Consider the following 243,889-nt stretch of genomic DNA (forward strand, 5'->3'; position numbering starts at 1 on the left):
TCCTGGGCCTTGGACTCAGGACCTGAGCACTGTCCCTGGCTTCTTCCCGCTCAAGGCTAGCACTTTGCCACTTGAGCCACAGCGCCGCTTCTGGCCGTTTTCTGTATATGTGGTGCTGGGGAATCGAACCTAGAGCCTCGTGTATCCGAGGCAGGCACTCTTGCCACTAGGCTATATCCCCAGCCCCCTGGCTTCTTTTTGCTCAAGGCTAGCACCCTACCTGTTGAGCCACAGTGCCACTTCTGGCCTTTTCTGTTTCTGTAGTACTGAGGAATTGAACCCAGCCACATTCCCAGCCCTTCCCCCATGCTTTTTAAATGCACATCTTCTCTACAAGTGTGGAAACAATTTGCCTGGCCCTGACTGGAAGATGGAAGAGAAATGGCATAAACAGATAGACAACTAAGGGTTACCAAATCTTTTTTTCCCTGGTTGTGGGGCTTGAACTCAGGGCCTAGATGCTATCCCTGAGCCTCTTTGTGCTCGAAGCTAGTGCTCTCCCACTTGAGCCAGGTACCATTTCTTGCTTTTCTGAGTAATTTATTGGAGATAAGAATCTCACAGGGCTGGGAATATGGCCTAGTGGTAGAGTGCTTGCCTCACATACATGAAGCCCTGGGTTTGATTCCTCAGCACCACTTATATAGAAAAAGCCAAAAGTGGCACTGTGGCTCAAGTCGACAAGGTCAGGTGTAAGGAAGAGCCTGTTTGTACATCTGGGTCTCCCCTGGACCCTTGGCTGCTTGAGAGCTTTGAGCCCCTGTGCTGGCACTCACTGCGCAGCCTCTTTGGCAGAGATTCCATCTGGAGGGAAGGCTGAATCAGCAGGAGAGCAGCCTGAGTCCTGACTGAGCCAAGGCAGAGCATATGTCCAAAGCAGACTCAACCAAATACCCCCACATGAAACCAGGACAGCCGCTCTTCCAAGAGCTTATTATCACCAAAGATAATTTCCCCCCTTTTATTTTCACACAGCTAGGGATTGAACCAGGGCCTTCCATATGATAAGCCACAGGCTGTACTACTGAGATGCACCCCAGCCCCTGCCTGCCTCCCTGTATCTCTCTCTCTCTCTCTTTCTTATTTTGGTCAGTTGTGGGGCTTGAACTCAGGGCCTGAGCATTGTCCCTGACCTCTTTTGCTCTATGCTAGCTCTCTACCACTTTGAGCCATAGCAGCACTTCTGGGTTTTGAGTGGTTAATTGGAAATAAGAGTCTCATGGACTTTCCTGCCCAGGCTGTTTTTGAACCACAATCTCAGATCTCAATCCTGAGTAGCTAGGAATACAGGCATGAGCCACTAGCACCCAATCCCTTCTGTATTTTTATTAATACAAATTCATATAACAAGATTATCCACCTTAAAATATGCAATTTGGGCCTGGTGCTTATGGCTCATGATTGTAACCCTAGCTACTCAGAAGGCTGAGATCCGAAGATCATGACTGCAAACCAGCTTAGTCAGAAAAGTTACCTAGACTCCATCTCAAAACCAGAAAAAAGCCAAACTGGAGGCATGACACAAATGGTACAGTGCCCGCTCAGTACTGGTTAAAAAAAAAAAAAAAGGAAGCTAATAGTACATTCAAAAAGGATACTGAAGAGACACAAATGAGGCTCTCTGCACAATCCTGGGAGAGCTTAGGGGATAGAAAGAACAGGATTCAAGAAAGGGATGAGTGGGGCTGGGAATATGGCCTAGTGGCAAGAGTGCCTGCCTCTATACATAAAGCCCTGGGTTCGATTCCTCAGCACCACATTCATAGAAAAGGCCAGAAGTGGCGCTGTGGCTCAAGTGGCAGAGTGCTAGCCTTGAGTAAAAAGAAGCCAGGGACAGCCCCTGAGTTCAAGCCCCAGGACTGGGGAGAAAAAAAAAAAAAGATAGGGAAGATAGGGATAAGTGATGGCCTGGCTTTGTGCCAGTGGACACTCACAGCCACTCTTTTGGGCTCTGTTTCCTGCTGCAGTCACAGGGGATAGTTTCTACTTCTAGCCATGCTTGCCTCTGCATTACTTCCTCAGGGAAAAGATCCAGCAAGTTCATCTAGCAGGCCAGCACAGGTCAGAGACCTGTGAACAGGACAGTGAACAGCACTGCTTCTGGCTCTGTATCTGAAAATGGGGCTTGAGCTCAGAACTAGTGTCTCAGGCCTTTAATCCTAGCTACTCAGGAGGCTGAGATCCTGGTTTGAAGTCAGCCCAGGCAGGAAAGTCCATGAGACTCAAATCTCCAGGTAACCACCAAAAAGCCAGAAGTGGCACTGTGGCTCAAGAGCACCAGGCATTGAGCAAGAAAGTAAGGCTTGAAACTTATGCCATGATCCTCCAGATTGGGATGGTATTTTATTATAGAAAGCTAGGAGAGATGTGTGTTTGTTCGCCCTTTCTTTTCTTTACTCCTGCCTCTCATTTCCTTTACTCACTTTGTCTTCGCTTTCTTCCCTCCCTATATATTCCTTCTATTCCTTACCTTTTTTTTCCCCCTTTTTGGTCAGTCATGGGGCTTGAACTCAGGGCCTGAGTGCTGTCCCTGAGCTTTTTCACTCAGGGCTAGTGTTCTATCACTTTGAGCCACAGTGCCACTTCCAGTTTTCTGGTGGCTAATTGGAGATAAGAGTCTCACGTGGACTTTCCTGCCTAGGCTGGCTTCAAACCATGATCCTCAGATCTCCTGAGTAGCTAGTTACAGGTGTGAGCCATTGGCTCCTGGCTCTTTCTTTCTCACTGGGCCTCATTATATATCACAGACTGGCCTCAAACGTGAGATCCTCCTGCCTCTACCTCCTGAGTGCCTATCTCCATTTGCACTTCTAAGATCAAGGCAGTTTTAAGCAGTCATAAAGGCAATTGTTGTATTTGAAGCAATTAATAACCAGATACAACCAATCTTCCTTGAATGGAGGATGCCCAGGGCACCTCAGCGATTCTCATATGTTATCCTTTTGTTTGTTTGTTTGGTTGGTTGGTTAGTTGTGGGGCTTGAACTTAGGGCCTGGATGCCTTTTCGTGCTTAACGCTAGTGCTCTACCACTTGAGCCAGTGCCACTTCATATGTTATCCTTAAGAAAGCATCCTGTCATTCCAAGAAGGCAAAGAGATTTCCCCCAACATATTCAATTACTATTATGGTATCCTAGATCACAAGTAGGTATTAAAGCTCACCATCTCTTGTCTTCTATTAACTGTTACCCTACCAGACCTTAAGATCCGTGAATTTTCTTGGCATCTCAAATTCGTTTTCTATGCATTGCACCAGTGCTTTCCCACTTTGTAACTGTAAAAAGTGTAAAAGTAAAAATTGACACCTTTGGTAAAGAAGTTAATTTTAGTTTCATAAAAGCTCTTTCTGTCACTGAGGAGCAAGGCTTCAGGCTATGAATGCTTCACACTGTTTATTTCAAGGAACTTAAGTACAAAACAGTATTAGTTTTATTTTTTTCTGATGTTAACTTCATTATTGCAATGCTGGGGAAAAACTAAAGACCTTGCACAGGCTGAACCACTCAGCCACACCCTGGACCTTCTAGTGCTTGAGATTGACAATAACACAGAAGCAAATATAGACATGTAATGTATATATGTATACAGGCTCTATCCCTTTGTGTGTGTGCTAGTACTAGGGCTTAAACTCTAGGGCTCTTGCTGGCATTCTACCACTTGAGCAATGATTTTGGCTTTTTGCCTGTTTTTTTTTTTTTTTGGCCAGTCTTGGGGCTTGGACTCAGGGCCTGAGCACCATCCCTGGCTTCTTCCCGCTCAAGGCTAGCACTCTGCCACCTGAGCCACAGTGCCCCTTCTGGCCGTTTTCCGTATATGTGGTGCTGGGGAATCGAACCGAGAGCTTCATGTATATGAGGCAAGCGCTCTTGCCACTAGGCCATATTCCCAGCCCGCTTTTTGCCTGTTAATTGGAGATATGAGTCTTTCAGATCTTTTTGCCTGAGCTGTGATTCTCAGATCTCAGATTCCCAAATAGCTAGGATTGTGTGAATCACTGACATGTGGCTTAGATACATTCTTTACTGCAAATCTGGAGGTAGAGTTCAGTGGTAGAGCACTTGCATCCAATGCTCAAGGCCCTTGGTGTGATCTCCAGCATTATAAAAACATAAAAAAGGGCCAAGTGCTGTGGCTCTTAATCACAGCTACTCAGGAGACTGAGATCTGAGGATCAAGGTGCAAAGCCAACTATGGCAGGAATGTCTGTGAGACTCTTATCTCCAGCTAGCTACTCAAAGAAGGCTGAAAGTGGAGCTGTGGCTCAAGTGGTAGAGTGTTAGCCTTGAGCTAAAGCTCAGGGAACAATGCTCATGCCCTCAGTTCAAGCTCCAGGACTGGCACAAGAAAAAAATAAAGATAGGCCAAAGAGGTTTTCTTGGTTGATTGTGGTACTTGAACTTGGCCTAGGTGCTGTCCCTGACCTCTCCAGCTCAAAGCTAGAGCTCTAACACTTGAGCCACATCACCACTTCCGATTTTCTGGTCATTAATTGAAGCATCTCATGGATTTTCCTGCCCAGGCTGGGGCTGCTTTGAACCACGATCCTCAGATCTCAGCCTCCTAAGTAGCTAGGATTACAGGGGTGACTCACTGGCACCGGGCCAACCATAGTCTCTTAATGTCTGTAAAAAAAAAAAAAAATTGGGGCTGGAGATATGGCCTAGTGGCAAGAGTGCTTGTCTCGTATACATGAGGCCCTGGGTTCAATTCCCCAGCACCACATATACAGAAAACAGCCAGAAGTGGTGCTGTGGCTCAAGTGGCAGAGTGCTAGCCTTGAGCAAAACAGAAGCCAGGGACTGCTCAGGCCCTGAGTCCAAGGCCCAGGACTGGCAAATAAATAAATAAATAAATAAATAAATAAACAAATTAATAAATTAATTAATTAAAAGCTTCATTAGGAAACTATAAAAACAAGGATTATGGGGGGGAAAAAGTTAGGGACAGTATCTAGGGCCGGAGTTCAGACCCTAGGAATGGCATGTATGCACACAATTATTTTTTTTAAAAACTACCACGAGGGCTGGGGATATAGCCTAGTGGCAAGAGTGCCTGCCTCGGATACACGAGGCCCTAGGTTCGATTCCCCAGCACCACATATACAGAAAACGGCCAGAAGCGGCGCTGTGGCTCAAGTGGCAGAGTGCTAGCCTTGAGCGGGAAGAAGCCAGGGACAGTGCTCAGGCCCTGAGTCCAAGCCCCAGGACTGGCCAAAAAAAAAAAAAAAAAAAAACTACCACGAAAGCGAAACACATTTTTCTGTGTCTTCAAGCTAAAAATATGTACAGAGTAATAACAAGCCAGTTAACTGCCTCAGATCTCAGCATCTGAATAACACAGACTAATTACTGTGTCCTTGGGAGAACAGGAGGCCAACAGCTATTATCTCCATGTTTCACAGATGAAACTATTGCATACCTGTTGGCCTTTTGGCTAAGATTACAAGTACACAGATTAAAACACACACACACACACACACACACACACACACACACACACACACTCCAAAACTGATGGCTAGCTTTGAGCTGCAATCCTCAGCCTCCTGAGCAGCTAGGATTACAGGTGTGAGCCACTGGCACCTAGCTTCTCCTGGACCATTCTAATAGTAAACATCAATAACTTCAAGAAGTTAAACACTTTTCTAGTTTTGTGTTCATCTCTCTTTGCTTACAGTCAACTACATCCTGACCAGGTGGCAGTGTTCTCTGTCTGCTCCCAACTGCCAAGAGTATTCTAGAAGCCATGTGATGTTCTCAGATTTTACACATCTAGTGTTAATCACATATTATTTCACTTTCCTCCTAAGCCTAAAGGTATCCTTCCTTTCTACATAAAGCCAGTTTCAGGGAAAGCAGAGGTTAATTACTTATTGTTAATCATGGGACACAAATACATACAGCTTGAACTTGAATGTAGTACTTTGAGCCTGTCATAGGACAAGTCCTTGGAAAAGCGATCTGTTCTTGCAGGCCCAATGGATAAGATTAGAGTGCCTTAAAAGTTCAGTGCCCTAAAATTAGATAGGTTTGCTATTATTATTTTTCAACATTTCTGTTCCACCACTTTCTGATTTCAAACAATCTTATTTCGCTTAATTTTATTTATTTATTTATTTTGCCAGTCTGGGGGCTTGCATTCAGGGCATGAGCATTGTCCCTGGCTTTTTTTATTTTTCTCAAGGCTAGCACTCTACCACTTAAGCCACAGCACCACTTCTGAATTTTTCTGTATATTTGGTGCTGAGGAATTGAACCCCAGAGCTTCATGTATGCTAGGCAAACACTCTACCACTAGTCCAATTTCCAGGCCAGTTTTATCCCCTTTCTAGAGGTTAACCTGTTTATCATGATGGTTATTTATTTATTTATTTATTTAGTTTGTCATGGAGCTTGAACTCAGGGGCTGGGCACTATCCCTGATGCTTTTCACTCAAGGCTAGCCACAGCACTGCTTCTGGCCTTCTGGTAGTCAATTGGCGATAAGAGTCTCAGGGACTTTGATGCCTGGGCTGGCTTCGAACCCTGATCCTGTTGTGCCAAGTTGTGAAACCACCACCAAGAAGACCACCGAGACTCAGACATTCCGAAATGCAAAAGCAAGGCAAGGCTTTATTTAAGCGAGCTGCAACTCGGCCCTGGTCCTACCCACCGACACAGTGGAGGTTAGGAGGGAGCCTCGAGCTCTGATTACACAGGGCTTATAAAGGCAAAAAACAAAGTAACAACAATCAGGTGTTCAAGCAAGCAAGATTAGGACACAGGTACAAATCTGATTGGCTCAGGGCTTGAGGCACTCTGGGGGCGGTCAGAGTTAAGCATTCCCAGCGGTTAGAGTTCTTGACTGGCTGGGCCCTAATGGGCTTGTCTTGGGTTTGCTCACAGGGCCTGCCTATCTCAGGTTCGTATGGTAAAGTGGGGTTCACGTGGCAAAGTGGGGCCTGACTTCAAAGTCTGGCACTTCAATCCTTAGATCTTAGTCTCCTGAGTAGGTAGGATTATAGGCATGAACCATTGGTGCTTGGCAACACTTTTTTTTTTTTTGTCAGTTGTGGAGCTTGAACTCATGGCCTGTCACTGTTACTGAGTTCTTTCACTCAAGGTTAGTGCTCTACCACTCTGAGCCATGGCATCACTTCCTAATCGTTTTTTTTTTTGTTTTGTTTTTTTTGCCAGTCCTGGACCTTGAACCAGGGCCTGAGCACTGTCCCTGGCTTTTTGCTCAAGGCTGCCACTCTGCCTCTTAAGCAACAGCACCATTTCTGGCCGTTTTCTATATATGTGGTGCTGAGGAATCGAACCAGGGGCTTCCTATAAACAAGGCAAGCACACTTGCCACTAGGCCATATTCCCAGCCCCTAACTTTTTTTTCCCTCATTTTTTTGGGCAGTTCTGGGGTTTGAACTCTGGGCTTAATGCTTGCTAGACAGTCACTCTGCCATTTGAGTTACATCTCCAGCCCTTTTGCTTTTTTTTTCAAGTAGAGCCTGGTATTATTCAAAGATTTCCTTCATAACTTCACTGAACACACTGAGGCCTAAATATATGTGGAAGAGACTCAGTCATCCAAAGTTTGCTAAATGGATTGGCACATTTACTCTGAACAGCAGAACATAAAATGAATTAGAAGGGGCTGGGGATATGGCCTAGTGGCGAGAGAGCTTACCTTGTATACATGAGGCCCTGGGTTCGATTCCCCAGCACCACATATACAGAAAACGGCCAGAAGTGGCGCTGTGGCTCAAATGGCAGAGTGCCAGCCTTGAGCAAAAAGGAAGCCAGGGACAGTGCTCAGGCCCTGAGTCCAAGGCCCAGGACTGGCCAAAAAAAAAAAAAAAAAAAAAAAAGAATTAGAAAACTGCTTTAGTCCATCAGAAATGAGAGTTTATACTGTAGGAAGTTTTTTTTTTTGTTTTTTTGTTTTTTTTTGGCCAGTCCTGGGCCTTGGACTCAGGGCCTAAGCACTGTCCCTGGCTTCTTCCCGCTCAAGGCTAGCACTCTGCCACTTGAGCCACAGCGCCGCTTCTGGCCGTTTTCTGTATATGTGGTGCTGGGGAATCGAACCTAGGGCCTCGGGTATACCGAGGCAGTCACTCTTGCCACTAGGCTATATCCCCAGCCCTGTAGGAAGTTTTAGTGACAACAAAAGACTCAGGAGTTGGAAGGGAACTGGGCATTATTGGCTTATGGCCTATAATCCTATTTAGGAGGTTGAAATCTGCATGATTGTGGTTTGAAGCCAGCATTGACAGAAACAACATTATCCTTGAGACTGTAGTGCCGGGAGCCAAAATAGCTGTCTGGATGTAACTTAAAGAAACTACAAAACTTAGCTGATAGGGACACCTGGGTCTGGCTTTCATGTTGTAAATAAAGAAACTCTAAGACTTAACCGATAAGGACACTTGATACTTTTACAACTTTGCCTGTTAAGCCTAACATCTGGTCCAGCTTTAATCAACAACCTTGTGAACTTATCCAGTCCCTGTCCTGAGAAAGAACATCCCACAGTTCTGTAACCTAGCAACCTAATGACGCTGTCTATGTGAGTTACCCTTTGCTGATTACTATATAAGCTGCCCTGCAAAAATAAAGTTTGAGACCTTGATCAGAATCCTGTCTTGGTCTCCCTCCTTGTGTCTGGTTTGTCTCTCATTCAGGTCAATTCCCCCTCGGGCTCCTGTTGACGAAACCCTGCGGGCCGGGGCAGAGTGGCGCCCAACGTGGGGCTCGAGGAACGGAGTTTGGTCTGAACGTCGACCTCATAGAGCAGCGCTGCACACTTCATTGGATCGCCACCCAGCCGGTGAGTGAAGATCCGCACTGAGATCACCGCAGAAACGCCCATCTGCGACACAGATCCGTGAGGTAAGAGAGGCGACGCAATTATGGGACAAACACTCAGCAAGCATGAGCTGTTCCTCCGGGGGCTAAAAGCCTCTATCAAGGCACGAGGAGTACGGGTTAAGAAAAAGGACTTAGTAAAATTCTTTATATTGTTAGACGATGTTTGTCCATGGTTCCCACAAGAAGGGACGATAGATGAAGAAAGATGGTGCCGTGTTGGTGATTGCCTTAAAGACTATTATCAGACTTTCGGTCCCGAGAAGGTACCTGTGCAGGCCTTCTCCTATTGGAATCTTATACATGAGGTTCTACAAGTCCGCCATTATCGGGCGGATGTTTCCAAGGTAGTTAAAGATAGTGAAACTTTCCTAAAAGAAAAATTCAAGGGGAGCCAGGCTTCTCTCCACGAGGAGCCTGCTAAAACGCCCCGCCCTCCCTCTGTTATGTCTCCTTGTCCTTCTGTTTCCATTCCCATGCCTGAAGTCAGCAGTGATTCCCAGCCTAGGGGCCCAAAGTCCATTTACCCGGCCCTCTCTGGTTTAGAATCTGGTGGCTCTAATGATGATATGCCTCCACCGGGAGATAGGGCCACTTTAGGGGAGGAGATAGCCAAATACCATAATCCTGACTGGCCCCCCTTGGCCGCTTCCAGCGCACGGCCACCTCCTTACAATACAGCACCTTCCTTTTGTGCTCCCACTCTTGCCGATTCCCCCGATCTTGAGGAAATAACCAGACAAGCAACAGCTAAACTTTCCCGGGAGGCTCAGTCTTTAAAAGCCCTCCTTCAAGCCAAAAAGAAAGTCTCAGCTTCTTAAACGGTTGTGAGGTCTTGACTTAGAGTTAACATCTCTGCCCACCGCCCACTGTCAGTCCTGGCAGAGTTACAGCTCTCCTAGGTGCAGGCTGCTCACAGAGGGGAGGGACCTGAGGCTAGGAAAGTGCTAACACCACTGAGGTAACTTCTCCTGACCGAGTGCTCTACAATGGGAGGAGCACAATCTAAAAGCTGTTCAAGTTTGAGCCCAGCCTTACAAATTTGGAATATTTTATTTAACTTCTATGAGTGCTTGGGCAGACGAAGTTCTCTCTGTCTCTCTCTTTTTCTGCGTCTCTCTAAACTCTGCCTGCCTGCCTGCTTGTGATAGATGATGGGCTGGTGCTAGCTTCCAAAGGTACCAATGTTTGTTTAACATCTGTTTTAAAAGACACAAAGAAAGGTTTTTTATTCTTGTTATTGATGTTGTTAAGTTTGGAGATTGCATTAAATTCTGCTTGTTTGGCTAAATCCTAAATTTTCTCTAGCATTCAGCACATGGTGGACAATAGAATTGGTTGGAGGTGGAAGCCCACCCTGAACTCTGGAACTGTGGCCTTGCAATTCAAAGGTGCCTTGCAATTCAAATGCTGGGAGGTGAAGCTGTCTTGCTGTGAGCCTGCTAAGGCTCTGACCAGCTCCTTTGCCATTATGCCTTGCCACATGTCTGTGTTCTTTCTGTTCATGCCCTGTCTCCCATCTCCTGGACCTTCTCTGGTCATAGTGTCCCATTTCAGCTCCCCATTGGAGCTAAACTGGTTTCTCAAAATGTGGTTTCTTAGATAATCTGTGAAAATTTTTGTTTGCTGAAAAAGTTTTTTATTTTCTAACCACGTGGTTCTAAAATATGGGCAAAATAATATCATTTTGCTACTGGAATTCCAGAAAATTTACATGGCCAATTAAAAAACAATTCTAAGAGCGCCCCAAAGCTTGTGCACAACTGTCTGTATGTCTGTTTGTCTGTCTGTCTGTATGTCTGTTGGTAAAAGTAAAACAACAACAACAACAACAAAAAAAAAACACAAAACAGGTTTTAAACCCATGTTTGGGTGCAAGCAAGTATGTCTAAAAAAAACTCCAAAAAGTTCTAATATACAGCACGTGATATAAGTACAATGATGTAAAAACCAGTGTTTTATTCTTTATTTCTATCTATGTTAAAAGTCAAGTGTACATCTAATCCTGACAATTCTTTGGTATAGATTAAGATTTGCTTCTCCATTTAGTTTTTCTGTGCTCTCATAAACTCTTTAAGATCAAGGGACAAGAGTCATTTTAAAATAAGTATACAAATGTGGCTGCTAACCTATATTTTCCTGACCCAGGATTAATATTTTGCTTTATAGGATTCAGGTCGACATGTGCTAGATGCACATGTGCTAGCTGTGTGGACTGTGGCAGTCCGTGGCTACAGGAAGCTGCCTCCACAGTCTGCTCCCAAACTGCCTGGTTTCACTGATTCCTTACTCTCTCTCTCTCTTTCATGGAAAACTGTTCAGAAAATCTATGAGTCCTGTAAAGATTTTGACAGGCCCAGCTCTGCCCCACCCCCTCCCAAGATTAGAGTTGGATTTATAGCAGGCCTATCATGACAGAGTTGCAACAGAGATTTACTCCAAGGTTAAAAGCATCAGAGTTGTGTTTGGTGGCCACAGGGTTGCATTGGGGAAGCATTGGTATCTTCCCCCTCCATGTCTCAGAAACTGTCGTGGCTGCTGCAGAGAGCAGACTTTGTTGGCGTTTGGTCTTTGTGGATTTTGTGACTAAAAAGATGGTTAAAGGCCCAAGCCTTCTAAAATCTTTTAAAGTTGTCACCCTGCTTAAACCAGTAGGGCACCAGCCAACAAAAGCCAGAGTACTCAGGGTAAACAACCAAGGAATACTGGAAGGTTTCAAATGTCTTTAACCAGTCTGTGTAGAAATTTGCAGGAAACCCAGAAGAAGGTGTGACTATCTATTCAGGGGACTCAGAGAGATGCCACTACAGCCTTGCCCAGATACAACCCATCCCTCCTGCTGGCCTACTGATTCGGGATGTAAGACATAAGCCACTTGGGATCCACTGAAGCTGAGACTTTTACATTGTCCTGATCCTTTGCCCTCTTGATTGTTATTCATTTGTGTTCTCTTCCACCTGCTGGTAAGGTAAGGTTAAATAATATGATTTGATTTGATGGCACATGGATCTCATTCAGTCTGCTGTTTTCTAAGTGTTACAACAGAACTCTGGCAAGTATTTGTTGGTCTTATTTTAGGTCATTGTTATTTTACTAGTCAAAAATTACAGATTAAGACTTCTCATTTGTGTACCTTGCATGATTTTCAAAAACTTTTAGGAGACATTAATTGGCTTCGGCCATATCTTAAACTAACCACTGGTGAACTTAAGCCTTTATTTGACATCCTTAAAGGGGACCCAAATCCAACCTCTAGCCGGTCACTAACTGCCCCCGCCCAAGAGGCCTTAAAGATAGTGGAAACTGCCATCACAAATCAACAAGTAACTTTTATTTCTTACAATAAACCCCTCCAATTTATTATTTGTGCCACCAGCTTTACACCTACTGGAGTTTTCTGGCAAGAGGGACCCCTCTTTTGGGTTCATTTACCTGCCTCCCCGCTTAAAGTTCTCACCCCTTATGCCACCTGGGTGGCAGAACTAATTAAAGTTGGAAGAGAACATAGCAGAAAAATGTTTGGCAGAGACCCTGATAAAATAATATTGCCATATTCCCCCACTCAGATTCAGTGGCTAATGCAAAATGATGACACTTGGACGGTGTCTTGCATTTCTTTTCAAGGAATCTTTGATAATCATTACCCTGCTGATAAACTCCTCCAATTTTTAAAATACCAATCCCTTGTTTTCCCCACTCAAACTTCTCGTCAACCTCTTTCCCACGCTTCCCTGGTGTTTACTGATGGTTCCTCAAATGGAATGGCAGCCTTTACTATTGACAACCAAACCACTTCCCTACAATCCCCTTATCGCTCTGCACAAATGGTTGAGCTTTTTGCTGTTTTACAAGTGTTTATTCAATTACCTAATACTCCCTTTAATTTGTATACAGATAGTGCTTATATTGCCCACTCCGTCCCCTTACTTGAAACTGTATCCTATATTAAACCAACTACAAATGCCACTCCATTGTTTTCCTTAATCCAACAACATATTTTAATTAGACATTGTCCCTTTTATATAGGACATATTCGTGCTCACTCTGGTCTCCCAGGGCCCTTGACAGCAGGCAATAAAGTAACTGATCAAGCAACTCAACTTGCCCTTTTGGTCGAATGTGATCCTATAGCTCGAGCAAAAGAAGCTCACTCTCTGCATCACCTTAATGCCCAAACCCTGCGCCTCCTCTATAACATTACCAGGGAGCAGGCACGACAAATTGTCAAACAATGTCACAATTGTGTCACCTTTTTGCCAATCCCTCACCTAGGTGTCAACCCCAGAGGATTGGTCCCTAATGAAATTTGGCAAATGGACGTTACCCACGTCCCTTCCTTTGGTAATCTTAAATATCTTCACGTCACTATTGACACTTTTAGTGGCTTTATTTTTGCCAGCCTCCACACTGGAGAGGCCTCTAAAAACGTTATTGCCCATGTACTTAATTGTCTAACAGTCATGGGAAAGCCCAAACTTATTAAGACTGATAATGGCCCTGGGTATACAGGGAAAAACTTTCAACAGTTTTGTGGCCAATTACAAATAAAACATATTACTGGCATTCCCTACAACCCTCAAGGCCAAGGAATTGTTGAACGAGCTCACCAAACTCTTAAAAATACTCTTCAGAAATTAAAAATGGGGGAATTTTACCCCACAAAAGGATCCCCCAAAAATATTCTTCATCATGCCTTGTTTGTCATTAATTTCTTAACTTTAGACGCTAATGGAAAATCTGCAGCCGATCGTCTCTGGCATCCACAAACAATTCATAATTATGCTACTGTTATGTGGAAAGATCCACTGACCTTTCAATGGAAAGGCCCGGACCCTGTATTAATCTGGGGTCGAGGGTCTGCTTGTATATTTGACAACAAAGAAGGTGCAGCACGCTGGCTTCCTGAACGCTTGATTAAACCTGTTGATAATAACCTATCTTCCAGGGAAACATGATCCCCTGAGAACACCTTTTTCTTTTTCAGGAATAACAATGATGACCTGGACCTTTATAACAACAATCCTGTTGGCCCTGCCCTTCACAACTCATGCTGGATTGGGGGCCCCAATAAACAAACAAGAATTGTTTAAAGCCCTTTTTGGCCCCCCATGCGAGTGTCAGGGAGGACGATTTAAGACCATTCCCAAACGATATACTAATGTTGTTGACTGTGGCACTAGCACTGCATACCTTCAGATGGAGCCTAGTAATGCAGGAGGTTTTAGAATACAAAAATGGATATGCATTGATAAACCAAAAATTATACCATCCAATAATGGTATTCCTGGAAAATGTCCCCAGAGTTGTAGCTATGTTACCCAAATGCACTCCTCTTGTTATTCCACTGTACAGGAATGCACTGGTACGGATGGCAAAAGATATTTTACTGCCATATTACAAAAAAATAAACTGGCAGTTCAGGGAGGCGATTGGTCCAATTTTCCTCAAGTAGTGGGCAACAGTAAATACATTCAAGCCTCCTGCATGGGCACCCCAGGCGCTGATGCCTGTTGGCCCACTAAAGCCCCTATTCATATCTCTGATGGAGGAGGACCTATAGATATAATTAGAGAAGCTGAAGTACAAAAAAGGCTTGAGGAACTAGAAAGACAAATTTACCCCAAAATTGATTACCACCCCTTGGCCCTCCCAAGGCCCAAGGAAACAAATCTAGATGTCCATACCTCGGATATCCTAAAGGCCACACTTAACATCCTAAATACTTCCAACCCCGAATTGGCTAATGATTGCTGGTTATGCATATCTTTAGGAACGCCCATGCCCATTGCTATTCCCTCTGATAACTTAATTAATATTACAGATAACAATCTTACTTGCAGTCCAAGTCTGCCTTTTAAAATACAACCTGTTGGTAATTTTTCTATTTGCATATATGGTGATTTCCAAAATAATAGCCTAGATATAGATGTGGGCTTGATCTCATTTGGCAAATGCTTACAAGTAACTAATTATTCTTCTCCCACAAGCCCTCTTTGCCCCCCAAAAGGAAGGATATTTGTATGTGGAGGAAACTTGGCTTTCTCTATGCTTCCTGCTAACTGGACCGGATTGTGTGTGGTTGCTTTGTTACTTCCAGACATAGACATTGTTCCAGGTAGTGAACCGTTACCCATTCCTAGTTTTGATATGATAGGAGGAAGAAAGAAAAGAGCAGTTCAACTTATACCCCTTTTGGCAGGACTAGGTGTAACTGCTGCCCTGGGCTCGGGAACTGCAGGCCTGGGAGTAGCTGTACATTCTTATGCAAAACTGTCTAATCAACTAATAGAGGATGTTCAGGCACTATCCAGCACCATAAACGATCTTCAAGATCAAATTGACTCCCTGGCTGAAGTAGTCCTACAAAACAGGAGGGGACTGGATTTACTTACTGCAGAACAGGGAGGGATTTGCTTAGCTTTACAGGAACGTTGCTGCTTCTATGCCAACAAATCTGGGATCGTCAGAGACAAGGTCAAAAGGCTCCAGGAGGACCTGATCAAACGGAGGCGAGAACTGTTTGACAGCCCTTTGTGGACCGGACTGAACGGACTCCTTCCCTATCTTCTCCCTTTACTAGGCCCTCTGCTTGGAATTTTAATTTTCGTTGCTGTTGGCCCCTGTATTTTTAATAGAATTATGAGCTTTGTAAAACAGCAAATTGACTCCCTTGCATCTAAACCCCTTCAAATTCACTATCATAGGCTGGATTTGGCCAGCCAAAGACAGGACAACAGCGGTGCGGTCACTGTGTCCTGCTACCTGTGTGGCCAGGACAGAGAGCCTTGTGCCTCCAAGGCGGCCGGAACCCGGACCGGCTAGACACATATGCCATGGGCACCTATGGGAGGGTAGAACCTAGCGGTATCTGCCGGCGAGGGCTATAAACAATTGCCGTTCGGGCTCGTGGAAGCATACCCATCTGCATAGAGGTTGGATCCGTTTAAAATCCTCTCCCCTCAAAAAGGATCATTAAAACACTTTAGGGGGATGGGTCCCTACTTCCTTCCATGGGTTAATGCCCCCATTCCCGATATAACTGTACAAAAACTGTCTTCTAAAGCACTGGCTATGTTCTGGGCCTTCCACCCCTGCCAAAGTAATAATTGGCCTCTTAATTATAATAAAAAGGGAGGAGATGCCGGGAGCCAAAATAGCTGTCTGGATGTAACTTAAAGAAACTACAAAACTTAGCTGATAGGGACACCTGGGTCTGGCTTTCATGTTGTAAATAAAGAAACTCTAAGACTTAACCGATAAGGACACTTGATACTTTTACAACTTTGCCTGTTAAGCCTAACATCTGGTCCAGCTTTAATCAACAACCTTGTGAACTTATCCAGTCCCTGTCCTGAGAAAGAACATCCCACAGTTCTGTAACCTAGCAACCTAATGACGCTGTCTATGTGAGTTACCCTTTGCTGATTACTATATAAGCTGCCCTGCAAAAATAAAGTTTGAGACCTTGATCAGAATCCTGTCTTGGTCTCCCTCCTTGTGTCTGGTTTGTCTCTCATTCAGGTCAATTCCCCCTCGGGCTCCTGTTGACGAAACCCCGCGGGCCGGGGCACTGTAGAAAATAACAAGGAAAAGTCAAGCTGCAGGTGTGGCTGTTAGTGGTCAGTTACCAATAAAGCAAGCAAACCAAGCAAACACAAGGCTCTGAGTTCAAATATAGAGAAAGTGGGAGTGGGGATAGGGAGTCAGACATGGCATGGTGGTGTACACCTGTCATCCCAGCTACTCTGGAGGAGAGAGGATCTAGTCTGAGGCCAGCTTCAGGCAGAGTATGAGACCCCCCCCCTTTTCAGGAACTAAAATGAAAAAGAATGAAGGGGGAGGGGGAACATAGCTTAAGTTGTAAAATATTTGTCTAGCAAATAGGCTGAGTTCAAATCCCAGGCTGGATGTGTTATACACTTATTCAACAAAACTTTATAGAGCACTTACTAATGCACTGTTGTAGACACGGGCTATTTTAGGGAACAATAATAACAAAAAGTTCCTATTCTGGTAGAACTTTCTAGTGTTGGAATGCAACAATAAACAAAGAGCAAAGAGTGAAAAATTTGGTGACACAAAACAGAGTGGGGAGGGTCTAAGTCAAGTGAGAATAGTCTCAGAGAAGGCAAGTGTGTGCATGCATGGAGCCCAGGGCTAAGAGCATGCCAAGAGAGCACTCCACCACTGAACTACAACGGAGCCCTACAAGGTAAAATGTAAGCATGGATTAGAAGGTGGTTTCATCTGAGAAGTGGTTCAAGCAGAAGAAACACAGCAGACACCAGAGTCGCTGTAATGTAAGGTTCTTTTTCATTTTTTTCTTGAGATGGGGGGCTCCTTATATGTTCCAGGCTAGCTTCAAACTCACCATGTGGTCCAGGCTGTCCTTTCACTCAAAATCTTTCTGCCTCAAACTTTCAGGTGTGTGTCACCTTGTCGGTCAGGCAACACTTTCTGTTATCACCATCTGTTAAATCTATCCTGATCTTTGTATGTGCCTGTCATGGGGCTTAAACTCAAGGTCTGGGCATTATTCCTCAGTATTTGTGCTCAAGGCTAGTGCTTTATGACTTGAGCCACAGCTCCACTTCCAGCTTTCTTGTGGTTAATTGGAGGTAAGAGTCCCACAGACATTCCTGCCTGGGCTGGCTTCAAACCTTAATCCTTAGATCTCATCCTCCCGAGCGGTTAGGACTACAGGCATGAACCACTGGCACCTGGCATGTCCTGATCTTCTGACTCTACGCCTATGTATCTCAGGGGTTACATGGTACTCCAACTGTTCATAAAAGCTTTGAAGCACCCTGGACCTATCTAGGAAACAGATCTGCGATTGTTTCCAAGAGTCCCAATTCAGGACAGGCATAGCAGGCATGTGGCAGGAACAGAAGGAAACTTGTTACCAGCCCATGAGAAACAGGTCCTGGGTCTAATCCCACAGCCTGTCCTACTCCAGTCTCACTTGTCATTCTCACTTATGACTAATGAAGTAGCCTCTTCAACTGGCTGTAAAAAAAAAATTCAGCATTATGAGGTCACCTGCCTGATTTAGATCTTGCTATGTGAATGGTAGAGGCTGGGTAAGAGCTTGGCCCTCATGTTTCCAGTCATTCCTTCTATTATAAAAATCCCAAAATGCATTTAGAAAGTGCATTTCTAATATCTAGAATTCCTAGTATATAGTTTCCTATTAACATAGATATAATGAAAATGATTAGGATAGTAATTACATAAATGCTTTTGGAATTTCTAGAGAATTTTTTCTATCCAATCTGTATGCTTAAAAATCCAATAAAATGGGCTGGGAATGTGGCTTAGTGGTAGAATGCTTGCCTAACAGGTATGAAGCCCTGGGTTTGAATCCTCAGTACCACATAAACAGAAAAAGCCAGAAGTGGCACTGTGGCTCAAGTGGTAAAGTGCTAGCCTTGAGCAAAAGAAGCTCAGGGACAGTACCCAGGCCCTGAGTTCAAGCCCCAGCACTGGCAAAAGAAAAAAACAAAAACACAAAAAACCAAATAAACAAAAATCCAATAAAATTAGAGAATGACACTTTTTTCCAGTTTACTCACAATGAAACAAAACCAGTAACAAAATTAGCAGCTGTAAGCCAAATTTTAGGGCACTGAAATTTTTTTTTTTTTTTTTTTTTTGCCAGTCCTAGGCTTTGGACTCAGGGCCTGAACACTGTCCCTGGCTTCTCTTTGCTCAAGGCTAGCACTCTGCCACTTGAGCCACAGCGCCACTTCTGGCCATTTTCTATATATGTGGTACTGGGGAATTGAACCCAGGGCTTCATGTATACGAGTCAAGCACTCTTGCCACTAGGCCGTATTCCCAGCCCCGGCACTGAAATTTTTTAAAACACTCTAATCTTATGTATTTGGCCTACTACTAAAATTCAAATGAATCTATTAAACTACAAGTAAGTGTTTTCCTAAAAGCTGAAAGAAAACAGATGTGTGAAGACACCTCAGATTCTTAGCAACTGAGTCATGCCTTACAAAGCTACTTGGTACTAAAAATTGTTACAACACCCTTGTTGGTTTTGCTTGCTAATATAATCTTTAAACAGCCTAGACAGAGAAATGAGATGATTCCAACAGTATTTGAAGACTAAAACCAAGTAGGAAGAAGTCTGCAGGTATTGGAAAGTAGGTAGTACTTTTGACTACTTGAGGAAATGCAAGCTTTCTGGAAAAGGAAGAAACAAGTACTTTTGTATCTTAGTAAGAAGGGCAAAGCTTTTTTCTTCACACATTGTCAATGTGAGAAAGGGCTGGCCTTGTTTGAGCAACCTGCATTATACTTCACATTCCTATTAACCCAAGGCAAAAATTAGAAACAGATCTCTGCCTGCTCCAAGTCCATCTTGAAGTTCAAGTGTTTGACTATTACCTCACCTCTCCACACCTGGAGACCTGTCACAGCACCAACAAGCCCAAACAATAACTTGTTCCTCCACCCAAATTATCTTCCTAACATTCAAACACAGCAAACAATACATTTAAAAACTGGGACACTTCCTCAAGGCAATTACATCCCATGGGAACAGCTCCCTAAAAGTGTCTGAATTGGGGGGGGGGGGGGGGCGCGGCTTGGGAGACACTTAGCTAAAAAAACAACAACAACAACAAAAACAACTTAGTGCCAAGTGTGGTAGTACACATTTTTAATCCCAGAACTCAGGAGGTAAAGGCAGGAGTTCAAAGCCAGTTTGGGCTTCATAATGAGAACCTGTCTGTGGGCAAAGGGAATCTTTCAGTGGGGAGTAACTGGGTGATTTAAAAACAATATTTTGTATGTGTGTGATAGCATCTGTGTACCCCAGGCTGGCTTCTAATTTCTAATCTTAACCGCCTCAGCCTCCTCAATACTGGGACTACAGGATATGCTACTACCATGGATGGCTCTCAGAGAAATACCCTTTTTGTCTAGTAAGTTCAACTCTCATAAGCCAAGCTTTTCTACCCATCCTACTTTTCTCCAGTGCCTTGCAGTTTTGCTCTTCCCTGGTTTTTTTTTTGTTTTTGTTTTTTTAATCTGTTGTGGGGCTTGAACTCAGGGCCTGGTGCTGTTCCTAAGCTTTTTGCTCAAGGCTAGTGCTCTACCACTTTGAGGTACTTGGTTGAGCACTTCGTTTTCTAGTGGTTAATTGGAGAGAGGAATCTTACATTTTCCTGCCTGGGATGGCTTTGAACTGTGATCCTCAGATCTCCACCTCCCAAGTAGCTAGGATTATAGATGTCCTGTTCTTTTTTTTTTTTTTTTGGCCAGTCCTGGGCCTTGGACTCAGGGCCTGAGCACTGTCCCTGGCTTCTTCCCGCTCAAGGCTAGCACTCTGCCACTTGAGCCACAGCGCCGCTTCTGGCCGTTTTCTGTATATGTGGTGCTGGGGAATTGAACCTAGGGCCTCGTGTATCCGAGGCAGGCACTCTTGCCACTAGGCTATATCCCCAGCCCCTGTCCTGTTCTTTTTGATATGTATTGTGTCTGTGTGATCCTCCTACCTGTACTTTTTAGGAAGGGGCTCAAGGGTATCTCCTTCCTGCAGTCTTTAAATTCCCTGCAAATGAATATAAACCAGTGGTCCAGGGAATATGAAGGCAGTTCTTGCTAAGGGATTCTATCCTCCCATCCTCATACATCCTTAAAGGGCCTAGTCACAGACCCTCTTCACATGGCCACCTGCTGGACAGAATAGGAACTAAGGGAATCTCTCCATCCTCCCACTGAGATCCTTAATGGTGGTTTCTTGCTTTGTTTTGTGCTAGTATGAGGGTCTGAACTCTGGGGCCAGTCACTGTACTTTAGCTTTTTATGCAAGAATAGTGGTCTAACAATCAATCCACAGTTCCACTGGTTCTGGCTGTTTTGCTTGTTGGCTGGAGATAAAAGTCTCACCGACTTTCCTGCCCATGCTAGCTTCAAACCTCAAGCCTTAGATTTCAGCCTCCTGAGTAGCTCTTCTTTTTTTATAAAGGCTAGTTGCTTGCCCTCCCTGCCCCCTCCAAATAATTACTTTTTTTTTTTTTTTTTGGCCAGTCCTGGGGCTTGGACTCAGGGCCTGAGCACTGTCCCTGGCTTCTTTTTGCTCAAGGCTAGCATTCTGCCACTTGAGCCACAGCGCCACTTCTGGCCGTTTTCTATATGTGTGGTGCTGTGGAATCAAACCCAGGGCTTCATGTATAGGAGGCAAGCACTCTTGCCTCTAGGCCATATTTCCAGCCCCCAAATAATTACTGAAATCAGTAATTACTGAAATCAACCAAAAATACCCAAACTTGCAATTTTTTATGCTTCCTATGCTGGTACTAATTTTTATAACCATCTCACTTTTCCCCAATCTTGTCGGTAATTAAGATTTTATATATATATATATATATATGAAAACTAATTTATTAAACCTCTGTACACAAAGATGAGCATACCTGTATAGTAAGCTGACTTGAAGAATCAAGTTTTTACAAAAACACTGTTATTAAAATTGACATGTAAACTTTACAAAAATACTTCATGTGGAATAAAGCTGCTCACCCCTCATTTGTTTTCATTTGGTTGCAGTTGAAATGTGAATATAAAATGGTTAGAATTTTTTCTTTTAAAAAGCGATATATTAAACTTATATACAGGATCATTAGCAAAATGTAGAAAGGGAAAACAATGTACAAAAGACAGATTAAAAAACATCATTCTTGACAGACACAATGCCCAAATCTTTAGAGGACAACTTAAGTATCGCTAAAGCTAAAGCGTCTCCTATAGACAACCCCCAGGGTAGAGCTCAGCCAGAATAAAACAGCAACTCCAAGCTCTGTCTTTTCTTCTTTAAAAGAGAGGCTTCACTGGAGACCACAATCAAGCCTTGGATAGATTCTTGAAGGTGAGAGGGACAAATAGGAAAACAATTTTATATGTCCACTTAATACTAAATAATCGAACACAAGGCTGTAGATCATTCCAGGGCACTCACTGCTATGGTAAGCAGTTACTCAGAAGTCTTTTTGTTTTTTTGCTGATTCCGGGGGGAGTTCTTTAGCAAGCTTCTTATCCTGAGATACATTCCAGTAGATTCTGCCATATTCTCAAATTCAAATGGTGTTATTCCAGTTGCAAACTTGCTCATGTCAGGTACAGGGCTGTGAGTTTTTGCAGGATGTGGGTTCACAGGCAGGAGCTTCTGGCTGCCTCCATTCCTGATTTCACAGCCTGACTCGACACTGTTGTTACCAAGAAGGGCACTGTTGGAGTCGGTATCTGCAGATTCTTCTTCCTTCTGACAGTTGGCATCTGTGGATTCTTTTCCTTCCTTCTGACAAAGCAGCGTGGCCTCAGAAGCTGGGCTTGGGGGATGCTCAGCCTCGGCTGTCTTTGTACAAGAGTCAGGTTCCTGGGGCTCATCTAGCACTGGCTTTGTAGAGGCATTCCCCTCAGGGGCGGGGAGGTCCAGCTCATTTGGACCAGGTGATGAGGCCACTGAATTCCCAGTTAAAGGTGTGTCCACAGGAATATCCGAGTCGCTGTTCATGCTGTCTGCCTGCTCCAGAGCTGCCCAGATCTGCCTCTGCTGTTCCTCAAGTTCCTCCAATGTCAGGGCATCCTCGTCCATGGCTGCAGACGCAGGCCGGGTCTGGGGTGAGTCACTGGGAGTCAGTGGTGGGGTGCCCTTGGGGAGTGGAGGGGTGAAGACAGGAGGTGTGCCGGGAGGCAATGGTGGCTGAAACCGAAAAGCTTCACTGCTCTGAGAACCATGTGGCACCTCCATATCTGAAACGCGAAAAGTTGAAATAATTTAGGCACTGTAGCCTCTGGCTTCACAAAAATTCTCTGAACTTGGATATCCAGAGATTCAATGGCCAGGATACAGAGGGGCAAAATGGTGGCTTTCTGATGTCACAACCAAGATATGATATCTTATGCAATGAGTATACTTGCTTTTCTGTTTTGTTTGGTTTTAAGATCCCTTTTTTGTTGTTGTTTTTTGCCAGTCCTGGGCTCTTGAGTTCAGGGCCTAAGCCCTGTTCCTGGCTTCTTTTTGCTCAAGGCTAGCACTAGGCCACTTGAGCCACAGCGCCACTTCTGGCTTTTTTCTATATAAGTGGTGCTGGGGAATCAAACCCAGGGCTTCATATATACGAGGCAAGCACTCTTGCCACTACCATATTCCCAGCCCCGAGATAAGATCTTGCCGTACAGCCCAGGTTGGTTTAGAACCTATGACCCTCCTGCCTCCATCTCCCAAGAACTGGCATTAGGTGAGAATCACCACACATGCACAGACAATATTTGCTTTTCTCTCCCTTGTACTGGGGTTTGAACTCAGGACTTGGTGCTTAGTTGGGCTTTGTTGCTCAGTACTCTACCACTTGACTTTTGTCTCTGGCCTGGTTTTCTGCTGGTTATTTTGAAGACGGAGTCTCACGGACTTTACTGCCCAGGCTGGTTTTGAACCAAGATCATCCAGATCTCAGCCTCCCGAGTAGCTAGGATTACAGCCAGGATTACTGTGGTACAGAGGTGGAGATCTGGAAGATCCGGGCAAAAAGTTCACAAGATCCCCATCTTAACCTATAGGTAAATAGAGTGGTACACACTTGTCATCCAAGTTATGTGGGAGACTGAGAATGGAAGAATAGTGGTTCCAGGTTAGTCCAGACAAAAAAATTTCACAAGACTTCATGTTAACAGAAAAAGCTGAGTGTGCGGGTGTGTACTTGTCATCCCAGCTACAGTGAAAATCATAAACAGCAAGATAGCCATTCAAGTTGGGCTAGGCAAAAAGCAAGATGCTATCTCAAAAACAACAAGGCCCAATGGTAGAGTACTTGCCTCACATACTTGAAGCCCTGGGTTTGATTCCTCAGTACCACATATATAGAAAAAGCCAGAAGTGGCACTGTGGCTCAAGTGGTACAGTGCTACCCTTGAGTAAAAAGAAGCCAGGGACAGTGCTTAGGCCCTGAGTTCAAGCCCCAGGATTTGCAAAAAAAAAGCATAAAGGACATGGCTCAAGTGACAAGAATGCCTAGGAATGAAGCTCTGAGTTCAAACCCCAGTGTGCAAAAAAACCCACAAAAGTATCCAAACAGCTTAAAGCCAAGTTTCATTTGAACAAAACATCACAATAAACATTAGGGTGTTATAATAAACAAGGAAAGATTTGGGTAGCTGTAAATTCATTTCATTTACAACATAAATCATATGCTTCTAGTGAAAATTTCCACCAGAAAGTGACAATTAGGCTGACTCAGTGTTTCTCCTTGGGAGTGAGCCATAAGAGGTGTTCGCTTGCACCTACCCATGGGGCTGGGCCCCACAGGGCAGGAGGAAGTGGGAGGGGAGCTGGGGTGGTCCATGAAAATCTCCAGCAGAAGTGACAATTAGGCTGACTCAGTGTCTGGGTGGCGATGCTCTCATCTCTGACAACAGGGGAGCTATGCCCTTCCTAAGGTCTCAGGAGCACATAGAGGCATCTTGCTTTCTCAATGAAATCTAACCTCAGAGAGACCTACCTGAGTCAAGATCCATATCAGCAGGGGAGGCTGCCAAACTTCCTTCCTTCCTCTGCTTCTTGGGACTACTAGGGCTGGACTGAGATGAGGATCGCTTACTGCTAGGCCGCATGCTTGGCTAAAGGAGCAACCAAACCCAAAGCAAGTTATATAGAGCACACAGACAAATTCCAGCCTAAACTTTTGCCTAGCCTGTGAGAAGCCCTAGGTTTAATCCATTGTACTTAAGAGAAAAAGAAGTTAACTATGGTGTAGAAAACCAGTCTGGAGCACAAGCCTGGTACCTACTGAATTCACTATTAATCTTTTGATTCATCTTCATTTAAGAGACAAAGCAAGAAAGGGCAATAAAATGCTAATGATCTCTAAAATTCCTAGCTATATGTCACAAACCTTTAAGACCATATCCTGAAAATCTATTTACCGATTGGAAGTTAGAAGTAAGGTAATTGGCAAACACATCCTTCTGTTGACATGCCTGCATTGGTATGGAACCAAATATCCTCCATTCCTAATGATGAAAAGAGAAGGAAAAATACATATGTAGGACATTGTCTTTTGTATTTGTCTCAGAGGAAGTGGAGATTTCAGATTACATTTCTACTTTACTTCTGTGGGGCTTGAACTCAGGGCCTGGCTGCGGTCCCATAGCCTTTATGTGCTCAAGGTTAGTGTTCCACTACTTGAGCCACAGCACCACTTCTGGTTTTTGACTGGTTAATTAGAGATAAGAGTCTCAAGATGACTTTTCTGCTGGGGCTGGCATCAAACTGCGATCCTCAGATCTCAGTTTCCTGAGTAGCTAGGATTACAGGCATGAACCACCGGCACCCAGCGCATTTCTATTTCTTAGGTACCTCTTCTTTTACTGGAAATTAAGGAGGGAGTATGACACAGGCTTTGATTAGACCTCCCTGAAATGAGTCTCTATCACTGCATGCCGCACTGCTTTCCTAACATGCTTTCAATGATTTTCTCAACCTTGTTATTTTCCTTTCCAGAGTACAATAGTATAAGGTTTGAGGTTTGAGTCAAGACCCCAAATTAAGATTGGAACTCAAGGGCATGCACTTGCATTTCTAGTGCGTACCTTGGGGATGATGACAGAGATTGGTATTGGAACCATTTCCAGAAACAATGATGACTTCTATCATGCAATTTGGCACTTAGTGAATTATACATTGTGTTGAATAAGTTCATCACTCAGTTATGTATTTACTTTGTGTGTGTGTGTATGTGTGTATGTGACTGTGTATATACTAGGGCTTGAACTCAGGACTTCAATTCAGTTTGTTGCTCACGGCTAGTGATCTATCACTTGAGCCATATCTTTAGACAGGCTTTTGAATGGTTTATTGGAGCCTCAGACTGGCACCTGGCTATTCCCTAGACTCAAGCTGAGATATGGCTTCTTCTGTACTGCCTAGCTCCTAAGAACATTAGGAATATAGCTTTTATTAAAACAATAACAAGGGGCTGGGAATGTGGCTTAGTGGTAGAGTGCTTGCCTACCATGTAGGAAGATCTGGGTTTGACTCCTCAGTACCACATAAACAGAAAAAGCTAAAAGTAGAGCTGTGGCTCAAGTGGTAAGAGTGCTAGTAGCCTTGAGTAAAAGAAGTTCAGGGACAGCACTCAGGCCCTGAGTTCAAGCCTTACGGCTGGCAAAACCAAAACAAAACAAAACCCTCAAACAATAACAAAACAATTGACTCTTGTATTTCTTTTCTTGGTACCAGTCCTGGGCTTGAAGTCAGGGGTTGGGTATGGTCCTTGAGCTTTTGTGCACAGGCTAGTGTTCTATCACTTGAACAACAGCTCCATTTCTGGCTTTTTTGATGGTTAACTGGAGATGAGTTTCACTGTTTTTCCTAGCCTGGCTGGCTTTGAACCACCACTCTTGAATCTCAGACTCCGGAGTTGCGAGGATTATAGGCATAAGCCATCAGCACCTAGTTTAACTCCTACATTTTAAAATGTAAGATACAAATAGGACAAGTGTAAAAAAAAACAAACAAAAAAACTCTAAACCAACTATTCATATACAGAATGAAAAATCTAGGGAAAAAGGTAACAGCCAAGAGGTACAAGAGACAGGTTTATTAGACACAGAAATTTAATTCCCAACTCTCTGTAGAACAGAATCCTCTCTCTCTCCCTCTTTTTTTTTTTTTTGCCAGTCCTGGGGCTTGCACTTATGGCTTGAGCACTGTCCCTGGCTTCCTTTTGCTCAAGGCTAGCACTTTACCACTTGAGTCACAGTGCCACTTCTGGCTTTTTCTGTTTATGTGGTGCTGAGAAATCGAACCCAGGGCTTCATGCATGCTAGGCAAGCATTTTACCCCTAAGACACATTACCAGCCCCACATCTCTTCTTTAAAATACTTATAGATGCTGGGTATATGACCTAATGGTAGAGTGCTTGCCTCATTTACAGGAAGCCCTGGGTTCAATTCCTGAGCACCACATATATAGAAAAAGCCAGAAGTGGCACTGTGGCTCAAGTGGTAGAGTGATAGCCTTGAGCAAAAAGAAGCCAGGGACAGTCCTCAGGCCCCGAGTCCAAGCCCCAGGACTGGCAAAAAAGACAAAAAAAATACTTGTATACAGTGCGCATAGTGACTCTTCCCTATAATCTCAGCAGTTTGGAATATGAAGTATAATGAGTTTGGGGAACTAAGGAATGACAAATTTACTTTTATATTTAACAGTAACTATTATGTAAGCTGTTGTTTTGAGTCATTATAGCATTGCATTTCAGAAAAAAACCCCAAAACCTAGGACAACCAAAAAATATACTTACATCTGGAATTCCTCTGGGAGTAGATGTATTAAAGCCTGGATAGTTTACCAATTTTGAGAGATCATAAGTGACATTCTTATTCTGTTGCACTTCTCCAGCTTCTGTTTCTCCATCAGCATCATCTATTAAAGACCATTAATTCTATTAATACTGGGCTGGAGGAGTAGCTCAGATAAGCAAGCTGGCCTAGCAAGCACAAGGTCCTGAGAAACAATCTCCTTGTATTTATCATTTCTTTCTAGGGTAGACAGATAGGATGGGAACTCTGGAGCAATGACTATGTCTCTATGGATCTACCTCCATTCCCATTACTGGGAAAGTTAAGAGCTCCTAAGGACTAGCTGGGGAGTTCATACTCTGGCCTAGCTGGTCACTGGGCAAATCCAGGCTATATGATAATTCTTTGCTGAGACAAGATCTTGCTAGTAGCCAAAGCTGGCCTGGAATTACTGACCCTTGGCCTTCCAAGAGCTGAGATTATATTATATGTGTGTAACAGCCTGGCTTAACCATCTGATAGTCTATGAACTCACTGAGGACTTAGTAAAATGAAATATATATATATATATATATATTTTTTTTTTAGTTAAATGAACACACATTAACCAGGCCAGCCAGTCCTGTCACATTTTGTTTACTGAAGCTTACTTACCTAAACTAACTGACATACTATACCTTTGCCATCATAGAGTGCAAGCCCTGAATTCTCCAGTTCGGCTTCTTTGAGCCATCCAGGTGGGTATCCAAGCTGGCGCATCCGATAGATAAAAGGAGGAAGACTCTTGTCTGTCACACCTAGTGCATCTTGAAGTTCCTCACTAAGTAAAAATTAAAAATTATTTTTGCACAAAAATATTTTAAAACATTTCTGTCCTATACTATATAGTATGTAGTATGGTGCCTAACCAATGTGTAATTAAGGTTTCAGTAACTATTTCTGAATGAATTGATGTAATGTGGGCCTTGGTAGGACACATTTACATCCTGATAATTGTCCTGAAGAGACAACAAAATATACCAATACTAAGGAAACTAGAAGGATATCCTAGCCAGATGCCAGTGGTTCATGCCTGTAATCCTAGCTACTCAAGAGTTTAAGATCTGAGGATCAAGGTTCAAAGCCACACTGGGCATGAAAATTCATGAGACTCTTATTAACTACCAAAAAGCTAGAAGTAGAGCTGTAGTTCAAGTGACAAAATGCTAGTCCTGAGCACAAAAGCTCACCCAGGCCCAGAGTTCAAGCCTCAGGACCAGAGGGAAGGAAAGAAAGAGGAAGGAAGGAAGGAAGAAAGGAAGGAAACCCCAAAACCAATATTCCATGGGAAAATGAGTGGTACCTAATAACTCCTGGTTTGAATCTTCCAAATCTTTCTTCTACCTCTTCTGCATGGTATCGCTGCTGAAAATTCTGACTGTTTGTCTCCCCACAGGCATCCATGTATTCTTTTCTCTTTTCACTTATTCGAGCAGCATTCCGAGGCTAAATCACAATAATGTTTGAAAAGAATGGTATCAAGCAATTTAGAAAGATTTCAGAAATTAAGAGGTTACTATTTGGAGGTAAAACAAACATTCTCTTAGTTTTAATGCATAAAATAAGCACGAAAGAGGATAGTTTTGAAAAGGAGAAGCAGTCACTTAAATCTAATGTCTTAAAACATAAATGTGAATTTGAAAATATTTCAAACATTTAAAGTACAACATAAAAGTCACACAGGAAGGTTTCTGCATCACAGAATGCCATAAATGTATAAAACAGATCAACTAGTGCTGTTCAAAGACATTGTTTTATGTAAGAAAAATTTACCATTGGACAATCTTTCATTTGATGCTCTTCAGAACCACAATTGAAACAGTGAGGTTTTGGCCTATTTGGTCAGAAAAAGAGATTTTTATAATGTAAATGCAAATATAAAAGTGAATCAATACAATTCTAGATGACAGCAGAACATCAGAGATAAGAAAGCAAGTGGCTCCCAGATTACCATTATCAATGAGTACGCTGACGCTTTGACTCAGTTAAACAAACAACACTATGCAGTCTTATAACCAAGACTCATTCTGTTCCTGGCTGATCTGTTGCCTCTTGAGATTTTTTTTTTTGGTGGTGAATAACAGAAGAATCAAAGCCAACAGATCATCATGTTTCCTTTAGTTAACATGGAAAGAAGGTAGTTGGTTGTAAGACAGCAATCATTGATAGCAATTTCTCTCCGCCCTCCCAGGAACATTAGGTGTCAACCAATGAATTCCACAGAACAGATGATCAATTTAAACATGTAATATGTGTAGGTGTTGGAATTCTAGCTCAATCTGCAATTTACTTTATATTAAACCAGCAATAAAGAATATTAACTTTTCAAGTCAAAAGAGTTGGTGTTTTCGGTACTGAAAAACAAAGGAATAAAAGTGACTCCCCACAAACCTTTTTGCCTTTACTTGTATTTCTTGCCCTTCTAGAGAAACAATGTGGCTGAAGACTTGCTGGTACCTTAGTGAATTTTATTAAGGAATAGTTATCATGCTCTGCAAAATTTGGTAAACTTTTTAAGAGGTGAACTTTTGTGGCAAGATGCATAAAAGGTCTTCATTCACTATGTAGGATACTTGGGTATTTCCCATCCTTCGGTAAGCTGAGGATTTTCATTTAGTAGCGGTTGCCCCAATTTATCAAGACAAAAATTAGTAAAATACAGGACACTTCCTACAACCTGCAGAAAACAAGTCAAAAAATATTTCTATTTAAGCAGAAAAAAAAGACATTACGTATGTAAGACTAAGATTACCTGCCTTAAACAATTTACTTTGAGTGAAGTTATTGGAAACAACAACTCCTTAGTTACAGGAGCCAGATTTTGATGTGTGAGTAAAAACTACAGCTGAATTTCTCTTCCTTATCCAATCATTATTAAGTGCACTCTTTCAAACAAACAAACAAAAAAACCCTTAACTCTCATATATCATTCCAGTGGCCATTTCTTTATAGCCTCAGGCCCTGTATTTATTGTTTCCATTTCCTCTGTTCCCATTCACTCTTTTCCAAATTTTGGGAGAAATTTCATATAGACAAGCTGAAAAAAAACTATACAATGAATACTCATGCACCCTTCACCTGGGTCTAGCAATTATTTACTAATAAGTTGACACTTTCTAAGCATGCTTCTCTACACACATGCACATACTTAGCCAACTAAAAGTCAGATGTAGACATTGTGACACTTTATATTTAAATGTTTCAATATGAGTCTTCTAAGAGTTAGAATCTTCTACAAACATGACACCACGGTTACACATAAACAAATTCATTCATCTGTTGTCATATTTTTTTTTTTTATTTTTTGCCAGTCCTGGGGCTTGAACTCAGGGCCTGAGCACTGTCCCTGGCTTCTCTTGCTCAAGGCTAGCACTCTACCCCTTGAGCCACAGTGCCACTTCCGGCTTTTTCTAATATATGTGGTGCTGAGGAATTGAACCCAGGGCTTCATGTATATGAGGCAATCACTTTACCACTAGGCCATATTCCCAGCCCTCTTTTTTTGTTTTGATTTGAATGTTTTTAAGTAGTTGTACAAAGGAGTTGCCACTCAACAATGTAGTTTACGAAAGTAGTACATCTTAATCAATGTTGCCCCTTTCAACATTCTCACCCACCCCTCCCAACCCACTTTCCCTCACTTAGTTTTTATGTATGTACTGATTTTTTTTTCCCATTTAACAAATCAATGCAACTTGATCTGTGTCATCCATTCAACATCCTCACTTGTCACATTTCTACTTTAAAAACCCTCAACTGGCTTCTCAAACTCTTTGGAGTTACCTCAAATCCTCCCTATTGCCTATCAAGCAACTTTAGGAATTTGATTATTTACTCTGGAATTCAAAGGCCTGGTTTGGAACCCTGGTTGCACCACTTGCCCACCGGAAAGTCACTTGGATTTCTGTACGTGTCCCTCCCTGTAAAATGGTAGAAGAGCAACAGTACCTCCATGAGTAACAGCTGAAAGGGGATATAACTCATATATGAGTACCAGGTAAGCAAAGATATAGCTCATATATGAGTATCAGGTAAGCAACCTGAGCGCTGGCTTCTAAAAGCACCACTTCCTTTTTTGTTTTTTTCTTTCCTTTTTTTGGTTCTAGTCCTGGGCTTGAACTCTGGGTATGGGCATTGTCTCTGAGCTTTTGTGCTCAAGGCTAACACAATTCTACTTCAGGCTTTTTTGGCATTTAATTGGAGATAAAGAGTCTCATTGGGGGGCTGGGGATATAGCCTAGCGGCAAGAGCGCTTGCCTCGTATACATGAAGCCCTGGGTTCGATTCCCCAGCACCACATATACAGAAAATGGCCAGAAGTGGCGCTGTGACTCAAGTGGCAGAGTGCTAGCCTTGAGCAAAAAGAAGCCAGGGACAGTGCTCAGGCCCTGAGTCCAAGGCCCAGGACTGGCAAAAAAAAAAAAAAAAAAAAAGAGTCTCATTGGACTTTCCTGCCAAAAAAAAAAAAAAAAAAGAGTCTCATTGGACTTTCCTGCCTGGGCTAGCTTCAAACCATGATTCTTAGATCTCAGTCTCCTGACCAGCTTGGATTACAGGCTTGAGACACCAGCACCAGGCTCTACTTCTTCTACTTCGGAAGTAGTCTTCAAGAAAACAACTGCCATGGGCTGGGAATATGGCCTAGTGGCAAGAATGCTTGCATCGTATACATGAAGCCCTGGGTTTGATTCCTCAGCACCACATATATAAAAAGCGGCCAGAAGTGACGCTGTGGCTCAAGTGGCAGAGTGCTAGCCTTGAGCAAAAAGAAGCCAGGGACAGTGCTCAGGCCCTGAGTCCAAGGCCCAGGACTAGCAAAAAAAACAAAACAAAACAACCCCCCCCCAAAAAAAAACAAAAACAAAACCACTGAGTCATAGTTCATCACTCACTCCTTACTCTTATTTTTCTTTTCTTTTTTGCCATTCTGTAAGTACTTATTTTAGGACTAAATTAATAAATACACAAAATTCTCAAATTTTAAGCTTTAAATCCTAAAACCTTGAAGTTGGAAAGGAAAGGAAAAGTCATCCATTACAATTTAAAAATATTTTTTCTTTCTTTTCATTTTAAAGCAAGTATTCTCTCACACCTATAATCCTTGTTACTTAGGAGGATGAAATCTGAGGATCACAGTTTGAAGCCAGTCTAGACAGGAAAATATGTGAGAATTTTCTTTCTTTTTCTATTTTGCCAGTCCTGGGCCTTGAACTCAGGACCTGAGCACTGTCCCTAGTTTCTCTTTGCTCAAGGCTAGCACTCTGCTACTTGAGCCACAGTGCCACTTCTGCCCGTTTTCTACATATGTGGTGCTGAGGAATCGAACCCAGGGCTTCATATATACGAGGCGAACACTCTTTACCACTAGGCCATATTCCCAGCCCAATATGTGAGAATTTTATGCCCAATTTACCAGCAAAAAGCTAGAAGTGGAGCAGTGGCTCAAGTGGTAGAGCCAAACACCCAGGCCTTAATCTCTATCTGATTCTAGTAAAGTATAACTCATTTGTGTGTGTGTGTAGATATTTGGCAGTACTGAAGTTCAGTGCTTTACGCTTCCTAGGCAGGGGCTCTACATAAGTAACTAGGTGCCATGGATACCTGTCAGGATTTTTTTTTGGGCCAATCCTGGGGCTTGAACTCAGGGCCTGGGTGCTGTCCCTGAGCTTCTTTTGCTCAAGGCTAGTACTCTACCATTTGAGCCACAGTGCCACTTCTGGCTCTTTCTGTTTATGTGGTACTGAGGAATCAAACCCAGGGCTTCATGAATGCTAGGCAAGCACTCTACCACTAAGCCACCTTCCCAGCCCCAGGGATTCTTGTCTAAAACGAGATGTACCACTTTGTTTTCCCATCTCAGATTTATTTCCCCTGGTGGTGTTGATTGGGGACTGAACCTATGGGCTCACGTATGCTAGTATGCTAGGCTAATGCTCTGTCACAGTAGCACAGCCTATCCTAGTTTTCTATTAGCTGAAAAGTACCTCCTGGTACTTGATTTCTTTTACTCTTTCTTGTTTTTGTTGCCAGTCCTGGGGTGTGGACTTAGGGCCTGAGCACTGTCCCTGGCTTCTTTTTGCCCAAGGCTAGCACTCTGCCACTTTCGCCACAGCGCCACTTCTGGCCATTTTCTACATATGTGGTGCTAAGGAATCGAACCCAGGGCTTCATGTATATGAGGCGAGCACTCTTGCCACTAGGCCATATTCCCAGCCCCCTTTTCTTTTCCTTTCCTTTCTTTTCTTTTCTCTTTTCTCTTCTCTCTCTCCCCCTCCTTCTACTCCTTCCCCTCCCCCCCCCACCAGTCCTGGGGCTTGAACTCAGGGCCTGAGTAGTCCCTGGCTTCTTTTTGCTCAAGGCTAGCACTCTACCACTTGAGCTACAGTGCCACTTCTGGCTTTTTCTGTATATTTGGTACTGAGGAATTGAACCCAGGGCTTCATGCATGCTAGACAAGCACTCTACCACTAGGCCACATTCCCAGCCCCTTGTACTTGATTTATTGAGTGTTTTGCTCAAAAGATAGTTCTCTACCACTTGAGTCACAGCTCCACTTCTAGCTTTTTTGGTAGTTCATTGGATATAAGACTTCCTAAATTTTTGTTGCAAGTGGTGGGGAGGGAAAGGGGGAGGGGGGAGGGGGGAACGAGGGACCAGGTAACAAACAGTACAAGAAATGTATCCAATGCCTAATGTATGAAACTGTAACCTCTCTGTAATTTAGTTTGATAATAAAAAAAAAAATAAAAACAAAAAAACCCCAAAGTCTTTGTTGCCTAGGTTGACTTCAAACCATCATCTTTATATCTCAGTCTCCTGAGGAGCTAGGATAACAGTTGATAGCCATCAGCACCTGGCTATATCACTTTTTTTTGGGGGGAGGGGTTGTGGGGCTTACACTCATGGCCTGGGCACTGTCTCTGAGCTCTTTTGCTCAAGGCTAGCTCTCTACCACTTTGAGCCACTGCACCATTTCTGGTTTTCTGGTAGTTAATTGGAGAAAAGTGTCTCATAGACTTTCCTGCCTGGGCTGGCTCTGAAGATCTCAGCCTCCTGAGCTGCTAACATTATAGGCATGAGCCACCAGTGCCTGGCTACATCACTTTTTCAACAACATTTAAGCTGCAAAATCATACCACTACATTGTCTGGGTACTCGAAAATTTTGCATTTTTTTTGTTAAATCTTTTTTTTTGGCCAGTCCTGGGGCTTGGACTCAGGGCCTGAGCACTGTCCCTGGCTTCTTCTTGCTCAAGGCTAGCACTCTGCCACTTGAGCCACAGCGCCACTTCTGGCCATTTTCTGTATATGTGGTGCTGGGGAATCGAACCCAGGGCCTCATGTATACGAGGCAAGCACTCTTGCCACTAGGCCATATCCCCAGCCCAAATTTTGCATTTTTTTACCCCCAAGTTGAGTCAACATTTAAAATTTCAGACTTGCCACTTGTTCTATTATCCCTCTCAGTTTCATCTATTTGTAAAGATGTTAAAAAACATCTTTATTCAAGTTCTTGAAGATAAACACAGGAGAATGATTAGGGGAAAAACCAACCCTTCCAAAGAATGTCAATGGTTCTCTCAACTCATTGTGTAAGTTGCTAAAAAGTGAATGAGAATATTTGAAAGATGTAGTCTACACTCTTTCTTTCTTTTTTTGCCAGTCATGGGGCTTATACTCTGGCCTGGTCACTGTCCCTGAGCTCTTCAGCTCAAGGATTCTGCTCTACCACTTTGAGCCACAGTGTTACTTCTGGTTTTCTGGTGGTTAATTGGAGATAAGAGTCTCATGGACTTTCCTGCCTGGGCTGGCTTTGAACCATGATCCTTAGAGCTCAGCTTCATGAGTAGCTAGGATTACAGGCATGATCCACTGGTGCCCAGACATTTTTTTTTTTTTTTTTTTGGTCAGTCCTGGGGCTTGAACTCAGGGGCCTGGGCACTGTCCCTGAGCTTCTTTTTACTCAAGGGTAGCACTCTACCACTTGAGCCACAGCGCCACTTCTGCCTTTTTCTGTTTAGATGGTACTTCTATGGAATGGAACCCAGGGCTTCATGCATGCTAGGCAAAAGACCTTACCACTAAGCAACATTCCCAGCCCGAAGTCTTACACAATTTTCCTAGCAAAGGAATACTATGATTATATGAAGACATATGACTATACCACTTTAAATGTCATCCAGTGAACAAAGGACAGGAATTATTCATCTACAGGACCCAAAATGTCCTAACTTACACTAAAAGCTTCCTTGTTGCTTTTAATAGTACAGGATTCTTCAACTTTATGGTCCTCTTCTAACACAATACTGGATGGCTAAGAAAAAGAGAAATGTTTATTACAAGGAATTTCCAACCTTAGGATTTTGAATGTTCCCTCCCTCCCTCCCTCCCTCCCTCCCTCCCTTCCTCTCTCCCTTTATTTCTCTCTCTCCCCCCAACTTCTCTTTTACTTGATTAAAAAAAATTACATATGATAGGGTGGCACAGTAGCTCACATTCACAACTGTCACCTACTTGGGAGACATTGGGTAGACTATGATTTGAGACCAACTCAGGCAAAAAAGTTAAGAAGATCTGAGGATCATGGCTCAAAGCCAGTCCAGGAAGACAAATCCACAGGCTCTTATATCCAATTAAACAAGAAAAAGCTGGACGTGGAGGTGTAGCTCAAGTGGTAGAGTGCCAGCCTTGAGTGGAAAAGCCAAGCAAGAGTACAAGGCCAAGTTCAAGATCCAGTACCAGTACAACAGAACAGAACAAAACAAAGCTAAGTGAGTACATTAGTTAGACTTCAGAGAAGAAAAGTTAGTGGAAGGATGAGAGCTAACAGATCTTTATAAACACTCTGGTTTTTATTCAAGAAGATACCTATAGCCTAACAGTTGGCTGTGAAAAGCATAACCTACTAATCTGAAAGTCTGTTAAATTTTAAGTACCTGGGGCAAAAGAGTAAAGGAAGTCTTTTCCACATCATTTTTTTGTTGTTCCTCAAATCTTTTTACTAAACTTGATACAAATTCCTCTATTTCTGGATGATACTGCCTGTACAAGAGGACAAAATGGACAAAAAGATTAGAACCCAGAGAAAACTAATAGATTAGCTAATGCAGTTATGTCTCAATTTTGTTACTTTGTTTTTCAAAGGTTTATTTAATCACTGTCTCTTTGAAACACTCAGGAACCTACTGCTTAGGAAAAAATATACATTGTTGCCAAGTTTACAAAATGATTATCATAATTAACAAGGTGCATGACATGAAACATTTGCCAGTTGTGTGACAAATGAACTAAGAAACTAAAAAGAAAACACAAGAAAAACAAAACAGGGCTGGGAAGATGGCCTAGTGGCAAGAGTGCTTGCCTCCTACACTTGAAGCTCTCGGTTTGATTCCCCAGCACCACATACATGGAAAACGGCCAGAAGGGGCGCTGTGGCTCAGGTGGCAGAGTGCTAGCCTTGAGCGGGAAGAAGCCAGGGATGGTGCTCAGGCCCTGAGTCCAAGCCCCAGGATTGGCCAAAACAAAACAAAACAAAACAACAATACAACCCCCACCCCCCATCTCTATAGTGTACATTTTTTTTTGTTCTGTGGCTTGAACTCAGGGCCTGGGTGCTATCCCAGAGCTATTTCGCTAGCCACAGTGCTGCTTCTGGTTTTCCAGTGGTTAAATGGAGATAAAGCATCTCATGGACTTTCCTGCCCAGGCTGGCTTCAAACCATGATCCTCAGATCTCAGCCTCATGAGTAGCTAGGATTACAGGTGTGAGCCACCGATGGCCAGCTGTAGTGTACTTTCTGTAGAGTGACCATGAGGCCAAGTGTCATAGGGATCAAATTTTTTTCCTGTGCTCCCTGCAAGCAAGTTAAAGGGGCCCAGGTTTTATTATGCAGCAATTATGTGACAACACTGTCTCCCACTCAGCTTCCTTTCCATAGACTTGATGAGCTAATTAGGTCTTTTCTTGCTCTAGCACTGTAAGACTTCTATAGACAAAATGACAGGTGAACAATGCTGAAATCAGAATGTCAGGAGCTACAGTAGATACGGTTTCTACTGCCCAAACCCAATTCTGGCCAGCATCTTGCTACAGCAGCATCAACATCCCCCCCGGCGCCCCCTTCGAGGAGCAATTTATATGCATACAAATGAAAATAGTATATTTACAGCTGATATATATACTGCACAAACACATTATTAACTCATTATATTTAGGAAAGAGGAAAAGTTACTTACTTTGAAATAGTATTGTTCATGAACAGAATTTGTAATAAAGGGCCATCTAACTTAGGGTTATTCACCATTAGTCCACTGAAACAGAAGTTAAAGTACATCCTTAGAAGATATTAAAGTAAAAAATTGTGTATGTAATAATATTATGTGCATATAACTTTTATAGTTTGTTTATATGTAATTTTGTGCAGGTACTGGTGCTTGAACTTAGGGTCTGGAAGCTGTCCCTCAGCGTTTTTGCTCAAGGCTAAGGAGGTAATAATCTCATGGACTTTCCTGACTGGGTTAGCTTTAACAGTGATCCTTAGTTCTCCTGAACAGTTAGGATTAGACATGAATCACTGGCACCTGGCCAGATACTTTATTTTAAAATTGGGGAAGGTTCTCACTATGTAGTACAAGCTGGCCTCAAACTCAAAATCCTCCTGACAGGACTTGGAATGTTGCTTAGTAATAAAGTGCTTGCCTCACATGCATGAAGCCCTGGGTTTGATTCTTCAGCACCACATAAGCAGAAGAAGCCAGAAGTGGTGCTGTGGCTCAAGTGGTTAGAGTGCTAGCCTTAAGCAAAAGGAAGCCAGGGACAGTGCTCAAGTCTTGTGTGCAAGCCCCAGGAATGGGGGGAAAAAATCTCCTGATGTAGCCTCCTAAAGACACATACTACCATATCCAGTTAACTTTTATCTTTTATTAATTTTTCTTACTGTTATCTTAAAGCAGCACTAGGACTTAAACAGAGGGTCTTGAATGTGAGGGGAGGCAAAGAAATGGAGGGACAAAGGGTGAACAAATGCAGCAATGGTACTCACTGGATAGACACTATGTTGAAATGAATTATATACAACTTGTAGGTGAGCAATGAGAGGGGAAAAAAATGGGAGAGCAAAGGAAGGGGTGACATTGCCCAAAAAGAAATATACTTTTTACCTGACTTATGAAACTGTAACATCTCTATACATATTAACAATGAAAAATGTTTTAAAAAATAAACAGGGATGGGAATATGGCCTAGTGGTAAAAGTGCTTGCCTCCTATACATGAAGCCCTGGGTTCGATTCCTCAGCACCATATATACAGAAAACTGCCAAAAGTGATGCTGTGGCTCAAGTGGTAGAGTGCTAGCCTTAAGCAAAAAGAAGCCAGGGACAGTGCTCAGGCCCTAAGTTCAAGCCCCAGGACTGGCAAAAAACAAAACAAAAACAAACACAAAAAACCAGAGGGTTTTGCACTTGCTAGGCAGAAATGTTGTGAGACTCATTTGCGATTAACCAGCAAAAACTCAAAAGTGGAGGTTTGGCTCAAATAGTAGAACTGCAACCTTGAGCAAAAAAGCTAAGTGAACTCTTATAGCTTAAGGTCCTGAGTTTAAGCCTCAGTGCTGGCATACACAAAAAGTCTAAATAAACTTTCAGCTAGCCAGAGTCATACTGTAAACTTCTCTAATTTCCTAGCATTTTTACTTACCACTTCTAAATTTGTAGTCAAGATTTTACAGCTAAGTGAGTTACTTGAAAGTTTAACGTACTTACAAGAATTCAGATTTAATACCCACAAATCAAGAATAAAAGAAATCACTCTGATTTCTTCAGAATACACAGAATAAATAACAATGATGCCAACATGACCCTTTATTTTATAAAGAAATTGTGATTAACTATTAACATCTAGAGAAAAACAAAGGCAAACTGCAGTCATTTCAAGATTTCATACCTGGGTAGAGTCAGAATGTTCAACTTTCTTTTAAGTTCTTGATGTTATTACTTGTTAAGGGACATTAACCTGCTTAAACAGAGTCATACACAATAAAATTCAACCACTCCAACTCTCACTTCTGCTATTAGAATGTTATAAACATAAAAGATTCATAATGTTTTGAGGGCAATACACTCACTAAGAACCTGTTTTGTTACATTTGTCTTAAAAAAGAAAATATAGTATTTATCACCTTAAGCATATATGCTAAGACATGATTCTAAAGTTCTAAAGTCTCTAACAAACCAAACCAAAATATTATTCAAATAACGGTGTCCTTGGTGGAAGTTTACACTAATTCAGAAAATTTCCACATCAAAGCATCATGGTATGTAATAAAGTAAATGTAGAATAAACTACTGTTAATGATCAAAAAATCTAGAGTGAAAATCTATGACTGTGTCACTGTATACTTTAAACTTTCCTGTATTTTGAAAATTTTCATAATAAAATGTTGAGGAAAGCAGTGTCATTACAACAACAAAAAACAGACTTCAAAAACCTTAAGGGTTGAGGCATGGTTCAGGTGGTAAAGCTCCTGGCTTAGCAATTACAAGGACCAGACTTCAAACCCTACTACTACCAAAAAAACTCACCGAAAACCAAACTGCCCTTGTCAGCACGTACACTAACGTTGGAACGATACCAAGAGTAGCACGGGCCCTGCACAAGGATGGCACGCTAAACTTGTGAAGCATTCCCTACGAAATCTGTTAAAACAGGCACCTGGGGCCAAAGGGAAACTTACTTGGCGTGTTATTCCTAAAGCATTGTAATGGAAGCTAGCGCAGAGTGGCAGCACTCTAAAATAAAACCTGCCCTAACCACACAACCATTTCTTTTTGCATGTCTCCCTTAAGAACCCCCGGGACTCTGACTCGAAGACTCCCATCACAGCCCCATGCTCCGGCTGTAAGTTAAGTACCAGGTTATCTCCTAATGGACAACTTGAGCTTGGCTGCAAAAGAACAAACAGCCGGGAGAAATTAAAGTCTCTTGGAAGAGAGGAAGCGAAGTGGGGATCCCGCTAACCAGCTTAACAGTTGTGCAATTCAAAGTCACCCTAAATGCCAGCACGCAGCGGGGCCGGAGCTGCAGCGAGGCGCGCGGGACAGCGCGGGCAGAGGCTGGCCCCGAGGCCGCGGGGCGGCTGAGGCTGGGATCCGACCCCCGCCGCCCCGCCAGTTTCCGTCTCCCACCTCCCACCCCCACCCCACCCCCCGTCCCCGGCAAAACTACTTGGAATTCTGGCCTCCGGAATTTCCGCCGCGCCCCCGCCGGCCACCGCACGGCCCCGCAGGCCGGTGACAGGCCACCGGGCCGGAAGGATATTCTCGGCGCGGAGACGCTCGATGGTCTCCTCGCACTGCTGAAGCCGCTGCCGCAGCGCCGCGTCGTCCACCCGGTGGTCTTCTTCCTCGTCGCCATCGTCTTCCTTGAAGCGAGTGTGAACCGGCTTCGGGGTCGACTCCTCCTGAGGGTCAAACGCCTCGAACAGCTCTAGGTCGCCGAAATCCACCTCCGCCGCCATCTTGGGTGGTAGAAAAGACTAGAGAAGCAGCGAAGCTGGCCACCCGCGTCCCAGGGCGAAGGTTTTAGGGCAGTTCGGCTCTCCGGCCTAGCTTACCACCGCGTTGGCTTTTCTCTCAACGTAGGCCGCCAAAGCCGTAAAAGGGGCGGGGCCCGCCTCCGGGCGACTACAACTCCCAGAATGCAACGGCGCCCCCTCATGACCACCACTATGGAGCTTGGTGGGGAGCGCGGCATGCCGGGACTTGTAGTGTCTAGGCGACTGTTACCTCATGGTTGGCATTGTATACTGGGATTGAGCCTGAAGAAATCCCGTCCGGTTCAGAATATGACAATATGAATTGTCAATATGGCATCGAAGAGCTAAGAATCTGAGCGAGCACCACGCATGTCTGATCAGATTTCGTGTGCTCGCCAAATGCCAGCTTGGCCACAGACTCCGTGGGACTTGTTTTACTTTCAAAGTAGTTATGTCATTAGAGCATATTAAGTGGTTTCTCTCATTCTAAACTCATTCACAAACGTTACCACGTTTAATATGTCGAGCATATCTCTAAGGACCTGAGGGGCCAAGAGTAAGTAAAATTTCTGCTGTTAAAGTAAAACATAGTATTAGAAAAACTGTCTTTTCTATCAAAGTGTGTTGCTTACAAGATCCTGCTTCAGCCCGCTGGCTTGGCTCTTGCTAAGGAAAAGAACTGCCTTGGGATAAGAAAGGATCTGTAAATGTAAGGTTTTTGTCTTAAAAATTGGTTTCTTCTCAGGATGAGATTACCACACTCCAGACTACTCAAGGAATAGTACATGGTTTGGGCATATTTCAAGATCACCTTATGTACATTTTACCCAATTCAAACTAGCCAATCGCGAGCAGATTGTGAACCTGAGCTCAACCAACCTGAGCTGAGGGGCAGGGCCTGCTGTTAGGAATAAATATCAGAGCCAACTGCCTGCTTTGTGTTTGTGTACTGTAATTGCTTGCTAGATTTTAATTTTGCCTTGCTGAGACAATTCTTTATTTTTGTGTCTATCATTGTGACTCCAGTGGTTCTTGGACAGCCTTTGTACAAGACAACAGAAAACCCACAATTGTGGATGTCTTTTTTTTTTTTTTTTGAGATGCTCTCAACATGGAGCTGGATGTTTGAATATCCATCATATGCAAATGAGAAACAAAAACAAAAGAAGCTACAAAGATGCTGTAACCAGTTTAAAAAAAAAAAGTTTTGTATTATAATCTCTATGGGGCCCTGTAGGGAACTCTGGAAAAGAGCTGTGAGACCAGGAAAGGGTTAAGGGATTGGAATGCCACCTGGTCAGTACTCTGAAGGTAGAGAACTGGTTCCTGGAAAGGTCAAACAGACAAAGCAAGACAAATGTATGTTACATTAAGATGTATTACTTAGAGCTGTTTGGATTCCATAAAGCTTGATACCTGGGTGGGAATGTTGCTTAGTGGTAGAGTACTTGCCTAGCATGCATGAAGCCCTGGGTTTGATTCCTCAATACATCAACACAAAAAGCCGAAAGTGGTAGAATGCTGGTCTGGAGCTAAAGAAGCTCAGGGACAGTGCCCAGGCCCTGATTTCAAGCCTCAGTACTAGCAGAAAACAACAACAAAAAACCTTGAGATCTTGGGAATAAGATGAATGTGTTATAGTTAAGTTTACTACTCCCCTTTGATCCCTAACTACAGAAGTCATTTACCCTATGTATATAAACTGTACTACATGTTAATAGATACCCTATTTTCTGCACATACTTGTAGTCACCTCTCTTGTACTGAATTAAATTACAAAGCTCTCAGGGATTAGAAGACAGTGAGCCCTGGACTTCCTGTTATCCGCTTTTCTTTTTCTCATTTCTTCAGCTCCATTATCTGGTCATACTACTGTCCCTGGTTGCCATTAGCAAGAGGGCTAAGCACTCACTGGTGGCTCATACATGTATTCCTAGCTACAGAGGAGGCTGAGATCTGAGAATCCTGATTCAAAGCCAGCCCAAGCAGAAAAGTCCATGAGACTCTTATCTCCAATTAACCACCAGAAAACCCCAAGTGGAACACAAAATGGTACAGTGCTATCCTTGAGCAAAAAAAGCTCAGGGCTTTAGTGCAAGCCCCATGACCTACAAAAAAAAAAAAGGCCTTTTGGAGTTATAGGCATGACTCAGGTGGTAAAGCTTTAGCCAATGAGTGAAAGTGTCAGATCAAGACTTTGGTTCCAAGTTTCCTTTTTAAAGATTTCCTATTTTTTTAAATTAATTGATTATTGTGTGGTAAGAAATTAGTATTCATTGAATGGAGTATTCATTGAATGGAGAAGATGATAGAATGAGCCAGGTGCTGGTGACTCACACTTTTTTTTTTTTTGCCAGTCCTGGGCTTGGACTCAGGGCCTGAGCACTGTCCTTGGCTTCTTTTTGCTCAAGGCTAGCACTCTACCACTTGAGCCACAGCGCCACTTCTGGCCATTTTCTTACCACTAGGCCATATCCCCAGCCCCTTCTGGCCATTTTCTATATATGTGGTACTGGGGAATCGAACCCAGGGCTTCATGTATACGACACAAGCACTCTTGCCACTAAGGCCATATTCCCAGGCCCAAGTGACTCACACTTGTAACCCTAGCTACTCAAGAGGTTGAGAAATGAGGATCACAGTTCAAAGCCAACCTGTGCACATTAGCCCTGAGCAAGAGCTCTGGGACAGGGCCCTGAGTTCAAGGCCCAGACTTCTGGGAAGGGTGGGGAATGAAGCATGTTAAAATTGTTTTTCCAAAGGTGGAAGAGATAAGATAGATCAGTGGCTAGATACCTGTATGGAAATATCCCAATGAAACTTTTGTATAATTAACACTAAATGGACAGTTCTCCCCTAAGGTAATGAAAGCAAAGAGGATAGTATACTTGCCAGAACTAAAACCTAAAACGAATTGAAGCCTGGCACCATCGGCTCATGCCTGTAATCCCCTAGCTAAACTTGTTAGGTTTAGACCCAAGGAATGAGGCTTGAAGCCAGTTTTAATCCTGAAACACTTTTGTTTCTAACAAGGTAGTAGTGTGACTCAAGTGGTAGAGAGCCAGCTCAGCCTTGAGGGAAAAAAAGCAATCCCCACCCCCCCACCCCCCCACCCAAATGCTGGGTGGCTGTGACTCATGACTCAGAAGGCTGAGATCTGAGGATTGAGGTTCAAAGCCAGCCGGCATAACTCTCATCTCCAATTAACCACCAGAAAATTGAAAGTGATGCTGTGGCTCAAGTGGTAGATCCCTAGCCTTGAGCTAAAGAGCTCAGAGGCAGCACCCAGGTTCAAGTTCCATGACTTACAAACAAAACAAATTGTTGAGTTAGAAAACTATGGATATAACTTAGGTGGATAGGTTTTCAGGTATTATAATACCTTGAGAAAATTTCATTCATCTTTTATTTTTTAACCAGTCCCGGGGCTTAGACTCAGGGCCTGAGCACTGTCCCTGGCTTCTTTTTGCCCAAGGCTAGCACTCTACCACTTGACCCAGAGCACCACTTCTGGCCTTTTTTATATATGTGGTGCTGAGAATTGAAACCCAGAGCTTCCTGTATATGATGCAAGCCCTCTTGCCACTAGGCCATATTCCCAGCCCCTTGTTTTGCTTTTTAAGACTGATCCTGTACCATTTGAGCCTCACCCACATTTCTGATTTTTATTAATTAGAAATAAAGTCTTAGGGGGTACCTTGATCCTCAGATCTGCTAGTCTCATGGGTAAGATTACAGATATAAGCCCAACAGGGGCTGGGAATATGGCCTCGTGGCAAGAGTGCTTGCCTCGTGTACATGAGGCCCTGGGTTCGATTCCTCAGCACCACATATACAGAAAATGGCCAGAAGTGGCGCTGTGGCTCAAGTGGCAGAGTGCTAGAGTGCTAGCCTTGAGCGGGAAGAAGCCAGGGACAGTGCTCAGGCCCTGAGTTCATGGCCTAGGACTGGCCAAAAAAAAAAAAAAAAAGAGTGCTTGCCTCATATACATGAATCCCTAGGTTCAATTCCTCAGCACCAACACATATATAGAAAAAGCCAGAAGTGGCGCTGTGGCTCAAGGTGGTAGAGTGCTAGCCTTGAGCAAAAAGAAGCCAGGGACACTGTTCAGGCCCTGAGTTCAAGCCCCAGGACTGGCAAAATAAATAAAAAAAATAAAAAGATATAAGCCACCAGGGCCTAGCTTCTCCTTAGTTTTCTGAGAGCATCTATTAACGCAGTTGGCCATGAATTTAGAATTCAGACTTTTAAGTGCTGGGATTTAAAGGCATGGACCACCACGCCCACATCTAATGTCCAAGGGAATTTTACAGTGCTAACCACAGTGGTTCAAGCCCAGCCTGGGCAGCATTGTGAATTCTAGGCTAGCATGTCATCATAGCTCCTGGACAGCCTCGGCATAAAAGTCCAGTGGACTCCATTTGCAGTGGCATGGACCTGTCATTTCTGCAATGACAGGACACCCAAAACTAGTTTATGCTGGGTTATCTCAAAGGGTTAGAGGCATAGCTTAGCAAACACCAGGTCCCAAGAGTTCCATCTCAGTACAACACAACACAACAAAGAGTGGGGCATGTCTGTGTTGCACTGTGCTTCTTCCTAGGCTGTGATGTTCTTCAAAGAATTTATTTAAGGGTAAATTATAACATCAATCACTATTTGGTTGTATTGAGAGTGAATTAGGCTTCTAATTCTCTCATCCCCACATCTGTGCCCTTAACTTGATGACAACTTTTTGTTAATATTTCAGTTAAGATAACGCTGGAAAAGACTTCAACAGATAATGAGCAAAGGGCATACAAAGGACTTGTTATAAGGCACTTTATTAAAATAAAAGTGCTTACATCCCTTAAATGCATTAATCTATTTCCTGAATAACATGGAATAATGAACAAATACTATACACCAACTCTCTTATTAATAGTAGGAAAACAGTGTTAATAATAAATGTTTGCTCCTTTTTTGTTTACATTTTTTTGCTCACCATGTTATTGCCTATAGCATAACTATTCTTAAAAAAGAATTGTAGCCAGTGTTTTGTAATTGCAATTGCAAAATGCTACGGAAACTAAAACAAATTTGAAACAAGAATGCCAGGTTAACTTAAATTTACACCAGTTTTGAGAAAACCATTTTTATTATCATCATCCAGCTTATTTGTGCTGGATTATGTACCAAATGGCCAGATCTTCTATAAAGAACATCTACATAACATTTCTTTCATGTTTTCAAGAGATGAAAATAACTGTACAAGGTTAAGTACAAAAGTACACAAGACAGTGGACACAAAAAAAACTATGTATGAGACAGACTTTATCCCACCTGCAGCTTCAACATATTTGAAAAGCAGAATTCATGAACTAAAAAATATTGTCCTTCTATAGTCCTGTCAAGTTTAATGGAAGTGGGTTTAACCTGATTACAACACTAACACCAGTATCACTGATCTGATATTTACAAAATATCATATTTTTCAATAAATTAAAGTCAATGCAACATCCATGCAAGCTAGAATGCTAGCTGTTTGGTGAACAAGGACCCAACATCAGAACAAGTCTATAAGGTCCCAAAACTTGAAAAGCGTGACATTTCTCAAACCGCATCCATTCCTCTCATCGAAGATGTGAAACCCAAACCCATCCCTCTCTGTGTGTGTGTTTGTGATCTTGCCATTTCATACTGAGCATCAAGATTTCGAAACACTTCTTCTTGTTGCTTCAACGTCTTATAACTTTCTTCATCAACTGAGCTGCATCCAGCTTCATCTTCACTCTAAATGTCAGATATTAAGACATTAAAATGAATCGTACTAAAAGAGTCTCAACTAAATAGTAGACAGTACTGATTCTTGGAGTACTGTTATATCACATTTTCAAGATATACATAAATGAACTACATGTAAACCTACATATATTCCATGAAAAAAAGCAGGGATCAGAACAGGAGTTTCAGGGATGGTAGTCTGCTATTTTAGAACACTGGTAGAAAACAAGGGAGAGGGTCACTGTTCAAAGAAATGTACTTGGGTTAGGAAGGTGGCTTAGGGTAGAGTGCTTGCCTATCATGCATGAAGCCCTGGGTTTTATTCCCCAGTATCATATAAACAGAAAAAGCTAGAAGTGGCACTGTTGCTCAAGTAGTAGAGTGCTAGCCTTGAGTAAAAAGAAGCTCAGGAACACTGTCCAGGCTGTGAGCTCAAGGCCCAGGACTGGCACAAAAACAACAACAAAAAAAAATGTACTTAATTCCTAACTTACGTAACTGTAACTCTGTACATCACCTTTGCAATAGTAATACTTTTTAAAAAGCTGATGGGAAGGGCTGGCAATGTGGCTTAGCGGCAGAGTGCTTGCCTAGCATGCACGAAGCCCTGCGTTCGATTCCTCAACATCACATTAACAGTAAAAGATGGAAGTGGCACTGTGGCTCAAGAGGTAGAGTGCTAGCCTTGAGCAAAAAGAAGCCAGGGACAGTGCTTAGGCCCAGAGTCCAAGCCCTAGGCAAAAAAAAAAAAAAAAAAGGAAAAAGAAGAAAGCTGGTGGAAAAGAATGCCACCTGCCATTTGAACCATCTGCCCCAGAGACTAGATATAAAGAAGTCATGGGGCTGGGAATATGGCCTAGTGGCAAGAGTGCTTGCCTCGTATACATGAAGCCCTGGGTTTGATTCCCGAGCACCACATATACAGAAAACTGCCAAAAGTGGCGCTGTGGCTCAATTGGTAGAGTGCTAGCCTTGAGCAAAAAGAAGCCTGGGACAGTGCTCAGGCCCTGAGTCCAAGGCCCCGGACTGGCTAAAAAAAAAAAGAAAAGAAAAGAAAAAGGAAGTCATGTCTTTCACTTTCTTCTTAGCCCTCCTTACACTGAGAATAGAGTAGGATAATAGAAAATGCAAATATACTTTGGGCAAGTTTCACTAAAGCTTTCACTCAATAAAAGCAATAGTCTTAATAGTAACCTAAGTGTAAGCAATGACAAACCTTTCCAGATTATTTATACTGAAATTAATGTTCTCTGTACACGAAGTGTTCAATAAAAGCATACTATCTCACAATCTAAGAGAAGCCTGCAATCTCATACAACATTCACCTAGGAAACCATGCACATACCCCAAATCCCATTACTTGAGAAGCTGAGAAAGTGAGTTCAAGGTCAACCTGAGCTATATAGTGAACTTGAGGCTAGCCTAGGTGACACATGGTAAAATACTCTTGGGAAAAACAAAACTCCAGACACAAACTAAATAATGATCAACAAGCAAGCTGACTTATATTGAACACATATTATCAGTTAAAGACCACAACTTTAGCTAAAAACCTATGTATTAGTCAGGTGCTGGTGGCTCACACCTATAATCCTAGCTACTCAGGGAGGCTGAGATCTGAGGAATGTGGTTCCAAGCCCCAGCAGGAAAGCATGAGATTCTTTACTATCTCAATAAAATACCAAAAAGCCGTAAGTGTGAGCTGTGGTCCAAATGGTAGAGCACTAGACTTGAGCAAAAGCAGCTCAGAGACAGCACCCAGGCCTGAGTTCAAGCCCTAGCACTGGCATGTGGCCAGCTAGGCACCCAGATGTTCACAACTGGGACATAAAAGCTCTGATTTCACTTGTGATCCTAGCTACTCAGGAGGCTGAGATCTGAGGATTTCAGTGTGAAGCCAGCCAGCCCAGGCAGGAAAAGTCCTGAGACTCTTATCTCAAACAATTAGCCACCAGAAAACTGAAGTGGTACTATGGCTCAAGGCTATTACTCTGCTACTTCAACTCAGGGACAGTACTCAGGAATGAGTTCAAGCTTCAAGATTAGCACCAAACAGCAACAATAATAGCAAAAATCTGTCTTTTAATCTGGAGAAAATAAACCCAGAAAACTGACATACTAATTAATATTTCTAGGTTGAAAAGTAATGTTACTATAAAAATAGTTCATTATTGGGCTGGGAATATGGCCTAGAATGCTTGCCTTGCCTCGAATACATGAAGCCCTGGGTTCGATCCCTCAGCACCACATATATAGAAAATGCCAGAAGTGGTGCTGTGGCTCAAGAGGTAGAGTGCTAGCCTTGAGCAAAAAAGAAGCCAGGGACAGTGCTCAGGCCCTGCGTCCAAGCCCTATGACTTGCCCCCGCCCCCCGTCCCCCAATAAAGTTTGTATCAATCCTAAAGTATAACTTACCTTAATACCCATTAATTTTCTAAATTTGACATTTTGGTCCTTGTTTCCAAAATTCAACTTCTCCCATATTTCAGCAGACTGAGATTTGTCCTGTTAAGAAGCATTAATTTTAGAATACTAAAGAATGTAAATACCTCTTAGAATTCCCTATGACATTCTTAAAGAAATATTTAATGGCAGTATGAGGAATTGAATTTAGGGCATTGTGTTTGCCAAGTTAGTGCTCTACCAAATTTTGATCCAATCACTTATCCTTATAAGAAACCTGAAATTATGCCAGGTGCCGGTGGCTCAGGCCTGAAATCCTAACTACTCCTTCAGGAGGCTCAGATCTGGTTCAAAGCCAGACTGGGCAGGAAACTCCTGAGATTTTCATCTCCAATTAACCACCCGAAAACCAAGTAACACTGTGGCTCAAGCAGTAGAGCACTAGCCTTGAAGAGCTCAGAGATAGCACCAAGGCCCAGAGCTCAAGCCCCATGATCAATAACAACAAAAAGAAGAAACCTGAAACTGACATGTACCACCACACCAGGCTACTGGTTGAGATGCGGTCTTGCTAACTTCTCTTGCCCAAGCTGGATTTGCATGGAGATGTATTTCTGATCTGCCTAAATGGCCCACATTTATGGCATATTTTCTTGATGTACCTCAGTAGTAGAGCACTTGCATAGGATTGGGTTTGATTCTTGACATATAGTAAAAGATAAAAGAACTTACCCCTTCTTTCTTGCCTTGCCAAAGCATTTTCCTTTTTTTCTCTTGTTCAGCAAATTTCATTGGGTTCACAGCTGCTGGGTTGTAATAGCTGGGCACAGCTATTCCTGTTTCTGCCAATGCTTTAGCTTGCAGGGCTGCCATTTGCGCTGCCATAGCAATCTGAGGAGTCACTTGTGTCCCTGATGCCAAGAGGGCAGCAACATTGAGAACAGAACCTCCGGTGGCTGCAGCAGCTGAAGAGGATAGAAGTATGAGTTTATAAAGACACAAACTTACCAAAATACAACATCTAATGGTGCCTAGGGTGCACCCCATATGGGGATTCCCCCATAGCAAGCCTTAAATCCAGAGCCCTGTGCTCCCTTGGTTTGCTTGCTTACAGCTGGAGAACTCCAACTTGATCCACACCTCTAGCCCAGCCTTTTGCGGGATCTTCTGGAGATGGGAGTCGTGGACTTTCTTGACTAGGCTAGCTTTGAACCTTGATTCTCTCTTGGCCTTTAGAGTAGCTAGGATTTACAGGCTTGAGCACCTTGATTAAATTTCATGTGAAATCAAGCTCTCACTCATATCCTTCCACCACCCATGTTTCTGTTCTTGAAAAATTCAAATCTGTTTTTAAAAATACAGGTCTGGGAGACGCCAGTGGTTCACACTACTCAGGAAGCTAAGATCTACAGAAAATGGTTCAAAGTCTGGCCAGGCAAGAAAGTCTGTGAGACTTCTTTTATCTCCAATTCGTTTCCAAGAAACTGAAAATGAAGCTGTGATTCAAAGTGCCATGAGCAAAAAACCCCCAAGAGTGTCCAGGTCCTGATCTCAAGTCCCAGGAATAGCAAAACAAACAAGAGTGGTCCCCAATTTGTGGTCTTTTTGTTTTTATATTTTAAGTCATCTTACCCAGCTAAACCCCCTCAAATTCTTAAAAATCAGTAAAAAGTGAATATTTCACACAAGTGTTACATCAATAGCCACGATTCACTTACCAGAAAAACATCACACACACACACACATATGCATAAAGGGACTGGAGCCTAAAGCATAAGATCCTAAGGTCCCATCCATAGCAATAAAACAAAACAAAACAAAAATGCATCAACTATGTAAGTTAAATGTTTACAAAATTGTATTAATGAGTAGTGATTACATAAATACCTGCAGCGATTTCTTGTTGTTTTTGTTTTTCAACCATTTCCTTTTCTCTCTGTTCTTGTAACTTCTTTGCCCTTTCCAATCTATCAAAGACAATTTAAGTAAATTTAAAGCAACAATATAAAACCAGCATTTATCCTTATACTTGTGGAGACAATATAGTTTTAAGTTGTTAATGTTTAACAGGCTCCTACAATTACCTAAACGAGATAACCATCAGTTGAAAGAACATTTCTTTTCCTTTTTTGGGGGGTAGGGGTGGTGGGGCCGGGGCCGGGGGAGGAGTCATAGGGCTCGAACTCAGGGCTGGGTTCTGGCCCTGAGCCTCTGTGTGCTCAAGACTAATGCCCTACTTGAGCCACAGTGCCATTTCCGGCCTTGGTGGTACTGAGGAATAGAATCCAGGGCTTCATGAATGCTGGGCAAGCACTCTACTACTAAGCCACATTCCCAGCCCCAGTTGAAAGAACATTTCAATACTGTTTTTCTTTTTGTTTTATTCTCCCCCCGCCCCTTTTTTTTTCTTTTGCCAATCCTGGGGCTTGGACTCAGGGCTTGAGCACTGTCCCTGGCTTCTTTTTGCTCAAGGCTAGCACTCTGCCACTTGAGCCACAGCGCCCCTTCTGGCCATTTTCTGTATATGTGGTGCTGGGGAATTGAACCCTGGGCCCCATGTATATGATGAGGCAGGCACTCTTTCCACTAGGCCATATCCCCAGCTCCATCTTTTTCCTTTTTTTGTCCTCTTTTTTCCCTCCTTCAATATCGTTTTTATGTTTATTGGGAACTCACTGTTGTTCTTGCTGGATTATCTCTATTGAGATCTTGCATCAAAACATCAAGAACAGGGGCTGGGGATATGGCCTAGAGGCAAGAGTGCTTGCGTCATATACATGAGGGCCTGGGTTCAATTTCCCAGCACCACATATACAGAAAATGGCCAGAAGTGGCGCTGTGGCTCAAGTGGCAGAGTGCTATCCTTGAGCAAAAAGAAGCCAGGGACAGTGCTCAGGCCCTGAGTCCAAGCCCCAGGACTGGCAAAAAAAAAGAAAAAAAAAATCAAGAACAACAAAACACCAAAAGACCATAAAATGGCAAGCAAACTAAGTCATTCTTTATAATCTTAATGTGGTGAGGATGAGGGTAAGGAGCTGGGACTGCATTAGGAAATTATTTTAGTAAGTGAAGAAATTAATCATTAGCAAAAGACCTGCTAACACAAAGTATAAATTTACCCTCAAATGAAATAAAGATGAATTCTATTACACATCAGTAAATACACATATTCAATACATTTGCCAACTTTATCTCCTTTGAAACACACAGTAACTAAAGGCTTTGTAATCAATTCCTGGAAGAGAAATGTCTTTTCTTCACATAGAGTCCTTGGTTACCAATCACAAATAAATGCTACCTCTTCCTTCCTGTGTAATGTGGTAGAAAGAGGCAGGATTGGGGAAGAAGCTGTTATTTTTTAGGGACACCTGGGTAATAAATTACAGTGATAAGTAAACTGTCATTTAATATCTGCTTAGATGTACATGAACATACAATTAATAAACTATAATCTTACTCCTTCTTATTGAGCACACATTCAGGAAACATAGTATAAACTCGTTTGCCCTCAAGAATAAAAGCTTTACTTTTTTTTTTAAATGCTTGTCCTGGGGCTTGAACTCAGGGTCTGGGCACTCTGAGCTTTTTTGTTCAAGGCTACAGCTGTCTGATGAGCCACTTTTTTTTTTTTTTTGGTAATTAATTAAAGAATCTAAAGGACTTTCCTGCCTGGGCTGGCTTTAACCCATGATGCTCAGATCTCAGCTTCCTAAGCAGCTAGGATTCACAGGTGTGAGACACCTGGGCCCAGCTAAGAATCAAAGTTTCTGATTAGAATAACAATGAAATAGAAACCGCCTTTTCAATTCTGACAACTAAAAAGAAAAAGCAAAAAGAAACTACCGTTTCTTATTAACAAAATAACTCCTTTTAAATTTGAAGATGCTAAGGAATAATCTTGTACTAGGAACTTAGTAGATTTTATGCAGTTATTCCACCTAAATGATCAATTAAGTAATCTAGGTCAAAACATTTTAGAAACTAGTAGTAGGTATGCCAACTTCCATTTAAATCCCAGAATAAAAACATAACTAATTGCATACAAGAGTAAATTTGGATCTCAGAAAATACTTGCTAGCAAACCATTTAGGTATAAATCAGTGAGATTTAGTAGTAAGTCACTTTCTGTGTTGATTTTAGTGTCAGAAACAAAATATAAGCGACTAGTATTGGTTGCATTAAACTGGCCATTGCAGGTTTGCACTACACCATTCACTAAAGTGAACGGAATGAAGAGGGGTGAGCTCACACCTTTGCTGCTGCTGTTCAGCTTGAATTTCTGCCAGGCTGGGTTCACAGGGCAGCAGCATACCAGGTTACATTGTGATAACTGTATTTTTATAATGAAAAAAAATACAAACTCAATTTCGTAAAGAAAAAACTCCAAATCCAAAGAATTCCTGAACAGTAGAAAACTTAAGAAACGTTTTCCCTATGGTAGATAATAAATTGGTTTACAATGTATCAACCAGTTGTCACTTTAAAAATTCAAGTGTTGGGGGCGGGGGATATGGCCTAGTGGCAAGAGTGCCTGCCTCATATACATGAGGCCCTGGGTTCGATTCCCCAGCACCACATATACAGAAAATGGCCAGAAGTGGCGCTGTGGCTCAAGTGGCAGAGCAAAAAGAAGCCAGGGACAGTGCTCAGGCCCTGAGTCCAAGCCCCAGGCCTGGCCAAAAAAAAAAAAAAAAGTTCAAGTGTTTCATGTATTTATTTTCCTTTCTTGAGGAAGAGAAACAAAACACACAGCAATTATCTTAACAGGCAATTCTTGAACTAGAATTCTGAAAACCAGTTAATTATGAAGGCAAAAATGCCATCATCCTAGTTATCAAACAAGTGACTGTGCAAAGAATTTTAAAAAAGTGAGCTAGGGGACATGGCTAAAGTGCTTTGAGCACCTTCCTTGCAAAATATAGGGCCCGAGTCCAAACACATCACTGCCAAAACAAACAAAAACCCCTAGAAACTATTTACACACTCCACATTTACAAAGATGCCACAGTAGTACCTATGGTTAGACCATGTGAATTATCCAATGATTTAAGAGCACTAATTTTATTCAGGCAAATGAGTATTATTGAGGAGAAAATGAAATAAACAAAAAAAAACACACACCTCCGAGCTAAAGCTTCTTGTGCATCCATTGCTGTGTTTCTGCCTCTGAAAGGAGGTGGACTGGGAGTCCGGCTTAAACTCCTGCTGAATCTTCTTGGCTTTTCAATTCTCTTCTTCCTATCTCTGCAACAAATCATATTTGATTTTCTCCTATGGCCAAATCTATAGAAATCAATTTTACCAACATGGTAAAACAAAAAATAAAAATGGGCTGGGAATGTGGCTTAGTGGTAGAGTGCTTGCCTAGCATGCATGAAGCCCTGAGTTTGATTCCTTAACACCACATAAACAGAAAACACCAGGAGTGGGATCCATGGTAGTAGTGGGCTCTGTCGCTCAAGAGGTAGTGCTAGCCTTGAGCAAAAAGAAGGCAGGGATAGTGCTCAGGCCCTGAGTTCAAGCCCCAAGATTGGCAAATAAATAAAAAATAAAAACTATGTCTAAGACTAGCTAAAGATAATTCCCTTTATAAGTCATGATGTACACAATGAGGAATGCCAGGTGACATATTTAAACTATGAATTTGTAATGTTTTTGAAAATGCAAATTTGTTAAATACTAAAACACAAGAATTAACAAAATGGGGAGAGGGGAGTTACTCTTCCAAGTAAAAATTATCATAATAAAATCTGGAAACATCACAACAAATAAAAATGCCCCAAATGATTAATGATTAATTCCTTTACCTTGAATTTGCTCCATTTCAGAATTGGCAAAGTTCAAATTAATACACTACAGACTAAACGAATAAGATACTTATCTCAAATTAATCACCAAAAAGCCAGAAGTGGAACTGTTGCTCAAGTAACGAGAGTGCTACCCTTAACCAAAAAAGGTCCCTGAGTCCAAGTCCCAGGACATCCCTCACAAATGTTCAAACAAATGAATAAAAAAAGAATAATAAGTTTTGGTTTCTTTTTACTTGAATTTCAAATCTTTATTTTTTGGCGCTACCAAGATTGGGTTTACTTACATCCAGTGTAAGAGCCCGAAAATCTAAGCTGTGAGACCCCAAAAGGATTGGGAGTCTGGAATGTACTCTCTGACAGCTGAGTTTTCCCTGGAAAGGTCTGTCTTGGCTTAATGGTAACTCAAGACTTCAATCCTGGGTGTGGGCTAACTCCATCCTAAACTGTGTGGTAGCCTGAAGGTATACTTAATACTTACGTTTATGCAAATTGTAAACTGTTTACAGTTTAGCTATCCTTCCCAGAATAAGGTGTCACCAACTACCAGTTTACAAAATATTGTCACAAGTTTGTACCTTGTACAAGGCCAATAAAAACCTTGGCTAATGGAACCTTGGGAACCGAAGCTGGAAAAGACAACAGGTCCCCTGGCACTCCAAACCTCAGTTCCATAGTCAGGTCTCCATTACTGTGTTGCTCTGTGTTATGTGGGTTTAAGGGGCATGGGGAGGGTTGCAAGGTGAAGGTGCTCTACCAACCTGAGCAACAGCCCCATCCCTGTTTGCTTTTATTTTTAAAATAGGGACTCCCTTTTACCAGGGCCATTCTGGATTCAATCTCCCTGTTTTATGCTTCTGGAAAAGCTGGGATTACAGGTGTTATGTCATTGTGCCTTGATCATTTCAGTCTTCTTTTTTGGTGCCAGTATTGGGCTTAAACTTGCCTTCATCCTCTCGATTACCTAAAATCTGACATGGTACACTTGAGCCACACCTCCACTTCTGGCCTTTTGCTGGTTAACTGCAGAAATTTTTAGAATTTCTATGCCTTGGTTGACTTCAAACATGGAACCTCAGATCTTAAGTCTCCTGAATAGCTAGAATTACAAGTGTAGGCAACTACCACACAGCTCATTTCAATTCTTCATAGATGAGTTAAAATCCATACTAGTGCATGTTAGAATACGTACCAATTCTTACATTAATGAATGTCCTCCAGATTATTACCACTAAAATTTTCATCCTGTTCTATGAATTATGCTTCCAACCAACAAAAGTCTCTTTGAATATACACTAAGCACACATGTGGGCTTTACTTTAAGATAGATTCAAGACACTCTCCTAGCTGCTGTGCTTCTTAACTATGATTTTGAACTTTTGGGGCAAGTTACTATTATCAGTCTCTTTAACTCTAATGGACTAAATGTACAATATGGCTATTTTGAGAATTAGTTGTGACCATATATGCAGTGTTGGGGCTGGGAATATGGCCTAGTGGTAGAGTGCTTGCCTCATGTACACAAAGCCCTGGGTTCTATTCCTCAGCACCACATATACAGAAAAAGTCGGAAGTGGTGCAGTGGGACGCCAGGGACAGTGTTCAGGCCCTGAGTTTAAGCCCCAGGACGGGCAAAAAACCAAAACAAGCCCCCCCCCCCCCCCAAAAAAAAACACAACTCACATGCTAACCATCCAATTACTAGCTGGTAAATACATTTTTTGGGGGGCCAGTCCTGGGGCTTGGACTCAGGGCCTGAGCACTGTCCCTGGCTTCTTTTTGCTCAAGGACAGCACTCTGCCACTTGAGCCACAGCGCCACTTCTGGACATTTTCTGTATATATGTGGTGCTGAGGAATTGAACCCAGGGCCTCATGTATATGAGGCAAGCACTCTTGCCACTAGGCCATATCCTCAGCCCCTGGTAAATACATTTTGATCCTCTGGATCTTAGCTTCCTGAGTAGCTAGAATTACAAGTATGAACCTATGGTGTTCAACTCAGAGAAATACATTTTATGTTTTTGTTTTGTTTTTTGCCAGTCCTGGGGCTTGAACTCAGGGCTTGAGCACTGTCCCTGGCTTCTTTTTGCTCAAGACTAGCACTCTACCACTTGAGCCACAGTGCCACTTCCGGCTTTTTCTATGTATGTGGTGCTGAGGAATCAAACCCAGGGCTCCATGTATATGAGGCAAGCACTTTACCACTAGGCCATATTCCCAGTCCCAGAGAAATGTATTTTATTTTTACCATTATTATTATTTTGGGCCAGTCCTGGGTCTTGAACAGGGCCTGGGCACTGTCCCTGGCTTCTTTTACTACCCTGCCACTTGAGCCACAGTGCCACTTATGTATATGTGGTGCTGAGGAATCGAACCCAGGTCTTCATGTATGTGAGGCAAGCACTCTTGCCACTAGGCCATATTCCCAGCCTTGAGAAGTGTATTTTAATGGAATTATTTTTACCTACATAGCAGATTCACAAGAATTGAGTGTGTATTGATGGTGGTGGGAACGGAACCTAGGGCTTCAGGTATATTCAAGTACTACCTCTAAGTTACATATTGGCCTTGTTTTACTGATGAAGCTAAAGTTACAAACTTTCTGTTTAATCTGTAAATAAAATTGATTAATAATTTTGGTATTCTCAAACGGATGGAAGATGGGATCTCTGAGGGACCTATCAGATTTTATCCAAGATATGATGTTACATACCGACTTCTACTTCTTGTCCTGCTCCTGCTTCTAGTCCTATGCCTATGTCTTGACCTGGAGCGGGAACGGGATCTGATCCGTCTTTTTCTTTCCCTGCTTCTGGACCGAGACTTCTTTCGCTCTCTGCTTCTGGACCGGGACTTCTTTCGCTCTCTGCTTCTGGATCGAGACTTCTTTCGCTCTCTGCTTCTACTGCGATGGCGTCTAAAATTAAAATGTATAACTTTAGTTTTCCTTTCTTTTTTTGAGACAAGGTCCAAAACATTTATTCTACCCCAATTTAAAATTTCATTCAACCATTTACATCTTTGCCTTACCAAACTATAAACTGAGTGAGTATGACACTACAAATATACTGCCCAAAGAATTATCCAAAAAATATTGAATACTGTTTTTTTTCTTTTTGCCAGTCCTGGGACTTGAACTCAGGGCCTGAGCACTGTCCCTGGCTTCTTTTTGCTAAAGGTTAGCACTCTACCACTTGAGCCACAGTGCCACTTTCAGCTTATTTTGTATATGTGGTGCAGAGGAAAATTTTGAAGCTCCATCACAAAGGGAGAAGATGTGCTGCTAGTTTGTGCCTGTCACACCAGTTGTTTTTTGCGCCAATCCTGGGGCTTGAATTCAGGGCCTGAGCAATGTCCCTGGCTTCTTTTTGCTCAAGGCTAGTACTCTGACAACTTGAGCCAGAGTGCCACTTCTGGCCTTTTCTACATATGGGATGCTGAGGAATAGAACCTAGGGTTTCATGTATACGAGGCAAGTACTCTTGCTACTAGGTCATATTCCCAGCCCGTCACACCAGTTTTAAGAGTGGTAATTTAGGTGCATAGCAGTATAGGCGAGTGACATGAAAAAAAAAAAAAATCCTATCCCAAAATAATGAAAAGAAAAAAAATGGGCTGGAGATATGGTTCGGTGATGGTTCCTGTCTACTAGGCTTCAGGTCCAGAGGTCAAACCACACTATTGGCAAAACAAAACAAAAAAACCTACTTTAGGTACCAATATATTCCACATCAACACACAATAGGTAATTAGCTTAAATGTATTAACAGTTTAGCAATAAAAATTCTTCACTGCAATGAAGATAAATCAAGGTTAGCCAGGCACAGTGGCTCAAGCCTGTAATCCTAACTACTCAGGAGGCTGAGATCTGAGGATTCCAGTTCAAAGCCAGCCTGGGCAGGCAAGTCTGTGAGACTCCACTAAACTACTCAGAAAGAGCTGAATGTAGTGCTGTGGTTCAATGGTGGAGCACTAGATCTGAGCACCAAGAGGCTCAGCGGCAGGGCTCAGACCCTATGTTCAAGCCTCAGGATCAGGAAAAAAATAAAGGGCAAATTTTCCAATAAAGGCTAGGCATGGTATAATAAGCCAGACACCCCAGCTCTTGAGACCAAGGATGGCTACTGCAAGTTTAAGATGGCATTAACTATATAATGAGATCTCCAAAACGGAAATAAATTTTTTTTTGTGTTAATAAGATGCTTTCTGCAATTTAATGCTATTGGAAGGCCCTAAAAAAATGTTAACAGTGAAACTACTTGCCTTTCACGGGACCTAGATCTTGAGTGACTTCTGCCTCGTGATGACTTTCTTTCTTTGCGTTTATGTCTGTCCTCACCATTTTCAGATGAATTTAGCCGTTCTCTTCCTTTATCAGAAGAATGTTCTTTGTCGTTATGTTCCTCAGACTTGTGTTTCTTAGAGGATTTATCTTTGGATTCATGTCTTCTTGCCTGTTTTAAGAAGAAGTTGGTTCTTTCAGGAAAATAGTGCAACAAAAAGAGTTAGTATGGGTATCAGAAGACAAAAATGTTGTGATGCAACATTAGTAACCTTAGGAGCGTGTGGCAAATAAAAAAAAAGCCTCTAGTTTCACATCACCCAAAAGTTGTAGGTATAATTACTGTTTTTCTTTACAAACATAAAAAATGTAAATTTGCTCCCCAAAATATTTTGAATACCACAAAACTATTCAAAACCAAAATATTGAAAATCCATTAAACCAGACAAACAGGAATGAATCCCTAATGTATATTTTATGTAAAAGAATGAAAATCATGGATATACATCACCTTCTAGACCAAGAGAATGTAGTAGTACATTTAAAAATTAAGTAACAATGGAGTTACTAAGGACAAGAATGAGTGCATTAGAAGGGCATTTTTAATCGAACAGTCAAGTACAATTAAGTTTACTAAAATTAGTATTTTCTTGCACAGTAGTACTCCTTTTATAGGTATACAGCCTGCCACACCCTCTCTAAAAGACAAGTCTTTTGTTTTAATGTCTAAGCGGAAGTAATCACTATTCCTGTTATAACTTTAGTAGTCAGAGGGTTTTATTACATTTCCTGCACCTAAGGTAGAAAATGGCAACATTTCAAATTTTCAAAAAATCAAATCACACTATCACCAGGTCATCATGTAATGTACGTTGTGAAAATTTAAAACCAAGGATTTCATATCATATCCATTCAGAGACTTGGCTAAAATCAATTGCAAGATCAAGTCTCTACCCTACCATTCAAATACCAAAACCAGTAGTAAGTGCTAAGTGTTACAATTTCCCACATTAAGATTTGTTAAACTTATCTTGTATTTAAAGCTTAAAATTCTAAACTTCTCAGGATCATGAAATTTTAAATACAAAAAGAAACTCAGATCCTAATTTAATCTTCCTATACTAAATGTAAGTTCAACTAAGATCTATAGACACCTAACACAGTAGTTGAACTACACATGGATTTTCTGATGCCCAGGCCACCACTTCATCACAATTGCTTCCCCAAATAGGCCATACCGTATCTCTTTCAATTTAAGATTAACTTTTTTAAAAATAAAAAACTAGCCAATCATTTGGAACATGCATGATGATACATCTGGAAACAATCATGGTCATTTTTATTTTGCAGAACAAGAGAGACCTGGAAACATACACTAAATTTTAGTTTGATGACCAGTTCTCTATAATAGGACCTTAAGAAAAAACTTCCTTTATTTTGCCATTTCAGTGGCAGCCTGGAAAAACTTTTAAATGGTTAAGCTTCCAGAGGTTTTAGCGCTTATTTCAAACATAACATTACTATTAATTTTAAAAAGCATTAAAACCCTTAACTGATTTAAGATATATTTAAGGGAAATAGGAGTTTGAATGACTAATAGTTACCTTATCATGAAGTAGGCTTATTATTTTGCTATCTGAGTCTGCAGCGTCTTCAGTTCAGTCTCTTCGCGCATTAGCACGCTGAGTATGATTTATTATAGAAATGTTATCATGTGAGCTAAACAAATAGTCATTTTCACAAAAACTCTCCTACATTAAAATTTTAACAGAGCTTCCATTAGGGGGGGAGGTGCAGTCCCTGCCCATATTAGTTTTAAGAATCCCTTGCCCAGCCCCCATCAACTCTTCTCCCTTTCTATTGCTTCTGCTCTTCCTTGTTGGCTCATTCCTTAAGTTCTCAGGTGGGGAAGGCAAGTATACTGTCCTTCAACACAGCTGCTCTGACTTGCCTCTTCATGTCCCTGCCACCTTTCCAGCTGTCACTTACATACCTTTATGGTCAATTGAATTCTAGTAGAGCAACTGAATTAGTTATACTAAAGAGAGAACTCTCATTATCTTTCATGAAGAAAAAGTAGCTCACACCTATGAAGTGTACTGATACTTTTTAAAGGTTAGCTCTCTAAAAATCCTGAGCATTTGTCAGGCATAAGAAGGCTCAGGACCTTAGATTAATGGAAGCTCTGTGCGACAGGCCTAAAAAAACCAGTAATATTCTTCATATGAAAGTTTATTGTGAATATTTTCACAATATACAAAAATTAAGTTTCGAATTATGTTCTTGAAAAATGATGAATCCAAATCATGCTTATTATATATAATACAATTAAACCTTTAAAATATCAAGTTTTTGGTACTTACCTTGGCAAGTCATATAGTCACACAAACATTTCTATCAGATATTTTCTAAGTATTTTAAATTACCTATTCACTACAAAGTTTTAATTACCTCTTTGCTTCTGCTCCGGCTCCTATGTTTTCTTCCTTCATTATCTGTGAATACACAACATAAACACACCATAAACAAAGATGTGGAAACATTGTATCTTAATACACCAATTCCAATGCTGTATAAAAACATTTTCAAGTCCATCTACATTCATAGTGTGTATCTGAAGCAACCAAACTGTATGTATGTAAAGCAACCAAACAATCTGAACAAAGCAAAGAATAATCAGGAATATATAATATCTAAATGTAGATACAAGGGATAAATGGCTAAAGTCTAATTACGACTTTAAAACTCAAGAGACTGGGGCCTAGCAATTTTGAGGGCTAGAGTTCAAACACCAGGATCACTTAAAAAAGTACTCTACCACTGAAAATCAGCCTAGCTCTGATCTTGAAAATTGTCAAACAGGCTGGGGAATTGCACTGGTGGCTCCCATCTATAATCCTAGCTGCTCAGGAGGCTGAGATCCGAGAACTGAAGTTAAAAACCCAGCCTGAACAGGAAAAGTCCACGAGACTCTTGTCTCCAATAAACTACCAAAAAAGCAGAGTAGAGCTGTGGCTTAAGTAGTACAGCACTAGTTTTGAGCAAAAAAGCTCGGAGCCAGTGTCCAGGTCCTGAGTTCAAGTCCTAGAACCAGCATATAAAAAAACAGGTCAACCACCATGCCTTCTCTTTCAGTTTAAGTTTCTTCCCTCTCCCAAAGTACAAGAATATGAAACATTTGGGAATATCAAAGTTATTGCTTCAGAAACGTTTTAATACAGGCTTTGGATATATATAGCTCAATGTAGACCAGTGTAGCATGTGCAAGGCCCTGAAAAAAGGCCTCATCTCTGGAAAAAAAAACAACAACCCGAAAGTTCTAATGAAAGAATGAAAAAGAAGGTTCAAAATATTCTTATTTACTTCAAAGGATGTTAAAGTTCAGAATAATGTATTACTACCTAGACTATACTTATGAAATAGTTGGAATACTATTTTGCCAATGTTGATAGATTGAACTGCAAACATCTGAAGTTAATATATTTGCATTAGGACATTTTAGTTCCTCACAAGGAAAAATTCTCCAAAAAATTATCAATACATATTCATTACCCATTTTCAATTAGATAGCAGACACATTAGTTTTACAAACCACATTTACTTCTTACCTGACTTTCGTTTTCTTTCTCTTGACCTTGATCGTGATCTTGAATAATGATGCTTTGAGGCTCTAGGAGAAACAGATACATCTGACTGCTCTTTTTTCTTTTCATTATCTGGGGATGTCTTTTCTGGGGCTAGTCCATCTCGTTCTGTATCACTAGCCTAAAAGTTAAAAAAAAATAATTAAAGGTCTTAATTACATTTAAAATGACACCAATTTCTTTCATCTTTTTGAGGGAGAGCCTCCCTGTATAATCCAGTCTTGTCTTAAACGTGATCCACCTACTTTCCCCATGCTGAATGCTGGTGATTACAGGTCTATTCCATTATATCCTGCTGTTTCCAATTCCTCAAAAGGGTGAAGAATGAGGATAGTTATTCGTAAGTTTCAACCAAAGTCAACCAATCAACCAGAATGATTAATTTCCAAGTAACTAAGTGTGTGGTAGAGTAAAATAGGCACTACACAAAATGGTTAATTTGTAATTAGGCTGATGTACTTCAATTTCTAAATTGTTACTTCTGTCATTTTATGTGCCTCATATTTACTGAACCCAGGGGATCTTCATACACTGGGTAAGTATGCTGCCACAAAGCTATTCCTTTACTTTTAAAGCAATGGGAAAAATGATAAAAAAGCTCAAACCATTTTCAATAAACATTCAGAGGAAATACACTTTTACATTTGTAAACTACACTGGCATTATCATTAATTGTATTGTAATTCATTAATTAACTTGGCAATCACTGAAAAGACATTTACAATGAGCTGTTAAAAGTTTAGAGATTCAAGACTAGAAGATATGACAACTTAGGGAATGCTTCTAGAATACTATATGTGAATAAACAGAAAATTAACTTACCTGAGAACTCAATCTTAATTTCATTAACCCTCTTTAAAGAAAACAGCCCTTGGCACAGAGGTGCAGCAAAATATCGTCTGCCTCTCCTCATTTATGCTCTGGGCTGTGGAAACATTAAGTTGTTTCTGCTTTAAAGCATTTTATAAGCAATTATTACAATATAAATTTTATTTTGTAGTGCTGAGGATAAAAACATAGGGCCTCATGCATGCTAGTCAAACACTCTTACCACTGAGTTACATCCCCAAGGCCCTTGCAACCAACAAGAGTTGAGGCCCTGAGTTCAAGCTTGTTACTGGCCCCCTCCCAAAAAAACAAACAAAAATATACAATTTTACAGAAACTCAATTTACCTAAGGGTAAATTTCTCCATACTCTAAATATCAGTAGTATTCTAAGTTACAGAAGGACTTATCTGATGTTTAACAGTATTCAGCACAGAAAGAAATGAGTGTCAGTCTTCAGGTTCCCATTGGAAGTATTTGACTAGGGATGTAGGTCAGTGGTAGAACAGTTACCCTGCATGCATGGGGTGCTGGGTTCGATCTTCATTACTAGGGGAAAAAAATTCTGTGGCTCCACTTAACTGTGTGGTCAAAAGTTCAAGAGAGGGCTGGGGATATGGCCTAGTGGCAAGAGTGCCTGCCTCGGATACACGAGGCCCTAGGTTCGATTCCCCAGCACCACATATACAGAAAAAACGGCCAGAAGCAGTGCTGTGGCTCAAGCGGCAGAGTGCTATAGCCTTGAGCGGGAAGAAGCCAGGGACAGTGCTCAGGCCCTGAGTCCAAGGCCCAGGACCGGCAAAAAAAAAAAAAAAAAAAAAAAAAAAAGTTCAAGAGAGGGGCTGGGGATATAGCCTAGTGGCAAGAGTGCCTGCCTCGGTATATCCGAGGCCCTAGGTTCGATTCCCCAGCACCACAAATACAGAAAACGGCCAGAAGCGGCGCTGTAGCTCAAGTGGCAGAGTGCTAGCCTTGAGCGGGAAGAAGCCAGGGACAGTGCTCAGGCCCTGAGTCCAAGGCCCAGGACTGGCCAAAAAAAAAAAAAGTTCAAGAGAAAAAACTAGAAGAAGGGGGGGCATGGCTCAAGGCCAAGCTCAAACTCTAGTAACACCCCAAAGTAAAAAATAAAAAGGGAATAATGGGGCTGGAAATAATGGCCTAGTGGCAAGAGTGCTTGCTTCGTATACATGAAGCCCTGGGTTCAATTCCCCAGCACCACATATACAGAAAATGTCCAGAAGTGGCGCTGTGGCTCAAGTGGCAGAGTGCTAGCCTTGAGCAAAAAGAAGCCAGGAACAGTGCTCAGGCCTTGAGTCCAAGCTCTTGGACTGGCAAAAAAAAAAAAAAGGGAGTAATGGAAAAAAGCTTCAAGGAAAATCAGAATCTGAAAATTCAAGTCGAATTTTGATAAAAGGGAATAGAAACAAATACATTCATCTGTTATGTACAAAGATGGATAATGGTGTTGTGTCTGACTAAAGGTTATATGAAAGGAACAGTTAATACACACAGGGAGCTGATGACTTGGCAAAAGGGCTGGCAGACTAATTATCTGTACAGGTTTTGAGCAAGAATGACTTTTAAAGGAGTTGTTCAAAAGCAAGCAATGTGGGGCTGGGAATGTGGTAGAGTGCTTGCCGAGCATGCACAAAGCCCTGGGTTTGATTCCTCAGCACCACATAAACAGAAAAAACTGGAAGTGGTGCTGTGGCTCAAGTAGAGTGCTAGCCTTGAACAAAAAGAAGCCTGGGATAGTAGGCCCTACGTTCAAGCCCCAGGACTGGCAAAAAAAAAAAAAGCAATCAATGTGAAATAGCATGTCAATGCTTACCATCTGCTCTTTACAGAAAAAGTTTACCAACTAACTTCTCACTTCGAACACCCGAAGAAATCTGAATTGAACAGTGAATCGCTATGCACTCTTGGGCAGGAAGAAATTATATAATGACAAACATCTTCACTTAGGAGGATTTAGTTCAGAAAATAATTATCAAGCAAAATAAAGGAGATGGATATAATGATAAACACTTATAATTCCAATCTTTGGCAGGCTGAGGCAAGAGAATCCTGAGTTTGAATCAGCCTAGGCCAGAAGGTAAGATCTTATCTCAAAAACTCAACATGTAGTGAGGAGCCTTACACCTGCCATTACAGTTCAGATCTGAGGATCGCTTTCACTTTAAGTCAGCACAAGCAGAAAAGTTGGCAACATTCCATCTACAATTAACTAGAAAAAATGAGGGACTAGAGGTGTGGCCCAAGTGCCGGCAGGAGTGAGAAAGGCCAGTTAGTGAGACAACCTGTTCAAGCCCAGGAATTGGTTTAAAAAAAAAATCAAATAAAAAACCGCCACACCTTATCAAAAACCAATGCTAGACTCCAATAATAAAATGATACACAGAAAAGAAAACTTACAGATAGAGGAAACAAACTACACAGGGGAGGCTCTCACTCTTTCTCCTGTATGGAGACTTTGTAGAATCATACCGATGGAATCACCAATATCTAAAATACTTGTCCATCTCCCTGCGGTATGCCTATTTAATACATGATGTCATTTGATACTGATTCACAACATTTTTTGTTTTCAGCATTATTCTTCTGTCCTTAATGATTATTTTAGATTAGTCTATTACATGCTGTGTGCTATCTTACATCTAGTTAAATACAAGTACTAGGTGCCAGTGCCTGTAATCTGAGCTACTCAGGAGACTGAAATCTGAGAATCACAGTGCAAAGCCAGCCCAGGCAGTAAAGTTAAGAAACTCTTATCTCCAATGAACCACCCAAAAGCCAAAAATGGAGTGGTGGCTCAAGTGGTAGAGTACAAGCATTGAGCAAAAAAAATTCAGGGGCAGCACTCAAACTGAGTTCACACCCCAAGACCAACACAAAAATTCTAAAACTAATTTTAAAGAGTGCTTAAACCAGGCACCAGTGGCTCATGCTTGTAATCCTAGCAACTCAGGAGGAAAGTCCATAAAATTCTTATTCCCACTAAAACTACCAAAAACCCAGATGTGGAGCTGTACCTCAAGTGGTGGAGCACTAGCCTTAAGCACAAAAGCTCAGAGACAGCCCAGATCCAGAGTTCAAGCCCTAGCACTGGCACCAAAAAAAAAAAAAAAAAAAAAAGAGAGAAAAGTACTTGAAATCTGAACCACAGGTACACGTCATTGATTTTCTTTTTCTTTCTTTGTAGCTGGCCTGAATCTTGCAATCGATCTGCTTCAGTCTCCAAAGTGCTGAGCATAGGCATGTGCCACCATGCCCAGTCTCACACACTATTCAGAGCACCAAGACTAGACCTGAAAACAACTTTTTTTTTTCAAGGAAAGATAACACCCAGCCCAGGCACTAAGTTTTCAGTCAATGGCTTAGCTACATAACAGCACAGAAGCCTGGCAATAGAAAACTCACTACTTGGCAAAGGCTATTAACCACACATTTTTATCTGTAAAAGATACTAAAGAACAAAAACCGTCCTACCACTAAATAGATATGAAGTGACAGGACAGCTTGAGTTAAACTTCATTCAGCACAATCACTCTGAAAATGTGAGCTTTATTTCAACTTAGTAGGGATCTAGGCTTAATAGAAGTATAAAAGTCTTTTATTTATTGTGTAAATCCACAAGTCACCTTTGTCCCCTACAGTTTATCTTGAAAACCCTAGTAGAGCTTCTAACACATTATACTAATCATTCTTCCAGGGCAAAGAAGTATTCTAGGCCACTTCTCCAGGGAATTGTCTTTTTATTGGAAGAGGCATCGCAGAAACAAATGTTTTAACTGACTTCACTCTAAAATATTGAAACCCAGGGAAAACGATACTACTTTTTTCCTTAAAAGTACAGAGATCCAAAATACTACACAAAGAAAACCGTCAATTAAATCTGAGTGCCAAGCAACCTACCATCTCTTAAATTCGTATCAAGAAAATTCCATTAGGTTTTGGGAATAGAAAGTAATGGTAGAAAAACCATTCAGCCTTCTCTACTTTCCAGTACTCCAGTTATTAGTAATAGTTAACTTGACATCTAACAGCCCTATTGGCTTCGAGCCAGTAAAAAAGGAGTTAATCACACAATAACATGATTCATCAGAAACGGGTATCTAAAGGAGGCTTACTGTAAAGAATTGGTTATTTAGCAATGATAGCTCTTATTCGGGTGAATGAAGGGGTTCTTAAATTTAAAGACACAAGGCGAGTGACAAGGATTTTAAAATACTTCTCAAATAGTTCAAACTGATTACATCACAGTCGCCTTGGAAGCACAGTATGTGGGAACTGGGTAATGCCAAAACCTTCGGAATCCAATATTTGCTCTTTCAGCGAGATCATAGTTCCTAAATGAGGATGGAAACAAGGATTCCCACGAAGGCCAATCGGAAATTTTGAAATCCTGCATCCCATTGAGTACATGCATATACAAGCACAAGCTTTTTGACTCAATGCTTTTTTTTCTTTTAAACTTTTTCTAGTCGCTTCTCTCCACTGCAAACCAAACGTAAGATTCTCAAGCCCTAAGAAAATCACTGGCCAGAGTCAGCTAAACTGGAGACTGCTCCAGGGACCAAAAGGAACAGGGGGCTGGCAAGAGATGAGAAAAGTTCCCGGGAAAAAAAAAAAAAAAGAAGAAGGAAATCCCTGTGGCTCCCCATCCCTATCCTCACTGACCGACTTCCCCCTCCCTACAGCAGGGAGCCATGATGGCGGGTGCAGACGAAGGCCGCGGCGCCATTTTGTCCACACGGGCGGACAACAGCTTTGGGAACCGTTTACCCACTCTTTTAGAAAGTAGCAGGAAAAATGTCCCCGATTTTAAACCCAAGAGTCTGGTACTTACCGCCATGGTTCAGAGTCCCGGCCGCTAAGGCGGCGCCTCCACTAGCCACGCTCAACAGTACCGGCCACCACGAAGCTTCGCTACGGACTAAATAGCTCGCGCGAGAGACCCGGATGGCACAAAAGAGAAGAGGCCGTCCGGTCGCGCAGCTTGCTGGGAGGAAAAAAGGGGGAGGTGATGATAAGTGTTTCTATAGCAACGCGAGACGAGTCATGATTGGTCGGTCTTTCGAAGGGCGTCTAAAGAGGGCGTGTCCAAGAATACTCAGGAGAATGCACACTCGGCGTATGGAAATGAGTGAAATCTAGGGCGGGGCCACGTCCTAGTTCGAGTGTTGACTTATTTTGGCCTTTTCCAGTCGCCGTAGAAGGGGGTTGGACCTAATATGTTCCCGCCAATTCAAACCCACGGGATGGACCTGGTTTGGGGGCCGGTTGTGAGTTAGGAAGAGAAGCCTGATACCTGGAGCGTTCCTTTTTAAGTTTCTTCAGTTTCAGGTGAGGAGGGGCTGGTACGCAGTCGCCGAGAGCTAAGTAGTGGTAGCGAGGAGTCGGAAATGATCAGGCTTCAGTACTTTTTGAGATATTTTGCCCGGTAGATGCTGGCCGGGAGGAGGTTGGAATCGGTTCTGTCAGTCTGCCTGAAGACGTCTTTGGGTACATCTCGGTTGTAATCTTACAATCTCTTAGTAGTTGTCCAGTTGTCTCCAGTTGTCTGTGATCTGAAAATGTCTGAGACCCTATCACTGGTTAGCTTAATACCCCTACCCACTCCCGCCTTGTCTCGTGGAGAGGATCCAGTTTCGAAGTCCTGCCTCCCCCACACCTTGTTCTGAGAGACCAAAGTAACTCCATTTTGAAAAGAGGCAGCCATGTTAAGGTAAACTTGAGGAAAACAGTTACTGGGAATAAACCACAATATGTACTCACCCAGTAGTTAGCCAATCAAAAGTAAGAAAAGCAAGCTGATTTAGCCAAGAGTAGACCGATGCTATATGTTGCGATATTCTAAAGCAACCATAGATATCTCCAGACCAATCAGACTCTTACCAGGTCGGATATTGCTAAAGGTCAGCCAATGGGATAATGGGAGATGTGGAAAGCTCCTAAAGTTGTTTGTTCACCTGTATAAAAAGTATGTAATCCCCATTCTCAGGGCCCTCGTCTCTCAGCTGCGTCTGATGAGTACGTTGGCCCGCATGCGCATTCTCTAATAAACAGCACCCTTGCTTTTGCATCGATCTCAGTCTTGGTGGTCTTCAGCAGTCTTTGGGGTGTCCGGATTTGGGCTTAACATTCTGGGGTCTCGTCGGGGATACCCCAGACCCACACCGACCCGGATCGCGGGGCCGTCCCCCGATCCGTAAGAAGTGCACTATAGTGTCTGTGTCTCTGTCTAGTGTTTGTTTCGGTTTCTGAATCTGGCCGGCATAGGACCTGGCAGATGCGCTATCGGTCGCCAGCAAGAGTCGGGAAGATGTTCCCTAGACTCCCATCGGGGGGTCTCTGACACCCCATCGGTAAAGGGAAGGTTGATTTCCCTTTGTTTTCCAGGACATTGGGGTGCGTGATTGACTCACCCGTACCGGTCGTTTCTTTTGAGCTTACTTTTATTTTCCTTCCTTGAGCTGTAACCAGTTTTTCTTTTTCTTGTCCTCTGTCGTTGTGAGTAATTGCTACTGGGTAGGGACTGGAACGGACTGAGCTGACAAAAGTGGAGTCCAGCAATCTGCTGCCAGACAAGATCTCTTGACCATCAGAGGGAGTTGCCACCCCCTGCTATTATTTAACTGTTTGAAATTACAGAAAGGCCTGTGGTTTCTGTTTCACCTCTCAAGAGTTTTTACTGAAATTGCATTTCAAATCCGCGCCATCTGTTTCGTGTTGTCGTGTGTGTGTGTGTTTCTGTGTGCAAGTGGTGTTGCTGGTGGACTGTTCTACCGGGATCAATGGGACAGACTGACTACTCTATTTTGGTTGATAACTTTAAAAAGGTAAAAGCTAGAGGGCAGGAGCCAGGTGCAAAAGTAAAGAAAGGCAAGTTGATAAAATTCTGCACCTCAGAGTAGCCTACTTTGATGTGGGGTGGCCTGAGACAGGCACCTTTGACAAATCTGTAATCTCTAAAGTGAAAACTAAAATCTTCTTTCCAGGTCTGGGGATATGGCCTAGTGGCAAGAGTGCTTGCCTTGTATACATGAGGCCCTGGGTTCGATTCCCCAGCACCACAAATACAGAAAACAGCCAGAAGTGGTGCTGTGGCTCAAGTGGCAGAGTGCTAGCCTTGAGCAAAAAGAAGCCAGGGAGAGTGCTCAGGCCCTGAGTCCAGGGCCCAGGACTGGCCAAAAAAAAAAAAAAAAAAAAATAAATAATCTTCTTTCCAGAAAGAAGGGGGCATCTGGACCAAGTTCCTTACATCTTGGTTTGGGAAGATCTGGTAGAGGACCCTCAATGGATCAAGCCCTTTCTCCCCATACAGGAAAAGGTGGCCACTGTTCTGGTGACCAAGGAAAAGCCGCCTGAAAAACCAGAGAAGGCGCCACCTCAAGAAACTTCCACGCCTTGCCTCCCCCTCTGTATTCTGTTTTACCTCAGGACAGGGACACTGAATTTCTTTTGTCTACTCCCCCACCTTATTTACCCAACCCTAACCCAGCTCCCTCAGAGGCCTAGGAAGCCCCACCTAGAGTGAGGAGGGACAGGGGAAAAGGGACTCTAGAGGGTCCCACTGGGAAAACTAGAGGGAGAGTTACCTGAGGAACTAACTACTCCTGCCTTACCAGAAACAGATGAGACAACCACCACATTGCCCCTAAGGGAAGTGGGACTCCTGGATGAGGAAGGAAATCCTCAGCTTCAATATTGGCCCTTTAGTACTAGTAACCTTTATAACTGGAAGGCTCAGAATGCCCGATTTTCGGAGAACCCCCAAGACTTAATTTCTCTTTTTGATAGCCTAATGTTCACCCACCAGCCTACCTGGGGCAACTGCCAGCAGCTGTTGCGCAGCCTCTTCACTACAGAGGAGAGAAAGTGCATATAGATTGAGGCTTGGAAGTTGGTCCCCCGGGGTGGATGGGTTCCCCACCACTGACCAAGCTCTTATAGATGCAGCTTTTCCTACTGCGGTATTGCCTAATTGAAACCAATGGGACTTCATGACTCCAGAAGGTAGAAAACAACTGGAGGTCTACCACCAGACTCTAATGGCGGGTCTCAGGGCTGCAGCCTGTAACCAACCAATTTGGCCAAGGTCTATGTAGTTCAGCAGGGAAGGAAGGAGACTCCAGCAGCCTTTTTTAGAGAGAATAATGGAGGCCTATAGGCAGTACACCCTGCTAGATCCAGAAGCTCCTGAAAACCAGACAGCGGTTGTTATAAACTTTGTCAATCAGTCAGCCCCAGATATTCAGAAGAAGTTGCCGAAGTTAGAGAATTTGGAAGGAAAAAGTGTCCAAGACCTGCTAACCATAGCCCAGAGAGTGTACAACAACAGAGATTCCCCCGAAGAAAAACAAGGCCACCTGGGAAATGACCCGGGTCTTGGTAGCTGCTGTGGGGAACCAAGGGAATTACAGGAAGCCAGACAACAGGGATAGTAGACGCCCCCAACTTCACAAGAACCAGTGTGCATACTGCAAGGAGATGGGACATTGGGTTAAAAATTTCCCTAAAAGACCGAGAAATGGGTGGAACTCCGGGGAGCGCAGAGCCTCTGTCCTCTCCACTGACGTTACAGATGAGGAATAGGGAAGATGGGGTTCGGAACCCCTCCCTGAGCCCAGGGTGACCTTAAGAGTGGAGGGGACCCCAACAGACTTCCTTGTTGACACGAAGGCTCAACATTCAGTCTTTCTGGAACCTCAAGGGAAGCTTTCAAAGAAATGATCTTGGGTACAGGGAGCCACTGGGATGAACCGTTACTCATGGACTACCTGAAAAACAGTGGACTTAGGTGTGGGACAGGTATACCACTCATTTATGGTGATCCCAGCGTGCCCCTACCCTCTTCTTGGCCAGGACCTGCTCACCAAAATGGGGGCTCAGATTCATTTTCAGCCCGGTAAGATTGAAATATCAGACTCAAAAGGAAAGCCGATACAAATGTTGACTCTAAATTTAGAGGATGAATATCGACTTCATGAGCAACTGGCTCCCCCAAGTGAGATAATGGACTATTGGCTCGAGTCCTTTCCAGAAGCCTGGGCAGAAACTGGAGGAATGGGATGGGCCAAGCACAGACCTGCAGTGTATGTGGAGCTCAAACCAGGAGTGGACCCAGCTCGAACCAAACAGTATCCCATGCCTCTGGAGACCAAGAAGGGTATCACTCCTCACATAAGGAGATTATTAGATCAAGGGATACTTAGGCCATGTCAGTCTGCCTGGAATATGCCACTCCTACCAGTTCGGAAGCCACAGTCCAACGATTACAGGCCTGTGCAGGACTTGAGGGAAATAAGCAAGTGATGGATATACACCCGACTGTGCCCAACCCGTACACCCTCCTTACTTCCCTACCTCCTGACCGACAATGGTATACTGTCCTAGATTTGAAAGATGCTTTCTCTAGCTCCCAAGAGTCAAGAAATATTTGCCTTCGAATGGACCGACCCTGAGAGGGGAATCAAAGGACAACTGACTTGGACCAGACTGCCGCAGGGCTTCAAGAATTCCCCGACCATCTATGATGAAGCTCTGCATGAAGACCTGGGTGAGTTTCGCTCCCTCTACCCTAATGTGACTCTCCTGCAGTATGTGGATGACCTTCTGGTTGTGGCTGAAGACGCCGAGGCTTGTCTGCAAGGCACCAAAGACTTACTCCGAACCCTGGGAGAGATGGGATATAGAGCCTCAGCAAAGAAGGCCCAGATCTGCAAGCAGGAGGTGACATAGTTGGGGTACATGCTAAAAGGGGGACAGTGGTGGCTCACACAGGCCAGAAAAGAGACCGTGTTAAAAATTCCTCCACCCCAGACTCCCCAACAAGTAAGAGAGTTCCTTGGGTCAGCTGGATTCTGTAGACTTTGGATACTGGGCTTTGCAGAACTAGCTAAGCCTCTCTATGAGGCCACCAAAGAAAACCAGCCTTTTGACTGGACTGAGCAAAGAGAGGAGTCTTTTTTTTTTTTTTGGCCAGTCCTGGGCCTTGGACTCAGGGCCTGAGCACTGTCCCTGGCTTCTTCCGGCTCAAGGCTAGCACTCTGCCACTTGAGCCACAGCGCCGCTTCTGGCCGTTTTCTGTATATGTGGTGCTGGGGAATCGAACCTAGGGCCTCGTGTATATGAGGCAGGCACTCTTGCCACTAGGCTATATCCCCAGCCCGAGAGGAGTCTTTTAACCATATAAAAACAGCCCTGCTGTCAGGCACCCCCCACCCCAATTGGGTCTCCCAGATGTGACTAAGCCCTTTCATTTGTATGTAGGTGAAAGCAAAGGTGTGGCAAAATGGGTCCTGACCCAATACTTGGGCCCATGGAAAAGATCTGTGGCATATTTATCAAAGAGACTAGTTCCGGTGGCAGCCGGATGGCCTCCTTGTTTACGGATGATAGGGGCCACAGCCCTAATGGTGAAAGACGCAGATAAGCTTACTATGGAACAAGAAACTGACCGAATATACTGATAGCTGAATATACTGATAGCTGCTATGCCTTTGCCACAGCACATGTACACGGCGCCATCTACAGGGAGAGAGGGTTGCTGACGGCAGAAGGAAAGACTTAAAAATAAGGAAGTAATTTTAGCCTTATTAGCAGCCCTGTGGCTGCCAAAGAAACTGGCCATTGTTCATTGCCCTGGTCATCAAAAACCAGTCACACTGGGTAGCCGGAGGCTGATCAGACTGCCTGAAGCGTTGCCTTCCAAGCCAAAGAGACTTTAGTAACCAAATTACCAGACCCTGGACCAAGGGAGCTACCAATGTACCCAACTCACACCAAGGAAGAACAAGGGTGGATGAAAGGATTGCTGATGTCTCAATGCCTGGATGGATGGTGGTGGGATTCAAAAAATCGTGTGATCCTACCTGAACTTTTGGGGGACCAGGTGTTGAGCAAGACGCATCAGAGCACTCACATGGGAGTCAGGAAGATGCAAGACTTGTTAAGGCATGCGAAAATCAGAATTCGTGGGGTTAATGAAAAGATTGAAAGTATTGTTTCCAAGTGCAGGGCCTGCCAAGTTACCAATGCCGCGCAGATCTCCTCAACACCGAGCACCAGAAGAAGAGGAACCGAACCAGGAGCTTATTGGGAAGTAGATTTTACTGAGGTGAAACCTGGTAAATATGGATATAAATATTTGTTAGTTCTCCTAGACACCTTTTCAGGATGGGTAGAAGCGTTCCTGACCAAGCGAGAAACAGCCCAAGTGGTAGCTAAAAAGCTGTTGGAAGACATCCTACCCAGGTATGGCCTCCCTACTCAGATAGGCTTGGACAATGGACCTGCTTTTGTGTCCAAGATAGTACAAAGCTTAGCAAGTATACTGGGGACAGATTAGAAATTACATTGTGCTTATAGACCCCAGAGCTCAGGACAGGTGGAGAGGATGAATAGAACTCTAAAAGAGACCCTAACTAAATTGACCATAGAGACTGGCAAGGACTGGGTGTCGCTCCTCCCCTTCGCCTTCTATAGGGTACGGAATTCCCCTTAAATTGGACTTACCTCCTTTGAAATCATGTTTGGAAGTCCCGCTTCCATTATTCCTAACTTGTCCTAACACCTGTTAACAGAGTTTGATGATTATGTTGCACTCCTTTAGAGCCCTCCAACAGACACAACAGGAGGTTTGGGCACGGTTGCAGGCTGTCTATACCATGGGGCCCCCTCCTGTTCCTCCTATGTGAAGCGCCACCAACAGGAAAACCTGGAGCCACACTGGAAAGGACCTTACCTGGTGATACTGACCACCCCCACCGCTCTCAAGGTGGATGGCATTACCACTTGGATACACCATTCACAAGTGAAGCTGGCAGATCCAGTACTGGTGAGAGAAGAGCTTCCTTCCCAGGTGGCAAGCAACCAGCAACAAAGACAACCCCTTAAAGCTAAAGCTGCGCCATATGACTGTTAACTCCAAAAGATGAAAACCCTTTTAACTTTCATGATGTCATTTTTTGCTTGCAATGCTAATCCCCACTATCCTTATGAATGGATATGGATTGTAAACAACCCTGACACGGGAAAAAAGTATAGACCTAGGCACCAAGGTAGGACCACAGATATGGTTCCAAGATCTAATGTTTGATCTCTGCCATCTGGCAGAAGGATCATGGGCACGGACTAGTAGGACAAATTCCTACCCTGAATGTAGATGGAGATCTTGGTGTATGTCCTGGAGGAAAGCGAACTGAAAAGTGTGGAGGACCCTTGGAATACTATTGCAAGAATTGGGGATGTGAAACCAGTGTGGCAGCATACCCCAGTTGGAAGGGAAAGGGAGGTGATTTGGTGTCCTTTACCAAACCTAATGTTCAGGATTCCAAAATATTAGCCCAATTTACCCAAAAAGGAAAAGAAACAGAAGGATGGGAATTGGGAAAGTCATGGGGACTGAGGCTGTATCAACCTGGAGGATCCCATGCTGGAGTTCTTTTCACCCTTAAAGTCCTGAGGGCCCCAATTCACCTCTCCATAGTTGTAGGCCCTAACACCGCACTGCGACCGGTCAGGAACAGGCCTGTACAGAAACCAAGTGGCCAGGCTCCAGAGCCAACAGCAGTTGCTGAGCAGAATCAACCTCTAGGAGCCCCCTTATGGAACCTACTGCGACATACCCATGAAGTATTTAACAAAACTCGCCCAGAGGTGACAGACTCTTGCTGGATGTGCTATGATGTGCAATTACCCTTTTATGAAGGAATAGCCATAGTGGAAATTATGTACAGACTGAGAAGGTGCAGGATTGTCGATGGCAACCAAGGCAGTCATGGTTGACCTTGGAAACAGTGCACGGCCGGGGGAGCTGTATAGGTAGTCCTCAAACCCTCAAACACCTTCGTAACCAAACCTTTCCCATACCGGCTCAAGAGGTGTATTTGCTGCTGGCAGAAAATAGTTGGTGAGGGCTGGGGATATGGCCTAGTGGCAAGAGTGCTTGCCTTGTATACATGAGGCCCTGGGTTCGATTCCCCAGCACCACATATACAGAAAATGTCCAGAAGTGGCGCTGTGGCTCAAGTGGCAGAGTGCTAGCCTTGAGCAAGAAGAAGCCAGGGACAGTGCTCAGGCCCTGAGTCCAAGCCCCAGGACTGGCCAAAAAAAAAAAAGAAAAAAAAGTTGGTGGGTTTGTAATACGGGTCTGACTCCACATGCACACACCTCTGTAATTAATCAGACACGCGGATTTTGTGTAATAGTCCAACTGATACCCAGGTTAATTTATCACATGGAAGATGAAGTGATATTTAGGCTAAAGGACAAAGCCCAATCTTCATCCCAAAGATTAAGAAGAGAAATGGCTACGGCAGTGGTACTAACCATAGGGACCTTACTGGGAGCAGCTGGAATTGGAACTGGAGCTACAGCCCTAATTCAACAACGCTCCCATTTTGCCAGCCTGTGGGGAGCTATTGATGAAGACATTCAAGAATTACAGAGACAAGTGGATCAACTAGAAGAGTCCCACGCTTCCTTAGCCAAAGTAGTGTTGCAGAATAGAAGAGGGTTAGACCTGGTTTTCTTACAGCAGGGGGTACTATGCGCTGCACTAGGAGAGGAGTGTTGTTTTTATGTTAACCACTCTGGAGTTATCAGACAGTCTATAGCAAAAGTTTGAGAAGGTTTGGAAAAAGAGAACAACCAAGAGGTTGGTTTGAATCCTGGTTTGATTATTCCCCTTGGCTTACAACTTTGCTTTCAGTTTTAGCTGGACCCTTGCTTATAATAATAGCCTTAATAGTAGGACCCTGTGTGATAAATAAGTTTATAGCCTTTGTAAAAGATCGGGTGAACACAGTTCAACTAATGGTACTGAGACAACAATATTTACCCCTAGACCCGCAAGCTGCCGATTCATGCATTGAGACAACCCCATGAGCTGACAAGGGTATCTCAGAGGAACCATGATTGGCTCCTCAGCTTCCTATGAGAAGGGGGGAATGAGAGACCAAAGTAACTCCATTTTGAAAAGAGGCAGCCATGTTAAGGTAAAGAGCCAATTCCAGGAAACAAGAAAAACAGTTACTGGAAAAACCACAATATATAGTCACCCAATAGTTAGCCAATCAAAAGTAAGAAAAGCAAGCTGATTTAGCCAAGAATAGACCATTGCTATATGTTGCGATATTCTAAAGCAACCATAATGTCTCCAGACCAATCAGACTCTTTTTTTTTTTTTTTTGGCCAGTCCTGGGCCTTGGACTCAGGGCCTGAGCACTGTCCCTGGCTTCTTCCCGCTCAAGGCTAGCACTCTGCCACTTGAGCCACAGCGCCGCTTCTGGCCGTTTTCTGTATATGTGGTGCTGGGGAATCGAACCTAGGGTCTCGTGTTTCCGAGGCAGGCACTCTTGCCACTAGGCTATATCCCCAGCCCGACAGCCAATCAGACTCTTAACAGATCAGATAATGCTAAAGGTCAGCCAATGGGGTAAGGGGAGATGTGGAAAGCCCCTAAAGTTGTTTGTTCACCTGTATAAAAAGTATGTAATCCCCTTTCTCAGGGCCCTCGTCTCTCTGCTGCGTCTGATGAGCACGTTGGCCCGCATGCGCATTCCCTAATAAATGGCACCCTTGCTTTTGCATCGATCTCAGTCTTGGTGATCTTCAGTGGTCTTTGGGGTGTCATGATTTGGGCTTAACAGTTCAAGAAAGCCACAGACCACCCCAGCTCTTATGTCCTTTCCCTGTGACTGCTTCATTGTCTCCCTTCAGCTTGGCATAGTTGATTTCTTGTCATTCAGGTCTCAGCTCCTACGGCACCTCTTTCCTTCCCTTCCCAAACAGGTCCATAAACCAACTCCCCAGTTCGTCCAAGCCCTCTTTCCTTCAAAATATTAAGCACTAGTAGGAATTATTTGTGCATTTTAAGGTTATTGTATTTATTTGTTTTGTATGTGCCAATACTGGGACTTGAACTCGGGTCCTTAGCTTTTTTGCTCAAGTCTGGCACTCCAACACTTGAGGGACAGCTCTACTTCTGGCTCTGTATGTTTGTGTTTACTTGGAGATGAGATTTTCTAGCCTCCTGATATTTGTGCACTTTTATGTTGTTGGGAGGCAATCTAACCATTAAAAGTGGACATAGACTTAAGTCCACTTATTTTCTCTTTATGTCCATTAGATGACTTTGGTCGATTATTTAACTGTCCTGTGTTCCTAAACTTCAAAATAAATTGGGCACATTAAAGAAATAAAACATTAAAATTTCTGGACACACATGATCATATGAAATATGGTAGTTTTTTGGTGTTCTTTCCACAAGATTATATACTTTTTTTTTTTTTTGGCCGGTCCTGGGGCTTGGACTCAGGGCCTGAGCACTGTCCCTGGCTTCTTTTTGCTCAAGGCTAGCACTCTGCCACTTGAGCCACAGCGCCACTTCTGGCCGTTTTCTGTATATGTGGTGCTGGGGAATCGAACCCAGGGCCTCATGTATACGAAGCAAGCTCTCTTGCCACTAGGCCATATCCCCAGCTCCAAGATTATATACTTAATAAGGGCAAAGACATTTACTATCTCATTCATAACCATTGGTTTCTTTTTGTTTTGTTTTTTGCCAGTCCTGGGGCTTGAACTCAGGGCCTGAGCATTGTTTCTGGCTTCCATTTGCTCAAGGCTAGCACTCTACTCACTAAGTCACAGTGCAACCTCTGGCTTTTTGTGTATATGTGGTGCTGAGGAATCGAAACCAGAGCTTCATGCATGCTAGGCAAGGACTCTACCGCTAAGCCACATTCCCAGCCCTCGCTTCTGGTTTTTTGAGTGGTTAATTGGAGATCAGAGTCTCACAGGGACTTTTCTGCCTGAGCTGGTTTCAAACCAAATCCTCAGATCTCAGCCTCCTGAGTAGCTAGGATTACAGGCATGAGCCTCTGGCATGCCCGGTAAACCTTTAACTCTCAATATTACATCATTTTGGGTAGATCCAACTAAGTTCCTACTTTGTAGATTATAGAATTAAGGAAAAGGAGGCTGGGAATGTGGCTTAGTGGTAGAGTGCTTGCCTAGCTTGCATGAAGCCTTGGGTTCGATTCCTCAGCACCACATAAACAGAAAAAGTCAGAAGTGGCACTGTGGCTCAAGGGGTAGAGTGCTAGCCTTGAGCAAAAAGAAGCTAGCCACAGTGCTCAGGCCCTGAGTTCAAGCCCCAGGACTGGCAAAAAAAAAAAAATTAAGGAAAAGGACGATTAGATAATTGCCCAAGAACAACTGACTAGTCATTTAAAAAACAATAAACCCTGCATCAAAAATGGTTACCCATGCCATACCTACCATACTTCAGTTTGTTTCTTGGTACTGAGGATAAAACCCAGTGGTAAACATGCACTTTTTCATTGAGCTATCTGCCCAGTTCCTCTCAGATTTTTTTTTCTTTCTTTTTTTCCCTCCAGTCCTGGAGCTTGGACTCAGGGCCTGAGCACTGCCCCTGGCTTTGCTCAAGGCTAGCACTCTGCCACTTGAGCCACAGCGCCACTTCTGACCTTTTTTTGTATGTATATATGTGGTGCTGAGGAATTGAACCCAGGGCTTCATGTACTCGAGGCAATCACTCTTGCCACTAGAGCATATTCCCAGCTCCCCTCTCATAGATTTTTATGACAAAAATTTTTTTTGATCTTGTATTCTGTTCCCACCCAGTTCACAGTTAATGAGTTACATAATCTTTGCTATTGAGATGGTTCAATGGCTCTGCTAAGGTCCCATCTGTAGTCTTTGGTGCAGTCCAAACCCAATTCAGTTTTATTTTTTTCTCCTCCTCTTACCATTTTTTTTAAAGTATGTCAATACTGTGAAAATATTAACGGACTTAAAATTTTTTTATTATTATTTTTATTTATTTATTTCTTTTTGCCAGTCCTGGGCCTTGAACTCAGGGCCCAAGCACTGTCCTTGGCTTCTTTTTGCTCAAGGCTAGCACTCTGCCACTTGAGCCACAGCGCCACTCCTGGCCATTTTCCATATATGTGGTGCTGGGGAATTGAACCCAGGGCTTCAATCCAGCCCCACGGACTTTAAAATTTTTGCCGTGAGCTATTTCAAGAAATCCGACTTCAGAACCTATGCTCTTTATTGCTACACATGTGAAAGATTTGTTTTGAATGAAAACTTGGTATCGTTTCAAGCAGTTTGAGCACAGGAAATATTGGAAGCTCTAGAATACAGAGAAAATCCAGACTTGTTGGTTTGTGTTTATATACCATGTGGTGTTCTCTGATGAAATTCATGACCTATTTTCATTTATCTTATTGGTCCAAAGTGTCTAGTAAGCATAGAAATAACATGTAGGGGGGCTGGGGATATGGCCTAGTGGCAAGGGTGCTTGCCTCGTATACATGAGGCCCTGGGTTCGATTCCCCAGCACCACATATACAGAAAATGGCCAGAAGGGGCGCTGTGGCTCAAGTGGCAGAGTGCTAGCCTTGAGCAAAAAGAAGCCAGGGACAGTGCTCAGGCCCTGAGTCCAAGCCCCAGAACTGGCCAAAAAAAAAAAAAAAAAGAAATAACATGTAGGCTCTTTAAAAGTATTGATGTTTTGGCGTTTGTGTTTTGAGCAAGCCTTTTCATTTTCCAAGAAACAAGATTCTGAAGTTTTGTACAAGATAATGTAGACTGTGGTTTTACATGTTTTCTTAGAGCAGACAGAACTTCCTGACTCAGAAAGACAATCTCAGAAACATGTGGAATGATATTGAGCTACTAACAAGTGATGACACCGGCAGTGGCTATCTGAGTGTTGGTTCAAGAAAAGACACGGCTTTGTACCAAGTAGATTTGCTTGTGAAGATCTCCTCTGAAAAGGTAGTGTTTTTGACATTGACTGGTTTATTCTTTTTTTTTTTAATCACATGAGAGTCTTTATTGCAAGCTCCAGCCTGGACTCACGATCGTCATGACTGGTTCATTCTTGAATGTTACAACATGATGCATAAAATTGTGCTTTTCAGGCCTAGTAGCAAGATAAATGTATTAATTTATGAAGGAATATATATTCATTGTGATTCTAGCAGATTTTGTGGGGTTTTTTCTTTTCTTCTGTACTAGAGATTGAACCTAGAGCCTTGAGCATGCTAGGCAAGTGCTCCAAGATTTGAACCGCTCTTAGCCTTTTTATTATTTTGTTTTGATTTTTGCTCTAGGATAGTACTCTACTACTTGAACCAGAGCTCCACTTCCAGCTTTTTTGGTGATTAACTGGAGATAAGAGTCTCATGGAGGAATGGAAATTTGGCTTAGCGGTGGAGTGCTTGCCTAGCATGCACAAAACCCTGGGTTCAGTTCCTCAGCACCACATAAACAGAAAAAGCTGGAAGTGGCACTGTGGCTTAAGTGGTAGAATGCTAGCCGTGATCAAAAAGAAGCTCAGGGAGAGTACCCAGCCCTGCGTTCAAGCCCCAGGACTGGCAAAAAACAAACAAAAGAGTCTCATGGACTTTCCCGGCCTCAGCTGGCTTAAAATTGGAATTCTCAGATTTTAGCTTCCTAATTAGCTAAGTGCTTGCACCTGGTGTGGATGAAGTTTTCTTTTTCTTTTTTGTCTAAGACAAGGACTCAAACTTGGTATCTGTTGCTTTCACTCATTGGCTGGCACTCTGGCTGGCACCTGAGCCAGACTTATCTCCCTGTCCCCCACCCTGCCTCCCATGATGAATTTTTTTTTGGCCATGGGGCCTGAAATCAGGGCCTGAGCGCTGCCCCTGAGCTTTTTCACCCAAGGCTAGCTCTCTACCACTTTGAGCCACAGCACCCATTCCAGTTTTCTGGTGATAAATTGGAGATAAGAGTCTGACAGACTTTCCTGCTTGGGCTAGCTTTGAACCTCCATCCACAGATCTCAGCCTCCTGAGTAGGTAGGATTACAGACATGAGCCACTGGCACCTGGGTCCCAGATGAATTTTTAAGATATGCCATACAAAGGAAACCTTGTTGCTTAATTAACTAGACTGAAAAAAAAGTATTATCTAGTGACATTTGAAAGTTGGATGTTTGAGTATATGAGGGTACTGTTGGTAAATATTAAACTTGTGTAAAGTATTTTAATTTTGATTACGTTTTGCCATCCTGTAGGCCTCATTAAATCCAAAGATAAAAGCATGCAGCTTAAATGATGGGTTTATAATAGTAGCAGATCAATCGGTGATACTACTGGACAGTATTTGTAAATCACTTCAATTACATCTTATATTTGGTAAGTCTAATATAATGCAAGACATTGAAAGCTAAATATATCTTGGTTATAATTTCTGACTGGTTTTATCCTGTTATTCCTAAGAATTAGAATTGCATGCATGTCAGGAAAATATTGAATACTTTTCTCTTGTTGGACACTAGACTCAAAGGATACTGAGATAATCTTTCCCTCAGTATGTCTCGGGAACATACCGTAAAACAATAATTAACCTTGCTTGTATGGTTTTTGTGTTAACATATATTGGGGCCCATTTGTGTTCAATTTCTTGAATCTTGTACATATTTTCAGTGTCAGCAGGTATTTAAATACTTTTTAGGATACATACTACTATAAAAACTTTTTGGAAACATGCATTAATTCTTGGAGTTTAAAGGGCTTTAGGTACACGTGAACATGAACCTAAGAATAGTTTAGGTGATAGTACACACTCATAGTTCTAGTACTTGGTAGGTGGTTGTTGTTTTTTTCTTTTTTGGTGATGCTGGGGTTTTGAACTCAATGTCTTGTGCTTGGTAGGCAGGCACTCTACCACGTGAGCCATTCCTGCTGCCCAAATTCCCATACTGGGAAGATTAAAGCAAGAGAATTACAAGTCTTAGGCTAACTTGGGCTACATAGTGAGACCTTGTCTCAAAAAAATCTAAACTGAGCTGGGTGCCAGTGGCTCATGCATATAATTCTAGCTACTCAGGAGGCTAAGATCTGAAGATCATGGTTTATAGCCAGCCCAAGCAAGAAAGTCCCTGACACTCTTATCTTCTATAAACTATATAAAAAGCCTGAAGTGAAGCTGTGGCTAAAGTGGTAGAGTGCTAGCCTTGAGCAAAAAAAGGTCCAGGGATAGGGTTCAGGTCCTGAGTTCAAGCCACAAGACCAGCACACACACTCATACACAAGTCTAAACTGAACACTGGTGGCTCATGACTGTAATCCTAGCTAGTCAGGAGGTGGGGTTCCAGAGTTTTGAGGTCCAAATAGCTTGGCAGAAAAGTCCTTGAGACTCCATCTCCAAAATAAACAGCAAAAAGCAGGGCTGGAGGCAAGATATCATGAGGTCAAACCTCAGTACTGACAAGAAAAAACAAAACAAAATGAAAGGGAATAATAACCCAAGTGATAAGTCTATTATTTGTGTTGAAGTTAGGGAAAATATTGTGAAGTTACATGAAAGTCTTTTCTCTCTTGAGTAGAAATTATTTGAGAAAGATGATTATTGGGAATACTTACATGAGAACGTAGACAAATAAAGGCAAGAAGTCTCCCCTGATCAGTCCACAGGGCTCATTGTGTCACTGATAATATAGAGTAGCTTCCATTCATAAATCACAAACTATGCATTTCTTATTCTACCCTGTCAGTTACCCAATCTTTCTGTTAGATAAACACAGTCAAGCTCTCACCAGATGATACTTGAGCTGTGCCCATTGACTGGAATTTAGCTAATTTTCTCACTCTTCTTCAAGTCTTTCTGAATGTTCTGATTGATACTGCAAAATGCATAGTTCTTCCAATTGCTTCTTTTTATTCCTTCTTCCTTCTTTCCTTCCTTTCTTCCTTCCTTCCCTCTTTCTTTGTTTCTTGTTCTCTCTTTCCCTCTTTCTTTCTTTGCACCCATTCTGGGGCTTGATTTCAAGGCCTGTTCATTAGCTTTATTGCTCAAGGCTGGAGCTCTACCACTTGAACCACAGCTCCACTTCCAGCTTTTTGCTGGTTAAATTAGAGTCTTAACAGTTTCCTACCCAGGTTGTCTTAGCACCATGATCTTCAGATCTCAGCCTCCTGAGTAGCTAGGATTACAGGCATGATTCACTAGCACTAGCCCAAACTTCTTTTTCTAGAACACTTAATACCTTTTTACAGGTCTAATAATTTTCTTGTTATGTTAATTGTTTAGGATTTGATATCTGTGATGACAGGAATGTTGTTAACTTCAGATATCAGCAATAAGCCTTAGAACAATGCTTACTTAGTATATGGTAAATGCTTCAAAAATATTTATCAACCAAATGAAAGTAGTTTTCTTTTTCTTCATGACTTTTCTCTTGAAAAGTTTAGAATAAGAATGATTTGTGGCCTTTTTGTAACAAAATTTGCATATGTTTTTATTAATTAAATTTTTTTGACACGGTGTGCAAAAGGGGTACAGTTACATAATAGGGCAGTGTGTACATTTCTTGTGATATCTTACACCCTGCTTTTCTTTCCCTTCCCTAGATCAGGTAGACATATATACAGTACACAGTGTACCAAAAACATATACAATAGCCACGTGGCCTACGCCAAAGGAAATTCACCTAGGACTTTAAATGTAACATCAACAATAGAGTTTGCTTATCCTTGTCTTATATAAACATACATACATAGCTTTTGAGCTATTGTGATCCACTGAGAGGTCTATTTTTTACCTTTATATGTTGAGTAGTTGTTTGGTTTTAGTTACATAATGTAGGGTCGCTGACCCAGACCTATGGGAAATACCATTTGACAAGAAGTTTTTGGTTTCGCAGACCTGGTCTCTACTGTCTCCCCCTTCCCCCACCTTAACAGTCATATATCAAGGAGATCATGCCCCTTTGTTTTCTGTGTTCTAGGCTTGTCTTGTTCAACATTATTTGTTCAAGTTCTGACCATTTCCCTGCGAATACCAATATTTCACCATTTCTAATCACTGTGTGGTATTCCATTGTGTATAGGTACCATATTTTTTGGGTCCATTCATCTGTGGAGGGGCATCTGGGTTGTTTCCATATTTTGGCTATTGTGAATTATGCAGCGATAAACATGGAAGTGCAGATGTCTTTTTGATATCTTGAGGCCTGTTGTTCAGGTTAGATGCCTAGGAGTGTTATGGCTAGGTCATAGGGTATGTCTATGTTGAGCTTTTTGAGGAACCTCCAAACTGTTCTCCAAAGTGGTTGTGCTAATTTGCACTCCCACCAACAATGGAGAAGGGTTCCTCTTTCCCCGCACCCCCTCCAGCATTTGTTGTTGCCTGAGTTCAGAGTATAGGCCATTCTAACTGGAGTGAGGTGGTATCTCAGGGTTGTTTTGATTTGCATTTCCTTTACTGCCAGGGATGTTGAACATTTCCTCATATGTTTCTTTGCCATTTTTTTTTTTTTTTTTGCCAGTCCTGGGCCTTGGACTCAGGGCCTGAGCACTGTCCCTGGCTTCTTCCCGCTCAAGGCTAGCACTCCGCCACTTGAGCCACAGCGCCGCTTCTGGCCGTTTTCTGTATATGTGGTGCTGGGGAATCGAACCTAGAGCCTCGTGTATCCGAGGCAGGCACTCTTGCCACTAGGCTATATCCCCAGCCCTCTTTGCCATTTTTATCTCTTCTCTTGTGAAGTCTCTCTTTAGCTCCTTTGCCCATTTCCTAATTGGTTTATTGGGCTTGGAGGGGCTTAGTTTTTTGAGTTCTCTGTAGATGATGGATATTAGGCCTTTGTCTGTTGCTGTGCTGGTAAAGATCCTTTTCCATATGGTTGGTGGCTTGGTGGCTATGTCTTTAGCTGTGCAGAAACTTTTTATTTTGTAGTAGTCCCATTTATCGAGTTTCTCCCCTATCTGTTGTGCCCCTGGGACTCTATTCAGAAAGTTCCTTCCTGTGCCTATACATTCTAGCATCTTTCCTACTCTGTCCTTCAGTAGTTTCAAGGATTCAGGTCTGATGTTAAGGTCCTTGATCCATTTTGAGTTGATCTTGGTGCATGGTGATAGGGTAGGATCTACTTTGAGTTTTCTGCATATGGCTCCCCGGTTTTCCCAGCACCAGTAGTTGAAGAGGCTATGTTTTTTCCATTGTATGTCTTTAGCTCCTTTGTCAAATATCAGCTGACTGTAAGAGTGCGGTTTTATTCTGAGTCTTCAATTCTATTCCATTGATCTTCAGGTCTGTTTTTATACCAATACCAGGCTGTTTTTGTTATGATGGCTCTATAATAGAGCTTGAAGTCTGGTATTGTGATACCTCCTGCACTGCTTTTTTTGCCTAGAATTGCTTTAGCTATTCTAGGTCTTTTGCTGTTCCATATGAATGTATGGGTTGCTTTCTCTGTTTCAGTGAAGAATATAGCTGGGATCTTGATGGGGATTGCATTGAATTTGTATAACAATTTGGGCAATATGGCCATTTTCACTATATTGATTCTGCCTTCCCATGAGCATGGGAGGTCTTTCCATCTGCTTGTGTCTTCTTTGATTTCCCTTTTTAGATTTTTATAGTTCTCATTAAATAGGTCCTTCACGTCTTTTAGTTAGGTTGATCCCTAGGTAATTTATTCCTTTTTTAGCTATTGTAAATGGTATTATTTCCATAATTTTCTTTTCTGTTTGTACATTGCTGGTGTACAGAAAAGCTGCTGACTTTTGTGGATTGATTTTGTATCCTGCTACTTTGCCAAAATGGTTTATTAGGTGTAGGAGTTTGGGGACTGAGCTTTTTGGGTCCTTCAGATATAAGATCATGTCATCTACGAATAGGGATAGTTTGATTTCTTCTTTGCCGATGTGGATCCCTTTGATGTCCTCCTCCTGCCTTATTGCTATGGCTAGGGATTCCAGCACTATGTTGAAAAGAAGTGGGGAGAGTGGGCATCCTTGTCTTTAATTTTTAAAAATTAAAAAAAATTTTTTGAGGAGGCTTAACTTTGATTTGAAATTTTCAGATACTGCAGCGGATGTAGTTGGCCTGTGTCAAGAAGGAAAGTTTCTCTGGGTGGGGGAGAGAAGCGGCAACTTGCATCTTATTCATGTGACATCAAAGCAAATATTATTCACCAATGTAAGAGCCTGTCATGATTTTCATTTTTTCCTAAATTCTAAATAATTTCTTAGACAATTCAAATTCAAGTAAGCCATATACGTAACTTATTTAAAGTGGAGAGAATAATGTTTATGTTAAGTTTAAACATGCCTCAGAAACATAGAAACTAAAAGCAAACTGGAAAAATTAGGCTTTGAAGTTATTTTATATGCTTGTCCTAAGTACTTTTCCATCCTCAAATTAATGTGTTTAGAGTAACTATAGATAGAATTGTTGCTGATGGTATTCGATAACACTAGGGTTTAAAGACTAGTATCCTTTCATATTGTTCTGGGTTTAATCTTATAGTTTGAAATTAATTTGCAATTAGGCATTTGTTGAGAAAGCTAAGGATGAAAATCACTGTACCTACCGGAATCTTGTTATTGAGAAAGATGGCTCAAATGAAGGTAAGATTTCTTGAATGATTTTTGCATGGCTTCTGATGAAAACACAATAAAAAATTCATATTTATGGCCTGGGAATATGGTCTAGTGGCAAGAGTGCTTGCCTTGTATACTTGAAGCCCTGGGTTCGATTCCTCAGCACCACATATACAGAAAATGGCCAGAAGTGGCTCTGTGGCTAAAGTGGCAGAGTGCTAGCCTTGAGCAAAAAGAAGCCAGGGACAGTGCTCAGGCCCTGAGTCCAGGACTGGCCAAAAAAAAAATTAAAAAAATTCATATTTATGGCTGGGAATGTGCTCAGTGGTAGTGCAACTGGCAAAAATAAAAATGATATTCATGCCAGGTGCCAGGGGCTCATGCCCAGGCCCTAAATGCAAACTCCAGTACCACTTAAAGAAAGAAAGGAAGCAAAGCAATATCTCATGTATGTTACTTCTAACTACTCAGGAGATAGGGATCAGGAAGCTCGTGGCTTTCAGTCAGCTGGGGCAAAGTTAGACATATCCCATCTCAACAAACAGGCTAGGCCTGGTGGTGAGATAGGAGGATCAGGGTCTAAGACTGTCCCAGGCAAAGACATGAGAGACCCTATCTGAAAAAAATCCTACAAGCAAATAGGGCTAGAGGTGTGGCCCAGGTGGTAGAGTGCTTGCCTAGCAAGTGAAAAGCCCTGAATTAAAACCCTAGTCCTGCCATGAAAATGAAAAAATACATAAGGAAATTGACATTTTAAGATAATTGGTTTACATTTATAGCCATATGCTTTTTAGAGAAAATGATTTTGATTTTATTTTAATAGGTACCTATTATATGCTGCTTCTTACAAACAATGGATTTTTTTATATTACAAATATTCAGCTTGTAAAAATTCAGCAAGGTAAGTAATCTATTATTTTCTTATGAATTATTTGTTTTCTAGGTAAATTTTCAACTATTCAAAGACTATTTTGGTTTATTATATTCTAGGTACTGAATATTCTTTTTTTATGTGTATGTGTGCTGGTACTGGGACTTAAACTCAGGACCTGGGTGCTCCCCCTTAGCTTTTTTCTCAAGGCTGGTGCTCTGCCACTTTTACAACAGTTCTACTTCTGGCTTTTTGGTGGTTAACTGGAGATAAGAGTCTCATTGACTTTTCTGCAAGGACTGGCTTTGAACCATGACCCCTAGATCTCAGCCTCCTGAGTAGCTATCATGACATGGCAATTAGCAACACACTTTTCCAAAACATTTACTATGTGTGAGACCTGTGGTGGGTCCAGGGTATATGACAAGATTTAAGATGCACTAACTCTCTGTAGTTTGATGAAGAAGCTAGACAGGAGAAAGGGCTATTCTATAACCAGAAATGGAGAATACTTGATACGTAGGGCCTCTCTTGACCCTCTCAGTAGGATGGAACATGGTATGTGTAGGAAATGCGAGGAAGTGCATCTGCGTGGCACGCAAGGGCCAAACTGAAAAGTTAATACCAATTCTGACTTCTTTGAACGAGCACACATTCATTTCATCTTAACACAGAGGGTGACTTGTATTATTTTTTTAGTCTATATTAACTTAGAAATTAATCAATCTAGTTTACTTGCTTGTATTTTCGTGCAGCAATTGAGAATGTAGACTTGGAAGCAGCCAAAAAGGTAAGGAACCAAAGTTATATTGTTCTCTTTAAATTTACATTTAATATAAAATGTAGTTTCTGTGTACAGTTGTTCTCCTGGTTGATGTTGTAGGGGTTGATATGCCATTTTAATAACATTTTCGTTTAAAAATACATTTACATCTAATTGAGTTAAACTGATTTTTGTGGGACTTAAATCTGTATAAAACATTCTAATTGTTTTTACAGTTACAAGGACAGATTAAATCCAGTTTTATTTCTACTGAAAATTATCATAGTCTTGGTTGTCTCAATCTTGTGGCTGGTGATTTAACAAGTGAAACTCCTGTGATAATTGGGGTAACTATCTTTATTTTATTTTATCTTAATTTATTTGTTGTCAGTTGCAGTGATTGAACTGATTTAATGGGTGCCTGGGTGCTGTCCCTGAGCATCTTTGTGCTCAAGGCTAACATCCTACCACATGAGCCACAGCCCCACTTCCGGTTTTTGGTTAATTGGAGATAAGAGTCTCATGGACTTTCCTGCCCGGTCTGGCTTTGAACCATGATCCTCAGATCTCAGCCTCCTGAGTAGCTAGGATTACAGGCATGAGCTACTGATGCCCAGCTTCAGGACGGGGCTCTTCTTGAAACGTTAATTTGTAACATAACAAAATTAAATCAGTAAATAAACCAAAATGTATATATTAGGAAAATGTTGCATCTTTACTTTTACTTGTCTCTTCCTGAAAGTTTGTGCTCAATGCTAGCACTTGATCACTTAAGCCACTGTTCCACTTCTGCCTTTTCAGTAGCTAATTGGAAATAAGACTCTCAAAGGATTTTCCTGATTAGGCTGGTTTTGAACTGTGATCCTCAAATCATAGCCACCTGAGTTGAAGAATTACAGATGTGAGCCACCAGTGCCTAGCTTATTTGTGGTTATTCTAACAAAAATATTTTACTTTATTTATCTATTCATTTGTGCCAATGCTGAGGCTTAAAAACTCAAGGTAGTTTTATTACTCATGGCTGGCACTCTGCCACTTGAACCATGCCTCCAGTCTGACATGTTGCTGGATAATTGCAGCTTCTTTTTGCCTAAGACTAGCACTCTACTACTTGCACTCTACCACTTGAGCTACAGCTACACTTCTGACTTTTTCTGTATATGTGGTGCTGAGGAATCGAACCTAGGGCTTCATGCATGCTAGGCAAGTACTCTACCAGTAGGCCACATTCCCAACCACATGGAAAGATATTTTGAAGTTAGTAATCTATATAGCTTATATTTTACTTTAAGGAAAGTTCAGGTCTCAGATCCAAATTTGTAATTGTCGTACTATTTTCATTTTTCCAGGGAATTGGTAATTGTGCACTTTCAAAATGGGAACCAGATTCTACCAAGAAAGAAATGATGGTTAAGAACCTAATTGATACAGAGATTATGAACGGTAAAATAAGCTAATGAAACTAGTTTTTTGTAATTATTGTGGGGGTTATACTTTTTATGTTCATATATTTGGGCTGGCATATGGATTATTTTTTTCATTCATTCAGTGTAAATACTTGGGCTTGAACCCACTGTCTGGCAGTGGGTTAATTTTATTATTCTCTAAAACAAGCTAGATTTGTTTGAAAATTGTCCACATTAGGATCATTCTTTTTTTTTTTTGGCCAGTCCTGGGGCTTGGACTCAGGGCCTGAGCACTGTCCCTGGCTTCTTTTTGCTCAAGGCTAGCACTCTGCCGCTTGAGCCACAGTGCCACTTCTGGCCATTTTCTGTATATGTGGTGCTGGGGAATCAAACCCAGGGCCTCATGTATATGAGGCAGGCACTCTTGCCACTAGGCCATATCCCCAGCCCAGGATCATTCTTGATATAATACAATTAGTACTCCTCTTTTGGGAGTTTTTACATGTTACTGATTACCTAAAAAAATCTAAAAAGCAGCAGGAGTAGGTAAAAATGGAAAAATTTAAATAAAATACAGTTTTGTCTTTCTGTAGCTATTTTAGTTTGCAATTTAAATATGATTGTATGTAATACTATCATAAAATTCTTTAACTTCTTTTCTGTTATAGGAGCAAAGAAGTTCCAGCTGATTGACAACCTGCTTTTTGTGCTGGATACTGATGTATGTTAATGTTTCTCTTTGGATGTTTTCTTTTCTTTCTTTGCGTGTGTGTCTGTGTGGTGCTGCACATAGAACCTATGGCCTCATACATGCTACTTAAGCATTCTGCCACTGAGAAAGATCCTCACCCTGATCATATGTTTATTAATAAAAATGTTGCAGGACACTGGTGGCTTGTGCCTGTAATCCTTACTTAGTCAAGAGACTGGGATCTCAGTTCAAAGCCAGCCCAGGCAGGAAAGTTTGTGAGACTTTTCTCTCAAGTGGTAGAGTACCAGTTTTGAACAAAAGAGCTAAGGGACAGTGCCCCTCCTGAATTAAAACTCCAGTACTGGAATACACACACATACACACAAACAATATTATAAAACTTACAGAGACAAGGATTTTAGCTGGGCTGGGTGAGTCACCATTTTGTGTACTATGCTCTTTAGATGTATGTTATCAGATATAAAATCAGGATCATTAAGACGTATAGGTGAGATGTCTTTTTTGCAGAATGTGCTGAGTTTATGGGATATTTGCACTCTCACTCCCATATGGAACTGGCCCTCCGTTTGTGTAGAGGAATTTCTTCTTACCACTGAAGCAGATTCTCCTTCCTCAGTTGCCTGGTAGGTTATAACTTTGATATGAGAACAGTTTCCCTTCTTTTAGCACCAGGTTTCTTGTCTGTTTTGTTCAAGTCATTTATTATGTACACTGAAACAGCCTAACAGAATTAGGATGGACTCATTGTCTACCTATTTCTATTGGAAACAAATAGGCAGTATGGTCCTCCATTGTGTTAAAACAGTGTCAGTTTGGGCTATGAACATGGACAAATAGATTCTATTGTCTTGGGCTAGGTGTGATGGCTCTCATGCTTGTAATCCCAACTGCTTGAGCAGTGAAAAATGTTGTTTGAGGCCAGTTTGGCCGAGAAAGTTGAGACTCTATCTCAGAAAGTAAGTTAAGTATGGCAATTCACAACTGTAATCCTAGCTACTCAGGAGGCATAGGTAGGAGGACTAGTCTGAAGTTGACCCTAGGCAAAAGTGAGACATTATCTGAAAAATAACTAAAGCAAAAATGGTCAGGGCATAGTTTAAGATACAGCACCTACCTAACAGATGCTAGTTCCTGAATTCAACCTTAGTAATACCAAAAGAAAAAAAAATGTATTTTTGAATCTATCTTGACACTTAAACTAGAATTAATCACTTCCACTTCGCTTTTTTCTGGTTGCAAGTTTGTTTGATTTACTTGTAGCTTCTTTTTCCTTCTAGGCAAGGAATTACAAACCTGAAATTAGTAGCTTTGACGACTACAACTAATAAGAAGGTATTGGAAAATTTTGCTTCCCTACCTATCCATAACATATATTGAAAATAGCATTTAAGTGACATAGAAGTTGATGCCAAATAGTGTTCATAGTACATTAGCTATGACCCTTGACAAATCGGTATTAATAATGCAGAACTATTCCATTTTAAAAGAATGAATATGAATGTGGTTCCATGTATTCCAGCATTTTATATATTTAATTTAAATATATATTTAAGAAAGCAATTATTAGAGCCAGTTGTAGTGGTACATGCCTGTAATTCCAGGTCTACTCAGGTTAGATAGAGTTCAGGGCTAGTCTGTGCTATATAGAGATACTCTATCTCAGAAAAACCAAGGGCTTATGATGTAGCTCAGTGGTAGAGCACTTTCTTGGGTTCAGTCCTCAGCACTATTGGGTGAGGGAAGAAGTGTTAGTTATAGTGATTTTTATAAATTTCTGGACAGAAATTGTGTTCACTCCAATACAAACTGAGTGAACTTAGGTATATGAATTTTCATTGGACATATGTAGAAAGTGGAATAAAACATAATTTTATATGTAACATTTAAATAACAGTAATAAGAATATTTACTTGTAAAGGGTTTTTTTTTGCGTTCAGTTTTGTAACAAATGTTTTAATATCTCCATTTTTAATTTAATTTAATTTTACTTTACTTTTTGGCAGTTCTGAGGCTTGAACTCAGGGCCTGAGCACTGTCCCTGGCTTCTTTGTGCTCAAGGCTAGCACTATACCACTTGAGCCACAGCACCACTTCTGGCCTTTTCTGTTTATGTGGTACTGAGGAATCGAACCCAGGACCTCATATATGTGAGGCAAGCACTCTACCACTAGGCCATATTTGTAGCCCCCAATATCTCAATTTTGAAGCACTGTTTCATGCTTGTAGTTTTAATGACTCTAAATTAATTGCTTTTTTATTTCTCTTAGATGAAAAATTTGATGGTTTACTCATTACCTACAATGGAAATACTGTATTCTTTGGAAGTATCTAGTATTTCTTCTTTGGTTCAAACAGGGATTAGCACAGTAAGTTTATGAGTATTTTATTTACTTATTTTAAAGGAATATAAAAATATTGATCACTATTCACCATTATTTATGATAAAGTAAACAATATATAGTTGGGTAACATTCTGATTACTACGAAGCTGTTTCTCTGGCGTTTGTGGAAACAGTAACCTAATACTGAAAAAGATTGAGCCTACATTTAAGGAATGAGTTGGGGTAAAGAAAAAGCATGCAACGGGCTCGGAATGTGGCCTAGTGGTAGAGTGCTTGGCACATATACATGAAGCCCTGGATTCCACTCCTCAGCACCACATATATAGAAAAAGCTGCAAGTGATGCTGTGGCTCAAGTGGTAGAGTGCTAGCCTTGAGCAAAAAGAAGCCAGGGACAGTACTCAGGCCCTGAGTTCAAGCCCCAGGACTGTCAAAAAACAAAACAAACAAAGAAAAAACATGCAGTCAGTAATTATAAAATTTCGTTCATTCATTTAGGCCAGCAGGTCCTAAATAGTCAATCTCTAGTCAGCTGATTTTACATTTCCATGAGCTGAGTATTAGATAGCCCATGAGTTTTTAGTATACAGATTCTAATATTCTGTAAAGGAATGCTCATTACAGAAACTTTGAGTGAAAGGAAATAAATTTTTTTTCTTTTCTCATCTGAGTGAGGGAAGTTGTTGGTAGAAATAAATCTTTTCCTTTCAAGAGGCTTTGCAAACCTGTTGCATTTGCATACTTTGGCAGAGGCAGAAGGACCTAAAGCTTAAGGCTAGACTGGCTACCTAGTAAGTTCAAGGCCAGCCTGAACTGCCTAGAGACCCTATCTCAAAAAACAACAAAAAATTAAAACAAGAGCCAGGGATGTCACTTAGTTATACATCATTTGCCTACATATGCAAGGCTCTGGGTCTAATGCCCAACACCTCTAAACAGATATACAAACACAAAAAAGAAAATTCAGGATGGTCCTTCAACATAGCAGTTAAAGACAAGTTGTTCTGATTAAGTAATGATCTCCCCCAAATCACCCAGTATTTAAAAAAAAAAACAATCTGTTCCTGAATGCAGAGGAAATATACCATGGTATTAAATATTTTCTGATAAAGTAAGCAATTACAGAAAATCTTTATTATATTTTTTTCAAGGTAACCAGTGCTATTGAGGGGAAAAAAACCCAAAAAAACCTCAACAACTCTCCCAATACTACTTTCAAAACCAACATATCAAACTTGATTTTCATTAAAATGTAGTTATTGTTTCACACCATTAATTCAGAAACCAAGACTCAGATTTTATATGTACATATATATATAAACAATACAAACAATTACTGAGCTTCATCTTCTGGACAAAAATGCCAAGTTAGTCTCTCTTCATAGAAAGCAATCACAATCTGAGGACACTTCATATTTGCTTCTTTTGCCAGCACTAAGTCAGCTTCATCTGAATCTTTCCATTTCATGAGAAACATCAATTCTCCACTGCTGCCTGTGGCACCAATGATTCGTTCAGGATCCAGACCCCTGGCAAAGCCCCTTGGTTTTATCAGCAGTATCTCTTTTCCTCTTTATTTTGCTATCATCACTGTCGAATAAGGATTTTCTTTTTGTACCATCCTTTTCTTTACCAGCTTTTTGAGAATTAAGAAATGCTTCAATTAATTCTGAACAATCTAAGTTTTCTTCAGGTTCCCAAGTATTATCAGCATCTGTAAATCCTTTCCACTTCAGGCAATATTCTGCCTTCCCGTTCACTACACATCGGTCAGCCCAGTACTTTTTCTACAACAAATTCTTCAGACTCTGCTTCTTCCACTTTTTTACTCTTTCCATTCTGTTTCTTTCCCATTGTTTACAATGTAGTCTTGTTAGAGGCCATTTTTAATTGTAGAATTGAAGAGCTATTATTCACCACCTCAGATGCTCCAGGTTGCAATTCTGCAGCAGCAGTGGTGGCAGCATCTCCAGTCCAGGAGCTTCCAGCTCCTTTATGAGTATTTTAAAGTACTTTATGATAAAAATGTTTGTTTTTTTAAAGGCGTAAGAGTCAGCAAAGCACGAGTGGAACTTGCCAGAGTACCTGGATTGAGCTCATGTTTGTACCTGTGTTTATTTATTTATTACAATTTTGTTAGGTAGTTGTGCAAAGGAGTTACAATTCTATAATTCTCTTTTCTTTCTTCTTTTTCCACTTCCAAAGACACACTTTCTCCTCTGAACTAGTAAGTAATCTGTATGGTATTACTTTAATACCATGAGAAAGTCCTTTTCCCCAGTAGTCTTCCCCTGCCGTAATGGGTAATAGTTCTGTGAACCATTTGTTACTCTAGTAGTTATAAAATGTACTGCTTCTACATTTGAATTTTAATTATGATTTTGTTATTACCGTAGGATACTATATACCTTCTGGAAGGAATATGCAACAATGATCCAAAGTAGGTCATGCTTTTTTTTTTTTTTAATCAGATGACTTGTTAAATAAGAGCTAAGTTAAAATTGACTTGTTGGGGCTGGGGATATGGCCTAGTGGCAAGAGTGCCTGCCTCGGATACACGAGGCCCTAGGTTCGATTCCCCAGCACCACATATACAGAAAACAGCCAGAAGCGGTGCTGTGGCTCAAGTGGCAGAGTGCTAGCCTTGAGCGGGAAGAAGCCAGGGACAGTGCTCAGGCCCTGAGTCCAAGGCCCAGGACTGGCAAAAAAAAAAAAAAAAAAAAAATTGACTTGTTAAGTAAGCATGGCACCAGTGGCTAATACCTGTAATCCTAGCTACTTGGGAGGCTAAGATCTGAGGATCAGAGTTCAAAGCCATCCTGGGCAGAAACGTCCCTGTGAGACTCTTTATCTCCAATTAACCACTCAAAATCCAGAAGTGGAGCTATGGCTCTAAGTGGTAGGGTGCCAGCCTTGAGGAAAAGAGCTCAGGGACAGCACCCAAACCCTGAGATCAAGCCCCATGACCAACAGCAAAAATGAACTTGTTTTACTCAATAACAAGGACACTTATAATTTTATCTTTTTCCAGCCTGTCTGAAGATTCTGTGTCAGTCTTGGTACTCAGGTATCTTACAGAAGCTCTACCAGAAAACAGGTAACACTGTACATTTTTTTATGCCTTGCCCCTTGGTGAGAATCTCACATTCCCTGACAACCAACCATTTGACAAAATTTCTTTTCCAACACATTAGACTGAGTCGTTTACTTCACAAGCACCGATTTGCGGAAGCTGAGAGCTTTGCTCTTCAGTTTGGACTAGATATTGAGGTAAGCATTCATGGACTCACTTTCTTAACACACAGGCACTTCTTGGTGCCCTAGAGGCTGAGGAAACATAGGTAAATCAGTTGAAAATTTGGTGTGATCAAGTCTGTAATTAATACATGACTGAAGTAGAGTAAGGATTCAAAGGAAAGAGCAAAGCGGAGTGAAAGGAAAAAAAAAAGTCAGAAAACCATGAAAGGAATGAGGGGAATGAGTGGAGAAACAGTAGAGACAATACTCTCTGGTGTCTTGTTTTGAAGTAGGGTCTTACTCCATAGCCCAGGATGGTCTTGAACCATCTTGATCCTCCTATCTCAGCCTCCTGAGTGCTGGGATTTTAGGTATGTATCACAATGCTCCTCTAGAAATTTTTAAAGACTAAACAGTATTCTATTACGTACTAGACTTAATCTGTTTATCCATTCATGGACAGTTTGTTCCTATAACTTAATTCATATAAAAAGTTTTGTACATTGCTTGACACATGTAGTAAAGAATCAAAAATGATTTTTATAATTCCTAGTCATCTGGATTACCTTCCAGATACGTTAGCGTCTTCAAGCCTTATTCCTGAATAACCTGAGGATTCACCTTTTGTAGCTTGGCCCACACAAGTTGCCATTATCCTACTTCAAGTCACCTGATTTGGCATGTTTCCATTACAGCTTGTTTACAAGGTAAAATCCAACGATATATTGGAGAAACTGGCTTTGATTTCTGCAGATAACAATGAGCAGACCAAATGGCAGCAGCTTGTGGATGAGGCCAAGGAAAATCTGCATAAAATCCAGGTGTGTTTCCTACCCATTAAGTATTCAGGTTGACGTGTTGGTCCATATCAAGTTGCCTCACTGTCTATATTTGTGCATTTGTGAGACAGGATGATGAATTTGTGGTCCATTACTGCCTGAAGGCCCAGTGGATAACATATGAAACAACCCAGGAAATGCTTAATTATGCCAAAACCAGGGTGAGTTGGTTTTTCTTCTTCTTTTTTTTTGGCCAGTTCTGGGCCTTGAACTCAGGGCCTGAGCACTGTCCTGGCTTCTTCCTGCTCAAGGAAAGCATTCTGCCACTTGGCCCACAGCTCCTGCTTCCAGCCTTTTCTCTTTATGTGGTGCTGAGTAATTGAGCCCAGGGCTTCATGTATACAAAGCAAACACTCTTGCCATTAGGCCATATTCCCAGCTCCGGTTTTTCTTCTTTTTAGGGAAAGTTTTACTTGTATTTCTCATAATTCTATTATCTCAGATATTCTCAAATACTTTTTTTACTTTGATTTTCTTTTTTGTTTGTTTGTTTGTTCGTTTGTTTGTGTCAAGGTTCCTTAGATTTTTTTTTTTTTTCTCAAAGATGGTACTTTGCCACAGCTCCACTTCTGTCTTTTTGGTAGTTAATTTGGGATGAGTGTCTCATGCAGTTTCCTGCCCATGCTGACTTTATTTTATTTATTTATTTATTTATTTATTTATTTATTTATTTTGGCCAGTCCTGGGCCTTGGACTCAGGGCCTGAACACTGTCCCTGGCTTCTTCCCGCTCAAGGCTCTAGCACTCTGCCATCTGAGCCACAGCGCCCCTTCTGGCCGTTTTCCATATATGTGGTGCTGGGGAATGGAACCAAGAGCTTCATATATAGGAGGCAAGCACTCTTGCCACTAGGCCATATTCCCAGCCCCCCATGCTGACTTTAAACCATGATTTGCAGATCTCAGCCTCCTTAGTTCTTAAGATTACAGGCATGAGCACTGTTACCTGGCCAATTTTTTAAAAAGTAAATCCCATTGAATTTTTTTCTTTTTTTTCTTTTTCTTTGATTTTTTGTTTTGTTTTGCTTTGTTTTCTTTTTGCAGTACTGGGGTTTGGACTCAGGATCTCATATGTGCTAGTTAGGCATGCTACCATTTGAGCCACGCTGCTTACCTTCACATAATTTGTTTTTGTGGACTGTAGAGCTTGAACACAGGACTTTAGTACTGTCCATGAGCTCTTTTGCTCAAGGTTAGTGCTTTCCTACTGAAGCCACAGCACCACTTCCAGTTTTCTGGTGGTTAATTAGAAATAAGAGTAGCATGGGGACTTTTCTGCCCAGGCTGGGTTCAAACTGTGATCCTCACATCTCAGCCTCCTGAGTAGCTAGGATTAAGGTGTAGGCAACTGATGCCCAGCTCTTTCACCTAATTTTTACTTGTTTATTTTCTTCTGTTGCAAATTATGCCAGTTTTTCAGTGAGTTGTTTCCCTTGATGACCTGTGAATATAATTTTTTTGCCAGTCCTGGGGCTTGAACTCAGGGCCTGAGCACTGTCTCTGGCTTCTTTTTGCTCAAGGCTAGCATTCTACTGCTTGAGCCATAGCACCACTTCTGGCTTTTTTCTATATATGTAGTGCATGGGAATTGAACCCAGGGCTTCATGAATGCGAGGCAAGTACTCTACCACTGGATCATATTCCCAGCCCCTCTGAGTATAATTTCTAGTTATATTCCTTGAGATCAAGAATTGATATATAAATCACAGTAAAGCCACCAGCACAACAATGTTCATCACAGCACAATTTGTCATAGCTAGAATCTGGAACTAACCCAGATGCCCCTCAGTAGACGAATGGATCAGGAAAATGTGGTACATATACACAATGGAATTTTATGCCTCTATCAGAAAGAATGACATAGCCCCATTTGTAAGGAAATGGAAGGACTTGGAAAAATTATACTAAGTGAAGTGAGCCAGACCCAAAGAGACATGGATTCTATGGTCTCCCTTATTGGGAATAATTAGTACAGGTCTAGGTGAGGCATAGCAGAGGATCACAAGAGCCCAATAGCTATACCCTTATGAACACATAAGATGATGCTAAGTGAAATGAACTCCATGTTATGGAAATGATTGTTATATCACAGTTGTAACTACTTTCAACGTCCCATGTGTATCTGTAGCTTCTATTATTGATGATGTTCTTGTATCACCTTCCTGTGGTTGTAACTACACTATCTCTGTAATCTTATCTGAGTATATTGGAAACCGTGTGTACTGGTATTAGAACTAGGAAATTGAAAGGGAATACCAACATTTGAGAAACACAGGGTAAAAAAAGACAAACAACTACAAAAGCAATACTTGCAAAACTGTTTGGTGTAAGTGAACTGAACACCTCATGGGGGAAAAGGGAAAGGGGGAGGAGGGGGGGGGTGTGAAGGATAAGGTAACAAACAGTACAAGAAATGTATCCAATGCCTAACGTATGAAACTGTAACCTCTCTGTAAATCAGTTTGATAATAAAAATTTGAAAAAAATAAAATAAAATAAAAAGAATTGATATATGGGCAGGTTGTGATGACCAGTTTTCATATAATGCATTTAAAAAATATATAATCCTTTTTATTTGATATCATTGCATATATCTCAGATATTGTTCATTTCAAACCTAAATTCAGTTTATTTCTGAAGATAATGTTTTCTAGCAATAGTACACAGAAAACTTGTCTTCTTACATAAAAAGCTTAATAACATATTCTCTCTGTGTTTTTTAATTTTTTTAAATTTTTTACTGTTCATCCTTAGCTTTTGAAGAAAGAAGATAAGACTGTTCCAGCCTATTCTGATGGTTTGATAGAGGTAACAACATTCAATTGATAGTTTAATCAGGGGATGAATGTGCACCAGTGTTTTTCTTTTCAAAATAGGTTTGTAATCTTTCTTCAAAAGCAAAATGCCATAGATTTATATTTCTTCCAGAACAAGTTGCCATTTTAATACTTCACCTTCTGCATTGTCAGAATGGGTCTATTAATATTTACCTTACATTGTTGTTTTGAGATCAAAGAATGTAATTCCTCTAAGTCGCATAGTACTTGATACCTGCTAAGGAACTCAAGAAAATCTAAGCTTTGATGATATTTATGATGGTGTAAACATACATAGTACAGGCATATGATCATGTAAATTCTCAATGTAAGTGTTAAGTACAATCCAGCTGTTGTTTTTTTTCTAGCTGGACACTGGTAGTTCATGGGGAAATTGATTTTGAAGGGCACCTGTAATTAATATATTTTTGCCTTTCTAGTTAATGTGGATGGAATGTTTTATTATTCCATTTTCTCTGTGTGTATATTAGAGGTACTTGTGCTAATGGGAAATGATCTGTAATATGGAATAAAATGTGTGTGAGTATAAGACTTCTGAAATAGAAATGATTCCAGTTTTTGGTGTTATTTTATATAGCATTGCAGACAATATTTAGACTGCCAGTTCTTTTGTTGTTATAGGTGCTAAGGGCTCATGCAAAGTTGACTACTTTTTATGGAGCGTTTGGTCCAGACAAATTCAGGTCTGTACATTCTATTTAATTTTTAGATTATGATTAAACAAGTTTCAAATTTGTATTATGAAGAAAGGATGAGCTGAGCAGTGGTGGCTCATGACTATAATACTAGCTACTCAGAAGTCTGAAGTCTGAGTATCTTAGTTTCAAGCCAGCTCAGACAGGAAAAGTCTATGAAACTCTTATTGCCAATTAACCACCAAAAAGTGGGAAATGGAGCTGTAGCTCAAGTGACAGAGCACTAACCTTTAGCAAAAAATACTCAGAGATAGTGCCCAGGCCCTGAATTCAAGCCTCAGGATTAGCAACAAAAAGGGGGTGGGGGAGAAAAAGAAAAGGCAAGGAGGAACTAGGATGTTCAAATGATGAAAAGTATTTTCTGGCCAAAAAAAAAGGTTTTAGAACATTGTTTTTGGGGTTAGGATTGTGACTCATATGGGAGAATATGTGGGCAGCAAGCACAAGGCCCTGAGTTAAAACCCAGAACTGCCAAGGAAAAAAGTAATCTAGCTAGGCACTGATGGCTCATATCTATAATACTAGCTGCTTGGGAGATTGAGATTGTGGTTTGAGGTCAGCCTAGGCAAATTAAAGGTCTTTAGGTCCCTTCTTTACCAATAGCTGATATGGTGGTATGAGTCTGTTATTCTAGCTTTCTGGAAAGTATAAAAAGGCATATCCTAGTTCAGATTCATCACTAAGCTGGAAGCTAGATCCAACCTCAATATAACCAGTGCAAAAGGGCTGGAGGTGTCATTCATGAATAAAATTTCTGGTACTGAGATTTTTTTTTTTTTTTTTGCCAGTCCTGGGCTTAAACTCATGGCCTGGGCATTGTCTTTGAGCTTCATTTTGTTCAAGGTTAGCACTCTACTGCTTGAGCCACACCACTTCTGGCCTTTTCTGTTTGTGTGGTACTGAGGAATTGATCCTAGGGCTTTATGCATGCTAGGCAGGCACTCTACCACCAAGACACTTTCCCAGCCTGGTACTGAGTTTTGAACTCAAAGCCCTATGTTTTTCCTTCGCTTTTTCTACTCAAGGTTGGTGATCTACACTTGAACCACACCTGCTTCTGGTGTTTTGCTAATTAATTGGAAATAAGAGTCTTTCACATTTGTCTTCCTAAACAGATTTTAAACCTTAATCCTGAGAAGTCAGTCTTCTGAGTAGCTAGGTTATAGGCATGAGCCACTGGTACTCAGTTTCTTCTGTTTTGTTTTTATAATATGGAGGTCAGATCTGGCCAGCACCATCAATGGCCACATGGAAAGTTGTACTATCTAGCATCTTGTCTTGATGGGTATGCCTGGATTTCTATAGGAATGGAAGTCCCATCCCCAGGTAATGGGTATTCCTGAATACCAAGAAACACGGGTGGGCACATGGCCCATAGGTTACTGAACATGTCATTCAAGTGCTTGGGACTGGGAGTTTCCTGTGACCCAGCCCCCTGACCTGACCCTACTTAGGGTCAGGCCAGCTCAGGTGCCATTATGCCATCCCAAGTGTCTCCATGTTCACCTCCTGTGTCCTGTCTTCTGGCTCATCTCTCGTCCCCAGGTGTCCCAAGTCAGCTCTCCATCGGAGCTGAGTTGGTTTGTTGGTATAGTTTTTGTTCTTTTTTCCCTCTCTGTTAAGGGCATGTGTGGGCTGCAGGAGTTACTTAGAAATCTTCCAGAAAGGGGGGCTGGGAATATGGCCTAGTGGCAAGAGCGCTTGCCTCCTACACATGAAGCTCTTGGTTTGATTCCCCAGCACCACATATATGGAAAACGGCCAGAAGGGGTGCTGTGGCTCAGGTGGCAGAGTGCTAGCCTTGAGTGGGAAGAAGCCAGGCCCTGAGTCCAAGGCCCAGGACTGGCAAAAAAAAAAAAAGAAAAAAAAGAAAAAGAAATCTTCCAGAAAAAAGTCTCTGTGTCTCTGTCCTGTTTTATTTATTTATTTATTTATTTATTTATTTATTTATTTATTTATTTGGCCAGTCCTGGGCCTTGGACTCAGGGCCAGAGCACTGTCCCTGGCTTCTTTGTGCTCAAGGCTAGCACTCTGCCACTTGAGCTACAGTGCCACTTCTGGCCATTTTCTATATATGTGGTGCTGAGGAATCGAACCCAGGGCCTCATATATATGAGGCAGGCACTCTTGCCACTAGGCCATATTCCCAGCCCCTGTCCTGTTTTATGTTATATGTTTTTCTGAAACCTGGGACCGGTCCATCTGGAACTTCCCCAATAAATTCATCTTTTTGCTGTCTCTGAGTGGTGGACTCTTGGATGGACGGGGAATTCCCTCCCTCAAACCCCATAACATTTTTCAACTTACTTTGTAACCCAGGAAAGCCATAAACTTACCATTTTCTTACCCCAGCTTCGCAAGTGCTGGGATTACAGCATGTTCTATCATACTGAGCATGTGGTTTCATTTTTTTACTTCATGACAAAAAGAACTGTTTGAAAAATATAATTATACTTATTTAGAAAGTACAGTGTTTGTTTTTTTTTTTGAAGTTGGGTCCTGGCCCTGGCCCTGGCCCTGAGCTCTTTCTGCTCAAGGCTAGTGCTCTACTACTTTGAGCCACAGTGCCACTTCTCGTTTACTGGTGGTTACCTGGAGAAAAGAGTTTCACAGCCTTTCTTGCCCAGTCTGGCTTTGAACAATCCTTCAATCTCAATCTCTCTAGTAATTTGGATTACAGGTGTGAGCCCCCAGCAACCATCTTAGAAGGTATAGACTTAATACTGTTTTTCAACTACTAACTTTCTTTCTTCCTTTGATTTCTCAGTGGGAGTTCTTGGATCGAATTCCTGAATAATGAAGATGATCTTAAAGATATCTTTTTACAGCTAAAAGAAGGAAACCTTGTATGTGCTCAGTATCTTTGGCTTCGACATCGGGTAATTCAGCTTTGCATTTTATTCTTTTTTTTTTTTTTTTTTTTTTGCCAGTCCTGGGCCTTGGACTCAGGGCCTGAGCACTGTCCCTGGCTTCTTCCCGCTCAAGGCTAGCACTCCACCACTTGAGCCACAGCGCCGCTTCTGGCCGTTTTCTGTATATGTGGTGCTGGGGAATCGAACCTAGGGCCTCCTGTATCCGAGGCAGGCACTCTTGCCACTAGGCTATATCCCCAGCCCTGCATTTTATTCTTAATGGCTTTCTAACTCCTGAGTGGGTGGTTGAGTGCTGGAAACTAACATGGTAATGACTGTGATTGGGTGGTGGATGTCCTGAGATTGATTAGATTGGATATCTAAGTCAGTGGAAGTACTATGAAGGTAAGCCATATACTGATTTTTGCCTCAAAGAGTCCAATTAGCTCCAAACCTTAGCTCAAGTTTTACGGCTTGGGAATGTGGCTTAGTGGTAGAGTGCTTGCCTGACATGCATAAAGCCCTGGGTTCTGTTCCTCAGTACTACATAAACAGAAAAAGCCAGAAGTGGCACTCTGGCTCAAGTGGTAGAGCATTACCCTTGAGCAAAAGAAGCTCAGGATCAGTGCCTAGGCCCTCAGTTCAAACCTCAGTATTAGCAAAAATAAATAAATAAACAATTCCTTTGAAGGCTCTACACAGTGGCAAGAGCCTGTAATGTTGCCACCTGCAACTTGGGACAACATAATGGGATACTGGAGTGGAAGAAATGAAAGGAGAGAGAGTGGGAAGGGAGGGAGGAAGGAGGGGGAGAGGACGAGAGAGAATCTTGGTATGATTCCATTAATGGACGGATACATGCATTGCTAGTTAGCATCTATGTTATCACCCCCAGTCCTCATTATTTGTTACTCAATGATTAGATATTTCATGGAATTATGGCCTCCAGCTTGACTCATTTGCATATAGTTAATCTTTTATAAGCATTATTAATAGAAAACAACCCTGAATATAACAGGTCTTTGTCATTTGGGGAGACTGTTTGTTTATATTTGTCTATTAAGTCTTAGTTTTTTATTTTGTAAAACTTAGGCAAACTTTGAAAGCAGATTTGATGTGAAGATGCTTGAGAATTTGCTCAACTCAATCTCTACACCAGTCTGTTTGCAGAAACTTTGTCCATGGCTTAAAACGGATGTGATTCCATTTGTGAGAAGGACTGTGCCTGAAGGACAGGTGAGTTTGTATCCCTGTCCCCTTTTCATATTCCTTCATTGATGGTGATGTCATGCCAACACCATTTAGTTTTTTCTTTTTTCTTTTTCTTTTTCTTTTTTCTTTTTGCCAGTCTTGGGGCTTGAACTCAGGGCCTAGGTGCTGTCCCTGAGCTTCTTTTGCTTGAGGCTAGTGCTCTACCACTTGAGCCACACTGCCACTTCTAGCTCTTTCTGAGTAGTGTATTGGAGATGAGAGTCTTACAGACTTTCCTGTCCTTTCTGGTTTCAAACCTCAATCCTCAATTCTCAGCTTCTTGAGCAGTTAGGATGACAGGTGTGAGCCAACAGCACCTGGCTTCACATAGTTCTTTTGTGTTTCCTTTAAAAAGACTGGAGCTTACCTAGCATTTGTGAGGCCCTCAATTTTCCCCCAGTACTACCACAAATAAATAGATTTTTAATATAATTTTATTGTTATTAATAGGTGAATAAGTAGACATTTTAAAAAGATGATCTAGGAGTTCTCAATTATTTCAGTAACTACATATTAATAATTTTGTTTTTAAATAATGTCTCTGTTTCAGAAAATTCTTGCAAAATGGCTGGAGCAGGCAGCCAGGAACCTTGAATTGACTGATAAGGTACTGCCAGTCTAATTTTTGTTATGGGGTTTGAGGGAGGGGATTCTCCATCCCTCTAAAAGTCCACCAATTAGAGACAGTCTCAAGTAAAATGATGGATTTATTGGGGAAATAAAAAGCAAGCTGACTGTCCAGGGCCACAGCCCAGCACGCGTTGGTATCCAGATGGACCGATCCCAGGTTTCAGAAAAACATAACACAAAACAGGACAGAGACTTACTTCCAGAAGATTTCTAAGTAACAGCAAACCAATTCAGCTCCAATGGAGAGCTGACTTGGGATGCCATGGGATGAGAGACACAAGATGGGAACATGGAGACATGTGGCATGGCATAATGGCACCTGAACAGGCCTGACCCTAAATAGGGTCAGGTCAGGGGCCTGGGTCACAGGAAACTCCCAATCCCAAGCACTTGACTGACAGGTTCAGTAACCTATAGGCATGTGCACACCCCCTGTCTCTTGGGATTCAGGAACACCCATTTCCTGGGGATGGGACTTCCCTTCCTGTACAATTTGCCATGTGGCCAATGATGGCGCTGGCTGGATCAGACCTCCATATTATAATTTCACATGAAAAAGACATTTTACATCCTCTCAATAGCATAAAACTGTTCTTAATGGTCCATAATATTTTTTAAAGGCAAACTGGCCAGAAAACGGACTGCAGCTGGCCGAAGTTTATTTCACAGCAGAAAACACAGATGAGCTGGCCTTGATTTCCTCTTGGCATTGGATTTCCCTGGTATGATTCAAAACCAGACCTTTAGTATGGACGTGGGATGTTCATGTTGAACAGTTTGTCTCCATGTCCAAAGAGAAAAGTATCTGGACATATATATGCATACATTTCCTATTATATCCCTTTCCCCTTTATTTTTTCCTTCCAAGATCCACAAGAAAGAGAATTCCCTCTTTTCCTTTCTAATACTTCTAGTACAGCATCATCCTCTTTTTTTCTCTGTTGAACTAACCAAAATGGGAACAGTTGTCCTAATGGTGTGGTCTCACTTTTTTATTTTTATGATTTCAATTTTCTGCAATAGCAATATCACAGAATCCTTTAAAAGAATAAAATTTACTAATGCATAAGGATTAGTTTTCAAAGTATACAGCAATCAAGTGTGCTTCTTTTATTTAAACTGATAGTAAGCCATCCCTGATCTGTAGGTATTTCAATAGCACTTATGGCTAAAGCATCAGTGATTTATTTTATTTATTTTATTTTTTTTGCCAGTCCTGGGGCTTGAACTCAGGGCCTGAGCACTGTCCCTGGCTTCTTTTTGCTCAAGGCTATCCCTCTACCACTTGAGCCATAGAGCCCCTTCTGGCTTTTTTTTTTTATATATGTGGTGCTGAGGAATGGAACCCAGGGCTTCATGTATACCAGGCAAGCACTCTACCGCTAGGCCATACTCCCAGCCCGATTTGTTTGGTTTTGATATAACATCAAATTGTGAGCCAGACATGATGGCAGATGGAGGCTGAGGTAGAAAGATCACAAGTTCAAGGCTAGAGAAAACATTTTTTATGTTGAAGAGAAAATGTTAGTTCTTGTATTTTGAATTTTTTTACAATGCCAGAATTTATTTTATAATTAATATATATAGTATTATACGATATAGGTGGCCTCCAGTGACTCACACCTGTAATCCTAGCTACTTAGGAGGCTGAGGTCTGAGTATCATAGTTTGAAGACAGTCAGGGCAGGAAGTCTGTGAGACTCTTATTAAAACTACTCAAAATAAGCTGCCAAGTGGCACTGTGGCTCAGGTAGTAGATCATTACTAGCCTTGAGCACAAAATGGCTCAGTGACAGTGCCCAGGGACTGAGTTCAAGTCCCAGGTCTGGGGAAAATTAAAAAGCATAATATAATCTCATATCTTAAGCATTAAGTACTTAAGTCCAGAGATTCGTGTCCTTTAAAATATATATCATGAAATTACAAGTGTCACGTAAAAAGGTAATAATAAGCTGGGTGCCTGTGTCTCATGCCAGTAATCCTAGCTGTTCAGGAGGCTAAGATCTGAAACTCAAAGATTGAAGCCAGCCCAGGCAGGAAAGTTTGTTAGGCTATTATCTCTACTAAATTATCAAAAATAGAGAAGAGCCCGAAATGGAGCTGTGGCTCAAGTGGAAGAGTGCTAGGAACAAAAAAGCTCTGGGACAGTACCAAGGCCCTGAGTTCAATCCCCAGGACCAGCACAACATTTTCAAAAATTTATAATAGGGGGTGGTGATTTAGCATGGTGTTATTGCCCAGCAGATGTGAAGTCCCATCCTTGATATCCAACACTGGGGGAAAAAGTCACAATAATAATATTTAATTTTAGGATTCAAAAATATCCTTCTGCATTCTTTTAGTTAATTAAGCCTACTTTTTCTACTCCAAGTATGTACAAGTAGGTTCTAAGCAGTTAACTGATAGATCCTTATACTACATACAGCTTTCTATATAAGAGCTTTTTCCTTTTGCTAAGAAACACTACTTTGCCTTTTCCTTCCTAGTTGCCTTTATCAATTTTAAAAATTCTGTTCCAGACTGGATATGGTAGCGCACACTTGTAATCCTAGCTCTTGAGAGGTGAGGCAGAAAGATTGAGAGTTCAAAGCCAAACTGAGCTGTGTGTTAGGATCTTATCTCAGATTTAATTTTTTTTCCAATTTTTATTATCAAACAGATTTAAATTTTTAAAATCCTACTTTTTACATATAATGTTAGGAAGTATTATCCTTATATATCTGGTTGTGATCTTATATGGGTAGATGGGGCATTGATGAAGATCTACATGGATTTGTGTACAAATACATATTTGGATTCTGAGGGAAAAAAAGTTTAGATTCCAATTTATGTTCATTTGTAGTAGGTGGCTTAAAATGTAATTCCAAGGTACAGTTTTCCTCATGTATAATCATGATCATTCCTTACTTCACTTGAAATAAGTTTGACTGTTTCCCTCTTATGATTTTATTTCATATCCTTAACCACCACTTTAACACTTTTGTCTCAGAAGGATTATCAGAACACGGAGGAAGTACGTCAGTTACAGGCTTTGGTGAACAGCTTGCGAGAGCTGATTACACTGCATAGGAAATACAACTGTAAATTGGCCCTGTCTGATTTTGAGAAGGTAAAGCCCCATTCAGGAGCATTACTTTGTCTATTGTATCCAGTTATAACTAGAATCTTCCTTTTTATGATCTTTTTTTATTTTGTCATCTCTTACCCAGGAAAATGCAACCACTATAGTGTTCCGAATGTTTGATAGAGTGTTGGCTCCGCAGCTCATTCCCTCTGTCCTGGAGAAGTCCATCCGGGTTTACATGAGGGAGCATGACCTGCAGGAGGAGGAGCTTCTTTTGCTCTACATAGAGGTGATGTTTCCTTTAGATCCAGCCTGTCCCTCAGATTCACATAGCCCATCATTGTATTCCGTGTTTCAGTCTTTAACAAGTGTCATGCTTTGCTATTGGGCCCTCTACAGCATTTTTTAAATTAGATGAGTGCGTGAGTTAAACTGGGTGGCTTAATACCTACAATGCTAGTGACCCAGGAGGCCGCAATAGGATTGCAGTTTGAAGCCAGCCTTGCAGACAAATGTATGAGATTTTTATATCCAATTATCCAGCAAAAAGCTGGAACTAGAGGTGTGGCATTAGTTGTAGAGTGCCAGCAGTGAGTGAAAAGGAAGAGGTGGGTTAAGCAGGGTGCTGGTAGTTTATCCTTGTACATCTTTGTATCCTAGCTACTCGGGAAGATGAGAGCTGGAGGGTCTCTATGCGCAGGAAAATCCTCAAGACTTCATTTCTAAATACCTAGCCAAATATTGGGCTGGAGTTGTGTTCAAGCACAAACTTGGAATTCAAACTATGGTTACAGAGGTGGGTGGGGGGGGGGGGAAAGCTGGGTGCTGGTGATTTATGCCTATAATCCCAGACACTCCGGAGGCTGAGTTCCAAGGGTTATGGTTCAAAGCCAGTCAGAACAGGAAAGTCTGTAAGACTGTTAGCTCCAATTAAGGGAGAAAGGGAGGGGAAAGAAAGAAAGAGAATATGGATTAATTCCATCTCTGATGGACTAAAGACCTGAGCTACTGGGAAGGCTGAGGTAAGATGATCACTTGCACCCACAAATTTGAGACCAACCTGAACAACATAGTGAGACTCTTATCTCAAAAAGAAGAATAAAATAGTAAGGCTTTTTCCAAAGGGCTATTGTCCGCTCAATAAACTGGGGTATCTCTTTGGTACTGAGGATTGAACCCAGGGTGTCATACATGCCCTATGCTCTATCTCTGTACCACTAAGCTGCACCCCAGTCTAGCATTTATTTTTTGTGCACATTAGTATGCTTCAGTAGTCTTATTGGCATATTCTTCAAGAATATTTCCTTCCTAAGTTTCCATCTTAAGCTTTCTGGCTATATAAAACTGAAGAGTAAAGATCTATCAGTTTTAGGGGTTTCCCAGTGCTGTGGATTCGGCCTTACATATGCTAGGTAAACACACTACCACTGAACTGTTCCCCTTAGCCTAGCAACTGTTTCTGTTCGTGGTGGTTGTTTTTAAACTTAGGGCTTGGAGCTAACTAAGCAGGTGATCTGACTGTTGAGCCATGTCTCCAGCCCTGATTTTTTTTCTGGTTCCTTTTTTTTTTTTTAGGTGCCAGTCCTGGTGCCTGGGACTCAGGGTCTGAGCACTGTCCCTAGCTTCTCTTTGCTCAAGGCTAGCCCTCTACCTCTTGAGCTACAGTGCCACTTCCAGCCTTTTCTGTTTATGTGGTGCTGAGGAATCGAACCCAGGGCTTTATACATGCAAGGCAAGCACTCTGCTGCTAAACCATATTCCCAGCCCCTGCTGGTTATTTTAAAATAGGATCTTGTTACCTGCCTGAATATGTGCCTGGACACAACCCACCTCTGCTAGGTTTCCTGGTAGCCAGAATAACAGGCGTGTGCCCCCTCATCTTCCTCTTCATTGAGATGGGAATCTTATCAAGTCTTTTCATCTGGGCTGGCCTTGAACTGCTAGCCAGGATTATAGGTGTGAGCCAGCAGTATACAGCTATTGTTTTTAACCATTGTTCCACATTCATGACTAATTAAAGTTTGTTTCTTTAAAAAAAACTCACTCATAAAGGATATTCATATGTTGTATATTTACCTTTTTATTGGAGAATTTCTAAATTTTGATATAAATATGTATTTTTTTAACCTCACCTTAGGATTTACTAGGGAGATGCAGCTCCAAGTCCACATCGCTCTTTGAGACTGCTTGGGAAGCAAAGGCCATGGCAGTGATAGGATGCCTGTCTGACACAGACGTAAGTAAACACTTGTTCCTGGGTTCCCTGTGGGGAAGGTGTTTATTTCTTGTGATCAGGAAGGTTTTTATTTCTCATTATAAAAAGGTGAATTTGTGTAGTATGAAAAGGGCATAACTACCATGTGGTTAATCCGCTTTCAGGTCTGTCTTAAGTGCTTGTCCTTGTCTCTCTGCATCTCTCTTAGCTCATATTCGATGCTGTGCTTAAAATCATGTACAAGGCAGTGGTCCCCTGGAGTGCAGCTGTGGAGCAGCTGGTCAAACAGCACCTGGAGATGGACCATCCCAAGTAAGATTTCTGCCCACCAAAAAAAAAGTTCTTGTGCTCTAGATTAACTGCACGTGGTGAGTTTTCCATTTACTGTGTTCCATAGTATTTCATTTAAAAAAGGCAATCCAAGTTGGGTGCTGGTGGCTCATGCTTTTAATCCCAGCTACTCAGGAGGCTGAGATCTGAGGATTGGGGTTAAGAGAAAGCCAGGGCAGGAAAGTCCGTGAGACTCTTATCTCTAATTAACTAACAAAGAGCCAGAAGTTGAACTGTGGCTCAAGTGGTAGAGCACTAGCCTTGAGTAAAAAGAAGCTCAGGGACAGTGCCCAGACCCTGAGTTCAAGCCCCAGGACTCTCTCTCTCTCTCTCTCTCTTTCTCTCTCTTTCTCTCTCTTTCACACACACACACACACACACACACACACACACACACACACACACACACACACACCAATGTTAATATCCATAAACTTGCTTTTAGGGTCAAGCTATTGCAGGAAAGTTACAAACTTGTGGAAATGAAAAAGCTTTTACGGGGCTATGGAATAAGAGAGGTGAATCTCTTAAACACTGAAATAATGGTGAGTATGCTAGTGGAAAAATTTTCCCCTTTGGTTCTAGTTGTAGGGCAACTTGGAAATTTTAATGAGAATTATGTGGTCTAACTGCTTATTAAAGCTAGTTTTTCTTTTGTTAGATATGATCATAATAGGGTGTTCAGTTGTTGATGAGCATATTAAGGACAGCTAATGGTATATGAAGAAAACCAGGATTGTTGCAAAATTCGAATATCAAATTTATGTTTTAGTCTTCGATGCAGTTTAGTTTTTTGCCTCATTATTTTGATTTGTTCACAAATGATTTATAGTAAATGATTCCTGTGTTCTCTGTGAGTTTGTAACAAGAGATAGCTATATTGTGTGTTTCAGAGGGTGGTCAGATACATTCTCAAGCAAGATGTTCCATCCTCCTTAGAAGATGCATTAAAGGTGGCTCAAGGGTACAGGTTGTCTGATGATGAAGTCTACAGTCTAAGAATCATTGATCTGATTGATAGAGAACAGGTATGAAAGTTTTATGTGGATTAGTAGGGATCTTTGCTAACTAAATCCTTAAAAATAGAATTCAATCATATAATCCAAACTGATTTTTACAAAGTAAAGATATACCAATATAAAAACATCAAATGTTAAAATGGCCACTGTTTTTTGTTGCCTTGCTGTTGTTGTTTTTTTGTCTTTTGTAGTTTTGTGTTGTTTTTTTTCTGGAGCCCAGGACCGAGCCCAGGGCCTTGCGCCCGCCAGGTGGGCACTCTTCCGCTGAGCCAGATCCCCAGCCCCTGGACACTGTTTTTCATATCTGGCTTTTTTTTTTTTTTTGCCAGGCTTGGGGCTTGGGACTCAGCACCTGAGCACTGTCCTTGGTTTCTTTTTGTTCAAGGCTAGCACTCTACCACTTGAGCTACCACCACAGTGCTACTTCTGGCCATTTTCTATATATGTGGGCTTCATGTATATGAGGCAAGCACTCTGCCACTAGGCCATATTCCCAGCCCCTCATATCCGGCTTTTTAAAGTAGTTTATAGCTTCATTAGTGGACTATTATGCTCAGCTAGTTAATAAAACTCATCCATGTTAAGGGTCTGAAGGTTTGAGGCTTTGTTTGTTTTTGTTTTTGCTAGTCCTGGGGCTTGAACTTAGGGCCTGGGCTACTTTTGAGACAAAGTTTTTCTTCTTACGTTGTGCCTTGACTGGCATGGTTACCCTTCACTCGTGCTTCCCCTGTAGCTGGGATAAAAGGTGAACTGTGCTGAACTATTGGTTGATTTGGAGTCTCATGAACTTCTAACCATACCCCAATCTCTGCCTCCCAGGTAGCTAGGATTGCAGGCTTGTAATTACAGGCTTGTGATTATTGGCTTATACCTGGATTTTCAGTTTTGGGATGCAGGAACCGAAAGCCTTGTGCATGCTAGCACATGCTCTAATTTAGTTTCTGTTTTGTTGTCATCCAAAGTAGAAGTTTCAGGGTTTTTTTGTTTTGTTTTATTTAATAAGTTTTTATTTTTATGTATTTATTTGACACTACTGGGTTTTCAACTCAGAACCTCATGCTTACTAGGCAGGAGCTCAACTTCTGAGCCATACTTTCAGTCCCAGTTGGTTTTTGTTTGTTTATTTATTTGTGTGTTTTCAGAGCTGAGGAATGAACTCAGGGCTTTACCAGGCAAGTGCTCTTCCACTAAGCTAAATCCCTAAGCCCCAGTCCCAGAATTTTCTATTCTGGGTCCTAGCCTTGAACTCGGGGCCTGGGCACTGTCCCTGAGCTTTTTTAAAGCTCAAGGCTAGCACTCTACCACTGGAGCCACAGCGCCACTGTGGCTTTTTCTGTTTATGTGCTACTGAGGAATTGAACCCAGGGCTTCATGCATGCTACACAAGCACTCTACCACCAAGCCACATTCCTAGCCCCCAGATTTTTAAAAATTGAACTATATTCTTTTTTTATGTTTTTTTCAGTCAGTCCTGGGGCTTGAACTTGGGGCCTAGCCACTCTCCCTGAGCTTCTTTTGCTCAAGACTAGTACTCTACCCCTTGAGCTACAGTGCCACTTCGAGCCTTTTCTGTTTATGTGGTAGTGAGGAATTGAACTCAGGGAATCCTGCATGCTAGGCAAGCACTCTAACACTAAGCCACATTCCCAGTCTATATCACATTTTTCAAAATGCTTTTCATGTGTTTTTGTTTGTTTGCTTCTCTTTTTGATTGATTAGGTGCTAGGGATTGAATCTTGGTCCTTATTCATGCTAGGTGATTGAGATTCTTGTTGTTGTAAACTAGAGCTAGTAATTGAACTCAGGACACTGCACATATGAGGCAAGTGGTTTTACCACTAAGCTCTACATCCCCAGCCCTTGATGCTGTTTGTCCTTTCCTCTTTGTGTTAGGAAGAACTGTGTTGACACTGTCCTCAGCACGAACTAGCTGTTTCATTTTCCTTTCTGACACTGTTCACAGGGTGAAGACTCTGTCCTCCTGTTGAGGTCTCTGCCTCCCTCTGAAGCTGAGAAAACTGCTGAGAGAGTCATCATCTGGGCTCGTCAGGCATTGCAAGAAGAACCAGACAATTGTAAAGAGGTGAGATTTTTACTAAGTAAGGTACATTGGTGATACACACATATAATCCCAGCTCTCTGGAGGGAGAAGCAGGAAGATCATGAGTCCTAGGTCAGCCTGGGTTACATAAAAAGGCTCTGGCTCAAGAAAATTCTTGTAATTAGGGCTGGGAATGTGGCTTAGTGGTAGGGTGCTTGCCTAGCATGCATGAAGCCCTGGGTTAGATTCTTCAGTAGCACATGAACAGAAAAAGCCAAAAGTGTCGCTGTGGCTTAAGTGGTAAAGTGCTAGCTTTGAGCAAAAGAAACTCAGGGACAGTGCCCAGGCCCTGAGTTTAAGCCCCAGGACTGAGGGAAAAAATCTTTTAGTTAAATCAATAAAGCCAGTTTTTTCCCCCTTTTTTTAATTGTCAAGATGATGTACAGAGGGGTTATAGTTACATACTTAAGATAGTGAATACATATACATTTCTTGTCATACTTGTTACCCCCTTCCTCATTTTTCTCCCGCCTTCCCTCTCCTCCAACCCACTCCCCCTTGCTTTTAACTAAAATCTTCCCCTTGATGAACATTGTCATTCTAGTCTACAATGCTTATGAATGCTATGAATATTAACAATAAAACACTTCCTTCCAGGTGGGGTGATATGTACACTTCTTTCCTTTTGCTTAGTGTAATCTGTTCCTTCTTTCTCTCTCTCTCTCTCTTTTTTTTTTCTTTTTGTTGCCAGTCCTGGGGCTTGAACTCAGTGTCTGAGCACTGTCCCTGGCTTCTTTTTGCTCAAGGCTAGCACTCTGCCACTTGAGCCACAGCGCCACTTCTGGCTTTTATCTATATATGTGGTGCTGAGGAATCGAACCCAGGGCTTCACGTATACGAGGCGAGCACTCTTGCCACTAGACCATATTCCCAGCCCAAAATGAGAATTACTTTTTTTTTTTTTTGGTCAGCCATCGGGCTTGAACTCTCGGCTTGGGAGCTATCCCTGAGTTCTTTAGCTCAAGGCTAGCATTCTTCTACTTGAGCCACACTCCACTGTCTTCGCTCCTCTCTGCTGTCCTTGAGTTGCTTAATTTGCTCTCATCCGTGTCCATTGCAGCTGTTGGTCCCTCTGTACTGTATTTTTTTTCAACCACTTTCCACTCATTCTGTGCCCTCCTTCCAGCTTCCCTCAGATGTGCATGTGTATACACTATATGTGAGGTAAAGAATATAGGGTCCACGTGGGCTGGGAATATGGCCTAGTGGCAAGAGTGCTTGCCTCGTATACATGAAGCCCTGAGTTTGATTCCCCAGCACCACATATATAGAAAATGTCCATAAGTGGCACTGTGGCTCAAGAGGTAGAGTGCTAGCCTTGAGCAAAAAGAAGCCAAGGACAGCGCTCAGGCCCTAAGTCCAAGCCCCAGGACTGGCAAAAAAAAAAAAAAAAAAAAAGAATATAGGATCCTCTAAATACTATAAGACTAATTAAGAAGAAGCCCTTTGCTTCCTTATCTTTGGAGTTCTTTCCATTCTGGATATTAATTTATGTACATAGGAATTAGTGTTTGGGTTTTACTTTTTGGTACCTTTCTCCCAAGACTGACCTTGGTCTAACTTGGTATCTTCAGTCCTGTTTTCTTTGTCATGTCTCTATTATTTATTTCTAACACCCACATATCAGGGAGACCATGCACCATTTGTCTCTCTGTTCTAGGCTTGTCTCGCTCATCACGATTTGTTCTAGTCCTGACCATTTCCCTGAAAATCCCATTCTTTTATCGTTTCTAATAGATGTATAGAATTCTATTATGTACAGGTACCACATTTTTGATCCATTCATCTGTAGTGAGGTATCTGGGTTGTTTCCATATCTTGGCTATTATGAACAGTGCAGCGATGAACATGGAGGTGCAGGTATCCTTGTCATATCCTGGATCGGTATGGCTGGATCATAGGGTGTGTCCATGCTGAGTTTTTTGAGGAACCTCCAGACTGCTCTCCAGAGTGGTTGTGTTAGTTTACATTCCCACCAGCAGTGCAGTAGAGTTCTTCTTTCTCCACATCCCCTCCAGCATTTGTTGTTGCCTGAGTTCAGAGTTAAACCCAGTTTTTTTTTCCATTTCCTTATTGTTAAAGTGATGAACAAAGGGGTTACAGTTTCATATGTAAGGCAGTGAGTACATTTCTTACTAAACCCAGTTTTTATAGATGGAAAAGGGTAGACTTACATAAAGACCTGTCCCTCTCACTGGCAGAGTGGCCTCATGTGAACTTTCCTGTGTCATTTATGACCTAGGGAAGATGCAGATATGACTGTTTTGGAGCAGTTGAGTTAGTCCACACTGGATAACCAAGATCTGCAAACTAAAAGGAATCATTGAAGTATCTATTAAACATAAGAGAATTTTTCATAACTCCTTCACTGTAGCAGTGAAGGGCAGCAGTGGTTCACACTTGTAATTCTAGCAACTCAGGAGACTGACATTTGAAGATCATGGTTTGAAGTCTGCCTGGGCAAAAAAAGTCTCAAACTTTGATGCTTTCATTTTGCAGCTTTCCTAGCTATTGCTAACCTAGACCTTTCATTTCTCAACTCTTTTCCTGATGTCGTTGTTGTTGTCACTGTTTTTGTTTTTATCATTGTTGTTTTTCTCATTCCTTGATAGTGTTTTGTTTCATTTGCTTGGGTTGAGTTTGGTTGTGGTGCTGGGAGGGGAACTGAGGGCCTCATGCATGCCAGATAAGCACACTCTACCACTGAACTATACTCCAAGCTGGTGGTCCTATGGGTTTTTGGTTTTGTTTTGTTTTGCCAGTCCTGGGGCTTGAACTCAGGGCCTGAGCACTGTTCGTGGCTTCTTTTTCCTCAAGGCTAGCACTCTACCTCTTGAGCCACAGCGCCACTTCCAGCTTTTTCTGTTTTTGTGGTACTGAGGAATCAAACCCAGGGCTTCATGCATGCTAGGCAAGCACTCTACCACTCAGCCACATCCCTAGTCCCCAGTTTGTTTGTTTGTTTTTATGTTTGTCTGTGTCCTGCTGAGGTATTCAGGTACTGGTGGCTCACCTCTATAATCCTAGCAACTCAGGAGGCTGAGCTCTGTGGCTCATAGTTCAAAGCTAGCCCAGGCAGGAAAGTCTGTGATACTCTTCTCTCCAATTAACCACCAGAAAACCGGAAGTGGCGCTGTGGCTCAAAGTAGTAGAATACTAGTCTTGAGCAAAAGAGCTCAGGGACAGCATCCAGACCCTGAGTTCAAGCCCCATGACTAACAGAAAAAGAACTGCATTTCATTTTGTATCTTTATATTTTAGGAGAAGGCCTGGAGAATGTCTGTGGCAAAGACATCAGTGGACATTCTAAAAATACTTTACAACATTCAGAAAGGTAAGGTTCTGGCTCTTGGTTTTTTCCCAATGCTCACCCTTTTCAGATGGTCCCACCAATGACAACTAATATCATAACTATGGTTGTCCTGCCTTTGATTATCTTTATTGATGTTACCCATTTTTCTGCCTTTCTTGACATAGTTTTTAATGGGTAGTATGAGAAGAGAAGCATGTCAAATCAACTTTTTATTTTTATATGCTTCAGATCAGTGCTTGTCCAGACTTCTTTGATACTTTGAACTTACTATTCATTTTTCTCATGTTTCAGTGAGTTATCAGCAACTAGAGCAGGAAAGCCCATTTAAACTTGAACTTGAGGCAGTTAAAGAAGTAACTATGGGGGAAAAGAAGTTACATTTTATTTTGGAATAATTATCATTTTCCTTATAACTCTTCCCTTTTCTACTTCCAGGTAGGATAATGATATAGTTTTTGAATTATAACTCTTTTTGGACTTAACTTGTCTTGTAGCACCATCTGAGGAGAACTGCTGACAACTTACAAATAAAACCAAAGTGAGCCAAGTGCCAGTGGCTCACACATGTAATCCTAGCTACTCTGGAGGCTGAAACCTGGAACCAGGTTCAAAGCAAGCCCAGGAAGAAAAGACTGTGAGACTCTATTAATAACCAAAATGTAAGACTAGAGGTATGGCTCATGTGCCAGCTATGGGCAATAAAAGGCAAATGAGAGCTTGAAGCTCTGGTTCCAGGACAAGAAAAAGAAAACCAAAAGGACTTTTCCTCCCTGCCTGGCTTTAAACCATGATCCTCAGGTCTCAGCCTCCTGAGTGGCTACGATTATAAGTTTGAGCCTGGAGCACCTGCCTCACTATTTTAGCCTTTCCAAGTCCTGTTAATTAACATAGTGTTTTTGTTTATCTTCTACTTGTATAAAAAATTCCTAAGATCAGATAATGAGGAGAGAACTCAGTTTTATTTTTGCTTCTTGTTTAGCTTTATTTAACTCACAGGCCTTCTTCTGAAGGCCACCTTTTTCATTTTTGGCAGTACTGGAATTTGAACTCGAGGCCTTGTACTTGCCGGATAAATGTTTTACTATTTGAGCCACTCTTCCAGCCCACTGAGGGTCTTGTTACCTTATGACAGGGGCCATCACATCCAGACAGACCAAGCTAGGGCAAGTGCTAGAGAGAGAGATCAGTTTTTTTTTTAAATTTTTTTTTATTATTAATTGAACATAAATTTTTTTTTACAAGGTGTTGTGCAAAGAGGGTGCAGTTACATAGTAGGGCAGTGTATACATTTCTTGTGATATCTTACAACCTGTTTTTCCATCCCTTGTCTAGGTCAGGTAGACCCATATGCAATATACAATGTATCAAGCACATATACAGTGTTCACAGACTTGGTCTCTACTGTCTCTCCGTCTCCCTTTGTTAACAGTCATATATCAGGGAGATCATGCCCCTTTGTTTTCTGTGTTCTAGGCTTGTCTCACTCAACATTATTTGTTCGAGTTCTGACCATTTCCCTGCGAATAACAATATTTCACCATTCCTAATCGCTATGTAGTATTCCATTGTGTATAAGTACCATATTTTTTGGATCCATTCATCTGTGGAGGGGCATCTGGGTTGTTTCCAAATTTTGGCTATTGTGAATTGTGCCGCGATAAACATGGAAGTACAAATGTCCTTTTGATATCTTGGGTTTTGCTGTTTAGGATAGATGCCTAGGAGTGGTATGGCTGGGTCATAGGGTAGGACTATATTGAGCTTTTTGAGAAACCTCCATACTGTTCTCCAAAGTGGTTGTACTAATTTGCACTCCCACCAACAATGGAGAAGGGTTCCTCTTTCCCCACAGCCCCTCCAGCATTTGTTGTTGCCTGAGTTCAGAGTATAGGCCATTCTAACTGGGGTGAGGTGGTAGAGAGATCAGTTTTATAACATAAGCACTCTAGCAACTATGCTTAGTCCTTGAGAGGGTTAATTCATTCACAGAGGCTCTGCCTCTCACCTCCCAACAGTTCTCCCTCCCCTATTACAACAAAAAACACATGATATTCTGGGGTGACATCCATACTGGAGCATGTGGGAATATGTATAGCTGCTGTAACTTTCAAATCTTTAATTACAGATGATCTACAGAAGAAGGATGAGTGTGAAGAAGTCTTGAAACTATTTAAAGCAGTTGCTGGTTTACAGGTGATGATGCTGAGCTACAGGATCCATCAGTGCAGTTAACCTGTGTGTCCCTCTTCACCACTTTGCACATAAGCCTCCAGATGCTCTACCTTCTGGTTCTTTTCTTCTCAACAACTTCATTGAGATGATAATTCATATACCATATGGTTCATCCATTCAATGAGTTTGGTATCGTTTAGTATTGTAATAAGTTATATATAATGTTAATTTTATTATAACAATTTTTCTGTATGCAGTTCAGTAGTATTAATTCGATAATTAACACTGAGCAATTCAGTAATAATGAACATTCACAGTGCACACCCATTGTCTCTACTCTTTTCCCCTTTCCAAGCAGTACCTATGGGGCCATTTGACCTGGCTCCCCATCCTGTCTTCCACCAGCTCTCTAATGTTCTGGTCTCACCATTTTCTATATGTGAAATTGTACATCAGAGGACATAGTAAAGGAACCTCACGTCTATAAAGTTTGAGATAATCGCTGTCTTTGTGAAAGCTTCCAGGGATATGACCATGAGTTCATTTCTCCATGTTTTTCTTCCACTTGAAAGTTACAGTTATTCTAAAGCTCTGATTTGATCTAAACAAAGTGATCTCTATCTAACCACCATTGTGTGAACATTTATTGAGCTGGATCTGGTGGGTGTGTGTCTATCACCTTCACTTCAGCCTGAGAGGTTGTTCTTCTATAACTGAGAAACATTGCCCCAGGTTTACAGCCAATCACTGCAGCCACTAAGGCTATCCATTATGCCTGACTTCAAAACCCCTGCTTGTTGTACTGTTTACCATTTTTTTAGTAGTTAAATGAGGTTATTAAAAACAAAAAAGATAGCTGGGCACTGGTGGCTCATGCTCTGGGCTTCAGTGATATTTTTTTTTTTCTTTTGCCAGTCTTGGGGCTTGAACTCAGGTCCTGAGCACTATCCCTGGCTTCTTTTTGCTCAAGGCTAGCACTCTGCCAACTTGAGCCACAGCGCCACTTCTGGCCTTTTCTATATATGTGGTGCTGAGGAATAGAACCCAGGGCTTCATATAAGTGAGGCAAGCACTCTATCACTAGGCCATATTCCCAGCCCCTTACACTTCTTTTTCTGTTCGAGTTTCCCCATAACTCAGAATTATTAATTACAAATGTCAGTATTGCTGACATTGAGAAACCCTGGTTTCCTATTTTTCCCGATTTTACATAATATTATTATTTTAATAACTTTTGAATTAAGAAGTTTTGGCTTCGTAGTTTATAAGCGAGTAATCTCTGACTTTGTCTTGCTTACCTTGGTGCAGGAGAACTTTGAGGTTTTTCTTCCGTTTGAAGATTATAACAACCGTGCCCTGGTAGCAGATCTTTGTGAACAGCACATTAAAGCCCACCAAGATGCCCAAGAGAACAAAAACAGGAGTACCTCAGGGCCCATAGTGGCCCAAGGGATGGGCCTAAACACCCAATCAAAGCTACACCGACAGGCACTGGTCCTGCAGATGTCCTCACAAGAGCTGGAAGCAGAGCTGGCACTGAGAGCCCTGAAAGATGGGAAAGTTGGGACGGCACTGAGCAAATGCAGGTAATGCCCATTTCTTCAGTCTGCCCGGCTTCTCTGAAAGCACTGTATGCTTTGTTTATTTCTTCAGTGATAAGCGTAGTGCCAGGAATACTGGTTTTATTGTTGTTTTGTGAGGGTACTGGGGCTTGAACTCAGGACCTGGGTGCTATTCTTTAACTTTTTGCTTAAGACCAGCACTCTTTCACTTGAGCCACAGTTCCACTGCCAGATTTTTGCTGGTTAATTGGAGATTTGTCTGCCCAGGCAGGCTTTGAACTGTGACCTTCAGATCTCAGCCCCTTGAGGAGCTACGATTATAGTTGTGAGCCACTGGAGCCGCTCCAGCCTGTCTTAACAATGTTTCCATGACATATAGTACGCTTTATTTTTAAAGCCAAAAGTGGAGTGCTAGCCTGGAGCATAAATGTTCAGGGATAATACCCAGGCCCAGAGTTCAAGACCTAGTACTGCATTAAAAAAAAAAAAAAAAAAGATGGGCTGGGGATATGGCCTAGTGGCAAGAGTGCCTGCCTCATATACATGAGGCCCTGGGTTCGATTCCCCAGCACCACATATACAGAAAATGGCCAGAAGTGGCGCTGTGGCTCAAGTGGCAGAGTGCTAGCCTTGAGCAAAAAGAAGCCAGGGACAGTGCTCAGGCCCTGAGTCCAAGCCCCAGGACTGGCCAAAAAAAAAAAAGATACTCTTTGTTGGTGATAGTAGCTAGATAAAGTCAAATGTGGTAGTATGGAAGTATGGCTCAGAAAAAAAGTCAGATGTGTGCTGGAAGTGTGTCCCAAGTGGTCGAGTGCTTGCTTGGAAGCATTAGGCTTTGAGTGCAAATTCCAGTATAACACAACACAAAAATGGTAAATGTGTTTGCTTTCGATTTGAGTACTCTAGTTATCCACACTTGTTTTCCTCCACAGAGACTTATTTAAGTATCACTGCAACGCCGACACTGGGAAATTGCTATTTCTGGCCTGCCAGAAGCTTTGTGAGATGTTGGCTAATGATGTCCCCATGACAGCTCCTGTGGGATTGAATCTTCCCACTGAGATTCATGGTCTTGCATGCCAAGCGGCCACTATCTGCAGTCCAGGTGACAAGATTTAGAGATCTCTCATGTTCTCTGGCTCATGGCATTCATGTCTCCCAAATGCTGGGCAGTAACGATACAAGCATTACAATTCATCTCCTTACAGGAGTTGATAGTTTTTAAATATTAAAAGCCAGTTGTGATAGCCCACTTCTGTAATCCCAGCACTGAGGAGGCTGAAGCAGGAGGATTGTGAGTTCAAGGCCAGCCTGGGCTATGTAGCAAGAAGAAAACAGATCAACAATGGCATTTCTCTGACTGCTGATGATCTTTACTTTTATGGGATTCTGAGATTCCTTGCCTTCTCATAGGTAACCGAACTTTCAAGCCAAGCTTAAGAAAAAACTTGGACTGCATTTAGAGTAGTCTGAGGAAACCTTTCTATCTATTTTGTGACTTTCTTAGAATTCTGGGTGGTAATTATAAGAAACAAAAATGAGAGGAGTTATTTTCCTTATTCTAAAGACGTAAAACAGAAGTTTGCTGGATTTTCTCCCCCTTTCCAGATTTTTTACTAGATGCTCTAGAGCTGTGTAAATACACTTTCACTGCAGTGGAACTTTTCAGACAGTGCCAGATGGATGACTGTGGAGTGCTAATGAAAGTAAGTCATTTTTAAAAAAATTTTTTTCCCCTGAAGCGGAACTCCTACTGTCTCATTATCTGCACCAGCCTAAAACTACCTGAATCTGAATCTACCACTGACATTTTCTTATTTTCCACTAGGAAATCAGAGAGCATGAAGCCGCCTCTCTTTTCTGGTCACACTTGCTGGCTTTTATGTGCACTATCTTTTGAACATTGAAGACTCTGTGGACATTGTCCTTCTGCTAGAGTTTCATTTGAAATGGCACTTTTGAAATCTAGGCATAGTGATACATGCCTGCAATTCTAGCACTCAGGAGGTGGAGACAGGAGGATTGTGAGTTCCAAGCTAGGCTCGTGTGGCTCAAGTCTATAATCCTAGCTACTCAGGAACGTAAGATCTGAGGATCTTAATTCAAATCCAGACAGAAAAATCTGTAAGATACTTGTTTTTTAATGGTTATGGGGCTAGAACTCAGGGCCTGGTCACTGTCCCTGACCTTTTTCACTCAAAGTCTACAATCTACCACTTTGAGCTATAGCTTTACTTCTGTTTTTTAGGTGAGTAATTTGAGATAAGAGTCTCATAGACTTTCCTGCCCAGGCTAGTTTCAGACCATGATCCTCAGATCTCAACCTCCTGAGTAGCTAGGATTATAGCCATGTGCCATCAGTGCCCAGCTCCATAGGACTTTTTTTGTGTGAGTTGTGAGGCTTGAGCACTGTCCCTGAGCATTTCTGCTCAAGGCTAGTGCTCTACCACTTTGAACCATAGTTCCACTTCTGGTGTACTGGTGGTTGACTGGAGATAAGAGTCTCATTGAGACTGTTTTGTCCTGGCTGGTTTTGCACTGTGATCCTCAGATCTCAGCTTCCTGAGTAGCAAGGGTTACAGGTGTGAGCCACCAGTGCCCAACTCTCCATAAGACTTTTATCTCCAGTTGATCAGCAAAAAGCTGGAAGTGGAGGTGTGCTCAAGTGGTAGACTACCCAGCTTGAGCAAAAAAAACAACCCTAAGGAACAGTGCCTATACCTTGAGTTCAAGCAAGAGTATTTGCACACACACACACACACACACAAACAAATAAAATGAAGTATTATTTTTATGACATAGATCGGAGAAAACAGAATATAGTTGTTCTTTTAGCATCCAAAGGGGAAATTGGTTCCAGGACCCCCTCACAGAAACCAAAATCAATGGATGTTCAAATGTGTTATCTAAAGTTGTATAGTGTTTTCATATAACCTACATATATATTCTCATATACTTTAACCATTTCTAAATTATTTGTGATGCCTAATGCAGTTTCAGTGCTATATAAATAGTTGTTAGACTATATTTGTTTGTAGGAGTGGGGAACAGCTTTCCCACAAATTATTAAAGCCTCTGAAGTCATTAGTATATGACAAAACAGACACATGTGCTTCTCATTGGCTGCCCTTGGCCGTGTGCCGATCTGACAGTTTTGTGTGGCCCTCAAATGATGTTATGAATATCGAAATCGGCTCTTGGCAGAAAAGAGGTTCCCTACCTCTGGAAGAAATTATCAAAATAATATAATAATTTTTAAAAGTCTGTACATGTTAAAAGCACAGGCACAGTTTGATTTTTTTCTGTATGACTCAGATCTGCAGTTGGTTGAATCTGTACCAGCTGTACATAGGTGCACTGAACCATGGAAGCTGTTTGGCTCACATCCATCTGTGTCTGCACTCTGCCCCGTGAAGGTGGTATCTGTTGGAAGTACACTCTCATCTCTGTTCGATTTGGTATTTAGACTTCTTTTGGAACTCATAAGGATCCATATGAAGAATGGTCTTACAGTGACTTCTTCAATGAAGACGGGATTGTTCTTGAAGCACAGGTGGTGCTACCAGTGATTTATGAGTTTATTTCATTCCTGGTGCCTCTCACAGGTAAGTCTTCCCTTGTCTCATTGTTTTCTATGCATTTTTCTCTCTATGGAAATTAGACTGTACAGGTTTACAACTAGGCTGACACACAACATAAAGCAGCAGTGTGAGCCAGGCCCAGTGGTTCATACCTATAATCTCAGCTAATGGAGAAGTGAGAGGGATCATAGCTCAGGCCAGCCCTAGTGAAAAGTTTATGAGGACACCTACCTCCATCCAGTCCCCTTCTCAACCAATAGCAGGTCTCAGCATGTGTCTGTTATCTCACCTATGCCAGGAGGTTGCAGTTGAAAAGATTGAAGTTCTAGGCCAGCCTGGGCAAAAAAACTCACAAGACCCTTTGGGCCTGGCCTGTCATCCTAACTACAGCAGAAAGCATAAAGAGGATTGACATTCAGGCTAGCCTGAGCAAAACAAGACCCTATCTTAAAAATAACCAGAGCAGTCAGGTGCCAATGGCTCGCTTCTATAATCCTAGCTAGTCAAGAGATGAACAGGAAGATCATAGTTCACGGTTAGCCTGAGCATAAACTCTAGAACCCATCTCAGTTTAGTAGCCGGGTATTGTAATGCGCACCTCTCATGCTAAATACATAGGAAGCATAAATAGATGAATCGTAGTCTAGGATGGCCTGGCCATATACGTGAGATCTTATTCTAAAAATATCAAAATCAGTAGACTAAGGGCATGACTCCAGAGAGTAGAGCATCTGCCTAGAGAGCAGGAGGTTATAAGTTCAAACCCTAGTACTGCCAAAAAGAGAGAGAGAGAGAGAAATAGTTTTAGAACCATGTGTGATGATAACACAATGTTTTTCCTGGTTTTTAAATTTATAGTAATACAATACTTAAATATCTGAATAGTACTTTATGAGAGTATTTCATTTAATGCTGGTTTCATTTTATTATTCTCATTTATAGAAAGCAAAAGACAGCCCTTTGAATCTACAAGTTTGCCGTACTGCTCCATTAGTAAAGGTATTTAATGTTGACTGTACTATATTATATTACTAGTTTTTAAGTACAGAAATTCTGTGAAATGCTGAGTGGGAATTGTCCATGTGTTTATTTCACTGTTATTCTTCCAGAAGGTTAGGAGATGGTGAGATTTAGCTGATAGTATTAACATCTAGAAATCTGTTCAGACGTCTTAGTCTCCCATATAGAGAAATATGATCTTGGGCTGGGAATATGGCCTAGTGGCAAGAGAGTGTGCCTTGTATACATGAAGCCCTGGGTTCAATTCCCCAGTACCACATATATGGAAAACAGCCAGAAGTGGCACTATGGCTCAAGTGGCAGAGTGCTAGCCTTGAGCAAAAGGAAGCCAGGGACAGTGCTCAGGCCCTGAGTCCAAGGCCCAGGACTGGCAAAAAAAAAAAAAAAAAAAGAAAGAAAAGAAAGAAGTATGATCTTCATCTGGTCATGATTTGAGCATCGTGATTTTTAAAAACAAGCAAGTTATAATTGAAACATCTCATTATTTAGTGGACTTTGTTATTTTCTGGTTTAAACACAGACTCACATTAACTTCAAGAAGGAAGTCCATGACTGTTACTTGCCTTGAAGGAGAATGCTAAGCCTGAAAGCCGTCCCCATAATGAGTTTTTGTTTTGTTTTGTTTTGTTTCTTGGCTTTAAAAATCATCTGAAGAGGGGCTGGGAATATGGCCTAGTGGTAGAGTGGTTGCTTTGTATACATGAATTCCCCTGGCTTCGATTCCTTAACCCCACATGAACAAAAAAGGCCAGAAATGGCACTGTGGCTCAAGTGGTAGAGTGCCAGTCTTGAACAAAAAGAAGCCAGAGACAGTGCTAAGACCCTGAGTTAAAGCCTCAGGACTGGCAGAAAAAAAAAAAGCTCAAGAACATTCCTGAGTTCAAGCCCCACGATCAACAAAAAAAATCTAAAGATGCATTGTATTACTAAACTGCTTTGTTAAATAACAATGCCTTTGTATGACTACTTAAAGATAAAAAAATAATTTTTAAAAAAGAAACTAACAAAAAAAGAAAAATAATCTGAATATTCAAATCCTCTCACCACTTTGCAGGAGACAACTTCATCCTACAAATTCAAAGTTCCATCGCTGCACTGCTTCAGAACCTTCAGGAGTCTAGCCAGTGGGAACTGGCCCTCAGATTTGTGGTTAGTTCCTTTGGATCCTGTCTCCAACACTCTATGTCAAACTTCATGAACGCCAGTTTAAGTGAAAAGGTACAGTTTCAAGAATAAATACTTTGGCTGGGAATATGGCCTAGTGGCAAGAGTGCTTGCCTCGTATACATGAAAGCCCTAGGTTCAATTCCCCAGTACCATCTACATAGAAAATGGCCAGAAGTGGCGCTGTGGCTCAAGTGGCTGAGTGCTAGCCTTGAGCAAAAAGAAGCCAGGGACAGTGCTCAGGCCCTGAGTTCAAGGCCCAGGACTGGCAAAAAAAAAGAATACTTTGGCATAGCATGAAACAACAAAAGACCCACCAAAGAAATTTCTAGTCCTTTTTTTTTTTTCTGTTTCTTTTGGCCAGTACCAAGGTTTGAACTTATAGCCTCCCACTTACTTAGCTGGCACTCTGCTATTTGTGCCATGCTTCCAGCCAGACTTTTTGCTGTTTGACTTGGAGATGGAGTATCACAGGCTTTTTCTCTGGGAGCTAACTTCCAGATCTCAGCCTCTTGACCAGTGTCCAGCTCCAGTCCACCTGATTTGGTTCTATAGTCAGGAAATTGATCATTTGTCAAATGTGAGAAGTTCTGTTTGGCATCTGAGATTTAGATACAAGGGCAAAATGTTTGCTCACATTTCCATACTTTCCTAGAGCCCCAAGGAAGGGTGGAAAAGCAGATTCAGTTAAGTCACCCAGGCTTTAGCACCTGTTCTTGATTAATTGCTCACACCATAATCTTAGGGCAGTTATCTGTAAAACAAGGGATTGTCTTCATACCACCCCTCTGCGGCTCTGTTGACATATACTTAATGCCAATCCTTTGGGTATTGGTTTTGTTGTGTTTTTTTTTTATTTGTTTGTTTTGTTTTGGGGCACTATTGGCATTTGAACGCCAGTCTTAACTCTTGTTAGGCAACTATCACTAGATCCACATCTCCAGCCCCCAATCCTTTTTGTTTTTTAAATCAACTTTAGAGTGTTTTTGCAGTATTGGGGATTAAACCCAGGGCTTCATACTGGCTAGACATTTGCTCTACCACTTGAGCCATGTTCCTGATGCAGGAAATAGAGATTTTTGTTCTGTTTTGTTTTTTAATTTATTTATTGTCAAAATGATGTACAGAGGGGTTACAGTTTCGTATGTAAGGCAGTGAGTACATTTCTTATCAAACCTGTTACCTCTTCCCTTGTTTTTTTCTCCCTCTTCCCTATAGAGTTGTTTTGTTTTTGCCCCTTGTCAGTTCCCCATCCTGGCTCTGGCTTTCTTGCTATAGATTAAATGCTAATTTTTTTCATAAAGTCATAAATTTTGGAAGTTGTTTGATATTTGAGAATTTTCAGAATGATACATAGAAGTTGACCTAAAGATTCTTTTGTTCTTTTCTAAAAGTTACTTGGAGAGAGCACATTACTTAATTTAAAAAATGCTGTCCTGGAAGTGAAAGACAAGTCCGTCAGGTTTATCAGAGGAAATGCTACAACATTACTGCACAAAGTAAGTATTTGTAGAGTTTTTATTCATTTGTTTTGCCTCCCACCTCAATCCACAGTGCATATATTTCTGTGGTTTATAATGTATTAAAATAATGTTATACAAAAAAAAAATATGTTATATAGCCAGAAGCCAGGTGCCAGTAGCTCAGGCCTGTAATTCTAGCTAGCTACTTGGGAGGCACAGATTGGAAGGATTGCAGGTTGAGGTTACACTGGCAAAAAGTTCATGAGACCATATCTCAACAAATAGCTGGATACAGTGGCACATTCCTAGCTACTGAGAGGACTATAAGTAGTAGGAGGACTGAAATCCAGTTCAACTTAGGCCGGATTTTTTTTTTTTTTTTTTTTTTTTTGCCAGTCCTGGAGCTTGGACTCAGGACCTGAGCACTATCCCTGGCTTCTTTTTGCTCAAGGCTAGCACTCTGCCACTTGAGCCACAGCGCCACTTCTGGCCATTTTCTATATATGTGGTGCTGGGGAATCGAACCCAGGGCCTCATGTATAGGAGTCAAGCATTCTTGCCACTAGGCCATATCCCCAGCTAGGCCGGATTTTAAGATAGGGTCTTGAGACCCTATCTGTTTTGTCTCTGTGAATAGAGTACTAGAATACCTCACATGAATCCTTGTGTGTGTGAGTGCACGTGTGTGCGGGCACTGTTTCTTAGTTGTTGTTTTTTTCCTGCTTAAGGTTAGTACTCTACACTTAAGCCACAGCTCTACTTCCAGCTTTTTGGTGGTTAATTGGAGATAAGTATCTCAAGGATTTTCCTGCCCAGGGTTGGTTTCAAACTGCGATCCTCAAATCTCAGCCTCCTAAATAAGTAGGGTTGCAGGTCCCAGCACTTGGCTCCTTTTATAAGATTTATAATTCAATTTGTTGACAAAGATCTTTATTTCTGGTTTCATTGTAAAGACATAAATGCATAAATGCTTCTGATGCTTTCTTCCCATAGGTGTTTAATTGTCGCCTAGTGGATCTCCACCTGGCCTTGGGTTACTGTACTCTCTTGCCTCAAAAAGACGTGTTTGAAAACCTCTGGAAGCTCATAGATAAAGCATGGCAGAATTATGACAAGATTCTGGTAGGTCCTGAGCAAGCACACTTTTCATTCTTAAACTGTTGAAGATTTGGGAGCAGAAATGAAATGACTTTGTCTTGTTTAACGAATCCATTGTTGAACTAGGTCATGTGGTTTCAATCAGCGTTAAGGTGACACAGTGACAATAAGCATTATTGATTTAAATAATTAAAACGGAGCTGGGCACTGGTGGCTCATACCATAATCCTAGCTACTCAGGAGGATGAGATCTGAAGATTGTGGTCAGTCCCAGGACTGGCAATAAAAATGAATTGTTAAGATGCTTTTTATTTCTTTGTTTTTATTTTTATTTTTGTTGGTCCTGGGGCTTGAACTCTGGGCCTGGGCACTGTCCCTTAGCTCTTTGGCTCAAGGCTATCACTATACCACTTGAGCTACAGTGCCACTTCTAGAGTTTTGGTGGTTAATTGGAGATAGGGTCTCATAGACTTTCTTGCCTGGGCTGGCTTTGAACTTCAATCCTCAGATCTCAGCCTCCTGAGTAACTAGGATTACAGGCATGAGCCATCCGTAACTGACTAAGATGCTTTTAGTTTGTTAAATACTCAGACTTAGAATTCCACACTTCACAATTTACTGTTTTAGAAACCCTATAGGGTGAGATTTTATTTGTTTGTTTATTATTTCTGAGACAAGGTCTTGCAATGTAGCCCAAACTGGCCTCAATGCATATCCTCTTGCCTCAGCCTCCTGAGTACCACTGTTACAGGCATGTACTATTACACCAACCAGTTGTTTTGTGCTCTAAAATTTCCCTTTTGTAGGGATTTGCAAGACAGCTAAACAAACCAAAAGCTGAATTATCCAACTGCTGTATAAGAAGTTGTGAGTGGGAACAAAGCACTCCATGATGTTCTAGCCTGTCATCATAAAGGGAGGTTATGGGTTTGTTTGGTTCTTTTGGTGCTGAGGACTAGGCCAGGTTTTGCATGTGCTACGCACCGGTCCTCCCAAAGAGCCACATCCTTAGCCCAGAGTTACGAGTGTTGTCATCAAGGTGTCTGAATAGAAGAAACCATTGTATGTGCGATAGTTTTAATCTGTTTTTTTTTTTTTTTTTTTAAAGGCAATCTCTTTGGTGGGCTCTCAGCTGGCTAGTCTCTATCAGGAGGTCCAAATGGGGCTTCGGTTCCATGAAGTCAGTACTGATGCCCAGTGGGGAATTCGTCTGGGAAAACTTGGCGTGAGTGTTCACATTTCTGCGGTTTCTTTCATCTTGAAAATTTAAGATATTGCCTTCAGTGAGAGAAAGTTTATATACTCATATATATATAGATATATATGTATGTATATATATATATATTTTTTTTTTTTTAGTTATTGGGCTGGGCATATGGCCTAGTGGTAAAGTGCTTGTTTTATATACATGAAGCCCTGGGTTGATTCCTCAGCACCACATATATAGAAAACAGCCAGAAGTGGCGCTGTGGCTTAAGTGGTAGAGTGCTAGCCTTGAACAAAAAGAAGCCAGGGACAGTGCTCAGGCCCTGAGTCCAAGGCCCAGGACTGGCCAAAAAACAAAACGGAACAAAATTTTAGTTATGTTGAACAGATAAAGAAAAAGAACCTTTTGCTTCATTTTCTTTTGTACATATGAACTTAAGAGGAATATATCTAATGTCATTTGACACTCGTGCTCTTTCTTGACACTTGTGCTCTTTCTGGCCTAACCTTTAGCTTCATACTTTGTTTTCTGCTGCTGTTGTTTGGTTACGGTGTTTATTTGTTTCCTTGATTGTTTTTGAAATGGGGTTTTGCTATGTGGTCTAAACTGGTACTGAATTCCTGAGCCCAAGCTATCCCCTCTCAGTCTCCCAGATCTCTGGAATGACAAATACCACTGCGTATGGCATTTTCAAGAAAATATTGATGCCAGGTGCCAATGAACACCTGTAGTCCTAGCTGTTCAGAAGTATGAGATCTTGAGATCATGACTCAAAACCAGCCCCACAGAAGAGTCCTCCAGACTCTTATCTCCAATTCACCAGCAAAAAGCCAGAAATGGAGCTGTGGCTCAAGTGGTAGAGCACCAACCTTGAGTGCAAAAGAAGAGAGCATGAGGCCCTGGTCCGAACCCCTCCCCACCCCCAAAAAATATAATATTGAGTAGAAAAGTGGTAGTTACATGCCTGTAGTGCCAGCACAAAGGGGCTGATGAAGGAGGATCTAGGGTTCTGGAACCAGCCAAGACTACATTTTGCTCTTTGCATTTCTAGATTTCTTTCCAACCAGCCTTCAGACAAGATTTTCTCACCAAGAAAGAATTCATGAAAGCTCTTGTGGAGAACATTGATATGGACACAAGCCTCATTCTGGAATATTGCAGGTAACTCATTGAGTTTTCAGAATCTTCTTACTGTTAGCTTAGCCACCAGCTACTCCCCACAGGAGGAAAACAGTAATCAACAAGGCGCTGAGTTCAAATGCCCAGTACTGCTGAAAAGGTGAGAGAGAGAAAGAAAAGCCTGGGTTGGTCTTTTGTTGTTTATAAATTTTACTGGAATAGAATTACATTTTGCAAACCATTTTGTAACATGTTATTCTGTTACCAATATGTGTCCTGCCATCCACTTGCACAGATCTGCCTCCTCTCTGTTGAACTTGGCTAAAATCTGTCATATTTGCACAGTATTTAGCCATCCTCTCATTGAGGGGCAATTGAGTTGTTTCTAATGTTATTTTTTAATATAATTTCATTGTTATTATTAAGGTGTTCTATATTTCATAAGACAGGTTAAGAGTACCCTTTGTTTTTGGACAGTGTCACCCCTTTCTTTGCTTTCCTCCAATGTCCAGTGTTATTTTAAGTCAGCTTCACAAAGTAGCCTTGGTTGGCCTGGGATTCAGTCCAGAGCCCAAGCTGGTTTTAAACTCTCTGTGCTATCTAGTTCATCCCACTTCTTGTGATTACAAACCTTTGCTGCAGTGGATGTCTTTCTCTCTATATCTTTGTCTACTTTTGAGGCCAGTAAAAGTGAAATTGCTGTATTAAGGAGCATAAATATTTTCCCCTTTACAGATTTCTTTCCTCCATTATATCTGTTTACATACCCACCAGGAAGAATGTGTGATTTACAAAAGGCTGGTTAACTATTAGTCTGGTGCTCTCTAGCTTATGTAACTTGGGGCTGGACAACGTGAAGGTTAAACTTGCATGATGGGAACACTCAAGGTATCTGCGTTGTCTGAAATCCACACAAGGGGGTGTCAGGGTGTAACTCCTAACTTCTTTCAGCACATTTCAGTTGGACTGTGATGCAGCTCTCCAGCTCTTCATTGAAACCCTTCTCCACAACACCAATGCCAGCCAAAGCCAGGGAGATGCCACCCAGGTACCTGCCAAGCAGCAGCATTCTAAGTTCCTGGCCAAAGCCATTGAGATGGTGCCTTTACTAGCCAGCACAAAGGATTTGGTCATCAGTCTTAGTGGAATACTGCGAAAGGTAGGTGGATGAGTGGAGAAAGGAAAGCATGAGGTTTCTTCAAGAGTCCATCCTACGCTTTATTGATCAGATTTGTATACTTACAAATGCCGTCAATATATCCTCTTGTTTTGTTTTGTTTTTTCTTTCGTTGATTGTGGAGCTTGAACTCAGGGCCTTAGTGCTGTCCCTGCCCCCTTTGCTTAAGGCTAGCACTCTATACTTTGAACCACTGTTGTACTTCCAGTTTTATGGTAGTTAATTGGAGATAAGAGTCTCACAGACTTTTCTATTGTGTTGGCTTCAAACCATGATCCTCAAATCTCAATCTCCCAAGTAGCTTGAATTACAGGCATGAGCCTGGGAGCCTGGCTCCCAGATGAATTTTTAAGATATACCATACAGGGCTGGGAACGTGGCTTAGTGGTAGAGTGCTTGCTTACCATGCATGAAGCCCTGGGTTTGATTCTTCAGTACCATATACACAGAAAAAGTCAAAATTGGTGCTGTGGCTGAAATGGTAGAGTGAGCAAAAGAAAAGCTCAGTAACAGTGCCAAGGCCACGTTCAAACCCCAGGACTGACAATAAAATGGGGGCGAATATACCATACAAAGAAAACCTTCATGTTAAATTAACCAGACTGGGAAAACAAAAGTATTGTCTGGTGACATGATAATTGGCTTGGCACTGTCCCTGAGCTTCTTTTGCTCCTAGCTAGCTCTCTACCACTTGAGCCACAGCACCACTTCCAGCCTTTCTGTGTATGTAGTTATGAGGAATCAAACCCAGGGCTTCATGCATGCTAGGCTAACACTCTACCACTAAGCCACATTCCCAGCTATGTCCTGTATTTTTAAATAGCTTCCCAAGGGAAAGTCCAGGTATGAGCTGCCAGTACCCCATCTCTATCCAGGTGGTTGTTTTTTTTTTAATTTAATTTATTTATTGCTAGTCCTGGGGCTTGGACTCAGGACCTGAGCACTGTACCTGGCTTCTTTTTGCTCAAGGCTAGCACTCTACCTCTTGAGCCACAACGCCACTTCTGGCTTATTTTCTGTTTATGTGGTGCTGAGGAATCGAAACCGGGGCTTCATGCATGCTGGCTAGGGAAGCACTCTGCTGCTAAGCCACATTCCCAGCTCCCAGATTTTTTTTAACATAGCAAATATTCTTTGAAAAAGGATTAAGCTAGAGAGACTGTCTGTGGTAAACCACAAGGCAAAGAAACTTCCCTATCATCCTATTCTATAGAATAAACATTTTAGTGTCAAACTATTAACTTTTTAAAAAGAATAATCTAGATTTCACCACAATGATATTTTATATCTGTTATTTGTACCAGCAAACATTAATTCAATAAAACCTTCAGGGGCTGGGAATATGGCCTAGTGGCAAGAGTGCTTGCCTCGTATACCTGAAGCCCTGGGTTCGATTCCCCAGCACCACATATATAGAAAACAACCAGAAGTGGCGCTGTGGCTCAAGAGGTAGAGTGCTAGCCTTGAGCAAATAGAAGCCAGGGACAGTGTGCAGGCCCTGAGTCCAAGGCCCAGGACTGGCAAAAACAAAACAGAACAACAACAACAAAAAAAGCCTTCAGCATGGTATGTCTCTTCACATTTTAATATTGTGTTTGTTTTCATGCAGTTGGATCCCTATGATTATGAAATGATTGAAGTTGTCCTGAAAGTTATAGAGAGAGCCGATGAAAAGATAACTAATATCAATATTAATCAGGTATAACGAATACATTAAAGAGCTCAAGATTATCTTTATGCTTTTATTTGGATTACCAGTCAACATTACAGTTATCCTGTATCTGGATTATCTTTTGACTTCCCTTTGAACTCAAACTCTATACTTTATTCTAGATCTTTTTCTTTAAAAGGATTCCAGGAGTAAAAGGCTTCTTTTTTTAAAAAAAATTCTTTTTATTATCTTTAGTGAAAAGATTTCATGCTATCCATGTTTTATCATTTATGTTTATTCTATTTTTGCTGTACTGAGGTGATTTAAATCAGCTATCAGAGAACGAAGTGACTACAGCACTAGTTATGAAGAAATAAAGGAGGAAAAGGACAGGCAGTTCAGTTAGGTTTAGCTTGTGTATTAGTGAGAAGCTCTAGAATACTCAATTCTTAGTACTGTCATTAGCATCTTCTTGTCTTCTGTCCCTTCCTCCTCATTTCATTCCTCTCTCCTTTCCTTTCTTTCTTCCTTCTGCCAGAGCTTCCTGCAGCTAAGCAAATACTGTACACTCAGCTACATTCCCACACTCCTTTATGCTAACTTCTTTTTTTTTTTTTTTTTTTGCCAGTCCTGGGCCTTGGACTCCGGGCCTGAGCACTGTCCCTGGCTTCTTCCCGCTCAAGGCTAGCACTCCGCCACTTGAGCCACAGCGCCGCTTCTGGCCGTTTTCTGTATATGTGGTGCTGGGGAATCGAACCTAGGGCCTCGTGTATCCGAGGCAGGCACTCTTGCCACTAGGCTATATCCCCAGCCCTATGCTAACTTCTTAATCATTTCTGAATTTTGGTCCATTTTCTTAGGTTTTTTTTGTTGTTGTTGTTGTTGTTTTTTGGCCAGTCCTGGGGCTTGGACTCAGGGCCTGAGCACTGTCCCTGGCTTCCTTTTGCTCAAGGCTAGCACTCTGCCACTTGAGCCACAGCGCCACTTCTGGCCATTTTCTGTATATGTGGTGCTGGGGAATCGAACCTAGGGCCTCATGTATACGAGGCAGGCACTGTTGCCATTAGGCCATATCCCCAGCCCCATGTTTGTTTGTTTTTTGTCTTTTGCCAGTCCTGGGTCTTGGACTCAGGACCTGAGCACTGTCCCTGGCTTCTCTTTGCTCAAGCCTAGCACTCTGCCACTTGAGCCACAGCGCCCCTTCTGGCAGTTTTCTGTATATGAGGTGCTGGGGAATCGAACCCAGGGCTTCATGTATACGAGGCAAGCACTCTTGCCACTAGGCCATATCCCCAGCCCCTTAAATTAGATTTTAATAGTAAAAGAAAATAGGTTGATTGAAAAGGTCATAAAGCCCCCAGGTAGAAAATATAGCCACCAGATGAATAAAAGATGCAGAGAATTAATTTTAGATCTAAGGCCTCTATATTTAAAATGAAATATAGCTAAGGTTGTAGTCCCAGCTATTTGAGGGGCTAAAGTTGGCGGATCACTTAAGTCCAGGGATTTGCAGCCAGCCTGGAGCAATATAGCAAGACCGCCACATGCCACACTCCCCATCTCAAAAATGAATTAATTCATCAGAAATAAAAATGAGATCTAAAGTATTGATTACAAAACATTCTCTCATCAACAAGAGACCACTGTCTTCTACATGGTTCCTTTAGTGGTGGTGGTAAAAATTGTTTTGGGAGGACACCATTGCAGGGAAAACAAAGAAGAGTTTAGATGAAAACAAGTCTGTCTGGGAAAAGCAAACAGGCGGTGGAACTCAGGGCTGTGTCTACAGAAGAATGATTTATTTTCATGCAGGCATTGAGTCTTCTGAAACACTTGAAATCATACAAAAGAATTTCTCCTCCTGTGGACCTGGAGTACCAGTATATGTTGGAGCAGGTGATAACCCTGCCATCAGCTGCCCAGACCAGACTGCCTTTTCACTTAATATTATTTGGCACAGCACAGAACTTCTGGAAGATTCTCTGTATGTTAATTACCTTCTGATGGGTTTTAGTAAGTAGCCAACAAGTTGTTTTGTTCTGAAGCTAAACATCCTCTCCCCATTTCCTTCCCAGCTTCTGAGCTCAGTGAGAAGTCGCTTCCAACGCTGCTCTTAATCTCCAAGTTGATGAAGGTAATTGGTGGCAGCTTCTTTGTGCTCACTTCAGCCCTGAATGTGGGCTGGAGGTGCTCATACTTTCCTTTCCTTTCTCCTGAAGTTCTCGCTAGACACTCTCTATGTGTCTACCGCCAAGCATGTTTTCGAGAACAACCTGAAGCCCAGGCTTCTGAAATTAACCCATGCCAAGTCCTCGGTGCTCATGAACAAGGAAATAGCTAAGATCACGCAGACCATCGAGTCCTACCTGCTGTCGATAGTCAACCCGGAGTGGGCTGTTGCCATCGCCACAAGCCTCACCCAGGAAATCCCGGAAGGTACCTGAGCCTCCTTCCACTGGGGTCAGACTAGGGAGCCATCGCGTTGTTCCTTTGTGTTCCTTTTTCACAGTGCTAAGGATGCAACTCAGGGCTTTGTGCATGCCACACAAGCCCTTTAACAGTGAGCTCTGCCTTCAGCCCCAACTGTCGTCTTTTATTATTATTATTATTTTATTTATTTATTTATTTATTGCCAGTCCTGGGCCTTGGACTTAGGGCCTGAGCACTGTCCCTGGCTTCTTTTTGCTCAAGGCTAGCACTCTGCCACTTGAGCCACAGCACCAATTCTGGCCATTTTCTCTATATGTGGTGCTGAGGAATTGAACCCAGGGCTTCATGTATACAAGGCATCACTCTTGCCACTAGACCATATTCCCAGCCCCCCAACTGTCTTTTAAGGTTAAGACCTTCATTATGGATTTCTAAATATATGTGCCCTTCCTCTTCACTGTGGCATTGCTGAATGCTCCACAGCTCAGGTGACGCAGACATACTCCTTGGTAGTGTTAGATCAGAGTATGGGGACACAGGTGCTTGTAGGTGGGGATGTAAATGGACAAGGATTCCCTTGGGGGTTGACTTTAGGGCCTGGTGATTACCACGCAGGCCCTCTACAACCAATCCCCACCTTCCATCCCCTTTTTTTGCACTATTTTAAGAGAAAGTCTCACCTATCTGGACTCTGATCACAGGACAACAGGCTTGTGCCACCACACCGAGCCTTTCCCACCAGGGCTGTCCTGGAGCCTCCTCCCTCCCAATCTCGGCCTCCCACGCTGCTGGGATGGCAGGCACATAACATTATGCCCAGCTGTGAGTTCAGGGGGGCAGGTCCACCTGGGCTGGCCTCAAACTTCATTCCTCCTGTTTTCTATCCTTCTGTCCCATTTAACCTGATTTTTACTAAGTATTCCTTATAACTTAAAAATATCTGCAAGTTTCCCCAGGTGTGTGGGCAACACCTTGTATCCTACCTACTTAGAAAGTAAATTGGTAGGACCATGCAGAAAAATTGTCAAGGTCCCACTCAACCAATAAATTGCCTGTGCTACTTTGTGCTTGTCATGCCAACTATGAGGGAGCAAGAATAGACAGATTGTTAGCCAGGCGCCAGTGGCTAACACCTGTAATCCTCGCTACTTAGGAGGCTGAGATCTGAGGATTGTGATTCAGTCAGGCAGGTCAGGACAGTTCATGAGACTCTTATTTCCAATTAACTACCAGAAAATTGGAAGTGGAGTTATGGCTCAAGTGGTAGAGTGTTAGCCTGGAAGGAAAAAAAAGCTCAGGGACAGCACCTAGGCCCTGAGTTCAAGCCCCACAACTGATAAAAAAACAAAAAGAAGAGATGGATCAGGCTGGGAATGTAGCTTTGTGATAGAGTACTTGCCTCGCATGCATGAAGCCCTTGATTGGATTCCTCAGTACCACATACACAGAAAACACTGGAAGTGGTGCTATAGCTCAAGTGGTAGAGTGCTAGCCTTAAACAAAAAAAATAAATAAATAAAGCTCAGGGACAGTGCCCAGGCCCTGAGTTCAAGCCCCAGCACTGGCAAAAAGAAAAAAAAAAAAAGAATAAACGGATAGTAGACAAAACCAATCTAAGGAACAATAAAACCTTATTTTAAAAAATCACTAAAGCAGAAGGGGTAGGAGGCATGGTTCAAGTGGTAGGGCACCTGCCTTAAAGACACCAAACCCTGAGTTCAAATCCCAGTACTGCAAAAGCAATTTTTTTCCTTTGGTTAACATATGTTATGTTGGGGCTGGGGATATGGCCTAGTGGCAAGAGTGCTTGCCTCGTATACATGAGGCCCTGGGTTCGATTCCCCAGCACCACATATACAGAAAATGGCCAGAAGTGGCGCTGTGGCTCAAGTGGCAGAGTGCTAGCCTTGAGCAAGAAGAAGCCAGGGACAGTGCTCAGGCCCTGAGTCCAAGCCCCAGGACTGGCCAAAAAAACAAACAAACATATGTTATGTTTATTCAGATTAGCCCATGAATCTTTTTATCGTTTCAGGTCCTTTCAAGATGTATAGTTTGAAGTTCTGCCTTGATTTAGCTCAGAGATGGCTGCAGAACATCCCTTCTCAGGTAGGTGTGAACTAGAACACTGAGCACTCCTCTGTTTACTGGAAGCTGTGCTTGCTTGGCAGTGGTCAAACCTTCAGCTGTGTGACCACAGTTATAACTGAGGGTTGATAAAAATGAATTCTTAGCATTCCCTGAGAATGGCAAAATAAGGGTGTGTGTTCTTTTTTAAGTTATAACATTTCATTAAGTAGTTGTACAAAGGACTTGCCAGTCAACAAAGCAGTTTATGAATGCAGAGTGCCTTTCATCCAGTGTCACCCCATTCAACTCGCCACCTCTCCCACCCCATCTCTTCCCTGACTTTTCTTTTGTTTTGTTTTGTTTTTTGCCAGTCCTGGGGCTTTAACTCAGGGCCTGGGCACTGTCCCTGGCTTCCTTTTGCTCAATGCTAGCACTCTGTCTCTTGAGCCACAGAGCCACTTCCAGCTTTTTCTATATATGTGGTGCTGAGGAATCGAACCCAGGGCTTCATGTATACGAGGCGAGCACTTTACCACTAGGCCATATTCCCAGCCCCTCCCTGACTTTTCTTAATTTTTAGTTAAAGCATTGTTTTTTTGCCCTTTGCCAAAGCAGTTTGCGTATACAACACATCTTGATCTGTGCCATCCCTTCAAACTCATCAGTCCCCTTCAACCCTCCCCTTCCCTTATTTTTCTGTTTTGTGGTATATACAGTAAATTCCTGCCTGCATTCTACTTCCTTCCCCTGTTCATTCTTCTGCACCTGCTTCTTGCGAGTACCCATTTCCTGGTACTTATTTTCTTGGGCTTTGACAGTCTTTCTAAAGAATTCCACTATATAACTTCAGTTAATTCATATTTGGGTGTTTTACAAGGATGAAATGCGTGAAAAGGCACAGGCTTTGCTGAAGAAGCTTCATGTGCAGTTCCGGCGTTCCGGCACCGAAGCGGTGCTCATGGCCCACAGGCTGAACACTCCTGAGTACCTAAGGGCAATTGGAAAGCCTGCACACCTCATTGTTAGCCTCTATGAGCATCCAAGCATAATTGAAAGGACACAGAATTCCTCTGGCAATGACTATCCTGGTGAGGACCAAACTCTTATTATTTTGGTTCAAGAAGACCTATCGTTTTGATTCCCAATTGCCTTACACTAAAAATCTGGGGTTTTCTTGTATGATATTCTTCGCCTTGGATTTCTTAGATATTCACACCGTAGCTAAAGAAATTGCTGAAGTCAATGAAGTTAACTTAGAGAAAATCTGGGACATGTTGTTGGAAAAATGGCTGTGTCCCTCAACAACACCCAGGGAGGTGAGTGCTTACAGCCCCTGGGTTCGCTGTTAGGTGGGAACTGGGGGCTCTTCTCAAAGGCTGTTTGCCTCACATAACACAAGTCTTTAATTAGGGGCACAGACTCTTTAAAGAAAAAACTTTGGGGGAAAAAAAACAAAAAACTTTGGGGCTAGAGACATGGCTCCATGGTAGAGTGCCTGCCTAGCAAGTGTGAGGCCTGAGTTTAAACCCTAGCTTCCATAATGTTCATTATTCAACTTTTCCCCCTGGCTCTGGGATCTAGTTAGGATGTCGCTTTGCATTTATTTGTCATATCTTTAATCTGGTTTGTTTTCTTATCTTCCCAAAGAAACCATCAGAATTATTTGAATATCAAGAAGATGAAACACTACGAAGGTACCATTCTCCTTTTGTTCTGTTGACCATTAGATACTCAATAAGAATCCCATCAATAATATTACAGAGGTTGGATGTTAAAAGACTTTCTGCAGTGCCTATGTGCAGCCGATCATATAAAATAATCAAATCTCTGAAAAAATTAATTCATTGATATGTATCTCTTATGTGTTTACACGCACAGGCTGCGTGCATTCCTGTTAGAGACAGGTAAGGTAAAATAACTAAGATCTAGGATCCTGCCAGTGTTGGGTTTCTAGGACTCCTTAAGCAGAGCAGAGGGTAAATCTCAAGCCAAGTCTGCTCTCTTACCAGAGTAGGCTGGGGTGGCTAAAATATGGTCCACCAGATCTTTGTCCTTCTAAGGCTGAAACCAAGAAAGACATGTTGCTTTCATCCGTTTGCTCATGGCTTTGCTCTCTTTTGAGACTATCGCAAGTCCTGAATCAGAAAGGACATAATCATCCATTACTGATGCTTGGCACATACACAGAGAAGGGTGTGGTGGCATGCATGCCAGCTTTTTGACATTCCTGATCTAGACCAAAAGCCAGTCAAGTAACCTGAGACTCTACACCCTGCCTTGATCTTAGAGATCTGATAATTAGGAAACTAGCCCAGGCTAGCTTTGGACTTGCCATGTGGCTGGGTTAGCACTTCCTTAGCACTTCTCCCTGTCCTTTCTCTCCCAAGTGGTAGTGGGGAACCCAGGACCTTGTGCTTGCTAGGCAAGCACTTTAAACTGAAGCCATGCCCCCAGTTTTCTTGCCTAGTCTCTAAGCAAGAGATGGCTCCTGGTCTTTCTGACTGAACAAATCATATGCAAAGCCTTAGAACAAAGCAATTCAAAGAGAGAAAATAAATCCCCAACAAAGATTAGAAGCAACTTGCTGTCTTTTCCAGTGGCAGCTCCATGGTATACCTTCTCCAGTTGGCCTGCTCCCTTCGGCCATTCCTCCAAGTCCTCCAGCCCTGAGGCTAGAGGTTGGAATGGGCCACTTGCAAGGTCCTGGGTTCTATCAAAACAGAATTTTCCACTTGTAACATTCAGCATTTAAATGACCAAAATTGACAAGCTATTTTACAGATGAAAACCAGGCTGGATCCTGGTATTTACTGTGTATATTACTTTCCTTGGCTATGAAGGAACTTGAAAATACTTAACATTCTTGAACAGAGAATGCAAAAATGTCATTGAGCCATATCCTCTTGGCCTGTGTTTGGGATGTCCAAATGACTTACACTGTGGACAGAAACACAGGCTTCTGGTTTTGGTAATCTATCACTAAGTTCAACAATAAATTGAATTTTTGGTTTTTTACAGAGTTGTGTATCTCCTCCAGTCTCGTCCGATTGATGACAGTTCAAGAATGCTATTTGTGTTTGCAACATCAGATACAAGTGTAAGCTCTAGGCTGGGAATGTGACTCAATGGTAGAGTGCTTTCCTACCATGCATGAAGTCCCCAGTTCAATTCCCCAGTACCACATAACACAGAAAAAAAACAGAAGTGGCACTGTGGCTCAAGTGGTAGAGTGCTAGCCTACCCTTGAGTTTAAGCCCCAGGACTGGCAAAAAAAAAAAAAAGTGTAAGCTCTAGAAACTTCATCAAAACCCCTTGGGCTCAGCAATGCCTTGTTCTTTTCCTGTGTGCCTTACCAGATTGATTTCTTGAGTGAGTGTGAGATAAGGCTGGCTTGCATACTCATTCAAAGGTTATGTTACTCTGTAAACAAGGATTATTACATGCTCTACGTTCCATTTAGCACTGGCTTTTGTAATAGCTGCTGAGCTGAGTGAATGGTTCGCCCATTAATGGTTCCCACAGGCTCTGAGCAACTAACTCCCTAATCAGTCAACCTTCCGGACCTCAGGGGACCAATCTAGCCCTGAGAAAAATCTCCACCTTGTCCTTGTGCTTACATAACACTGTTTCCAGAGCCAACTTCTGTGCTACACTAACTCCTTTGACTTTCAGACTTTCACATATTGAAATGTCAAAATGTCTTTTTTTCCCCCTTAGTACTGAGGACTGACCCCAGGCTGTCAAGCTCTATAACACTTGATCTATTCCCCTGCTCTTTTTTTTTTGGCCAGTCCTGGGGCTTGGACTCAGGGCCTGAGCACTGTCCCTGGCTTCTTTTTGCTCAAGGCTAGCAATCTGCCACTTGAGCCACAGCGCCACTTCTGGCCGTTTTCTGTATATGTGGTGCTGGGGAATTGAACCCAGGGCCTCATGTATACGAGGCAAGCACTCTTGCCACTAGGCCATATCCCCAGCCCACATCCCCTGCTCTTTTTGCTATGAGTTTTTTGTTGTTGTTTTGCCTGAGCAGGTCTAAAACTGTGATCCTCCTCCATAGTTGGGATTATAGGTATTCACCAGGTACACATCTGTAATTCCACTTACGCTTATGCAGGAAATGTAAAGAAGAGGATCACCGTCCAGGCGGGCTAGGGCAAAAGGTGAAATCTTATTTGAGAAGTAACAAAAGGAAAAAGGAATGGGGGCATGGCTCAAGTGGTAATAAGGCTAAGGCCCTGAGTTCAAAGCTTAGTGCTGCAAAAAAAAAGGGGGGGGGGGCTAGTTACCTAAATTGAAGCTCATTTACCTAACTATATAGCATTTAGGTGTGCAACTCAACTCTCTTAAGGTTTTTTTTTTGTTTTTTTGTTGTTGTTTTTTTTAACAGACATTAGGCACACGCCAGCCAACTTTTTCTTACAAAACACGAGCTCTTCAGTGTCTCCTGTATCTGGCTGATAAGGAAACTGTAGAATCTCTCTTCAAAAAACCTATTGGAGAAGTAAAGTAAGTAGTACTTGATTTGTTATTTCTTTGGAACTATGATTTTTGTTTTGTTTTGTTTTGTTTTCTTGTCTATGACCAGGACTCCAACTCTTGGCTGACTCTACACCTGAGCCTTGACTCCAACCCCTGAAGCTATGATTGCAAAGTCCTTTAATTCATTACATACACAGCTTTCAAGTAGCTGTATAAATATTCCATCGTCTTGTCTATCCTGGATATGTTGGCAAAAGGAGATAGGTCTTTGAGAACCTATGTCTCCATTGTTTCTTAGTAATGTTTAGAAACTAGATGTGTTATTCTTGCTTAAATTGATTTTTATCTAATATTCTGTTAACACATTTAGAAGGCAAAAATGGGCTTTTACCAATAAGCTGTCTCATCTCCTTTGGTACCTTATAAATCTTATAAACACCTCTATATTCCAGATCCTATTTGAAATGTATAACCTTCCTGGCGTCATTTGAGACACTGAACATCCCCATCACATATGAATTATTTTGCAACAGCCCTAAAGAAGGAATGATTAAGGGACTGTGGAAAAACCATAGTCACGAGTCACAGGTAGGAAGAATGATACAGGTACAGATATAGGCCTCCCACCTTTGCACACATTCCTGTATTCACCCACATGCCTGAAAGACAGACCCTTTGTCCTGAAGCAGGTCCGCTGCCCTTAGACCTTTGCTACTTTTCCTATTTAGTGGATCAATGGATGAGGCATTCTGGAATGTTCTCCTTTCTTCTCTAAAGCTCCTGGGTTGAAATCATTGCTACAAGCAAGAAAGAGAACTTTAGTACTCCCTCGCAAGGCCTGTCCACACAGAGCCTGGCCCCTCTAGAGTGAAATGTCGTTTCTAGTTGCCATGGGAACTTGGTCTTCAAGGCACTGGAGCGGGTAGGAGGCCAATACGCAAAATATTCTTCAATAGAAGTAGAATCAGCCAGACACAGGTGGCTCATACCTATAATCCTAGCTATACAAGAAACTGAGATCTAAGGATTGAGGTTAGAAGCTAGCTTGGCTAGACTAAACTTTAAGACTCTTATCTCAGATTAGCCATCAAAAAGCCAGAACTAGATGTGTAGCTCAAGTGTTAAGAGGGCCAACCTTCAGCGAAAAAGTCAGGAGATGGTATAAAGCCCTGAGTTCAAGCCCTGTACCAGCAGCAAAAGGAAAAAAAATGTAGAATCCATATCTGTTTCTTTCATGAGAAAGAGCCTTTATTGAAATGATGAATAGACATTTATAGTGCTGGGAATATGGCCTAGTGGTAAAGTGCTTGCCTTGTATACATGAAGCCCTGGGTTCGATTCCTCAGCACCACATATATAGAAAAAGCCGGAAGTGGCACTGTGGCTTAAGTGGTAGAGTGCTAGCCTTGAGCAAAAAGGAGCCAGGGACAGTGCTCAGGCCCCGAGTTCAAGCCTCAGGTCTGGCAAAAAAAAAAATAGACATTTGTAGATCATAAGTATATTTTATATTAAACTGCCTGACCTTTTCCAGAGGTGGTTAAATTTACTGGTGTCTTGAAGCAACATAACTTTGTTTTTTTTTTTTGGTCTTTTTGTCTTTTTTGTCTGTCGAGTGTTTAACTGGCATTTTGGCTTCAGGTGGTGAAGTTGGTGGCAGAGCTTTGCTTAGAATACAAAATCTATGATCTGCAGCTTTGGAACGGAATCTTGCAGAAACTTCTTGGCTTCAACATGGTGAGTAAAACAAGGTTTTCCACAAGTTGTGCTGTGCGGCCTTAGCACACCTTTCAGACTGGTGCCTGTGCAAACTCAACCACCAGCAATGCACTTCCTTAGTTGTTTGTTTTTTTCCAGTATTCAAGTACATGTAAGGGAACTTCTCTGCCAAAACTCATAGACATTGAGTTTCTACAGATATTCCTATTCAAACCTTGAAAATCTAGCATTTTTCCTGGTAGCAGTGGTTCATGCTTGTAATCCTATCTTCTCAAGAGGCTGGACTCTTGAGGATCTCAGTTGGCAGACAGATTCCCTAAGATTCTTATCTCCACTTAACTAGCAAAATATTGGAACTGGAGGTGTGGCTCAGGTGGTAGCATGCCAGCCAGATTCTAGTTAAAAAGAGAGGGAGACCCTGAGTTCGAGCTCTAGTACTATATGTGTATGTAAGTATACACACGTATATGTATATATATCCACATATATATGTGTGTGTGTGTTCCAGTATTTCATCTTGAAATGTTCCATTTTTACTGATCTTCAGAATTTCTTAAATTTGTTATTTATTTTTACAGATCTCTTATCTAAAGAAAGTTTTAAAAGCCATCTCTGGTATGCATTCATTATGGCAGGTATGTAGGTTTTTTTTCAAGTCAATGTCTTTAAACTTAGCCCTTGTACTTGCTGGCCTTGTGACTGCCAGGTGTACTGTACTAAGTGGTCAGCTGCTTGGTAAAGAACAGGGAGCACCAGCCCAAACACAGGCTGATGTCCCCAACCCTCAGCTTGCATTTCACCTCCTTGAAGACATTGCTTTCCTGCGTCCCTAGGCTCCTTTCTGTTGTTTATGCCCTCAAAATGCTATGTCTGTACTCTGACATTTGTGATTTTATGATTTATCTTAATTATTTGTGCCCCACCCACTGTAGCAAATCATTAAAAACAGATACTATGTCCTATTCATCTTTGCTAATTTCCCAAGTTGTGTGACCCGTAATCACTATATTATATAGAAATCGATCATTTATACCTATTTTGGTGAATTAGGACAGTGTAAGAGTATCAATATCTCAAACAGGGAGAGATCAAACTTAGGACTTTGGTCTTAGAATGGGTAGTTGAAGCTTTCTGTGTGCAGTACTGTGACTACAAAGTGAAGAGAGTTCACAGTACCCAGACCTGAGCCTGCAATGCGCTGTCTCCTCAGGTCCCCTACTTCAGCAAGGCCTGGCAGCACGTCGTCCGGATCCCTCTCCTCTCAGGTACTTCCTGTCCTGAAACACTGGCCGCAGTGGTTGGTACCCGAGTGCCTGTGTGTCATTATCGCTTTTCATTTGCAGCCTCTTGTCCTTTAAGACCTAATCAGTTATCAGACTGTTGTGAGAGTCTTGTCGCAGTCCTGGAGTAAGTAAACACTTTTCTCTTGCCAACAAAGTGGGAGTTGTTGCTTCTAAAATTATTTCTGAGCACAGTGGTCCCTTCCTACCTATAACCCTTGCCCATCTCCTAACCCATCCCTCTCTCCATCTCCCTTCCCCATCTCCTAACCTGCCCCCCTGCCTCCCCCTTCCCCATCTCCTAACTTGTCCCCCTACCTATGCTCCTTGCCCATTCCCCTTCACTATCCTTCTCATCCTTCCTTCAGTGGTTATGCTTTTGTGGTTTCAGTTACCTGTTATCGACTACAGTATGAAAATGTTAATGCAAATTTTCTTAAATAATTCATTAGATTTAAGTTGAGCACCATTGTAAGTAAAGTTATAAAAATCTCATGCCTTCCCCCAAGAATGGCAGCCTGTCCATGCTGTGTATACGACCTGCACACCCACTAGCCATCCTCCGCCTCTTGGGTGTCAGGTGGCTATGATGGTGTCACAGAGTTGGGCTTTAGCATAGGTAGGTATATTTGTGTAGAGGAAAAAAAACATGGTATGTATAGCGTTTTTTTCAGGCATTTACAACGGTTGTTAAGTATAGTTCCCAGGGGCCAGTAGCGAGCTGCTGTGATTCCTTTTTGTTGGGAAGTTAAGCATAACACTTGTTTTTATAATAAAATTCATAATTTTCATGATGGCTACTTTCCATGTAGTTTCCATTTCCTGGTAAATTGATATTCACTAAGTATTTTCTGATTTGAATACTAAAAGTCTACCCATCTGTAGACCTTTGGACAGTCAGGGTGGGGCCAGTAGCTGGGCTCCAGTGGGCAAATCTACTTACTCTCATAGAATGCTGTCAAGGACTCGAGTTATGTGGTATAAGCACGTATCAGATACCAGCACTTGGGGGTTGAAATTATTAAAAGTGTGGAGCTGTAACATGCGTCAGATTATTAACCCGTGACCTCTTCTCTCAAAGATGTCCTGTCTCAGACGATCTGGACATGATGGGAATCGCCAGGCAGTATGTACAGTTAGAGCTCCCCGCCTTTGCACTGGCTTGTCTTATGCTCATGCCCCACTCAGAGAAAAGACACCAGCAAATTAAGGTAAAGTGATGCCAGTCCTCTGGGACTAAGGGAATGGAGGGGCTTTTGTTGCCTGTGCCTCCCATCAGGTCCTGTTTCCTTCTCACCAGCCCTGTAAAGCGTGAGCGAGGTGGAGGGTTTGGCAGGAGGTAAGACAGGAAGGTACAACTGGCAGGTGTCTTAAAAGGGGATTGGGGGCTGGGAATATGGCCTAGTGGCAAGAGGGCTTGCCTGTATACATGAAGCCCTGGGTTCAATTCCCCAGCACCACATATATAGAAAACGGCCAGAAGTGAAGTGATGCTGTGGCTCAAGTGGCAGAGTGCTAGCCTTGAGCAAAAAGAAGCCAGAGACAGTGCTCAGGCCCTGAGTCCAAAGCCCAGGACTGGCAAAAGAAAAGAAAGAGGTGCGGGGGGGGGGGGGGGGGGAATTGTACCTTTATTCTTTTTTTGTTTTTGCTGGTCCAGGAGTTTGAACTCAGTGCCTGGGTGCTATCCCTGAGTTTTGTTGTTGTTGTTGTTGCTGCTGTTTGTGCCAGTCCTGGGGCTCGAACTCAGGTCCTAGGAACTGTCCCTGAGCTTTTTTTGTTCAAGGCTCGTGCTCTACCACTTGAGCCACACCACTTCTGGCTTTTTCTGTTTATGTGGTACTGAGGATTTGAACCCAGGGCTTCATGCATGCTAGGTAAGCACTCTACCACTAAGCCACATTCCCAGCACAGAATATGAACTCTCTTGATCCATACATCACCTCCTGTTGGTCCTCAGCTGAATCTAAGGAGAAACTGATGAGGAACTGGGCAAGATGGGAAAAGCTCCAAGAAAGCTTTAGCAACATCATTTGCCAAATGAGAGATAAAGAGAGAGAAGGAGTTATTATGTGTGGAAATTGAGCAAAACAAGAGTTTTGAAGACAGCACTTTTAAAAATAACTCACTCGGCCTGGGAATATGGCCTAGTGGTAGAGTGCTTGCCTTCTATACATGAAGCCTTGGGTTCGATTCCTCAGCACCACATATATAGTAAAAGCCAGAAGTGGCGTTGTGGCTCAAAAGGTAGAGTGCTAGCCTTGAGCAAAACGAAGCCAGGGACAGTGCTCAGACCCTGAGTTGACGCCCCAGGACTGGCAAAAAAACAAACAAAAAAACCCAACTCACTTTTCTTAATAATATGACACAAATATAACAAAGCAAATATTTTACTGTTATTTCCTCTACAGGTAGATAAGACATTAGGCAGAGAGCTGTCTAAATGAACATGTATGTTTTTATCGCATGTGGTCTATTAAATATATTTTCAAAGCCATCTGTACTTGTCTTTGACTTTTTTTCCTTTTGATTATTCATAGACACTTATCTCTTGTTGCTTTTGAACATTTCAGGATTTTTGTTGTTGTTTTTGTTTTTCCCCAGTCCTGGTGCTTGAACTCAGGGCCTGAGCACTTTCCCTGGCTTCTTTTTGCTCAAGGCTAGCACTCTGCCACTTGAGCCACAGCGCCACTTCTGGCTTTTTTCTATATATGTGGTACTGAGGAATCGAACCCAGGGCTTCACGTATAGGAGACGAGCATTCTTCCACTAGGCCATATTCCCAGCCTCATTTCAGGATTTAAATAGATTCCTTTTGGCACTTAAAAAACAAAATATCTGATAAATAGTTCTTTCTGTTTGAATAAGTAGTTGTAAGATACCTTTTTCCCCCTTGTTTAAGTAATTTTTTAATGATAAAAGTGCTTTTTATTCTATATTAGAAATGCTTTAAAATACTTCTGACTTTAAAATGCTAACCTGCCAGACTTGACAGAAATTAGTAGTAATGATGCTTTTTTAAATGATGCTTTGATATTTTTTTCCCCTAGAAATTTCTGGACTCGTGCAATCCTCAGATCATTTTGCAGCAATTAGAAGAACAGATGAACACTGGCCAGTTAGCAGGATTTTCATACCAAGTAAGAGGCAATTGAATCTTATTTTGCTAGAAACTCAATTCCAGAAGGTAATCACTTTCACCAAAATAAGATTAAGATGGAACCTACTATCTCTATAAAAGCATGTACATAAAACCTCAGCAGTTCTGGATGCTGGTGACTCACACTTTTCATCCTAGCTGAGATCTGAGGTACGTGGTTCGAAGCCAGCCGGGGCAGGAAAGGTGTGAAACTCTTACCTGCATTTAACCACCTAAAAAACAGAAGTGGAACTGTGGCTCAAAATGGTAGAGCATTAATTAGCTGAGAGTACAAAAGCTCAGAGACAGTGCTCAGGCCCTGATCAAGTCCCATGATCAAGAGCTCAAGTCCCATGATCGACAAAAATTTTAAAGATAAAAAACCTCAGTTTTGTTGTTTTTAATGCTGTCTTGTTTCCTGCTGTGCAAAGTGGAATATTTATAGTCTTAAATGCTTAAATGCTTGTAATTGTGACAAATCAAGTCCCCAAGTACTTAGCATTAGCTTTGTTTATTTTCTGTGTTCTACCCTGTGGAGCAAACCTCCTCTCTTCTAGCCTCACAGGAAGAAAATGTAATTCATGGTTTTTGTTTGTTTGTTTGTTTTTGCCAGTCCTGGGGCCTGAACTCAGGGCCTGAGCACTGTCCCTGGCTTCTCTTTGCTCAAGGCTAGCACTCTACCACTTGAGACATAGTGCCACTTCTGGCTTTTTCTGTTTTATGTGAGGTTGAGGAATCAAACTCAGGGCTTCATGCATGCTAGGCAAGCACTCTACAACTAAGCCACATTCCCAGCCTGAAAGTATAGTTCTGATGGAATAATATTTCAACTTCTGGTTGTGAAAATATTTTGGAATCAAATAAGAAGACTTGGAATTTAAATTTTTTTAAATTTAATTTGTCACTCTACAGATTAGAAGTCTGATTCTGAATAATATCATAAATAAGAAGGAGTTTGGGACTTTGGCAAAGACAAAATACTTCCAACTGTTGAAGTTGCATATGATAAATACTAACAACATCATGGAACTGGTCAACTATTTGGCAGATGATGTAAGGTAAGTCAATATAGTATGTGTGGGTCCAACTTACTGTTCAATTTCATTAAAATGTGGCCTTATTTTAGAAGAAGTTATCAGACAATGGTAGAGCTCTGTGGTTGTAACTGAAAATTGCGTTATGAAGCTATACCATTACTGTTTACTGTCTTGCAATCCAAACCCTTAGAACATGAACCTGGAATCAGATCATTCAACAAGTGGCCTAAATCCTCCAAATAGTTGTCTGACAGCTGGGCACTGGTTCCTCACGCCTATCTAGCTACTCAGAAGAATGAGATCTGAGGATCATAGTTCAAAGCAAGCCATGGTAGGAAAGTCAAACTCTTATCTCCAGTGAACTACGGAGAGCTAGGAGTTGAGCTCTGAGTGGCTCAAGTGTAGAGTGCTAGCCTAGAGAGGAAAAACTCAAGGACATTGTCAAGAACTAGTTCAAGCCACAGGGCCTGCAGGGGGGAAAAAAAGTGTCTGACAATCCTGCCTCAAACCCTAAATTACAGATTTATTCCTTCCATGCTTGCTCAGAGCATGGAGGGCTTTATTGTAGCATGTAGTTTTTACTAATCTTGCTTGTTGACTCTTCCTGCACCCACAGGATCAACAACCATAAGCATGTTGGCATAGAGGAGGAGGGGCAGGGACAGAAATGAAAGGTAGAAAGGGTAAGGAAGACATGGCCCGATACTCAGTAAGACAAGTAGGTTAGATCATGGTGCTTACTGAGTCCATTCCTGCATCTGCTCAGTGGTGCTAGTCACTCCGGAAGCAGCCCTCTCTCCTCACCATGCATTTTTCTCTGCTTATTTATCCTGTGTTCATTGTCATTTATGGATAAGAATTGAAGTATAGGGCTGGGGATATAGCCTAGTGGCAAGAGTGCCTGCCTCATATACACGAGGCCCTAGGTTCGATTCCCCAGCACCACATATACAGAAAATGGCCAGAAGTGGCGCTGTGGCTCAAGTGGCAGAGTGCTAGCCTTGAGCGGGAAGAAGCCAGGGACAGTTCTCAGGCCCTGAGTCCAAGGCCCAGGACTGGCCAAAAAAAAAAGAATTGAAGTATATAGTTTGGTACCTTTTGACCTCAGTATGCACCTGTAAAGCTTGTCCCTATAATCAAGAGGACAAACATTGGTCACTCCCAAGTGTTTCTTCATGCCACACTTTTCCTTTCTGGTTCCTTAGTTTAGACGAAGCAGCAGCCTTGATCACAGAATATTCAAAGCATTATGGGAAACCTGTGCCTGCAGCTGCAGCCCCCTGTGAAATCCTGAAGGTAATGTCAGCTCATAGCCACTAAGGTTCAGCTCAGCCTTTTCTGATATCCTGACATCAATGTGTTTTTATATGTGTGTAAAAATACACATCATGCCAGGTACCAGTGGCTCACACCTGTAAATCCTAGCTACTTAGCCTGAGATCTGAGGATTGAGGTTTGAAGCCAGCCGGGGCAGGAAAGTCTTATCTCCAATAAACTACTCAAAAGAATCTGGAACGGGCTGGGGATATGGCATAGTGGCAAGAGTGCCTGCCTCATATACATGAGGCCCTGGGTTCGATTCCCCAGCACCACATATACAGAAAATGGCCAGAAGTGGCGCTGTGGCTCAAGTGGCAGAGTGCTACCCTTGAGCAAAAAGAAGCCAGGGACAGTGCTCAGGCCCTGAGTCCAAGCCCCAGAACTGGCCAAAAAAAAAAAAAAAGAATCTGGAAGTAGAACTGTGGGGCAAGTGGTAGAGCACTTGCCTTGAGCAAAAGAAACTCAGGGTCAATGCCTAGCTCCTGGACCAGCAAAAATATACATCACATATCACTTAAAACATTTTGAGAGATGTCAGTGTATTTACACAAACCTAAAAGATTCTGGTCAGCAATGAACAGACAGTAAACACAAGATGTACAAGCTGTGACACATTCTTACAATAGGCTTCTTCATTAAAGTAAGAATACATGCTAAAATAATGACTAAACAGTATGTGAAAAAAGTACACAAACTACTAAAAGTGTTATGTGTGGTCCATGATGTGATGTGTTTTTATATGACTGGCGGCACAGTAAATTTCTTCCCACAGCATCACAGGGTCACAGGTAATGCCTTGTCGTAAGGCATTGTAATGGCTATGGCGTCACTATATGACAGGAACTTTTTAGTTCCCTTATAATCTGTAGGATCACTTGTTTGTGTTTATAGCCCACTGTTGACCGAAGTCATTGTGCTGCATCATTTCCTGCATTGAGTTGGGGAGGGAGTTTTCAGATCTGGACCTGTGGTCTCAGGGGCTCTCCAGCCTATGATTCCTTACCAAGTAGAGTTCCTAATACCAAAACAAGTGCACAACTCAGTTCTTTTTAAGACTGATTACTATCATGCCTCGGTATTCATTACTTTTATTTCCTTTTTAATTTCCTGAGATACATATGCATGCGCGTGCACACACACATTCACTTTAGGAAGAAGAAGCAGTAGATTTCCTAAAAGCATATTTTGGAGTATATCCTCATCACGATTTTTAAGTTGAGAATACGTACAAAGGAACTGAGATTGCAGCTCCAGCAGTAGAGCACCTGTCTAGGACATATGAGGCCCTGAGCTCAATCCCTTCTACTCCCAAAAGAAAAAAATAATAATAATAAAAGCATATAAGTTACTTGTACACCTATTTTGAACTTAAATGTAAAATCAAGTTTTGGTAGGGTTTTCTTTTTTTCTGGTTGGGTTTTTGTTTTATTTTTGTTTTTTGCCAGTCCTGGGACTTGAACTCAAATGTAAAATCAAGTTTTGGTAGGGTTTTCTTTTTTTCTGGTTGGGTTTTTGTTTTATTTTTGTTTTTTGCCAGTCCTGGGACTTGAACTCAGTGCATGGGGGCTGTCCCTGAGCTTTCTGCTCAAGGCTAGCAATCTACCACTTGAGCCACAGTACCATTTTCAGCCTTTCCTGAGTAGTTTATTAGAGATAAGAGTCTCATGGACTTTTCTTCCTGGGCTGGCTTTAAACTGTGATACTCAATCTCAGCCTCTTGAGTAGCTAGTATCACAGGAGTGACTGCTAGTGCTCGGCAAGTTTTGGTAGTTTTTTTTGACATGTTTGTTTTTGTCCTTGAATCCTGATCAGGCCTATTAAAATAGCATACATTTTGCTAACTCTGTAAGTGTTCACTTCTAGTCAGTTGTGCTTCATGGCTGTACTATTCAGACCTTTTGTTGCTACGACAAGGACTTGAAAGTTTTTTGTTTGGTTTTTGTTTTTTTGTACTTGAAAGTTTAAAGCAGGAAAGAAGTTTGAGAAGTTCCAGCCCCTGGCCAAGTTTTGCATTGCTTATGTAAGGATGTAGTAGAGGAAGGACCTGCTAATCTCATGGCACTCCCCAATCAAAGAGAAGCAGGAAGTGGTGGGACAGGATGTATCCTTCAGATCCCCCTCCCTGCTGAGCTCTTCCTCCAGCTAGGCACCACCTCCTAGTTCCAGTGGACTCATCCATTGGTGAAGTTAAAACCCTCCAAATCTGAAGCCTCCTCTCCACCAGACCTTCGGCCCAGGAACTTTCTGGAGGAACCCTTCAGATCCAACCATGACACCATGATAATCTTTTCAAAAGAGGAAGACTGATTCAGAGACAAATTCTCTCTGTCCTACCTGTCTAAACTGCAAAATAATTTTTCATGTGGATTTTGTGACTCTAGTTAAGTGATGTTCTGTAGTTTATCTGGCCTTTTTCTGTTTTAAAAACTGACACCTAAAATGCATTTGTTTTTCTTTCCGTTTAGATGTTTCTTAATGGATCCTGATAAATCATCAAACCACTTTCTAAAGGAGGGAAATTTGAGTTCTGCTACTGTTTCAAACAATTTAATAAGTTTGAGAATTTCCTGAAATATTAACTTATTAAAACTGTAAACTACATTTAAAAACTTGATTCATTTTTCAATTGTACATCCTATGTGTCCCAGCTATTTGTTAAATATTATACAGCACTAGCCACAACACTCAATTTTAGCATAATTGCCCCACAAATAACTTTAACCTGAATTAATAAATACTTTCATTCCCGGTCTTTCATATAATTTTTAGACTCAATTTCTTATACCATGCTTTAAGTAAACAAAGCGCAAAAACAGCCTATTCTTCCCCTCATAAAAAATAAATGTGCTGATCTTCTTAGGCATGTTCTAAGTCAATGTTTGTATACTTTTAGTTATAGGGTATATCAGTCAATGGCCAGACAAAGCTTCAAACCACCCTGACAGGCCAAGCAGGAAAAGGTTCACTCACAGGGTATTAAAAACATGAGGCCCAGGGCTGGGGATATGGCCTAGTGGCAAGAGTGCTTGCCTTGTATACATGAAGCCCTGGGTTCAATTTCCCCAGCACCACATATACAGAAAACGGCCAGAAGTGGCACTGTGGCTCAAGTGGCAGAGTGCTAACATTGAGCAAAAAGAAACCAGGGACAGTGCTCAGGCCCTGAGTCCAAGCCCCAGGACTGGCAAAAAAAAAAAAAGAACATGAAGCCCTGAGTTCAAATGTCAGTACCAGCACTAAAAATAAAAATAGATAAAATGGTTCATTTTAACCCAGCCCTGTAGCATATACCTGTAATCCCCATAAGATGAGGGAGAATAGTAAGTTCAGACTGTCTCAAGAAGTTCATTTTATGTTGTGTGTTTCATCTGAAAAAATAAGGCAAGAAAGATTTGAGCTTCTGAGAGCTAGCATGGACATATTTTGTGCTACTCCTCTTGCTAAGTGAAGCTAGAAACTCTGCCCATGAGGAGACTGAAAGGTAGTGAACTGAAGAAGGCCTGTGAGAGGCTCAGAGCCCGGGACCTGGGAACCCCAGTGGGCATAGGGGGGCAGAGCCCCACAGCAGCATGCAAGTCCCAACCCCACCCCTGGCACAGGGCGGTGGCAGCAGCCTGGCCAAACCCAACTGCTCTCCTCCAACCTCCGACAGGAACTCACCCAGCTACACACCTTGATGCATGTAAATTATAACGTCCATGAAGGTCTTGAACGACTAACAGGTGGGTGAAGTTATCTGGAAGTTTACAGAGGAGCCCACTGTGCGCTGGGCGTGGTGGCGGGGCCTGTACTGCCGGCTGTGTGGGAGGTCGAGCTCCAGCCTGGAAAAAAAGTAGTTTGAGAGACTCCATCTTTAGCCAGGTGCTAGGTGCAGTGGCTCCCATCTGTCATCCCCAGTGGAGCAAGGAAGCATAAAGCAAGACCCCACACACACACCTAAAAAAAAAAACTAACCAGGCACAGGAGGTATGGTTCAGTAGTAGCGCACCTGCCTACCAAGCAGGGCCCTGAGTTCAGACTGTAGTACTGGGGGGAGGGGAATGTCATGTTTAGGAACACACCTGTTTATGAGAAAAAAGTTTCACACTTTATGTAGTTTCATAGTTTACAGCAAGAATTTTTTTTAAGAAACACAACCTGTAAGCAAATTTTGTATGAAAGAATGAACCAAAACCTATATTTGCAGTTTTTTAAACTGAGACAGTTTGCAGTCTGGGCTCAATCCTCCTACCTCAGCCTCCCAGGTAGCTGGGATTACAGGCATGTGCCATGACACACTGACTGACATACTTTTTTCTTCTTTGTCTTTTGGTGCCAGTCCTGTGGCTTAAAATCAGAGCCTGAGCACTGTCCCTGAGCTTTTGTGCTCAAAGCTAGTGTTATACCACTTGAACCATAGTTCCATGTCCATCTTCTTGGTAGTTAGTTGGAGTCTCTCAGAATTGCCTGCCTGAGTTGGCCTCAAACCTTGATCTTCAGATCTCAGCTTCCTGAGTAGCTAGAATTAATAGGCTCATGACACAATACCTGGCTGTAACCATACCTTTTAAATAAAGCTGCAAGAAAAATATGTGAGAAATATATAGGAAAATAAAAATGCACAGGGCAAAGCTAATCCCTTAGGCACAGATGGCTCTACCATTGAGCTATATTCCCAGCCTTTATTTCTCTTCTTAGAAAGCTAATTTTCTGTTACCTATAACATCCTTGCATATCTCTTCTCCATCAATTGTGTGTTCCTATTATTAAACTTAGCTTTTAAATAGCCCTGGGATTTTGCTTCTTTAAAAAAAACTCCTAGGATCCAGGCGCAGGTGGTTCACGCATGTAATCCCAGCTGCCTAGGAGGCTGAGATCTGAGGATCGAGGTTCAAAGCCAACCCTGGTAGGAAAGTGTGAGACTCTTTATTTCCAATTCACCACTAGAAAACTGGAAGTGGAGCTGTGGCTCAAGTAGAGTGCTAGCCTTGAGCTGAAAGAGCTCAGGGACAACACCCAAGCCCAGAGTTCAAACCCCATGACTGACAATTTCCCAGGGCCCAAGCACCAGTGGCTCACGCCTGTAATCCTAGCTACTCAGGATGCTAAGATCTGAGGATCGTGGTTCAAAGCCAACCCAAGCAGGAAAGTCTGTGAGACTCATCTCTAACCGGAAGTGGCACCATGGCTCAAGTGGTAGAGCACTAGCCTTGAGCTGAAGAGCTCAGGGACAGTGCCCAGGCCCAGAGTTCAAGCCCTATAACTGACCAAAAAAAATTAATAGTGGGGCTGGGAATATGGCCTAGTGGCAACAGTGCTTGCCTCATATACATGAAGCCCTGGGTTCGATTCCCCAGCACCACATATATAGAAAACGTCCAGAAGTAGCACTGTGGCTCAAGTGGCAGAGTGCTAGCCTTGAGCAAAAGAAGCCAGGGACAGTGCTCAGGCCCTGAGTCCAAGGCCCAGGACTGGCCAAAAAAAAAAAAAAAAAAATTTTTAATAGTATTTAGACATCACTATTCCAGACATTGAGGCTTCACTGGTAGTATTTCGTTTTTTGCATCCCCAGGAACAGACTTTCACATCCAGTGCAAAGAAAGGAACATTTTTCAAGCCCTAGCTGCAAATTATCAAATCACATGATTTCACAATGTCTTCACGAATGTCCACTCCTGCCTCTGAGAAGCCATCCTTCACTGCATCATCCCAGACCTGAGCAGTCTCACCTCTGAAAGGCAAAAAGAACATCGTACATCACTGTCCATTTGTGTTGGTCTCTTAGCCGTGTGATTGAGCCTTAGGAAAGCCAAGGAAGGCTGAAATTGCCAGTGGAGTCGAATTGTTTTCTTACAGTCAGTGTGCAAGAGCCAGAAGGGATCACGTGGTGGCAGTAGACCATAGCAGATGGAAAGGAATCCCCAGGCTTGGCTGACTCAAAGGAGTGCAGAGAAGGCGGTCCCAGTCAACAGGCTGACTTCCCTGTACAGTTAAGTTCCCACAGGGCAGGGAGCTGACTAAGCTCAAACATACAAGCAGCCAAAAGCATTGCTGTTATATTAGTTTTACTTTTACTGTGTGATGGTTATTTGTATTATCCCACTCCTCCACATAGTCTCCTAATTTATTTTATTTTTTGAAAATCCTAGGGCTTGAACTCAGAGCCTGGACACTCCCTGAGCTTCATTTGCTCAAGGCGAGCTCTTGAGCCACAGCTCCACTTCTGGCTTCATTTATTTATTTGGTAATTTAATGGCAGTAAGAGACTCAGACTTTCCTGCCTGGACTGGCTGTGGACCACAATCCTCAGATCTCAGCACCCTGAGTAGCTGGGATTACAGGCGTGAGCCACTGGCACCTGGCTTCCTATTATATTCCTAGAAATAAGCCACAGTCTTGACATTGCCTAACCTTCAGATGGTGATGCCTTGGTATAAAACCCCAGCTGCTGGAAAATACTGACGGCTCTGTTCAGATAGAAACCAGAAGATTAACTACAGGAAAGCATGCCCTCTGAAGGGCCAAACTTATTTCACTAGCACAGTTAAACCAGGTGTACATGGCTCATGCATGTGATCCTAGCTACGCAGGAGGCTGAGATCTAAGGATCACAGTTCAAAGCCAGTCAGGGCAGGAAAGTCCCCAAGACTCTTATCTCCAATAAACTATTCAGAAAAATCCAGAAGTAGAGCTGTGGCTCAAAGTAGAGCACTAACCTTGAGTGAAAAAGCTCAGGAACAACACCCTGTTCCTGAGTTCAAGCCCTACAATTGATCAGAAAAAGAAAAGAAATAACCAGCTCTTGGGGTTGGTGGCATGGCTCAGTTAACCAATGAGCAAAAGCAGCAGGTACTGAGCCTAAAACAACAGAAGAAAAGAACACTGAGTTTAGGATGTGTTTCAGGGGCTGGGAATGTAGTGCAGTGGTGCTGTGCTTGCCTAACATCTGGGACCCTGGTTTCAGTCCCATCACTGAAGAAAAGCTTGGGTTTTTACTTACAACCCATTCATTCATGGTGTGGCTTTAGAGGCTCTGTGGAGCGACCCTGCCTCTCCTAGCAATCATCTCCCCCTTATCTTGCACTTCCTATGCCTCCAAAGTTTTTCGTTCCCTTGTCTCTTTTTTTTTTTTTTTTTTTTCCAGTCCTGGGCCTTGGACTCAGGGCCTGAGCACCGTCCCTGCTTCTTTTTGCTCAAGGCTAGCACTCTGCCACTTGAGCCACAGCACCACTTGTGGCCATTTTCTATATATGTGGTGCTGGGGAATTGAACCCAGGGCTTCATGTATACGAGGCAAGCATTTTTGCCACTAGGCCATACTTCCAGCCCTCCCTTGTCTCTTGACTGCCACTACCATTTGAACTCCATGGAGTTCGTCTGTAATGTTCTTCCCTTGGATCCCCAGGCCTTAGGAGAGGGCCAGGCGCATCCCAGACTCATCAAGTCATGTTCAGGGTAAGATTCATCCTTGGATGTTTCATGATCACCAGAACAAAACCTGGTGGCACAGAGAGGGAAAACAAGAGGAAATGAGCAATGACTGAGTAGGTCGAGGCACTGTGTCTGATTTTTCAAGACTTAAGGACATCTGGCATCATTGCTCTACAGGAAGCAACTTTTTCATCCCTTTGCTTGGAGAGGTTTGGTGGGTGTTCCACTGCCTGGGAAGGGGGGTTTTGGGGGGGGTCTGACCTGGTGAGACACAGAACTCCCCTGTTTCTCTGTAGATTTGGAGCTGTTTCCTAAGCTTACAGAAGCACAGTAGGGCCTGCCTTTGCAGTGTGTGTGTGTGTGTGTGTGTGTGTGTGTGTGTGTGTACATGCACACAAGCCTTAGGAATGGAACCCAAGGCCTCAAGCACTCCAAACATCCACTGAAGCAAACCACAGCTTCACTTGGCACAGTTTTAGGGGTTTCTTTGTTTGTCTCCTCCTCTCTCTAGCCCAGTACTAGGGCTGGAACTCAGGGCCTCAAGGCTTCAAGCTACCCCAGGCTGGCACTCTGCCACTTGAACCATACCCTCAGCCCAGCCATTTGCTGGTTATTTTGGAGAGGGAGTCTAGAAGATTTCTCTATCCAGGCTGGCTTTGGACCTCAATCCGCCGGATCTCAGCCTTGAGTAGTTAGGTTTACCTATGTGAGGCTCTGACACTTAGCTACTTGCATAGTTTTTTGGGTTTTTTTTTTTTTTTTTGCCAGTCCTGGGGCTTGGACTCAGGGTCTGAGTACTGTCCCTGGCTTCTTTTTGCTCAAGGCTAGCACTTTACCATTTGAGCCACACACAGCACTACTTCTGGCCTTTTCTATGTATATGGTGCTGAGGAATGGAACCCAGGGAGGGCTTCATGTATGCGAGGCAAGCACTCTACCACTAGGCCATATTCCCATCCCACTTGCATAGTTTTTGATAAATTATCTTTGAGTTAAGAGATCAGCCCCCATCCAGGGGCCCACTGAGAGAAGCTTTGTTTACAACAAAAGGCCCTCCTGTCACCAAAACTATTCTAGGGACTCAAGAATCTATCAAGATACAAGGTCAAAGTCAGGTGCTAGTAGCTCTTACCAATCATCCTAGCTACTCCGGAGGCTGAGATTTGAGAATTGCAGTTCAAAGCCAGCCCAGGTAGGAAAGTCTGTGAGACTCCTACCTCCAGTTAAGCAATAAAAAGCCAGAAGTGGAGCTATGGCTCAAGTGGTAGAGCACCAGTCTTGAGTGAAAAAGCTAAGGGATAGCATGCAGGCGCTGAGTTTAAATCCCAGTATTGGCACACACACATATACTGTTTGTGGTCAAAGAGATTATGTAATGAATAGGAAGGAAATAATACTACTTCAAAACCAAAATTATTGTCAACCAGTTTTTTTCTTACATTCTTTATATAGATTTGTTCATATTTTTGGAGTCTTGAAAGGATACATTACTCACCATGTACTGTATTTCATACCTCAAAAGCAGAAGTAATCATTTACAAAATTTCTTTCCTCTTTTTCTTACTCCATAATGTCATGTGCCCTGCAGTTGTTGATGTTTTGATCATGTGATGTTAGCATGTCTAACAAACGTGTGTTACTGTGTCTTTCTCTTTTTAGTGACTCTTAAGTAACCACAAATTGACAACATTATAATACTGTTCATAAGTTTTCCACATAATTCAGAGCTGAGCACCAGTAATCCTGGCTATATAGGAGGCTGAGATCTAAAGGATCGCTGTTCCAGTCCAGCCCAGGCAGAAAAGTCCATGAGACACCATCTCAGTGCAAAGAATCTGGGCATACTATGATGTGTCTGTCAGCCCAGCCGTCATGAGAAGCCTAGCACCCCAAAAAGAAAGGAAAAGAAAAGTGGCTAAGCCGGGTACTGGTAGCTCACACTTCTATTCCTAGTGACTGAGGAGGCTGAGATCTGAGAATCACAGTTCAAAGCCAGCCTTGGAAAGTTCATGAGACTCTTATCTCCAAGGAACCACCAGAAAACTGGAAGTGGTACTGTGGCTCAAAGTGGCAGAGTGCCCACCTTGAGCAAAATTTCTCAAGGACAGTGCCCAGGCCCAGAGTTCAAGCCCCATGACAGGCAAAATCAGGAAAGAAAATTGGCTAAGAATAACTGGAAGTGAATTCTAAATCAGACATTTGGCCCAGTACAGTGATTCAAGCTTGTAATCTCAGCAAGTAAGATTTGGAGCATTGTGGTTTGGGGCCAGCCTAAGCAAACAAAAAAAAAAGAGAGCAAGAGTAAAATTTAAGAAAAAAAGGTTTCGATGGGCACTGTGGCTTTCCAGCTATAAGGGAAGTACAATGGCTGGGGGAGGGGGGGGTACCTCATCCCAGCCATGAGCGGAAGCTTGAGCCTGAGAATCACAGTCCAGGGTGTCAAGCAAGACTGCACCTCAAAAATAACCAACAAGAAGTAATAAGTAGGAAGACAGAAAAAATCTTGAAAAGAAAGCTAAAGAAGGGTGTGCTTCATGTGTGTTATCTAAAAGTGCCACTAAACCAGCAGTGATGAAAGTCAGCAGCAATTTAGGATGAAAAGGATAATAATATGTTGTGTGCTCACACGAGTGTGTACAGATGTGAACAGTCCAGTTTCCCCTGAAGAAGCTATTAGAGGTTCTCTCTCTGTGTCTCGCTCTCTCTCAGACACAGAACACGCCCTTCTATTTTCTTCCATGGTTTGAAGTAGCAAGAGGCCCTCAGCACATGTAGCACCTGATCTTCAATCTCCCAGTCTCTAGAACCGCAAGCCGAAAGAAACCTCTTTTCTCCACAAATTACCTGATTCTAAGTAATTGTTACAATAACAGAATATGAACTAGACATATGGCCAACACATCGTTGAGGAATGGAAAAACGGATTCTACCTCTTAATGAGAGGGAGATATTCATCAGGACTTGACAGATTTTGCAATCTACCAAATGGCATACCTTATAATCCGCACTAGAAACCACTTACATGTCGCCAATTTGGGAAGGATGGTTAAATCAAATGTAGCCACTATGGATATGTTATAGAGAAATACATTGTTATATGTAGAAACCTTACAAATATACCAAAACATGTGCTATATAAAACAAAAAGAAAAAGGAAACATTAAAAATAGGACCAAGAGGTCAAAAGCTAGCATATCTGAGTAGAAGAGTTGTGAGTGGTATGTGACACAATACTATTGGTTTTCTAAATGTTTTGGTGGTGTGCACAGAACCTATTGTGTGCAAATGAGTGAAGAGGTTGGTTGGCCTGGTCAGGGCTGGGTCTGCCTCCTGCTACCAGTGTGGCCAGAGGAGGTAAGCTACTAAACCTTATTAAGAACCGAATTCTTCATCTATAAAATGGGGAGGAAGGGGGTGAAAGTCATCAAAGTAGGTCATATACGTGTGTGAAAATGTCATAACGAAGCCCATTATTTTATGTATTTACATATACTAATAAAATATGGGGTTATAATAATTTTTTAAAAAAACCAACACGAGAAGGATGGAGGACTGGCTCAAGTGGTAGTGTTATGGCAACTCAGGTCAGCAGAGACCAAGATCACTTTTTGTGTGTGTGTGTGTGTGTGTGTGTGTGTGTGTGGCCAGTCCTGGGCCTTGGACTCAGGGCCTGAGCACTGTCCCTGGCTTCTTTTGCTCAAGGCTAGCACTCTGCCACTTGAGCCACAGCGCCCCTTCTGGCCATTTTCTGTATATGTGGTGCTGGGGAATTGAACCCAGGGCTTCATATGTATGAAGCAAACACTCTTGCCACTAGGCCATATCCCTAGCCCCCAAGATCACTTTTTAGAGAGAATAAAGGAGTTTATTGCTGGTGACCCAAACCAGGTTAGTGCCAGAAAGAAGTTGGGATTGGAAGGGAGGGGAAAACCTGGGTTTTAGACAAGCTGGTTACACACAGGACAGGCATGGATGAAAGCCACCCGGCCAGGAGCACTGACTTCAACTTCTGACAGAGTGGGCAGTTCCTTTCTAGTTGTGCAGAAATCATGATGTCCTGTCACCACCCCTTCTGTATTGTTATTAAGAAAAGGGCCTTGTGAGCTTCCAGCTCTCCATTCAGATGGCCCCACTTCCGCCTCCTCTGCCTCCAACCCCCATTCCTGCACAGCCCAGCTGGCCACATCTGGCAACTGGGTGCTGCAAAGCCCTCTGCATGGAGATAGGTAACACTGTTTACTTAGAAGAGCACCTGCCTAGGAAGGAAGAGGCCTTGAGTTCAAACTCTCTGTCTCTGTCTCTGTCTGTCTGTCTGTCTGTCTCTCTCTCTCTCTCTCTCACACACACACACACACACACACACACACACACACACACACTTTCATCTTCTTTTCCTGTGCTGGGCTCCCAGGCTCCAGTCAGCCTGGTAGGTGTTCTGGATGAACGCAGTCTTCTCACCCTGGAATTTCTCTTGAAGTCAGCAGGATTTTGTGTTTTATTTTATTTATTTTAGCACACTTACTGGTTGCTTTGGAAGCAGCTCACATTCCAGAGGACAAGTACTTAAGGGTCATTACTAAACAAATCACCTCTTTTCTCACCAGACCTATTGAATTCCTCAATTCCTAGCTGAGTTTTGAGTTTTTTTTTTTGTTTTGTTTTGTTTTGTTTTTGCCAGTCCTGGGGCTTGGACTCAGGGCCTGAGCACTGTTCCTGGCTTCTTTTTGCTCAAGGCTAGCACTCTGCCACTTGAGCCACAGCGCCACTTCTGGCCTTTTTTTATATATATGTGGTGCTAAGGAATCGAACCCAGGGCTTCATGTATACGAGGCAAGGACTCTTGCCACTAGGCCATATTCCGAGCCCCCTAGCTGAGTTTTGGAGGCCAGACTGAGGCAGTTCCCCTCCGTGCTAGAAATTCTCTGTGTGAAAAATCGGACCTGGCTGCTTTCCTGCGGTCTGCATGAGGACCCGTGACGCCTCCATCCGCAAAGCACAGGACCCAGTTCTCTTAATCTGCCAGCTGTGAAACAGGTTTTGTTTTGTTTTTTTCCTACAGAGGACTCCAGTCATTTATTTTCGTAGTTTGCACATTACACAATGGCTTTGGTCTAAGAGCCAAGAATGAAAAGTAAGAGCAAACGCAGCAAGGATCGCAAGCATTCGCTTTATCCTGGGACAGCCACCTCCAAGCCCACCCACATTCTCTGAAAGACTCTGAAGTCTTTCTTTGTGCAATAGCAGGAGTCTTCTACAGAGTCCTGCTGGAAAGTTCCAGAGCCACTCAAGTGTGAGGGGAAAGGCTGCAGAGAAGGAACTGCTGGTTTACTCTCTGCTGTCTCACAGCCAAAGACTAGTGATGCAGAAAAGTCAACCTGAGGGCTGGGGGGCGTGGCTCAGTGTCAAAGCATTTGTCTAGCACAAGGCCCTGGGTTCCATCACCCTTTTTCATTCCCTGCCCCCCAACACACACACACACACACACACACACACACACACACACACACAGAAGAAAGAAAGGAAGAGGAGAAAGAAAGGAAGGGAGGGAGGAAGGAGAGAAGGAAGGAAGGGCGATTAATTAATGACTCGTAAATTGTCATCTGGAATGTGAGCTGTTTCCAAAATAACCAGTAAGTGTGCTAAAATAAAAAGAAATGAAGCACAAGAATGAAAGAAGTCAAAGCAACTCCTGGTGACTTATGTCTAATTCTAGCTGAGGGACTGGCAGGCTGAAAATGAAGGATCACAATTTGAGGCCAACCCAGGCAGAGAAGTTCTCTAAGTTCCATTTTAAAAAGAATAACCATGCTAGACAAGCACTCTACCACTAACCCTCAATATCACATAAACAGAAAGGGCTGGAAGTGGCGCTGTAGCTCAAATAGTAGAGCACTAGCCTTGAGCATGGAGAGGCTCAGGGGCAGAGCCCAGGCCCTGAGTTCAAGCCCCAGGACTGGCAAAACAAACAAACAAACAAAACAGGCTGATGCCAGTGACTCATGTCTGTAATCTTAGCTGCTCAGGAGGCTGAGATCTGAGAATCGCAGGTGGAAGCCAGCCTGGGACAGGAAAGGTCATGAGACTCTTACCTCCAATAAACTACTCAAGAAAAGCTCTAAGTGGCACTGTGGTTCAAGTGGTAGAGGGCTAACTTTGAGCAAAGGACCCCAGGGACAGCAAGTAGGCCCCAGAGTTCAAAAGAAGGAAAAAAAAAAAACCATAGTAAAAAGCTAGGCTGGAGGAGTGACTGAAGTGGTAGAGCACCAGTCATGAGCAAGAAAGCTGAGTGAGTGTGAGCCATAGTATGGAAGTCACCCTGACTTTGAAATGGGAAGGGCCCATGCAGAAGGTCAGACAGAAAGCACAAGTTACACGAAGTTTGAGACTGGGTTTACAGAGTCCTGGAATCATTGCAAGGCTGAGAGAAACCGCAAAAGCTCCCAGCCTGCTCCCATGACTCCGCCTCACCTGTAGCGCTCACAACTGACAACTCCATAATTATTGAATATTGCACCAAGAGCTGGTCTGTCCTGTTTTCCGAAACACTGAGCCAGGCTGGTTAGAGAGGTCGGAGTGTGGGACGTGGGTTATCCTGGGAATCTCACACACAGTCCTTCCTTGACTCAGAATTTGATGCTGCTGGGGGTTTTACTTTTATGTATTTATTTATTTTAGTTTTTTTCTAGCAGTACTTGGTGTTGAACTCGGGGTCTGGCACTTGCTAGGCAGGTGACTGACTACTGAGCCACGCCCCAGCGCGGTTTTTCGCTGCTTATTTTTCAGATATTTTCAGCTCCTGCCAAGGCACTCATCTGGCACATAGTCCAACCAGTTGAGGCTCTCAGATGTGCTGAGATTATAGACATATAACACCCTTTCCTGTTTTCCTGTATTAAGATGGGGCCTTGCAGACTTTTCTGATTAGGCTGGCCTAGAACTTTAACCCACCCGATCTCAGCCTTCACATAGTTTAGAATGACAGGCATTCATTTACACCACGGCCGGAGAAGGAGTCTCACAAACTTCACTGCCTGGGCTAGCCTCAAACTCTGGTCCTCCAAGTCTCAGTCTCCCAAGTAGCTACTAGTGCCTGGCTTGCTGCTGAGAATTCTTTATCATGAGTTATTTACCTACAAGCTGAGAAGATCCCCCCACCACACACACACACACCGCCTGCTGCTTAAGCTATTGTAATCCATCCTGTTGTCTTTTCCATCCAGTGAGAGACACAGTTATGAACAAATGGCTACCATTTGTCTTAGGATTCTGGTTCCCATTTGGACAAAACTGCAACACCTGCCAGGCACTGGTGGCTCACTCCTAGAATCCTAGCTACTCAAGAGGCTGAGATCAAAGGATCACAGTTCAAAGCCAGCCTGGGCAGGAAAGTCTGTGAAACTCTTATCTCCAATTAACCATAATAAAACCAGAAGTGATGCTGTGGCTCGAAGTGGTAGAGCACTAACCTTGAGCAAAAAGAGCTCAGGGACAGTGCCCAGGCCCTGAGTTCAAGTCCCATGACTGACCAAAAAAAAAAAAAAAAACAACCAAAAAACCCCCCCAAAACCTAGACCTTGTCTTGCTGTTTCTGAACCTTGGTGTGTGTCCCCAGCCCCAAGGTTTTTGAGTGGTTAATTGGGGATAAGAATCTCGTGGGGGGGGGGGGGGGGCTGGGGATATGGCCTAGTGGCAGGAGTGCCTGCCTCATATACATGAGGCCCTGGGTTCAATTCCCCAGCACCACATATACAGAAAATGGCCAGAAGTGGCGCTGTGGCTCAAGTGGTAGAGTGTTAGCCTTGAGCAAAAAGAAGCCAGGGACAGTGCTCAGGCCAAGCGCCAGGACTGGCAAAAAAAAAAAAAAAAAAAGAATCTCGTAGGGGCTTTTCTTCCCGGGCTGGCTTTGAGCCGTGATCCTCAGAGCTCATCCTGCTGAGTAGCTAGGATGGCAGGTGTGAGCCATCTGACTACATCTGCCATTTCGAAGTGAAAAGGTCAGTAGCACTCAATGCTGTCATGAGTTCAAGGGCTCCACATGACCAGGCACAGAAAGTAGAGGGCGGGGAGACACGTTGGGCCTCTCTCCACCCCTGAGAACCCGGGGCTGGTGAGGGATGCGGCAAGGTGGGGCCCAGACGGGTTCAGCTGCGTTCTCAGGGAGGAGAGAGGAGGCTCCTCCTCAGGATCGCGGAGCCACTGAGCAACAAGGGGCCAAAACCCACTGCATTAGCCAAACACCGGTAGCTCATGCCTGTAATCCCAGCTACTCAGGAGGCTGAGATCTGAGGATCTTGGTTCAAAGCCAGCCTGGGCAAGATGGTCTGTGAGACTCTTATCTCCAATTAACAACCAAAAACCCTGAAGTTGGGCTGTGGCTCTAGTGGGAAAGCACTGGCCTTGAAGAGATAAGTGCTTGCCTAACATGCACGAAGCCCTGGGTTCGATTCCTCAGCACCACATAAACAGAAAAAGCCAAAAGTGGCACTGTAGCTCAAGTGGTAGAGTGCTAGCCTTGAGCAAAAGAAGTTCAGGGACAGTGCCCAGGCCCTGAGTTCAAGCCCCAGGACTGGCAAAAAGAAAAAAATACAAAGAAAAAGAAACCTCAGGGACAGTGCCAGGCTCTGAGTTAAAGCCCCAGAACCAGCCCCATAAAAAAGCCAACAAAACACCAAACATAGACCTCTTTGCAAACTTGTTGGAAAGCCATCAGAAGAGTTGGAGTTTAGTGGGCTGGGATGTAGCTCAGTGGCAAAGCACTTGCCTAGCAAGTACAACGTCCTGGGTTCGATCCCCAGTACCAAAAGAAGAGACAAAGAAACTTGTACCATTGGGGCTGGGGATATGGCCTAGTGGCAAGAGTGCTTGCCTCGTATACATGAGGCCCTGGGTTCGATTCCCCAGCACCACATATACAGAAAATGGCCAGAAGTGGTGCTGTGGCTCAAGTGGCAGAGTGCTAGCCTTGAGCAAAAGAAGCCAGGGACAGTGCTCAGGCCCTGAGTCCAAGCCCCAAGACTGGCCAAAAAAACAAAAACAAAAACAAAAAAAACAAAGAGTTGGAGTTTAACTGTGAATATTGTCCATGTGCCTCTGTGAGCTTTTTCTACAGAATTGTAACTGACAGATCAAGCTGTAAATACTCACAGTGCCCAGCATGATATTTGGGAATATACGGTCCTTGGGGAATGGCTGATGCAGCTGGCTGATAAGCATCCCTCCTACTTCTCTGTGGGTCCATGTGTGGCAAGAAAAGGTCCTTAGCTAGTCACTATGATTTATGACAGATCTCTTTAACTCACTCACTTTTTTTTGCCATTCCTGGGCTTGGACTCAGGGCCTGAGCACTGTCCCTGGCTTCTTTCTGCTCAAGGCTAGCACTCTACCTCTTGAGCCACAGAGCCACTTCTGGCCTTTTCTATATATGTGTTGCTGAGGAATCGAACCCAGGGCTTCATGCAAGCAAGGCAAGCATTGTGCTACTAAGCCACATTCCCAGCCCCTAACTCACTCTTTTAAATTAGCCAAGGCTAATTTAATGGAGTGGTTTTTTGCTACACATGCATATGATGTACCTTAATCAAATTTACTTCAGCTTTATCCACTCCAGGCTAGCGCTCTACCATTTGAGCCACAGCTCCACTTTTCACATCATCCACCTCTTGTCTTCTTCACCATAACACTTGGTGGAAACACTGCAAAGCAGAGGTGCTAACTCCTTTTCATGGCTACGCAGTATTCCATATGAGGGATTTATTCAATCATTTCCTTTCAGTGGGCAGGTACTCTGTGATTGTTTTTCTAACACACACACACACACACACACACACACACACACACACACCAATACTCCAATAAATATTCTTGTTCTTAAATATTGGTGTTTTTCTATGTTTGGAATAGATTCCCAGGAGTGAGGTTTAGTAGGTCAAAGAGTATCTTCAGTTTCAGCTTGAGCGGACATTGCCAGATTGCTTTCCCAAATGGCTGCAAAGGGTCACTAGTGGAACCATCCCCTTTCCTCTATATTCCTGCCAGCAATGGGTTTGACTTAGGGGTCAGTCTGATGGATAGAAAAGCCAGATGTTGCTGCTTCCATTTACAACTTTCTTACTGCTGTTGAATTTGGGTTTCTCCTCACACACTGGTCCCCCATCTAGTTTAGCTCCTGTGTTAATGGTCTATTTATATAGGCAGGGTCCGTTTCTCGATTGGCGGTTGCTTTACACAGTGTCACTTTATACAGTGTCATTAGGTAGTGCCCATTTGGCTTCCGGCTTTCGTCCAATGGGAGAGGCTGAGCCTGGCTCTGCCTCAGAGGCACAGCTTGACTCTCAGTGAGCACTGTGGCCATTGAGATCCTTGCTGTTTACACATCGAGGAGCTTTCTCATGTAGAAGGAAGGAAGAAAAAAAGGTGCTTTGCACCCTCAAGGGAGCTTGATTACCATTATTTGTATTGCAAATATTTCTCCAGCCCCATTATTTGAATCGGTATTCTTTGTCATCAGATCACTGGGATGTTTATGTAGTCAAACTTTTTTTTTTTCACCCTTTCCTACAGCTTGAGTTCTCAGGCTCAGGGAGGGCAAGCCTTCCTATTTCCTTCTGGACAGACCCCTGCTCTGCTCCTGGAGGGATGTCTCCACCATCTTCCCTGCCCTCTTCCTAAGTCCACCCTCCTCTCAGCTCTCTGGTGTGTTGACTCCCTAGACAGAGAATGAATTGTTTTCTACAGGGCCACACACTTCTCACACTTGCCACCCCAGGAGAGTCTCTAGGTTTGTGTGTGGGGTTTTGGACTCCAATCAGAGGTTTCATTCAAATCTGACACTGTCCCTCCTGAGGTAGCAACAGATCTCATGAGATACGGACAAGCTCAGTCCCAGAAAATAGACTCATTTCAGAGCCAGTCAAAAAACCAGCTTGCCAAGCCTGGAACGGGTGGCTTGTGTCTGTAATCCCAGCTATTCAGGAGGCTGAGATCTGTGGAAGCCAGCCTGGCAGAAAAGCACTCCAAAGGGACTGAGTATCTTCAAAGCTCTTCCATCTAGAACTGGAGACTGTGTCACGGGAGACATTTGGTTCGCCATGGTGGCTCACATGCAACTGAGGAGGCTGGGGAAGGAGGATTGTAAATTTGAGGCCAGTCTGGGCTCCATAGCAACATCTTGTCTTAAAAATAAATGAATAGAGATTCCTTTCACCCATCACTCAAGAAGGTCAAGGGTGTAAGCAACTCTGTGTCCCAAAGACAAGTGTATACTTTGTGTATTATGTAACTTTCCTTCCACTCAGACCCCAATAAAGATGAGAACTTCTCTAAAATTTTACTTCTCTCCCTCCCTCTCTCCCCCGGTGTTCCCATCCATGCCTTCCCCAGGAGCTGCCTGAAAGAATTTCACATTGCTTATAGTTTTTCTTATAGAATACCCACTTGCTAGCTGGTGGCTCATGCCTGTAATCCCAGCTACTCAGGAGGCTAAGATCTGAGGATAACAGTTCAAAGCTAGCCCCGGGCAGGGAAGTCCATAAGACTCTTATCTCCAATAAACCACCAAAATTCCAGAAGTAGAGCTGTGGCTTATGTGGTACAGCACTACCCTTGAGTGAAAAAGCTCAGGGACAATGCCCAAGGCCCTGAGTTCGAGCCCCACGACTGACAGAAAAGAAAAATTCTTTGTCAGGCGCAACAGTTAATAAGAATATTGCAGAAGCTTGTTTTTCTGCATTGGCCATAATTTACTTTTTTTTTTTTTTTTTGTACCAGTTCTAGGGCTTAAACTCAGGGCCTGAACACTGTCCCTGAGCTTCTTTTGCTCAAGGCTAGCACTCTACCACTTGAACCCACAGTACCACTTCTGTCTTTTTCTGTGTATGTGGTGCTGAGGAATCGAACCCAGGGATTCATGCATGCCAGGCAAGCACTCTACCACTAAGACACATTCCCAGCCCCCATAATTTACTTTAAAAAATTTTTTTATTATCAAACTGATGTACAGAGAGGTTAGTTTCATACGTTAGGCATTGGATACATTTCTTGTACTGTTTGTTACCTCGTCCCTCATTCCTCCCTCCCCATAATTTACTTTTAAAAGTGATGACTGACACCCGTCAGTTCATTCCCTTGGCAGGCTGTTTTAGATGCTGCATTCTAATGAATTCTGAAATCTGTTTTCTTCATTAAACCAAAGGTAGCGGGGTAGCTGGAGGGAGCATTGGGGTATGTTTACCTATGAAAAGTCAACTTTTAATGAAGTCAAATTGCTCTGCTGTGGAGCACAGCAGGCCTTATGTGAAATCCTCTTCAGATTTACAGGAGATAAGTGCTTTTATACAAACACACATGGTGTTCCGGCTGAGTTTTGGCACTATCAGGCTAATGGAGGTATAGAGTGGAAAAACCCAGACAAGGCCCCTGCAGTACAGCCTGGGGGCTTCCACATAGACATGAGTGTCCTCAAGTTCAAAGTCAGGGTCTCTGGGTCAGCTTTCCCTGACTTTCTACCCCCCTCCCGCCTCTGCAGGGTTTCCTATGGTGCCTCTGCATGCTAATCTCCTATTTTTTTTTGGTGGGGTGCTGGGGCTTGAACTCATGACCTGTCTTCTCTTACTTGAACAACTTATTCAAGCTCTCCAAGCCTCAATTCCCACCTCCGACATGACTGACAGGATGGAAGGATCCTCGTGTCCACACACAGAGGCCAGGGCTGCCCCCTCCCCCCTCCCCCCACCCCGCCACTGCCAGTTTCAGATGCCATCCTTGATGGCGATCAGAGGAAGTTGTTCAGTGTCTTCTCTCCACGGTGGCCCAGTTGTTTTCTCTTTCTGCGGAGTTGCTGTGCGAACACCACATTCCATCCTCAGTACCCACTGACAGCCGTGGATGCCGAGGGCAGCCCAGGCCTCATGTGTTCATGTTTGTTAAGAGCCCAGAATAGAACGCCTTGCCTCAGATGGGATGGAGGGGCTGCACTACAGGTCAGGCCCTGATGCCTCCATGGCCCTGTGCAAACCCCTCAGGACAGGTGAGTAGATCGGGGCCATGCTACAGTGTAGTCCAAAGAGGACTCAGCACTGGTCGAAAACGGACAACAAGGCCCTGAACTGACCTCACAGTACTCTCTCCGCTCTGCCTGCCGAAGGGGAACTCTGCCCCAAGTCAATGAAGCCACATCTCACATAGTAGCAAACTCTCCTTCTGGAGACCGGCTTTCTAAACATCGTAGAACACATATCCGGAGGTCCACAGCAGAATGAGTTAGGTCAGTGTGAGCTCAGTTGCTTCCTGGGGGTTAATGATGGCTGCCCTCTCCACACTCATTTATTTTGTCCATTTGTCTGAGGAACACCTGGCAGAGAGCATACCTCTGCCCAATTTAAACAGACCCTTGGACTGGGAATATGGCCTAGTGGCAAGAGTGCTTGCCTCGTATACATGATGCCCTGGGTTCAATTCCCCAGCACCACATATATAGAAAACAGCCAGAAGTGACACTGTGCCACAAGTGGTAGAGTGCTAGCCTTGAGCAAAAAGAAGCCAGGGACAATGCTCTGGCCCTGAGTTCAAGGCCCAGGACTGGCCAAAATAAATAAATAAATAGAAAAGAAAAGGAAAAAAAATAAAAATAAACAGACCCTTGATCCTGTTGCCAAGGCCAAGGTCGCACGCAGACCTTCTACCATCCCGAGAACATCCCAGGACCACCACGGGGCTGGTCCTGTCCTTCAGCTTCTGGGTCTCCCTACTACGGCTGTGCCCCTCAGTCCCCAGGGGCCACCACGCCCCCACCCACTGCCACCAGTGCCTGCCCCTAATGGTGGGAACACACCCCTGCAGTCCCCAGTATAAATATGAAAACTAACCAGGCAACTGTGGATCATGCCTGTAATCCTAGCTACTCAGGAGGCTGAGATCCCAGGATCACAGTTCAAAGCCAGCCTAGGCGGGAATGTCTGTGAGACTCTTTTCTCCAAAAAGCCAGAAGTGGTGCTGTGGCTCAAGTGGAAAGAGCGCTGGCCTCGAAGGAAAAAGCTCAGGGACAGATCCGAGGCCCTGAGCTCAAGCCTCAGGATTGGCACAAAAAGAAAAGAGAGCCAGGGCTTAGCAGTAGAGCACTTGCTACTACTGTGCCTGAGGCCCAGATTTGGATGTTCGGTGCCACAAAGACAAATAAACCAACCAACCAAAATAACGTGTGATACAGGGTTTTGACCTTAGGGCCTGGCACTGGCTAGGCAGTTACTCTACCACTTGGGCCACACCTCCAGCCTAGACAAGTACCTTTATTAGAGACAGAGAAAGAGAAGTTACAGAGACATCACAAAAACTAGGCCATGGGAGGCTGAGGTGCCTACAAGCCAAAGGCTGCTGGCAAGCATGGAGGTTGGCATGAGGCAGAGGGACCTCCAGCAGGAGCTAGCACTTTCATCCTGGACTTCTGATCTCTAAAACCTGGGAGAGAATAAATGGCTATTATTTAAAGCCTCCCTCTTTGTGATAGTTACACGCCAAAATAGCCACAGGACACTGACACATTCACGCTTGTGTCAAAGTATTTCTCACCCCAGCGTGTCTGCCCTTAGTGAAGTCTTTCTCCTGTTTTTTGTTTTTTGTTTTTTGTTTTCATTCCTTGCTTGTTTTGTCATTCATGGCTCAGCTCAAGATCACTTCTTCCTTGAAGTCTTCTTAGACATTCACCCCCTCCCAGTGATTGAACCCCCCACCACTGCCCCTTTTATGCTGTCCTCATGATAATCATTGCTGCTTGCCATTCATTCCTTCATTCCGGCCTCTCTGTCTTAGATGTGAGTTCAGTGCAAAAACCATTTGCTGCCTCTTTCTCCACTCAAAACAGCACCTGGCACAGACTTGGTACTTACTATGTTTAAAAAAGGGGGGGGGGGGGTAAAATGGCTGAGTAAATGAACACATGTGATTGTGGAGTTTCTAACACCATGAGCTCCTGGCTGACTCACACAACCCCGCTGGGGAATTCCCTGCTTCCTCCCACTTGCTTCCTTTCCACTGTCTCTGCTATCTCTGCCGCAGATCCTTGCTTTCCACTTTCTACCCCACCCAGCTGCTGGACAAGGAAACCCACACACTCAAGACACTCAAGACTACTGACCTTGTTATTGTCATTGGCCCTGAGGATCTGGAGTCCTTATCTGTACCCAAGTGAGAGGGTTGGAACACGCCTGTCTTGCTCTCTGGACAGAGGAGTGACAGAAAATGGAAATGAAAGCACAACAGAAACTTGGACTGCTCACAGCCCAAACCAGAGCATCTCCTTTCCATTGCCGCATGGGGAACTGAGACCTTTCCATGGGCAGCCCTTCCTTCCCTGCCTGCAGAAAAAGAAAGTAGAACACTCTGGGCCGATTCCCTTTTTTACATACACAAATATTAATAGCTGGGTTCACCAAAGTATAAGAAAAAAACGTCAAGAGCTCTGATTGTCTTATCTCTGCCACCTTGCAAATGAAACATTTTTTAGTTGAATTTCTTCCCAGCCCTTTTCTAGCCTCTGTCCTTCATAATTCTGTTTTTTAGTTGTCTCAGAATAGAAGTTACTGCCCATGTTCTTCCATACTGTATTATTTTTTTTCTACCAGGACATAGTTAACAACTCATAAAGGTCTCTTCTTAAGTAAGAAGTCCATTTCTGTGAACCATAACCCAGACATGAAACACTAGACTGCCCCGATGAAGATTTATTGAAATGGTAGATTTATACAAGTCCAGCAATACAAGGAAATGAAGGAGGAATCTGCCCTCCTCCCCTCTATCTCCCCACCACTGGACATATTTTCCCTTTTCAGGGTAAAAGCAGAATTGGGAAGTGATTCTCTTCCTGGAAGCCTTTCAAAGGCTCAACCACAAATATGTGTTAATAGGGAGCCACGGCTCAGTGACAGGTGGAGACCAGGGGCCATTGGCACAGCACTGTCCCTTCTGGGCCATTTCCCCAGTCTCAGCACTGCTGGAAACTCAGACCTGCGCCTAAGCTTCAGGATTGCTTCATCTGCTCCCTGTCTGCCCCAGCCAGGCTGGAAAGGCAAGCCGGTCCCAAGGAACCCAGGTGGTACTACTGGCTTGTGTCATAATACTGAACTTTCCAGAGCCTCCCCCTCCAGTCTCCTGGCTCTAATGATCCACCACAGGGCCTCACAAACAGGCTGGACTGCAGCCTGTGCCCGAGGCGGGAGAAGAAAAGGGGCCAACTAGTCACAGGTGTGAATGGGCAACCTGAGATGGAGACACTTGGGGGCCCAGCTCCAGCCCCTCCTGCATCAAGCGTTGGGGGGATTAAGCAGAAAGTTTCCAATGCCTGAAGACACCCACTCCACCACACAACTGTTTCCCTACATCTTGATTCTCTGAATCTGGAAGTTTCAGGAAACCACACAGGCCCACATCCAATGCTGTTACTCTGTCCGATAGACAGATTGTTGTCTCCAGAGATCTTAGTCCTTGGTGACAATCCGCCTTCCCTCCCCACTCCCCTTTTGTTCTCTTGGTGTGGCTATTTTAACGAGAGGGTCCCCAGGTCTCACTGGAGTCTGCCATCAGTGCATCGGGGGCAGTCCTGGAAATACTTGGCTCCCCCGTCAGCTCCACACTGGTGCTCCGGTGATTCTCAGCTTCTCCCGGCGCCTGGTGGGAGCAGCGGCTGAGCAGCGTGGAGAAGAAGTTGGGAAAGGATGGGCTGGAGAAATAATACACCACAGGGTCCAGCATGCTGTTCATGTAGGTGAAGCTGAGCGTGATGAAAAATGCCAAGTCCACTGAACGGTAGATATCGCAATTCCTGGTGCCCGAAGTGTACAAGAGCCAGAAGATGCGGATCCGGACAGCGACACTTGGTAGGAAGCAAATGATGAAGACGATGGCCACCACCATGATGAAGTTGATGGCTCGCCTGATCTTGGCGTGCCTGTCCATCTGCCGCTGGCGCAGACTCCAGATGATCCTGGCCGAGCAGAACACGATGATGCCCAGGGGCAGGAAGAACTCCAGGAGAAACATGGCATCGTGCCAGCGGAAGGTCTCGCAGATGCTGAAGCTGCTGCAGAGTTTGGCCTTTCCATTCTCCGTCAGCATCTCCTTGTACAGCAGGTGGACAGTCAGGCCGATGGTGACCCCCCACAAGAAGCAGGAGATGATGGCCGCTGTCCGGTTGGAGATTCTGTTCAGTGGGTGGTGGGGATGGACCACGCGGAAGTACCGGTCCACGGCCACCACGGTGAGGAAGATGATGCTGCCCTGCCGGTTCATGGCCAACATGAAGAGCATGAGCCGGCAGGCCACCTCGCCAAACTTCCAATCCCATTTCTTCACGTAGTTGTCTGTGAGGAGTGGCAGGCAGATGATCAGGAGAAAGTCAGCCACGGCTAAGTTGAACAAGAAAATCCGGCTGGATTTCCAGGACTTGAGATGAAAGCAGAAAATCCACAGGGCCAGGCCATTGCCCAGGAGTCCAAACACAAACTCCAGCGCCAGCACGGGCGGCAGCACCTTGGCAATGAAGTCATCTCGAAACACACAGCAGTTCTTACCGTGGATCACCAGAGAGTGGTTGGCCGGGCTCATGGGGGGAATCTGGTTTGTCGGCTCCAGGGTGCCTCACCTAGCCAATGCCGAAGGAAAGAAGTGTGTGTGTCCGTATGGGGAACGTGTGGCTAGGAGCTCGCCTTTATGTCATTTCAGGGTGTTGAAAGAGATGACTGAATGGTTACCAGGAAACTGCGAAATCACTTTTAGAAAAAAAAAAAAAAGACAAGCAAGAAAGGCTCTTGTGCAACCTGCTGTTTGCATAAACAAGTAATAAAAAATCCCCTGGGCAGACAGGAACCCCACACATTTCTTTCAAAAGATAAAGAATAAGTTTAGGCAAGCCAGCTAGAATTTGCAGATGAGTGAAACACAGGAACAACTCTTGGGGAAGGCTGTATCCGTGTGTACGGATTAAATACTTAGCAGTGGAGGGTGCATGCACTGTCCACAGAGAAGCAGCAGCAAAAATAAACAGCCCTGTGTTCCAAAAGCACTAAGAATAAACGAGAAATCTTAGTGTGTGTCTGATTGAGAAAACAGCAGCATGTACATGATTCTTTTTGGAAAGGCTGAGAATATAGCAGAAGAATATAGCCTATCAGGAGAATTGGAGCGTGTTATCTATGCCAGCTCTCTGTACAGATGTAGGCTGCTTTGCCCCCGCCAGAACTCTGCAAGTCATCTCTGGGTTAAGAAAACAAACACAGGAGCTGAGAATGTGGCTTAGCTGCAGAGTGCTTACTTTGCATGCATGGAGCCTTGGGTTCCATTCCTCAGCACCACATACACAGAAAAAGCCAGAAGTAGCGCTGTGGCTCAGGTGGTAGAGTGCTAGCCCTGAGCAAAAACAAAGCCAGGAACAGTGCTCAGGCCCTAAGTTCAAGCCCCAGGACTGGCAAAAAGAAAAGAAAAGAATGAAAAGAAAAAGAAAACAAACACAAAAATAACTGAGAGCCAGTGGCTGACATCTGTAATCCTAGCTATTGAGGAGGCTGGGATTGGAGGATCAGGATTCAAAGCCACCCTGAGCAAAAAAGCCTGAGAGATTCATAGCTCTAATTAGTAAGCATAAAAGTAGATTGGTTTTTTTTTTTTTTTTTTTTTTTTTTGGCCAGTCCTGGGCCTTGGACTCAGGGCCTGAGCACTGTCCCTGGCTTCCTTTAGCTCAAGGCTAGCACTCTGCCACTTGAGCCACAGCGCCACTTGTGGCCGTTTTCTGTATATGTGGTGCTGGGGAATCGAACCCAGGGCCTCATGTATACGAGACAAGCTCTCTTGCCACTGGGCCATATCCCCAGCCCAAAAGTAGATTGGAAGTGTTCAAGTCTTGGTATACACACACACACACACACACACACACACAAACACACACACAGCTGGGCTGGTGTGTGGGCTCAGTAATAGAGATCATGTTTGGCATACATATAATCCTGGGTTTAATTAAAAAGGAAGGAAGGGAGTTTGGATCTTTTTGTTTGTATTTTTACAAATTTGTATTTTTACACATTTGGTGCTTAAGTGATTTTATTTATTTGTTTATTTTTGCCAGTCCTGGGGCTTGAACTCAGGGCCTGATTGCCACCCACCCCCCAGTCTCTTTGAGCTCAAGGCTAGTGCTCTACCACTTGAGCCACAGCACCACATCTGACTTGATCAGAGTAGTTTATTGGAGATAAGAGTCTCATGGACTTTCCTGCTTGGGCTGGCTTCAAATCCCTATCCTCAGATCCTCAGATCTCAGTCTCCTGAGCAGCTAGGATTACAGGCGTGAGTCACTTGTGCCTAAGATCTCATTTCTATAAAATCAGATTTGTAGCTACATGGCCTAAGAGGGTGTTAGCTCTGCCTTGTGAAAAGACACCATGTCCCACACAATTTCTTGTGTGTGTGTGTGTGTGTGTGTGTGTGTAATTGCCGTGGATATTATGGACTCATGAATTTTTGCTGTGCAAGAGGTTCCTAGATCATATTTCTCTACTTTGAGGTAGAATTGGATACCCATTCCTTTAGTTGCTCAATAATAGGGGCTGTGTAGACCCTTCACAGTACAACAGAGTGAAGATGGCAAAGAGGAATACAAAGAAGAGGAGAGGATGGTGAAGATTTCCAATGTGCCAGACTCTGAACACAAAGGTTTAAATAGATTCCATTGCTCCACTCTCTGACTGTAGCTCATAAACAAGAGGCGCTGATGGATTCTAATTTCAAAAGGATGGAGAAGCTCAGAGAGATTGTTATGTATGCAAGGCCACTCGGCTCATGAAAGTAGAATTTGTGTTGGAATCTGGCACTGACTTCGAAGCCCATGGTGCTAACCATTAGGCACACCGCCTGCTATTATCTTCTTGCCTTATCTATTAGGCAGCCTCCTGCAATTGTGTTGAAATGACTGGCATTGGTTCCTATCTTTGCTATGCACGATACTAGGCTTTATTTATTTGTTTGTTTTCTTGGATAAATGTGGATTTGTCAGTGTCCAGGAAGGTCTTCTTTAAGAATATTAAAATCACATTATTTAGTCACAGTAGTTACTTCTGGGAGCTCAAATTTACAGGAGACCCTCCTTCCTACCTTTTCAAGTTTATGCATATATATATATTTTTTTCCCCCAAACATTAGTCATGTAAAAGCTTGGAAAAAAAATAACAGGTTTTGTTAAGTTTGAAAAAGGACAAGAGCTGGGCTGGGGATATAGCCTAGTGGCAAGAGTGCCTGCCTCGGATACACGAGGCCCTAGGTTCGATTCCCCAGCACCACATATACAGAAAACGGCCAGAAGCGGCGCTGTGGCTCAAGTGGCAGAGTGCTAGCCTTGAGCAGGAAGAAGCCAGGGACAGTGCTCAGGCCCTGAGTGGCAAAAAAAAAAAAAAAAAAAAAAAAAAAAAAAGGACAAGAGCTGGGTGCTGTTGCTCATGCCTATAATCGTAGCTACTCAGGAGGCTTGAGACCTGAGTATCACAGTTCAAAGCCGGCTCAGACAGAAAAGTTCATGAGACTCTTATCTTCAACTAAACATCAAAAAGCCAGAAATGGAGGTATGGATCAAGTGGTAGAGCACCCATGGAAAAAAAAAAGCCAAGCAAGAGCATGAGGCCCTGAGTTCAAGTTCAAGTACCAGCTCTCTCACTCTCTCTCACACACACACACGCACACACACATATACACACACACACAGAGAACCTGCAGTTTGTTCTATCATTAACAAGCTTAGCCTCCTCAGCCCTCTGCTTCCTCCAGGTAAACTGAGGAACGAGGCCTCTTCACGCCTTTGTTCAGCTGTCACCTGCTCTGATTCCAAACCAAAGTTGCTCACTGCAACTTTGTGCATGGAGGCTCCCCTGGTGTTCTGAAGCCTGCCACGGAATTTCCAGTCTTCCCTCTGCACAGCAGGCGTGTTTGGACGTGCTCAGGTCCTTCTTGCATGTCTTTATTTTGGTTCTTACTACTGCATGAGCTGTACAGAAACTTGTTATAATGAATCATTTCCAGGGCAGGGAGTGAATCCACTGTCTGGTGGAAATTTTACCTGTCTGACTCCCACAGCCCACTCAAATATCCAAGCCTGGTTACTTCTAGGTCTGCTGGAAGGGGTGCCATGAACTGGACTGAGCCATGTTTGTTTAACTTTCTTTCTTGGGCTCATAGGATCCTCCTGCTCAGACTCATGCATAACTGGGACTACAGCTGTGCACCACAGTGCTTGGAAAACTCGTGTGTGTGTGTGTGTGTGTGTGCGTGCGTGCGTGCGTGCGTGTGTGTGTGTGTGTGTGTGTGTGTGTGTGTGTGTGCTGGTCCTGGGGCTTGAACTCAGGGCCTGGGTACTGGCCATGAGCTTTTAACTCAAGGCTAGTGATCTACCACTTGAGCCACAGCCCCACTTCTGCCTTTTTGATGGTTAATTGGAGATAAGAGTCTCACAGACCATCCTACCTGGGCTGGCTTTGAATCTATCCTTAGATCTCAGCCTTCACGTAGCTAGGATTATAGGAAACACACAGGCCCAACTTGCCAAACTATTTATTTATTTTGCTGGTCCTGGGGTTTGAACTCAGGGCCTGGGTGCTGTCCCTGAGCTTCTTTTGCTCTCTACCATTTGAGCCACAGTGCCATTTCCAGCTTTTTCTGAGTAGTTTATTGGAGATAAAGAGTCTCACAAACTTTCCTGCCAGGGATGGTTTTTGCCAAACAATTTTTTAAAATTAAAAATAATAGGGTTGGGAATATGGCCTAGTGGTAGAGTGCTCATCTCATATACATGAAGCCCTTGGTTCTATTCCTCAGCACCACATATACAGAAAATGACCAGAAGTGATGCTGTGGCTCAAGTGGTAGAGTGCTAGCCTTGAGCAAAAAGAAGCCAGGGACAGTGCTCAGACCCTGAGTCCAAGCCCCAGGACAGACAAAAAAAATTAAAAAGAATAGATCTAGGAATGAGGTTCAGTGATAGAACATTTGTCTAGAATGAAGGAAGCTTTGGGTTCAATCCTCAGCAGTGCACAATAAAAACCTCTTAGCAAGCCAATCCTTGATGATTCATGCTTCTAACCTTAGCTACTCAGGATGCTGAGATCTGAGATCTGTCTGAAGCTAGCCAAAGCAGAAAAGTTCTTGAGACTCCATCTCCAATTAGCCAGCAAAAAAACAGGCTGGAGGCTTGGCTCAAGTGGTAAAGTGAGACTCTGAGTTCGAGTTCTGGTATTGTTTGGCAAAAACAAACAACAAAATCAACTGATAATATTAGCTATCATTTATCAACTGCTGGCTGTGTCAGGCTTGTCCTTAAGGACCTGAAAATGTGATCTCACTTTGCTCACAGATCCTGTGAGAAAGGTGCTGGAATTATCAACTCCATTCCAAGACTGGAAAACAGACACTTAGAAATGCTTAGTAGTTAACTATTTCACATCTAGTCTGACTAAGCTGGGAGTTCTATTTTACTTGTCTGTGTGTGCTCACCAAACCTCCGTGAAAATAGTGGCTGAAAACTAAAATCACCATTATACTATTTCTCTGGATTGATTGGGCTCAACTGGATTTCTCCACTAGGAGCTCAGCCAGGCTAAACTCACATGGAAGGTCTGTGCCTGCCACAGAGCTGGTGGCTAGTGGTTAGTTTCTATTCTTTGAAAGAAGGAAGGAACAGGGGTTGGGAATGTGGCTTTGTGGTAGAGTGTTTGTCTAGCATGCATGAAGCCCTGAGTTCAATTCCTCAGTACCACATAAACAGGAAAAAACAGAAGTGGTGCTGTGGCTCAAGTGGTAGAGTGCTAGCCTTGAGAAAAGAAGCTCAGGGACGGAGCCCAGGCCCTGAGTTCAAGCCCCAGGACTGTCAAAAAAAAGGGGGGGTGGGGAGAAATGCTCATTTTGTAGTTCAAGACTCTTGAAGTTAAATAGAGACAGATTAGAAGTTGAATACAGACAGATTAGGTCCTTGTAAGCCTGTCTCCATTCTTATATTCCCTCTCTCTCTTTCTGTCTCTGTCTCTCTCTCTCTCTGTCCCTCTCCCTTTCTCTCCCTCTCCCTCTCCCTCTCCCTCTCCCTCTCCCTCTCCCTCTCCCTCTCCCTCTCCCTCTCCCTCTCCCTCTCCCTCTCCCTCTCCATCTGCCTAGCTTGCAAGGCCCTGTGTTTGCTCTAACACTTTACATCTGGAATTCTCACTGAACAGGGCTCTGGCTTTGCCTTTCCCCTTTCTATCAGGCTGGGCTGTGGGACGAGTCCTGCAGCCATCTTGTGCTGGCTGCGATGCCGATTGTGGATGAGCAGCTCTTGAGTCACATCAGAAGCTTCTATGGATTCCAGGGCCCGGAGACAAGTCCAGGTCTTGCATCAGGCCCCAGCCTGCTCCATAGGACTTTTCTTTTTTCTTTTTGATAGTAGTAGGGCTTGAACTCAGGACCTGAATGCTGTCCCTGAGCTCTTTTGCTCAAGGCTAGTGCTCTACACTTTGAGTCACAGCACCATTTCCCATTTTCTGGTGATTCATTGGAGGTAAGAGTCTCATGGACTTTCCTGCCCTAGCTGGCTTCAAACCAAACCATGATCTGCAAATCTCAGCCTCCTGAGTTGGATTACAGGTGTGAGTACTCCGATTCCTCGGGACAGGTATCAGCGCATTTAAATTCCTTTTACTCCAGAGATCTAACTGGATCCTGGTAGCTCTGCAGCCCCTGAGTTCAAGGCCATGGTCTTTTATTGGGATAGAAATCCTCAGTTCCCCTGTTGCACAGCTGGGAGGCAGGGAATTCAGCTTGTGATTGCCAAGTAGCTGGTTAGGAGCTCTGAGCTGCAAGGGAAATCGTTTGGGACTCGGTTTCTTTATGTGTAAAAACATAGAGCACTGCCAGGCACCGGTGGCTTACACCTGTAATCCCAGCTACTCAGGATGCTGAGATCTGAGGATCATGGTTCAAAGCCAGGCTGGGCAGGAAAGTCCATGAGACTCTTTTTTTTTTTTTTTGGCCAGTCCTGGGCCTTGGACTCAGGGCCTGAGCACTGTCCCTGGCTTCTTCCCGCTCAAGGCTAGCACTCTGCCACTTGAGCCACAGCACCGCTTCTGGCCGTTTTCTGTATATGTGGTGCTGGGGAATCGAACCTAGGGCCTCGTGTATCCGAGGCAGGCACTCTTGCCACTAGGCTATATCCCCAGCCCCGTGTGAGACTCTTATCTCTAATTAACGACCCCAAAATGGAAGTGGTTCTGTGGCTCAAGTGCTAGAGTGCTAGCATTGAACTGAAGAGCTCAGGGATAGCACCCAGGCCCAGAGTTCAAGCCCCACAACCGACCCCCCCTCCACCACCAAAAACAACAACAACAACAACAACAAAAAAAAAAACCATGGAGCCCTTATCTCCAGATACAGATCCTCAGGCTTTCTCTTTTATTTGTTTTATTTACTTTACATCTTTTTATTACCTTTAAGAAGTTGTACAAAGGGATTTCAATTTAACAAATCAGTTTGTAAGTACAATGTACCTTGATAGATGTCACACCTTCCATCAGGTTCCACGGTTCCATTTTCACCCATGCACATGGAATGCAATGACTGTATTCGCCCAGCCTCCCTCTCTCCATTCATCTTGCCTCGGCCTTGCGCACTCTGTGCATGTAGCCATGCATTCATTCGGCAGGCGTTTCTGGAGCGGCTGGCTGGGTGTGGGTGTTTGAGACACTGCGGACATAGCAGTGAGCTGAGTCCTGTGCTTTGGGACAGCACATCCATTGAACCTGCCCAGTGTTGGTATAATTTCTTTTACACAGACAAAGAACTTAGAAAAAGCATTTAAGTAACATCTGCCCATAGCTGGGCACCAGTAGCTCATGCTTGGAACCCTAACTACTCAGGAAGCTGAGATGGGAGGATTGTGGTTCAAAGCCAGCCCAGGAAGGAAAGTCAGTGAGACTCTTATCACTAATTAACCACCAGAAAACAGGAAGTGGTGCTGTGGCTCCAAGTGTAGGATGCTGGCCTTGAGCGAAAGAGCTCAAGGACAGCACCAAGGCCCTAAATTCAAGCCCCATGACCTATGGGAAAAAACAAAATTGCTCAAGCCCAGCATGATGGTGCATACCTTTAATCCCTGCACTTGGTAGTCAGCTCAAGGCCAACTTGGGCTAGATAGTGTGACTATGTTTCCAAAAAGATAAAATAATTTTTAAAAAGATTTAATATTTAACATTTTAATGATAGTAGTAATAATTAATAATAATAATATCTACCTCAAGATCCCAGGTGTAATAAGTGGTTGAGCTAGGATTTAAACTTAGTTCTGACTCTATATGGATCTTACTTTTCATTGCCAGGCCACAAAGCACTTCTGAAAAAAGGAAATAATAGAGACAGCCCAGAGGTGGTTTTTTTTTTTAGGTCCTAATGTGAGGGAGTATTGTGGGATTTTTTTTTTAAATGTACTAGAGAAACTGAGAACTATTTTCATTACTTCCTGCATGAAGAAGAAGCTGAGGTTGGCCTGGAATCCTTTCTGATTCCAGGAAGGAGTAAAGTGTTACTTCATACAATCGTCTAATTTTGAGCGTTCCGGGAGCATCTGTGCAAAAGGGAATCCTGCAAAGAAAGGGAAAGGCCGATTTCTGCCCCAGAGTGTCAGAGAAAGTGTAGTCAGTGATCCGTGAAAGGCCTTAAACATCTCTACCACCCTCCAAATTGTTGTCTCACCAATTTTGACCAATGTCCCTGCAGGTAAAAAGAACTGGAGGGTGCAAAGCACCTATGCAGCAAAACACTTGGAGAATGGATGAAAGAATGAATGAATGACTTCAACTCACAAGCAATTATGCTAGGCTGAGCACATTCCCAAAGCCAGCAAAGATGTTGTTCCCAGCTCTAGCTTCCCCTGGGGGAAGCAGAAGAGAAGGTGAACAGATCACTCAGTAACTTCTTTAAAATGCAAAGATTTGCGGATAACAAAATAAAACAAACCCCAAAAGCCTGGAGCTTGAAGGTGAGAACAGATTGTTTTGGTGTGGTTCCTGGGCTCCTGAAAGTCCAAACACTGTGCAGAGGGGCCTCTGGGAAAATGAAAACGGTGGGGACCAAGACTCACAGATCCGATCTACACAACCTGAAATAAAAATAGCAACCAAATCCACTTCCTATTTTCCAAGATAAGTAAGGATTTAAGGTCAGAGGCCAAGAAGCACTGATAAGACATTCCGATCATTAACTGCCCCCAGAGCAGGATTATAACCTAAGAAAAACTTTGATTTCCTCCCCCATTTAAAGTTACAACAGAGGCTGAGCAACTTCTAACTCACAAAACACGCATGCTCCATTGCCTGCACATCTGTCCCCTATTGTGGCAATCGCTTTTTCATGCCTGCCAGCCTCACTCAGGAGGCTGAGGATTGTTATTCAAAGCCAGCAAGGCACAGAAGTCCAGAGACTCTTATCTTCTATTAACTGCCAACGAGCAGGAAGTGAAGCTGTGGCTCAAGTGGCAGAGTGCTGGTCTTAAGCAAAAAAGAAAAACTCAGGAATAGTGGCCCTGAGTTCAAGCCCCAGGACTGTCAGGGGGGAAAAAAAAAGGCAATTGACTCACTTTGATCAACTGGAACCCTCCAAAAGGTAGAGCAAGGTGGAGCTCATGTCCCACAGAGAGAGAATGAAGCAGCTAAGGAAGAGTGGTGGGCATTTTCAAAGCCCCTCGTTCTCGCCCATCTGCCTGCCCGGCAGTGTTCATGCCATTCAGCATTTGCAAGTCCCGCGGCACATCCGATGGCTTTTGGAAACTCTTCACCCTCAAGCAACTCTTAGGACACAGGTTTGAAACTGCCATCTCGTCTGGCCTTTGAGCCCTGGTGTTTCCTGGCCGTGTGGGCCTCGACCTGCAGATTCTGAGCTTGGTGTACAATTTGGGGAATGAGGGGCTGGAAAAATAATACACCAGAGGGTCCAACATGCTGTTGAGATAGGTGAAGCTGAGCGTGACGTGGAGGGCCATGTGGACTGATGGGTCACAGGCGCTGGAGGACACTGTCCACAGGAAATACAGCCTGGCCAGCACGCTGGGCAGGTAGCATGTAATGAACACAGTGGCCACCACCATGATGAGGCGCGTGGCTTTTCTCACCCGGCTCTGTCTGGCCAGCTGCTGCCTCTGCCGGAGGCGCCACACCACCTTCAGGGAGCAAAACACGATGATGGCGAGGGGCAGGAAGAACTCCAGCTGGAACATGATGTCATGCCAGCCATTGGCCGACTCCATGATGAAGCTCTCGCACGAGGTGGCACGGGGCTGCGCGCACAGGTGGCTGTCCATCAGGAGATACAGCGTCCCCAGCACCACCAGAGCCCACAGGACAGAGACGGCGCCCGCCGCGGCCCGGGTGGAAATGGTATTCACTCTGTGGTGGGGGTGAACCACTCGGAAATACCTGTCCATGGCCACCACCGTGAGGAAGACAATACTCCCGGCTCTGTTGGTGGCCAGCATGAAGAGCACCAGGCGACAAGCAAGGTCCTGGAACACCCAGTGGCGATGGCGCAGGTAATAATCCGTCCTCAAGGGCAGGCAGATGAGGAGGAGGAAATCAGCCACCGCCAGGTTGAAAAGGTAAATAGTGCTCGCTTTCCAGGTCTTCAGGTGGAAACAGAAGCCGCACAGGGCCACCCCGTTGCCCAGAGCGCCCAGCACAAAGGCCAGAATGAGCAGTGGCGGCATTACCTGAGAGATGGGGTCTCCCTCCAGGAGACAACACGACCCATTGTTGTCCATGATGGCCCACGGAGCGGAGCAACAAGTGGCCTGGATGCTGAGAAGTCCCTTGGAGTCCCCACCAAGGCTTACGTGCAATGCTCACCCCGCTGCTGGGCCCCTGATGCAGAACATAAAGGGGAGACGCAGCTGCTGCACCCAATAACAGAAACTTCAGCCAGTAAATGAGAGAGAGAGAGAGAGAGAGAGAGGTCTTTTCCTTCTCAGCTTGGATCACAAACTGCTTGTACCCCAGAAAGTCAACCTCTACACAGCTGTGTGCAGAGACCCACACAGTTCCCATGGTCAGTATTCATTTCTGGGAAGCAGCTTGAGGGTGATTCCTTCTTGCAAAAGGGTGGCTCGATTTAGCCCCAGAAGAATTCTTAGCTTATGCTTCTCTCCTTCACCCTGCACTCGGTCTGTGCCAGAGAACACACACAAAACTGCCCAGAAAGCTGGGGGGTGGGGATGGGGGGAGCTTGTTTGTCCTCCCTCCTGGGGGAGGAATACAAACATTCCCTCCCTGCCTTGGTTCTGGGCCTCTGCCTCCGCTTCCCTCCTGACCTTTGCCTGACTGGCCCTCCTCTCACTGTCCCACCGGGCCTCCAGGCAGTGCCAGAGAGGGGAAGCTCCGCCATGCAGCCTCACACAGCCCTTTCCTGTGCTCACAGCCGGTGACCACTGCCCTCAAAACTCACCCGGTCTCTGCAGAAACCAATGCCCTCAGCTGCGTGCCCATGCCTAGCACTTGTCATCCTAGCTTCTCGGGAGGCTGAGATCTGAGTATCCAGGTTCAAAGCTAGCTTGGGCAGGAAAATCCATGAGGCTCTTATCTCCAATTCACCAACAAAAGTGGAGCTGTGGCTCAAGTGGTAGAATACTAGCCCTGAGCACAAGAAGCTCAGGGACAGTGCCAGGCCCCATCGTTTTACTTTTTGCATTTCTGTGGAGCTAAGTGATGAAGTTACACAGACAGCAAACTGTGACATGGACTGGGAACCCAGGCCCCATCTGTCTCCATGAAGCAACCACTTTGGGAGCCAGTTTCCCACTCTGCTGGAAAGTCAAGCCAAGCCTGGAGCTTCTGGGACTTGAACTCAGGGCCTGGGCACTGTCCCTGGTTTCTTTTCGCTCAAGGCTAGCACTCTACCACTTGAGCCACAGCACCATTTCCGGCCTTTTCTATGTATGTGATACTGAGGAATCAAACTCAGGGCTTCATGTGCACTAGGCAAGCACTCTACCACTATGCCACATTCCCAGCCCCTTCTGGAAGGATTTAGCTCTGAGTTCCTATTGACTGCACAAAGGAAGTGCGCATACTCTTCTCTTCCTTGTGCCTTCTGTTTCCAGTTAGGAAGGGGATGGGGAAGGAGAAAGAATGTATATGCTTCCTTCCTCCATATGCTGGTAAAAGCTAAATTGCTCCAACTCAATGCAGGGGCCCAAATCAGTCCCATAACCCTCCCTTGGTGCCCACGGGGCTCAGACCTCAGTCACCTCCCACCTAACTCCCTACACCATCTCCTACCTGGTTTGGCTTCCTCAAGCCATCTAACCTCTGTAACTCACCTTTCTGTGCCCGTACTAGGGCTTGAACTCAAGTCCTGGGTACTTACTGTCCCTGAGCTTTTTTTTTTTTTGCTCAAGGCTGGTGCTCTACCATTTGAACCACAGCTTCACTTCTGCTTTGTGCTAGTTAATTGGAGATAAAAGTCTCCCACAGATTTGTCTAGCCTGCTGACTTACTTAGAACTGGGATCCTCAGGTCCCAGCCTCCTGAGTAACTAAGATCACAGGTGTGCACCACCAGCACTTAGCTAGAATAAGGACCTAAAAGTGATAAATATATTCTTTTTTTAATGTTTGTTTTCATGCCTGGGAATGGAACCAGGGCTTCAAGCAAGCACTCTGCTATGGGACTTGCTAGATGTACACGCAGAGGTATGAAATTCCTGTAAACACAAGGACTTCCCTTTATTCCACATGACTGACACCTGTCATTTCCCCATCCTTTCTGTCTCATCAAATCACTTTCCTCTTTCTTTTCAACTGAAGGACGAGTCAGAAGGCAGAGGATTAAGGAAGAAAAGATGATTTTCTCTTTCTCCAAATAGCTGATGTTTTTTCATGACAAACTGATCTTCAAAAACACTCGCCTGGGACAACTTAGGTCCAAGACCATGCTTTGCCACTTCTTTATATGTCAAATGTGTCTAAGAGCCAGGTGCTGGTGGCTTCAGGAGGCTGAGATGTGAGGATTGTTCAAAGGCATCCTGGGCAGAAAAGTTGAGAGAGTCTTACCTCCAATTAACCACAAGAGAACCAGAAGTGGAGCTGTGGTAGGGCCAAAGTCATAGGGCCTAGTCTGGGGCAAAAGAGCTCAGGGACAGTACCTAGGCCCTGAGTTTAAGCCCACTGCTGTGCTTTTCTTTTATTTTTGTGTTTTAATTCTTTGGTGCTGGGACTGAGTCTGGGGCTGGAACTCGGAGCCTTGTGCTCTTCCTTGGGTTTTTCACTCAAGGCTGGTGCTCTACCACTTGAGCCACTTCCAGTTCTACTTCTGACTTTTTGCTAGTTAATTGGAGATAAGAGTCTCATAGACTTTCCTACCGGAGCTGGCCTCAAATTACAATCCTCAGGTCTCAGCTTCCTGAGTGGCTAGGATGACAGGTGTGAGCCCATCAACACCTTGCTTACAGCGGCCTTTTTTGAGAGCTAGGGTTCCTCTCTCTCCAACAACTTGCAAATGAACTCTCTCGATGGGAAGAGGAATGAATTACCAAGTTTAAGACTTAAGTGATTTGGGCTGGGAGTATGGCCTAGTGGTAGAGTGCTCGCCTCACATCCATGAAGCCCTGGGTTCCATTCCTCAGCACCACATATATAGAAAAAGCCGGAAGTGGCACTGTGGCTCAAGTGTTATCCTTGAGCAAAAAGAGGCCAGGGACAGTGCTCAAGCCCTGAGTTCAAACCCCAGAACTGGCCAAAAAAAAAAAAAAAGAAAGACTTAAGTGACTTTTCCTGTTTTATACTTGTTTCCTCCCTGGGTGCCCGCAGACCTGCAGAAGCACAGCCTTCAGCTGGGAGAACTCTGTCCTGCGGGACCAGTGATCACTGCCTCACAGGGTGGCACGTGTCCCCGAGACCTGTCACCAGCTTTGACAGGGAAGTCCCCTGATGTTGCAAAATGAAATTTAAAATACCAAACAATGGCTTCTATGAACAAAGACCGTGTCAGAAAAGTGGAAAAGAGTGGGAATGATGATGGATTTCACAAGATTTCAGACACTGAGGCTCAGGGGTGGGCACAGTGGGTTGGTGTTGCTTAGGCTAGGCAAGGCCCTGGGTGCCATCACTATGCCAGAAAAATAAAAATAAAAAGAACCTATAGGCTGTCCACGATGGACCATCCTAGTAATATGAGCTACTTGGAAGGCTAAGGCAGATGGAGTTCGAGGGCAGTCTGGGTTGCATGGTGAGTTTAAGGTGGGCTCAGGCTATAAAAGCAAGACTCTGTCTCAACAACAAAACAGACAGGGCTGGGAATATGGCCTAGTGGTAGAGCGCTTGCCTTGTGTACATGAAGCCCTGAGTTCCGTTTCCTCACACCACATATATGGAAAAAGCCAGAAGTGGCGCTGTGGCTCAAGTGTTAGAGTGCTAGCCCTGAGCAAAAAGAAGCCAGGGACAGTGCTCAGGCCCTGAGTTCAAGCCTCAGGACTGGCAAAAAACAAAAACAAAACAGACACCACAGTCCTCCCCAGAACTGCCATGTGACTGTGAAGTCCCATTCCTAGGTATAAACCCAGAAGAACTGAACACTAGACTTAAACAAGGACCTGTACAAATACAGCTACTTACCATCACCAAATGGCAGTGTCATGGTTTCTAGAACATATAGATTGTGTTACTGTGGCTGGTCATGGTGCCCAGAAACATGGTTAAAATATTATACTGGATGTTTCTGTGTAGGTGGTTTTTGAATGAGATTAATTTATAAACTGGAAGCCTTTGGGGCTGGGGGTATGTGGCTCTGTGGTACAGCACATTCACAGGGCCCTGGGCTCCATACTCAGTACCTTCTCTCCAACATATTGGTGAATTTAGTTAAGCACATTGGCCTTTGCAGTGTAGGTAGGCCTCATTCAATCAGTTGAAGGCCTTTGGAAAGCAGAGCCTGTTCTCCTAGAGTAGGAAGGAATTTTGCCAAAGTTAACCTTTAGGCTTGAACTACGTGCACATCGAGCCTGCTGGCCTAGCCTGCAGATTCTAGATTTGCTCCAGGGTCATGGAAGAGAATTCTGTACGTGAGTTGTCCCCATATACATGTATGTTCTATTGGTTCTGTTCCTCAGGAGAGCACTGATAACATAAAGGGGAACAACCCCAAATAGTCATCCATGTGTGGATAGATACACAAGTTGTGTTACACATATACACAGAAGAATATTATTCAGCACAAAAAGGGTGAAGTTTGGGTTTATGCCACCGTGTTATATGATTCCTCACAATAGGCATCATTTTTTCAACAGAATGCAGAATAGCGTGTAACAGCCAAGGACTGCGACCAGGAAAACAGGTGTATATGCCACTATGCTCAGCTATTGGTTGAGATGAAGTCTCACAAACCTTTTTTCCTGGACTGGTCTCAAACCTCCATCCTTTGATATCTGCCTCCCAAGTATCTTGGATTACAGGCTTGAGCCACTGTGTTTGGCTTAGATAGTGTAGACTTAAAGCTCATTCTCTCACTTCCTAGTTGTAAGATCTTGGGTAAGGCTGGGGATATGGCCTAGTGGCAAGAGTGCTTGCCTCGTGTACATGAGGCCCTGGGTTCAATTCCCCAGCACCACATATACAGAAAACGGCCAGAAGTGGCGCTGTGGCTCAAGTGGCGTTGCTCTTTTTTTTTTTTTGGCCATTCCTGGGGCGTGGGACTCAGGGCCTGAGCACTGTCCCTGGCTTCTTTTTTGCTCAAGGCTAGCACTCTGCCACTTGAGCCACAGCGCCACTTCTGGCCATTTTCTGTATATGTGGTGCTGGGGAATTGAACCCAGGGCCTCATGTACACGAGGCAAGCACTCTTGCCACTAGGCCATATCCCCAGCCCTTGGGTAAGCTTTTTTCACTCTTTTTTATTTTCATTAAATTTTATTGACAGGGTGATGTACAGAGGGGGTACAGTTACATAATAAGGTAGTGAGTACATTTCTTGTCATATTTGTTACACCCTCCCTTATTTTTCTTTCCCTTCCCTATTTCAGGTAAGCATATATACAATATCCAGTGTACCAAAATCATATACAGTAACCACATGGGGTTCTTTTCACTCTTTAAGGGTCATTTTTCCTGTGTGCAAAATGGGAACAATGTTATTTACACCATTCAAATGGAAGGCACAGTGAATCAAGGCACTTGTAGTGCCTCCAACAAAAGTAGAAGATGCTCTGAAACTTTGGTGTGTGTGTGTGTGTGTGTGTGTGTGTGTGTGTGTGTCAGTTCTGGGGCTTGAACTCAGGGCCTGGGCACTGTCCCTGGCTTCTTTTTGATCAAGGCTAGCACTCTACCACTTGAGCCACAGCGCCACTTCCAGCTTTTTCTATATATGTGGTGCTGAGGAATCGAACCCAGGGTTTCATGTATAGGAGGTGAGCACTGTACCACTAGGCCATATTTCCAGAACTGCTCTGTAACTTTTAACTACTAAAACTATTCATGCTGTCAGCAGCACCTTGAGGATGGAGAAACTCCTTTTCCCCAGTCTACCCTTCTGTATAGTTCAGTTTTGCCTATTTATTTTTGCAATGCTGATTAAACCCAGGGATTCACTCCAGGCTGGAAAGCCTGGGCTCCCAGCCTTACTTACAACAATACCAGCTGGGAATATTTGGCAAGAAGCCCATGATATTGTTATAATCCGACTGTAAAATGAATTGTAATGACTGCAAGAGGGTCAGGGCTCCTCAACTCCAGCAAGGTCATTGGTTTGAACTAAGCAAAGAAAGATTTTACCATCTGGCTTAACAAAATGCCTGCCCTGCCCCAATCACAATGTACTATCTCCTTACACCAGGCATGCTTCTCATTGGCTATGCATGGGCCTCTTGTGGCAGAGCTGGATGAGGCCCCCTCCCCCCACCCCCTCAGTCCTGCATTACCAGAATAGCAAACGGCCTTGTTCAAGGTCTATGTTTTGGAGAGGCCAGCAGGCTGGTTTCCATTAGCCTGTGTGGAGCTGTTCCCGCTCCCACGCTAGGCCCCTTAGCTTTCTCCCTTTGAAAGCAGATGGACCTTGGCTGCTGCATACTTTTGCTGATTTCTCTTCCCGCCATCCATGCGCCATCCTGGGATGTGAGCACCAAGCAACGCCCCTTCCTGTCGACCCCTAGGGCTTTTGGCCTTCCCTCCATTCCATCTCTGAGGTTCGCAAGGGGTTGGCCCCACCCCCTTGGCCACGTGACCAGGCCTGCTCTGTTGTGATTGGCGCAGGGCGGAGCACGTGACTGGAAGAGCCTTGAGATAGCAGCCTAAGACGTGCGAAGAGAAGGCATCTCTCTTTCTTGGATGCTTAGCTAGGAAAGTGAGAAAGTGTAATGCACACACTAGTAAGATGTCATCTGGGGAGTATTAAGACCGTACAGAGAATAGCCTGCCACTGGTGACTGACGCCTGGAATCCCAGCCACTAAGGAGGCTGAGATCTGAGGATGGCATTGGGAAACTCCAGGAGACATTTTTTTTTTTTTTGCCAGTCCTGGAGTTTGAACTCAAGGCCTGGGCACTGCCCTTGACACTTTTGCTTAAGGCTAGCTCTCTACCACTTGAGCCACAGCACCACTTCCGGCCTTTTCTGTGTATGTGGTACTGAGGATTCAAACTCGGGGCAACATGCATGCTAGGCTAGCACTCTACTGCTAAGCCACATTTCCAGCCCTCCATGAGACTCTTATCTACAATTAGCACAAGCGCACACACACACACACACACACACACACACCAAAACAAAAGAAAACCCACCTGGAAGTGAAGCTATGGCTCAAGTGGTAGAGTACCAGCCTTGAACAAAAAAGCTCAGAGTCAGTTCCTGGCCCTAAGTTCAAGCCCAGTAATAGATACACACAAATAAAACACTTTTTTAAACCAGTGAGAACATCAGTGACTCAACAGGAATGTGCCATTTTACCAAGAGAACAATTCTAGAAGGCATGAGAAAAAGCTGATGAATACAAACAACCTTTGCATAAACACATTGACATACAGGTTATGTTCTGTAGGGGAAAAGAACAGTATGTCACAGCAGGGAGGAAATGTGGAGGAACTGGCAAGAACAAGTCCTTTATTTTGGGCTGCCTTAATCGTAATCCTTTGTGTCCATGAGGTCTAAATTGAGAATAAGAGGAATCTCAGTCCAAACTCGCTTAAGCAAAAATATTTTTTTTGTTTCATATCCCAAAGGTGCAGGATTAGAGCTGGTTTCAGGTGTGGCTGCAAAAGGGCACCAATGTTCCCCTTTGCTCATCCCTCTTATATTTTCTTTAGTCTCAGGCCTCATGGTGGCAAAATGGCTGCCAGTGGCTCCACTGTGCATCTCTGAGATTCAAATCCAATGGAAAATAGAGAGCCTTTTATACTGAATTTCCTAAAAGAACTGCTTTCTTATTCTAGTTGACCTACCCTAGCATCAATTAATCACTATTGCCAACTGAAGATAATGTACTGACTGGCTTAGACCAAGGTCATGTGATCCATCAAGCAACAGAGATGGAATGTGGGACCCATGATTGAGAATGAGTGATAAAAAGGTAATCAACAGGGGCTGGGAGTGTGGCTTAGTTGCAGAGGATTCGCCTAGCATGTATGAAATGAAGCCCTAAGTTGGATTCCTCAGCACCACATAAACAGAAAAAGCCAGAAGTGGTGCTGTGGCTCAAGTAGTAGAGCTATAGCCTTGAGCACAGAGAGGCTCAGGGGCAGAGCCCAGGCTCTGAATTCAAGCCCCAGGACCGAAAAAAAAAAAGGCAATCAACAAATACCCATTTCACACCCCCAACAAGTCATTATGAAAAATTCCCCCAAGAATCAGGTGAAAAACATCTGATGCAGGGCCAATCCAGCCCCACGAGTGGATAAATAAAACCCATGATTTCTTGACAATCTGGTCAATGTATGATTGGGCATCACATGTTAGCAGAAGGCATGTCTGAATCAAGGATCACTGGGCAAACTTTGTCATTCTCATCCACAGAAGACTTCTGAGAAAGTGACTGTCACACTGTCCCTTCCTCCCTGCAGCTTGTGAATGACCCATCTTGCGACATCATTTCCCTTGGCATTCTTTAGGCAGGTCTCTTCTTTATCTTCTTACTTCAGGCAAGCGAAGCTTGACCACAGGTTCCCCTCTTGTGCTGGGTGGGAAACAGATTTCTTTCTGATGGTATCCACTCAGAAAAGCCTGGCTTCATTAGTTTTTGAGACATAGTCAACATGGTTCAGCTATGTAGCCCAAACTGGCCTCAGACTTGAAATCCTCTTGCCTTGCTTGCCACATGCTAGTCGTTCATGGTGGTCATCCTAGCTACTCAGGAGGCTGAGATCTGAGGATCAAGGTTCAAAGCTAGCCAGAAAAGATCAGTCTGCGATTCTTTTCTCCAATTCATCAGTCCAAAGCTGGCAGCAAGGCGCTGTGGCTCATGTGGTATAGTGGCAGCCTGGAGCTGAAAAGGCTATGGGACAACATCTAGGTCATGAGTTCAAGCCCCACTACTGGCACAAAAAAGTAAATGAGCAAATAGAATTTAAAAATTAAAGGTGTCATAGTGGAGGCTATACTGGATACATCTCTGGGAGAAAAGATTGTGGCAGATGGATTCGTTCACAAGTACAAGGGGTTTCAGTAGTAGTGGTGGGTCAAGTTGGAAATGAAGGAGAATTTTGCAGGTGTGAGTGGAGACTAATACAAAATAGCAAAAAACAACTTTCCCCATCTGCAAAGGTTTGTTGTTTTTTTGCAAGACTGGGACTCGAACTCGGGATCTGATTCTTGTTTTCACCCGTTTTCTGGTGTTCTACCACCTGAGCCACACCTCCAATTCTGCAAAGCACTCTTTGGGTCATCATCCCCCTGCTCCTCCTATCTCCCGATAGACCACTAGTGCTGTCTTCCCCACTTCACACGTGGGACTCGGGATGAGTATGTGCACGAAGAAATTTTCCCCAAGTAAAACACGCAGAGGAAAGTGAAACGAAGACACAGCATGTGTGGGTAGCGAGCGACACCTTGGACTCCTGAGGCAAAAGCCTCAATGAGGACAACTTCCAGCCTGGAACACGCGTCAGGAAAACTCCGGAACGGGACGAAAACGGTTGTTAGGCTGGTGAGATTGTGAGCCATGGAAAACCTTCCCACGATCTTCTCAGGACTCATTCCTCCACCGTCCCGTCCCGGGAGGCGGGCTGGCAGGAGGATCACAGCCTGAGGCCAAGCTGGATGACAGGGCGTTCCACACCAGCCTGAGATAAGAGAGAGGCCCTGCTTGAAAAAAAAATTAATTAAAAAATAAAAAAGAACCAGCAAGGCTGAACTTTAGTACCGCAAAATTAAACACACACACGGCACACGCACAGCACATCCTCCACTTCAGAATCTGATGTTGAGATGAACGCAAACGCGTTATTTGGAGGTAATCTCCACGCAGAGGCGCGAGTTACCCCACCACGGTGTCCGCAGGATTCCGTACCCCAGCCCGGGGCCAGGCTGCCCGATGTGGAGCCACCGCGGACACAGCATCGCCCCCTAGGCGGCACCCACCTCTACAGCAGGCCGCGCGCGCCCTCTGCCGGCCACGCACCTCCCCTGACTCTTCCCCGCTCCGAGGCTCGGCCCCGCCTCCCCGCGGCTCGGCCCCGCCTCCGAACGCACGACGCATGCTCCCGAGCCTCGCTCCGCCCGCCCCGCGCTTCTCGCGACATCCCTCAAGCGGCTGCCTGAATCTCGCGGTAAAAGTCTATCGTCTCGCGAGAGCGTGCCCGGCAGACGGGTTCCCCGGCGGCCCTGGCCAGGAAAGAGGAGTTGCATGTGTCGCCTCGGCGGGCGGGAGCGGAGGCGGCGGGGGCCGTGCAACCGCCTGGGTAACGACCGCGCCCTCGCGCCGGGCCTGCGCCGGGGGAGCGCGCCGGGAGGGGTGGGGGGCGGCTGGGGTGCCGAGGGCAGGAAGGGGGCCGGGCCGCGTGTCCCCCATCCCCGCCCACCCGGGCCCCCGCACGGCCGACTCCCTGCCCGGGTCTGCCCCCGTCTCCTCCTCATCCGCCGGCTCCGGCCCCTCGCCTGCCCCGTCCCTACCTCCTCGGGGCCTTCCCGCTTCGGCGGCCCCCAGCCCGGTGTTCCGGACGCTTCGGTGACACGACCCCCGACCCCCGGGCCTAGGCCGCGCCGTTGGTCCCCCGCTTGGCCGGTTTCCCTCGCTGCGGCGTGCGTCCCTCCCCGGTCGCCCCCGAGTCTTTTGTGCCTTCAGTGTGTTACCGCCTTTGCTTCCTCTTTTTTTCCTCCGGTGCCCCCTCTCTCTCCATCCTGTGCGGCCTGAATCCTCGTGGGCCCGGGGACTCAGCAGATGAGCCTCGAATTTGCTCAGATTTTGAGACTCGAGTGCAACTTGTATCCCTCACTTAACAGAATTGAGACAGCCTTGGGGTGGAGTAGACTGCTCCCTAATACTGCTCCTTTAGGGACGGGGCGGGGGTGGTCTTAGTTTAAAATAATGAAACTGTGTTCTGCTTACAGGTTTGTGAAATGGCTACTGACATTTCGGAATCCAGTGGTGCTGACTGCAGAGGGGATCCGAGGATCAGTGCCAAGTCAGATGCGGATTACCCACATCGAGTTCTTTATTGTGGAGGCAAGTGTCGCGAAACAAAAAGCTTTTCTCACTACATCTTTATGTCTAGTGTCAGTAGCTTCACATATGGCTTGTTAGGCTTTTTTTGGGGGGGTGGGGTGCCTGTACTTGAACTTGGGCCAGGATGCTGTCCTTTAGCTTTTTGCTCTCAAGGCTCGTACTCTACCACTTGAGCCACAGCTCCACTGACAGCTATTTGGTGGAGGTACGAGTCTCGTACACTCGCCTGCCTGGGCTGGCTTCGGACCACCAGGATCCTCAGATCTCAGCCTCCTGAGAAGCTAGGATTACAGGCTTGAACCACTGGCACCCATCTTTGTTTGACTTTTTTTTTTCTTTGTGGAGAGTGGGTCCTGGGACTTGACTCAGGGGCCTGGGCGCTGACCCTGAGCTCATTTTGCTCCAGGCTAGGGCTCTACCACTTTGAGCTATAGCTCCATTTCCCGTTTTTTGGTGGTTAATTTGAGATAGGAATCTCTCCCAACTTTCCTGCCTGGGCTGGCTTTGAACTGAGATCCTCAGATCTCAGCCTCCTGAGTAGTTAGGATTACAGGTGTGAGTCCCCAAGCCCAGCATGTTTAACTTTTTAACTGTGAAGATGAGTTCTCCTTTACTTTGTATATATTTAGATAGAGTTTTCATTTTTGAGTAAGCAAGAGCTTGGGGCCCAGAATTCAAGTACTGGGAAAGAAGGAAGTAAAAGAGGGTTAGTCCTCTCCCTGCAAAAAGAGGGTTAACCAACGAATACATGCATGCAAGCTGTAATGGTGAAAAAGGACAAGAACCAGTGATATATTCTATGTTTATTTTTTAAGACTTGAATTCAGTATTCCAAAACTGAAAAGTGTTGCAAAATAGATACACCATTATAAGTAATAAAGTTGATTCGAGGGCTGGGAATATGGCCTAGTGGCAAGAGCACTTGCCTTGTATACATGAAGCCCTGGGTTCGATTCCCAAGCACCACATATATAGAAAATGGCCAGAAGTGGCGCTGTGGCTCAAGTGGCAGAGTGCTAGCCTTGAGCGGGAAGAAGCCAGGGACAGTGCTCAGGCCCTGAGTTCAAGGCCCAGGACTGGCCCTCCCCCCCCCCCAAAAAAAAAGTTGATTCGATTTGAAGATGGATAGTGGGTTTGCTTCTCCAATGTAGTGAGTTTTCATTTCTCCAAGCGCAAGAATTCAAATATGTCAAAATTGGTGGCAGAGAAACCCAGGAAATAAAGTTCTGGGGCTGTTGGCCCTGGTGGTGCTGTGAAGGTGGGCAGCATGTACGCTCTTCTAGGGAAAGGTGAGGGAGGACCCTCTGTGGGCTCTGGGAAGTGAATGTGGAGTGGAAGGAGTCAGCTGAGTGTCACTGCTTCATTGGTGAAAAATTAGTTTGCTGGGAATGGCAGCCTCTAGAGATCATGTATGTAATTATAAAGCATCGCTACGCTTTCAAGAAAACTGGTATTGTTGTGTTTTTATATGAATTTGGATGCCTCTGTGAGTCAAGGATTGGCTGTTTCCCGTGACCTCGGGACAGCAAGGTGGAAGGTCCTGAATGAGGTGCTTGTAAAAACAACCAAAGAAAAGAAAAATGAGGCAAAGTAGAAATGGAGCATTTTGTTAAGTATAGAAATAAATCCCATGTGTGTATGTTTTTAACATTGTAATTTTTTTCTCTCCCATTTTTCCAGTCTGTTCATTACCAACAGAGGTAAGTCCTTTCCTTTTTTCATTTTCCTTTTCAACATGTATTTGAGAGGTCACTGTTGATTTGATTTTAGGCTTTTTTCCCCCAATTCAATCATGTAGGAGTAGAGTTTCAAAAAAATGTTTTATGTGTGGGTTGTTCCTGGGGGTAAACTTAAGGCTTGAGCACTGTTCCTGAGTTTTGGAGGTTTGTTTTTTTTGTTTGTTTTGTTTTCCCTTGACTCAAGGTTAGTGCTCTACTATTTGAGCTACAGCTCCACTTCTAGCTTCTAGTGCCTAATTAGAGATACGAGTCTCACTGAGTTGAGGCTGGTTTCAAACTGTGATCCTTAGATCTCAGCCTCTGAGTAGCTAGGGTTGCAGGCATGAGCCACCAGAACCCAGCTCATTTTGGATTTTTGTATAGTTACTGACTTATGCATAGTCGAATGATGAAGCAAATATAACCTTAAAGCCAAAATTTACATGCCTGAGTAGGAGAAAGAGCAAAATAAATGATGTGTGTAAAACTTTCTAAGTCAGGCTCCATGGATAAGTTTGGAAAATGAGGCCTTTTGGGCCCAAAGCAGGAGACAGATTTTTGTTTGCTTGTTGCTCTTTTTCCTAATGGCCTTTTGTGCGAGGGACAGAAAATAAATAGCTGAAGGGAGGAGGAGCTGATCTTTTTCGATTCCTAGTTTCTTAGAGGGCATTTCCTGTTTGGATACAGATTTCCTACGGATAAGGAATCAGGTGGGAGTAGTTTTATCTTTATATTCAAGTATAAAGAATGTGTGTTTTTTTTTAAATTAAAATGCATTGGTTGAAAATGTTTTGTGGTGACTTGATTCCCTTGTTTTTTCTCCCAGTACTGTGAATATATGCCTGACGTTGCTAAATGTAGACAGTGGTTAGAGAAGAATTTTCCAAATGAGTTTGCAAAACTTACTGTAGGTATGAACTTCTTTTTGATCATTGCTTTCTATTTTACCAAGCAAATGTATGTAACTGCTTAAGACAGGGTAGATCTAAGTATCAACTAATACAAGACAGTAATTAACCTAGGTGCAAGTATGTATTTACATTTATTAGGCACTGTTCTGCTCTAGAAAGGGAAACAAGCATGGTGTGTAGAGTGATGAGAAGTATGGGGGAATATAAAAGTTGTTGAGGTACTGGGCTCATGCCTGTAATCCTAGCTTCTCAGGAGGCTGAGAAGCTATAGCCTAGGCAGAAAAGTCTGAGACTATCTCCAGTTAATCAGCAAAATGCCAGATGTGAGGCGTAGCATAAGTGGTAATGTGCCAGCCATGATTGGAAAAGCCCCAAACCAAGAAGAGGCTCTTAGGAGTTCAAGGCCTAGTACTGGCACCAAAAGAAAAAAAAAGTTGGGGGGGGGGGGATGTTTCTAGGTGTGACTTAAATTGGTAGAGTACCAGCTAAAGAGAGAAAGTGTCAGGTACCAAGTTCAAGTCCTGTTCTCAGGCATTTAAAAATAAAAAGGTTTGAAGTGTATAGATGATTTTGCTGAGAGGATGGTGTTTGCTTTCATTTCTGAGGAATATATGTAGGGGAAGAATTCTACAGGCAGAGGACATAGCCAGTGAAAGGGCTCCGAGGTAGAGAAGTTAGAGACCATAACAGACAGCACAGTGCAGCTCAGGTGGTAGCGCGGTGGAAGACACTTCCTAGCATGCTTTAATCCCCAGCACCACAAATAAATAAAAATATGTTGAAAAGAAGCAGGAGTTGTGTCTGGAGCTGACTGAATGGAGGGAAGTTGGGGCTGAGGTGGAGAGGGATGGCGGAGCACACTTGTGGGAGAGGCCTGTCTTTCACTCTGGCTATGATAAGCTATTGAGGAATGTATCTACAGCCTTCTGTGCCTGTGCTGTCAAGAGACTCGAGAAGGGACAGCAGGTGGGTCAGGAGATGGTGAAGACTGGGACCAGAAGGCACCCCGGGGGAGGCAGTGGGAGGCGGGGCTGGCAGTGTTGATAAGGCCTTTCCACAGCTGGGCAGCTAGGGCTTCAGTCTGAGCAGCTTCCACAGTGGACTTACTGTGGCTGCTGGGGGCAGAGCAGGCTCACTGATGCCCTCCTTGACCAGACTGACCAGGGAAAGCCGGACTGAGAACTGGCTGCTCCAGCCCGGCTGATCTTTGTCAGATTATTTCCACATGGCACAGGCTTTGGTGCTGGTCGAGACCTTGGGAAGTCAGTAGATGGGTGTGCACACCATTGTCATTGTCATTGGATAGGGGCCCTAGGTCTGCTGTTGCAGCCGCCTCCACATTGCTGAACTGAGTGGGCCCTGCTGAGGCCACGACTGTGACTTGGAGAGGGAAGTGGAGGGAGCAGATCTGGAACCAGATGTTAACAGATTGTATGTCAGGATTCTAGAACACTAGCATAGCCTGAGTGTTTGTGCTTGTTTCGTGTGGCTAAATAAATCCTACTCCTCTGTTGCTTAGTCAGCTTGCTGTCTAAGAATTTGAAGTAGTCAACTTTCAAAGAAGAAAGTTTTATTCTCTTGGGCTGGTGCTGGGGCTTGAACGCAGGGCCTGGGCACTCTCCCTTACTTTTTTGTTCGAGGCTGGTGCTCTATCTCTTGAACCATACCTCCACTTCCAGAAAAGGATTATTTTGGCTCACACTGTTAGAGGTGTAAGTCCTGTCTCTTTGGACCTGGCAGGATCTTGACAGAAGCATGTGATGGAGCAAATGTTTGACTTCCTTTTCTGATCAGGAGACAACCTAGAGGAAGTCAAAGGACTCACCCTCCATGACCTGAAGAGCTCCCACTACCCCCCATGTTTCCCCACCTCTCAGTGGCTTCGTGTGGGGACCAAGCCTCTGACACAGGCCTTGGGGGACAACTGTAATGACTTTGGAGTTAGCCTCAGGAGAGACTATAGTGTTACAAGTATTACACTCAGTTGTTGGTAAAATGCTTTCTTGGTGTATGAATTTGCTCAGAGGCAATTACCTTTTTTAACATAGCATGAAATAATACTGATAGCCCTGGATTTCATTTTTCTACCTAGAAAATTCACCCAAACAAGAAACTGGAATTCCTGAAGGTCAAGGAACAATAGGGGAAGAAGAGGAAAAGAAGAAACAAAAGAGGGGTAAGACTTAAATCCACATTTTATATATATATATTTTTTTTTTCTTCACATTTTATGTTTTTTCCAGGATTGGAACTCGGGGCATTATGTTTGCTGGGATCTTAAGATGCTCTACCACTTGAGCTATGCCTCCAGCCCTGTTTTTGTTTTTTAAAAATATGGCAAAAATTTATATGTGTGTGTGTACACACACACACACACACACACACACACACACACACACACATTATTTTTGCCAGTCCTGGGGCTTGAAATCAGGGCCTGGGCACCGTCCTCAAGCTTTTTTGGCTCAAGGCTAGCACTCTTAATCACTTGAGCCACTTGAGTCTGAAGCCCCACTTCCAACTTTTCTATTTATGTGATACTGAGGAATTGAACTCAGGGTTTCATGCATGCTAGGCAAGCACTCTACCACTAAGCTATATTCCCAATCCTGGGTATTCTTTTTAATTGGGCTGAGGATATGATATAACTGTTTATCTTTTCTTTTATTTTGTGCCTGTTGTGGGACTTGAACTCAGCACCTGGGCATTGTCCTTGACCTTTTTATTGATTGATTGATTGGTTAATTGAAAATGAGTCTCGTGGACTTTCCTGCTCAGGCTGGCTTTGAACCATAGTCCTCAGATCTGTCTCCTTTGTAGCTAGAATTACAGGCATGAGCCACCAGCACCAGCAGTTTATCCTCTTGTTACCTCTGTCTGTACCTCTGAAACTAAGTTGAAAACTCTCATATCTGGTAAGAGAATTGTTTCTCTCTTCTCTTCTCTTCCTCTCTCTCATTTTAGTAACGCCCGAGGACTAAACCCAGGTCCTGGTGTGTGCTGGAGAAGTGCTCTACCACTATATTCCCAGCCTTTATCTCTCTTCTCCTTAGAAAGCTAATTTTCTATTACCTGTGATTGTTGCATATCTCTTCTCCATTAAATGTGTGTTCCTATTATTAAACTTAGCTTTTAAATAGTTCTGGGGTTTTGCTTCTTTAAAAATACTCCAATTAGGGCTGGGGATATGGCCTAGTGGCAAGAGTGTTTGCCTTGTATACATGAGGCTCCCTGGGTTCGGTTCCTCAGCACCACATATACAGAAAATGGCCAGAAGGGGCGCTGTGGCTCAAGTGGCAGAGTGCTGGCCTTGAGCAAAAAGAAGCCAGGGGCAGTGCTCAGGCCCTGAGTTCACGGCCTAGGACTGGCCAAAAAAAAAAAACAAAAAAAACTCCAATTAACCACCAGAAAACCAGATGTGGCACTATGGCTCAAGTGGTAGAGCACTAGCCTTGAGCTGAAGAGCTCAGGGAAGGGCCTAGGCTCAAACTTCAAGCCCCATGGCTGACAAAGAAAAAGAAACCTAATGTGTGTCTTTGCATACATCCCATCCCTTCCCTTCTTTTGGTATTGTTTTTTGCCAGTCCTGTTTTTTGCCAGTCCTGGATCTTGAACTCAGTGCCTGAGCACTGTCCCTGGCTTCTCTTTGCTCAAGGCTAGCACTCTACCACTTGAGCCACAGTGCCACTTCTGGCTTTTTCTATATATGTGGTGCTGAGGAATCGAACCCAGGGCTTCATGTATATGAGGCAAGTACTTTACCACTAGGCCATGTTCCCAGCCCCTCTCTTCCCTTCTTGGCCTGGTGTCTTTACTGAGGTTGAGGTAAGTCCCACATTCTTTTCCCATTCCAAATCTGGATTTCTACACCCGGCTGTGTCTCTAGGCCAGAAATAAGCATGATCCCACAGATGCTGCAGGTGAAACACTTCCAAAGTTTAGATACTAAGTCCCAAATGGTCTTCTTTAATTTTCCCATTTGGACTGAATGATTTATTCTGTCATAGGAACCAGAAACTTGAGAGCTGTATTAGGCTTCTCCTAAATTCTGTCATCCTTCCCTTCTGTTCCGTATCCAGGCTATGTCTGCTTTTTCTGTCTGATCAGTGTCTGTCTCAGTGCCTTTCTTTCTACCTACTTTTACAACCTCTCACACTGTAATTAAAGTGGACGTGGTAGGATATGAATCTGGTTATTTATTCCTGCAGTCTCCTGATGGTGTCCCTCTTCCACAGCTTGATGTTCTAGTCCCTTGATGACTTTGTACAATCCTGTGCTCTCCTGACTTCTACTGCACACACCATCAAGATTCTTCTCTCAAGGGGCTGGGGATATAGCCTAGTGGCAAGAGTGCCTGCCTCGGATACACGAGGCCCTAGGTTTGATTCCCCAGCACCACATATACAGAAAACGGCCAGAAGCGGCGCTGTGGCTCAAGTGGCAGAGTGCTAGCCTTGAGCGGGAAGAAGCCAGGGACAGTGCTCAGGCCCTGAGTCCAAGGCCCAGGACTGGCCAAAAAAAAAAGATTCTTCTCTCAAGACCAGTGTAGTTCTCAAATCTGTTGGCTTTTCTTGTTTCGCACTTACCCCAGAATGTCTTTTTTTTTTTTTTAACTAGTGAGTTTGAGCTCAGGGAAATCATTCTACCATTAGAGCCAATCTCCCAGCTCTTTTGCTTTATGTATTTTTCAGATAGGGTATTAACACTTTTTGTCTGGGCCAGTCTTAGACCACAATCCTTCTATCCTCTCTTCCCAAATAGCTGGGATTACAAGCATGCTGTATGGTACCTGCTACCTGGCTTTTGCATATTCACTTGTGCTGGTACTAGGGCCTGAACTTAGGGGCTGGGTGCTGTTCCTTAGTTTTAGTTTTTTGTTTTTTCTCAAGGCTGGCACTACCACTTGAGCCAGAGCTATACTTCCAGCTCTGGTTGTTAATTTTGGAGATAAGAGTCTCATGGACTTTTCTGCCTAGACTAGTTTGGAACTGCCATCGTCAGATCTCAGTGTCTTGAGCTGGCTTTCTTTATTTTTGAGATTGAATCTCACTAATTTTTGCATTGTCTGGGCCTGCTGAGAGCCTCTTGAGCATATTGGGGATTATAATATCCACCATCATGTCTAACTTGCTGTTCACTCTTAGAACTTTCCAACCCTTTCCCTTACCTAGACCCTTCCCTGTTCTCCAGGCCTCCTCTTAGATGGCCCTTCCTCTGGGATACCTTTTCTGTTCTCTGAAAGCAGATGCAGTTGCTTCTCTTTGAGGCTATAGCAGTGCCCTCTACATGTATCTTCCTGTGGTGTGGAACTGTTCCCTTGTTCCTGAACTATTTTTGTCTCCTTGGACTGAATTTCTGGAGGATAAGGACTGCATTGTGTTCATCTTTGTGTTCTTTGTCCTCAGTGCAGTCCTGGGCACAGAGTAGGTACCTAATAAATGTTTACCAAGAATATACATATGACTTTGTGTTAGAGAAAAGGAACTATAGGGCGGGGAATATGGCCTAGTGGTAGAGTGTTTGCTTCATATACTTGAAGCCCTGGGTTTGATTCTTCAGCACCACAAATATAGAAAAAGCCAGAAAAGTGGTGCTGTGGCTCAAATGGTAGAGTGCTAGCCTTGAGCAAAAAGAAGCCAGGGACAGTGCTCAGGCCCTGAGTTCAAGACCCAGGAATGGCCAAAAAAAGAACAAAAGAAAGAAAAGGAACATAAACCTAAATTTAAAAGACTTGGTATCCCATAATGTTAAAAATGGAAAAATTAACATCAGCTCTTTCTTAATAAAGGTGGAAGGGGTCAAATCAAACAGAAAAAGAAGACTGTACCACAGAAAGTTACCATAGCAAAAATTCCCAGAGCAAAGAAGAAATACGTGACGAGAGTATGTGGCCTTGCAACTTTTGGTGAGTTCAGGCTTGAGTTTCTTTGTTTTGTAGTGCTGGAATTAAGTATGTTTAAAAATGTATGGATTTGGGCTGGAAATATGGCCTAGTGGCAAGAATGCTTGCCTCATATATATACATGAAGCCCTGGGTTCGATTCTCCAGCACCACATATGTAGAAAATGGCCAGAAGTGGTGCTGTGGTTCAAGTGGCAGTGTGCTAGCCTTGAGCAAAAAGAAGCCAGGGGCAGTGCTCAGGCCCTGAGTCCAAGACCCAGGACTGGCAAAAAAAGAAAAAAAGTATGGTTTATGTTCTCTCTTTATCTGGTTTCCTGAAATACTGGTTGTGGGCCCCTCACTCCTGCCCCCAGTGCTGAGGCTCAAGCCAAGGCCTCATGCATGCTAATAAATAAGCAAGTGCTCTGTCACTAAGCTATATCTCTAGACCACCTGAGCCCACAACTCATTTTGCTAAGAAGATACTAAATGAAGCTTTGCATTCTAAACATAGTTTCAGAATCACATTTTGGAGAAATGGAAAACTTCTGTAGAGGAGTGTTGGTACATTTTCCTTGCTGTTTCCTGTTTGGTGGGTTGGTTGGTTTTGAGATGTGATCTTGCTGTGCTGCTCAGGCTGGCCTAGCACTCACAGCCATTTGCCTTTGCCTCTGCCTCCTAAGAACTGGGCTTACAGGTGAGGGCCACTACGTCCATCTGTAAGGATTTAGATAGGATGAGAACTTCATTCCTACTTGGAAATGTATATGGAGTGCTTAGAAGTCCTGTGTTCCTGCACTGGTTTTACTCTTTGTGTAGAGCTAGGGTCATGTGAGTAGTGCTGCTTTTCTGTACCAAGGCTTTATTAGACTTTGAATTAGTGTGTTCTGAAAGGAATATGAAATCCATTAACACCATCTGTTTTATGAATTTTAAATGAAAATTAAATGGAAAAATGTGGTGTATAGTTGCAATAATCTTTCCCTTTCTTTTAAAAAAAAACACACAGAAATTGATCTTAAAGAAGCACAAAGATTTTTTGCTCAGAAATTCTCCTGCGGTGCCTCAGTAACAGGGGAGGATGAAATCATCATTCAGGGGGACTTTACAGATGACATCATTGATGTTATTCAGGAAAAGTGGCCCGAGGCAAGTACACAGAATATGCATGCCCAAGGAAACAAGGGGTTTTGGGTTTGGGTGCCAGTACTGGGACTTGAACTCAGTGCCTAGACACTGTCCCTGAGCTTTTTGCCCAAGACTAGCACTCTACCACTTAAGCCATAGCTCCACTTCCAGGTTTGTTTGGGGTTTTTTATATGTAATTAGAGATAAGTCTCACAGTTTCATGGGCGGGTTGGCTTGGAACTGTGGTCTTCAGCTCTTAGTCTCCTGAGTGCTTAGGATTACAGGCGTGAGCCACTGGTTTACCGCTTAGGAATCAAGTGGGTTTTTTTGTTTGTTTTTCATCGGACTTGAGGCTTGAACTTGGGACCTGGGCGCTGTCCTTGAGCTCTGTGACTCAAGACTAGTGCTCTACCCCTTTGAGCCACAGAGCCACTTGCAGTTTTCTGGTGGTTATTTGGAAGTAAGAGTCTCAGGGACTTTCCTGCCTGGGATGGCTTTGAATCATGATCCTTAGATCTCAACCTCCAGAGTAGCTAGGATTACAGGCGTGAAACACTGGTGCCTGGCAAGGAATCAAGTTTTTAAAGCAAATTGCTTCCTTGTTTTTTATTGGGCACACTGATTCATGAGCTGCTATTACTTGTGTCTTATAGGTGGATGATGATAGCATTGAAGACCTTGGAGAAGTAAAGAAGTGACTTTGAAGATGTGTCTGTATTTAATGATCTGAACTGAGAGTTGACATGGCCCAAAGGAGAGAGTGGCTATTTATCCTACAGTCAAGTGCAGACTGCTCTCTCCTTGGTGTTTTCAATGCTCTGTACAGGCTGCTTGGTTTTTTTTTGTTTTTGTTTTTTTTTAATTGCCAAAGTCTAATAAATAAGAGTGACTGTCATGCTTATGCATGATTCAGAATTTAGTCAAATAAAAAATTTTAGTCACTTGGTACTCGCTTTTTAACTTATTTTGGAAAAAAACACTGTAGACTCTCCCCTTACCCCCTCTAGGTGCTGGGGATTGAATCCAGAGTCTTGCACATGTCATGCAAGTGCTCTTCAACTGAGATAACCCTCCATCCTCAGTGCTTTTTGAGGGTTCATGGAAGCGTTTCTGTGGTTATCTGATTGAAAGCTGAGTGAATTTTTTCAAGCTCTGAATGTAGTTTCCTTAAGACTAATACCTCCTTATTTTGGGTAGCAATGTGGAGATGAATGAGAATCTTAATAGTTTGTGGTTAATTTTTTTATTACCAAAAAAGTCTTTACTTTGTGGTGGAACATACTGCTGATAGCACTCATTCTGTTTTAGAGATTATTTGGTGTAAAAGTACATTAAAAGCCTTAAAACCATGTGCATTGTTTTACCCAGTAAGATATGTCAGATATATGCATATAGTTTATAGATGAGAGTGTTCATCAAATGTTATTTGTAATATCAAAGATTGCAAATGATATGAACAATCAGAAGATGGTTACAAAGTTTTGGTGCATTATACATATACTTAAAGAGGAGATTTTCCAGAAATGTCTTAGAAACATGTTTGGTGATATAAGTTAGGGCAGACCCCAGGTCCATTTTAGATATCACTGGAGACTGAGACAGAGGTGCAAGTGGTGGAGTGCTTGCCTGCCAAGCATCAGGTTGGGTTCAATCCTTGGTTCTACAAAAAAATTAAATATAAAAATATATTTGCTGAGTGGGAAGTCATCAGAGGTGCTGGCAGTTCTTATTCTGCTGTATATTACATGATGTAAAAGTCTGCTAACCAAAAATGTACCAGCTCAGTATAGCCTGGGAAATAACAATTGGAGCATTTTTCTCACAAGAGAAACAATTTTAATGAATGCATTGGATTAAACTTTAAGGTGCTATATATTGAAAACACTTGTATTAAAAATTGCTATAGACACCTTTAAGAAACTGAGTGGGGGAAGAGAAACCTGGAGCCCATGAAGTGATTGTTGCCATGCAAATACAATCTTGAGTGGAAGGGTGTTTTTAAGAAATAATGTCTTAGAAAAGATGTCTAATAAAGACTTCCCTATTTCAAGGCTTGACTTTAATTCATTCTCATGATCTTAGGTGTGGTTTTCTTTTGGGCGGGGGGGGGGGGGGCAGTACTGGGGTTTGGACTTGCACAGATGCTTTTCTACTTGAGTCATGTGCTAGATCTTTTTTATTAGTAGCTGAAGTCACAGGTTCTGAATTTCAGACCAGACCTCCATTCTATGTATACTTCCTGAGTAGCTGAGAACAGGCTGGAACAGCGATCTGGGACTACACACGCCAAGGCGGTGTTTGGGGAGGGGTGACCATGAACCTGCAAGCAGCGAAACTGCAAGCAGCTTGACTGGAAAATGTGAAATAGTTTGCTTTTGTGGCTGTGTGACTCGGGCCGGCCCCACATCAATCCTGCCGCGGCCGTCATAGTTCCCCAAGCCGTTCAAGATCAAGCCTGCTCGGTGTAACTTCTTTGCTGGCTGCGGTGGTTGGTGTAGACCCCGGGCCTCGGCCTCCGCCTCCATCACGTAAGGGCCAAGTGCTGTACAGTATTAGGAGAAGGCGAGGAAGCCGCGACCTTCTCCAACGTGAGCGCCTGGGAGCTTTCATCGGTTTTACCTAGAGCCGGGTGGTGGGAGGCGGCTCTCCGGGCTCCTCCGCGGTGCCGACGGCTTCGGCCTCCGCCGCCGCGACCACGGGCGGGGGGGCGGGGCCGGCGCGCGGCGTCAAGTGCCGCGAGACCTGGGGCCGCTATCGCGAGGCTTGGGGCGGCCTCTGCGCGGCGCCGTAGGCGCGGCTGGCTGGCGGGCGGCAGGTTCGCGCTGTGCCGGCCGTTTAGGGCCGACTCGTGTGGGCCGAAGAGGGCGCGGAGCTCCGGCGCTCCGGGCTCGCCCGTGCCGCTGTTGCCTATGGCGTTTCTGAGGTGACGCTGCCCGCACCGACTTTGTCCGGTCGGAGGCGACACCTATGAACCCGTCGGCGACCTTCCTCGCCGTGCGCCAGGTGAGCGGCGCCGGCCCCGCGGGGCGCGGTTCCCCCGGGCGCCGGGCTGCGGAGTCCACGGTCCTTCCCCACTCACGGAGGCCCGGTCTCGGCTCCGGGCCTCGGCTTGGTGCGGCGCTACCCGCCGGCGAGGCGGAGACACTTCCAGAAGCCTTGCTCGGCGGCCGCAGCCGTCACCCGCCGCCCCGAGCGCGAACTTGCCCGGTGTGCATCCACAGCTGGTGGAGGGAAGCGGGCGTGAATGCCGTGTGCGCACGACTGCCTGCCCGCTTTCCTGCTCCGCAGTCCCGTCCCGCTCGGGGCCGGCTCGCAGCCGCTCGCACCAAATCGTATTTGTGGAATGAATGAATGCATCAGAGACTGGAATTGAAGTCGTGTGACTTGGAATCATTTGACTCTAAATTCCATTTTCTCTGTTTAGTTACTAGTAAGTAATTACAATGAAATAATCATTATTTCTACATCTTGTTTTTCAAGAAGCAGTAATGATGCACACGGGTCTCTAGTGACCTTTTTAACGACTATGTGTGTAAGGCTTTTTTTTCAACCCTAGTTCTAGGGCTTGAACTCAAGGCCTGGGGCCTGTCCCTGAGAGCTTTTTTTGTTCAAGGATAGCACTCTGCCACTGGAGCCACAGTGCCACTTCTGGCTTTTTCTGTTGATGTGGTGCTGAGGAATTGAACTCAGGACTTCATGCATGCTAGGCAAGCACTCTACCACTAAGCCACATTTCCAGCCCTAAGATAGAACTTTTTAAGTAGCGCTTCATGGACAGTAACTACTGTTAGTCAGTAGTACCATTATTCAAATGTAGTGTTGGAGTGGGTGCTGGTGGCTCACACCTGTAACCTTATGCTCAGGAGGCTGAGATCCCCGAGGATTGTGGTTCGAAGCCAGCCTCAGTTGAGTTTGTGAGACTTGATCTCCAGTTAGTCACCAAAAAGATGGAAATGAATCTGCAACTGATAGAGTGCCAGTCATGAGCAAAAAAAAAACTAAGAATGGACAGCATCCAGACCCTGAGCTCAAGCCCCTATAAACACACATACACACACAAGCTGTATGTGCAAGGTAGGGGATGACATTGTTAATTGGAAGCAGAAGTTTGACAAGCTCAAGGGTAAGAATCAGAAATAGGTTTGTGATAAGCCAGTGGAGGTTTTGGAAACAGTCTCACTTTTTTTTTTTTTTTTTGCCAGTCTTGGGACTTGAACTCAGGGCCTGAGCACTGTCCCTGGCTTCCTTTGCTCAAGGCTAGTACTCTGTCTACCACTTGAGCCAAGGCACCACTTTGTACTTTTTCTGTTTAGGTGGTGCTGAGGAATCGAACCCAGTGTTTCATGTATGCTAGGCAAAGCACTCTACCACTAAGCCACATTCCCAGTCCCTCACTTTTTTTTCTTTTTTTAAGAATTGTATGTGGTATGACAGAAAATGGTAGTGTCAGAGTGCATGCTAAGTTTGAAGTTTTAAACATATATAATTTTGATACATTGCTCTTAACAGTGATTTAGACTTTAACTTCAGAATTAGCAAAAGAATATAATTCTTTAGAAAATATACTTTAGCCCATATGTGTTACTGAGTTTTAATTTGATGTAAAACCACCTACTGTGTTTAGAACACGGGGTCAGAAGTTGAGAATACTACTATCGAGAAACAAAGGAAGGAACTGCAGCTGCTCATTGGAGAATTAAAAGACCGAGATAAAGAGCTCAATGATATGGTTGCTGTACATCAAAGACAGCTGCTTTCATGGGAAGAAGATCGGCAGAAAGTGTTGACTCTGGAAGAACGTTGCAGCAAATTAGAAGGTAGAAATGCCTCCAGCCATGGAGGCCTGTGGGGGGAAATGAAGAAATAAAGGACTCTCCTGGGGTTTAGCCTTATTAAAGACAAGATGACTTTATGAATAGCCACATTGAACAGACACAAATAAAGCAGGACCAAGGAATTAAAGCACGGGAGTGAAGGCTGGGACCATAGTTCAATGGTAGAACACTTGCCTAGCAAGCTCATCACAAAAACAAAAATGGAGCAAGCCTAGCCTCTGGGGCCAGAATGTGAATAAAGGCAGGTGTGGTCACACACATCTATAATCCCAGCTTCTGGGAAGGTGGAGATCGGGAGGAATGTGGTGTAAAGCCAGCCCAGGAAAAACATTTGCAAGACTGCATTTCAGAAACCAAGAGTGGTGATTCATATCTGTCATCCTAGCCACATAGGAAGCAGAAATAGTAAAATTGTAGCTCAGGACAGCTTGGGCATAAACGAGAGACCTTATTGGAAAAACAAGGGCTAGGGTCCAGGCCAGCCTGGGAAGAAAGAATGAGATTCCATCAGAAAAACAGGAAAAGGCGAGGATTTGGCTCAAGTGGTAGGGTTCCCAAGGATTGGCCTCTTAAGTCCCCAAATATGATAATGTAATCCAAATAAAAATACAAACAATTGCTCATTAATGTCACATAGTATCATATAAAAGGGATAAGGAGCAAAGAGCCTGTATAACATAGGTTATAGCCATGTGTCTAGTTTTAAGAGGCGCATGAGGTGCTGGAGTGCAGCTCAGTGATGGAGTACTTCCTTCCCCAGGGGCAGTATGCCCTGTGTTGGATTCCTACAGCCTAAAATTAAATGAATAAAAAAGAACAAGACCAATAGCCACTTCACAGAAACACAAACACTGAATGGCCTATTAATATATTAAAAGGTCTTCATTTATCATTTGGAAAATGCAAATCAAAACCATAATGAAACCTTGGCACTACTGGTGGCTCACACCTGTAATCCTAGCTAATAAGGAGGCAGAGATCTGAAGGTAGCAGTTTAAAGCCAGCCCAGGCAGGAAAGTCAGACTTTTATCTGCAATTAACCACCAGAAAACCAGAAGTAGAACTGTGACTCCAAGTGGGTAGAGCACTAACCTGGAGCAGAAAAGCTCAGGGCAGCACCCAGGCCCTGAGTTCAAGCCCCAGGACTGACAATAAAAATATTTAAAAATAAAACCACAAGGAGACACCATTTTACACTTGGTATACTGTCAAAAGTTAGGTGCTACATATATAGAAAATGCCAGAAGTGGCTCTGTGGGTCAAGTGGTAGAGTGCTAGCCTTGAGCAAAAAGAAGCCAGAACAGTGCTCAGGCACAGAGTTCAAGCACCAGGACTGGCAAAAGCAAAACAAAATATATATATATATATTACTTGTTTTAAATATGTTGTATACCTAAGTCAATTGTAATTAGTGAACCGAATTCTCAAAAGCCATTTCAATCTTCAACATTTTTGCCTCAATTTATGTATACCTGAATATTCTTTGGCAGGACTTCACCTTCCATCCCAGGAATATGAGGTCCTGTATGTGGTTTTGGTTCTAGCCAGAAAGAAACCAGCCAACGAATGACAATAACTCGTGCTTTAATGAAAGGCTCCTTTGTACAATAAATTGCTTCATTGGTTTCAGCAAAAAAAAAAAAAAAAAAAAAAAAAAAAAAGTTAGGTGCTGGCGGTGGGAATATGGCCTAGTGGTAGAGTGCTTGCCAATTATACATGAAGCCCTGGGTTGGGAAGATGGGAATTACAAATGCTTTAAGAAATGTTCCAGGGCTGGGGATATGGCCTAGTGGCAAGAGTGTTTGCCTTGTATACATGAAGCCCTAGGTTCAATTCCCCAGCACCATGTATACAGAAAACGGCCAGAAGTGGTACTGTGGCTCAAGTGGCAGAGAGCTAACCTTGAGCAAAAAGAAGCCAGGGAGGGCTGGGGATATAGCCTAGTGGCAAGAGTGCCTGCCTCGGATACACGAGGCCCTAGGTTCGATTCCCCAGCACCACATATACAGAAAACGGCCAGAAGCGGCGCTGTGGCTCAAGTGGCAGAGTGCTAGCCTTGAGCGGGAAGAAGCCAGGGACAGTGCTCAGGCCCTGAGTCCAAGGCCCAGGACTGGCCAAAAAAAAAAAAAAAAAAGAAGCCAGGGATAGTGCTCAGGCCCTGAGTCCAATGCCCAGGACTGGCAAAAAAAAAAAAAGAGAAATGTTCTAGTACTGAGAGGTAGTACATTCCTGTGCCACAAAAGGGTTGTAAGTTCTTGAATAGCAGGGACTGCAGGTATACCCAGCTATGCACAACTTTTTTTTTGGTCTATTGGTCATGGGGCTTGAACTCAGGGCCTGAGCACTGTCCCTGGCTTCTTTTTGCTCAAGGCTAGCACTCTACCACTTGAGCTACAGCGCCCCTTTGGCTTTTTCTACGTATGTGGTGCTGAGGAATCGAACCCAGGGCTTCATGTATGCTAGGCAAGCCCTCTACCACTAGGCCATATTCCTAGCCCTTGAGATGGGTTCTTGCTAACTTTTTTGCATGTTTTGGCCTGAACCAGGATAGTCCCACCTCCATCTCTTCACAACTGGGATTACAGGAGTGAGCCACTGCCCACCTGGCCCACTGTTATACTTGTTGATTTAGTGTTGTGTGTTTTGTAATAAAACATTCTGCAAGAATGACTCCTTAAAACATTCTTAGCAGATGTTTGCTCTTTAACCACTGATTTTGAAAATGTAGTGTGTTTTCCAAACCTATTAAGCATTTTAAGTTTCAGATCTAAAACATAAATTATTGATGAAATTTCCCTCAGGTGAACTGCAGAAAAGATCAGAAATTATCAAGTCACTGATGAGGAAGGTTAAAGTCCTGGAATCTAATCAGAGCGAATGTCAGTCGACCCTTCGGAAGACGCAGCTCCAGCTCCAGGAGATGATCCAGAAAGCCACGCACTCCTCGCTCCTCTCTGAGGACCTAGAGGTTGCTTGCTCATTTACCTAATTTTTTAATTATTATTTTTATATTTTTTGTGTCCCATTAGGTAGTTGATGTTGACCTCTAGTTGATCCTCCTGCCTCTGCTTCTGTGTACTAGGATTTGCCACTGAGCCTAGGCATGGTTTTATTTTTTGATAAGCTGTAGTAGTCCAAATTCTGTTTGAGTTATTAAAATAGTAGATTTCAGTTACTAAAATAGTAGATTTCAGTGTGTACATTAAGTGTTTGTGTGTGCTTGCGTGCATGTGCGTGTGTGTGTGTATGCGCGCGCCTGCCCTTACCAGGGCTTAGACTAAGGGCCTTGGAACTTTCACTTGGCTTTATTGCTTTTGGCTGGTGTATACCACTTGAGCCATACCTCCACTTCTAGCTCTTCTGATGTTCAGTTGGAGATTTGTTTTATTGGATTTATCAGCCCAAGCTGGCTCTAAACCTCAGTTCTCAGATCTCAGCCTCCTGAGTAGCTAGGATTGTAAGTGCTCAGTGAATTTTCAGTTTTCTAACTGGTTATTCATCAGATATGTTTTGAATGCATTTCTTATGAGGCCTAGAGAAAAAGCCAGCTTTTTTGGCTATGTTCTCCATATTCTTGTTTCATAATGATACTTGGGATAGGTCTTGATAACACAATGAATCTCAGTAATGAGTATGAAGTTTATTTATTTTTGGTTCTGGTTTTTGATCTTTTGGGACTTCGAATTGTATAGTCCAAGCTGTTTTTGGACTCCTGCTCCTCCTGCCTTAGCCTCCCAAGTGCTGGGATTATAGGCATGTACAACCATGTACAGTATATTCTAGATATTTGCTAACAATAAAATAAGCTAAAAAATCACTTATTATGATTTCTGGATATGTTGGCTATTTGTGGCAGTAGTACCGAGATTTGAACTTAGGGCCTTATCAATCAGGCACTGTACCTGTATTAGCCATTCCTCTAAGATATCTCTATCTTCCCTTTTTTTCTTTTTTGTACTTGTTCTGGGGCATGCACTCAGGGCCTGGGAGCTGTCCCTGAGCTTTTGTGCTCAAGGCTAGTGCTTTATCACTTTAAGCCACAGCTCCATTTTTGGCTTTTTTTGGTAGTTAATTGGAGATGAGAGCCTCACAGACTTTCTTGCCAACACTGGCTTCAAACCATGGTCCTCACATCTCAGCCTCTTAAGTAGCTAGGATTACAGGTATGCGCCACCAGCACTTGGCCAAGCTATCTCTCTTAATAAGCTTTTATTTTAAAGATAGTCTTAGGTTCATAGCAAAACTGAGTAGGAAGCACAGTACCCCACACTCCCATTCCCCCTGACAGACAGCATCATGGCGGAACATTTTATCCTAGCTGATGAGTCCTCATGGATCGGTCCTTGTCACTCAAAGCCACAGTTACATGAGGTCATTACGATTCATACATTCTGTGGGCCCTGACTACCCTGTGAGATGGTGTGTATCTGCAAGTCAGTGAATAGAGTTACAGAAGGTCCACAGACTTCACTAAGGCTCTTGTTTCATGAAGGAAATCTCATACATGTTCAGTTGTCATTCTTTCATTTTCTTCTTGCTTCCCCACCTAAAATTACATGTAAAAATAGGAAATAAACCTGAAGCATAACCAATAGAATCCAATATGGCAATTAAATGCAAGCAATGGAAACGTGCTTAAGGCAGCCAAGACGTGGGTATCCGTGACAGCTGCTTATTCTGTCAGCTTTGTCCCTCTAGCATGGTAAAGAAAGAAACAGCAAACAGAGTAGAGAAATGAGCCCAACAGAGGCTCATGACAGTAAAGAACGCATTGAAGGACTCACTATTTTTTGTATTGTTCTTTTGTAGGCTAGAAATGAGAATCTCAGCAACACATTAGTGGAACTTTCTGCTCAAGTAGGACAATTACAAGCTAGAGAACAGGCTCTCACCACAATGATAAAGCTAAAGGTAATTAAAAATAATTACACCTCCATTTGCCAGGGCACTTTGTAGCTTACAAAGTATAGTCATATACATTATCTCACTTAAATCCCTTAGCAATCTAGAAATCCAGAGCTGGCCAAGTTGCTCTTTTTAACTTTACTTTATAGAAAGGAAAGCAGAGATGTTTAAAATGATGCTCAAAGATCCCTTGCTACTCAGGAAGCTGAGAGCTGAGGATCAAAGTTAGATGTCAGCCTGGGCAGAAAAATCTATGAGACTCTTATCTCCAATTAACCAGCAAAAAGCTGGAAGTAGAGCTGTGGCTACAGTCATAGAGCGCCAACCTTGAGTGAATAAACTAAGGGACATCACTCAGCCCCTGAGTTCAAGCCCCAGTAGTAGCACGCACACACCTACATCCACATACACACACCCAAAAGTAAGTAACTAAAAATAAAATAGCATGATGTTTTGGTAGAGAAGGCGGGTCTCCATGTGTAGATTTCTGTGTCCAAGCACCACGTGGCCTGGCATGCCCAAGTTAACCTGTCTTCCCAGGTTGCTGCGTGGAATTAGAGTGCTTGTTCATTCTTTTTTGAATTTTGTTTTATTATTTGGCTGTACTGGGGCCTGAACTCAGAGCCTGGAGCTTGCTAGGCAGGTACCCTTTTATTTCTGATAGAAAACTGTTAGCAATCAAGCTAGCACTCACTAGTGTGTGGTACACAGTGGCACCCATCTCTTCTGCAGTAACTCATATCCTTGACAGCTGGTAAGCAGGGAATGAAGGCTGGGCGCTGGTGGCTCATGTCTGTACTAGCTGTTTAGGAGGCTGAGAACAGGAGGCTCATCATCCAGGGTCAGTTCTGGGGAGAAAGCTTGTGAGATCCCTTCTTAACATACAGCTGGACTCAGTGGCATGCACCTGTCATAAGCTATGTGGGGGGCTGAGCTTGGGAGAATCTTGAAGCCAGGCCAGCCTGGGCAGAAGCTTGTGAGACCTCATCCCCTTAGAGAGAAGTGAGGTGTGATAGCATGCCTGCGATATCAGATAAGGTGGAAAGCCTAAGGTAGATAGAGGACAGCTCTGGTGTAATATGTAACCAGTGGTATCGCGTGGGCCTAGCAAGTACACAGCCCTGAGTCCAAACCCCAGTAACTGCCACAAAAATAAACACATAAATGAACGGATGATGGTGGTATAACAGGACACTCATGCTAATGTGACTTCACTAGCACACACAAATGTTTTGACGTGGTCATTCTTCAAGAGATGTAGTAAATTATACAAAGTTTCCTGTAGTGAAACAATGGTCAGCATGGTATCTGCTGCAGTGAAGTGTGGCAAAGCCTTGGTGCCAAGGAGTGTGCTGCAGAGGTTCTGTGTTGGATGGTGGGCTCAGGAGGTAGCTTGCTCAGGAGTTAGCTCATTCAGAATGAAGTGGTACCCTTAGAAAGTTGCAGCAGAAGCCTTGACTTAAGACTGGAAGAAATGAGTGACAGTGTGTCTACAGGCGCTAGCTTAGCATCAGGATGGGCTGGCTTTGAAACTGTCTTTGTCACATGGTCTCATTGTTTTCATTTGTGGTGCTAGGAGCTGGTCCTGTCGCCTTCTGCATGTGGGTGAGTGCTGCCATGTAGCTGGCTCCTCACCATTGTCACCACCACTGGTTTGTTGAATGATTTGAATCAACTTTTATTTTTCATTCGTTGTTAGCACTAAGGTTTGAAATCAGGGCCTTGAAAGAGCTTGTTAGGCCATTATTCTTCCTCTTCAGTTACACCTGACCCTTTTGTTTCACTTATTTTTCAAATGAGGTCCTGTACTTATTGCCCGGTCTAGCCTCAGACTTCAATCCTCCTACTTATATCTTGTGTGTAAGAGATTATAGGTGTGAACCACCATGCTATACTTTTTTATTGAGATGGAGTCTTAACATTTTGCCCAGACTGGCCTCAAACTTTGATCCTCCCAGTTTCCATCTCCTGAGTAAGAGGGACTAAAGGCATATACCACCATGCCTGGTACTGCCCCATCCCTTTTATCTTCCCATAAGTCTCCCTAGTGTGTGAGGTTTTCTCACAGTGCATACATGATGGTACAACAAATACACTTCTGCTTAAGTAGAGGGAAACATGTCAGCAGTAGTTAATCCAGCAAGAATATCACTGTGTTTTGGTTCTTAGGTATTGAGTTGCTTTTCAACAAGTAGATACGTTTTCTGTAATCCCAGCAGTTTTGCAACAAGAGGTTATAATTTACTAGATTACAACGAGGTCTCAGAGACTGAAAAGAGGAAAGACACCAAGTTTATTAGTAATCATGTAATAATTCCACATCTAAGACATGCTAGCCCTTCTCTTGCTGTGCTAGTCTCCTTGGTCACTGAACTGTCTGGTTCTAAACCTTGCAGGACAGTCTGGTGCGGTGAGGGCCCGCTGGGTTCAGGTGTGACTTAGCCATTGGCTGACTGCATCCCTGCCTGTGTGTCAGCAGAGTGAGCTGGCTGGGCTTCTGCAGGCTGCCTAAACAAGTACAGTCTTTCCTAGTAATGTGCTGAGAGTTAAAATTTAACATTACGGTCTTTCATTTGGTTTTAGGACAAAGATATAATTGAGGCAGTCAATCACATTGCAGATTGCTCGGGTAAATTTAAATTACTAGAACATGCTTTACGTGATGCTAAGATGGTAGAGACCTGTATTGTGAAAGAAAAGCAAGATTACAAGCAGAAGCTGAGAACTCTTAAGATTGAAGTCCATAAGCTGAAAGGTGAGGGGGGCTTGGCAAGGTGACATCATCTTGGGAATGGTTTTTCAGCTGGGTTCACTTAATCTTATGCTTGACAATAGCTCTGCTCTTAGCTTGGAATTCTAACATGAAATGTCTGTTTCATTTGTAATTATGATGGCATTCTGTGTTACAAGATATATAACAGACTTGCAAAAGTGTATAATATGCCATATTTTTTAAACGATGCTGCCTTGGTTTAGGTGGCTGTTGGCTAGCTATTGCCAGTATGTGCTGTGTAACAGACAGTAGCAGTGCCTCACCAGCATGTGTCTTACTATCTGATAAACTCAAGTTGGGCCAGTGGGAGTTGCCTGGTCTCAACTGGACCTAGTGAAGCTTCTGAGTAGGGCAGCTCTGCTTCATTGTGTCTTCCCACAGTAAAGATAGGAACTTAAAAGACATGTGAGAAGCCAGGAGCTGTGTCTCATGCCTGTAAAACCCAGCTACTCAGGAGGCAAGACCCAAGGATTGTGGTTCGAAGCCACCTAGGGCAGAAAAGTCCATGAGACTCTTATCTACAGTTAATCATCAAAAAGCAGTAAGTGTAACTCAAGTAGAATTCCAGCCTTGAGAAAAAAATTAAGTGCAAGGCTGAGAGTTACCAGCCCATATGCACAAAAAGAAGGCTTGGTTGTACAAGACTGTGTCTGTTTAAGACATCATCTCGTACTTCTGACCAGCTGCTGTGCCCAACCGCTGTACATCTCAGAATCACAACTACCTCCTCAGGGTTGATTTTCTGCTAGGACTATTCTTAAAGCGTGTTTTCTGGAATACTGTAAAGGAGACAGATCAGGAAGTGCAGATGAAAGTGTGGGCTTCCTCTGCCCTCCTGAGATGCCACTACCTGCCTAGATGTGTTCACCTAGCAGATGCTCAGATCTCACATGTGTTCAGCAGTTTCTGTGGAGCTCCATGTCCCCTTGCTGGAGGCTTGTGGGCAGGATTGAGAATCTCTACTACATCTCAGTAAACTCCTGTTTTGTTTTCATTCTTCATATATACTTGCAACAAAAGTAGTCACCTGGGGCTGGGGATATGGCCTAGTGGCAAGAGTGCTTGCCTCGTATACATGAGGCCCTGGGTTTGATTCCCCAGCACCACATATACAGAAAATGGCCAGAAGTGGCGCTGTGGCTCAAGTGGCAGAGTGCTAGCCTTGAGCAAGAAGAAGCCAGGGACATTGCTCAGGCCCTGAGTCCAAGCCCCAGGACTGTCCAAAAAAAAAAGTAGTCACCCTCTATTTTTTTTGAGACAATATTTCCTCATATAGCCTAGGCTGGCCTCAAATTTTTACCCTTCTGCCTCAGCCTTCTAAATGCTAGGATTACCAGGAGGGCTCCTTTTGAATGACTGAGGACACAATTGAGGCCAAGACCCAAGTCTCCCTCTTGTTTCACTTCCTGGGTAAGGTGTTTGGAGCCTAGCTGGCAGAGGAGGTCGGGAAGGGCTCTGCCAGCTTGGGCTTTGGAGTACATGGTGATTAGTTTGGATTTCATCCTAGGAACTGCAGGAGGGCTTGGAAAATGGACATAGTTGTGAGGGTTTTTTGTTTGTTTGTTTGTTTGTTTGTTTTTTGTGGGTTGTAGGTCTTGAACTCAAGGCCTGGGCACTGGCTTTTGGATGGTTAATTGGAGGTAAGAATTTCCTGCCGGGGCTGGCTTTAAACTGCAATCCTCAGATCTCTGTCTCCTGAGTAGCTAGGATTACAGGTGTGAGTCATTGACAGTAGTTGTTATTTTTAAAGATTGATATGGGTCTCGCTGGACTGTAACAGGAGAAGCCAGGCTGGAGCAGGGTAGCAGGCAGACCCAGAGGTATTGGTGGGGCTGACCATGTTACAGGAGCTGGAAGTCTCTAGGAATTTGCAAGTCCTAGGGTGCAGGTTTTGCCCAGGAAGGAGGGTCTCTTCATAGGAAGAGGAAACACATTTATTTGAGGACTTTCTTTTTCTTTTATTTATGAAGAGGACCTAAATGAAAAGACAACAGAAAATAATGAACAGCGAGAAGAGATTATTCGCCTCAAGCAAGAGAAAAGTTGCCTGCATGATGAATTGATTTTTACCGGTAAAAGCGATCAGTTTAAGTAATTGAAACCTAAAGTGATCAAAATCACCTTAAGTGATTTTGAAACCTAAGCTTTTGAATGCTACTACTGTGGCAAGCTGAAGGATAGTAGCACACTTGCCTAGCATGCTTGAGGCCCTGAGCTCAGATTCCAGTACCTATTAAAACAACAAGAACAAAAGAACCCCTCTGCTCTCCCTACCCTACCCATTGAAGAGCTGGTGAGGGGCCAGACAGAGAACTTGAAAGTTGTTATTAAGCCTCCAGATATCTCTAGTTCCTCTTCTGTAAAAATGAAGGACTGTACTGCCAGTTTAAGCAAATGACTGCTTAAATGAAACATAATATTCTTGCTTTAAAATTCATTTTAAAAGGGTGAGTGCCTATGGCTCACACTTGTAATCCTAATCAGGAGGATGAGATTTGAAGATGGTGGTTCAAAGCCAGCCCTAGCAGAAAAGTCCAAGAGACTTCATTGTTAGGGAAAAAGACAGATTTGAAAAGTCGAGAAGAATGAGAGCAGGCTGAGATGCTGACCTCAACAGACCAAACCAATTTTAATGGAAAGTTGAAGAGGGACACCATGATGACCTGAGGAGAGTCAGAAGACAAAGATGTGCTGGGGGGCAGGTTTGAAAGGACTTCAGTGGGGTCCTGAGTGAAGGTAACTGGAGGGTACAAATAGATTCTGGTTGGGCTTTGCAAGTTTGTAGTACAGAGGCCTGTTTCTGGGAACCTGCTCTGCAAATCCACTGAGCATGTCTGGTTCAGCCAGGTGTGGCCTGCTTCCAGGAACTCAGTCATCTATTAATTACGTGGAGGGGGGGAGTGGACTTTCACAGTTTTGGAATTACAGATTCCCATCATTTATCTCCAATTAAGTAGCCAAAAGCTAGGCTGGAGGTATGGCTCAAGCTGTAGAGTGCCTGCCAGCTGTGAACTGTTATGGGGTACAGAACTTAGACCCGCTACTGGCAAAAAAAAAAAAAAAGAAAGAAAGAAAAAACATCTTGATGACTGATAGAGGATGTTTATAATTTTGTAAACACTAGGTGTAACAATAGGAATTCAAAAGGCCAGAGGTGTAGCCAAAGTGGTAGAGTGCACAGAGCCTACTGTGTAGTCCCAGCAACAACAACAACACACACACACACACACACACACACACACACACACACACACACACACACACTGAGACACAGAGCATTTTTCTAGTTTTGCAAATAAATGACCTGTAGTTACTACAGTGTGTCATCTGTGACTGAAGTAAGGATTCTGGGGTTGAATTCCCCACATATAGCCAAGTCCCCTTCTGATGAAGATGGCTTCCACGCCTGCTGGGTGCCTTCACCCCTGCTGGTGCCCTAGCATGGCTCATCCACCCCTTCTCAAGTGTCTACCACTGAAGGCTTCCCTGTCTCCTTCCCACAGAGAGCTGACTTGCATCCTTAATAGCCCAGGTTTTCTTAGGACTTCATGCCAGTAACTTGTTTGTCTTTTTATTTATTTATTTATTTATTTATTGCCAATCCTGGGGCTTGAGACTCAGGGGCTGAGCGCTGTCCCTGGCTTCTTTTCTTTTCTTTTCTTTTTTTGTTTCCCTCAAGGCTAGCACTCTACTATTTGAGCCACAGCGTGGCTTCTGGCTTTTTCTGTTTATGTGGTGCTAAAGAATCAAACCCAGGGCTTCATGCATCCTAGGCAAGCACCGTACCGCTAAGCCACACTCCTAGCCCACCAGTAACTTATATTAGGGAGATTGTAGATTTTGAGGCAGTTTGAAATAAAAACTCTGGATCTACTCATACCTACACTCAATTCTTCTCCTAATACCTACACTCAATTCCTCTCCTAGAAAGAGAACCTGTTTCTACAGTTTAAAAGGAAATAAACAGGGGCTGGGAATATGGCCTAGTGGCAAGAGTGCTTGCCTCGTATACATGAGGCCCTGGGTTTGATTCCTCAGCACCACATATGGCAGAAAATGGCCAGAAGTGGTGCTGTGGCTCAAGTGGCAGAGTGCTAGCCTTGAGCAAAAAAGAAGTCAGGGACAGTGCTCAGGCCCTGAGTTCACGGCCTAGGACTGGCCAAAAAAAAAAAAAAAAAAAAAAAGGAAATAAACAGTATTTTACAATAGGTTTTTAAATTTTGATCTTCTGTGATTCACCATAGGGACAAAATACAGTGTTTTACCACCAGAGGGCACCATTTCCTTATTTCTAAGATGGCCAGGTCAGTTAACACCGCTTTAGGTAAAAGGCAAAGCAAGCAGAGTTGAATTCAGTCCATGTGAGGGCCTTTGTGTGCCCTGTGCTCTCTAGAGCTAAGAAGCTTATATACCCACAGAGACTTTATTACTCTATGGAAGTTAAGAACAGACTAGCTTGGAAGGTCAGAGGAGGAAGTTCCTATGCTATTTTAAGTTTCTCTTTTTGAGTTCGGGAATATGGTATACCTGAAGCCCTGGGTTTGATTCCTCAGCATCACATATGTAGAAAAAACCAGAAGTGGTGCTGTGGCTCAAGTGGTTGAGTGCTATCCTTTGAGGAAAAAGAAGCCAGGAACAGTGCTCAGGCCCTGAATTTAGTCCCCAGGACTGGCAAAAAAAAAAAAAAAAAGTTTTTTTTTTCTCTCTCTCTTTCCCTCTTTCTCTTTGCAGTACTGGAGTTGGAGCTCAGGAGCTGCATACTTGCTAGAAAAGTGCTCTCTCTCCTGAGCTATATAATCCATTTTGTAAAATTGCCTAATTTTAATAATTTCTTAAACTCATTTCTGAGCACCTTTCTGTAAGGCCTGCCTGGGAAGGCCCTTGCAGACACTGCCTCCCCTCCTGTCTAAATCTGCCCAGTATCTGTGTTACCTAGGTAACTGGCACACCTGGAAGCAGTTACCTCCTGCTTCTCTAAGGTCACTTCCATACCAGTATGGCCACACCTTCCATCACCTGGCCATACCCTCTCCCCTTCCCTAGATAAGCCTGGGCCAAGCAGCTCCCCCTTCTGCCTTGAGTCTCCATGGTACAGGCCGTTTCTGAAATAAACTTTTCTCTCCAGCCTGAATACCCTTTGGTATTCTCTTCATTGGCTACCTCATTTAAACCTTACACTTTCTATTGAAGACAAATACATACCATTGTCTCAAAACTTTTTTTGTGTGTGTGCCAGTCCTGGAGCTTACACACTAGGCCTGGGCACTATCCCTAAGCTCTTCAGCTTAAGGCTAGCACTCTACCACTTATGCCACAGTACCACTTCTGGTTTTTCTGGTGGTTAATTGGAGATAAGAATCTCACGGACTTTCCTGCCTGGGCTGGCTTTGAACCACAGTCCTCAGATCTCAGCCTCCTGAATAGCTAGGATTATAGGCATGAGCCACCAGTGCCTGGCTCCTTTTTTTTTCCCCCTAGTGCTGTACATTAACTATTTTGCTCAATGTTGGTGCTCTATCACTTGAGCCACACCTCTACTCTCCACTTTTTGTCTTTTAATTGTAGATAAGTATCCCAGTCCTTGGGCTAGGAATATGACCTAGTGGTAGAATGCTTGCCTCATGTACATGAAGCCCTGGGTTTGATTCCTCAGCACCACATATACAGAAAAAGCCAGAAGTGGCACTGTGGCTTAAGTGGTAGAGTGTTAGCCTTGAGCAAACAGAAGCCAGGGACAGTGCTCAGGCCCTAAGTTCAAGCCCCAGGACTGGCAAGGAAAAAAAAAAAGAATCCCAGTCCTCAGATCTCAGCCTCCTTAATTAATTAACTTATTTATTTGTCAATCCTGGGGCTTGGACTCAGGGCCTGAGCACTGCCCCTGGCTTCTTTTTGCTCAAGCCTAGCACTCTGCCACTTGAGCTACACTGCCACTTGTGGCCGTTTTCTATGTATGTGGTGCTGGGGAATCGAACCCAGGGCTTCATGTATACAAGGCAAGCACTCTTGCCACTAGGCCATATTCCCAGCTATCAGCCTCCTTAGTAGCTAAGATTACAGGCATGAGCCACCAGTGCCCAGCTTTGTGTGTTTTAATTATAAAAGTGAATTGAGTAAACAGGAATTGTGTGTGTGTGTGTGTGTGTGTGTGTGTGTGCCATTAGTAGGGTTTGAACTTATGAACACAGACTTACACTTGGCTGGTGCTCTACCCCCTAAGCCACACCTCTACTGACTAGCTAGAATTACAGGCATGAGTGACTGATGCTTCATTTTTCAGTTTTTAAGTTCAGGAACAAAAAAAATGTTAGTTGTTTCTTTTTAATGGGTACTGGGGATGGAACCTAGGGCCTCCTGCTGGGCAAGTGCCCTGCCATTGAGCCATACCCTTAAAAATTTAGAAGTAGAATGCTGTATATTGGTATGGTGATTAAAAATGTTTAATTGTTTCTGTTTTTTTTAATAGTAGAGAGAGAAAAGAGGAAAGATGAGTTACTGGATATTGCAAAGTCCAAGCAAGAACGTACAAACTCTGAACTGCATAATCTGAGACAGGTATGGCCCCAGTTGTCATAGCCCTAGCAGGGAGAGGTTGAAGAGCTAACCAGGAGCTGTATGCCTGTTTGCTTTGTTTCTGGCACTGAGAGAATCTTACTCAGTAGACATATACCTACTTAGCCTCCTAGATGAGTCTTGGTTAGGGTAATTAAAAGTTAGAGTCAGACAGAGGTGGCTCATGCCTGTAATCCTAGCTACCTGAGATCTGAGGATCATGGTTTGAAGCCAGCCCAGCCAGGAAAGTCTATGAGACTCTTATCTCCAGCTAACTACTAAAAAGTCAGAAGTGGAGCTATGGCTTAGTGGTAGAATATCAGCCTGAAGCACAAAAGTTAAGGGATAACATCTAGTACCTGAGTTCAAGTCCCAGTACTAGTACGATTTTTTTTTAAGATAAGGGACCAGCTACAATAATTTCAGTGTGAAAATAGGAAAAATCAAAGCAAAAACTGTGTGATCCTTATTATTACATATTGTATTGATTGATCGATGTCTCTGGCAGATTTATGTGAAACAACAGAGTGACCTGCAGTTTCTTAATTTCAATGTGGAAAATTCTCAGGAATTGATCCAGTTTTATGACGCAAAGATGGAGGAGTCAAAAGCCCTAGAATCCAGGTAATCTCAGCAGATGTTCTGACCTATGTTTTACTTCATCAGTAGATCAGCATTTATTTAGTGCTTCCTGGAGGCTAGTAGGAAATAAATACATGTGAGTTAGCAATTATCTTCATAATCCTAGCTTCTGCCCTAAGAATTTCAGGCATAATGCCAATTTAGCCACTTGATAAAAGTAAAACCAACCTTCCTTCCTTCCTTCCCTCCCTCCCTCCCTCCCTCCCTCCCTCCCTCCCTCCCTCCTTCCTTCCTTCCTTCCTTCCTTTCCTCCCTCCCTTTTTGTGATGGGCCTGGGCACTGTCCCTGAGCTACTTTTGCTCAAGGCTAGTGCTCTACCATTTTGAGCCACAGTGCCACTTCTAGTTTTCTGGTGGGTAATTGGCGGTAAGAAGCTCACAGACTTTCCTGCCTGGGCTGGCTTTGAGCCATGATCCCCAGATCTCAGCCCCCTTAGTAGAGTTAGGATTACAGAAATGGGCCACCAGTGCCTGGCTTCTTGGAGCTTTTTTGTTCAAGGCTAGCACTTTACCACTTGAGCAATGGGTCTATTTATGGCTTTTTTAAGTAGTCAATTGGAGATAAGAATCTCACAGACGTTTCTGCCTAGGCTGGTTTTGAACCACAATCCTCAGATCTCAGCCTCCTGAGTAACTAGTATTTAGGTGTGAGCCAGCAGTGCCCACCAAAAGTAAAATCTTTATGCCTTATTTGTGTTTCTTGGGTGGAAGGCTTGGAATTAAAGTAGAAGTGAGAGATAGACTTTTAATAAACATGCTCCACAACATTAAGACACTGGACTAGAAGAGGAAATAGAAGCATATATGGGTTGTGGCATTTGGCTCAAAGAAATGTCAAAAGAATGGCATTAGCACTGAAGTAGAAACTGGATCCTAGGAGAATGCTGCCCTTGGTTTCATCTTCCCACTTGGCCTGACTTGTAACTACAAGCACTGTGGGAATATAAATTGAAATATACAAGGTGTGCTTTCATTAACAGACGTTACCATACCACATTAGAAGTCAGTCTACATTTCCAAGCAGAGATATTGGAGTGGAGAAACACAAGTGTTAGGGAAGTTCCCTCAGCAGATCTGCAGCAGCAGGGGACCACCAAGTCTGGACTGGATTGAGCTGACCACAGCTCCTCTCCCTATAGAACAGATTCAAAATGGCGGGAGTTAGCAGCTGCAGGAAGTGGGTGAGAGAGGCAGCTGCTGCTATTCAGCACCCCAACTGCTGCCACCACCCAGACTATGGAGTGCTCTTTCACGGGTGGAAGCCCGATGCTGCGCTTCCTTCGTGAGCTTCATTGCCACTTGGAGGTACTCTGTGAGCCGAGGCTACTTCTTCCCACCGGAGAGTGGTTTATGCCATTATAGGAGATAGTTGTGTTTTCTCAGGAATCAGAGTGATACAGATCGGAATATCTGGGCACATGTTGGGCTTGGTGGTGTGTGCCTATAATCCCAGCACTTAGAATACTGAGGCAGGATTTCAACATGGCAAGATCTGTCTCAAAAAGGACAACTAGGGCTGGGGATATGGCCTAGTGGCAAGAGAGCTTGCCTCCCATACATGAAGCCCTAGGTTCGATTCCCCAGCACCACGTATACAGAAAATGGCCAGAAGGGGCGCTGTGGCTTAAGTGGCAGAGTGCTAGCCTTGAGCAAAAGAAGTCAGGGACAGTGCTCAGGCCCTGAGTTCAAACCCCAGGACTGGCCAAAAAAAAAAAAAAAGAACAACTAAGTACATGTGACATGGAAAAAAAACCTTAATAGAAGGTGTGTTTAAAAGTTGTGCTTAGACTACTGTCGACATATTGTCTAATGTCGACATTACATTTAAAGTCCTAGGCGAATTTTCTTTGGCGTAGGCCACGTGGCTACTGTATATGTTCTTGGGACATTGGGTATTGTATATATGTCTGCCTGACCTAGGGAAGGGAAAGAAAAACAGGGTGTAAGATATCACAAGAAATGTACACACTGCCCTACTATGTAACTGTACCCTTTTTGTAGACCTTATCAAAAAAATTTTGTTTAATTAATAAATAAAATTTTAAAAATAAATTAATTAAAAAAAAAAAGTTGTGCTTAGCCAGGAGCTGGTGGTGCCGGTTATCTTAGCTGCACAAGAGGCTAGAATTTGAGGATCATGGTTTAAAGCCTTGTTATAAAAGTCTGTGGGATTCTTATCTCCCATTAACTACCAAAAAGCTGGAAGTCAAGGCATAGCTCAAGTGGTAGAGCTCTAGCCTTAAGCAAAAAAGCCAAGCAAGAGCTCAAGGCCCTAAATGCAAGCCTCACTTTTGGTACACACACACACACACACCACATACACACACACACACACAGAGTTTTGCTATATTTCTGTAGTATTTTTGGTGGTTTTCTCATTCAGACAGTGAGTACTATAGGAGTTGAGGGTGGGAAAGGAGATGAGTAGGGGCTTGCTGGTCAGAAAGGCTTCTGAGACATGGAGCTCAGGAGATCAGACTCATTATACTATTGCTGCTTGGGGAAAGTCATGGCAGCGTCACATCTAATCTTACAACTTGCTTTTCTTTGTAATGCCACTGTAGCAGAGACATGTCTTTATCTGACCTCGAAAATAACTACTCAAAAATCGATATTAAGAGAGACAAATGTAAGAAGTCACTGGTTAAGGATCAAAAATTCGAGGCCATTTTGGCTCAACAAAAGGCAGACAAAAACTCTTGTGATGTGTGCAAAGAGAAGAAGCTGCAGATAAATAGTGCAGCTGGAGAAAAAAAGATATTTACGCTCTCATCTGTGCTTACCAAAGACCTAGTGGGCAAGCACAAGTGTTGGTCTTTGGGTGGAAAAATCCAGATTGAACCTGAAAACAAAGTTGCATTGTGCAAGATGCATGCACGATCCCTGAGAGATCATGAATTTGGGGTTCTAAATGAAGAGAAGCAGCTCTCGGAAGTGTCGCTGCCTGATGAAAAGCAGTGGCAGGACATTGGTGTTTACCTGGGCCTGGCCAGCTGTTCTGACTCTCGAGAGCCCGAGCGGCTAGATGTGGACTGTCAGGACCCGACAGACAGATCGGATGCCTCCTGTGGCCCAAAAGACAATGGATGTCTGGCTGAGAGCAACCTGTGCATATCCAAGTGCTGCCACCCAAGTAACTTGATCATCGAGGCCCCGGGCCACATGTCTGATGCCGAGTGGATGAACATCTTCAAGCCAGGCAGAGGGCACAGGATTGTCCGCCACAAAACCGTGTGCGCGTGTGCAGGCAGCCTCGGCGGAACCAAGTATAATTCTTCCTCCACAAGGTTAGTGAGGCGGGACACCCGCCGGCTTGTGGAAGTTGGAGGCAAGCACTCTTGACACTAGGCCATATTCCCAGCCCTTCTTGAGGAAGTTGGCAATGCCTCCAGCAGAGTGCCCTGAAATCTTCCTCAGGACAGCTCTTCTCCCCGCCTTGCACTCACAGGGAGTGTGCCAGCACCGGTGGTACTGAGTTGAGCAAATAGGTTTTACTAGAAAGCGAGTGAGTAGCCCCTGTAGCATGCAGGGCTGCCCCTGAGCGGAGCTCCCCCGGGACCATTTGCACAGAACAATTGATCCTGACAGGGTCAGCAACTCAATACCTGTCCATCCTCATCAGGTGACCAGGCGGGAATCACACCCATTCACTTCTCCCTCATGTTCCCTGTGTTCCCTTCGTACTGCCTCTGACTGCACAGTACACTTTCTTTCTTTAAAACAGATGGAGTGAGGGATAGGATATCTATGTTTCATAAGCTAATGAAAGTTATTCTTTTAAGGGAGGAAATGGATTAGGTATTAGCATACACTGAATTATTCAGGTTCATTTTATTGTTAGAATTGCTGAATCTTGTGGTTGAGCAGTACTGTAATAATGTCTGCTATTTTTAAAGAAAGCATAGCTCTTCAGTCTTAAAATACAGAAAGGATGACATTTCTATATTGAGAGCATTATTTTAATGATTGAATTGACTTTCATAGGACTTTATGTTAAAATGTCTGGCATTATTATTTGGAGTATTTGTCGGCCCTTTTAAAAGCTTTAGTCTTCTAAAACCTATTTTTCCTCTTTGCCTGTTGCAAAGTTAAGAAGCAGTTGGCACACTAAATGTCATCTAGTGGTGTTTGCTGAGTGATGTGCAGATAGCTGGACAGTAGGTCACCACTGCCCCTCTGCTTGGCTTGTTCTGAGAGCAGAGTCTATATATTAAATGTAAAAATCCAAATTTTTGTCCAAGGTTTTCTGTCAAGGCACTTTTGTCCTAGACTAACTGAAAATAATTGAAGTGCTGCCTGTTGTGCCAGCCCCTGCCCCGGACTTGATTAGGCAGGAGAGCCAAGCATGCTTTCCTGTTTCCCTTACAGTTCAAGAACCTGTGTGGCCACTTCATTATCTAAGGAAAAGGTTCGCATTTGCTCCACTTGACAAATAGAGGCTTGCCTGTGGCAGAAGCCAGCAGCGGCGGCTCTCCCGTGTGTCCTCTGAGCCTGGGCAACTGTGGGGTCAGGGACCAGAGTAGACCTAAGTCTCCTGAACCCAATTTGCCTTAGACTGTGCTATTTCCCTTGTTCCTAGAACTTGCTTTTCTTTTTTTGAAACAGGTCCTTAAACATGCTAAGCAAGTGTGCTTACACATGCTAAATATGTGTACTTGAGCTGCATGCACCTCAGCCCACTTTGTGCTTGTTTACAAGAGGGAAATTCCTTTTTTTTTTTTTTATACCAGTCCTGGGGACTGAGCACTGTCCCTAGGTTTCTTTTGTTCAAGGCTACACTCTACCACTGCCACTTCTGGCTTTTTCTTTTCTTTTTTTTTTTTTTTTTTGGCCAGTCCTGGGCCTTGGGCTCAGGGCCTGAGCACTGTCCCTGGCTTCCTTTTTGCTCAAGGCTAGCACTCTGCCACTTGAGCCACAGTGGCACTTCTGGCCGTTTTCTGTATATGTGGTGCTGGGGAATCGAACCCAGGGCCTCATGTATACGAGGCAAGCTCTCTTGCCACTAGGCCATATCCCCAGCCCCGCTGGCTTTTTCTATATATGTGGTGCTGAGGAATCGAACCCAGGGCTTCCTGTATACAAGGCAAGCGCTCTACCATTAGGCCACATTCCCAGCCCTTATAGTTACCCTTAATTGCAAATTTTGTTTTAATTATTACTATTTTATTTTTTTTTGTCTGTGTAGGGCTTGAACTCTGGACCTGGGTGCTGTCCCTGAGCTCTTCATCTCAAGGCTAGTGCTCTACCATTTGAGCCACAGCACCACTGGTTTTCTGGTGGTTAAATGGAGATAAGAATCTCATGGACTTTCCTGCCTGGGCTGGCTCTGAACTGCAATCCTGAGATCTCAGCCTCCTGACTAGTTAGGATTACAGGCATGAGACACCAGTGCCTCGCTTGTTTTAATTCTTATTTGAAAAAGATGTGCATTGATGTATATGCAAATCTATATAATATCCTACTCAGCTTGTGCTTCATCATTTAAAAATCAAGTTTAAGCTGGAGGTGGTGTTGCATGCTTACAATCTATCTCAGCACTCAGAAGGCTGAGGTAGGAGGATCAAAAGTTCAAAGCTGGTGTCTCTCTCCCTGTAAAAGCACCCTCACTCTTAGAGTGTGCCCTGCCCTTCTGTTTGTGTGATTGTCTGCTTTCCTGCTTCCATACTTACTCGATAAAGCTCTGCCACATGTTCTTACCATCCCCCCCCCAAATAAAGTTCAAAGTTAGCCTGGACTACATAGTAAGATTCTGTCTCTGAATAAATAACTGAAAACCTAACCCTTTTTTGTCCTTCTGAGGCACTTTCAAGAGTAAGGTACTGGTGTGCATGCCCAGTGCTATTTTCAGGTTGCTGTTTCTGTCTGGTTTTCCTGTTCACAGTGAACTCATTGCCCTCCAGCATTCCCACTCTTTGGATTCTTCAAAATGTGCCGGAAGAGAGGATGAGAGCGAAGTCCCACCTGAGAAAAAGAACTTGTCCAAGGCTTTGTTCCTCAGCAAAGACGGCACACTGTCTGGAGAGAAGGTTTGTGTTTTGCTTAGCAGCTCAGGTGTCTCAGCAGGAATTTCTCCAGTGGCCCTAGTGCCTAACTTTGGCCATTCCTCAGTTTCTGAAATTGCATTTTGAGACCAAGGTTCCTGTTAAGCAATCCAGGAGTGTGAAGAGGAAGTTAGGGGGAAGCAGGGTCACTAAGAGTCACTGCTCTCCAGACCTGAGCACTTGCTCAGGACCCTTTCCCAGGCTTGCTGGTACTCCAGGGTCCTCTGCAGTGACAGCCGCCAAGGTGGGATCTGGGCTCCTGGAAACCTCTGTCTTTCCTTCCTTACAGGGCAGGTCTGCATGGCTCTGTTACTTCCCCAGCACTCAGCCGTAGAGGCCCCGGGCCCACATATTAGCGTTTCCTCTGCATTACATGGTCAACCACAGTCTACTTCACCTTCTGCTTTCTCTAAACTGTCCTATTGTGTCAAGGCACCCTCTCACCCTCCCAGGGGATTGACACACATGTTAACATTTTATACAATGGGTGCAAAAAGCAGCCTCAGGGATGGGAATCTGGCTTAGTGGTAGAGTGCTTGCCTAGTATGCATTAAGCCTTGAGTTCGATTCTCAGCACCACATATACTTAGAAAAAGCTGGAAGTGGTGCTGTGGCTCAAGTGGTAGAGTGCTAGTCTTGAGCAGAAAGAAGCCAGGGACAGTGCTCAGGGTCTGAGTTCAAGCCCCAGGACTGGCCAAAACAAAACAAAACAAAAAAATGCAGCCTGTTGCTTGTTTGCGTCCTTGGAGACAGCCCCTTGCCATGAAATAAGTATTTTAAGCATTAAGAAAGAAAAGACCCAACACTTAGCAGTTGAACAGGAGTTTACATTTGGCATATTTCTTTTTGAAGAAATAAATTTGGAGAGAAGAAGTGTGAGCCCTGCCTTCCATGTGCCCCTGGCACACTCCCCAGGGGGTTGTCTGTTGTAGTGTTTGATGTCCACTGTCAGGTGGTTACCTCCATATCTGTGAACTCCATTAACCTGGGTTACTTTACCAGGATGACTTTTCGCCCACAAGTAAGCTTCAGCGGCTGCTGGCAGAATCCAGGCAGATGGTCACAGATCTGGAACTGAGCACGCTGCTGCCCCTCAGCTGTGAGACCCACACCAGCAGCGACAGAAATGTGAGTTTCCTTTCTGCTGCCTTCTGGGAGCATCTGAGCCCTCCATACACCCACCACTGGCAGGCAGCCTTAGCTTCCTGTGTTTCCCTGGGTAGGGGATGGGAAGAAGGGCAGAGGAGGGAAAGGAGAGGGAGGGCTAAAAGGATGAAGCCATACTCAAGTGTCCCTGCATCCAATCTGCCTCTGCCTCTTTCTCATTTCCTGGGACATGTGAAGCAATTTGGTGTGTGTGCTGACAGAGCCTTGGCCTGGTAACTACAGCTCTACCCTTTGCCCAATTTTTAGAAACACAGAATTTCAAATACAAAATTTTAAGTATACACACAAGTAGAATAATATAACCACTCCCTTTCAACAGCCATCAAATTCTTGCCACTTTAATTTTTCCCATCTATATACTTTTCTTTTTTTGTGAGTTGTGGGGGCTTGAGCCCTGGGCCCTGTCCCTGAGCTCTTTTGCTCAAGGCTAGTGCTCTACCACTTGAGGTACAGCATACTTCCAGTTTTCTGGTGACTAATTGGAGGTAAGAGTCTTGTGGACTTTCCTACCTGGGCTGTCTTCAAACTGTGATCCTCAGATCTCAGCCTCCTGGGAAGCTAGGATTACAAGTGTTAGCCACCAGTGCCTAGCTTTTTTAAAGCTCAGAGAAGGAGTGTGTGTGTGTGTGTGTGTGTGTGTGTGTGTGTGTGTGTATGTGTGTGTATGTGTGCATGCTGCCAGTTGGGACTTGAACATAGGACCTGAGCACTGTCCTTGAGCTTTTTTGCTCAAGGCTAGTGCTCTGCTACTTGAGTCACACCTCCATTTCTGTTGGATGGAAGTATGGATGGGAGGAAATCATTGTCGGATAGACAGATTGTATGAGATTGCTTCACATGTCCCATCAATGCCCGAAGGGTCTTTCAGAGGCCTTTCTGCTATATTTGCATGCAGATTTCTCAGGTATTTTCTACTTTCTCTATCCTGGTACTAATTTGGGAGTTGTTTTTCAGAACTCAGAAGTATTAGAAGAATCAGCTCCAAAGAATGTCATTGTCAGTCACTGAAGGAAGCAAGCTAGCTTGTTGTCCTGGGTAAGTCACCTTTGCTTGTCTCACTTGTATCTCAGTTGATATTTAATAAGTAACTCAGGAATGCTGATACTGTGGAGTCAGGCCATGCATTTGTTTGGCCAGTGATCTTTTCTCTCATTTGACCTGTTTCTACTGTACATACCTTCTAAACGGAATCAGAAGAAAAGTCAAAATGTCATTCTGGGTACCTAGAATTTTGAATTTAAGGAAGTGAATACCTAGATCTAGCTTTAAAATGAGAATCTAAGGCCAACCATACTAGTACTTGTCTGTAATCCCAACACTTAGAGACAGAAGCAGGAGATTATAAATTCATAGCCAGCCAGAGCTACATAGGGAGACCTTGTTTTAAGAGCAACACTGAATTATCATTTCATCTGAATGTCTGGAAAGCAATTGTTACATGGGGTTGCAAACTTTGTAAGAGTTTAATGAAAGCCAAGCCCTGGTGGCTCAGGCGTATAAACCTAGCTACTTGGAGGTGGAGATCTGAGGACCACAGTTCAAAGCCAGCTCAGGCAGGAAAGCCTGTGAGACTCTTGTCTCCATTAAATACTCAAAGAAAGCTGGAAGTGGCGCTGTAGCTCAAGTGGTAGAGTTCTGTCCTTACACACAAAGAGGCCCTAAGTTCCAAGCCCCAGGACTGGTACACACAAAAAAAGTTTGTTGACCCAGGAAGCACTTGTTTGGGTGTCCTTCAGTTAGACCTTCATCTCACATGAAATGTCTGATGAGTTACACAGCACAGACATTGCAGGTGTCCGCAGTGTGAGCCAGGAGCCTTCAAAGTGCCGAAGGCAGGAAGCAGGAGCCCTTGGCCTTGCTTCTCTCCCTGCAGTCCCCGCTCTCATTGCTGAGAAGGTCTCTATTTAGAATGCATTGCATGGCCTTGCATCAATGAAAATCTAATGTGCAGCCAGTGGGGTAGAATCAGGAGCTTTCAACTCACTATCCAATGGCTCAATGATTTTCATTTGTGGACTGTTTCCTTCCCCCAGAAGCAGACTTTTCATCACTGGGGAGGCAGACATCCCAGAACATACTTCACCTGGAAACAGGCAAGCAGACCTAACACCAAAAGAAAGCAGAAGCTGAAACTGACTTCCTGAGGCATCTATATTTTATTTGTTTTCAATTAACCATTTATGTACACAGGGAATATTTTCTTGTAGAGGAAACAAGGCCTTCTTGTACCTACACAGCCTAGAATTACACTGAGGGGAAAAAAAACTTGTCTGTAAGATTGAGTACATAGAGCCTCGCATGGAAAATGCCACCCAGCCCCCTGCTTTCTAACCCAGGTGCTCATTCAGGTTACAACCAGCATCCTAACTAGGCCAGCTCCAGGTACCTGAAAAACTGTCTCTAGAACCCAGAGCTTTCCCAGAGCTTTGGTCGCCTTTGCTGGGCCTGACCACGTGGGAGGAGATGGTGGAAGTTCACTGTGTTGCTGCCTGTGACATGACAGCAGGCCGGTCCGACCCAGCCGAGCCCAGCAGTGCCTCGGCCAGGCCTGCCATCGTCTACTTACACACCACAGCTTGCTTCACGACCAGCTTCTAGATGGACGTTTTTATACTAAAGACTAAAACACTGCTGTTTTAACTTGCAAAGTAATTATTTTTTTAAAAAAAGAATATACTTTGTACCTCTGTTCCCTTCTAAGAGAATTGATCAGCTTCAGTCAATAAAGCTATTTTTAATAATAAAGAAAAATGCTTTTCTTTCTTTTTGTTTTCTTTGTACAAAGAGTTTTTTTGTTATTGTTGGAGTTTTTTTTTTTTTTTTTTTGGCAAGTCCTGGGCCTTGGACTCAGGACCTGAGCACTGTCCCTGGCTTCTTTTTGCTCAAGGCTAGCACTCTACCACTTGAGCCACAGTGCCACTTCTGGCCGTTTTCTATATATGTGGTGCTGAGGAATCAAACCCAGGGCTTCATGTATAGGAGGCAAGCACTCTGCCACTAGGCCATATTCCCAGCCCCGGTTTCTTTTTATTATACAGGAATAAAATAAGGAAAGTTTAGTCTCTTTAAATGGAATCTGGTGAGTTAATTTCCTCGGGAATGGGAAGGTATTTTTTTAACCATTACAGATATCAAAGTTTTATTGTGCTGCATAAATGCCCCTTTGTTAAATGCTTCAATGTTTCTTGAGATGGTTTTCCTGAGTGGTGGAAGCCGCCCAGTTAGCCTTTCTAATTACGGTGCTAAAAACTGAAATTGGGTGAGGTTTCACTGTGTTCTTTATAAATACCTGCTTTCTCCTCAGGCTGGTTGTACGGCGCCAGACTGAGAAAGATATAGTTGATGCTGAGCCAGGCTGCGTGCAGGAAAACTGAACATGTCCCACGAGAGGCTCAAGGTCAATCTCAGGAACCCAAACACTGCATTTACCATCTCCCTTTCTCCATGTGCTGGAGTGGCTTAGTGGAAAGGGAACACTGAGGAAATGCTAAGTAGGCAGACCTCAGGGAACTAACAAATCTGAATGTAATTAATAAATATTTGTTTTTGTTTTTGTTGTCAGTCCTGGGGTGTGGACTCAGGGCCTGAGCACTGTCCCTGGCTTCTTTTTGCTCAAGGCTAGCACTCTACCTCTTGAGCCACAGCGCCACTTCCAGCTTTTTTCTGTGTATGTGGTGCTGAGGAATCAAACCCAGGGCTTCATGTATAGGAGGCAAGCACTTTACCACTCGGCCATATTCCCAGCACCCTGAATATAATTAAAAAGTATTTTATGGCTAACTAGTTTTATGGGATTACAATTCTATGACTACCTGTAATGGCCAATTGTAACCTTATTAGTTTATCCCAAATTATGTAACTATATGAGCAAGGTAACATGTTGAGATTTTAAGATAGATTGTAGGATTTGTTCCTTTGTGTGTGTGTGTGTGTGTGTGTGTGTGTGTGTGTGTGTGTGTGTGTGTGTGTGTGTGTAGTGGGGCTTGAACTCAGGTTCTTTTGCTCTTTCTTGGCTTTTTTGCTCAAGGCTAACATTCTACCACTTCAACCACTACTCTATTTCTGACTTTTTGATAGTTAATTGGAGATAAGAATCTCGGGAGCCAGATTCTGGTGGCTCACACCTAGCTACTCAGGAGGCTGAGATCCAAGGATCACATTTCAAACGACAGCCCAGGCAGGAAAATCCATGAGACTCATCTTTAATTAATCACCAAAGAAACTGGAAGTGGTACTGTAGCTCAAAGTGGTAAAGAGCTAGTCTTGAATGAAAAAGCTCAGGGACAGTGCCCAGGCCCTGAGTTCAAGACCCACAACAGACAAGAAAAAAAGAGGGGGGAAAAAAGTCTCAGGGATTTTCCTGCCAGACTGGCTTTGAACCACAACCCTCAGTTTTCAGGCTCCTGAGTAGTTAGGATTACAGATAGGAGCCACTAGTATCCAGCTTCATTGTCTTTTTTTTTTTTTCTTCTGGTCCTGGGGTTTGAACACGGGGCCTGGTTACTGTCCCTAAACTTTTGTGCTCAAGGCTAGCACTCTACCACTTGAGCCACAGCTCCACTTCCAGCTTTTTCTGAGTAGTTTATTGGAGATGAGAATTTCAGACTTTCCTGCCCGGGCTGGCTTCAAGCCGTGATCCTCAGTTTTCAGCCTCTTGAATAGCTAGGATTACAGGCTTGAGCAACCATCATCATAATATCAGTGTAGCAAGAGTATGCTAAAGTTTGCCTGACAGGAATAATCTCAGCATTGGAAAAGAGTAATGGAAGAATATTTTTAGAACTTGTGAACATATTTTTTTGAACAGAAATAGAAATACCCACAAAGAAAAAAAAGTCAGAATAAATATAATCTGTAGCCAGTAAAAAATAGTTTCACCCCACAATGCCAATAGATTGTATAGGAGTGAGAGGCTGGAGTGAGGCCAGGATGGGACTGTGGCTAATGATCCCTAGTTTTCTTCTGTCCCTGACTCATGGTCCTCCCTCTGATGACACCTGTAGCTAGGTGGTGACCTTGAGTATCTGTTGTGATCTGGTTAGGACACATTGCTGGAAGCCAGGCTCCTCCCTGGGCCTCCAGCAGAATGATCTTAGTTTCTTTCTGGGTGCTAGAGAGCAGCAAGTAAAATCAGATCAAGAGACAAGCAAGACACATTTGTCAGGACCACAGATGGAAAGCAGGCTAAACCCAGGATGCTCTGAGCTCTGTTAAATAAAGGTACAGCACACATCAGGCTGGGGACCTGGCTCAGCAGTAGAGCATCTGCCTAGCAATCAAGAGATCCTGAGTTCAAACCCCACTACTGTCCCCTCCCCCACAAGGGGAAAGAAAAGAAAAATACACCACAATCAGTTCTGTGAAGGAGGGCTCTGTCTTCTGGCCCCAGAGCACACTTAGCAAATCCAGTGAAACAGTCACAGTGAGTATACATGGTGCCTTGCTGGCCGCCAGAGGCACATGGTGAGTGTAGTGCTCACTTACATTCTGGCGGGGGACACACACCTTCAAACGTAAAAGCCTGGGCTGGGGATATGGCCTAGTGGCAAGAGAGCTTGCCTTGTATACATGAGGCCCTGGGTTCGATTCCCCAGCACCACACATACAGAAAACGGCCAGAAGTGGCACTGTGGCTCAAGTGTCAGAGTGCTAGCCTTGAGCAAAAGGAAGCCAGGGTCAGTGCTCAGGCCCTGAGTCCAAGGCCCAGGACTGGCAAAAAAAACACCAAAAAAAAAAAACAAACGTAAAAGCCTGGGAAGGAAGCATCATGAAGGCCAAGGGGTTCAGGAAAGGGTTCCCTAAAGAAACTAAACCAAGAGCCCAGAAAGGAGTAGATGATAACCAGGCATAAAAGGAAGGGAATTCCAGATAAGAGTAACATCGTGTGCAAAGGCCCTGAGGTGGAAAGGAATATGACACAGATTTGATGGACCAGGATAGGGCAAGAAGCTGGAGAGAGGCTGGGCCATGCTGGGTGTCAGACAGCATAAGTATTGTGGCTCACATCCTTTAGTGAACCCTATAGTTTGTCTTCCTGAAAAAAAGGAGGTTTAATTTGTATCACAGATGTGTTGTCTTTGTTATACCCAATAAAAAAACCCTGTACTTGCAAAACTGTTTGGTGTAAGTGAACTGAACACCTCAGGGGAGGAAAGGGTCAGGGGGAGAGGGGAGGGGTGTATGAGGGACAAGGTAACAAACAGTACAAGAAATGTATCCAATGCCTAACGTATGAAACTGTAACCTCTCTGTACATCAGTTTGATAATGAAAATTTGGAAAAAAAAAAAAAAAAGAAACCCTGATTCTGACCATGTGGAGAATCTCAGCTGAATGGTGACAGAGTCAGTTGTAGACCAGGCCTCCCACTGGGAGATGAATTTTAGCACTTACAGGGGGGGAGTTTTCATCCTAGTCTTTCCAGAACACTCAGAAACATATGCTGAAGTGTGCTAGGGTATTTTTGTTTTTTTCTTTTAGCCCTTCTTTTATTGGACATGGCTGTATGCACGGGGCCCTGCTAAGTACTGAGCATATAACACCACCTTGCTTTCCAGCACCTTAACATCTCTTGCTGGGCATGGTGGCCCATACCTATAATCCTACCTAGCTACTCAAGAGGCTGAGATCCAAGGATCATGGTTCAAAGCCAGCCTGGGCAGGAAAGGCCATGAGACTTTTTTTTTTTTTTTTTTTTTGCCAGTCCTGGGGCTTGGGACTCAGAGCCTTAGCACTGCCCCTGGCTTCTTTTTGCTCAAGCACTCTACCACTTGAGCCACAGTGCCACTTCTGGCTCTTTCTGTTTATGTGGTGCTGAGGAATGGAACTCAGGGCTTCTACCGCTAAGCCACATTCCCAGCCCTTCATGAAACTCTTATCTCCTAAAATTAAGCACTGGAAAACCAGTAGTGGTACTGTGGCTCAAAGTGATAGAGCACTAGACTTGAGATGAAGAGCTCAGGGACAGCGCCCAGGCCCAGAGTTCAAGCCCCAGGACTGACAAAAAAAAAAAATTTCATCTGTGTGCAGATACATTATAGTTATTAGAGATGTATTAACCAAGTGCTTTGGGTCTCCAAAGGCCAGCCCATGGCAGTACATTTATAAGAATCATCAGCCACTTGTGAACAGCTGTGGACCGGCATGGCCTCTGACTTGGGCACATCTGGCATTGCATCCTGGGTGTCCTCTTAACCTCATGAGCCTGATTCTACAAAATTACCAGCAACTATTGAATGAGGATTAGGTGAGATACTGTCCAACTGGATGCTGAGCACAAGGAAGAACAGAGGGTGATGGTTGTTGATGTTGTCACTGGCAGACAGATGTTCAGAGGGTGTTGGGCTTCTGTCCATGTGAAGGCCACAGGGTGACTGCTTTTTTCCACTGTGAGAAAAGAAGTCTGAGAAACAGCTGGCACAGGGCAAACAAGCTCCTTTGTGTGGGTTTTGTTTGGCCCTGGCTATTGACAAAATTGTTGAGGAGACGAGATAATAGAGGTAAAGGATTTAACTACATACCTGGCAAATAAGCGTTCAGTGAATATCAGCTATTTTCCTAATTCTATTGTTACAGTGACAACGAAGCTTTTCAGTGATTGGAATTAGAGAACTCAGCCTTAATCTCTCTTTGTAGTGGAGAGGAAGGAGAGCCTCGACCACCACAACTTTCAGATGTTCTGTTAGCTCTGAGGGATCAGTAATGGCAGTGAAAGGGCCTCAGTTTAAGAGCGTAGAGGGGAGCAAAAGATCAGGTGTTCCAAGGAGTCTTTAGAACCACCTGGGACTTATATCTGGGGAGACCTTTGGGCTTTAAACTTTTTCACTTAGTCTTATGGCTAATAATTTAGAATGCAAGCCGTAGATGCGACCTTGGCATCTTCTCTGTGGGCAGTGGTGACCCTCACTGCTCTGAGGTTGTGCAGGGTCCTGAAGTCCCCTCCCAAGCCGGGGCTGCCCCTGCCCTCCTGGAGATGTGGTGGTCATTCCAGCTGCAGGTCCTTACACATGCTCAGGAAGGGAGCTAAACTGCATTTTGTCACACTAAAATAACACTATAAAGAGAAAGGTAAGTCCAGACGCCTGGAGGCCCAATTTGCTACAATTTTTCACAGGCTGCCTGCTGATGGACTTAAGTGAGCTTGGGTTTGGGTTGTGGGCGGGGACAGGATCAACCTGCGTCCCCAAAGAGTCGGTCCGTCATCCGACTCTTTTGGGTTTTTCTTGTCAAGCTAGAGGTGTGGCGGGATGGGGGGGGGGGC

General features: G+C 43.4%; 7 protein-coding genes, 4 long non-coding RNA genes and 1 other non-coding gene across 32 annotated transcripts; 6 read left to right on the forward strand and 6 right to left on the reverse strand.

Annotated features, from left to right (window-relative positions):
• Positions 1-21,229: 21,229 nt before the first annotated feature.
• On the reverse strand, positions 21,230-41,363 carry Zcchc8 (zinc finger CCHC-type containing 8). Of its 2 annotated transcripts, XM_048343030.1 has the most exons (14): positions 40,515-41,363; positions 39,141-39,183; positions 37,434-37,508; positions 36,134-36,239; positions 35,434-35,511; positions 29,772-29,875; positions 29,590-29,655; positions 28,972-29,032; positions 28,502-28,644; positions 27,837-27,979; positions 27,162-27,283; positions 24,783-24,869; positions 24,359-24,476; positions 21,230-22,613 (listed from the first exon to the last, which is right to left on the reverse strand). In XM_048343030.1, the coding sequence occupies exons 1-14, from the start codon at positions 40,711-40,713 to the stop codon at positions 21,835-21,837; spliced, it is 2,124 nt and encodes a 707-aa protein (XP_048198987.1). In that variant the 5' UTR covers positions 40,714-41,363; the 3' UTR covers positions 21,230-21,834. The 2 variants fall into 2 exon arrangements, with proteins under 2 accessions (XP_048198987.1, XP_048198988.1); XM_048343031.1 differs by lacking the exons at positions 29,590-29,655; positions 29,772-29,875; positions 36,134-36,239; ... (1 more) ...; positions 39,141-39,183; positions 40,515-41,363.
• Positions 39,790-39,891, forward strand: LOC125349771. The gene has a single exon (XR_007210583.1). It is a non-coding gene; the product is annotated as a U6 spliceosomal RNA (small nuclear RNA).
• A 4,476-nt stretch (positions 41,364-45,839) lies between the features above and the next one.
• Rsrc2 (arginine and serine rich coiled-coil 2) lies at positions 45,840-68,465 on the reverse strand. Of its 5 annotated transcripts, XM_048343032.1 has the most exons (11): positions 68,309-68,460; positions 63,455-63,557; positions 62,597-62,753; positions 61,440-61,483; positions 58,970-59,160; positions 57,420-57,623; positions 54,019-54,141; positions 50,785-50,864; positions 49,630-49,862; positions 48,910-48,999; positions 45,840-46,503 (listed from the first exon to the last, which is right to left on the reverse strand). In XM_048343032.1, exons 2-11 carry the CDS (start codon positions 63,476-63,478, stop codon positions 46,324-46,326), a joined length of 1,326 nt encoding a protein of 441 aa, XP_048198989.1. In that variant the 5' UTR covers positions 63,479-63,557; positions 68,309-68,460; the 3' UTR covers positions 45,840-46,323. The 5 variants fall into 5 exon arrangements, with proteins under 5 accessions (XP_048198989.1, XP_048198990.1, XP_048198991.1 ...); XM_048343033.1 differs by lacking the exon at positions 63,455-63,557 and having other exon boundaries at positions 68,309-68,465; XM_048343034.1 differs by lacking the exon at positions 63,455-63,557 and having other exon boundaries at positions 58,970-59,182; positions 68,309-68,465.
• Positions 47,552-51,408, forward strand: LOC125349173. Its single transcript, XR_007210472.1, has 3 exons — positions 47,552-47,674; positions 47,916-47,920; positions 51,370-51,408. It is a non-coding gene; the product is annotated as an uncharacterized LOC125349173 (long non-coding RNA).
• On the forward strand, positions 57,722-58,303 carry LOC125349172. Its single transcript, XR_007210471.1, has 2 exons — positions 57,722-58,011; positions 58,225-58,303. It is a non-coding gene; the product is annotated as an uncharacterized LOC125349172 (long non-coding RNA).
• A 229-nt stretch (positions 68,466-68,694) lies between the features above and the next one.
• Positions 68,695-155,605, forward strand: Kntc1 (kinetochore associated 1). 3 transcript variants are annotated; one of them, XM_048343026.1, is made up of 64 exons: positions 68,695-68,805; positions 81,109-81,273; positions 82,541-82,661; positions 87,332-87,447; positions 87,800-87,878; positions 88,675-88,752; positions 89,478-89,512; positions 89,722-89,832; positions 90,835-90,928; positions 91,560-91,612; positions 92,111-92,226; positions 92,881-92,935; positions 93,871-93,969; positions 96,341-96,384; positions 96,976-97,041; positions 97,139-97,214; positions 97,877-98,002; positions 98,092-98,181; positions 100,774-100,827; positions 101,478-101,539; positions 104,319-104,430; positions 105,496-105,639; positions 106,205-106,261; positions 106,905-107,006; positions 109,274-109,393; positions 109,494-109,637; positions 111,486-111,584; positions 111,772-111,875; positions 112,339-112,438; positions 112,787-112,921; positions 114,876-114,995; positions 118,275-118,347; positions 120,452-120,519; positions 121,807-122,084; positions 122,993-123,165; positions 123,669-123,766; positions 125,527-125,665; positions 126,584-126,640; positions 127,716-127,879; positions 129,220-129,324; positions 130,282-130,410; positions 131,495-131,611; positions 132,645-132,754; positions 133,664-133,871; positions 135,499-135,588; positions 137,353-137,524; positions 137,616-137,674; positions 137,760-137,976; positions 140,003-140,076; positions 140,915-141,125; positions 141,244-141,353; positions 141,685-141,731; positions 143,056-143,134; positions 144,425-144,543; positions 144,969-145,104; positions 146,155-146,250; positions 146,811-146,867; positions 147,443-147,497; positions 147,576-147,639; positions 148,594-148,723; positions 150,560-150,649; positions 151,561-151,706; positions 152,891-152,981; positions 155,471-155,605. In XM_048343026.1, exons 2-64 carry the CDS (start codon positions 81,151-81,153, stop codon positions 155,489-155,491), a joined length of 6,618 nt encoding a protein of 2,205 aa, XP_048198983.1. In that variant the 5' UTR covers positions 68,695-68,805; positions 81,109-81,150; the 3' UTR covers positions 155,492-155,605. The 3 variants fall into 3 exon arrangements, with proteins under 3 accessions (XP_048198983.1, XP_048198986.1, XP_048198985.1); XM_048343029.1 differs by having other exon boundaries at positions 121,810-122,084; XM_048343028.1 differs by having other exon boundaries at positions 118,278-118,347.
• LOC125349174 lies at positions 94,888-112,534 on the reverse strand. Its single transcript, XR_007210473.1, has 3 exons — positions 112,524-112,534; positions 95,125-95,134; positions 94,888-94,964 (listed from the first exon to the last, which is right to left on the reverse strand). It is a non-coding gene; the product is annotated as an uncharacterized LOC125349174 (long non-coding RNA).
• A 10,151-nt stretch (positions 155,606-165,756) lies between the features above and the next one.
• Positions 165,757-186,855, reverse strand: LOC125349176. The gene is made up of 3 exons (XR_007210474.1): positions 185,233-186,855; positions 169,794-169,798; positions 165,757-165,768 (listed from the first exon to the last, which is right to left on the reverse strand). It is a non-coding gene; the product is annotated as an uncharacterized LOC125349176 (long non-coding RNA).
• On the reverse strand, positions 176,090-178,248 carry LOC125349175 (hydroxycarboxylic acid receptor 2-like). Its single transcript, XM_048343038.1, has one exon. It carries the CDS (start codon positions 178,005-178,007, stop codon positions 176,946-176,948), a length of 1,062 nt encoding a protein of 353 aa, XP_048198995.1. The 5' UTR covers positions 178,008-178,248; the 3' UTR covers positions 176,090-176,945.
• A 117-nt stretch (positions 186,856-186,972) lies between the features above and the next one.
• Hcar1 (hydroxycarboxylic acid receptor 1) lies at positions 186,973-188,615 on the reverse strand. The gene has a single exon (XM_048340923.1). The coding sequence runs from the start codon at positions 188,203-188,205 to the stop codon at positions 187,102-187,104; it is 1,104 nt and encodes a 367-aa protein (XP_048196880.1). The 5' UTR covers positions 188,206-188,615; the 3' UTR covers positions 186,973-187,101.
• A 9,596-nt stretch (positions 188,616-198,211) lies between these two features.
• Positions 198,212-209,667, forward strand: Denr (density regulated re-initiation and release factor). Of its 2 annotated transcripts, XM_048343039.1 has the most exons (8): positions 198,212-198,317; positions 198,967-199,081; positions 200,762-200,781; positions 201,626-201,710; positions 203,803-203,886; positions 207,499-207,615; positions 208,601-208,740; positions 209,373-209,667. In XM_048343039.1, the coding sequence occupies exons 2-8, from the start codon at positions 198,976-198,978 to the stop codon at positions 209,415-209,417; spliced, it is 597 nt and encodes a 198-aa protein (XP_048198996.1). In that variant the 5' UTR covers positions 198,212-198,317; positions 198,967-198,975; the 3' UTR covers positions 209,418-209,667. The 2 variants fall into 2 exon arrangements, with proteins under 2 accessions (XP_048198996.1, XP_048198997.1); XM_048343040.1 differs by lacking the exons at positions 208,601-208,740; positions 209,373-209,667 and adding an exon at positions 207,895-208,006 and having other exon boundaries at positions 207,499-207,674.
• Positions 209,668-211,511: 1,844 nt separating this feature from the next.
• On the forward strand, positions 211,512-238,378 carry Ccdc62 (coiled-coil domain containing 62). 13 transcript variants are annotated; one of them, XM_048343043.1, is made up of 13 exons: positions 211,512-211,722; positions 213,344-213,536; positions 216,356-216,522; positions 218,364-218,465; positions 221,043-221,214; positions 223,203-223,304; positions 227,696-227,784; positions 228,290-228,405; positions 230,987-231,709; positions 234,304-234,448; positions 235,466-235,591; positions 236,585-236,665; positions 237,670-238,378. In XM_048343043.1, the coding sequence occupies exons 1-12, from the start codon at positions 211,687-211,689 to the stop codon at positions 236,636-236,638; spliced, it is 2,025 nt and encodes a 674-aa protein (XP_048199000.1). In that variant the 5' UTR covers positions 211,512-211,686; the 3' UTR covers positions 236,639-236,665; positions 237,670-238,378. The 13 variants fall into 13 exon arrangements, 12 of the variants coding, with proteins under 12 accessions (XP_048199000.1, XP_048199002.1, XP_048199001.1 ...); XM_048343045.1 differs by having other exon boundaries at positions 230,987-231,688; positions 237,667-238,377; XM_048343044.1 differs by having other exon boundaries at positions 227,699-227,784; positions 237,667-238,377.
• The last annotated feature ends 5,511 nt before the right edge of the window (positions 238,379-243,889 follow it).

Source organism: Perognathus longimembris, chromosome 3, assembly GCF_023159225.1.
Source record: "Perognathus longimembris pacificus isolate PPM17 chromosome 3, ASM2315922v1, whole genome shotgun sequence".
Taxonomy (NCBI): Eukaryota; Metazoa; Chordata; class Mammalia; order Rodentia; family Heteromyidae; genus Perognathus; species Perognathus longimembris.

Bases quoted from the DNA above. Each gene is read 5' to 3' on its own strand.
- Zcchc8 (XM_048343030.1), bottom strand. From the start codon at position 40,713: ATGGCGGCGGAGGTGGATTTCGGCGACCTAGAGCTGTTCGAGGCGTTT. The intron at 29,876-35,433 runs GTAAGTTAGGAC...TGTTTTCTGCAG, and splicing joins GCAACAAGGAAGCTTTTAGT to GTTGTAGGAAGTGTCCTGTA. The intron at 27,284-27,836 runs GTATAGTATGTC...GGTCTTTAATAG, and splicing joins TGCACTCTATGATGGCAAAG to ATGATGCTGATGGAGAAACA.
- Rsrc2 (XM_048343032.1), bottom strand. From the start codon at position 63,478: ATGAAATTAAGATTGAGTTCTCAG. The intron at 54,142-57,419 runs GTATGTAACATC...GATTTGTTGCAG, and splicing joins AGGACAAGAAGTAGAAGTCG to AGATAGGAAGAAGAGAATTG. The intron at 50,865-54,018 runs GTGTGTGTTTTT...TGTCTTTGATAG, and splicing joins CAAGAAGCTTTAGCTCGGAG to ATTGGAAAGGGCAAAGAAGT.
- Kntc1 (XM_048343026.1), top strand. From the start codon at position 81,151: ATGTGGAATGATATTGAGCTACTAACAAGTGATGACACCGGCAGTGGC. The intron at 141,126-141,243 runs GTGAGGACCAAA...TGGATTTCTTAG, and splicing joins CTCTGGCAATGACTATCCTG to ATATTCACACCGTAGCTAAA. The intron at 141,732-143,055 runs GTACCATTCTCC...GGTTTTTTACAG, and splicing joins GAAGATGAAACACTACGAAG to AGTTGTGTATCTCCTCCAGT.
- LOC125349175 (XM_048343038.1), bottom strand. From the start codon at position 178,007: ATGAGCCCGGCCAACCACTCTCTGGTGATCCACGGTAAGAACTGCTGT.
- Hcar1 (XM_048340923.1), bottom strand. From the start codon at position 188,205: ATGGACAACAATGGGTCGTGTTGTCTCCTGGAGGGAGACCCCATCTCT.
- Denr (XM_048343039.1), top strand. From the start codon at position 198,976: ATGGCTACTGACATTTCGGAATCCAGTGGTGCTGACTGCAGAGGGGAT. The intron at 203,887-207,498 runs GTAAGACTTAAA...TTCTTAATAAAG, and splicing joins AAAGAAGAAACAAAAGAGGG to GTGGAAGGGGTCAAATCAAA. The intron at 208,741-209,372 runs GCAAGTACACAG...TGTGTCTTATAG, and splicing joins TTCAGGAAAAGTGGCCCGAG to GTGGATGATGATAGCATTGA.
- Ccdc62 (XM_048343043.1), top strand. From the start codon at position 211,687: ATGAACCCGTCGGCGACCTTCCTCGCCGTGCGCCAG. The intron at 216,523-218,363 runs GTTGCTTGCTCA...GTTCTTTTGTAG, and splicing joins TCCTCTCTGAGGACCTAGAG to GCTAGAAATGAGAATCTCAG. The intron at 231,710-234,303 runs GTTAGTGAGGCG...TCCTGTTCACAG, and splicing joins TATAATTCTTCCTCCACAAG to TGAACTCATTGCCCTCCAGC.